Consider the following 243,793-nt stretch of genomic DNA (forward strand, 5'->3'; position numbering starts at 1 on the left):
TGAAGAGGGGAGTCTGGGGACACTGGGTCTGGGGAGGCCATGTGGACAATGGTCACCATGCAGAAGATCCCTTTGAGTTGTACATGGTGTTTGCCACCTTGAGCGTTCCCACCATACCAGCCCCCACTGTAGCGCACAGCCACAAGTGCAAACTGCCATTGAAACTGGAAGGGAATGACGGGGACGAGGCGAGCGCAAAAGGACACCAACCATTCTTTCATGACCCTCATAGACGATTGGGCATGTCCTTGCCTCACTGAAAATTTCAAACAACTATTTGTATAACCACATTTGTATTTTATTTAGTTTGGTGATGTTGATGGCACAAACAAACTACAAATTGTATGCATGAGGTTGTGGGACAGTGTTCAAAAATCCCCTGTACTGTCTGCTTGTTAAACCATATTGCAATAATGCCGTCTGAATAGTATGTTGGCCCAAAGCACAATCGCATCATGCGGTAAAACATTGTGAATCGCGAAACCTGAATGTGAACACTGGGAATCCATTTTGTAATTATCTGCCATTTTGATGTTCTTTTTCATTCTGATGCTCTTGCAAATATATTCTGTGCTTCAGGTCTGAACGCGGTAAGAGGCCGCAGCTTGAACTCTGAATTACTAACATAGAAAGGAATGTGAAACACTACAGAATACATTGCTTGTCTTATACTGTAGAACCATGAAGCTGCGCATGGGTAAGACAAATCAGCGAACCAAGTGCCTACAAGTCTCGCTAACGTTAATATAGGAGGCAGTAAATAAGAATTATGTGCAACCAAATGTGCCCCTACATGAGAGATGGTGTTTTCTCTTCTTTAGAACTGTCTGACCTTAGCCCATGAACGAAGCAATAAGATAACGTGAGCTGGGAAGGAAGGAATGTCACCTCGCGAAAGGAACACAATATCCTTCTCCGCGCCAATGCTTCATGTTCCCAGAAAGTAAATTGTCTCTGCGATGTCGGCCAGAAACACTGAATGTTTAGGCGAAGCGAGTTACATACATGACCTGTCAATTACTGAACCCTAGTTTATATGTCATGTATAGGGGCGGGCCGGGCAAGGCTTTGTAATGAGGATCTGTTTTGTATATATGCTGTCACTTTCCGATGCTCACTCTCTCTCCTCTCACAGTGTCTGCGAGCACAATTTGTGGGGTGTTGAGACCCGGTTGGACGATCGAGAGAACTCTGAAATAAACATGTTTTAAATCGGACCCCGTGACTGGCATGTCACCAGTATATGGTTGTTGTGCCTTGATTCCATATATGGGGCCTCATTACGACCCTGGCGGTCCGGGAACAAGGGTACCGGTAAGCATGCCGGTACCGCAGTTCCTGGACTGCCATACTACGTGTTGTGGTTGCGGGTGCCTGTCAGCTCGCCAGGTTTTTCCTGGCTGGCTGAACGGCACCCGCGAGCACAGCATGTCAGATGCACCGCCACAACTCTGATTGTGCCGGTGCATCCGATGTCCCCATCCCCATTCAGCCCTATGGGGCAAAATGGGGATGAGTAGGCCCTTGATTCCGGCACCCGAAAATGGGCAAGTACTGGGTCCACCTAACTCGGCATGACCCGGTTCTTGTCCATTCACGGGTGCTGGAAAAAATGCAACTCCGGCGGCAGCCATGCCAATTTTACCGGCACGGCTACCTCCAGAGTTGTAATGAGGCCCAGGGTCTTATAAAGATGGCACCCGAATAGGGACCCTCCGAGTGATGCCCACCGCAGCGTCGTGAACGGGTTGAGGGTGAACCCGTCAGACCGGGATCAGGAGGTGTTCGGGGCGCCCCTGCAGAAGTGACAAGAGACTCCTCCACAGATCTGCACACAGCCGATCCCTGACCGACGAGCCGCACCTAGAGAACATCGTGGAGAGGGTCCTGGAATCGATGCCAATTGTGCCAGACACATTGTTCGTGACGGTTTTTGGTTGCGTCTGTATACAGACGAATTGTGTCCTGAGTGACGAATTGGGCGCAATCAGGTGAGTCATGCACCGATTCTTAAATGTCCTGATATTTGGTTGAGTGTTGCACTTGCAAATACAAATGCCCAGGTAAGAGGTAAGAGTTAGCCAGGCCTGGGAAGTTGTCTTCCTGCTTTGTGAGTTCTTTCCACTGCGGAAGTCAATGTTTGGAAACTGTCCAGGCCGCGCCACCTAAGGGGTCGCCGGCATATGAAATGTACATCCAATATGCTTTAGGGGCAATTGTGTTCAATGCGATTTGGCATAGACAGACCAGGCATGTACCGGAGCTTCAGTGGCCAGATTATGGTAGTTTTGAGCTTGCCCGTAGAGAGCATCTAGAATCAGTATTGCTCAAGAAGAAAGCTAGGCCTTCAGCATTTGACGCTATTAGAGACTGGAGAAAGGAAGCAACTCAGCGCCTGAAAAGTAGAGAGAAACACACACGCAGACGTATGACAAACACAGAAAAGGCATTAGTGCATGATCAACAGAAACAGACTGAAGCCATTAGAAGCAGAGATAGGGCCTTCCAATTAGATATACAGAAAATATACCCTTCACAGGATTTGCATAAATCAGTTGAGTTAATAAACAAGATATTGAACGAGCAGAGATCTGATCATTTGAGTACTGACCCCACTGCACCGCCTCCTTATGTGCCCCCTCCTGCTGTTATTCCTGCGCTTGCATCCGCGCCAGCCATTGCAATTTCCACCACTGTAGCAGTCTTCCCATCTGCGCTGATGACATCATTTCCTCCACCTGCGACTGAACATGAGTTATGTATCTTATCCAGTAGGTCTGCACCAGTAGTAACTGATAGAGGAAGTATTAGACAGACTCGTAGTATGATCAGAAAAGAGCAGAAAGAGGAATTGAAACAGTGGTCTGAGACGTAAATGGATGGGGCTGATGAAATTGCTGTGCAATGTGCCATGTCTGACCATGGAGGCTTTCCAGAACAACAGGTATTGCTTGAAGGTATGGGAAGTTATTTTGTTAATGTTTGGAGTGATTTGACCGATACAGTGGTGCCCCAGGAGTTGCGCGATTTGATTGTCCTTTCCTGTTTGAGAGATAGTGCTGTAAAAGTACAAGAACATGTAGGGCGAATATTGTGTTTAAACGAGAACTTGATAGGCTGCATAAAGATGTAATGAGTAAACGCGAACCACATACTTCATATGTACAGAAGCAATTCCTCTCCCCAGTGAAGCCTGTTAGTGAAGAAATGTGTATTTGTACGAGAGACTCGCTTAAATGGATTACGGATGACACTATTTCTCTGATTAAAGTGCATGATACATTTTGTCAATATATGCCGGAAATGCAGAGAAAAGTTTTACAGGTTATGGTGGAAAATGTACAGGATGATTGCATGAAGAAGAACATTCGTTGTTCTGCCGATTTAAAGATTATTTACAAAAGAGCATTTTCGACTGATACTGCAACCAGAGCTTTGTCCCTTGATTTGGCCTTGTTGCTTAACAGACGCCCAGATCCAGATCCCCCTACTTTGCAATTACCCTTGAGAGAGGTGCCTCCGACATTTGTCCTGAAAGAAGAGATTCCTGTCGCAGGTCAGATCCCAGCACGTACGATAGAAGCTCATTATATTGCACAATTTGTTCATGTCCCTTTCTCGAGACAAGAGGTGAATAATATAAAACATTTGGTTCCTGACATTAGGAATACTCCAGCTGGCTTTTACAAACAAATAGAGTCTGTTTTGAATTCATCTGTTTTTACGCTGAGTGATATTGATTTATTGTTCCCTGTGATTCTTTCCGCTGATATATGGAAGCAAATTAGAACTGTGGATGATGTGCCGATGTTAGGCGATACATGGGATACTTTGACTAGAGTTGATAGTGAGAGAAACGCCATAAAAAATGCTGCAGGTCATTCTAACTTTGCCCTCACTGTTAAGATGGATTTCTGAACTCAGACCTGGAGGGGCAGAGGTTCAGGAGGCCAGCCTAGTTTCTTGGAACAGGGTAACCTCTGGACAAGCCAGACCAATCAGGGTAGCGATGGCGGCGGTCAAGACTAAGTCTCAAGAGGGGTGAGGGTGACTGAAAGACCTCAATGAGCACACAAAGCAAGGACACTTACAAATTACTCCAGACAGGTGTTATATTAAAAATATAGACACATTTATTACAAGGCCTTTGTAACATCGACCATCGGAAAGAATCACAATAATACTAAAGTAAACCAAAACATCACAATCAATACAATATATATACAAGACCGAGGGGTCTAAGGAGTTAAGAGCATGTAATATGTAGACCACCTAGATGGGGAGGAAAACAGGCAGTGCAAGTAATCATTAGACCCAGTTCGACATCAGAACTACACCTAACTAGGAGAAAGTCCGAGCCCTATGAAGAGATGAGCCTTATGCTCAAAAGTGCCAAAGGACAAAATAGGGTCTCTTCAAGGGTCTCAGGACGTTCAGGAAGGTGAATGAAGCGATGAAGAACAGGTCCCCACTACTCGAGCAAGACCGCCACTTGCGGGCGGAGGCAGGGGGAGAGTGCGGGACAGATCCGCTATTTCACAACAGTGGTGGAAGAGAAGTGAGTTCCTGCGCTAGGGGCCACCGGTTGGGGTAGGGACTACTCACCGGTCCCCGACGCAGGCAGACCCAGACTTCGCCAGTACAGTTCACGTTGCTGGCAGGTTCGGATGCGATGATCAGGACATCTCAACAACGTGTAGATTCCGCGGTAGCAGGATGCAGGAGCGAGGGTGTCCCAAATGCAGCAAACATGCACAGTTTGTTACCACAGCAGGGCAACACGGCAACCGCGTTTGCTCTGGTCTGGGAGCACTACTCTCACTTCAGACCTGGGAATGCCAAGTGTACGATATTCGGTGTGAGAGTGCCGTGAACACAGAGCTAGCAGTAGGCCAAGTTTCGAGGGCTTCCCTGAAACGGCGGCGGTGACAGAGCAAACCATCCTGCGTAAGCTGGTCAGCCCACTGGTTGGCCCAGGGACACTTCCGAAGAGGCTTACTTGCAGGTTTGCTGAAAGTGCCGGGAATAGTTGATCCCACTATTCCAATGGGTCAAAGCGCCTTCGTAGACCTTCTAGGATGATCAAAGGGATCTCGCAGGACGACAGCGGCTCAGGGTGCCAAACCTTCAGTGGGTCACCAGCGGTTCCTCGACTCAGCTTCTTGTTGCAGGATACTTGGCTCCTCATCGCTTGTTCAGTGTGAACTCAGGAGATCAACATGGTAGTGGTGTTTTCAGCCTCCTTTTATCCAAAGTTCCCTTCGGGCCAAAACGGAGAGGACCCTATGGGAGATCTGCTCACAACACTCACACTATATGTGGACCTATCACGGACCACGGTGGTCTCAGGCATTCAGGACTCTCCAGACTCCCTGGCACCCAGGATGTGTATTGGGAACAGACATCCCAGCCCACATCCTGGAGGCATAAACACAAGTCACGCAGAAGCCCCCGAAAGCTTTGGGTTTCGCGGGAAAGTGCATGATCAAATAAGGACTGACCCGGGTAAGGTGCAGGGGCAAGATGGTCAGAGGACAGGACAAAGAACCTTGTGGCATGGCCATTTTGGAGCCAGGCCACTCATTTGTGACAAACGTGGTAAGCGCAGATAACATGGTGAAAAAAGGGTTCAAAACACAAGAGAAACGATAGCTGCCACCAGTTCTGTCTGTGACACACTTGCACAGTTCATAATAAGTCCAGTGAGAGTTTCTAGGGCCTTGAGCATGACTAGAGACCCAAGAGGGCAGTAAAGAAAGCTACAGTGCACTCTTGTTTCATGTTGCACAAAACTGCAACATGAGGAAAGGACTAAGGGAAACGACGTCTCCCAGTACTGACTGTCTTAAGGGCATGTCAGTTTCACCATAAGAATTGAGCGAAAGCCCAAAGGAGTGCGGCGGAAGGCTGCGCTTCTCTGGCAAAGTCTAGATCAGGGTGTAAAACAGCAGCAAAAAGTTTGGGGGTTGACACATGGAGGGAAAATTACATACAATCATGAAATCTTTCCTAACACTCACCCCTCCCAGACTAAGGACGGGGGAACTAATCCACCCCTGGATGAGTTTCTTGTTCAGGTCGGTTAAACATTCTGGACAATCCATCAGCATTGCTATGTTGGACCTGGCCTATGCCCAATAGTGAAGTCAATGCCTTGTAGGCTTATGGACCACCTAAGCAACTTTGGATTCTCTCCCTTCATGTTATTTGCCACTTTAAGGGCTTATGGTCAGTTTGCACAGTGAAGTGAGTCCCATAGAGGTGGGGCCTCAGCTTCCCTAGGGCCCACACAACAGAGAAACATTCTTTCTCTACTGTGGACTACCTGAGCTCTCTGTCCTTAAGCTGGCGACTAATGAAGCCAATAGGGTGTTCCTTACCCTTCTCATCTACTTGCGATAGTACAGCTCCTATCCCAGTGTCAGAGGCATCTGTCTGCACAATAAAAGGTCTTTGGTAATCAGGGGCCCTGAGAACAGGGGCCTGGCACAAGGAGTCTTTTAAGCCATTGAAGGCCTTCTCACACTTTTCAGTCCAAGTTACCTTCTTGGGTTTCTTAGGAGTGGTGAGAGCAGTCAGAGGGGCTGCTATGGTGCCATAGTCTGCCATGAAATTTTGGTAATACCCTGTGAGTCCTAAGAAGGCACACACTTGGGTCTGTGTAGTGGAGTAGGAAAGTCTTGTACTGCTTGTACTTTACTGGGTAGAGGCTATATCCTCCCTCCACCTACTTCATGTCCAAGGTAAACCACTGATCCTTTTCCAATCTGGCATTTACTGGACTTTATGGTCAAGTGGGTTTTCTGAAGAGCCTGTAACACAATCCCAAGGTGTTTCACATGGTCTTCCCAGATGGCACTGAAAATTGCTATATCATTACAATATGCAAGACAGAATTCATCCAACCCATTCATCACATGATTCACAAGCCTCTGGAAAGTGGCAGATGCATTAATCAACCCAAAAGGCATTAACCTGAACTGGTAAATACCTTCTGGAGTTGAGAATGCTGTCTTCTCCTTGTCATGTTCTGCGAGGGCTATTTGCCAATAGCTTGCAGTGAGGTGAAACGTGCTGAGGTACTTGGAGGCACCCAAGGTATCCACCAGCTCATCTGATCGAGGCAAGGGGTGTGCGTCTGTCTTGGTGACAGCATCCAGAGCTCTGTAATCCACGCAGAACCTCAATTCAGAAGTGCCTGCTTTTGGAACCAAAACCACAGGGCTGGACCAAGAACTACTAGAGGGTTCAATCACCCCAAGATCTAACATTTTGTTGACCTCCGTCTTAATGTAAGACTGTACTTTGTCTGACATCCTGTATCCCCTACTTTTGGTAGGTACACTGTCTCCTGTGTCTATGTTATGTTTGCACCAAGGTGTCAAACCAGGGGACTGTGAAAACAGGGGGGAAAATTGCCTAAGCAAACTCTTCACCTCAGCCTGCTGATCAGAAGTCAGGTGAGGGGCCACTCGGACACCCTGAAAGGAGCTATCTGAAGGACTGCTTTGAAACAGGTCAGCGAGAGGTTCAGACTCCTCTTCCTTGACATCTGAATCCAATAGCAGTGCTGTGATTTCAACTCTTGGGATGAAAGCCTTCAGCCTATTTACATGGAACACTTTTGGAGCCTGTCCAGGCCTTCCAAGGTCCACTAAATAGTTGACCTCACCCAGGGGCTCCACCACTGTGTATGGGCCTGACCACTTATCCTGTAAAGCTCTAGGCCTTATGGGATTCATGATCAGGACTTGCTGACCAGGTGCAAAGTTGATGAGGGAAGCTTTCTGGTCATACCAATGTTTCACCAGAGCGTGTCCTGCCTTCAACTTGTCACTAGCCAGACCCATCACGAGTACCATCCTTTTACTGAGCCCTAACACATAGTCTACTACGTTGGTAGTAAAAGGCGGAGGTGGCATCTCCCATCCCTCCTTGACTATGGCTAAGGGCCCCCACACAGGGTGACCAAAAAGAAGTTCGAAGGGGCTGAAGCCAACACCCTCCTGTGGTACCCCTCAGTAGGCAAACAGTAAGCATGGTAAAAGAAGATCCCATTTTCTTCTTTAAGGTTCTTCCAGAGCCCCAATCATACTTTTTAAGGTCCTGTTAACCCGTTCCACCAGACCATTGGTCTGGGGGTGGTATGCGGAAGAAAACTTGTAGGTCACCCCACATTCCTTCCACATAGCCTGCATATACTTCAAAATAAAGTTGTCAGACACAACTTCTTTAGGGAAGCCAACCCTAGTAAAGATGCCGAGTAAAGCTTTTGCAACTGACTTGGCAGTCACAGTTTTCAATGGGATGGCCTCAGGATATCTGGTGGCATAGTCGACCAATACCAGGATAAACGTATTGCCCGAGGATGTTTGGGGGTCAAGGGGACCAACTATGTCGATCCCTACCCTCTCAAATGGTGCTCCCACAACTGGGAGTGGTACCAATGGAGCTTGGATTGTTGAACCACTCTTACCAGCTAACTGGCAGGAGGCACAACTCCGGCAGTGACTTTCTACTTGCACCCCCATGTTGGGCCAGTAGAAGTGCATGGATAACCTTTGCTTGGTTCTCTTAATACCAAGGTGACCAGCAAGGAGCACTTCATGTGCCAGCTGCAGGAGGAAGGGTCTTACAGCAAGGGGAACCACCAACCTCCTATGGTCTCCTTCTGTAGACTCTGTGGGCTCACTATACAGGAGTCCGCCTTCCCAATAAATCCGATGCGTCCCAGGAGGTTCACCCTCAAGCTGGGAACAGGCCTGTCTCCTTAGGCCTTCCAGAGATGGGCACTCACGTTGGCCTTTACTGAATTCTTCCCTGTCAGGACCACCTTCTACTAACAAATTGTTTAGTTCAGGATTGTCATTGCGGTCAAATACTTCAGGCATCACCACCTCCTTGTCAGGTCCGGGTGATTGACCAACTACCTCCACCTCAGTGGTAGACGAGCTAGGGGGAATATTTTCTTTCCCTCTTTTTGGTTTTCTGACTCCTTTAGCCTTGGGTTTCCCCTTTGGCTGGAGCAGGGCATTGGTCTTGTCCAATGCTGCCCTCGTTTGAGACCTTGTGCAGGGTCTGTCAGCAGTATCTCCCACAAGCCCTAAAGCTCTGAAATCATTGCCCAACAAGACCTTTCCTGGGACACTCCTCTAAATGCTCACTGGAATCCTGACTGCTGTACCATTGATAGTAAGATTTACAATTATTACTGGGGACATGAGAGGTGTGCCGTCAGCCAACTTAGTGGGCATCAGAATAGCTCTGGCAACTTCCACTGGGTCTACCAAGGTAGAATCCACTACAGTTCGACTGCACCCACTATCCCTAAGAGCTGGAGTATCTACTCCATTGATCAGCACACTATCCTTAAAGTGGTGCTTGGTGTTATCTGGAATCCTAGCATAAGCCTCTGTGACTTTAGGCTCCCAGGAACCCAGGGAAACTAAAACTACCTCAGCTTCTATCCCACTGGGGAAGGAGTCTGAGGAGAAGGATGCTCCGGTAATCTCTTCTTCCTCGTAGGAGGAGAAGGCCAGATTAGCAGAGTGGACCCCCAAGGTTTTGACCTTACATTTGGGATCCCCATTCACGTGGTCAGTTGCTCCACAAGCAAAACAAGATCCATTGGGTCTGTTTACATAGGGAGGCTTATTATAACCAGAGTTCTGTTTCGGAGGCTGACCTCCACTACCCTGTGAGTTCTCTTGTGCCTTACCCTTATTTTTCTTTTTGTGGCCCTTTTGGGAAGAAGATTTATCAGTTTCCCCACCCTGCTTATCTTTGGACTTTTTCCCTTCCTACTGCGTACCAGGATGAGTCTTGTCCTTATGGGACACTAGATGTGACACCCATAAATCTGCTGCAATAGCAAGCTTCTTAGGATCTATCTCCTTTGAATCTGCCAAATGCTGCTTAAGCTCAGGGGAAGAAGATGCAAAAATATGTTCCAGCATGATAAGACTTATCATGCCTTCAAAGGTAGAAACCTTATAAACTTCGACCCAGCCAGTCAAGTTTTTTAAGGATTCAGTTACATAAGATACCCAAGTACCACCTTCTTTTTTCTTGTACTCTCTGAATCTTTTTAAGTATTGGGCAGGAGTCTTTCCAAACTTTAAAATGAGAGTTTGCTTCAACATTGCAAAATCTGCTCTCTCAGCCTTCAACATTTCCATAATGGCACTGCAGCTAGAATGGGGCCGTCTGCTAAGTAACCAGGCAATTTTATTTGCATTGTCAACTTGTTGAACTTCACATGCATACTCAAATGTATTCAGGCAGTCCATAATGTCATTCTTTTCCTTATACACACTGAGCAGGTTTTTTAGGAAATCTTGGATGAGAGGAGACCCCAGACCCATGTCCAGGACCCTTGGATCCATTGGCAACTTGAAGCTTAGCCAGTTCCAACTGGTGATCCCTGTCTTTCTGTTTTCTGCCTGTTCGATTTTTAGTTTGGCCATATTGAACTCAAGCTCCTTCTGCCTAAACATCAGTTCTTGCTTCTTGAATTCAAGTATGGCCTCCCCATCCGCACTGGCAGTGGAAACATTAGACATTTCATCCTCCCTGTCCTCATGGTCACTGTGGACCAGCGCAGCGGCAGAACTGTCAGTTCTATTAGTGAGAGCAGCCCCACCTCCTACTGCACTGTCCTTTGAAGCTATAGCACTAAGCTGAGCTTCTTGCCAGGCCATGATTCTTTGGATCATTTCCATTTTGGTGCCTTGAGAGGAGACACCTCTCTCAGCACACATCTTTTTCAATGTTTCAGATTTAGAAGCATTTAAAGTTAACAAGGTACTTGTTTTCATACTGTTAGATAGGACTATGTCCTTTAAAAAGTTATACTATGACAATTCACTACGTGTCCTGGTAGGAATAACATGATATGCTTTTGCTCGTGGATACCTTCAGTCCTATCCCACCGCTGAACACCAATTTGTTAAGATGGATTTCTGAACTCGGACCTGGAGGGGCAGAGTTTCAGGAGGCAAGCCTAGTTTCTTGGAACAGGGTAACCTCTGGACAAGCCAGACCAATTAGGGTAGCGATGGCGGCGGTCAAGACTAACTCTCAAGAGGGGCGACGTTGACTGAAAGACCTCAATGAGCACACGAAGCAAGGACACTTACAAATTACTCCAGACAGGTGTTATATTAAAAATATAGGCACATTTATTACAAGGCCTTTGTAACATCGACCATAGCAAAGAATCACAATAATACTAAAGTAAACCAACACATCACAATCAATACAATATATATACAAGACAGAGGGGTCTAAGGAATTATGAGCACGTAATATGTAGACCACCTAGATGGGGAGGAAAACAGGCAGTGCAAGTAATCATTAGACCCAGTTCGACATCAGAACTACACCTAACTAGGAGGAAGTCCGAGCCCTACGAAGAGCCTTATGCTCAAAAGTACTGGCACGCGCTTGTGCCAATGGACAAAATAGGGTCTCTTCAAGGGTCTCAGGCAGTTCAGGAAGGTGAATGAAGCGATGAAGAACAGGTCCCCCACTACTCGAGCAAGACCTCCACTTGCGGGCGGAGGCAGGGGGAGAGTGCGGGACAGATCCGCTATTTCGCGACAGCGGTGGAAGAGAAGTGGGTTCCTGCGCTAGGGGCCACCGGTTGGGGTAGGGACTACTCACCGGTCCCCGACGCAGGCAGCCCCAGACTTCGCCAGTTCAGTTCACGTTGCTGGCAGGTTCGGATGCGATGATCAGGACGTTTCGACATCGTGTAGATTCCGCGGTAGCAGGATGCACAGGCGAGGGTGTCCCAAATGCAGCAAACGTGCACACGTTGTTACCACAGCAGGGCAACACGGCAACCACGTTTGCTCTGGTCCGGGCGCACTCATCTCACTTCAGACCTGGGAATGCAAAGTGTACGATATTCGGTGTGTGAGTGCCGTGGACACAGAGCTAGCAGTAGGCCAAGTTTCGAGGGCTTCCCTGAAACGGCAGCAGTGACAGAGCAAAACATCCTGTGTAAACTGGTCAGCCCATTAGTTGGCCCAGGGACACTTCCGAAGAGGCTTACTTGCAGGGTTTGATGAAGGTGCCGGGAATAGGTGATCCCACTATTCCAATGGGTGGAAGCACTTCTAGGACGATCAGATGCAGAGGGGTCTTGCAGGACGACAGCGGCTCAGGGTGCCAAACCTTCAGCGGGTCACCAGCGGTTCCTCGACTCAGCTTCTTGTTGCAGGATACTTGGCTCCTTATCCCTTGTTCGGTGTGAACTCAGGAGATCGACATGGTAGTGGTGTTTTCAGCCTCCTCTTATCCAAATTTCTCTTCACGCCAAAAGGCAGAGGATCCAATGGGAGATCTTCTCACAACACTCACACCATACGTGGACCTATCATGGACCACGGTGGTCCGAGGCATTCAGGACTCTCCAGACTCTCTGGCACCCAGGATGTGTATTAGGAACAGACATCCCAGCCCACATCCTGGAGGCATAAACACAAGTCATGCAGAAGCCCCCGAAAGCTTTGGGTTTCGCGGGAAAGTGCATGACCAAATAAGGACTGACCCGGGTAAGGTGAAGGGGCAAGATGGTCAGAGGACAGGACAAAGAACCTTGTGGCATAGCCATTTTGGAGCCAGGCCACTCATTTGTGCGAAACGCGGTAAGTGCGGATAACATGGTGAAAAAAGGGTTCAAAACACAAGAGAAACGATAGCTGCCACCAGTCCTGTCCGTGACACACTTGCACAGTTCATAATAAGTCCAGCGAGAGTTTCTATGGTCTTTGGAATGACGGTAAAGTAAGTTACAGTGCACTCTTGTTTCATGTTGCACAAAAGCTGCAACATGAGGAAAGGACTAAGGGAAACAACGTCTCCCAGTACTGACTGTCTTAAGGGAATGTCAGTTTCCCCATAAGAATTGAGCGAAAGCCCAGAGGAGTGCGGCGGAAGGCTGTGCTTCTCTGGCAAAGTCTTGATCAGGGTGTAAAACAGCAGCAAAATGTTTGGGGGTTGACACATGGAGGGAAAATTACATTCAATCATGAAATGTTTCCTAACACTCAAGCATAGTGGCTAAATTGAAAACACTGGTACCTGAGAAGAGAATATTTGGGACAAATTGACAGCTTGCTTATAAGGCAAATCGGAAGGTGCGACGGAATTTTTTTAATCGATTTGAAGAAGTGTTTGCAGATTTTAGTGGCCACGATTTGAGTACTGAGCCTGGCAAAAGGCTATTTGTTGACAAGTATGTGCGAGGATTGTTGCCAGAGATACAAGCATGATTGTGACATCTGAAAGTGCATGGAAAGTGAAGTCACAATCTGAAGTGTTTCATATGGCACAGTATTATGATTACCGTGTGAATGCAGAGAAAGAGAAGATAGAAAGAAAGAAGGGCGATTTAAAAACTAGAGTCCTGCAACAACAGGTAGCCAGAGGAACTAGAGGAAGTGGGAAAATACAGCCCAGGAGCCAATACATACCACCGACTAACATACATGGGGGCCCTTTAGTTATGAATCAATGTACCTACTGTAGACAAGAAGGTAATTGGCAAGCACGGTGCCCGCATCTACAAAGAATAAATGGTACCATTTCAAGAAGACAATTTAGAGGTCGCCCAGGGATAGGGGGCCCACATAGAACTCAATTCATACAGTCCCACGATAATCAGAGTATTCAGAATCAACAACAGAATGTTACAAGTGGAGGGAATGTTTTTGACAATCCCTCAAATGTATACTACTCTGGGGATTTAACATCTGATGATGTATTATTCCCCTAGAACAGCCTGAAGCAGGGTATGGAACCGATGCCTATTCCCGTTGATCAGAAAGGGCCCTACGTAGAGATGAAGGTTGGGAAAAGGGAGCATAATTTTCTTGTGGACACAGGTGCACAGAAATGTTCAATCAACCATCAGCTGGTTCCAGGTATATCACTGTCAGGGCAGAGCAATGTTTCTGTAGGGTTCTGAGGCACACCGGTAGTTAGTCCGGTCTCACAGCCGGTGCCAATCATGTTAGACCCATTCACTGAGTCCTGTCCGTTCCTTTAGACGACGAATTGTGGAGAGAATTAATTGGGATTGAATCTGTTAAAGAAATTGAATGCTGTGATTTATTGTTCTCCAGGTGGAGTGTACTTGACGATTTCGCCGCAAAAAACTCCTGTATCGCAATTCATGTCTTTGCCATTACCTACCGAATTGAGCAGGGTGCCAGCATGTCTATGGGCAGTAAACGATAATGATGTTGGAATTCTACAAGTAGAGCCAGTTAAGATTGTTTTGAAAACAGGCATCACGCTGCCACGCATTCCGCAATACAAAATCTCGGTTGAAGGTGAACAAGCTTGAAAGCTTTGTGTCCGATTTGAAATCCCGAGGTGTAATTGAAGAATTTACAGGAAGTATATGTAATAGTCCGATCCTCACAGTTTACAAGAAAGGAGGAAATGACATTCCCTACCATTTTATAATTGATTTGCACGCAATAAGTAAGATTGTTTATTTATTTATTTATTTATTTATTTATTTATTTACTTTAATTTATAAGGCGCACTATAACCCACGGGCATCGAGGCGCTATGAAGGACATGTATGGAGGCTTCCTTCAGGGTTACATGAATGCGGCCCAAGAAGTTACTTAATGCATAGAGTGATCAGTTGTTGCTCCACAATTCCCAGTTGTCCCTGATGTCACTACAATTCTGACTATGATTCCATCTACAGCTACACACTTTAGTTTTGTGGACTTGAAAAATGCGTTCTTTAGTATTCCTGTGCATGTTGATAGTAGATACTTGTTTGCATTCACATTGGGAGGACGTTCTTTTACTTTCACATGATTTCCGCAGGGCTACACTTAAAGTCCTAGTATTTACAGCAGAGCATTGAAAGGGCAGCTTGATATGCTTGATTTACCACCCACATGTACACTGCTGAAATAAATAGATGATCTGCTTATAGCAGCAGATTCCGAGGAAACCTGTAAGGGGGGAACAGTGTTGCTACTGACCCATTTAGCAGAGCATGGCAACAAAGCGTCTTTGAAGAAGATTCAGTATTGTCGACAGGAGGTTGCCTACCTTGGCTACCTCCTATCGAAGGATGGAAGACGGTTAACACCGGAACGAATATAGAGCATCTCTGATATGTCTATTCCAAATACGCAGAAGGAGGTAGGGCTTTAATTGGCATAGCTTCATATTGTAGGCAGTGGATTCCGAATCTTTCATTCATAGTGAAACCTATAGGGGCGTTGACGAAGAAGGATATTCCTTCGCCCTTGCCATGGAACATGGAATGTCAATCTGCATTTGACTTGCTCAAGGCTGCATTATGTTCAACTCCAGTTTTGGACCCGGCAAATTATGAGAAATGTTTTGTTTGTGCATGAACGTGATGTATGCGCTTTGGCTGTCTTGACTCAGGATCACGTGGGCAAGGATAGATCATGCGGGTATTTTTCCTCCACGTTGGATCCATCCTGTTGCATGTGCTTTGTCACGCTGCTTGCAAGCTTTTGCTTCTGCCGCTGCGTCAGTAAAACAAACTGAGGGGGTGGTTTTAGGTCATTCTTTAACCGCGATGGTACATCACTCAGTAGACGTTCTATTAAATAGAACACAGACGCAATATCTCACATCAGCCCGGCGAACAAGGTACGAGCTGATTCTCTTTGCAACGCATATCCAAATTAAGAGATGTTGCTCTCTGAATCCAGCTGAACTATTGCCTTCCCCACAAGGAAAGCAGGGAGGGGATGGAATGTCACATGATTGCCTATTTTTAACGGAACAAGAGATGAAGGGAAGAATTGATTTACTTGACACACCTCTGAAAGACTCAGATGGGGAGCTGTTTTGTGACGGCTCATGTTTTAAATAACCGAATGGTACATCTACTGCTGCCTATGCCATTACCACATTAACCACTGTTGTAGAAAGCAAACGAATCCCACAAAACTCAGCACAAGCTCCAGAAATAATTGCCTTAACGGGAGCATGCAAAATCTCAAAAGGGCTTAAGGTAAATATATTCACCGACAGCCAGTACGCATTCGCGGTGGTTCATAACTTTGGTCGCCTATGGGCTGAAAGGGGATTCCTGACGTCCATTGGGGCAAAAATCCAGCATGGCACTCTCAGAGCTTCATAAACGATTAGCAATAATGAAATGCGCCGCCCATCAGAAAGTGACGAATGACATAGGAAAAGGAAACGCTTTTGCAGACAGAATTGCTAAAGGGACTGCCAATGGCTCAAACACAAAACATATTTCTTTTCATTCGGAAAAACTAGCCCCTTGCATGGTAGAAGATGGAATTAGTACTGTGAACGAGATACAGGCAGAAGCCACCCCTGAGGAAATTAAACAATGGTCTCAGGGCCCAGCAGAATTAGACCCCGGGGGTTGTTGGATAGACACGGAAAGGCAAAGATGGATGTTGCCTAATGCTTACATAACAGCAAACAACAATGGTCACTATGGCCCATGGCCCAGCCCATATTTGTGCAAGGAAAATTTGCCAACAACTTAACTGTGTCTGGAAAAATGACAATGTTACAAAAACTGCTGAACGATTGGTTCAAAATTGCACGACTTGTTTACAACATAATATTGGGAAAGGAACACCAACGCCAAGGGGAAGCTTTGGCCCTCCTACTATGCCATTTGAAGTGATACATTTTTATTTAATTGAGATGGAACATTGTCAAAATTATAAATATGTCCTAATAGTAGTCTGTGCTTTTAGCAAATGGGTTGAGGCATACCCACTCAAAGATTATTCAGCCCTGTCAACAGCTAAATCCATGTTGAAAGAATATTTCCCGAGGTTTGGGCTACCACGAGTAATATCGTCAGATAACGGTCCACATTTCATAACTGCCGTAATATTACAGATATGTGCAGGTTTGCAAATTGATGAACGTTTCCACTCAGCTCGACATCCTATGAGTGCCGGTCTTGTTGAACGCCAAAACGGAATTTTGAAAAACAAGTTAGCTCAAATCTGTGCTCAGAGTAATTTGAAATGGCCCGATGCTTTACCGCTAGCTTTATTGTCCATGCGAACAACAGCGCAATCAAAAACAGGTCTTTCCCCATACAAAATAATTATGGGAAGACCAGTGAATGTTTGGAATGCACCTAGGCCAAATAAACTGAGGGATATAGAATACTGTTTATTGAGTGAATATTGTAACCAGTTGACTCAAAACTTGCGTTTGATTCATCATCAGGTGCGAGAGGCTCTTCCTGTCAACTACATGGGGCCATGTCATAATCTGCGGCCAAGAAATTGGGTCCTCGTTAAGAATTTTGAAAGAGGATCCTGCCTTGTGCTTCGCTGGAAATGTCCGTACCAAGTCCTCCTGGCCACACAGACTGCAGTCTGAGTGATTAATAAGAAGCACTGGATTCACGCAACGCATACAAAGAAGATTCTGTTTCCTTTGCCGCACAACAAGGATGCCAACGACCCTAGTTCCCATAGTGCATCTACGTTAATCGACAGCAAAGACACCGCCAAAATTGAATCAAAACTGCTTCCTGAGCCCGAGGGGCCTAGGGAGACTGCAATGTCATCATCATCCCAACCTTCTCTGTCTTCTTCTTCGTCACTGATCAGCATTGTTCCTATATCCGCTGCAGACAGTGACAGTGCATTGTTTGAAGATCATACTGCATCTGGAGCCTCAAGGTACAATCTACGACCACAAAGCCTAAAATAATGCAAAAATAAAAGCCTTTGTTTCTAGCCCAACGTTTGAGGGTTGGAAACTGGGGCCTAGGTCAAGGGAGCGTACGAACTGTGGACAATGCTCTGACACACCATTTTCCAGAGCTACTTCTGGAAGTGAAGGACCTTTGCAACCTTGTGCAGGCAAGTAAGGGACAATTGTTCACTGAAATATTGCTTACTTTGGTGATTTGAAATGGAGCTATTGAAAAGAAAAAATATTCGGCTGTCTCTTGGAACTCCCGACATTGAAACCAGCCCCTTATCATCTCTTTCATGAAACACGGAAGCAAGGGGTTGGCAAGTTGGGAAATTGGCAAACTCTCATTTTTAACTGCTTACAAGTGAAACTGACGGTGTGCCGCCGACGCCCGATTTTAGAACTCTCCAAAAAGCCTAACAGTGAGGCTTCCCTCAACGGACGCTGAGAAACTTTTTTAAGCCCATGCCTGTGTTTAGATCCGCCCCTCGCGCCGATGTAAGACATTGATCACTTTGTTGACACTGGGCCTGCCCATAGGAGGAAATGGTCCACTAAGACTAAATGGATACTGATCGCCATGTTTTCCTGCATAATACTGATATTGATACCAATGTTTTGGTATTTAGAAACTGTGCATCCACTGCATACTCTGATGCCCACTGCTAGCGTCTCTACTATAGTCCCGCCGCATGTACTTTCCCACACTCTTCGTCCACGAGACGTTGAACATAGAAGGGTTTACGATAACAATACTCTCTTATTGATTATGAATGCCACACATGCTAATCTGAACCGAACCAACTGCTGGGTGTGTTCACATTTACCCCAGAATGGAGAAAGGGGTTTAGGCTGGTTTATACACCCTTTGCCTCTAAGCACTGCTTGTTATGCCTCACTTAGAGCTCTGTTTTTCGGGGAGATGGAATGATAGTAGTACAGGGAATTTTGATGGCACTAACATAGATGAGTTTTAAAGACTAGTTCTAACACCTTTAGGTTGTTCTGTGTTTACTAATAGAAGCTGAATGAATACTGCTTCCACCAGACCCACTGATAGACTCTCCAGACCTTTCCAGTCCATGATCACTTTTAAAATGGCTCCTGTAGGTAATAAGGATGCCATGCCTCCTTCCTACACCAAGAAAGGTTCTCATCAAATGGGTATATCTAGAAGATGCTTGAACACTGCAGTACTTGAACAGGAGGAAATATCACTGTATATAGGTGGTCCCGTTTATTTCGTATGTGGGGATCAGGCATATCCCTGGTTACCCAGGAGCTAGGGAGGTACGTACTACCTGGGGACACTTTTACCCAGTGTATTTCTTGCCACTACTTCTGAAATATCCTGACGGGATAATAATGGCGATACAGCTTGGCAGGTTTTCGGCGACATAACTAAATCCTTTGTGCCCTTCTGGGGACAGGTGATAAATTCATGGAATATTAGATTGTCCCGGGTTTTGGAAAAAACAATTAATGAAACCACTAACATACAGTATAATATGACGTTGGAACAAAAGGCCATTAGACTGGTAGCACTTCCAAACCGTATGGTGCTTGACGTCATTTTAGCTGAGCGTGGAGGTGTATGCAAATTAGTGGGATCCGCGTGCTAAGTCTACGTAGCTAACTCCTCCTCCACTATATTTGAAGCAATTAAAAGATTGCATGCTCTAAGTTCGGAAATCCATACAGCCACAGGAGAATGGCATTTCAATACAGGGGTTTGGGATCTGTTGTGATCTTGGGGTGGAAAACATTTGCATTCTTAGCTATAATATTTTGTGTCTTCATATTCTGCTGCTGTTGTTTACAGTGCCTGCCTGCTGTTTGCTCCATGATAGGGGGTAGCTGTGTACAAATATTCAATACCATGAAAATGAGGCCCAAGCAATCTGATTCACCCAGTAATGCCCTAGCAATGCAAAATGCAACAATTAAAGAATACATGTCAATTGAGGTTAATGATAATATTGATTCGGGTGGTTCAGATAGTGACACCTGGTATGATGAATGAAGATGTGATATTCGGATGATGCTCTTGGCTTGAGGCCAAAAGGAGGGTTTGTTAAAACATATTGCAAAAATTCCACCTGAATAGTATGTTTGCCCAAAGCACAATCGCATCATGCAGTAAAACATTGTGAATCGCAAAACCTGAATGTGAACACTGGGAATCCATTTTGTAATTATCTGCTATTTTGATGTTCTTTTTCATTCTGATGCTCTTGCAAATATATTCTGTGCTTCAGGTCTGAACGCGGTAAGAGGCCGCAGCTTGAACTCTGAATTACTAACATAGACAGGAATATGAAACACTGGAGAATACAATGCTTGTCTTACACTGTAGAACCTTGAAGCTGTGCATGGGTACGACTAATCAGCAAACCAGGTGCCTCCCAGACTCGCTAACGTTAATATAGAAGGAAGTAAATAAGAATTATGTGCAACCAAATGTGCCCCTACATGGGAGATGGTGTTTTCTCTCCTTTAGAACTGTTTGACCTTAGCCCATGAACAAAGCAATAAAATAATGTTAGCTGGGAAGGAAGGAATGTCACCTCGCGGAAGGAACGCAATATCCTTCTCCGCGCCAATGCTTCATGTTCGCAGACAGTAAATTGTCTCTGCAAAGTCTGCCAGAAACACTGAATGTTTAGGTGAAGAGAGTTACATACATGACCTATCAATTACTGAACCCTAGCTTGTATGTCATGTATAGGGGAGGACCGGGCAATGCTTTGCAATGAGGATCTGTTTTGTATATATGCTGTCACTTTCCGATGCTCGCTCTCTCTCCTCTCACAGTGTCTGTAAGCACATGTCATGGAGTGTTGAGACCCAGTTGGCCGATCGAGAGTACTCTGAAATAAACATGTTTTAAATTGGACCCCGCGACTGGCGTGTCATCAGTATATGGTTGTTGTGCCTTTATTCCATATATGGTCTTACGCACTGTCCCTTGGGAATTTGGAGCAAATGGCCTCAACGACACAGGCAGGTATTAGTTGTCGAACGCATAATCCAAGCCTCCCATGAATCCACCTTGTAAATGAACGGTAGGCCACCAGCCTGTACCATCTGTGAAAGAAACAGAGATATGTTAATTGAATGAACCAGATAAATCAATCAATTTACTGGAAAATGTATCCTAAAGTCGATGGCATAGTGGTCATTAAAAAAGTAGCTTTCCGAAAATATTTACTTGTGCTTTGAAGTATCAACATATTACAAACGTGAACACCCATTCAAGCCAGAACGGTTTGGGTCATAGAGAAATATTGTTTTTAGTCAAAAGCGAAAGAAACGGAAGCGATGAACAGTCGGATTTGCAATAAGTACAAGATATGTATTCAATTTACAGACTAAATTAATTTGTCATTGATTGATCAAAGTTACGAAAATGTAGGAGAACAACATGAAATGTTAGTCGTCTCAGTGGTCAAAATTACATCACCTCTAGAGTATACTTACTCGTTACTTGGATTCCGAGGGAGAACTATTGTGCAAAGTTTGTGCATAAGCACAATCATAATCTGCAACACAGACCTTGTGGTGCAAGCTGCCCTGAAGTCATGCAGCTCAGTAACGCATGACGGTGGTGTGTCTTCTTCAGCTATGTAGGCCAATCATCCAGAGTTTTCTTGGCAGCAGTAGTTCTCCAGCTCGCGTTGGCATGACCTCGAAATGATTACAGGTACACCAGTTTGAAACGTCTTCTATGCGACCATGCTCAGGCTCCGGTGAATCATCTTCCTAACTATCGTCTGATTCCCAGTCGTATCCGCTTCTTTCTCTATCAGTTAGTTCTTCTTCTGAATATTCAGGCTCGTTCTGGTAGGGCTGTAATGTTGCCATAGTTCTCGAAAATTGAATAAGTGCAAAATCGATAATTAGAAAAATAAAAATGTTTTTTTGTTTGTATGTAGCAACTACTGTTAAAGTAGGATAAGAAAATAACATACATTCCAATGTATAAAATAACCATAAATCAAATAAATGCACAATTAGCACAAACTATGACATTTCGAAATTAAATAAGGTTTGGTGAAGACATTGGTACATACTATGACAAATATTTAACTAAAACGCAAGTACAGAGTTAAATCAGGGCTTCGTACTAAGAAGATAGCTGCACAGAGCAGAAACAAGTCACGGGCGATCGAAACTAAATACAGTGAGACAATTGAAAAAGCAACTGCAATGTTGTCTGCTCAGAAAGGGTCTGTTTATACTTGTCGAGTAAAGAGGTGTCCTGGCATTTCCATGGCGACACGTCAATAGCATGCCCACAGAGAACATTGACACGAGACGTGTATTGGCGTTGTGAAAAGGGGCGTTAGTGTGTAGTAATGTCAGTATGAGGGGTGGGCGATCTGTATTCTTGCCGCGAGGGCACTTGAATTTAGGGAGATGCATAAACGGATAAGATTAGCACAAGATGGCATCGCCCAACCCATTGTTTTTGCACGTGTAAAAGTGAGGAAAACTAAGGTAAAATGCATAGGAAATTTTTTCAAGATCGATTAGAGTATGCTTAAAAATACATATCCAAATGATCGGGTTCAATAACGTTTTTGAGCAAAAATTCCCTTTAACATTCAACATGATTTTCCCAGTTCAATGAATTTCGAGGAACGTTTACGCCAAGAAAGCTTGATAGAAAGGCCAGAAGAGCAAATATCCTGCATTTGTCAGCCTCCAAAGTCATCCCTTGCCTTCACCTTTCTCCCTGCACTTCCACTTATTAGCTCACATCTGTGCCGATAGCTTTCTTTGCAACATATCATCATTCTTCAGAACCTGTCTCCCACTGCCCATCAGCCAAAGCCCCTATCCCAGCACACATCCTCAAGTTCTCCTTTCAGTGGCCACTTCGTATGCCATTGTCAAAGCTCCCTAGGCATGACTCTCAATATCCTTTGTAGCCACATATTTGAGACATCCCCATTGACCCTCTTGTTTTTCACCCTGTACCCCAGCAGGCCACATAATGTGCACTTTCTACTAGCCATTGGTGATTTGTGCAAGTAGAGAACTTGGAATTCATATCAGAGGGCAAGTGAGACGTATGCATGGTCAGATGATTGCAACGTTACATTTTTTCACCCTGACACAGTTCTCTCCCTGATTCCATATACCTATGTCAGCACATCCATGTAGAATCTGTATTCCCATCAGATTTTACAAACTCCGTCCAGCAAAAAAAATATCCCTTCACACTCTCTTCCCAGCAAAATTTCTGAACTCTATCCTATGTAACATTTATCTGGTTGCCCATTTCTCTGTGAACACTGCCTTAGTCTACTATCCTGCCTCCCACTTTTATAATCCATGCCCTTCCTGACCCTTATTCTCGTCATCCCTCTCCAAAGGATGCCCCCACTCCAGCATCCAGAAACTATTTTTAAAAGAGTAAAAGTCCTCATTATCAACTGGAATATTTAAAAACGTAAGTGAAGTGTTTGTGAGCATTTATGCTCAGTAACAAAATAGTAGATTTCCTCTGTGTGGCCTGCGCTGACGAGGCCCCTGGTCTCAAAAACATCAACACAGCAGTGCAGGCAGGAACGAGGGGACGATATCTATGTGTTACCGCACTTTTTGTTTTCTTTTGCTATTTGTTTGGAGTTCGCATAGTTATATGGTTTAAATTAGGGATGTACAGTGCATATATAGAGGACTCTTGCCAGTCCATTATCACTTTCCTTTAGCCAAATGCACACACTCCTTGACCTGATTATTATCAGAATCTCACTATCCTTTATTGCTATGCCTCTTCTCTACCAGCATTGATTTAAACTGCTTCCCAACAATCCAATTCATAATCACCCTAACCATGATGCCCACCCCCTCCTCGGCCAATACATGAAAACAAATTCAAATATCTGGCAGCATTTTGTGTCTCTTCAAAATCTTACTCAATTATCCCCTCAACCCTAATCAATAGCCCCCAGGAGAGGTGGGCAATCAAGTACTTGAATAAGGGAAACAGGCCTGAGACAGGAGTCTGCTTGACTTTACAATCCAACCACCAGCAATCGAAAGGGTAGATGACACATATACTGATCAAATATTCAGTATTCTATGTCTTATAAGCTCAAATATGACAGAATCCAGTTAAGCATATTCACAAAGGAATTGCAGAGCACACAGGGCCTGATTCACAGAAGCATTGCAATCTCATAGGAGAACGCTCTGTGAAGCAGGCCCAATGTCTATAGAACAACCATGGAAAATAAGCATTTTAAACACTTTCTTCAAATCTCAGGCCTTATGTTTAGACTAGCTTTTATATGAGGGAAATTAGTGAACTCAGAATAAGGTATAAAACATCCAAGGATTATTAGTTGACATGCTACTTGACACATGTGAAGCATTTTCTCCTATTGTATGAGTCTTACACTATATAAAATCAATAGCTGTTTGTGATGTGTGGAAAATCATGAATCTCTTATGATTTTGTTTTGAAATATAAAGGTTGCTTTCTTGCATAGTGGTTAGTGTAGGGGAAGGATGGTGTCATGAGAATGACATTGACACAATGGGTAGAATTTCTAAAACCTTTATTGAAATTGTTGGGGCTGGAGAAACTCCTACTATGCCCTATAACTAAGGTGGGAGTAGTCTCGACCATCAAACAATAATTAATGCAGTCCTAGTGGAGTCTGTCAAATCAAAATGGCCTATGCTAACAAAACCTAATGCCTGCCCTATCTCTTGTACATAAAGTGTAAAAAGGAAAAATATATGCAAAAGGAAAAATCAGTGTTCAAAAGAATAAATGTGGCTGAACCAGCTCTCCACCTCACGTTAGACCTCACAGAGTAAGGCGATACTTGTAGGCAGGATGACAAGCTCTGGCTCGGCTTCAAACACAACAAACAGTTCCAAAACGTGGATCGAGCACGTCTGGCCTTCCACATTAAAGTCTATTTTCCTGAATTCAAAATTGCAGTTCAACAAAATGTTCACACTGGTCCCACTCTGTCCGGCTCAGACCTTTCTTAACAAAGTTCACATGGGTCCCTCTCTGTCGGGCTCAGACCTTTCACACCGGTCCCCCTCTGTCATGCTCACACCTCTTCATAACAAAGTTCAACAAAACTAGCAAGGGGGCTCCCTTCCCCAAGTTTATTACTGCAGGTCTCCCTCTGTCGGGCTCGGACCACTTTCGGACATTGAAGACTTTCAAATGTGCGTGGCTTTGTTTACAGACCACCGCAGAACCACTTTGACTCAAGGTTCACAGTTTAACTTTCACTCTCCCCTTGTCTAGGAGTCAATTTTCTTTTACTTTACTTTTGCTGTTCATTCACGTCAAACAATTTACCTTTCACTGAGACTTTCGAGTGGGCTACTTCCTTTCACCAGACCACTCCGTTACTTAGTATCACTGATTTTGCAGCTGTCCTCATTTCAAAGTTCACTCACAGGTCTGCCTTTCTTCATTTCTCACAACACACGCATGCAGCCTTCACTTGTAATATAATGTGGCTATTTCAAACTTTAAGACACACCAGTCTCTCAGGTTGCTTGCCAACTCGCCTGCTGTGAGCCTTTTACTGGGTTTTTGTGATTTCCAATTCACGAGTCAAGGTTAGTACCACCGGCTTAGCCTCGCCTCCCCAACTCTGCCGTTCACCCAGGAGGGTCGCTGGCATCCTTGAAACACAATGCAGTCTTCACTTGTGGGATAAGGACTTCTCCACGTGTTTCACCCAGACTGTCGAAGGCAACAACCTCAAGTAGGAAACCCTTGGGGTTTTCGATCCACTGCTCTCGTTCCTTGGTCCGTTGCTCTTCTCAAGTAGGTTTGCCTTCATCCCGGAAGCCCTGCTCGTACTCGTGTTCTGCCTTGCTCAGAGTGTGTCTTTGCGTTCTGCCTTTTATTTGTGTGAGGAGAGCTAATTGGTATCAGGTGTATGCACTTAGAGTCAAGTGCTTGACTTTGCCTGTCCTGATTAGCGAGACATGTCCAGTACGATGTGTGAAGGTTAATGTTGTTACTCTCAGTCACCTTCTTCCTAGGCCCAGTGTATGTGTAAAAAGGAAGGTGCAAGGGAGTTGGGACCTCAGAGCATCCTAAAACATAGGATGGGTTGGATAAACAAAATAGGGGGGAATATCGCGTCTCAACCGTCGGCTGCCTCACCCCCACTCCCCGAAGAACCCTCACTGGTCCACCTCAGGAACTGGATGTGATGGCTGTATACTGGCCACCTGGATGACAAGTCCCTGAGGATTAGCGGGTGAGACACCCTTTGGTTTCTCCCATTATTGAGTAAATTTGGTTTTATAGTGCTGTTTATAACATTTGTCAGAAATAATTCCATTTGAGTCAAAATGGAAGCCTGTGATATGGTCATACCCCAATTTCTGCCAATTACATGTTAACCCATTGAGTTATCTTTAGAAGCAAGCATGCATTTGTAACTAGTCTAGTGGAAGCAGCTCACACTCGCATCATTTGTACTAAAGTTCATATTGTTTCCATGTGTCCCGAGCTTCACGCAAGTATTTTCATTTTCCTCAGTGGTCACATTGCTCTGCCACTCAGCAAAGGCATCAGGATCTTTCAATCTTTTAGTTGAAAGGGGCCACAAGCCATATAGGGTCCCCCAAGAACTGCCGCCATGTTGCCATTCAGCAGTCTTATGACACGTAAATATATTTCTTTCTACCTTTCTATATTTCTTTTGTTCTGGGGCTTTAAATTTGCACTTAGCAGCACTCACATTGCAGCTGGGTTTGCAGGAGACTTTCTGGCCATTACTTCCCTACGAGTATACAAAATCATTATCACTGCATTGCATTTAAAACTGGTTCCTCCACATAACCGACTTGCTGATTAAGAAGGATTTATAGCTTTCTCGGTATTCAGTGAGCATTTAGTGTTTCAGATCCCTGCTGGCATCCCAGAGCATGATAATTGGCGGCTATTAAGCCCTGGCAGTATTAATTTTTCTCCAATATAATGTATGCACCCCATAGGTGCCTCAGACTGTTTTCCGCTCTAAGTAAGGGGGGGGGGGGGCTAACCATCATGTTGAAATGGGATCCACACATCTTCAGATGGACCTGCTGCCACCTCTCAGAATCCCCTATGTCAGGCCCCAGTCCACCCCCTAAATTCTGGAGACTCCACGAAAATGCGTTGGACATGATGAAGATTTAGGAGGTTAACGGATGAAAACCAGCCACATTTACATTACAAAATTATGGTAGTTTAATTGTTGGGCCCTTCAAATGAGAGTAACGGCATATCTAATCTGTTTAATATGAAGGTGGTAGCAGTTAATTAAGTGCCTGGCAAGTATTTATTATGATGAATCCATTTAGCAAGGTAAACAATAACAAAATGCACTATTTGAAAGAAGAGTGTGAACAGAATTACCATCAGCACTCATGAACTTGACTTTAAAGATATGGCATCAAACCTTTTTCTGTTTTTGTTATTTTTAATTATTCCAAAGTGACTGGCACGTTGCAAACTCGTTGTCTGCTGTGGAGTTTCGGTAAAACATCTATGTTATTTGTTTTTTGAGTACCGGAAAGGAATTGTGCACTTTGGTATGTGGGATGCAGGGCATACAATTGTGCAAATACTATATTTGTTTAATGCACTTCTTAGAAAAATTACACAGTAGAAGAGCCATTGAAGCATTTAAATAAATCTGCGTTTGTAACTTCGTTCCTTGCATTCAAATTGACGACCTTGTCTTATAGTGCACTCAAGGCCTCTCACTAAAAGAAAAATAGACTACTAACCAGTGGCAGAGAAGTAGAAAACTCTTTTCTTATCTTTACAGCTGTATTAACCGTGAGAAAACAAAGCGGTCAGGACCAAAACGGAGTTCCGTGGCTTGTCAATTTTGTCTGTTCAGAGCTCGCCTGACTTCCCAGCCGCCGGTCTTGGAATAGCCTGGTGGCACTGGGAAGTCAGACGCCGGTAATTCTTTACGGGTCCGGCGACAACCCGCCGGTAGCACTGGCACGGTTACCGCCAGACATGGAATGAGCGCACATTTCTTTTTGAAGTAATGGGGCTCCCCTCAACCCCATGATCAATGAGTGTATGGTGAAAGGGTGCACACTTAAATGTATAGGTGGCTGCCTGTGTGAGTGCATGGTGAAATAGTGCACACTTAAATGTATGGGTCGGTGCCTGGGTGTGTGCCTGTATGGTGAAAGGGTGCACACTTAAATGTACGAGTGGCTGCCTGTGTGTGCCTGTATGGTGAAAGGGTGCACACTTAAATGTATGGATAGCTGCCTGGGTGTGCCTGTATGCTGAAAGGGTGCACACTTAAATGTATAGGCGGCTGCCTGTGTGAGAGTATGGTGAAAGGGTGAACAATTAAATGTATGGGTGGTTGCCTGGGTGTGTGCCTGTATGGTGAAAGGGTGCACAATTAAATGTACGGGTGGCTGTCTGAGTGTGCCTGTATGGTGAAAGGGTGCACACTTAAATGTATAGATGCTGCCTGGGTGTGCCTGTATGGTTAAAGAGTGCACACTTAAATGTATGGATGGCTGGGTGTGTATATGGTGAATTATGTGTGTGCTTGTGTACAGGGGCACACCAAAAACCGACATTTCGGGGGGCTAATCCTTCAAATGTTGGTAGAGGTGCTTATTTCACGGGTGGTGGGGAGGGGCAAACTTATTTGTGTGGCGGCAACTAACTTCTTAACGCATTTTAATGAGACTATTCTAGTGCAGCTTCAATGTTACAAGCAGTTAACTCTCTCCTTTAAGTCTCCTATTCCGTCTCTACCCTTCCAATCACTCCCCTGTCATGCAAGTACTAGGCCCACATCGCGATTACAATTGCCTAAAAAATTTGGTATTTGAATACAGGTACTAACAGTGAAATGCTCTAAGTTAGTAATTGCTGGGCCCTTATTAACAGCAAAACCCAGGTGCCGTTTAACTTCTGTACACTATTCTGTCTGGCAACTGCTCTAAAAGTCATCCGGGTCGACTCAACATAGCCCAAAATTTCAGGGGGGGAGTGCTGAAGCCCACTCAACTCAATGGTGTTGCGCCACTACTTGTGTTTAATGCCTTGATTACTCCTAGCCCTATTCTTCTTCGTCCCAGTACTTATGTATGAGGCAGTACTTATGTATGAGACACTGTGCCTCATACACAAGTACTGGGATGAGGTAGAGTTACATGGAGGTAATGCCTGACTTAGCTACCTGTAATCTTCATTACTCCTAGTCCCACTCTTCCTCATCCCAGTACTTGCCTATGAGGCAAGGAGCCTCATACGTAAGCTCTGGGAAAATGAATAGGGTTGTGGAGGTAATTCTTGGCCAAGGAGCTGATTTTGGAGGTTGAGGTAGTGGGTGGGAGGGAGAGGGGATGTCTGGGTAGGGGGCAGGATTGTGCGATAAATAATAATGATTGTCAACGTCCAGGCTAAGTAGGCATGATATGTGGTATTAGTGGCTAGAGAGGCATTTTGGTGCAGCCAGTCTAGTCATTCCTCAGTTTGGTATGACTTTCTTTTAACTGGGATTTTCTGATAAAGCAGTCCTGCTAAGTGCAATTACCTGGCTAGATTGGCATTTGGGTGCTGCCAGTCTAGCCATTTCTTACTGCGGCATTGTATATTTTTCTGGGCATCTGTGATAAAATGATATGATATAAGTCATTTATAATGCGCCTGTACACAAGTATGTCTATGCGTGACAACACAAGGGAGTTAAGATAGTGGGAGGACAAGACAAACAATCTCACTAGGCCTTGTGTCATTGCGAGAATGAGAAGTGCAAGGGGGAGGGGAGGGGAAAACAGGGCTACAATGCTCTGAGTAAGTGCAGCCAGGGCAGCGCGGCTATGGGAAGTGCAAGGAGAACAAGGGGCTGCAGTGTTACAGTTACAGCCCCAAAGTGCATGGTAGGCACGGAGACAGTGCACGGGTGACCGATCAAGAAAGAGCCTGGACTCAGAGAGACTCTGAGGGTATCCAAGCAACCGGTCAGTACAGCAGACGGACAGGTCAGCAGGGGAGGGAGAGAGAGAAAGCAGAGGAGAAAAGGTTTTGAGCTGCTTTCGAAACTTCAGATGGTCTGGCTCAAGTTTGAAGGGGCAGGGAGGCCATTACAGAGGCAGGCACCAGCAGAAGAGAGAGATCTACCCCCCACTCTCTGCCTGGAGAAGCGTCTAACCCTTAAAGAGTTGGAGGTAGCTGAGCAAAGGGCTCGAGAAGGAAGTTATTTTGGAAGAGAGCATTGGATGTAGTACGGGCCCCGACCCCAGAAAGCGTTGTGGACAATGCAAAGGGTCTTGAACTTGATCCTTGCAGCCACCGGGAGCCAGTGGAGCGATTTCAGGACTGGAGAGATATGATCCCTGGGCTTGAGGCCAAGGATAAATATTGCATCCCTGTTCTGGATTAGTTGCATATGACGGACAGTAGAGGAAGGCAGATTGAGAAAGAGGCTGTTGCAGTACTCCATCCTAGAGAGAACTGGGGCTCTGGAGACAGTGAGCATTGGTAGTGGAACTTCTTGGCGACATCCGAGATGTGAGGAGAGAAAGAGAGAGTGGCATAGAAGATGACACCAATGTTTTTTGCCTTGCAGGAAGGCGAAGCTAGAGTGCCCAAGGTGGACGACCAGAGTGAGAGAGGGAAAGCAGGTGCCCGGGTCCCAATGAGAAGGATCTCTATCTTACTGGCATTAAGGCAGAGATCGTTGGAGGGGCTCCAATCCTGAATCACGGATAGACAGTCAGGAATGAGCGAGAGAGGAGAGGAGGCTGAGGGGAGCCTGAAGGAAAGTTGAGTCATCCGCATAACACTGAAAGTTAGAGGAGTAAGTAGAGATCAGGTGGCCAAAAGGGGCCAAGTAGAGGTTGAAAAACTAGGGTGAGAGTATAGAGCCCTGGGGAATGCCACAAGTAGAGAGAGGTGGCAGAGAGAATGGGACCTGGTTGGACCTGGGAGGGGGGTGGTCCCAAAGGAAGGAGGTCAGTCATTCCAGGGCCTGATCCGTGATGCCCAGGTTCTCACGGAGTCGATTGATCAGGATGGCGTGGTTGACTGTGTCGAAAGCAGAGGAAAGATGGAGGGTGAGGACAGAAGGAATGCTGGAATCAAGGTTAGAGAGCAGATCTTCACATGTGTTCAGGAGAGCAGTTTCCATGCCTTTGGCAGCTCTGAAGCCAGACGGATTGTCATGAAGACAGCCAACCGATTCAGTGTGGAGAGTAAGCTGGGAGATGGCAAGCTTTTCCAAGAGTTTGCCCAAGAAAGGGGTGATGGAGATTGGGCAATAGTTTGCCTGGCAGGGAGGATCAGCAGACAGCTTCTTGAGGAGTGGGTGCACAAGGGAGTGCTAAAGGGGAGAGGGAAACATTCCAGTGGCTGAAGAGTGATTACAGAAATCGGCCAAGGCTGGAGCAATGGTGTCAATATTGTCCTTGATGGTTCTGGAGGATCAGGGGAGCACCTGTTTAGGCAACGCTTGCATAGATCAGACTTGTCTAGAAACCTTGTCAGGTGTTGTCAGAGAGAAAGAGAAAATAGGAGGAAGAGAGGTAGAGATGGCCAAAGGGGGCTGGGAGAGGAAGCGGGAGAGGAAGAGGAGATAGAGGACAGGATATCCTGAGATTTAGCGGAGAAGTGAGAGGCCAGAGCCATACAGAGGGCCTTCGAGGGAACAGGAGAGGTAGAGACCGCAACAGGATTGACCAGTTCCTTGCCGATTTTAAAGAGTTTGTCCGTGTTATTAGAGGCTGCGGAGACGCAGGCTTTAATGTGTGCACTCTTCTTGATGAGTGTTATTGCTTTGACTGGCATTTTGGTGCAACCAGTCTAGGTATGTCTAAATGTGGCCTGGCATGCTTTACTGTAATGTTATTACGTTTCTACACTGGTCTACATTGTGCAGCTAGTTGGACATGTTTTCATTCTGGCATGGCATTTGTAATAGCAAAGCATTAGTTACTGCTTTGATGAAGAGAAATGCTGGAACAACTTGATGAGCGGAGAAAATACTAGATGGACCATAGCCATGGTGGGCTTCTAAGAAAGCCTAGGCCTACTGAAACGCCCGGAACCTTAAACATCGGTAACCCGAAGGCAACACATTTCTCCCCAAAATGGTAGAGGCTGGTGCGATAAGGGCAGAATGAGAAGACAACAGATTTAGAGTCCGATTCTTGACAAGAAATCTTGTAAAAATTGTTTTGATCACAATTGAATCAAGTAATACAACAATTTAAAAAAATTGCAAGGAATTATGTTCCTGTGCACTGTTGATGACTTGCAGGTATTGGATGTGTGTTACTCTACAAAACAATTGCAAACATTGTGGCTTTATAGCCAATTTTACTCAGAAAGTGTGCTGGATAGTGAATTAAAACACATATTTCTTTCTTTCTCCTAGTGTAGTGTGCGGCATACCCCTTCAGCAGCACGGTCGTGTTTATTGCGCAAGCTTGACAATCTAGGCTGGCCCCAAGTGTGGCGCAACCCGTGATTTGTTGCCGAGTTGGGGGGGCCCCCTCAGCATGGCTCGCAGGGGGGCCCCCACATTTTGTGTTACGCCACTGATGCAGACGTCTTATACAATATACGTCTGTGCTAAAAAATATGTTTGTTGCATGCTAGCCTTCACAAGATTTGTTTTTTAAAGTGGCAGGAATTTATTTGTAAACCGCTGCATGGTTAAACTGAGTTTTTGTGCTCAATGGATTGATAAATTGTCCTAAAGTTGATATATAAATAAATGTATTTGTATTTAGATATAACACTATTTAAAAAATAAGTAATATCTAGGCCCACCTATGTAAGGTGATGTCCTAATAGACGATTAACGACAGGGGCGTTATTTCACCAAAATGACAGGGTAAACAGAAGTGACACTACACGACCCATGACCCCCTGATGACATCACAGGAAGTGATGCCAACGACCTTCAGATTTTTCAGATGCGTCTAGCACCCGTGTTTCCAGGTGCTCTCATTTCAGCCAGATATAAGAACTGAGGCACAAAGGGAGGTGTGATGTGTCCATGATCACACATTTGGGGAATGTCATTTGCCAGATTCAACGTGTAGTCTATATGTAAAACATACATAGGGTAACCGAAATATCGAACACAGGCTACAGCTAGTGTATGAAATATCTATAGATCAATGGACACAGAAGTACTCATTGTTTGTGGTATTGCTGTGTTTTAAACAAGCCAAAAAAGCACTGACCTGGGAAGGCATGCGCTGCTGTTTACCCAGGAGCAAAATGCTGCACGAGCAAGGCCTGAAAATTAAATCATTGACCAGGATTTAGTATTACCAAAATTCCCTGGTTATAAATGTATCTACGGTCAGAGGGATTCATGACTTTGAGAAGTTCTCTTGACAATTGCTCATGACTTGCTTTTGATGACAAATGGCGGCCAAAATGTTGTGAAGTCTCGACGTACAAGACAAATGCACTGGCCTTCCACAAAGGTTATACCCTTGCTTGCTTCACACACCAGAGGAGAGAAAACCACAGAATTCTTATAAACAGCGAGTCTTGGCTACATGTGAGAATACACACCAAACCAGGAATGACTTTGCCCATCTACAAGCCAGGTACACGTTACCATTCTCTGCAAAAAAATGGTAACTGAAAAATCACTCACATTCCAGCAAAACCAAAACCCAAAATGCTATACATGATAGAAGCCTCAGCACCCTAATCTGCAAGTGATCAATAGAACATGCACAGTGGTTAATTCTGACAATTCTAAGTTATTATATGTACCAATGTTGTGCAAATGATTGGTCTCCATATGAAATATGTTGTTAATAGAATGTGTTACTTTAAAACTTATGCAACAGACTAAAAGAATTTGGAGAAATATTAAAGCACTTGGCGATGCAATGCACAATTATAGACTAATGAACGATAAAACAATGATATAATTAAATCACTTTTAAAATTGACTAATAACAATCAGATGGGCATTAAAAGCAAGCAACAAGGAACCTAACTACACATGAACATCTTAGGCACCGACAAATACTGATGTAGAATAACGTAATGTAAGACACACCAAGGCACAATAATATTAAGTCATTTTAAAAGAAAGGTGTTCATATAAAAGGATTATAGTTTCAAACAATAAATCACATTAAGTTGATGAGAGATGTGGTTTTCATTCCTTAACCCATTTTCTTATATTGATGAAAAGTCAGAAATGTGTACTACCTCGGGTCAGGGACCTCATTTGAGGGTCACCAGGGTTCTCTGCTGCGACCCCTGAGGTCTCCCTTGCTACCCCTAAACACATTTTTTTAATTTTATGCTCCAGGCCTGTGGTCAGCCCCATGTGGCTCTTGTTTTCGGGAGTGGCTAGCTTTTTTGATCAGACCTCTTAAAAAAACAGGTGGTTCCGGAAGGGTAACACTTTGAGCATTTGCCCTAAATAAGAAAGAATAGGAATAACAAGTAATTTGCCTTTCTGGAATTCTATGCAATAATTGCAAGACTCATTAAAGGTTTATTTCAGGCGCACTTCAGGGGATGAGTCACTGATTTAGCCTGTTCTTAAACACCTCAACTCAGCCATTCACCTTTCTGAGGTCGATAAATCAGTACCAACACAGGCTGGGTGTATATTTGCTCCATATAAAGCGCTTAAGCGTAAGTGCTATTTAATAACACATCATTATCATTTGGCCTTGGACGTCTACTTGCATTCACGGTAATCTGGTAATATGGGCCTATACACACGGATATTAACGATACATATGGTGATACATTCTTGTATGAAATCTATATGACATTATAGAAATATATCGTAACCATGTTTTTCGTAGTGTACTTAGGAACAACGTTATGTGGTGCCACTTCCTGTTTTGTCAAGGGATGAAAGGTCATGTTCCAACGATTCCTGTGCTGTCACTTAGGGGTGGGGTCACATGACATCACTTCATGTGATAGCATCAGAGGTCCAGGAACAATATGTTAATGGTCAAGACAATTTTGTCACACTCCTCTCTTCTTCTTACATAGATTCTTTTACATGGAATACACCAAAAGCGATTTTTGTTTCACTTACAAAACATTTCTGTTTATTTTTGTATCCACAGATCTCGTATATATCTGAGCATAAAAACCCTATCAACAAACAAATTATTCTTTTATACACATTCATTGGCCAAACAACAGGCCTTCGCACAATATTTCACACATTAATATCAACATTTCGTAGACACATATATGAGACACGGAGGATCTGCAATGTCTCATTATCAAATTCTTTGCTTAGTGTGGGGCCTGCCCTGTTTTTATGAGTGCTGATAGTTGTTCTAGAATCAGGTCGACCCAGTGGGCCTCATTTCGAGTAGGGCGCAAAGGGATACCGGGCACCGTTAAGGACATTGGTGCCGGTTAACCCTTTGCGCCCTACTATGAGGTCCCTTTGAGGCCCCGTCCTTAACGCCTGCTTTTACCAGGCGTTATGGACGGGATACGCAAAGGGACTTCAGAGCTAATAACGGTACAGTAATTTACGGACATTTTGAGCCAACAAATGAGAGAGCATGCTACCTGTTTAGGTAGAAGCCCGGTCCAATATTGGCAGGAGGAAACCCTATGCATGAAGTCCACTCAATTGAGAATGTCAGCGGCACCCATCTAAATCATAAAGCAACACTTAGTCCCCCGAAGAAATACGGGTAACTTACAACATTGGGGCTCATTACGAGGTTGGAGGTACCCATGGTGCTATTACCGCATACCGGGTCCGGGTTCTCGGAATGGGTACTTACCGGGTCATTCCAACCTTGGAGGACCCAGTAAGTCCCCATTCTGAAAACCATTCCCCATTCCCATTTGAGCCCCCATAGGGCTCAATGGGAATCGGGAAGGAGCTAATAACGGGCCTGCTAATAGCGGGCCCGTTATTAGCTCCCTGGTCCCTTAGCAGCTCCCGGTAAGGGCGTCTGGTAAAACCAGGCACCCTTAGGGGGACCCGCTAAGGGACCTCGTAATGCGGCGGTAAAGGGTTAATGGCAACGGCACCCTTACCGTTGCCGTTAACCCCTTACCGCTGACCTCGTATTGAGGCCCATTGTGTGTAAAGAATGTTACAGTATTGCTCATCATACCTATTTTGGTGGGGATCTGTCCGGAAGCGATATGTAGAGTGAATCCCACTGGTAAAGGTCCGTTCAATGAATGACAACAGGACCTGAAGGTGGAAGGTTAAGGCTATTACCAACATGCAACCACAGAAAAATCTCTACATTTTATTTTAAAAAAGGAGACTTAAACTACCCCCCAGACACCACTATAGTGAGGTGCAGTTGCCCATGTATTGAGAGACAAATTTATACTGGACAATTCTATATTTCAGCACATGTATGACATTAATATGGAGCCTGGACCCTTATGAACTTCCACTGGGTTATTCGCCCATTCACTACAAGGCGGGTTTTAAGGGTGTAATTTCTCCTACAGAAATGTCAACACTGTGTTTTCTTAATAGTAAAAGCATTTTATTAGATGAACTTCATTACGATTGGCATAACAAAAAGAACGTTATAAGTGCCTGAAATTGAAAGGTCTGTTATTTGGGCCTATGTGTACAAATATATGCATATCTCTATATGTTCGTAAATAACAATATGTACAGGTCTGCAATGTTTAGATACACCCAAACAAGAATAAATCAAACCACTCTCCTGATTTTATACAAAAGAGTATTTTTTAGAATTATACAATGAAAATTAGATGATTTCAAGGTGCGGAGGAGATAAGTAACAACCATGGCATATGGGTTGCAAATATATACACAAAAGATCAAGTTCCCAGATGTGGGAACTCCCGTCCTCTGCACTCTGTTGGTGGCTCTCTAAGGAGTCCTGATTTTTCTTATGTTTTGATAATTTGTTAAGTGGTGGTCTTATGTTTAGAATAAACATGCACACAAATTAGGTAATTTACTTTATGATACATATTAACACACATTAACACAGTTAAGTATTTTTTGAACAAATCCAATAATTTATTGAGAGCCCAACGCGTTTCATGAAAGAATTGACTTCTACAGGGGCAATTTTGAATACATTTTTCAAAGAAATCTGGAAAACATAATATAGAGGCAAGTACATATTAGTCCCAATTGTCTAAATAATTTTTATACTTTCAAGAGAAACAAAATATAATAAAATTTTATATTATCAAGAGAAACAAAATATTATATATAACAATCTCCTCTACACATTTAAAAAAAAAGGTTCAACAACCGTATAAGTGGACATTAGTCGAATATGTCATCTCAAAGAATATTTAAATCTCACATGTGTCAAGGAGTTCCCCCCTTCTCACCTGGGTCTGTTCTTTGCTGGAGTCCTTGGTCGCTGCCTTCTTGCAGACAGACCTGGTTTTGAACAAGGCTGCCCGAGTCTCTTCCGACTCCAGAGTGCGTTCAGTTTCCGGGACGCGGATCCAGGAATCCGGGGAACTAGGAAGAGTGCAACTAGCACACGAGTCCAGGAGATAGGAGGAAATGAAGGGGCAAAGAACGGGTAGATAGACAGGTACAAGGAAACAATACCGCGAGCTACGGGACACACGTCGGATCGCTACTTTGCAATAGCATTGAGACGCGCGGAGCCGCGGAAGGCGTGGTCTATTAATAGAATACGTTACGTCCAGCGCGTGGAGCGAGAAAGGGGTTTCACGCTGGACGACCATGTTGGGAGTATTACGGAGTGCAAGCCCCGTTGTGACAAGGACCAGGAAGTCCAAAAGGCACGTGTTCTGTAGTTCATGACAGCATGCCTCCTCCGAAAACCCTTTCCTCCAGGTTTGCCCGGGTGTATGAGGTGAAATCTTCTGAGCAACCAAGGGGCCTTGATATTAGAAATAGGTTCCCAGGTTCTTTCACTAGGAGGATATCCTTTCCATTCAACCAGGTATTGAAGCTGGCCCCGTTTATACCTGGAATCGCAAATCCGGGATACCTCATATTCCAGTTGGCTGTCGACCAGCAGAGGAGGTCTACAGGATTTCTGGGAGGATGAAATGTAGGGTTTCAATAAGGAGGTATGGAAAACTGGATGAATTTTCTTCCAGGAGTCTGGTAGTTTGATCCGGTATGAGACGAGGTTAATAATTTCCTTGATGGGAAATGGACCATAGTACCGGGGGGCCAATTTGTTTGGTCGTAGATGTCGGGGTAGTAATTTTGATAACAACCAAACTTGGTCACTGACTGCATAAGAGGGGCCTGGTCTTCTTTTGGAATCCGCATATTTCTTGGTCTGCGTTCTGGTCTTCTCTAAGTATTCGTTGCCCTCCTGGTGTATGTTGACGAGGGTTTCGATCCAGGAGTCAACAGTAGGTAACGGTGTAGAATGAGGAAGAACAGAGGGTAAAACCGATGGATGGAACCCTTGACTACAATAAAAAGGACTGGTTTTGAGCGCTGAATGTTTGGAGTTGTTGTAGGCGAATTCAGCAACGGGTATCAGGAGTGACCAATCATCCTGGACTTTGGTGGCAAAACATCGAAGATACTGTTCCAGGGTCTGATTTGCAAGTTCTGTGGCTCCGTTGGTTTGGGGGTGATACCCTGAAGAGAGGGCACGTTGAATTCCCAGAATTCAGCAGAGATGCTTCCAGAATTGTGAGACGTATTGAGGTACTCTATCAGATATGATCTTGGAAGGAAGTCCATGCAGACGGAATATGTGTTCCAGAAAGATTCCAGCTAGTTCGGAGGAGGATGGTAGTTTACTGAGGGGCGTAAAATGAGCCATATGAGTGAACAAGTCTATGGTAACCATGATAGTAGTGTATCCTCGAGATGGTGGTAGTTCCACAATGAAGTCTGTAGCGATGAATTCCCATGGCCTAGTTGGCAGTGTTGGTTGCAGTAAAAGACCCGCCGGTCTCTTGTTATCATGCTTATTTTGAGCACAGACAACACAAGCTTGGACGTACTGCTATACATCAGTCTTCATCTTAGGCCACCAGTACTGTCTCTGTATAAGACGGAGGGTATTGGTGATGCCACGATGCCCGGAGTGAAGTGTGTCATGACAGAGGGTTATTATTTTATGTTGTAATTTCTGTGTAGGAATGAGCAGTGCATTGTCCTTGAATAAATATCCTTCCTTGGCTCTTAGATTCCATTGGTTTTTCATTGACATATCCTTCCATAACTCAGAGGATTGGGTTTGCGCTCGGAGTTCTTCCAGGAGGTTGACTGCTTGAGCTACCAAGATCGTGGGGGAAAACATCTTAGGATATGCCTTATCTTCAGTGGTTACGTAGTCAGGACGTCGAGACAAGGCGTCAGCAATCAGGTTATGTGATCCGGGGACATGAGTGATGTGGAACTGGTACTGGGCAAAAAAGTAGGCCCAACGCGCCTAACGACTATTTCTACATTCCAATGACTGTAGAATCTGAAGATTCCGATGGTCCGTACGGACTTGGACTGGATGTCTAGCTCCCAGAAGTAGATGCTGCCATTCAGTGAAGGCTTGGCGGTTGGCTAACAATTCCTTTTCCAGGACAGAGTATTGTGTTTCACTCAGAGTCAGGGTTCGTGAAAGATAAGCAATGGGGTGTTCCAGCTTATCTTCTAATTTCTGTTTCAACACTGCTCCTATGGCATAATTAGAGGCATCCATTTCGACTAGAAATGGTCGGCTTATGTCGGGTTGGGCTAAAATAGGAGCTTGTGTAAACTCGGTCTTCAAACGCTGGAACGCTGTGTCTTGCTGTGTGGACCAGATAAAAGGGGTGTGCTTCTTTAAGAGAGCAACGATCGGTTGAACAATCTCGGAAAAGGTGGATATGAACTTCCGGTAGAAATTGGCAAGCCCCAGGAAGGATTGAACTTGTTTCACGGACGTGGGAGCAGGCCATGCCAGAATGGCCTTTACCTTTGAAGGGTCCATACCGATTCCCTCTGGGCTAAGGATAAATCCCAGGTAGTGAACAGAGGTAATGTGAAACAAGCATTTTTCGGGTTTGGCTAAGAGTTGGTGTTCACGGAGTCTTTGTAGTACTGCTTTTACGTGTTCTTCATGCTTTTTCAGGGTCTTTGGAAAAGATCAATATGTCATCCAGATGTACAATGACGAAGAGGAACAACATATCAGAGAACACCCTATCCATAAAAAATTGGAAGACTGCCGGGGCATTAGCTAGTCCAAAAGACATGACCAGGTATTCGTAATGGCCAAGGGGTGTTCTAAAGGCGGTTTTCCACTCGTCTCCTTCCCGGATACGGTTCAAATGATAGGCACCCCGGAGATCCAACTTGGTGAATATTACAGCGCCTCTTACGGCTTCCAGGATATCCGAAATCAAGGGTAGTGGGTATCGGTCTTTGAGGCTGCATTGATTTAGGCCACGATAATCGAGGCAGGGTCTGAGTTCCTGGGTATCCTTTTTGGGAACAAAGAATAACGAAGCACCTGCTGGAGATTTTGAAGGTCTTATGGTGCCTTTTCAAGGTTGGTATCCAGGTATTCTTTGAGGGCTTTTTTCTCGGGTTCAGAAAGGATGAACATCCTGCCGAAGGGTATCACTGCTGAGGGTTCTGTTTCTATTGCGCAGTCTTCAGGCCTGTGTGGGGGTAAGGCCTGGACCATGGCAGTCGAAAACACATCAGCGTAACCTTGGTAGGCCTCAGGGACTTGTATGATATTGGAAACCATGAGTGGTGTTTCTGGGTCTTTATGCGGTACCTTAGGGGGTGTTAATGAAGGTTCCAGGAATAGACAGTGAGACATACAAAACTCTGAGCCTAGGAATAGTGATCCTGCTGTCCAGTTGATATACGGATTGTGTTTTTGTAACCAGGCATACCCAATACCATGGGGTAGTGGGCTGACTTAATAATGTCAAACCTAATCAGCTCTTGATGGTGATTTACTGAAAGCTGGATCTCCTTGGTCTGCAGGCTTATGGGCCCTGAAGTGAGGGGTCTTCCATCGATGGCTTCCACAGGCTGCAAGGTACTTCGGGCCTCGTACGGAATCTGGTGACTAGCAACCCAATCATGATCAATGAAGATCCCCATAGCTCCGCAGTCTACCAAGGCCAAAATGGGATAGGTCTTGCTCTTGGAGGGTGATAGAAATGCCTGTAGTATGACCAATTTGTTTTGTCCAGGAGAGTTCAGGGATGAAATTGATGTGGAGCAAACATCTCTCTCCCGAAGCTCTGCTCCATCTAGGATCGGGAGCTGGCGTTTCCCGAACGCCGAGGGGGGGCTAGAGGACATTCCCTAACCAAATGTTTGTCCAAAGCACAATACATACACAACCCTGTATGAATCCTTCTCATCCATTCTTGCGGGGATATGGGTCCACGGAAGGCTCCTATCTGCATGGGTTCTGGTTCTGTGACTGAGCCTGGGTTTGTGTCTGTTCTGACGGTGCTCTCAAAGGATACCTTGGAAGGATTTCCCCTGGATTTCTTCTTTTCAGCCTTTCTTTCCTGGATACGGAAGTCTCTTTGCATGGCAAGGTCCATTAGTGCCTGGAATGAGTTTGGTCGAGCCACTCTGGCCAACTCATCCTTAATCTCATCATTCAGTCCTCTCCTGAACAGGGTGAAACTCGCCTCAGAGGACCAATCAGCTTCCTTGGCCAGTTGCTTGAATCGGGTCACATAAGTGAGCATATCCTGGGAACCCTGCTGAAAGTCTAACAGACGTTCCTGGGCACTATATACCTGCTCAGGGCGATCAAACATGTTTTTAAGTGCCTGTATGAACCCATCATAGTCATCTTGGAGGGCATCGCCGGAGCTAACGAGGACGTAGCCCAGGTTAAGGCATTCCTGGAAAGGTGGGGAATTATGAAGCCCACCTTAGCCCTGGGAGTCAAAAAGTAATAAGGCTTAAATGTAAAGTGGACCAAACATGAATCCAGGAATCCACAAAGGGTTTTTGCCGACCCATCGTATTTGTCAACAATGCCGCCCAACAAGACGCTTTCTTTGGTGGCCGAATCCTGGGATAGGACCAATTGTTTGAGTGCGGCAATTTGAGCCTTTAGATTTTGGACCTCGGTTGATAGTTCTTGCATGCGATGCGCGGTTTCCATGTCGCTATCGAGTTCGGTCGGGTGGCGTCTCAAACTGTCAAGGAGTTCCCCCCTTCCCACCTGGGTCCGTTCTTTGCTGGAGTCCTTAGTCACTGCCTTCTTGTGGACAGACCTGGTTTTGAACAAGGCTGCCCGAGTCTCTTCCAAGTCCAGTTTCCGGGACGCGGATCCAGGAATCTGGGGAACTAGGAAGAGTGCAACTAGCACACAAGTCCAGGAGATAGGAGGAAAGGAAGGGGCAAGGAACGGGTAGATAGACAGGTACAAGGAAACAATACCGCGAGCTACGGGACACACGTCGGATCGCTACTTTGCAATAGCATTGAGACGCGCGGAGCCGCGGAAGGCGTGGTCTATTAATAGAATATATTACGTCCAGCGCGTGGAGCGAGAAAGGGGTTTCACGCTGGACGACCATGTTGGGAGTATTATGGAGTGCAAGCCCCGTTGTGACAAGGACCAGGAAGTCCAAAAGGGACGTGTTCTGTAGTTCATGACAACATGAGTTCTTCATTGGTATACATAATGTCTTTTTCTGTGTTGAAAAAATAAATTAATTACCTATGGAAATATATCCATTAGTCATTAGTTGCTGGCTGTTCATCAAAGAAAAAAGTTGCACAAAGAGAAGAGTCCCCTCAGTCAATTAGATGTGTGGAGTAGGCTCAGTAGGATGAAGGCTGTTGTAAGAAGAGAATAAGAATACCAAAAAATAATCAGGAATATAGGATCTAATGTGTAAATTAGATGGATAGAGGCTAAGTAGAGTGATCACTTACCATCAATGGGATTGTAAAATGGTTGAAGATAGTCAATGGAGATAGTGTCATCTCCACATATAGAGTACTCCTATGTGGAATTTCATCGTATCCCAGTAGAGGCAGCCAGAATGTAAAAGCGTGTGACAGCGGACGAATCCCACACGTACCTGTGAAATGTCCGGAAATTAGATTCAACAAAATGCAAAATAGAAAGAGTAGGACCAGCACCAGTCAGGGAGGTCCAACATACTTACAGGTAGGTGGATGTGGCAGTAAAGAGAAGAAGACGCTCTCCCTCTCGCAGACTCGTTACTAAATGGTGGCGTAAGTCGTCCTTAAATACTTGCACCTGATGCCCATAAAGCGGACATCAGGAACGCATGACGACACGTCGTTCGTTGGAAGCGCGTGACGTCACGATGTAAACATCGTGACGTCATAATGCGCATGCGCATTGTAAAATCTCATCCGAAATTTGTGGAGAAAGACCAGAATGATGATCGGTTTATACAGGAAGTAGCAAGAAGAAGCAAACAAGTTAGATTAAAGAAGGTGGGTAGTAATTGTACAAAAAGGCAAAAGACAAAGTGCCTCTACCTAGTGTTTAAAAATAGCACTTGTATTAAGACATGGAAATTGCGGTCCAACCGAGAAAGTGCAATAGATTCATACAATAGATAAATAAATAGCCAAAACCCGAAATAGGAAAGATGATTACCATGTAAAGAGATTCTGGTAAAGGGATAAACCAGGAATCGAGAATTATAAAAATAAAAGGATGATGATAAATCCAAAGCAGTAGATGGCAGTCATGATGATACAAAAGTAAATGATTCCGTTTGTGATGGATCATAAAATCACTCAATGGAGAAACATATTGATAAATAATAAAAACAAGAGTTAGTAGATCAATGTAAGGCCTTGATCAAGGATTGTCAAAAAATGAAAGAAGTGTGTAAAAAACAGGGTGTAAGGAAACAGGAGATGTGAATTTACAGGCAATTGTCGGGTACTGTAAAAAGAACCACTTATTCAGTGTAGCTGTCTCATTGGGAACTCACATTCTGCTAAAATACTAATTGGAGGAAACAAATTAACTTAATAACATATTCAGAAACAGATAATAAAACCTCGAAATCTTGCCTAAATAACAGTTTTTATGTTTACAAGTTTTAGTCATCTGTTATTTGGCCTGTTGGAAACACGTTGGGCTCTCAATAAATTATTGGATTTGTTCTAAAAATATTGAACTGTGTTAATATGTATTAATATGTATCATTAAGTAAATTGCCTAATTTTTGTGCATGTTTATTCTAAACATAAAACAACCACTTAACAAATTATCAAAACATAAGAAAAATCAGGACTCCTTAGAGAGCCACCAATAGAGTGCAGAGGATGGGAGTTCCCACATCTGGGAACTTGATCTTTTGTGTATATGTTTAGATACACTACAGAACCCTGAGTTGATCACACTATTTGTGCACACAATGCGCGCCACCAGCCATAAGTCATCTCAAGATGGCTGCCTGGTTTGTAGCCCATTTAAATAAGGACACACTTGTTTAGAACGGTTACTCGGCAACCAGGCACTCAGAACGTTCATCTGCAAAACCGTAAGTAGGGGATAGCACACATCCTTGTGTGTAGTATTTCATTTTAAATCCATTCTGGCACGGGTTTAGGCACATGGCCTTGCCGCATACTATTTCACTGTAAATCCATTCTGGCACAGGTTTATGCACACAACCTCGGCAGCGATGCACTAGGAAATATTCACCTTCCTTTTAGAAGTAGTATATTGGAATGCACAGGATACTGTAAGCACTCGCATGTCAAAGTCCAGATGGAGCAGTCTAATCATATCCTGTGGATTGTACCATGGACACTTGTAGATTCACACTACTAGGATTATTGAAAATCTTACACTCTGCATACCAGTCATTGGGCTAATCACATAGTGGGCGCATAGAAGGGTCCACATTTCTTCACAATTTGCATTTGATAAAAAGCTGATAATTGCAACCGCACACCACGAGAGCCACTTATGTGGCTCTCTGGTCCATACTACTTCATGGGTTAATGGACCCCCTTAAACCCTGCCTTGTAGTGAATGGGCAAATAACCCAGTGGAAGTGTATAAGGGTCCAGGCTCCACAGTAATTTTGTATATGTGCTGAAATATAGCATTGTCCAGTCTCCTTTTTTCAAATAAAACATAGGCATTTTTCTGTGGTTGTATGTTGGTAATAGCCTTAACTTTCCACCTTCAGGTCCTGTTGTCAGTCATTGAACCAGACCTTTACCAGAGGGATTAACTCTACATCTTGCTTCGGTCATATCCCCACCGAAATAGGTATGATGGGCAATACTGTAACATTCTTTATACACAATGTTGTAAGTTACCCTTATTTCTTCGGGGACTAAACGCTGCTTTATGATTTATATGGGTGCCTCTGACATTCTCCATTGAGTGGACTCTATACGTAGGATTGTCCCCTGCCAAGATTGTACTGGGCTTCTACCTAAACAGGTAGGATGCTCTCTCATTTGTTGGGTCAAAATGTCTTAAAAACGTAGTCACACGTTCGCACACAAAATAATACGTCACTTCCTCTTGTTTGTCCCCCCTTGTCTAGACACATCACACATTAGTTTGTGCTCTCCAAAACCATCTCCGTCCTGATGAAGGCAGCTCAATTTTGACACTGCAATCCAGTGGCTAGACGGCCGAAACACACTGTGTCGACCTGATTCTAGAACAACTATCAGTATGCTAAAACCAGGGTAGGTCCCACAACTACACAAAGAATTTGATAAGACATTGCAGATCCTCGGTGTCTCATATATGTGTCTATGAAATGTTTATATTAATGTGCAAAATATTGTACGAAGGCCTGTTTTTTGGCCAATGAATGTGTATATATGAACTATTTGTTTGTTACTGTTTTTATGCTCAGATTTATACACGATCTGTGGATACAAAAATAAAAAAAACTAATTTTTTGTAAGTGCAACAAAAATCGCTTTTGGTGTATTACATGTAAAAGAATATATGTAAGAAGAAGAGAGGAGTGTGACAAAATTGCCTTGACCATTCACATATTGTTCACTGATTATTGACCTGGAGGTTTAAGGCGTACCAGGTCAGGGGACATGTGATGTCACTTCTGCTACCCCTGGTATTTTGGTGAAATGACGTCCCTGACTCTGTTGCTATAGTAAACTGAAAAACAAAAGGAGAAATCCGGTCAAACATTCTTTGAAAAACTTGTGATGTCCTCAACCCCATTTCCTCTGAACAAAACCTGCGGTCTCAAGATTGAACTGATCTAAGTATGAAAGCTGAAATATCTACCAGCACAGCTGTTGAGACTAAACTTATGAGAGAGGACTTGTCCTACACCAAAGCGAGGAGAAATAAGTATACATTGTTTTATCAGTTGGGTTTTGATAAGCGAAAGTTAAATCAGTTGTCTCCGTATTTACTTCTAGCATCAAATGCACGCTGCAGAAGCTTTTTATTTAGAATAAGGCTTATCCTTTTACCCACTAGTGAGTTATTATCGTCAAGAATTAAATCTGCCTCCTTGTCCAGGAAATGTCGATATTGTGGAGCAATGGCAGTTGTAGAAACCCGTAAGCATTTATTTGTGGACTGTTACATTTTGTCACAGAAACAAATGTGCGTTTTGTTAAATTCCTTATCTGGGCTACAGCCTCCTGCAAAAACCAATCTCTTTCGCAGGATTCTGCATGTCACTTGTGTGTGCCCAGGAAGCTGGTTGGGAATGTCTAGTCCCAATCCATACTACTGGTGCTAGGATGTCTGGAGTGCCTGAATGACTGGAACCACTGTGAGTCGTGATTGATCCACAACTACGATGCCTGCATGAGAGCAGATCTTCGATGGGAAGTCCTTAATTTTGGTGCAAAGCTAATCTCAGATAAGAGAAGGGGCTCTGCATCCATTCCAGGCCATTCACATGAGTTCTCCCCAAACTACAGAAGGAGCCAAGTGTCCCCTATGAAGAAACGGACTTGATAAACCGCCAGAGAAGCACGAGAAGGGTTTGACACCTTTTGCCCTCTGCTGTCCAGTCAGACACCTTTTTTCTTCATCGATCAAGAGGGCCTGTCAGGGCGCTTCACCCATTTGGAGTAGTGGGAACAACTACTCTTGGCGCCCCCAGTTTACATGCCAAAATGAGCCCCTTCAGAAGTGTTCCTGGGCCATTCAGTGAACTTTCCAGCTCTACCTCAGGGTATCCTGCAGAATTGCAGCCATCTCGAGTTGAAACCCTAGACTTTGGACATCGCTTGTTTGTGGTCCCCTACCCTCTCCCGCAAAATTTTGCAGGCCTAGCTCCTCTAGGTCCCGAATTAGGAGAGAGCGTAATGCTGCACACATCTGTGATTCCCACGTCACTACCTGTTGGCTACGGTCGCTGTAGATACCTTGCTGACATGCTTTCCTGTGCCCTGAAGCCTGCTACACCAGAGTTTTCTTTGTATCCTCTTCGGAAGTGAGAAAAGGCAACTGTCCCATCACGGACGATCATTCTATGCTGCAGCCGCAGAGAGCCGAAGCGTTGCGAAACTGCAGGACTCAAACCTACTAGCGACCTCGACTAAACTGGCAAAGTCTGATACGGACTGTGCCGAGGGTCGATGAGTACTTGCATCACTTAACAGTGGCCCCCTGGCACAATCAATCTCTTTTACGCAAGAATTTCCCTAAAAAGGTATTCGCTTTTGACTGGGTTAGTCTGTGCTGCCTAGTTATTCTCACCTTTTTGAAAACGGCTCTGCCGCCAAGGGCAGACCCTAATCGAGTTGGAACCAATTCTTCATTGCCTCAAGCCCCTTCCTGACTTGCTAGAGCTCTCCCAAGAAGACCAGCCTTTTGTTCTGCCTGCGCATTCGTGCATTTTTACGCACAACTGTACTCTTGAGCACAATGCTCCCCAAATTTTGGGGCTGGACTCGAAAGTTAGGGAACAACTCCAAAAAATTGTCTAATGCACCTAATGTGTTAACTCACCCTTCTCTTTACAGGTTGTGGCTGTGTTTTACTCCTTTATCGCATTAGGAAACGTGTTTTATATATATTATTTACTATAGTATTTGTGTGGTAACTCTTTTTATAATGTATAGATATTTTTCATACACTTGTCTAAGAGGAATTTGTGGTTCGTTTCTGTGTGTGTTCATTGTGGGCTTCCGATCACTCTTACCCCTCTGAGACTTAGTCTTGACAGCCTGCCAAGCTACCTAGATTGGCATGGCTTTTCCAAAAGGTTCCCCTGTTTTACTAAACCGAGGGTGGCCTCCTAAACTTCTGCCCACCAGGTCAGAGTTTAGAAATCCATCTTAACAATGGTGCGTGTTTGTGATGTTGAATGTGTTATGGTGCGTGTGTGGTCGTCATTTTGTGTGTGTCTGTGTGTGTGACAGTATCAGTGGATGTGGGGCAGACTTTGTTAAAGACCTTTGCATGGTTTGTACTTATTCATTATCCTTGCTCTCTTTTGGATATTTGCAGTCTATTTAGGAGTGTGACGTCATGGAGAATTGTGGGGCAACACCCAGCGATCAGACCGAGAAAATACAACCCGCTAGGGAAAAAAGCTAGGAGCACCCTCTTTCAAGAATACAAAGAAAATAAGGCGACATGGTATTATCAGTAAGAGCTCTCTCTCGTCTCTCGAACAAGATTCAGGATATAGCCACAAAAATCGTCACTCATGACACCCTCGATATACAATGTTAATCCCTAACCCTCATTGGCTGCCGCCTATATACATCCTAATGATTACATATAGCCCATCCTCCGATTGGTTCCAATATTTTCTCACTCATCTTCACCACACATGACTAACGTCACCACCCTACCATTGATCTTGACCACGTGCATGCACCTGGTTATCAGTCAGACTTCAGTGGGCAATTTCGAGGTCAGCCTGGTCCTTGCAGACAATGCAGCCCTTTTCTCTTCCCAGACATGTTGGCGCCCCCATCAAGCCCTCACCACTGCACAGGCATCATTCTTAGCTCTTCTTGGCACAAAACATAGATCATGTTGTTCTCTGTTTTCCCCTTTGTCGATTCCCCTCTCCAAAAGTCAACCTAGCATCCCACTAATCGGTCCAGTTCACAAAGGATTTAGAGCCCATTTCCGGGGCACATCTGGTAGTTCAAATAGATTGAAAGTCATTCTGGGGGGCACCAATGCCTTAAATCTTGGTTCATGTCTTGGAATCCCAAGACCTCTGCTCTCATGAAAACAACCTTGGTACTAGGCCGCAGCCCTCCACTTCTTCGGCTGCACACATTCCTACCTAAATAGTTCAAAGGCCTAGCTGATGTGGGGACATATGTGTGTTCTTTACCGTGCCTGAGAATTAGGATGCAATGATGAGGCAAGGAATAATGCCTCATTGTTCTGTATTTCTGTGAAAACACGGCCTGTGAGTATTCAGCCCTTTAGTTTTAGAAGCATTACTAGTACAAGGTTTTCGGCAGGCCTAGCCATGTGATTCCCCCAGCACTGCCTAGATTGTTGATAATGTGGTTACATCAATTGTTTGCAGGGTCAATCTGGTTACCCTTGCCATGGCATGTGACGCGGCCTCATTGTATTGCTTGACCCTAGGCTTACCCTAATTCAATATTGTGCATCCATGGAGAATAACTATTTTATTGCATACATATTCTGTTGCAAAACAAATCATCCAATTGGAAGAATTACAATGGCAGGCTTAAAAATTACATTTTAAAAATATTTTTGAAATGTTTCCAAAAGTTTGATAACCCTTCAACACCATACTTTGATATGGTTTGCAAACATTCAAAATGTAGTAAACAAAAATGTGTGCACATGGTTTACACCTTAGTAAGCATTTTGCAAAAGGAATGATCATGAAACAAAATGTGCGAAATGCAAGTGATTGCTTTTCAAGATTCTTGTAAACCTTTGCAAATATTGCTGTTAACCTTTACTATGACGTCGAACGTATGAAACCATCCATTTAATGTGGTTTGAAATGTGAACAACATAGTAAACAGATCGTATGCACATTATTTAAATACTTAAAAATGTTTGCACTCAATATGTACGCTCTTCAAAATGTTGTGTAAACCCCAAGTAATCATTACATTTGCAAAAGGTTTGCAGTATGGTTGTACATTGTACAAGTATGTAAATCTATTGGTTACGACAATGTACATATTCAAGAACATTTGTAAACCACCATTTTCATGCAGTGATCTGTTTTTGAAAAGATGATGGGCATTCTACTAAAGGGTCTGCGGAGAGTACATTGTTTTCAGGGCGATGTCTTGGTGTATGGAGAGACTCCAGAGGAGCATGAAGAAACGCTGTAGAAAGTGTTAGACATCTGGAAAGACAGAAATATTAATCTAATAGAGGAGAAGTGTGTCTTTAGGAAAGGTGCAGTGCAGTACTTGGGGCAGGGACACAAATTCTCGGCTAAGGGTTTGAGGGCCAAAAGCGACATGATTGATGAAGGTACCTTCCTCAAAGAATAGGCATGAGTTAAGATCATTTTTAGGAATTATTAAATTTTATCAGAAATGTGCTCACAACTTTGCTGATAAAGTGGTCAAGATGAGATGTTTATTAAAAAAAAGGCATGGAGTACTTGTGTGACGAACAGTGTGAGAAGGATTTTGTGCGACTTGGCGAGGCCTCTTGCACAATTCGATACAATTCGATAGGTGTGTCATCACTGTGGATGCCAGTAATAGCGGTATTTGCCGTGTTGGCACAAGTTGGTGAGTTTCACACCACTCACCTGTCCTTCTGTGCAGCCTCCACGTGGGGTCCCGTCCTGGCATCTGTATCCGCGCTGGCGGTTCCCTCGCGTTAGTGCTCGGCGTAGTCCCGTTCCTCTGGGTGCTGCCATTGTGTCCTCACTGCGCAGGCACTTATGCCCGTGTTCGGTATTTTGTGTATGCGCAGTTCTACAGGCAACGCTGCAGAATTCCTTGTTGCCTGGTCTTGGCCTGTCCTTTGTCCTTTCTGTTTGCCTCCCCTGGGCTCCTTCCTTAGCCAGCCTTTTCCAGCCCTGTGGTGCCTGCTTACCTTATCCTGCCTACTAACTGCTTTGGGACTCTGGTCCTTCCCACCTGCTTTCCCCAGGGCACCTACCTTGGCCAGCGTACTCTGCCCTCTGGTCTCACTGCTTGCCACACCAACAACTCATTGGTTTGGGACCCTAGTCCTTCCTGTCTGCCTGGTCTTCCTGTTACTCTCCCATTGGTCTCCACTGCCTTTTGTTTGGAGTATTGGCCCCAATACTACCTGGACTACTTCTTTGCTCGTTCCTTCACCAGCCGGATTCCTGAAGAGCCCTTCCTGGCAGCATTTCATTGTACGTTCTGCAACACCAGTGACTTTCCACCAGAATACCATCTGTATTAACAAGGCGTTCCTGTGCTTGCACTGTCACAAAGTCAAGGTAATCAGGGAAGCGCTGTCTCGTGGCATTGGGAGCCGACTCAGCACCAAGCCCTGTTTACTTATCAGGGGAGGCAGTTGGGTTGATTCCCTGTACTACATTACCGCCTATACAGTTCCAGTGACAGTTTGACTTTGAGGGACAAACAAGAACCCTGCAGAACAGATACACAGTGCAAGCGTGATGCGCAATATGACAGTGAGGATGGTTTGGAGCGAGTGATCACTCATGGCTGAAGGATGTTGAGAGGAGCATAAAGAAACTATTCTGTTCTTTAAAAAGAGGCTCTAGCATGTCACTGGGCAGTAGAGACATTTTGAAACTTTGTGTGGGGGCAGAATGTAACATAAAGACTAATCATAAGCCCCTGAAGGAGATTTTTGAAGAAACAGGGTTGGACATGGTGTCGAGAGCAGTTACTGGATGGGTGGCCAGAATGCAGGGACACACATTTGCAGTGGTGGTGATACCAGGGAAGGAGAATGTTTTAGCAGATCATTCATTGAGATTGGGTGTTATCGTTGATGAAGAGGTCTGGGAACTGACGGATACTGTGTTTGTGACACATGATGGTGTTGTTTCTCAGGAAGAATGGTGTAGGGCTGTGAAGGAGGAGAATGTTTTGAGAAGAGTAACTGAATCTGTGGGTCATGCTTGGCTGGAAAAGAGATTGTTGAGTGATAAAGAGAGGATCTTTTGCGAAATTCGGTCAGAGTCGTATACTAAACGAGGTGGTTTGTATCGGTGGGATCGTGCTGTTGTCCGGCAGAGTTTGCTGAAGAGGATGGTGGAAATAGCCCATGAAGGTCAAATTGGAATTTCCCAAAGAAAAGCTTTGTTGAGGAGTGAGTATTGGTAGCCTGGGTTTGATCGCAAAATAGAAAGAGTTCTGGGGAAATATGTTGAGTGTGAGGAGACGGGTAGAGGTGTTGTGGCCCATTTAAAGCTTATGGTAAAGGTGGACGTTCCAGAATAGGTATGGTGTATCCTAGCTTTGGATATTTTAGGCCCTGTTGATCTTGGTGGCAGACGTGGGAAGGTTATTTTCGTCCTAGTTGATTTGTTGTCATTGTGGGCAGCGTTTAAGGTTGTTCGTGAGACGACAGGGAGCGCAGTGGTTGATATTCTACAGTGCGTGTTGGAGAGAGAGGGTTTGCCAAATTTTGTGTTGACAGATAAAGGCAGACAATTTGTAGGAGGGTGTTTTGAAGAGCATCTGATGCGCTGCAGAATAAAGCATAAGAGGACTGCAGCCTATCATCCCAAAAGGAATGGTTCTGTGGAGAGAGTTAATAGGTATGTGATGGAGGCAGTGAGGACGGCAGAGGTTTGTGGAAAAGGTAAAAGGGTTGTTTTGAGGAAGAGGCTGTATGCGATGCGCAAGACTCCTCATGCTGCCACTGGGGTGATCCCATTTGAGTTGATGAGGGGAAGGAATTCCAACACCAGGGTATTTCCTCCTTGGCTCGGGAGGGTCAGGGAGACAGATTGCGTTGTGGAGGAGGTGAGTAGGAATCTGGAGAAAAAGAAAGATGCCTCAGTAAGGCAGGAGAATGAGAAGAGTGGACGTAAGAGAGTTGAAGTACGTGTGGGAGATTGGGTGCGGATAAGGAAATCAGTAGTGAGGAAGACGGGGAGAGTTGTATTCTGATCCCATGCAACTGATGGAAGTGTTGAGCAGTGCACTGAGAGTGCATGGAGGGCAGGTTTGTAATTTGGCCAGAGTCACCACGACTGAATGCAAGTGAAGGAGACAAAATAAAATAAAGTATTTAAATATAAAATCTATTGTAAATAGTTGAGGAGAGGAGATGTGTTGTATTGTGCGTTCCTTAAGTTGCATGGAAGGTCCTCAGGCCATGGAACCTTTAGTTGCAGAATCCCATGGTAGAGTGTTTATCTTGGAACCAGGTCGGTTGGAGCAAAGGCTCACCAGAGCTGGGGGTTGCTGGTGTTATCGTTCATCAAAAAATAAGCAAGCAATCTTCTTACTTGTGTGAGGATTCACATTATTTCACGTATTTTCACTGCCTGCCTGAGATACATAAAACCAAAGAACACCCTCCGGGACGACCGATTGTATCAGGACTCAATTTGGTCCTTGAATCTCTGTCCACTTTTGCAGACCATTACCTTGAAACCTTCATCGGCACAATGAAATTCTACATTAAGGACACAACTGAGGCTATCAGAATAATTCAAAACATGGAATTTGACCCAAATAAGAATCTTTTGATTGGTTTGGACTTAGTATCGTTATACACAACAATTCCTCAAAGAGCTAACCTCAATGTTGAAGAAGAGATTTTGTGGAATACTGTAGATTCAGAACAAGTACCCAATTCATTCTTATTTTAGTGTATTGAACTAGGACTGACAGAAAAAACATTATTTTGAATTTATGGGAACTATGTTTCAAATGGATTGTGTCCTCTCACATATTCCTCATCTTTGATAATGTATCCCTCCAGCTTTGCTGCTTTGGAAAAGAAATGTTCGCGACAGAGGATGCTGTATGCCTTGTGGTCGCGTCGACGTCCCTCGAGGGCCTCCGTCGATCGCCAACGTCATCATCAGCATAAATAGCACATGCATCGCCCTTTGGCTTCAGTTCTGTTTTTCTGAGCTAAGCTTTTCTAAGGAGTAACCAAGTGGACACAGTGGAAGATGAAAAAAGATTCAGTCTGCATCAAAGGTCAGATCCAGATAGCTCTTTGACATTTGGTTAGTTGTGTGCATAATACAGATATGAAAAGCTTAGGGGAAAAGCCATTACCTAGTAAACATTTGTATTTATCCATTATCTTATGTCTGTATGGTGACCAGCACCATATTGGATTTATTTAAAGGGACATCTTGGCACACTGATGTCATACGTGTTGCAGTCCCCTTACTCAAAAGGTGGTATATGCTGGTAATAATGTATAGCGGTAAATGCGTAATTCATGTTGCCATTTCAGTTAGTGTACAACTAGAACATAGATTATGTGTATAAATGAAGTGTGGTTAACAGCTACAAGTGTGCCAGTGGGTATAGGTGTAGAAGGCATACCCTGTCACGTTTTCTCAGTAGTATCAGATGCTCCCGTCCCCTGCACACCTTAATGTTGAAAATATTCAGTAAGCACACAAAAAAATAGTTTGGTAAGCAAAACTTTGCTTACTGAACTACTGCGGAATAGATTTTTTTTACTTTATGTGTATGAATTCTAAAACCAATGTTGTACATACCTGTATGATTACAAACTTGTTACCAATTTTTGCAGATTTCTTCAGCACTAAGGTGTGCAGGGGACGAAAGTATCTGATACTTTTGGATACTTTTCAGTGGCAGTTGTATTTCCAACTTGCACAAAAAAGGTACTAGGCGCCCCTCTCTCGAAATAACACAGCATGATAACCTGCTCAGTGGTTATTAACCACTTTGAGAGTTCGCAGCCATCTTATTTTTGCTCACTGTACCATTCACAGATGGGAAATATCCATTTGCATATCAGACTTTGTCCTGTTCACATGGCCAATCAATAACCGAAATGACATGGCAATTCCCCTCTGAAAAAGAGTACCAACAGCAACCCCATACACGTGTTTCAGCCTTGTTGGGCCTCATCAGTGGGGTGAAGCTGGTATTTCCAACTTGCCCTGCACCCAAGCTTTCTTTACCTTATTCAAATTGTCTTCAAAACAATTCTGTACATAAAGTGTGACCCAATACTACTTTGCTGTACGAATAGTTCTCAATAGCCCTGCATCATCCCCACCCCCCTACATTGGCAAATGTTACTATGTGCCGAGCAGGCTAGCAAGACGTTGTTATGTATGGTATGAGAATAGTTTCTGGGACTGCCCCTGCATCTTTGCTGTTATAGAGGTCAGAGGGAGGTGGTATGCCTTCCTTGCAGCTGATGTGCAGAGGTGCAGAAGTTCTGGCAATAGAGTTGGCAGAGGTTGTGGTGGTTTTGCTGCAGTGGAAGTGGCGGTGCTGAGGTGGTGGCAGTTTGTCTTGGAGGGGGTGGTACAAGAATCCTGCTGGGCATCATCAGTCTCCAGACCAGTGCCTTTTTCAATGACTGTTGAGGAGACAAGTTACTATACCATCATTATCTACACGTTGATGCTGTGAATTAACATTACAGCACATGCAATATGCAGGATCTGCATGTTGGGCAATCATATTCTCCCATGACATGCACAAGTGGGTCATGCAGTACTGGGTTTTCGTTTGCATTCTTTGACTTGTACTGTATGAAACACCAATTGTGGATGTAGGACAATAAGTCCCAAAAAGCAAATGAGAACCCGACTCATGAATGGCATGGGCAAACTTGAGAACTCTGTATGTATAAGCCACTGACGTTACTTGGGACACCATACATTTATGACATGTTCTGCAAAGCAAATGTACTTCTGTGTCAGCTACAATACCTATACACTGAGATGACATAATCACTATATCCTATTCAGCAAATTTATCTCAGCAACATAACTACCAAAAAGCATCAAGGCACCTTTGACTTCGATACGACCATGTAAAGACATCAAACTAGACCTGCTCCACTCAAAACTAGAAACATCAAACCCCTGCTCTTCCACCCAAAACAGACCAACACCATCTGGGCAACCTTGCTATCTCCAAGAATAGATCGCACAGTCACAAACCCATGGCGTTCTGGCCTGAAAGAAACGTTTCATGTACTCCCAAAAAAGCAAGCCACTACATGGCTTAGTATCAAGCCCTACCCTCTCAAGAAAGGGAAAAGAAAATTAGAGAAAATCTGAAGGGAAAGTTACAAGTGAAAATGGCATGCCACTGATGCTTCCTACAGATCAGAAATGAGAGGGGCCAAAAAATCCCATTACACTCACTTTATACAGTATGCAAAACATGCCCCAAAGGAAATAGTCAAAGTTATCAAACAATGAAAAAAACTTTTACGCTGGAACACTGACTTTGGAGTGCGAGTGTTGGTGAGGCTCTCTCACCTGGCACCAATTTCCTGGAATGAGCTACTAAAATACATACATAACACAAGGGATCATCTTCAATTATGAAATCTACTCAAAACTTACCTCTTTGCCCCAGGACCAGAGGGAAACGACTGGGAAGCATACACACAGCGGGAAAAAAGAATCCTAGAGAGGGAACCCATCCTCCCTAACTTCCCAACTTATCTTCCCTAACTGGAGGGCGGGCGGAGGATGCCTTTAACTCATACCACTATACCAAAGAGGAAACATAGGTAGTTAGGATCCCACTTGGGAATCGGCAAGGAGGGACCAGGAGAGCAGGGGTAGGATGCCATGTCCACATATTGCTAATCCACAAAGGAAACATAGCAGGTAAGGACCATCAACACAGCAAAGGGCAGGATGGGACCAGAATCCTCTAAAATAAACACTGCCAACACCAGGGTGGGCGAACATGCCTGCTTCAATCAGGTACACAAACCACTAAAGTAGAACAGAGGAAAACTGCTTCCCCCATCATACCTGCCAACTAGGCAGACAGACTACAATACCAAACTTATAATATAAACATAGATGTGGAGTGAAAAACACTCAAAAACTATGTGATAAGAATAAACCCACTAACCTCAACTAGAAAACCTCAACTTTCCCCATACACTTCTCACACAACACCTCTCTGCATGTACTTCACCATACTGCAATAACAAACAACACATAACCCGTATCAACAGCACATGGGAACTCTCACCGACCCGATAACTGCACTCAAGCTCAGCGAACGGTGAAAACCGAACTGAAGCTGCCAAAAGGACACCACAGCTCTCACTGTCCTATTCCCACTACACCCTACTAACCCCCACCCATCCTTTGTCAGAATCACCAGAGCGCCTGGAAAGCACTTTGGTGGTGACGGTACAAATACCTTTAACATTAACATTACCACAAAGATCTCCAACTCCTTTTTGTCCTGACATGTGTGGTTCAGTCTGTGATGGCTTTTATGTTAAAGTCCAAGTTATCGTGTTCTGGGAGTTACAAGTCCATGATGGTCCATCCGATTGGTTCTGGTTTGTCGTCGAGTTTCAGTCTGTGATGGCTAGAAAGGTTATTGGTTCTGATTGATGCAGTTTTATCAGTGTGCTTCATGGATTTGTTTGACTAGACAATAAGAATAGGTGCTATCTGTTGGCCAACACATTTTTGTTTTAGTTTTCAGAAGAAAGCAGCAATGTTTGCCAATTTTTATTTAAGATCAGAAACAGTACATGACAAAACAATTCAATACATATATAAGTGGTTGTGCAATTGTTAGAATGTTGCAGGTCTATACCCCAAGATGCAAGCAAGTTCCAGAGTCTTATGCCCAGGTAGCCCAAGTTGTTGTTTTATCATTCTAAGAGACATGGTCAAGGAATCATATCACTCTTTCTGTTTTTCATTCTTTTAATGTCCCCTCACAACTGTAAGTTAGAGGCAGGATTTAGGGTTGCCTATCTTCTTGTATTGTAACTTCTATGCAAATGATACATTATCATTTTGTTGGGATGCACGTACAGCATCCCAGCCAGGCCAAAAGATTCTGGTTGAGAAAAACGTATTAGAATGAACCATAATGAGATGAGACTGAAGGTGGCGCTGCAGAAGCACGCAGTTGTTTTAGCTGGGTTCGACATATATTTCATACTCACATATAGCAACACCGAAAGAGCAACAAAATGCATTATTGTTGTGGTTGCAGAGGTCATCGATATGGCAGCATATAGGCCTGGTGTTTAGGTGTTGTACTCATAGTAACATGGTGTAGTGTGATGTGTGGGAGAGACCAAATTAGGTGGAAGATAGAGTCAGCAAGGTATTAAGGAAGAAGCGAGGTTGGTGTGTTAACATGGCAGGAGTGCAGCTATTCTGAATGTTAAGGCCTAGCACAAGATGAATAGAATAGAGCACAGGTTGTGATGTAAAGCTGTGGCTCTGTTTCCGCAGCTCCAAAAACAAATCCCTTTTCCAGTTCCCCTGGAGAGAAGCCGAGGTCGGAGGCATCAATGGTACACAGATATGTGCTAATTGAGAACAATTAGCACTTATCTGCAGAGTTTGAATATGGTGGGAACGGAATGTGGGCTGGTAGGGAATGCGCAGTTTGAAGGACAAATTCATGACAACAGGGCATAAGCTTTTGTGATGCCAATGGGCAAGATGAAGACTTAGAGCTCTACTGCCCTCCCCAATGAGCGATTATCCCATATGTATTATAAGTAGACATACAAGGAAAAGCAAATAAATCCCTGAAATTCAGATTCAAGGCCGGTGTCGCAGTTACGTCATTACTGGACACCTGGGGTTCGAAGGAGATAAGGGGGAGCAGTGTCTAGAATGTTTCATGATCTGGGATAAGAGGAGCAGAGGTGATGAATATAATGATATAATAAAAGGCCAGAGTTTGTTTGTCCCTGTATGTTTGTCCGATGCAGTAACTTCACCTGTAGTGACCGCTAGAGGGAGCTGTTGCCTTAGGAAATATATAAGGCTAGCTGAACGTTTGTCCGATGCAGGGAAAAAAGGCAAACATTATGAAAATTCTCTCCTCACGCATAGAAGACTGAGGAATGGTCTAAACCATTATGTATATCATTTGGGACAGTACTGATTTGTGATTTAAGGTGTTTTTCGATAGGTTGTGATTTGGAGTGGTGATTGTCATGTTGAGTGAGGAGTTGTCTGGGGTGTTAAGTGTGTGGTGTGTGGGGCAAAGAGGATGGGGAGGGGAAGACGAGGAGTGCGGGTGGTGTTGGGTGGGGGAGGGAGATCGGCGCTGCTGGATCAGTGTTTAAACAGCAGAGGATTGTTATAGGTCAAACTAGACATAATAATGAGTTCTCTCAGCCCACGTGAATACATGTGTACCGCGCTCCTGTTGTATAGGGTGTAAATTATGAAATACCACAAAGAGTGGGTCCCTGACACGAGAGGAGGGATGTACAAGCCGTGGCCCAAAGAAGGAAAGAATAATTAAGATGTTCTCGGCCACATGTACACATATTGAGCAGCAAAGTTAAAGAGGCAGAGGTTGAGAAATAGGAAGGGTGTTGTGGAATTGTGGAAGATGGTAGAGGATTTGGAAGCTGTCCCAGAGGACCCTAAAAGGAAGAAATTGTAATACAAGTCCTCTGTGTCACCCCAACTCCTAACGTAGATCCCAAGTCTGGTGATACCCCTAAACCTCCGTCAGCCCCGCCACCGCCACAAGATGCAACCCAATGCAAGTAGCAGCAGGTTACACTAATACAGGCTATGTACCCGACAGAACCCTGCAACAGCTAGTGCCCGGAACCTGTGAGAACCCCCCACCGCACCAGCAGTGAATGCCACACGTAATCCATTAGTTATGGAGACAAGAAATAGGGTACAAGAGATTTAGAGGCAGCGCTTCGGAGGACAGGGACAGAGCTTGAGCGAGAAGGGTCAGATAGGGGAGGGAGGTGAATAGCACCAATAGGGACTGATGAATGGCTAGCAGGAGATATTTTATTTAGACTTGATTGGAGTGTGATTAGAGATGTGCACATTGAAATGGAGGATACTGGTCGCAATGATGAAGAGGATCAAGGAGAACCACCATGAGGATAGAGTTTAGATTGTCAGTAAATTAGATGAGATGTCAAAGCAGGAGTAGCAGAGGAGGAGGAATGGAGAACAGACAAGGAGTAGGGGGTTGAAGTGTAGGCCAGGGTGACACCAAGTGTAGAGAGTTTGTGGGGTCTGAGGCTGAGAGCACAACCAGGTAGCAAGGCAGTGGTTGGTGAAAGGGAAGCAAGGGGGAAAATATTACCAGTGAAGCAGGTGAGAAATAGTTTCTGTTGATGCATAAAGGTCCCGGAAATGTGCAGTATGTGCCCTGGCCATGCATGATAGAAATAATTTGATCAAGGCACTGCCATCACTTGCCACAGGAAAAGGCAAGTGGATATATGTACTTGAGAAAAAGACAGGAGGCATCATACTAGCAGTAGGAGACATGAAAATCTTGTTTGCCGCAGTATTAGGGAATCAAGCAGACAACATTTGGAAAAAGACAGGCTATCCAGGGGTATACGGATGGGAGATGACAATTACAATAGAGTACATTTTAATGATTGTCGGGCTAGACTGTAGTCTGCCTTAAGAAATGCATATCCTGATGCACCGGATATATATGAAATTATGGCACATACTACGAAGGATGATGAGGACCTAGTGCAATACATATAACAGATTCAGGGGATGTGGAGGGCTGAGCCAGGAGAATCAAGGGGCAAAACTACAGCAACAAGTTCTGAAATGTTGAAGTAAGGACCCCCAACGGGGTTGCAGAAAGATTTGGATAAGGAAGTAGGGATCAAAGTTAGGGGATGGGCAGAGATTCAGGCAATTATAGTATACCATCGCAAGTGACGAAAGGAGAAGGTTAAGGAAGTAGTGGATAATGTGCAGAAAGCTGAAGGGAAATTAGCAGAGAAGAAATTAGCGAAGTTGAGTATAGAAGGAGCGGTGATCAAAGGTCTGCCTGTGGGGCAGCTAGAACCACGATCGTTGCCGGTAGACACAAGGGTGGTGCCGGAATGGGCAGGAGGGCATATCAGGGAGGATATTCAAGAGGAAGAGCAGGCTTTCAAGGATTCCAAGGAGGTAGAGGAGGATTTTGCAGGATGGGGCTGGGATTTCGTGTACCAGGGCTGTGTTGGTCATGTGGAAAAATTGGGCATTTTGCACAGGAGTGTAGGAGTAGGCAAGCTGCTGCATATGATCCCCACAGATATATTAGTGGACCGATGGTCCTGGTCAAATATCCACAACAGTATGGGATGATGCTTCTGAGTGGCCCATATAGTGTGGCACCTGTGCAAGCACCCCAACAGGGACAACAGCCCCTGTACCAGTATCAGATACCATTAACACAACAGGTGCAACAGCATCAGGGACAGCTGCCAGTACTAAATAGCACACCAGTGTACACACAACAAACACAATAGTCAGCACCACAGGTGTGTGATACAAATACCTTACCACATGGCACAGTGACACAATTCCAAGGGGCGAGTGTGGTGTGTGGTAACCCTTTCTGGCTCCCAGGATCGAACACCCACCGAGATTAGGACAGCCCACAGAGAGCTTTAGCATGCCCAGACCTATTAGTTCCTACCAACCCGGAAGGGGAACCCCTGGTAGATGTGGAGAACAAATCATTTCTTTTCATGGTTGACACAGGTGCTACAAAATCATGCAAAAAGGGCTATTCCCCTTATCAAGTAAAGTAACAGACCTGCAAGTGTTCTATGGGAAATACATTTGACCTGGTTCAACCAATGTGCAGGATGTCAGATGGGCAGTTGTTTGAGGATGCTGACAACGATGGTGAAATAATCTTGCAGGTTTGTATACTGTGACAAATAATGATTCAGCATAGGAATGTCCCTTGTCCTATACTTATTGCTAAATGCATGCCTGATGACTTACAAGAGCATTTGTTACAGGTTCCAAGCACTTTATAGCCGGACAACGCCCATGATGTATGGCTCTTGAACAGCATAGCGGCAGTACGTATAACGATAAAACAAGGAGCCGTGTTACCCAGAGTGCGACAGTACCCATTGTCAAAAGAGGCAGATGAAGGAAAGCATGAGACAATTGTTTCGTTATGGCACCGGGGCATTATAGTACCCTCAGAATCTCCTGTAACACGGCCATATACCCTGTCAAAGATGTACGCCCATTAAATGCCAAGCATAGCACAGAAGTCCCCCCCCCCCTGAATTAACACTTAGATGTCGGTATGACCCCAGCATAGCTTGACAATGACCTTTGCCTGCTTGACTAAACTAGCCCAGACTGCACTACTTACCTGTGCCATCATAACCATAATGGCCATTGCCATAAAAACAAACCCTCCTAAGGATAGGAATTTGAGACTTAGGTCTAGATTGTCTCCTATCTATGAACCTTATAGAAACCTCCCTAACAATGCCAATAATCGAACTATTACCCGGTTTAAGAACCCCTCTTCCACACTAACGCAAACTACTAATGCCACCAACCAAACGCCTTCTAAAAATCACTCCTCACCAAATACCCTCTCTCACAAAACCTTGATAGCTGCCAACCTTGACAGTACCTTAATGCTAACAGGGTCCCTCATTAACTCTAGATCAATGGTAGCCCATGCTCCTGAAATCGCAGACATCTTAAACAATGACAATCTCGATTTACTGGCCATAACTGGGACCTGGCTACATGAGGCCGCAGGACCAACTCTCATGCTAGCAGTACCTGACAACTACCAAATCATCAGAGTGGACCGGCTGAACGCCAGAAACGGCGGCCTAGCCATCATCTTTAAAACAACCCACCCTATTAGACTTGCCACCCCAGCTCCCCTCACATCCTGTGAAGTACTCACTGCCAAAATGTCCCTTTCCAATAACCGTACTCTAACTATCCACTTGATATATAGACCCCCTGGGCCTCTAGGCACCTTCGAAGACGACCTAACTAGCCTTCTAGCCGATAACACTAAAGATCACTCTCAAACACTATTATTGGGAGATTTCAACCTAGGCTTTAATGATACCGACAATAAACATGCTGAGTCTATTGCAGCCTTACTAAATGACTACGGTTTTACGCAAAAAGTCCTCTCCCCAACGCACATCAAAGGAAGGACCCTTGACTGGGTATCCGAACTAAACTGCAACATCAACATTACCGATATTGTCCCACAATCCTGGACAGATCATCATTTAATACATTTCTCTGCCGTATTAGACCTCCTTAGCCCTAAGTCTAACAACATGGCACCGCCTCTCCCCACCAGAAGTAAGAAGGATATTACCGCTGAAAAACGTATCCCTCTCCTCCTCCCTGCCTTCTCTGGAATGGAAAGTAACAACCCTAACGCTTTGGTAAATGCCTTCAACAATGCCATGACTAAAGCACTGGATGGACATGATCGCTCCTGTTAAACTGCGCAAAGCTAGGCAAGTAGCTCACCTGAATGCCTGGTTCACTCCCCAACATTAAGATCACAAAAAAGTAAACTCCAGTCCATTTGGCGTCACTCCCATCTGAAAATAACAAAAATAATCTAATGGAATTTGCAAAAATGTACAAAAAGAAATAACCAAAGCTAAAAAGAACACCTTCAATGACAGGATTGAGAAAGCTAAATCTAACACTAAAGAATTATTCGCCATCCTCCGTGAACTAGAATCCCCAATCCAACCGGTAGACAATGCCCCAAAGGATAAAGCATGGTGCACTAACATACAAAATGCTCTATCTAACAAAATCTTGTCCCTACAATGCAAAATTGCTAAAAAAAAGGCCTTACTACCACCCACCGACCAACAAACTAGTCAACCCTTGGTGACTAGGACAACCACTCTCTTTAGATTCAAGACTATCTGCATAACTGAAACAGAAAAATATTACTTTCCCTCAAACCTTCTAACTGTAAAGGTGACACATGCCCAGCACAGATAATAAAGGATGCAGCTAGAGACCTAGCCCCTTTTATCTCCAAACTGATAGACTCCTCATTTAAAGCTAATACAGTACCGGCCAATCTTAAAGAATCATGGGTCCTCCCGTTACTCAAAAAACAAACCCTGGATCCCACTATCCCCACCAACTACAGACCCATCACCACTGTGCCATATCTTCTTAAAATTTTAGATAGAGCTGCTTACATACAAATCCAGGACTATCTGGAAGCCAACCACCTACTTGGCTCACGACAATCGGGCTTCCGCCCTCTCCATGGCACTAAAACAGCGCTGCTAGACCTTAAGACACAAATTGAAGAACTAAAGGATAATGGAAAAATGGCTCTGCTACTACTACTAGACTTGTCAGCAGTGTTCGACTTGGTGGATCATGCAGTGTTATGCAACCACCTCCAATCTGCTGCCAATTTCTCTAAAGAGGCTATAGCTTGGGTCCAATCCTTCTTATCTAACAGGACCATGCGAGTCTTCTCTACTTCAGCCTCTGCCGACCCTATCGAAATAACCTTCGGGGTCCCACAAGGCTCTTGCGTTTCCCCTATTATGTATAATATCTTCACCAAGCCTTTGTTTGACAAGTTGGACAGACTGGGTGTCACCTACACTAACTATCCAGATGACACACAGATCCTCTTACCTCTTTTGGGGAACTTTGAGGTGGACTCAGCCTTGGTGAACAAGATATACACCCTTATTCAAGCATGGATGGCATCCCATGGCCTCTGCCTGAAGCCAATATCCAAAAATTCAGCCCAAACTACACAACCTTTAACAACCCTATCAAGGTGATGTCTGTAGTCAAAACCTTAGGATTCTACTTGGACTCCTCTATCACTCTCAAAAAGCAAGTCAACTCCCTCGCCTCATCCACAACTTATACTTGCAAACTTATTAGAGCTTCCAGGCCATACCTCGCGAGAGCTAGCTGCACCACACTTGCCAATGCTCTTATTATGTCAAGATTAGATTACTGTAATGCCCTGTACTCAGGATCCAATAAATATATTACAGACAAAATTCAAAGACTGCAGAATAACGCCCTGAGGGCAGCGTTGAACATCCCTTACAGAGAGCATATTACCGAATTCAGGAAAGAGATTAACTAACTGAAAATAACGGACAGAATTCTCCTCAAAACAGCATCCCTCACCTCCAAATGCCTGAATAACCTAGCACCTACATACCTAATGGATAAAATGAATAGGAGAACAGCTACCCATCCCATGAGATCTGCCAATTCATCCATGTTTGAAATTCCCTGGTGCAAACGTCCCACAGCAGGAGGAACTAGCTTCCCAGTCAAAGCTGCACAATGTTGGAACAAATTACCAATCAACCTCAGACTAGAACAACCCTACCCCAAATTCAGACACAAGATACTCAATTGGCTACACACCAATGACACCTAACTGATGACTTACACCTCAACCTATCTGGCCCTTACTCGACCCCTGCTTTTTTGGCAAATCACACTGTACTTTGATTAACCTTGTACGCATTGTTGTCTGCTCTGTCATATTTGTATGTACCATGGATACATGATGACGCAGACAGGCAAGGTTGCACATACATATATGTACGTATGCATTCACAGATACTCATGTTAACGCGTCCTGACTTACCAAGACCACTGCTATGTACTTGATGTACCCTGTATCTTGTATTTCGTCCCCACTGCAATCACCTGCTCTACGGACTCACCAAGACCATTGTTATGCACTTGATGTATCTGTTATCTTGTACTTTGTTCCTACTGTAATTACCTGCTCTAAGGATGGCTACCTTAGTACTGTAACTAAGCTTTAAGATTTCTTGTTTCTGTTGCGCCCATCAACCTAAGGGCTTGGTGCGCATTACCAAACAAATAAACAAACAAACAAACAAACAAATACATCATTGAGGATGAATTCCCAGTTGTACCGTACCCCGCCATGATCCTTTCTAATATACCAACTGAGGCCACACACTATACTGTCATTGATTTAAAAAATGCCTTCTTTTCTATTCCATTGTCAATATCTCACTGTATTTACTTATCATGGGCAAAGGTTCCAACACACTTGACTCCCTCAGGGGTATTGTGAGCCCCCCAGTATTTTTAACAGGGAATTACACATGGATTTGCATAATATATATGTACTTAATATGGTCATTCAGTATGTAGATGACCTGTTACACTGTTGCAATTGCTCTCATAAAAGGATACAATTCAGTACTGTCAGAAAGAGGTATTGTACTTGGGACACATTATATTATCTGAAGGGAAACGAGAAACACCAGATAGAGCAGCCACATTACAGAACACACCACAACCCATTACAGTGAAAGATATGCAACAGTTATTGGGATTGGAAATATATATCGGTACTGGTGAATCGCACTATGCCCCTGTCATATTAAATGGTAAAAATGAATATGAAAAGAAATCAGGTCCTGATGAATTTTATTCTATTGGTGATTTATTTGCAAGTACCAGCAGACACGTGTTTTGACCTAAGTCATCCTCAAGGCCTTAGTCTCTATTGTTATTGTGATCAGTCCAAAATTATGCGTGCTAGTGTCTCAATCAAATCTCGAATGTACTGGTAGTGCATGATTCCTTCTGTTGTAGCTGAATAGAATGTGGAATGTAGGCAAGGGAGCCTGGAGAATGGAATATGGAAGGTAGGGCTGGGGACAGCTGTAAGGCAGTTAATATGAGACATTAAAAGAAGTAAGACCTAATCCATGTCTCAGCGTCATCATTAATGTTATGGAAGATATGCATGAAATCAGGATCACAACAATTGGCGACAAGGAGATGACCGACCCACGCATATGATTAAAAAAAAAAGTATGGCTCAAAGAGCTGGACAATAAGGAACTAACGATCAACCTATGGAGATGGCTGAAAGGACACTGATGAGCCCAAGGAGATGGCTGGAATAAAAAAAAGAAATAAAAAAAAGAGGTTGCCCAAGGAAGGGCCAAAGAAAAAAAGGTTGCCCAAGGAAGGGCCAAAGGAAAAAAGGTTGCCCATGGAAGGGCCAAAGGAAAAAAAAAGGTTGCCCATGGAATGGCCAAGGAAAAGGTTGCCCAAGGAAGGGCCTAAGAAAAAAATGTTGCCCAAGGAGAGGGCCAAAGGAAAAGAAAGATTGCCCAAGGAGGGGGCCAAAAGAAATATTGCCCAAGGAAGGGGCCAAAGTGACCTGAGGAGGAGGTTGCACAAAAAAATAAAATAAAGAAAAACAACAAGGAACAAGCAAAATAAAGGTAACGTGACAAAGTTGTAAGTGACATCAGTTGGGAAAAGAAAACTGCAGCAGTCATGGAGAAGGTAAGATGCGCTGCGCTTTTAAGCCCATAGAGTAAACAAACCCAAAGGAGAAATGAACATTATGCTGCAATGTATTAAGCTGGCTTTTATGAATTTATGCCGATGCAGCGTGTGTATGGTTGTGATTAATAGTAAGCTGGTGTGTGGCCATTGAAACCTGCAATTTATTAAGTAACACTGTGTATGGTGCTGTATATTCATTAATGGAAAGAGCCGCTCCATCAGGAAAGCATTTTATTTTAAATTAAAATTGAATGTAAACAAACCTCACTGAGCGCAGGACCAGTGTTTTGTTTTGTATTTGTTTTGCTTGAAAAGATAATGGTCATAAGGAAGCATGGCCACATTGAGTGAAGTCATAAAGGTTACCATGGCAACCCAGCAAGTGCAAATACAAGCAATTTCCTAACCATATTATGAAATGAGGTGAATGAAGTTAGAAACAAAATGCTATTGTAATCTGGAGTATACGGCCCAAACAATCAAATATTACAATATTGTGATGAAAGATAACATTTCATGATAACATTACAAGATTAAAGGAAACTGTAATGTTACATTTACTAACAGTGTTCCTGCCAACTTGAACAGGTTAACATGAAGAAAGGGAAATAATGTTGGAATACATGAGAGTCCACTGCACTCGATCATCTGGCAAATAAACAAAACGTTGAAAACTTGCCACCGTGTTTTGAACAGTAACATGTATTTTTCGTTTACATTAATGCCAATACACCATTTTGAGTTATGTGTTGCCTAACTAAAAATTACAACTTTGACTCAAACCCTGCCATTTGGTGCAATCAGCATTAGGACTACCTGCTAAATAAAGAGAGGGTACAAATTGAAAACGTAAGATTGCTGCAATGTGAAGATGCGGCACAGCTGGTGAACTGTTATGGACCCTGAACTGTAAAGGTCGTGCGTGTTCGGTGTTAGCGTGTTCAATCTATTAATGCAGTAATCTGAAAAGAAAACATAGCAAAGTAATAAAAGGCAAAAGGTCACCTGATTCAAAATACAAATGAAAATGAAATGAAAGCGAATTCAATGGAAATAATACAAAATAAAGACAATAGTGGAGAATGAAATGAGAGGAAATAAATGACAAGGAAATGAAAGGTTGGCATAGCAATGCAGTGAGATAGAGGATGTAATAATGCACACCACATCAGAGCAGGAAAGAGGGAGGAACGAAGTGTGAAAGAGGATAAAATAGTGGCACTTGCTCCTGAACAATAAAGAAGTCAATATAGCAGCACTGTTTCAACGCAGGGCAAAACTGCCAATTTAAAATGAGCAATAATGGGAAATGAAAGGAATACAAAGGGTGCAAATGTAAATGCTGTTGTACAAAGAGAAGAGAATTATATCAAAGAGTCTGTCAAGGCAGTAAAGCCAAATGAAAGAAGGTCTAACCAAAAAGAACTTTAAAAATGGGGGGGGGGCATGGAAAGAAGAGGGTTGCAGTTTAATGTGAAAGGTGTTGGCGTAGCAACAGGGGATGCTTTGCTCTTCCATGAAATGTTCCAGGATGAGTTGGAGGAGAAACATCAAAAGAAGGAAGAAACAGTGATGAAATATAACAGATGGCATGCCACAGTCTAGGTCACTTTAATAATCTGAAACAATACTTTAATAGACACAGGCTGTGCAAGGACTACAATATGAGAAGTGCCAGCACTGAAAAGTTGAGCCCTTTCATGCCAAAGAACTCCTCTGCTAAAATACTGCACAAACACTGGAGTTCCTCACGTGTGTTTCATCCCCACTCAAAGACATCCAGCGGTTCACAAAAAAACATCCACTTGGGGGAGAGGAGACGAGTTCGAATGCTGCTTTCCCTTCTCTGTGTCAACTTCTTTCTCGAACTTCTATGATACATTTCCGAAATGTCAAATGTTGGTGGATGGAAAGCCAAATGACTCAATTTTCTCATCTCTGGCAGATGAACTTGTGTGTTATTGGCAACGTGCTTCTCAAATGGGTGACAGCCGTCTATATGCATGTTGGTATGTAATACAAGATGGATGTTCAGAATTTTGGAGATTGCTTCCGCAATGACAGAGTAATTTGAAAGTCGTGGAATACATTACAAAATAAAACAAAGCAATAATGACAGCCTGCAAAAGCTCAACGAAGAAAGACTAAAAAAAAAAAAACAAAAAAGGAAAAAGAGAAGGAAAGGGGAGATATGATGAAGTGAAGGATGCAGTGGAAAGTGTGAGGGGTGTAACAGGGAGGCTCATGAAGTCAGCAGTAATGAGTTTACAGTGACAGTAGCTCTCACTACCTGTATGGAGAGCAGGATGTGATAAACTGTGACTGAATAACGATGACCACACAACTCATTCCAGATACAATAACCCAGCTGAGTGGAGAACATGGAGGCAGATTAAGGAATAACTGAGAAGGAGAAATTCAGGCACAGACTGCATTAAAAAAAATGCAAACAGAACTGGAAATAAGGAGAAACACATTGGTTATGCTGTACCATACAATGATACCAAGAAAAAAGGGATGCCAAGGTAGAAGTGTACAGGGTGGGTATATTGTCAGTGGAAGCACGCTGGTTGACTGTCACAGCATTAACTTTACATCACAATGTGCCTTGTGAGGAAGGAACCTTCACAAGAGAATAACAGAGGCGATTCAATGACACAGGAATGTGAGAGGCCTGGCTCTGATGGGAGTATTTTATTTGCAGAGCACAAATTGTGTATTATTCAACGGTCTATTAGTTAACAGAAGTAGACTGTGAATTGTGGACACCTTGAACAGTTGGGTATGATGAATTCAGATGATAAGTAAGGGGGGGATGTTGTAGCTGAATAGAATGTGGAATGTAGGCAAGGGAGCCTGGAGAATGGAATATGGAAGGTAGGGCTGGGGACAGCTGTAAGGCAGTTAATATGAGACATTAAAAGAAGTAAGACCTAATCCATGTCTCAGCGTCATCATTAATGTTATGGAAGATATGCATGAAATCAGGATCACAACACCTTCCCATTCAGGTTTCTCTGTCAATTTAGTGTTGCCTTAATGTACTTCTGATCTCCCCATAGGCAGTTTTTCTCCCGGGTGCCGCATGCGTGCAGAAGAACACTCTAAAGTGGTCATTTCCATACCTACTTACCTAGTTATTGGTATTGTGTGATTATTGTAGAGCATGAATTTTTGAAATATTCAATTCTACACAAAAACCCTACTGCAGGGACTTAGGGAGGTACAAAAAAGGACAATATCCCTCATATGGACAGGAGACATGATAACGTTTCCAGAAGCCTAAAAATGCCACAAGCAATGCGCCAGTACGAGTGAACCCTGATTTCACATAATAATTGTATCTATTCTCACATTCCAATGGACAAGTAATGACTGCTGTATTGGCTCAGCACACATTTCTGTGGAACACACCCTTAGCATGTTACAGTGGCATATCAGATTCAGTAATGCAGGGGCAATTCTCTTGTGAGCAAGCAGTGGCCACTGCAGCCTTTGCCATCGTGAAATCAGCAAAGATCACTATGGGGTGCACGGTCATGTTATATGCAGAGCTTGCAGTGTTTGTATTTCTTGAAAGATCTAAATCCACTTTAATTACAGAGAGGGCCTCGGCATGTGAAGTGATTCTGTCAAGCCCATCCATTTACATTGTGAGATGTCGTACAGTAAACTCATCCACATTTATCGCTATAACAGTTGAGGAAGGAGAAGAAGTGCATGATTGTGTCACTTATGAAGGCCCTGAAGATGATTTAATGAGAGCTAGAGAGGATGCACTTGAGGAGGGGGTGGTCCTCTTCATTTATGGGTCATCGATAACAGAAAAGGTTACTCACACACTATTCAGCTCAGACAGCAGAACTGATTGCATTGGTAGCATCTCAGGGATGTGTGGGGATGGCCCTCTGATCACCTTAACCCAAAGAAGAGAGTGCACATTTATCCGTAAAGCAAGTTGATTGTACTAACGGCCGGAAGGAGCTAGATGATACTGTAAAGTCAAACTATCCCACGTATCCTCGAACCACACGTTTGCAAATTTTATACATTTTTCAACAGTTGAAACACTCGTACATATTTTATTACAAACCATCCCTCCCACATATGATTTGTCAAACCTATACAAAAGAAATCCAATCCTCTCTAATCCCCACATTCTCATTGCTCACATATATTTAACTACCATCATCTGCTCATATTCAGAGCACGCGTCTTTCTGGGATCCTTCCATGGTCCTGACACTGTCACATAGTCACACATTCAAACACAAACATAATTCATTACAAGTTCTACCTGGCCTGGGACCTCTAACCCCAGATGTGATGCACATGGTTTGCAAGGACATTTCAAACAATATAAGGAGGGTGGAAATAAACACATTCCCTTTGCTCTGGCGATGCATATCTCATCCGCCCAGACTTGCTGGCATCCTTGTTTCACTCTAATCTACATAACTCATTATTCACACGCATGGCCTTGGGAGACCTCCTGAGAAACTAATCGGAACCCATAAAGCATTTGTCAACTCTGCTGGAGCGTACATTACACCAGGGTTATTACTCTGGTCAAAAAAAGACGGCCATACTTCCCAGGACAATGAATAACAAGCTCCCATGTACTTAAAACAATTGTATCTCCTTTCCACAAGTGCCAAGTAGCAAAAACCCAACACCGCCTGCAACTGACAATCTGATATTAGTGCAGCTTTTCACTGCCCTTGCTCAACCTCCAACCTCCTAAAACCAGTTTTCACAGTTACACAAAGTTCACCTTGCTAACCAAGGTTTCAGGACCCGCACAAACTATGAGACAGTTTGCGGCATACAGATTTATATATTCATCAGGACCCCCATGTATATATTGTCTATGCATGCATTTTTAAAACTACTGCATCCTCTCACAGTGGTTTTCCCATTGCATAATCTCCTTTCTCGCATGCGTGTATGAAGCTCCTCACTGCTCAACTTCTAGGTGCTTCATGGCACACCATACCTACATTACGTTTATATTTCATTGGCAGTTATGACATTTATCTTGCTGCACGTGTGAGAATCACAAAATGTCTCAACTTAAAAACAAAGTAACACTAAAAGTAACACATATCCCATTCTCATTAACTATACTAGATACATGATACTAGATAAATGTAAAATTGCAACATCACCGTTTCCCCAGTCACCAATATGGCATGCGCAACGTGAACCCCTCTTTCTCACTCGGACCTTTATCGACCACCCCAACATCCCTCCTTTAGGTAACACTTTAACTAATAAACCAAGTTCTTGTGCTTTAAACCCGTCTTCTCGAGGAAATAAAACCCTACAACCATCTCTCACCTCGGTCCCAATATGGGCATACTCCTCTGCTGAACAAACCCAACTCGTCCCCCCACCATTTCCGTAATCTACCCACTACTCCACACAATCATTCCAATCTGGTGGCGGACACAAAACAGCTTCAGTCTGAGTACACATGTGATATGAAATGGTATTGGTCCTAGCTTTGAACAGGGTCACAATCCTCATGGCACCTGTTTTCAGTACTTGGGCAGAACAGCACCGTAAGAGCATTTGGCAAGAACAAAAGATAACAAGAAAAACAACAAAAATGGCATTAAGATCTTGACAGCTAGACTCATCCAAGACGGTACCCAAGAAAAAAGAGAGTCCAACCAAGAGTTGTTTGTGATTCCTGCCTCGTTCTCCATACTCCTTTAAGCTTGTGCAATGTGGCAATTGTCTGAGTTAGAGTTCTGTTCCCTGAATCATTAGGAGGTGCAAATGTAACGCAAGTGCTAACAATCTTCTGCCAAACACCCCCCTCCATAGATGTTGGTTGGTCTAGAATGTATCGTTGAGAAGGATGTTGATGTTGGATGAAGGAGTCATTGGAAAGCCAAGATGGTGAGGTTTTCTCCTGAGGTATCTATGGGGATGTTTTCATTGGGAGTTCAGGTGTCTTTCTTGGTTAAAATGACCACACAAATCTGATGCTGACCAGTCACTGGCTTGCTCTAATTATGTAACAATACTAATCAAGGTGCTTTTTCTTTTAGCAATGAATGACTAATACCTTTAAGAACCAAGTCATTATTTACTTAAAGTCCTAGCAAACACATTAGGGGTCATTGTGAGTCTGGCGGTAGCCGTGCCGTTAAATACTGACACGGCTGCCGCCTGAGTCATTTTTTTCCTGTGCCCGGCAATGGGGACTTACCAGGGCATTACAGAAAAGGCACCTGCTCGCAAATCTCGTAGTTTGCCGGTCCCCGAAACAACGGTTCCAGCAAGCTTACCGGTACCATTGTTTCCAGACTGGCAACCTTATAATGAAGCCCATTAACACTCAAACACTTGATCAAATGAGGTATATAGCACTCACATCATCCACCTATTTGAATGATGGGATGATTGAGCATGATCAGACCTAAATTTACACTGATACACACAAGCATGGATTGTGATTAAGTCACATACAGGAGAATATGGGATGGGAGCAGATTGACCTTGGGGGCTGAGTGCTACCACACGCTAAACCAAACAGCTCATCTGCCAGGTCTCCCATCATTCCTAGCCTCATTTCTAGATGGTTTACTACCACCCAGAGAACCCAACTGTGGTCCAAGTAGCATACAATAACTTAAATAAGGGGAGGCTGGAAGAGTGCGGAAAAGCCATTGGTGGAACCAATGACTGTGGTATTCAGAGAGCCACATGTTAACCATAATGAGTTGTATGTGCCAGAAAGACACAACCTTGCTACCAACGCTCCTGGATACTTCTACAAGCCCGACTCATTTAGACATCAAAGACCTGTGGTTGTTTTGAAGAAACCAGATACCATACGATAGAACGACTTTTTCAGAAACCCATTGGTCTTGTTGTCAAACTAGCAGACTGAGAGGTATGGGCTGATTAGTTCAAACATGGTACATAGCTGCATTCATCCTCGGCTTTTAAACCATTTGTATTAAGTGTGTAATAAATTAAATAGTTTGAATGATATATTTCTTCATGTGTTAGGCAAAGTGTTTCTAAATAATTTTGTTCTTCCACTTATCCATTTAGATTGGGTATTTTAGGCAAACCTCTTTTTGAGTTTTAGAGACTGGGTAATTACCTTCAATGTTCTCTTTTGCTATAGGTTCCTGACCCCCAAAGGTTTTTTCCCCTCTAAACAGGGTTCACCCTTTCTTATTTAAGGAATGAGACAATCCAGTTGAGTGCCAAGTCTCGGATTCTTAGGCAGTGGAGTCGGTTGAGGAGGATTGAGTGGTTAATGGTGTCAAAGGAGAACCAGAGCGTTGCATCCTTCAGAGTCTGCCATGACGTTGAGATCGTCCCAGACCGAGATCAGTGAGGTTTCAGTTCCGTGTCGAGGCCGGAAGCCTGACTGAAGAAATAACCAGTCTTATGTATCATGCTAACTTAGAGGGCTGGATCAATGAGGATGAAAAACATTTTCTCATTGCAAAAAATCCTGTTGTTCCGGCTTTCTACGTTTTGCCTAAGATACACAAACATCCCACTAATCCACCAGGGAGACCGATAGTCTCTGCTATCAATTTCATCTTAGAACCTCTCTCAATATATGTAGATTGGTTCTTATGTCCTTTTATAAAAGAAATTAAATCATATATTAAAGACACTAACAATATGATTCCTATTCTAGCTGATTTAAATACCTCTGCAGACGACATCTTAGTCACCTTAGATGTGACTTCTTTATATACCAGCATTCCCCAATCTGACTGCATTAAAGTTATCGAAGTATACTTGAATAAACGAACCACCACTTTACACACAGTACCCACGGCATTCATTCTAGAATTTACCAGAATTGGCCTCACTGAAAATGTCTTCCTTTACGATGGGACTTTTTAAAACCAAGACACGGGACCAGTATGGGGGCGACCTTCACCCCAGATCTGGCCAATCCTTTTATGGACCATCTGGAAATGAGCTGTATCTATAATCCCATCAATTCGTACAAAAACAACATTATAAGTTGGCATTGTCACATTGACAACGTCTTCATGGTCTGGAGAGGGTCTATAGCCAAACTTAATTCCTTTGTAACATGGCTTAACCAAGAAAATGTGCATATACAATTCACAAGCACATGTCATCAGGTAAAAATTCCTTTCCTAGACTTAGAAATAATGAAAACAAGAGAAGGGAACCTAGAAACAACCCTGTTCAGAAAAGAAACCGACAAAAACATGCTCTTACAATTTGAAAGCTTCCACCCTCCAGTCTTAAAGAAAACCTCCCTTTAGGTCAATTTTTGAGAATTAGACATGACTGTACCCTAATATCAGAATTTGAACGTCATGGAAAATGCTAATAGATTGCTTACGTGACAGAGGTTATCCGTCTAAGATAGTTCAAAGAGCATACAGAAGAGCAAAACACACGGACCGTAACATCTGCCGAAATCCTTCAAAAAAGGCAAACCTTAACAAGATCTCTTGTGTCTACTTTTACAACCATAAACCATAGGCTAAGGAAAAGCATTTTACGCAATTGGCATATTGTTATCACTCCAGATTTTGAACCACCTACACCGAGATTTGCCTTCAAAAGGCAATCCAATTTGAGAGACAAATTAGTCCACACGTATCCTATAAAAATGGAAAAACCAACTAGCCAAAACACATTGTGCTCCCTCCCACCTGTGGAGGGCCATTACAAATTTGGGACATGTTGAGTCTGCTCTCTAATCAAGAACATCAAAGCGATCGATTTATATGGTTTAATCTGGAAATTGTTGGCATTTTCCAATTGCAACACACAATGGGCAATATATGACATTCAATGCCCTTTCAAATTACTTTATATAGGCAAGACGAAATCCCCCATGAAACAAAACATCTGTGAACACAGATCTTGTATAAAAAATAAAGTGGACACCAAACCCCTTGTTGCTCATTTTATCAAAAAACAACATGCACCCTCTGATCTGTTTTGGTTTGTTATTCAGATCATACCACAACCAACAAGAGGTGGAGATAGAGACCTTCTTTTGAGTAAATGTGAACAACAATGGATTTACAACCTAAATATAGTCAAACAAGGATTTAATTCTGCAATTGAATGGGGTCTGTTCCTGTAAAAAATCAAATAACACACTTCAGGGATGATGTTTGTGATATAGTGTCTACAACACCTACACTGTAACCCGGCTACAACCATCACTTACATAGCACCTGATCACATGATTAGTCTTGTTCTCCAGTTTGGAAACATTCCTTCTACCCATCCCGGAGACCGTAGATGCTCACTGAGCCTTTGTCTACTAAATGCTATGAATATGCGGTTTATGAGTCAAGAACATTTTCTTAATTCTGTTTAAATATAAATTGGCACAAAACATCTCGCATGGGCATACATTTTGCAGAATTTGTAGTGTATCAACATGCATGGTCGGCCCTGTGTTTGCACTCTGTGTGGATCATGCACTGAAAGTGATCACTCCCCACAGTGCCAATACAAACTTACATTAAAAGACACATCCCAGTGGGAAATGAGACTAAGAGAACAGGTTGCAAGGTTAGCAAGACTTTATGTAAATTTGGCATCCAGAGAACTCTGCTGCCCTGAGAACTCCCTGGCAAACAATACACGTACAATGGATTAAAATGCAAAATAGCATCATCAGTGATGTCAACAATATAGGATACAATACTTGCACATGATTGGTTGGGGAGCGATGTCACATATAGTCCTGTAGGTGCTGCTTCTTCAGGATAGGCTGCCCAGTTGGCGGGAGGGTGAGCATCATGAGGTCCAGCTGGCCATGTCCAGGTGGGGTGAGGGTTAGGCTGCGTGAAGATAGAGTTGACACTAACTAAGCTGGCATGAAAAACTACCACTATTCATGTAATAACAATCATTAATATACCTATGAGTAAATCTTGCAAACATATAAATTGCATACACATGATTACACCATCTTTCATTGGGACTTTTATGAGGTGAAGGGCTTGGGGTCTTCTCCCCTGTGATAACATGGGGGACTGGGCTGTTATAGTATATCAAAGCAGGTGGGGAGTGTAATGACTTATGTTAGTTTTAGGACACAATATACAAGGACAGAGACCCAGATTTCTCTCATCTTTCTCTTCGCTTCTTTTCCAGAGGTTTAATACTTGTTTAGTCTTAAACAAATTCAGGCGAAACATGATAAATCGTTTCCTTCTGATTGGGCAAGGGAAACGTTCAAAGTATTGTGGTGTTTTGTTGAGCCTTCTTGCTTCTGAAGGAGCATCTTCCATGCGTCTATAGGATGCCCTTAGTGCTATTGTTTCGCACCAATCGCATTCCCATAGCTTTTTCTTTACTTTGTTGGGGTTTTGTTTTAAAGTTTCCGCATTTGTTCCGATGGTCTCTAGCGTTTTTTCGCAATTTACTTTCCACTGCGTAAAGACGGTGTCTGTTGATGACTTGTTTGGCAAGTTCAATATTTTAAATTGTGGAAGTTCATCCACTCCCAAAATCTTTCTGTACAGAGTTCGGGTGTTCCATTGCACCCTCGCGTTGATTGATGTAAGACCTAGTTCGTAGCGCAGGCACACAACAGGCGCACCTTTTGGAAGTTGAAGAGCTCTTGACCAAAAGGTGTTCTCACACCACGTCCAGGTGTTAAAGGAGCAGCCCAACATTGTGTCAGCACCAAAGATTAGAGTCGGGATGGCCTTTGCTCTGTAAAATTCTATCACCGGTTTTAGGCTGAATTTTCCATATTTTCTATTTATTGTAGCAGCTTGGGCTCCCAGCATCATGCACTTTCTCTGGATGTTTATTACCATTGGTTCGTCAGTTAAGTTGGAATTTATTGTGATGCCAAGATATTGTGCTTGGGTTACGCAGGCAAGTTGTACATCACACATTGACCATGTATACTTTTTGATTTTTTTGCTTGAGGCTCCTTTTAGATTTTGTAACACTAATATCTTGGTTTTATTAGTGTTTATTACCAATCCATTTGTGTCTGTATATCTTTTCAGAGCTGTCAACTTTCTTTGTAATCCGATCGGTGTTTGGTCTAGTAGTACCATATCGTCAGCATAGACCATGTGTCCCAGATTTTGGCCATTTATCTTTGGGGGGAAAGCTCTAACCTGATATAGGTCTTGGCTGACGTCAGCTGTTAATAAATTAAATAGGGTAGCTCCAAGGGACAACCCAGTTTTACACCTCTTTCGGTTTTTATTGGTGTTGATAAGGAGCCTTTCGCGTTCTAGCGTGCTACTTGTGGTTGTATACCCTGCTGTTGTGCTGGTTGTCTAGGTTACATTTGTTGTGGTCCCTGCGGGAAATCATTGTAAAACTGTTCTTGTCATCCACTATAACCCATAGGTAACCCGTGGGGACTACCTGGATGTGGGTGGCTAAATTGCTGTTCGTTTCCCATGGGAGGGGCTCCTTGGTAGTACCCCATGGGTCTCATTCTACATTCTCTGGAAAGAAATTTCCCCACCTTCCGCAGTTCCAACAAGACCCTTGGCTTCCTCCCTACATGCCCTGCCCTCCAAACCCTCTGTTTCCTTGTCCTCCAAATCCCCCTCTTTGTCCCTGATACCCACCTCGTCCTCTTGCGGGCCTGTTCTGCCATTGGGGGCCTTCATACTGCTCCTCTCCCACCCATTGTTCCTGTCCGTTTGCAGACCAGGTTACTGCCATCATTGCTGGAGTATTTCATAACCCCACCACCCCTCCTTCCTGTCTTTCTGGGGGTAGGGCTGCATTAATCGCAGTGACCTTCACCAATTTATTCTGAACAAGCTTTGCTTCATCTGCCAACCTCCTCTGTGCTATTTCTTTTTCTATCTATTTGATCCTCCTACAATGATGTACTATGATGCTCTGAATCTCGGGCTAGCCTTTGGCTTCTATCACAGATATTTTATCCAATGCCTTCTGCACTTCCTTTGGGAGCCCTGGCTTAATTATAAAGTAAATCAGGGCGGTAAATTGGTCCCATGCCATGCCTGTTTCTGATCTCCACAGGTCCTGCACCCTAAGAATTATTGCACAGCCTCTTCCTCCTCTCCCATAGTGCATTGCATTACTAAATATAAGTCTGGGGCATCCAGGAAGGTTCTCCGTAATGCATCCCACACTTGTGCCCTCACATTGGTGAATGATGACCCATCATGGTGGTCACAGTCTATTGTTACTCCCGGAAAACCTGCCTAGCCCCACACCCCATCTGCTTGGTCTCCCACTGCGGAAACAAATACACTTTTTACAACCCCTATAGCCAAGGGCACCCCTGCGGTACTCTTTTCAAATGCATGTATCCACTTCCCTGCTCCACCTAAAAGTGGAGGGCAGAGTTTCAAAAAGTTGTTTTTGTCCATCTGTGCCCATGGTATGTAATGGGGTCTCCCTGCCCCCTTATGTATCATGGGCATCTCCTTTTTTACATATAAATTGCATACACATGATTACATCATCTTTCATTAGGACTTTTATGAGGTGAAGGGTTTTAGGGTCTTCTCCCCTGTGATAACCTGGGGGACTCGGCTGTTCTGGCACATCAAAGTGGGTGGGGAGTGTAATGACATATGTTAGTTTTAGGACACAATATACAACTGAGATCCAAACTTAGTGGGGGCACTCTGGGGTGGGCGGTACGTTAGGGTCACATTTCTGGTACATCAAGAGAATACCTTGCGAGGGCACAGGGTTGCACAAGCAGTAATTTTCCAACAACAAGGGTAAGAGGGCAGGAACAGGTTTGTGGAGATGGATGAACTACAAGTCATGTTTCGAACCGGTTCACGCACAGGACAGTGATCTCAAAGGAAGTGTGAGAATATACATATTGCTATTTGTTTCAATTATCCCTGGCGCATCCATGAGAAAGGGGTTTGTGAAGCTTCAGACAGTGGATGGAAAAGATGGTGGCCATGAGCGCTCGCTGTACGCGGTGCTGCAGAGGGGAGAGAAGCCTTTCGTAGTATCAGAGTGTGGCCTAGTCCAAAGATGGGTCGAGGGCTCACAAAATGAAAGCCAAATGTATCCTGCAATAGCCCACCTATGCTGTTGTGAGCATAAGGGCAATGGAGGTGTCCTCGCTAGTGCGTGAGCAAGTGGTCCATTTCACATAGAATGTATAGGGGGGCCAAACGACCCTTCAGTCCCTCATAGCACGCAGGAGAGTTCTTAGACACCCAAGATGGCAGTATTTGGACAATAAGTCCTTTTTTGGTGTTGCCAAAAATACCAGTATGTACTCCGTCCGACTCATGTGACCTTGTGAACTTTTGACTCCTGTGTCTCTCTTCTACGGTGTCTGAGATCCGAGCAGAGCATTTGTTGGTTCATGAGACAGGATTAACTCCTTTACGCCAGCACAGACTAAGGTAAATAACAGGCATTTTCCACTTGTTCACTAACCTCATTTGTGAGCCATTTGATCGCTAAAAACAGATAAACTAACCGAGGTTCTGTGTATTCCTTTATCATAGAACCTCCTTTTTTCCTGCTACACCGTGCAAAGTGAGGTCCCCAGTTGGGTGTACAATACTACCCCGTGGCAATAACCTTTCAATTCAATTGAAATACATCCACGACCGAGGTATACAAACAGTAAGCCTTTTTAATTAATTTCAGAACTGATACCACTGAAACAAGTCATCTGTTGATCCAGTATGATTTAAATAACCTCACTTATCCCGGTTTCTCTCTTTGATTAACTTTGACAGAGAAACATCGGAGAGGTGAACTAAAGAAAATAAAGCCAATTCCGAAATTTAATATCAATAGTTTTTGCTCATCTCTACAAAGAACGAGGTGAGTGAAAAACACCTTGGGATAATAGATATAACTCACTACATAATTTACCATAAATTAATGATAAATATATCATGCTATAATTTTCAGGCAAAAACAAATGCCAGCGAAATAACTTGAAAATGAGTGACCAAAGATATTAACATCTTTTCACCAAGCTTCTGTGACGCACATTATTGAAGCCTCCTCCTTTGTCTCTGACTCACTTTAAAAAAACTACCAAGGTTAGTGTCCCACAGTGGCCATTGTTTTTGAGTTGATTGCCCTTCTTTTATATATATTTTAGTTTCTGATCAGTATTTATCTATTGGTTCCCTTTAGATTGGGTTGGAAAACTTGATATTTCCATGAAAACAAAGACATTTTGTTAGAACAAGATCATTGTACACTGCTACATGTCCTGAAGACGGCCATACCAGCTTAGACCGTCAATAGTGATATTGCCTGATCCTGTGGCATACGCCGAAACATATGTTGACTATCACAAGTGGCTTTAGACACCCGCAAGCCAGACTGACAGAGCCGTTGTTTAGCATTTTTTCTCTGCTACTTCCTAGAATGTGATTGTGCTATAACAACTGCACTGACACACATACTAACCTCACTCAAGTTTTATGTACTATTGTCTCGCGCATGCCTTCCTAGTGCTTGTGGTCATCTTGGAAATTACGTCGCCATTGATCTTGCCAGCACGCTTCCTTACGTTCCCAGGTTCGTGTGCTAGTGTTTTGCTCCTCTTTCTTTCACTTCCTACTTTAGCCCCACCCGTCATTCGCTCTGTGTGTTGCAACCCCGTTCACTCATCTTGTGCTTTGGGTTAACGCTCTCCAGTTTTCAGCTTGCAGTTGCTACTACCATTTTCCTTGACTTCCCCTCTTTTCTGTCTTCCGTCCCCCTCCTTGCTGTTTTGCCTTCCGCTCTTTAGTTTTCCTTCTAAAGTGCCCTTCACCTCCCGCTTCCCGCTTGGGTCTCCGCCTTTGGATTTCCCTCGCTTCCTTCCTCTCTCCGCTACGGTGCTTTCCTGTCTGTTCTGCCTGCCTTTCTTCCGTGTTACCTTCCACTTTAGTTACCTATTGCTACTTTGGCGCCATCCTTCCTCGTGAGTACGGAGCATATCTAACAGAGTACTTACCATCATGCTGTGATCCCTTTCAACATCCTCTGGATACGCAGTGGTCGCTTCAAGAGTTTTTTTTTTCAAGCCTTTGGCTTTTTTCCTCTTGACTTAGTGTTCTCAGGAGGGAGTCCTGTGTTCTCCGGCTTCTGACCGCCCCACAGTGGCTTCCTTCCGGGGACAACCATATCTTTATCAGAAGAAAAAGACCAACAGATGAAAGAAAGACAAAGGACCTAATGTTACTTCAAAGTATTCAGGTGAGGAGGAGGGGGAGTCAACAGACACTGAAGACATTGTTATCGACAAACTTCATACAGTTGACAGTTTGCAATGGCCAAAGATACCTACTATCGATATCGCTGCCCAGATCCAGGAACTAGTAAATGCCATACAGGGTTTGCCCTCAAAACAGAAAATGATACCCTCAAACAGATGGTTACTGCCGGAGAACAACCTAGAGTCGAATTACCCCCCATGCCTTTAGCTTCTGGGAAGTATGATGGAAATCCCTGGCGCTTCAAGGATTTTATGGAGGCTTGTATAATACATTACACCTTCCGCCCTCATACATATGCCTCCGATCAAGCCCGAATTGGGTTTTTGGTATCCAATATCACTGGCAATGCCTTGACCTGGGCTACACCTTTTGTAACCAGTGCCAGCCCTCTTCTACAGGACTACAGGGCCTTTACGGCTCAATTCAAACAAACCTTCAAGAGACAGGAGATGTCTCAGGTGGCCAGTGAGGAGTTGCTGGACATTCGACAAGGTTTATGGACCTGCTCAGTTACATTACTCAATTTAGGAATGTTACTGCCGATGCCGGTTGGGCTGAACCTGCCCAGGACATAATTTTCAGGAGAGGTCTCCGGGAAGAACTCAAGGATGAGCTTGCTTGGGCTCTCAGACCTACTACTTTGTCTGAGCTTTTGACGACAATTATTCAGATCGATTTTCGTTTAACCGAGCGAAGATCCGAGAAGCAGAAGGGAAGAACTCCCGACACTCCGTCTGCCTCTCCCTCCGTCCCTCACCTACCGAAGGAAGAACCGGTGCAGATCGGAATCTCCAGAGGCCCACTCACCCCAGAAGAACGCAAGAGGCATAGGGAGAAGAACTTGTGTTTATACTGTGGCTCTGACACTCATATCCTAAGAGACTGCCCTGATGTGCCACCCCGGCATCCGGGAAACGATCGACCTCGAAACTAGCTGGGACGGGTTTACGAGGTCAAGAACAGAGTCCCTGTGTCTCTGTTACAATTGCATCCTCTGTTCCAGTGGAGGATGACTGTCTTATGGTGATACCCATTCTGCTTTTGGTCAGAAATAAACAGATCGACACACTGGCTCTCTTGGATTGTGGACCTGCCGGTAGCTTCATGGACATGATATGGGCTGATCAAACTAGTATTGTCTGAGTGGAAAAGGAGGAGGACCGAAAGGTAGAAGGGGTCGATGGTACCCCCCTCAGTTCCGGAATGATCACTCATGCCACGACTCCCTTGGAAATGACTATCTTACAACATAAGGAAGTCATTCAGTTTGACCTGATTCGTGCCACACACTTTCCAGTTATTCTGGGGGTATCTTGGCTTCGCAGGCACAATCTAACGATTAATTGGTCTCGCAATCTGATTACGTTCGATTCTACTCACTGTCGCAAATCCTGCTCAACGGAAAAGAAGCATGAGACTATGATGGTTGTGGTACAAGACCATGTCCCTTCACAATCCATTGGAGTATATTTGATACCTACCAAACTACACCAGTTCAGCGAGTTGTTTATCGAGAAAGACCCTCAAGAATTGCCGCCACACCACCCAGAGGATTGCAGAATAGATCTACAGCCCGACGCCTTGGTACCGTTTGGCCACATGTTTTCGCTATCATTAAAAGAGAAGGACGAACTCAAAAGATATTTGGATGCTAATCTTCATAATGGACTTATCCAGGCATCCCGTTCCCCTGCAGGAGCTTCCTTGTTCTTTGTTCCTAAAAAGGACACCAACGAGTTAAGGCCTTGTATCGAATATCGAGGCCTTAATTATGTTACCGTTATAGACAGATATCCTATGCCCCTTATTAGGGACGTCCTGGAAGTGGTACAAGGTGCTACCATTTCTTCCAAATTGGTCTTAAGATGTGCTTACCATCTGCTTCGTATCCAGAAAGGGGACGAATGGAAGACCGTTTTCCGCACTCCATTCGGTCACTTTGAGTATAGGGTTATGCCCTTTGGCCTGGTTAACGCCCCTGTCGTTTTTCAGAGGTTCATGGACTGGATCTTTTCAAACCTGCTGTTTCATAACACCATAGTCTATCTGGATGACATCCTGGTATACTCACCCAACCTACAAACCCATCAAGAACACCTTCAACAAGTACTCAAATGACTTCAGAAACATCAGCTTTTGGTCAACCCCGATAAATGTTTGTTTGAAGTCACCTCGGTATTATATCTGGGCTTCATCCTTACCGAACAGGGGGTAGAGATGGATCCCAGGAAGTTGTCCGCAGTACTCGATTGGCCTTCACCCTCCTTCGTTAAGGAGGTGTAACGTTTTCTGGGTCTAGCCAACTTCTACCGTAGGTTTATTCCTCGATTCTCGGGAGTGGTACTACCTATCACGTCTCTGTTGAAGAAGACTTGTTTACCCTTTCTCTGGTCCACAGAGGCCAAAGATGCCTTTTTACTCCTCAAGAAGTTTTGTTCGGCTCCCGTGCTCTGTCAACCTGACCAATCAAGGCCGTTTATTGTACAGTCCGATGCTTCTGCAGCAGCCATAGGAGCTGCGCTCTTACAAGAACACGAAGGGGTGGAATATCCCGTAGCCTATCTCTCTCACACTTTAACCCCTAGCCAGATTAATTATTCCGTTATTGAGAAGGAGCTGCTGGCAATGAAGACCGCCAGTGAGGAATGGCGCCATCTACTTCATGTTCTTCACACCCTTTCCAGCTCAGGACCGACCATACCTTAAGGTCATCCACAGATGGAGTGTGTCAATTCCAGGCAAGCCAGGTGGGCTAATTTTTTCACTCAATATGACTTTATGGTCACTTATCTTCCAGGAAGCAAGAACATTTTGGCCGATTCACTTTCCAGGTATCCTTATCCGGGTCTGTCTAGTAAACCCAAGGCTGAACACATCCTGTCTCCTGATAGGATAGTATGTTCTGTTTCAACCTTTACTCAGGAGGTTAAGGATGCTATAATGCTTCAGCATAGCGATCCCAAGACCTACAAAAACGATGTCCTACAACATCGGCATGGTTTGGTGTTCATTAACAACAAACTGTTTCTTCCTACACCTTCACTCGAACCAGTGCTTTCAGATGGTGTCACGACAGTAAGTTGGCGGGACATAGAGGAACAACCTCCACGAATGACAACCTGCGACGTCACTTCTGGTGGCCAGAATTGGCTTCTGAGGCCGAAACTTATGTGGCTTCCTGCCCTGTTTGTTGGAGGGCAAAGTGTAACACACAAAGACCCTTCGGTTTGCTACAACAAAGCCCTCCACCTGCACGGCCCTGGTGTCATCTTTCGACTGACTTTATTGTGGACCTTCCCCTATCTGAGGGCTGTTCCTGTATAATGGTCACGGTGGACTCTTTTTCAAAGATGGCGCACTTTTCTCCTCTACCCGGAGTACCCACTGCGGCAGGTATGGCTACTGTTTTTTCAAAAGACATTTTCAGTATACTTCCTGTTTTCGGAAGGCTCTTTGCGACAAATTGTGCATTGAAAGAGCTTTATCCTCCGGTTTTCACCCGCAGACCAATGGTCAGACAGAGCGTTTGAATGCTTCACTCGAACTGTATCTCAGATGTTATGCCAACCGTCTTCAGGACAATTGGGTTTCTCTTCTGCCTACCGCTGAGTTTGCTTATAATAACACCAAACATTCAGCCACAACAATCAGTCCCTTCTTTTGTAATTATAGTTTTCATCCTATTGAACTTCTTCCTTCAGATATGTGTGCCAACACAGTACCTTCAGTCGATGGTCTTATCAACGACATAACTGATGCTCAAAAGACTGCCATGGAGGGATTGAAAGCGAGCCAAGCTCGTTATCAAACACAAGTTAATGCCCATCGCCGCAATGCCCCCGTATGGACCCCAGGTACCCGTGTTTGGTTGTCCACCAAGTTCCTCCCACAGTGGTTACATCCTTCTAAACCTAAACTATCCCCACGCTTTTTGGGTCCCTTTCCCATCACTAAGAGGATTAATCCTGCGGCTTACAGCTTGCAGTTACCACAAAGCATGAAGCGGATACATCCAGTATTCCATACTTCTATGTTGAAGGAGTATAAGAACGATCCCTACGGAAGGAGATTGCCATCCCTAAGTGTTGCCGCAGACAACACTTCTGAGGAGTATGAAGTGTCTAGGATCCTGGACTCTAGATACCGGAATGGTAGACTAGAGTATTTGATTCACTAGAAGGGGCATTCACATATGGAAGATTCATGGGAACCTTCTACACATGTTCATGCCCCGCTTTTGGTCAGTTCCTTTCATCGGTCCTTCCCAGGCAAGCCTGGTGGTTCGCCCCTTGGAAGGGGGCATACTGCCACGTGCCTGCCTTCCTGGCGCTTGTGGTCGTCTTGGAAATTACGCCGTCATTGATCTTGCCGGCACGCTTCCTTACGTTCCCAGGTTCGCGTGCTAGTGTTTTGCTCCTCTTTCTTTCACTTCCTACTTTAGCTCTGCCCTTCATTCGCTCTGTGCGTTGAAACCCTGTTCACTCTTCTTGTGCTTTGGGTTAACACTCTCCAGTTTTCCGCTTGCAGTTGCTACTGCTATTTTCCTTGCCTTTCCCTCTTTTCTGTCTTCTCCCCCGCTCTTTAGTTTTCCTTCTAAAGTGCCCTTCGCCTCCCGCTTCCCGCTTGGGTCTCTGCCTTCGGATTTCCCTCGCTTCCTTGCTCTCTCCGCTATGGTGCTTTCCTGTCTGTTCCACCATTCTCCCTTGTTACCTTCCACTTTAGTTAGCTATTGCTACTTTGGCGCTGTCCTTCCTCATGAGTATGGAGCTACCCTTCAAGGAGTACTTACCATCATGCTGTGATCCCTTCCAACATCCTCCGGATACGCAGTGGTTTTTTTTCAAGCCTTTGGCTTTTTTCCTCTTGACCTGGTGTTCTCGGGAGGGAGTCCTGTGTTCTGCGGCTTCTGTCAGCGCCACAGTGGCTCCCTTCCACGGACGACCGTATCTCTATCAGAAGAAAAAGACCACCAGACGAAAGAAAAGACAAAGGACCTGATGTTACTTCAAAGGATTCAGGTGAGGAGGAGGGGGAGTCAACAGACACTGAAGACATTGTTATCGACAAACCTCATAAAGTTGACAACTATATTGTCTTAAATTTAAAAAACAATATATATTTTGAGGCATTCATCCTCGGTTTTTAAACCATTTGTATTAAGCATGTAATAAATTAAATTGTTTGAATGATATATTTCTTCATGTGTTGGGAAAAGATTTTCTAAATAATTTTATTCTTCGTCTTATCCATTTAGATCTGGTATTTTAGGCAAGCCTCTGCTGAGGACAATATCTCTTTAGATTTTGAGTTTTAGAGACTGGGTAATTACCTTCAATGTTCTCTTTTTCTATATTGTCTCATTCCTTGACAACAGGAATCAAATCGCTATCCTCTCCCCTTTTACTTCCTCCGCTCACCCTGTGAACACCGGAGTACCCCAAGAGGCTTGCCTCTATCTCCTCTCCTTTTCAACCTCTACATGACCCCCCTGCTAGGGATCATCCGCTCACACAACCTCACCTGCTACAATTATGCTGGCGACACCCAAATTATCCTAAGAATACACAAGACCAGCTTTGATCAACGTCCCAACCTAGCAGCTTGCCTAGTGACTTTGACCTATGGATGACAAGAAACTACCTCTTTCTTAACCCAGGGAAAACAGACATCATGGTTTGTGGCCACACAGCTCTACTCCTACAACCACTCCATTGGCTGCCCTCCCTCGGCACCCCGACCCCTACCTTCAACACAGTGAAAAACCTTGCATGCACAATGGACTCAGGCCTAACACTGTCCCACCAGATCAACAATGTATCCAAATCCTGCCACTACCACTTCAGGCTCCTGAAACACATCTTCCCCTATCTCACCTTCAGCAATAGACTGGCTTCTATCATGCCCATTGCAAACTCCATGTACCTGGGTGCACCGGCCTACCAATTTAACAATCTCCAAAGAGTCCAAAATGCATCTGTGAGACTCCGTCTTTCACTGGGGCGTAGGGACCTCATCTCGCCTGCTCTCCGCACCATCCACTGGCTACCTATTGGACGAAGGGCCTTGTTCAAAATCATATGCATCACACACTGAGCAGTGCACATACCTCCAACAGAAGATTATGCCCTAATGCCTAACACACACCATAAGGTCAAGCACGGCCTCTAAGATCCCAGCTCGGAATGCTGCAGAGCAGACGATGAGTCCTTCAGACCCCTTTGTCCGGTCCTCCCAGCAATCTTTGGATTACAACTACTGAGGTGACCAGGCCAAGGGGAAAGGGGAAGTGGATAAAATAACAAAAGGACAGGTCTCCTCCGGAAGCCTCTTCCTCAGAACCTTGCAACTCCCAGGAACACCTGCAAACAAATACACCTATTGGTTACTCTTTACAATCTTACTGTTCATTTTCCATTGATTATTTCTCAGTTTCCTTGGTTACCTGTCTGCCTCTGCACCAAGCTTGGAGGTAACTCTCTGGCAAAATGTAAATGCTCTGGCTCTGCTTGTCTCTGAAGAGTGATTGTCTGGCAACTTACAATTTCTTTTCTCAGACTTCAACTGGCTGCATTAATTCCTTTTTGGTTATGTTCGAGATTATTAAGCAATTAAGAGCATTCTTAAATTCCTACTTGACTCTCTGGTACTCTCCTTTGGATATCTGCAATGTTTTCTTTCCATGTTCTCTCTCTTCACTTCTCAGAAATTATTTTAAAAACTCTAGCGTTGAACTTTGTAAACTGAAAACTTTTAATTACCATAGACACTCTGGATGCTTCTCCTGAAACTGCATGCAATCTTCTCTCAACCGACTGTCTTACTTATTCCTTTAATTTTTTCTTGTTACTTAAGCTATTCTATTTCACTTACTAATTATTTTCTGCTTACACAAAACGCATCCTTCCTCTGATATGCGTTACTCTGTGCTGCCTTCCTCTGATCTGCGCTGATCCACCGTACCAAGCCGCTCACTCCACTTCTAAAAAAGAAAAATCAATGATGCCTGGAAAAAGACGTCACTATTAGAGTTTCACTCATACTATGTTGCGCAGCTCTGTAACTGTACATGATGCAGTCCATGTCAAACGATGTTGCCGACGCTGAGAAGTGTCTGAAGGTGCTTTACTCTAAGCGCCTGCTCCTCACACAAAGCAGCCAAATGGTGATCTCTCCAATCACATGTGGAGTCCCACAAGGCTCATGCGTATCACCAACTTTGTATAACATATTTGCAAAGTTGCTGTTCGACCACCTGGATGACATGATCGTCCCGTATAACAATTACGGGGTCGATATGCAAATTCTCATCACTCTCTCAGGTTCTTATGAGAAAGATTCCACCCGACTAAACGAAATATACGGCAAAATCCAAGATTGGATGGCCAAGCACAGTCTTTGTCTCAATTATGACAAAACTGAGCTATTACTCATTGGCTCTATGCAGCGCCTTACCAAGCTAGACTCCCAATACACTTCCTTTAAGATCGATGACAACAACATTACAGTGTGTAAGCATGCTAAAGCATTCTGAGTCTACCTCAACTCCACCCTCTCGCTCACGAGACAAGCAAACGCAACTGTATCGTCAACGCACTATACCTGCAAGTTAATAAACGCATGCAGACCCTTCTTATTTACCACCAGCTGTATCACATTGGCCAGAGCGCTTATGCTCTCCAAACTGGACTATTGTAACATCCTCTACTTAGGCACCAGCAAACAAAATCTTCACAAACTCCATTTATTGCAAAATAATGCCCTCAGAGTGGCATTAAACATAGCACACTTATCAAACACATCTCGCAAGCCAGACGCAATATTAAATGGCTACCCATACAAGACATAATTACCTTTAGAACACTTATGATCACACACAAATGCCTTTCCAACAGGGCCCCCAAATACCTGGCAGATAAATTCACCAGAAAACTCTCTACCAGCCCCATCCAAACTAAGTGCACTCACTGTCTCAACATCCCTAGGTTTAAGCTGCAAATTTTAGGCGGCTCCAGCTTCCCAGTGTTGGCAGCCAAGACTTGGAACACACTGCCCCCTACTCTTAGAGATGAACAATCCTTTCCGGCCTTCCGGTGTAAAGTCAAATAATGGCTCTTCTCACAGATCCCTCAATGATTAATGCATACTGCCATTACTGTATATATTCGACTGCTTTTGACTGTTTCTTCTTTTTGACAAATGTTAACTAAACAGCCAAACATGTAAAGTAATAACTGTACCCATATTCGTATTTATGCTAGAACACCGAGTGTTCATGTAAGCTAAATGCCATGTCTGTAATTTTTTTGTCCACAAGTTAAGTGCAGAGATACCTCCGTGTTCAGCGCGCTATATAAGCAAACTAAACTAAACTACATGGCCTTTTCCGTAAAGCACTGAAAACATGGCTTTATCCGAATCGGTGAAAGGGGTCGTCTAAGGCCACAAATCCATCCACCAATGGTCACATTTCTGATAGAGTCAGCATTAACTCAAAACACAGCAACAGCAAGGCGACAGAAGCCGGATTATTAATTACCTCACCCCGGAAAGCAGGAACTGACAGGGCACAGAAGTCGGCCTATAGACTGGAAGGCTACAGCCTAGGCAGCTGTGTACTGTACGCTCACAGCTCGATCACCAAGGCACAGCAGGTGGTATATGATCAATAGATGCAACCCCGGCCTACTCTTGAATTAGGGCTAAGAACCCTGCAGCGGAGGCACATAATTAAATATGCTAGGCTGGACTCTCCGTAGGGTCAGGCAATAACCCAGGAAGTACCCAGCCTCCTGCCTTAAACTACCACCAGGGACCTGAAAAATGGTCCTTCTACAGAGGGTCCATAAAAAGGACCATCTGACTGAACTAGCAGATCATACCCTCACTGGCCAGATATCTCTCTCATATACAGACTACCACAAAAGACCAAGACAGACACGGCCGGCACACTGAGCCCCGAAAGCAACTGGGTGTGATGGCCTCCTACCGGTAATCACAGACACTCATTCCTACCAATATACTCTACACCTTACATCAACAAACTATAGAACTCAGCTACACCCCTCGATCAATTGGGCATGTCTGCAAACATACCTACTTTGCTCATAGAACACCTCAACAGTCTGGCAGAACACAGCTATACCCTACTAAAAAATGGGATAGCTGCACACATAATATTCTACACAGGCGCCACAGCAGCCAGAAAGCAGATTCAGAAACCACTTCCCTTGCTGCACACATTCCACTGATCTCTCACATCCACCGCACCACACCTAGCATTAGAATGTAGCAAACCACTCTGGCTGCACACATACCAAGTGCACCCAAGCACTAAATGCTACACTACTCTCTCCACTTGACACGGACCACGGTGCCCAAGGGCACTCAACCCACAGCACTCTGAGATCATACCAATGTCATATAAGGCGCTATACAAATGCACCATAAAATAACATAACTTAACAGAAGAAGGAGAGAGGGTGGAAAGGGGAAGGAGAAGAGGAGGACCAAAGAACGAGAGTAGGATAAGAAGGAGAACATCTAAAAGATAAGAGGGTGTGACACATCAGTAGCAAAGGGAAAATAAGGAGATGGAAAGCCAGCATCACAAAGAAAGTGGGGGCAATGAATAAACAGGGAGAGGGGGAGTCAGAAAGAAGAAGCCAGAACACGAAAAGCGGAAGGAGTGAAGTTGAAAGAAGACCACCTGTGGCGGGAGAGGAGTTGAAACTGGAATACACAAAGGGAAACAAAAGATTAGAGGCAGGATCCTCTGAGAGAGTGGACAGCAAGCAATATCAGAAAAGAAAAGGAAAGGAGTATGTGGGGATAGGAAGAATCAAAGAGGAGGAGGCATAACCACTGCAGAAGAGAAAAGAAAACTACAGGAAGGCAAGAGAAGGAGTGGGTCCAGGAAAAGAGGAAGGTACGTCCCTCAAAAGCTGGACTAGCGGCATATTAATAAGCTCGTGGAGTGGGTCCATTCCCAAGCCCAAATCAAACCTAAGATAGATGCATAAAGCAGCAACATTGAGGCCAGCCTTTGTTTAGGATGTATCTTTGAGGCCAAGTCAGAGAGGAAGAGTTGAAGTACCTCAGGAGCCACCTGTGTTTGCTTAGTCTGACGCCTGACCCTGTCTAATGGCCCAAGGATGGCAGGTGATGGAACTTTGGAGATGAGGTCCTGAAGGCCAAATGCGAAAACATGAGGACCCACACCAGCCGAGAAGGACACAGTGCCAAGAAGGAATTGCTTGGAAACACTTTAAATATCTCAAATACTAGGAGGGACTATTTTTACTACCCCAGAGGTAATCTTAAACCAAAAGGAAAAGAAAGAAGGGCAGAGGACCACAGTCCTAAAGAAGGTTAGGATTCTAGCGTGGTGTCCAACAGTTGCTACACTGTTCTACTCCACTGTAGAACATGACAGGTACTTCACATGCATGTGCATGAGTAACAACTCCAGAGCAATAATGAAAAATTGCATAGGCAATCATAGCACATCAACATAGCATGGACAAGGAAGCACATGTGGAGGAGCTATTTGCACCTGAGCCCCGGCTATGACTGCACACCTGACCTGCCCCACACTAGCACCACCCCCCCATAGGCCAGTGAATCTGCAATCACTACTAATAAAATCTATCAGATAACACAATGAAGTGCTGGTGGATCACAACGAACCCAGATGGCTACTAGAATAAACCCTTCATATTCCCAACATGCCTAGTCACCTCAGCCACATCACAGGCGTGTACCATGAGATCCTCACCATGTTCTGCTAGATAGACAATTACTCATACCAGTCATCAGCAACATCGTGTGGTCATGTGAACTAGGAGAGTGACAAAGATGGCTGGTGGCAGTGGCTTTTGCTTAGTGGAACTCTTTTACAATGAAGCATGACAAAATGAAAGTGTTACAGGCATATGACACATATGACACATGCTGGGCTAATCCTGCGCTCCACATGTTGTATCCAGGTGCTATCTGTTTTTCCAGTATGGAAACTGGCACCAATGCCGCTGGACATAGTTTATACAAAGAGATGAGAATAATGCAGAAATGCTTGTTCACGCAACAATACATGTGCTCTGGTCTGCCCAAGTATTCGTGCAGGGAATTCAGTCAATTACTTTACATGACAATCATCTAGTCATTTAACTAATGAAAAATAATAATATTGATCAATTAAATGGTGCACAGCACTGAAAATCTGTAAATAACAGATGCAAATTATTTATTTCCAAAACAATACTAATTTTAAGGAATGGCAAACAATAGACCCTACCTGGTGGGAGTCCTATTTGTAATGTGCATGTTGCATACACAGTTGACAGCAGACACTCTAGCCATTGATTTTACGGCCCCCTCTGATTATTGTAGAATTTTCTCTTTTGGAATCATCCATTTAAGAAAGAGTAACTTTGGCTCAGCTGCCAATGTTTCCAGCATCCAGTAAGTGATCAACCATGACATGCATGTAAGCAAGCTCACGGATGTCCGTTTCCTTTGCTGTCCGCCTCACCCAGTCTGCCCATCTGAAATGGGCTGGAGCGGATATAGAAAGACATTTTTAACTGCATAATCAATCTGTCTTCGGGCAGTACATCTTTTCCCCCTAATGTCTGCACATCGTAAGTGCAACTCTAGCAAAATAGGCCTGGAAAAGGGAAAAACGAATGCACAAAAGTTGACATGTGTGTGTGCAGTGTTACAAGTGGCGTTTGTAGTGAACAAAAAACGTGAACATGTTGGCTACATGGGTTCAACGCCTGCAGGAAATACAGTGGAGAAGGAAAGAGGGTTTTGAGAGAGATTCCATAATTAACGTGGAATGGACCTGTGTGTTTTCATTTTGTAAAACAGGAATTTCTTCATGAATGCATTACTTCAAATATTCAAATATTTAAAACCATCCTATATGATAATTCGTTGATAATTTGACAAAAAACGTCATGCCATCACCTTCTCTAACTTACTTGTAAGCTGCATTTGACCAATTAGGCCTTCAGTTTTCTTTGCTGGTGTCATGCGTTCAGCTGATCAGGATCAAGCCACTGGAACTCGCTCTCTAGGGAGTTTAATGTGTGAGGCGTGTGCCTCAGGCACATCAACAGCAGTCAGCAGTTTGACAATCGTTGTGTGGCCTAAGTTCTACTTAGAGGTGCCAGCATTCCATACTTCACGAAAGCAAAGAGAGACAGCCGTTTCCCATTCTTTTACCAGAATTGAAACTGACCTGTTTTTTCCACCAGCATGGTGTACAGACTGACACTGTTCCTGGTGTAATGTTGACCCTCTAGTACTTTATTAGAACTCTGTTGGTCTAACAACACGCACAGCAAAAGAAATATGCCCAGCCTGTAATCTTCATAACCAGGAGAAGGAACATCCCAAAGGTAGCTCTTTTTATTCAAGAGTGGATCCTCCTGCTCCCAACTGAAGGATCAGCCAGAATGGCTCCCCCTGTGGCTGGAGGCCTTCCTGCAGCATCAATACTTCTGCAGATATTACCTCTGCAGATAATTAGCCAAAAACTATTTCATTCTAAGGGTGTCACCCACCCTAAACTCACTTTTAACCATGCAACATGGTTTCCCTAGGCTGTGACTGGATCACACCTTGCAAAATCTCCATTAGCTGCTCAAAATATTGTTAATTTGCATTGAGTTTATTGTAATACCGCTCCAAAAACACCTGCCATTATGCACCTTGGGGACTTGGTAGGTTGACCATTTTGAAATGTATATTGCTCAACCTGTTGGGACTGCTGGTGGGGGGAGAGAGGTGATGTCTGATATTTTGGACGGTGACACTCATTGAAATCAATGGAAATTAGTAATCTTTGGGCTTCTAATGAAGGTGCTTCAGGGGGTTCATTGCATGCATGCCACCAATATCCATTCCAGTCGCCAGACATTAGTCCAGTCCTAGTTTAAACATTGAAATCTTGGACTTATAACACTGGATTTGCCTATTAGAAACTCATGACTATAGGTCCCAGAATGCAAAGTGAAAACCAGGCCTGGACGTGTGTCTCCCGAATGGAATGGATAATGTTGGCAAGCATGTGATCCCAATGAAGAACCAAGTACCATTCCTCCAGATTGCAGCACCTAGAAATTGGTATATAAACCATACTATGGAGCATTCATTTCTCATTGCTTAGGCCGCAACCCTCAAAACTGTCACAAACACCCTCTCAAATCTTCTCTCATGCTCCCTTAATCTGGCAGCCACCATTGGCCGCATGAGAGGTCACATTACCAAACCCTTCCACTAAAAACTGGGCCCCAGAGCATGGTTGGCAAAGGTTAGTGCATATCAAATAAGTCCTAAAAGAATGGGATATAAGGAGTAGGTTAGCAGCCTATCAGTAGGCGTTCATCATAATTATGCAGAGTTTCCAAAAAAAATAATAGCGAATAATACATCATTTTAAATATGATCCTTGAATACTGTAAACAGACACGCTCAACAATAATTGCAGTAGTCAATTTCAGTAAGTGGGGTCCAGGGGTAAAGCAATCTCCAAGATGGAGTGGCTCCAAGTCCTCTGCAAATGTGTGCTGTGGATTGAGCAAGACAGGTGACGGTCTTTTCTGGGAAATGCAGCATGCAACCAGTTCAAAAGATGCAAGTTGCGGTTCAAAATTTAAAGGTGACTTCCAGCGGTTTGAATATGATATGAAATGGTTTAAGCGATGAACCCGGCTTTTCAGGCTTCTCAGGATGATGCGAGTTCCACTGCAGGGGTCCCAACGAGAAGATAAGTGGTTTTTAAGCTTGCCTCCCTCAGCCTAAGGAGGTTTGCAAGCAGAGTGACAGTCTATAGACCTCAGCAAAGTCACCCCAATGTGCCCCAGAGATGGGTAGAGAACAGAGTATGCCTCTGCCTTGAAACACTTGTCTTAACCTATGGCTGAGGCCTCTGAAAAGGACTGCTGTCCTAACTGGGTCTAGATTAATTCTTCCTAATGTCCTTAAAGATCCAAATTTGAATCAAGGAAGAAGTGGGAGACTCCTTCCTTATAAAAGTAAAAGGCCACATGGGATTGTATGAAAGCAAGCCTGCTTTAAGCGGTCCGGTCCCTGTCCATGAGACAAGTGGCTTGTGTGCATCATACCCAAAGTGCTCTGCTCTACAGGAGGTGGAAGGGACAGGTAAAATAGAAAAGCTCATGGCAAGGGCACTATCATGGTTGGACCATCTCTTGGTCAAATATGCTTTTCCAAATGCTTTTCCAAATTAGCTAAACCAAAATGGAAAAGTTACTGGCCATAGCACTCAGCTTATACGTAGTAAGAAAAAGATGGACGCCATTAGGAGTTTGGATCTATTGAATGTTTTTTCTGCCTGTTCAGCTAACTCAGGGTGCGCCCAATTATACACCAATCTTATGACTTGTTTGCAAACGAATTGTGACAAGTCGGCCCCTATTACTCGTACTAATAAACTTAGTTGTAGGAAAAACCAATAGTTTAATGAATCATTGAGGATGAAGAAAAAAGAATATCATCGCAGGGTAAAATCATGGTTAAAAACCAGAACTTCTGCTGACCTAATTGAGGTTAAAGCAGCACTAAAAAGATATAAAGAGAGCATTGTTGTAGCTAAAGCAGATTGTCTGCAAAAACAAATAGATCTTGATCTCAATCGGTCAAAGGCCCTATTTGAAACTGTAAAATATTTCAGTTGCTCTCCATGTACTATTCTGTGCCTTACCCCTTCTCTATCTCTGGCCAATGATTTCAGTATTTTCTTTACAGAGAAGATTGATTTGATTAGAGCCCATATAGATCGATAACATTTACCAGGACCTAGTATTTATCTGAACTTCATAACGAAGTTTGAGCCAGATCAGACATGCCCAAAGTTTGAATTCAAACTTGTGGAATTGGACATGATTAGCAATCTCATATCTAAACTAAAACCGACCAACCACAACTATGCTCCGATCCCTGCATATCTAGCTAGAAGACATGGGGAAGTTTTAAGTGCACCTGTGTTGGTTATTGTAAATGCCTCGTTAACACAGGGTTGCAGCCCTAGGGAGTTAAAGAGGTCTTATATCACACCTCTGCTAAAGAAAAATACTATAGATTTCCGAGGTATATTCAAACTATTGTCCAATTGCAGGTTTATCCTGGTTGACTAAGATTCTGGAAAAGATTGTCATGATTCAATTGCAGGCCTTTCTGGAGGAACAGCACATTTTGGACTTTTACCAATCCGGCTTTAGAACGGGTCATGGGACCGAGACGGCATTACTGTCAGTCTGGGATGACATCTTAAGGGCAGCCGATGAGGGTGACATTTGTATGTTAGTTATGTTGGACCTCTCGGCTGCCTTTGATACAGTAGATATTGCGATACTTATCTCAAGACTCTCTGCCATGGCCTAGGTTTCTAATGCCTCTCTGCAATGGTTTACCTCCTTCCTAAAGGACCGGTTCCAACAGGTTAAGTTGGGGAACTTTATTTCGGACTTTCTGGCAGCTAAATATGTAGTCCCTCAGGGTTCTTCTTTGTCGCCATTGCTTTATAACATTTATATTTGCCCTCGGCTGGAAATTTTTACAGAATTTGGATTATTCTATCACTCTTATGCCGACGACACGCAGATCTATTTGCGAATAAACAAACCCATGGAAGCCATTCAGAGAGTGCTTGCATGTGCCAGTAAAATCACGAGCCTGATGATTGCCAACAAGCTCCAGCTCAACCCAAATAAAACAGAGATTATCCTATTTGGCCCTAAGAAAAAACTGGCAACAACTATTTCACATGTGCCTTGTCCAGAGTTATTTGAGGTCTCTATATCATTTGCCTCAAAAATAAAATGCCTTGGTTGTACTTGGCAGGCAGATTTAAGCCGTAATTTGTAGATGAATTATACAATGAAATCTGTATACTACCAACTCAGGCTACTAAAACCATTATTACCATTGATCTCACCCAAAGATCCTCTTTTGGTGGTCGGTGCCTTGGTTTATTCGAGACTTGACTATTGTAACACCTTGCTTATGTCTGTTCCGAAGAAGCAAATTCAGCATCTACAGGTTGCACATATCTCACAACCTTGTAGAGACCTCCATTGGCTGCCTGTACAACAAAGGGTGTTGTTTAAGACTCTCTGTTTGGTTTTAGGTGCATCCAAGGGATGGCCCGAGATACTTGGTGTCAGAAATGTTGGCTTATTAATCTGAACGTTGTCTGCATTCATCTAAACAACAGCTTTTGGTGGTCCCCCACTCAAACTCTGTTACACGGGGCGACAGACGCTTCTCCCATGCAGGGCCACGAGCATGGAATGTTCTACAATACAAACTCCGCAACACTAAATACATGTTGGAATTTAGGAAAAAAATGAAAACTCTTCTTTTCTTCTAAGGTATATTAGTCAGTGCTGGTTTTCTTTTTCTGTGCTGCTTAACCACATGTGCCCAGATGCAATTTTTATGCCCAGTTCCCTCATGGATATGTGCTATACAAATTCTACAATACAAATACATACATAGAATCTGGATGGAGGACAACTTGGTGATATGCTGACTTTAAATCAAGGGTACTCATTACTTTTGTCCCTTTTATGGTCTCCAATATCTCAGCTGTATTGGGCAAAGGGTGTTTATCAGGAATAACACAACAATTAATAGACCTGAGGTCAATGCATAGTCGCAGTTTGCTATTTGGTTTATGTACCAAAGGAGAGACCAATTCAGAGCCCTCAGTTCTTTCGATAACGCCTTGCTTCTCCATGTTCCCTAATTCCTCCTTCACAGCTGCTCTAACTGAGAGGTATAGCTCTCATTGTTTGTACTACTGGGATAGAATTAGCCTTTGATCTGATTCTATGTATGAAACTTTTTGGATTAACTTACTCTTCCGAAATATTTTGTATTGCCATGAGTCATTAATATTTTCTTTTGCATATACAACCTCCTCAGCATTTGGATCAAGTTTTATTTTTAATCTTCTTTGGTGTGATCAGCTTAAAAGAGGATCATGTCCCTTCTTAGAAACATCACCTTGCCTTTGGCAACCCTATCTTTAAATCTCATGTCTGCCCAAAACCAACTTTCTAATTCTAACCCCCCCTACCCTCCATAGGCTACTGGTGTAATATCGACAGAGTTCAGAGAAAGAATTCCTTGAAATGTTTAATCAAAAAGACGTTTCGGGAGTAAGGTATAGTTAGCTCCAGGGTCATTTACCATACTGAATTCTATTCCTTCGATATCAATGGTAGACATAGGCTTTTCCATATCAGCATCATCATCATCAACCATGGTGGTATCCTTGATCGACTGACCATCCACTAAACATGTACATTCCTCCATATCCTCACACAACTCATCTACACAGCCAATATTTTCAGACTTGGTTCTGCAACAGGATGTGAAATGTCCTTTCCTGTTACATCTTTTTTTAAATTTCTTTTTAGTGCCATTTTGAAGTAAGCATGACATACCATCAAATTGTAATAGCAATTTTCTCCCAATTTAAACACCCTCCCACCAACCCTCCACATACTCATTTAACCCCCCTCCAATCCCCTCTTGCTTCATACTTTGCAGTACATTTGGGTCAAGTTTTTTGCAATCTTCCTTCAAATAAGCCTCAGGTATTATAATATGTCTAGTATTTTCAGGATTTGGGGACACCATTGTATCATATAGTCTCCCTTCACGTAATCTAGTATCAGTCCTCATTTGCGGTGAAACTTGTCACCCTCTCCTTGTATTTTGTAAGTAATCCACTCCATGGCAAGTATATCCCATACCTTGTGTAGCCATTTGACAATGGTGGTTGGTGTTTTCTGTTTCCATTTCCTTGCTAACACCACCCACGTGGCTATCAGTAGTGTAGAATATGATTTGCGTTTCATTTTTAATGGGATTTGGAACTCCAGATCAAAGAGGCTGCACATCCATTCCCCTTTTTGAGTAAGTATATGCAACCTGCACCATAGCTTATATCTGCAATTTGACCTCCTCCTACATGTCTGGCCCACCGGGCATTCCCACCAAATATGTCTCCAATCCCCTCTCCTTGAACACCCCTCTTGCATTCCTGTGTTACTCCTTGGTGCATGGTGTATAGCCTTTCTAGGGTGTAGTGCCACTGAACTACCATCTTGTACCATGCCTCCCCAGTTTGTATGGATCGGGTGAGTTTGGGGATCTGTGTCCAGAGACATTCCCATTCCTGCAACGGTATAACTTCGCCTAGTGTGTTTTGCCATCTCGACATGTATGGCAAAGTCTGGTCTGGTCCTTACCCTTGTATAAATGCGTATAGGTCCGATACCAATTGTTTATGCCCTGCATGTGTTCTTAGGAATTTTTCAAACCCTGCGAGTTCTCTGTGTTGTTTGCCTCATAGTTCATTGTTTTAGCCAGTGTCTTAATTGGTAATACTCCATTCTTTCTTTTTCTGATACCCCTTACATTTCTCGAAGGATCTGACTTCATGTCCCCTACCTTCACACATCCCACTGCCTTCCAAGCTGTAAAGGAGGTACAGCTCCTTCCCGGGGAAAATTGAGGGTTACCGAACAATGGGATGAACGGTGATGGAATCATGAGAGATGCCCTTTTCTAATCAACCCATCCCACATATTGCACACCACCATCAATATGTGGCTCAATCCTACATTTTTAGGCCTTTCGAGCTTGTCCAACCACAACAACCCAGCCAGGGAGGACCCCCGCCACTGCTTGGTTCAGTCTAGCCCATGGCCTGATGACCTCCTTAGAGAACCAATCCCTTAGGACCCTCAACTGGGCTGCAGCATAATAGTTTGCAAAATTCAGATGGTCAAACCCCCCCTTCTTTCTAGGAGCCATCGATGTGGCCATCACTATTCTCTGGGCTTTCCTCTAGCTTGTACTGTGAGATCATTTTATTCAGAGTCTTAAAAAATATTTCTGGCCTCTTGACGGGAAGTGATTGGATATCCTACCCAACTACGATTTTCGAAGTGTTGTCCATCTATTTAGTTCTGTTCTAATTGTAGATAGAATGTTTGGGTAGATTGCCCCATACATTGTTGAGATTGACTTTGTTAATTCTACCCCTAGATAGGGGATTGAGTTTGTAGCTATTTTAAACGGGCAAACCTTCTCTACTGTCGCCATCTGGTTCACTGTGAGCCCTAGGTTTAGGATTTCCGATTTGCCCATATTAACCTTTAGCCCCGAAACCTTCTCCATGTCGGTAAGTTCCTGTATTAATGCTGGAATGGATGTTTCTGGCTGTGATACCGTCTTCTGCATGTTGTCTACGAAAGCTGACACTTTGTGTTCCTCAGCCCCAAAGAGAATTCTCAGTATAGCCGAGTTTAGTCTGATGGATCTAAGGAAAAGCTCCAGATATATAGCATATAGTAGTGGCGAAAAGAGGCACCCCTGTCTTGTCCCACAGGATAATTGTATAGAGTCAGATAGGCAACAGTTTATAGAGATTCTCAAAGTAGAGTTATTGTAAACTGCCTTTATCAGTTGTATAAATCTCAGACCCACCCCTATGTCCGTGGGTGTCTCCATTAACAATAGCCATTCAACTCGGTTGAACGCCTGCTTGGCGTCGAGTGCGATTAATACTGCTGGGACCCCCCGGCGCTCAACCTTCTCTATCAGGTGAGATACCCTTCTGGTGTTGTCCCATGTGTGCATCCCTCTTATGAAGCTGGCCTAGTCCATTCCCACTAGCCCTGCTAAAATAGGGGGGGGACGTGCCACCAACACCCCTGGGTAAATCTTGGCATCTAAATTTAGCAGCGCTCTGGGGTGATAGGAACCGCTAGGCATCGGGTCCTTGTTGGGTTTGCTCAGCACGATAACTTTAGCCTCTGACAATGAGGGGGAGACTCTGCCTTTGTTAGCAAACATATTGTATAGTCTTGCTAGTGTGGGGCTCAACTTTGTTCAGAACATTTGGTAAAAGGCTGACGGGTAACCATCAGGGCCCGGGGATTTATTTCTTGGTAGTCCTCTAATCACTGCCTCCACCTCCTCATGAGTTATCTCACTTTCCAGGAGGGCCCAATCCGAATCTGCAAGCTGCGTCATTGCAGTACATTTTAAGTACTGTTTTGCTTCTTGTTGGTTGGGTGGTCTGATCTTCAAATCCGTTAGTAGTTCCAGTTGTGAATTAAGATCTTTCAGTTTATATGTGGACCGCTTCTTGTCAATTATTAGGGAATGCATAGTTTCCTGCATCTGGGCCTCTATCTCTTGTTCCACGACTTCTCTCTGTCTTTTTTCTGAGATTGTACTGTTATATTCTCCCCATGAAGGACCACCTTGAAGGCCTCCCAGACCCCTTCCAATGATACCCCGCAGTTTTCGTTTGCTGCAAAATATTCTTCTACTTTGTCTCCCAAGGTGCCCAGGGCTACTTCATCAGACATATTCTCTCTAGGGAACACCCATGCCCATAGTCCTCTACGTGGTTCCCATCTACATTGAGATGGTCAATGGTGTGTGATCCGATAAGGATATTGCCCCCAAGTCTATGTCCTTGACCTCCCCCAACAGGGCCACCGAGACCCAAATGTAGTCAATTCTAGATAGTGTCTTGTGTATGTGTGAAAAACATGTGTACCCACTTTCCTCGCGTCTCACCTCTGGCCAGGCATCCCTAAAGGCCAACTTTTCAAGGCTACTTTTAAGCTTTTAGGGGGGGAGTTGCTACTTTGAGTGCTATGTGAACTATGGTCTGTAGCGGGGTCCCAAGCTAAGTTGAAATCCCCTGTAAGTATAATCTCTCGTATAGCAAATGTTTCTTGTTTTAGGAGCACACTCCGGAGGAAACGGACCTGATTAGAGTTTGGTGCATAAAGGATTTCAATTGTACTTGCACAAAGACATATCTCCCCAATTTATCCTCCAATGATCGTAACACTTTTGCCTGGAGGCAGTTTATGATGCTTATCAGTACCCCTACTATCCTCACCAAGGCATTAGCTTGGTGTATGTGTGTGAAGTGTTGACATCGGGGGACTGATATGTCCACTTTTTTTGTAGGAGTCTCTTGTAACATGATGATGTCCGGATTATTGCGGTTAGGTACCCTTTCGACTTTCTTTCGTTTGGCGGGGGAATTCAATCCCCTTACGTTGTAGGAGGTGATCTTAACTGACATTAGGCCTCATTATGAGTGTGCCGGTCCAGAAACTACCGGCACAGTTGTTTCCGGAACCGCACACTACGACTCTGTGGGCGGGTGCCGTCCAGCCCGCCAGGGTCAGACTTGGCGGGTGGAACGGCACCAGCCTGCAGAGTTTCACAGAAACACCGGCACTGTTGTTAAAGGTGCCAGTGCTTCCTTGGTCCCCATTCCATGGAGTTTTACCGGCACGGTTACTGGCAGACCCGTAATGAGGCCCAAAGTCTCTATAGTGACCTCTTCCTTCGAACCCAGTTAATGTGAAGGTGTGTCCCCTCTCTGCCCTGGCCTTGCCAATTCCCTTCATTTCACTTCTCGACCCTCTATTCCTCTCATCCCCTGCCCCTTCCTGTTCCCCCTAACCTCCCCTTAAACTACCCCAACCCCTTCCCCCTCCCTTTACCCTCCCACCTCCTTTCCCCCCATCCGTTCCCCCTCCCAGTCAGGACCTATGTTCCCTTGAACCATACCAGACACTAACCTGGAGCCATGGACCTGGTATAAACCCAGGAATTCCCCCCCCATCAAAGTGGATTCCAACATAACCCCCAAACCCCTCTCCCTGCCTGGACCCAATCTCCCAGAATTCCATGTGTCTTTTTATTAACTTGCCCCAGCACCTACCCTCCTGCCCCCAAGAAGCTTAAGTGAGCTGTGTCTGGCCGCAAATCGCGCTGCCTATTCTGAGCACTGGTCAATCATGATGCAATTCCCTTATCTCGAGAGCCTTTCATTTTATATCACTGTCCCTTCTCCTTCTCCTGCCACCCCCCACTCCGAATGTCAGTTGCGATCTCTCAGAGAGGTGGCCCTGACTGGTTGCATTGGTTGTGTGTCGTCCTCTTCCATGTTCAAAATCAATAGCCCCTCGTTGAGAGTTGTTGATCGATGTTGCCTGCCTTCCCATGTGAACAGGAGACTCAAGCAGAATGTCCATTTGTAGGAAATGTTCTTTGCTATTAGCGCTTTGGTCACTGGCTGCATCACTCGCCTCCTTTGTAGCATGAACAGTGCTAGGTCTTGGTAGAGTTGGACTTGGGTGGCGTTCATAGTGAGGCCTTGTTGAGATCTTGCTGAGCGTAAGATGTCTTCTTTCATTGTGTACGAGGCCCGGGCTACCAGGACATCCCTGGGTATCGCCCCGGGATCTTGCTTTTTTGGGCCCGCTCTGTGTACACTGTCTATTTCTGCTTCTTCCGGTTGAGTGTCCTTTGAAAGACTTCCAAAGCACTGCTGCATGGTATCCTTCAGAGCAGCATTCAAAAGTGTCTCATTCAAGCCTTTCACCCTTATGTTAGATCTAGAGGAACGATTTTCCAGGTCCTCTGACTGGAGTTCTAAGTTGTGGGTCGCCCTGGCTACCTGCTCTAGTAGGATGCTGTTGTCCTTGACCTCTCTGGACACTTCGGACAGACTCTGTACCATTGTGTCTACTCTAGATCCAAGGTCATTGATTTCCTTCCTAAACAAAATGGCCACCACGCTTCATCATGCTCGCTTGTCCTTTCCTCCAGCCCGCAATCCCTTCTGCAGCCGAAGCTCGTGCCAACCTCCTCAGGGTCTCGGCGCTCGGCTCGCACTGTCGTTGTCTGGCGTTCAGCTTGCATGTTGGATTCCTGGCCGTGGACTGCCACAAATAATCAAAAATGTGGTCTCTCACCTTCAATTTGCAGCAATATTCTTTTCACCTCGCAGCATGCTTCGAGCCGACAACGTGCCGATACTGGTAAATGGATCTCTTTCTCTTCACACTGTGGAGTGCTTGGTGGGGTGGCTGCGGTGATCCTCATCGTCAGTGAAAGAAGGGTGCGTACACTGAGATTGGGCTGATTTTGTATAGTTGGCTCCTTCATTTTTTGCATTTTTCGCTGATATGACGGTTAAAAATTAGGGCCTGTTTGGCTTCATGAGTGTGCAGACTTGGGTTATTGTTGGGCGCACAAATGTATGTGCAGTTTTACTTCTGTGTCAGTAAACTGTGCCGCATCCAAGGAGTATTTAAAAATAGAATTCTGGCCTGTGGTAGATGGCTTTTGTGCCCTAGTCTTGAATCAAGTGGGTAACATCATTGGGTAAACTGAAAAACAGCACAATGCGAGTGCTAGCAATTGTACTGGCACGCCAGAAAGTCAGTTCTGCTGTGCTCGTCATGACCCACCACTGTGTTCTTGTACTCACAACAGCTATGATTTGTGGCTCTCTGTTGTCTCCACTCGGCAAATAGGACACGATGTATTGTGTGGTGATTTCTTTTACAGAGCAGCTTAAAAAGCAGGCATCAAAGTAGTTCCCCATGTATTTGAACGTCCAACGTTCAATGCTGCATTAGGAGCCACAGACTGATGATGTTAGGTTACTCTGGAGAGAGTAGGCAAGGTTGTGAGCCGTGTACTTATTGTGGGTGTGTGTTTTGAGTCGAGCCCTTCCTACGCATGCACTTCGGAACATTCTCATCTTTCGGCTTTGCTATCACCAGATTATTAGTGATATTCACATAATGTTTGTTTATGCTATCAAGATGTTTGTCTATTGTCTATGTTTTAGGATTTTCCTAAGTTTATGGTCAGCAGTTGTACTTTTGCCTTTTGGCGCATGAGGTATACGTCTTGTGTTGAACTGAAGTAATTTGCCAATAAATAAAGTGTGCCATTTTCCATGATGCATAATTTTTCAAACAATCCAGATCGGCTGGTTGACAAACAGTGGAACTGCAAACCACCCTCGTGTGTCCTGTATCTGTCTGATTTGAGGGAGAATAACATTTCAATCTTTGAATCATGATATGTTTGGAAAGTGTCAGTGCTAAGAGCAGACAACCTGATGCCACCATGACATATCAAAGGATTTCCCAGTGCAGTAGCCCAGCCATCTTCAGGCCCACAGGAAGCACTCCTCTTTGAAAGAATGAAAATGAATATTCAGGTAATTGGGCGCAGAAAAATATGGGCCTTATTACAAGTTTGGTGGCATGGGAAAAAAGTGTTGATAGCGGAATTCCCAGTTTTTCCAACACCACACATTATGGTGTATTTACCACTGCAGGTATTACCACGCAGTAATACTGCCAACAGGAAATCACTGTCAAACTCGTAATGAGGGCCTATATCTGGTACAGTGCAGCCACTCTTAGAGCATCATTGTATTGATTAAGAGCAATGCTACTGTTCAGAGCTCAGAAGCCACAGAGGTAAAATAAAGTATACAATAAATGCTAAGCGACAACAGAGGAAACTATGTACAAGGTGCTCTGATGACAGACAATAGACTCCGCTAATGTACAGGACATCTATGGAAACTAAGGCGGTAGTGTAGGAACTTTGAATTGTTGCAAGCAGAATTTTGACAGGCATATGCACTGAATTGAAAACAGTCCTATTAGAAATATGTTCATTCTATGCAGTCTTTCCCAAGAGTAAATACTGTGCAAAATGTTTGTAAAGCGGGAATAGATTGCTTAAATACATTGGGCCGTCTCGCTACGAAATGCTAAGACACCTTAACTGCTAAGAGCGAGCATGCTCGTCGTGAATTCCCATAAGGAATCATGGTAGGCTCCGCCCACTGCTGCAGTTAAGTTTAAATAGTACATTTTTCTCCGATCTGAAATTTGATTTCCTCTGATTTCTTTAAGCCTACTGGTGCTGCCAATCCTGCAACAACCGTGGGATATGTTAATTGTGCCTTTTATAGTTCAGTTTATTAAAACTTCAAGATTCAGTTCAAAACAATAAATGCTAGAATACAATTACAGTAGTACTGAGGCCAGAGAGTGGATATAATATGGTGCACTGTGGCTTCCAATAAAGTGTTGTATCCAGTGATCTAAGTGAGCGGGAACGGTTGGGAGGGGTGTTCCACTACTTTTATTTTTTCTGTTTACCATTCCTGTACTTTTTCAGACCATATTCACCATTCTATATAGAGGATTTGTCCATTCATGTCCCTGTGTAAGTGTAAAGTTGTAATAGGAACCTTAGTTACTAGTCACTTAGACTATTGCAATGCCCCGGCCACAAAACCTTTTTACATTTTGCACTAGGCTTTCACTTACCCTCACCCCTCCAGAGACCACAGTTCCACTACTTTTTTTCGGTACACTTCTATCACTGGTTGTATCCTATTTGCTACAGCCTAGTTTAAGAGCAAGCAGTAGCTTCTTTTTTGCCTCTCTGTCTCATTTCACACTGAATATTTTTTGCAAAATGTTTTACTTGCCTCACTGTGCTAAGTCGTTACACCGGCGGTGTTGGTGGTGGCTGCGCTACTGTTACCTATATGGTGGTTTAGGCATGGTTGGAAAACAGTTTCGGTTTTGTGTCATTTAATTAACATATCGCCGAGGTGAAAGCCTCTGCCAGACACTGCAGGATACTTTACCACAGTCACCACGCTCACTAGTGACCTTGCCCTCTCTCAAGAGGCCATGCAAATTTGACTCTTGAAAGCTTGGGCTCTCCCCTTCCTCCCTATTTCACCTCTCCTTGTGTCGCTCCTGCACTCATCTTTACACTGTCAGTTCCTGCCTCTTCCCCTTCTGCTGGCTAGCTTTTCCAGTCCCAGATGACTTCCCTGGGGATTGGCAGAGGGGCCATAAAATGTGTTCTGACACACCCAGCGCCCAGCACTAAATTCACATGCCGCAGCACCAGACTACAACATCACACAGTCTCGGCCACCTAGCCTAGCCACCAGACTCCGCAATCTCAGAAAACAATCACTTCCTAGGTATTTACTCTGCTCACCCACACCCATCACGACTAGAAACACCAGATTAGGCACCCACACTGCACCACTACCCAATACTAAGATGAGCATAGGCACTGCCCCTCTCCCCCCACCACCCCAACATGCCTCTACACTACTTCACACTAAGCCCCTCACTGCCACACACCACAACAAGCACACTTCACCCCATACTAATACAAACAAAAACATCAAAGGCACACACCAACCACCTCTTAAATGTGCACTACTGAACGTATGCTCCCTACCTGCACATGCCCTCGAGATAAATGATCTACTATCCACACTTAATCTGGACTTACTTTGCATCACTGAATCCTGGCTCAATGATGCCTCCTGCCCAGCCATCGCACTAGCCCTACCCACAGGTTACACCATCCTTAGGCAAGATAGATGTGATAAGATTGGAGGGGGAGTCGCCCTTATCCACAAAGACTCACTATCCATTAGATTAGCAGACCATAGTTCATGGGGTGGTAATGCTGATATCCTATCAGCCAAGCTTACGCTCTCCCCCAATAATCTAATCAACATCCACATCCTATACAGACCTCCCGGACTCCCAGCTGACTTACAAGAGCACATCCATCGACTCAGCAACAAATTTAAAAAGTCCTCTAGAATCCTTCTATTAGGAGACTTAAATTTAGGATACAATGATCCTAAGGATAAATCCGCCGCAACCCTAGCCAAAGAACTCGCAGACTTAGGTTTCTTCCAAGGAATCCTCACCCCCACTCACTCCAAAGGCTGCACCCTTGACTGGGTCATGGATCACAACTGTGCATCCAACATTACCTCAAACACCGCCCTTCCATGGACGGACCACACATGCATCGAATTCCTCATCCCCACCAAACCTAAATCTAAGACTCTCACCCACGCACCACCTGCCACAGTTAGAAGTTCTAAAAAACTCAACGCAGAAAACTTGTGTCCCCACCTTAAAAGCCCCTGCCTAGCACCACCTTTCTCTCAGGACCCAAATATACTATCAGCCATCTTCAATGATACTCTCACCAATGCCATAAACTCTATGGCCCCACTTGAAAGAATCTCAAGGAAGCCTGGGTGCGGCCACTTCTAAAAAAGGCCACACTTGACCCAGCGCAACCCAACAACTACAGACCGATAACGACAGTCCCGTTCCTCCTAAACATCCTGGACAAAGCAGCTCACATCCAGATCCAATCATACATAGAAGTTAACTCCATACCAGGCAAAAGACAATCTGGCTTCTGTGTCGGGCATGGAACAGAATCCGCCTTATAGACCTAAAAAATCAAATCTCACAGATCATGGACAAAGGCAAACCTGCCTTGCTCCTCCTTCTCGATCTATCAGCTGCTTTTGACCTGGTAGATCACCAAACATTCACCACCCGCCTCACCCAGGCAGCCCATTTCTCTAATCAAGCAGCATCCTGGATCACTTCCTTCCTTGAAGGAAGAGCCATGAAGGTCTACTAAAGAACTCGCAGACTTAGGTTTCTTCCAAGGAATCCTCACCCCCACTCACTCCAAAGGCTGCACCCTTGACTGGGTCATGGATCACAACTGTGCATCCAACATTAACTCAAACACCGCCCTTCCATGGACGGACCACACATGCATCGAATTCCTCATCCCCACCAAACCTAAACCTAAGACTCTCACCCACGCACCACCTGCCACAGTAAGAAGTTCTAAAAAACTCAACGCAGACAACTTGTGTCCCCACCTTAAAAGCCCCTGCCTAGCACCACCTTTCTCTCAGGACCCAAATATACTATCAGCCATCTTCAATGATACTCTCACCAATGCCATAAACTCTATAGCCCCACTTGAAAGCAAGAAGGAAAAAAAATTCATTTCACTGCAAGTCTTGGTTCTCGGAAGAACTCCAAACCCTCCGAGCTTAAAAGCGTCAGTTGCTTACAAACTGGCAAACGGATCAGAGTGATCTAAATAGGAGCCTCTTCAAACAAATAGCCCTCCAATATAAAAAAGCCATTTTAGCAGGAAAATCCAACTCCTTCAATGATAGGATCTCAAAGGCCAACTCCCAAGTTAAAGAACTATTCGCAATCTTTAATGAATTAGTCACTCCTCCGGCTACCGCTGACGAGATAACTAAAGACAAAGCCTGGCGTGCCAGCATTCAGTCCGTCATGCTCAACAAAATAAACTCCTCCAGAACAAAATCCACAACCACTGCAAAGCCCTCCCAAACCAAAAAACCAACCGCCCTACACAAGACAAGCGTAGTAATCTCAATCACGCTCAATTCTCCTTCAGAGACGTCACTAAACCTGAGGTCCTTAATCTCATCAAAAACCTCAAATCATCCCACTGCAAAGCAGACATTTGCCCTCCCAAAATCATCAAGGAATGCGCCAATGACCTAGCACCCCTGATTACTGCCTTCATTAACGCGTCCTTCCAAACAGGAAATGTCCCAAACAATCTCAAAGAAGCCTGGGTGCGGCCACTTCTAAAAAAGGCCACACTTGACCCAGCGCAACCCAACAACTACAGACCTATAACGACAGTCCCGTTCCTCCTAAAAATCCTGGACAAAGCAGCTCACATCCAGATTCAATCATACATAGAAGCTAACTCCATACCAGGCAAAAGACAATCTGGCTTCTGTGTCGGGCATGGAACAGAATCCGCCTTATAGACCTAAAAAATCAAATCTCACAGATCATGGACAAAGGCAAACCTGCCTTGCTCCTCCTTCTCGATCTATCAGCTGCTTTTGACCTGGTAGATCACCAAACATTCACCACCCACCTCACCCTGGCAGCCCATTTCTCTAATCAAGCAGCATCCTGGATCACTTCCTTCCTTGAAGGAAGAGCCATGAAGCTCTACTCCGACACAGCTAACGCAGATCATACCACTATAAACTGTGGGGTCCCCCAAGGATCTTGTACAGCCCCCACCCTCTATAACCTCTTCACAAAACCCCTCTTCGACCTACTTGACTCCATGGGTGTTGCATATACAAACTATGCAGATGACCCTCAAGTACTTTTACCCTATCTGGACTCTATCACCAAGACGCCACGGCCCTTCACAACATCTATGCCACTATCCAAGCTTGGATGGCAGTCAATGGCCTCTGTCTTAACGGGGAGAAGACTGAAATTCTCATCCTGGGCCAGACAAACACATTATCGAAACTAAGCCCCCAATACAACTTCAACATAGACAACTGAACCATCTCCGTATCATCCTCTGTCAAGACTCTAGGTGTTCACATTGATGGTAATGACTATGTAACTATACTGCACCCTGTATATATATTGCTAATGACCATGTAACTAAGTAACTAAGCTTTGTACTGTAACAAGTGCCACAATGTCCTCGGGCTGTTGTGCGCTATATAAATACGAATAAAACAAAGCAAAAAATTCAAGGGATTCCAGACTCCACAAATAAACACACAAATACTGGGGTACCTGGTTGAGGGTGGCGGATTTACTGTTTCAGGGATATCTTCTTTATGACTATTCTCCCCCCACATCCCTTTCAAAATAAGTCCCCGCCCCAATCCTTAGAGATGTTTAGTTTTGTTCTCTTTTAGTGGACTTTGGTTACATGGAAAATCGTTTTCCCTGTTGGCAGGGGACAAAAAGTGTCCTTTAGCAACTGGACTGTACATGCGCTTAAATGCTGCTGACTATGAGCCTTTTTACCATCCTGGGATGCTGGGACAAGGCGGTTGGACTAAGGCCAGTTGATTTCACTGGCACAGGCCGGATTGGACAATGGGTCTTCAGCAGGACTGGAAGCTGCCATGGAGGCGGATGTTCTACTCCCCTGAATTTCAGAGGCAAGACCGGAAGTTCTGACACAGCCATGATGGACGGGAAGTGGTATTTGACATTTTTCACCATTGATGGAAAGGACTAGCCTTTTCATGAATGCACCCTTTGCGTAATGCAGGAGGTGGGAATAGCATGCTGGAAGTACTGGCCCTAACCCTCTTGATCCCTCGATGGTTAGTTGTCGGCCATCAATAAAATATATGGGTCTGGATGGTGGGTTCGTCAGCAGAGAGAACAGGTTAATGTTGGGATGCTGTCTAATTGTCTTGAAAGCAAACTATTTAATCACCTTTTGTGTTTACCATCACCAAAATTAGATGACAGCCCGATTACTAATAACAACAAGCACATCACATATCCATGCTTTGACACATTCGCATGCCACCTGTCCCTGTGCAAGAAATTGCCATGAATTTAAAATTATTGTTAGGATGGGATGTTGCATTTGCCCACATTCTGGTCAGCATTCCATCTAAACCACTGCAAATGAGTAGCCACCCATCCCTTTCTCAAGCACACAACCACCACGTGTATTGTTAGTCTGTGTGTCTCCTAGCATTCTCCTCCTTCTCGCTTCCTCTTGCCTTGTTCCCCCCTCTTCCTTTCCTTCAGCAGAACCCAGTCTGGTTACCCATGGTGGGGCACCCTATGCCACCTTCCGGATGACAAGCCCTAATTCCATAAAACTACTAAGGAGCGAACGTACAAAATCTTACTATCATAACTGTCATCACTTTGAATTTTGCACTCCATTCTCAGACTACCTTACTCTGTCCTTGTCACCAATAGCAAAGAAAGATCAGAACTGCAGAATAATTCAGCCCACAAAACTGACAGGTGCGAGATGTCAACGCTTTATTAATCAGCACTAGATTACGTGACAAGAAGGATTAACAAGACACATCTTCTTACAGTAACAAGCAAGCAGTAGGTGTGAGTAGCCTACTTATATTTTGAAATAACAGCACTGTTGATTTCCTTACTCAAATGTTGCCTTTTTACAATTCATTTTTCGGAACTAACATTTCAGGAACAGTTTTGGTGATATGTTGGTTGCGTAAAAAATGTCACACAAAAGAATGCCCTTGTATCACTAGGAAGGTCTAGAGCTTTCAAGATAGTGGTCCTCATGATAATGTCCAGCCTTGTCAGCTTGTCTGTGATGGCGGTAGTAATTTCCCTACATTTGAACAAACTGTGCACTCAATATTGGAGGATTTCGGTTCAAAAGAGTGAGACTTTACAGAAATATAACCATTTGCCAGGTGAGAGACAGACATAACATTTTAGTGGTGTTCAATGCTGTCCAGTAGTGGGACTACCATCTAAAATTGTCAAACACAGACACAATCGCTCACATTTGAGAAGCCTAAAAACACAGCCTGTCCATATTTTACCCAGTAAACCAAGGGCGTGGTTGAGTCATTTCTAAATACACGCATAACTGCCCGAAGTGGCAAAGAGGAGAAAAACGATTTCAAAAACACAAACTAGCGCGTGTTATTTTGCAACAATGAGGCCCACTCGATGATTAATACTATATCTGTTTCTATAAAGTCGATACAACGCAATAGCTATTTAAATCGTGACTGTAGGTATTTACAAAATAATTGAAAGTTGTTTTTCTTTATAGCCTTATAATTCGTCTCAAAAACAAGCCCAGTTCCATCTTCTCGTCCAATGCTCCTGGCAATGTTCCAGGCTCCCTTCTGTGGGGCAGAGCTCTAGGGCGTGCAGTCGGATGTGACGCAGCTGCACCGGGCCACGACATTCAAGCTGTAGTTGATATATCTTCCGTATGGGCAACTGAGCCTGATCTGTTTGCTAACCATTTCTACCTCCTTGCAGCAGGAACACCTGTATGCCATCTGCTGTGTATCCGGCACATACCTGCAATGCAACATTCAAGTCACAATTAATACAATTTAAAAGAACTCTCAAAAATTCAAAATGTGATATATCAGAATAACCATGATAATTATGTAGGAAATGTTCTCGCAGAGAAAGTAACTGTATTACACTGATAAGGAAAAAGCCATAAAAAAATACAGGGACAATAGGGGTCTCACCAAGTATTCCCTCATCAAGTATTGAAGGAATATTTCCATGCACATTTGAAGGAGAAGATGAAGATGAAGAACACGAAGAAGAACGAGACCACAACACCTCCTTTTCCTAATTCTCTGTATGGAAGTGTAATACTTAAAGAACCCTCCTTCATTTGGAGAGATATTGCACACTCAGTTAAGGGGTAGCTTCTAGAAGTTCTGAAAGTTGTAATGGGCAATGTTCGTGTATTGAAGTTTTCACCTGAAGAATATTCCATGCATTAGTGATATAATATGTTTCTAGGGGGGCTCTTACAAGGCATCTCGTCGAATAATAAAGCGTTTATCACTTTCATGAGTTTTGAATTCAGATACCAGTTTTAATCTTAATTGTGAGATATGCGTATTGCATTCATGGTTCATCCTTGCACCTGTCTTCCTCCCTTTTGGAATACAAATGCTATGACAACAAATTACTCATGGAAAGTTAACACTCTAATAAAGGGGCTTTTTGTTTTGGGAATATGTAATAATAACAAGTCTTTAAAGGAAGTTTGAAAATATACTGTTTGCAGGGCCTAGATAGATTTATTGCATATTTCTATTTATTTAAGATCTGGAATGTCAATTTGGACCATTTAAAGATGGCTTAGCCATTCCCTGGAAGGATGATTGTACAATAGCACAGAGATGAGAACAAGAAGTGAGCCAGTTTAAGAGGGCATTAATAATATGAGACATATACCTCATTACACGGACGGCGGTGGACCAAAGTGCTATTAGCACCTTGGTCCATGCCGGTAAAATACCGGCACCGCCTTGGTGGAAAGGGGAATTACCGCCCTATTCCAAGGTTGGTGGGGCGGTAATTCCCCCTTCCCCCATTTCCCTTCCCCATTCCCATTTTTGCCCCATAGGGCATAATGGGAATGGGGAAGGTGCTAATTACGGCACTGCAAATTGCGGTACCGTAATTAGCTCCCTGGTCCCTTTGCGGGTTGGTTTTTAACGCCTGCAAAAAGCAGGGGTTAAATTCTCCAATCCGCAAAGAAAACTCGTAGTAAGGCGGTAAGGGTTTACCGGTACCGGTAAAATACTGGTACCGGTAAACCCTTACCGCCTACCGTGTAATGAGGCCCATAGACAAGGAACAAAAAACACAAGTGCCTTACAAAGGTTGCACTTGTTGTGCAATTTTCATCATTATATCATCAAATGCGTGCACATTTCCGGGGGCAGCATGTCGATTGCAGATCAGCCTTCATGACTGAAACCTATTTCCTGTTTTTTTTTCGTTCCTTTATTTATTACTCTCATTGCCTGCCTCATGCTTTCTGGCCTTTCCAAGATGGCTGGTCTGGAAACAACTGGTGTGCTTACACCCTGGGTTGGGCCTGACTCCACCTCCCATTGATTGTCAGGACTTGATAGGCCAATCAGAGCAACCGGGAGGCAGGAGCCAGCCCATACCTACTAAGGTCCACCACATAGGCCCCTGTCTGCTCCATGGCCTGCTTCAAGTATGCTTCCTGTCTTCCCCCTGGTCCCCCATTCTGTTCCTCTGTAGCCGCCAACTCCTCTGGTCCCCCGTGCTGTCACTCTGTACCCCCAATCCCCTTTGGTCAGCTGTGTTGTTCCTCTGTACCCCCCAACCCCCTCTGGTCCTCCGTGCTGTCCCTCTGTACCCCCATCCCCCTATGGTACCCCCCTATCGTCCCCCGTGCTGCTCCTCTGTATCCCCCACCCTGCTCTTGTACCTCCACCTCCCTCTGGTCCCCCGTGCTGTTCCTCTGAACCCAACCCCCCTCTGGTCCCCCGTGCTGTTCCTCTGTTCCCACACCCACCCTCTGGTCCCCTGTGTTGTTCCTCTGTACCCCCCACCCCTTCTGGTCTGGTCCCCTGTGCTGTCCCTATGTACCCCCCACCCTCATCTGGTCCCCTGCGCTGTTCCTCTGTACCCCCACCGCCCTTTGATACCCACCACCCCCCTCTGATCCCCTTTGCTGTTCCTCTGTATCCCCCACCCCCCTATGGTCCCTTGTGTTGTTCCTCTGTTCCCCCCACCGCCCTCTGGTTCCCTGTGTTCTTCCTCTGTACCCCCACTCACTCCGGTCGCCTGTACTGTCCCTATGTACCCCCCACCCCCCTCTGGTCCCTGTGCTGTTCCTGTGTACCCCCCCACACCCCTCTGGTACCCCCACTCCCTCTGGTCCCCCGTGCTGTTCCTCTGTACCCCACACCTCGCCTCTGCTACCCCCGCTGGTCTCCTGTGTTGTTCCTTTGTACCTCCCACCACCTCTCTGGTTCCCTGTGCTTTTCCTCTGTACCCCTCACCGCCCCTCTGGTCCCCTGTGTTGTTCCTCTGTGCCCCCATCCCCCTCTGGTCCCCCGTGCTGTTCCTCTGTACCCCCACACACCTCTGGTCCCCTGTGTTGTTCCTCTGCACCCCCACACCCCTCTGGTCCCCTGTGCTGTTCCTCTGTAACCCCCACCCCACTCTGGTCCCCCGTGTTGTTCCTCTGTACACCCTCACCCCTCTGCAGGAGCTGTCCTGATACATTTTTGTTCACCACAACCGACTTGGGGCCCAGTACTGGAATTCCTGACTTCTTATGGACTCATGGACTCATGGTGCTTCAGCCTTCTCAACTTCATGTTGGACTTCCACTGCATCTCGTACTCTTGGTGCCCCTGAATCATACTGTGACCTTCCTCATCTCAAATCCTGGCTTGCATTTGATTGTTCTCTTGCAACATTATGTGTTATTTCGGACTCCTGCAACTGTATTCACTCCCCCCTCCTGTTTCTCCACTCCTTTTCCACTGACCCCTCTGGTCCCCTGTGATGTTCTGGATGCCCCCCACCAACTGACCTGGTCCGACGTAGGCTTTAGATGTCTGCCTACTTAAATCCCTCTTCTTGATGTCCCACTCTCTCCCTTCCCCCCTCCTTTCACTGTATCCTTAGCACTTATGCTATTCAGATATGTCACCTGAACTGTATGATAGCTGCTTGTTTGTCTCTCCACCTCATTTGTTTTCCTACCTCTCCCCATCCAGCACTATCTGAAATGTCATCAGGTCTAGTACGTTGGTCGCTTGTTTTTGTTCTTCTCCTTTCCCCTTTTTACCCCAACCTTTCAACCCCACTACCTCTTGTGAAATTCTGCCACTACCTCAATTGTCATCAGGCATAGTAATGTAGCTGCTTGTCTGTCTCATTCTCCCTCCCACCCCTCCTCTTTATTCCCCTCCTCCCCTCCTTATCACTATCAATAGCTCTTACTCTATTGTTCATGTTTCCTAACCTGTTGATAGCAGCTTGTTAGTTCTCTCCCCCCTCCCTCATTTGTTTTCTCCTCCCTCTTCCCCTCCAGCACTATCTGAAATGTCGTCAGGCCTAGTATGATAGTAACTTGTTTTGTTATTCTCCTTCTCCATTTACTCTCTCCCCTACCCCCCGTCTTGTTAGTTTCCAGCACTACCTCAATTGTTGTCAGGCATAGTAATGTAGCCGCTTGTCTGTCTCATTCTCCCTCCCCCATCCCCTCCTCATCATTGTCTATTGCATATCTGAAATGTCGCCAGGCTGATTACAATAGTAACATTTTCACATTCTGAATGTATCAAGGACTTGTCAGAATGTCACTGTATTCTCCCATGTTCCCTCCCTGCCTTGAAGTGCTTTGAAACACATTGTGTATAGGCGCTATAAAAATAAACAATCAATCAATCAAAACAATCATTGGCCGAGGGGAACAAGTGCTGCAAAGTAAAAAGGGGTAAAGTATATTTATACAAAATTATTATGTGGCACTGGAAAGGGTGTTGGGGTCAAGTAAAGAGAATGGGGTCGGGAGTAGCAAGAGCTCCCTGGTTCGGTAGTAGGTAAGATTTAAGCTGAGGTTTCAAGAGCTCAACAGTCTGTTTGGCTTTTATTCAGTTGATTGGTGAGTTCCAAAGGAGCACAGCGAGACAGGAGAAAGAGTGCAAGTTAGAGGAGGCAAAGTGGGGCATGGGACAATGATGTTGAGTGCAGAGAATTAGCAAAGTTAATGAGATGATGAGTAGACAGAGATACAGCCAGTCAGGTCCTGAGCAGAAAGACCATTGATAGAGTTGTATTTTACATGAAGGAACTTCCAAATGGAGCAGTTGTGCATGCAGATTCAACCAGCATGGTGTTGCCAGTGTTGAGAAGGGGCATTCCTGCCCCACCCCTTAGGCGGTTTAGAGTGTGGTGACATGCATTCAAAGCACTATGATGTGCCAGCGGGCTATCTAGAACAGTGAGAGGACCACCTGTCAGAACAAAAGGACTCCACTCCAATATAACCAAATATAGTTTATCCACATAGTGTAATGTAGGGTGCGAGTAGCATTGCCATTTTGCGTAGATATCAGTAACCATAGGTAGAAGGGAAGGCTTGTGCAGCAAATGTGGCATTGTATGCACTAGGCCCAAGTTGTGAGACAAGAGAAATCTCCAGCCATGCCAAGCTCCCATGAAGACAGCCCACACCCTCGACCGCCACAATGTCTAGTCACTGTTCTAACAGTGTTGCAAAGAGATTCCAGAGGAATTTTCCCTATAAGGCTGGCGCCTGGTGTGCAAGTTATCTCATACTGGTCAAAGCATGAACCGGCCCATCCCCCGGCGACCACGAGTTAAAGCCTATATAACTGATCAAAACTTAAGACTGAATTCCATAGCACCAGGTGCCCTTTGACCACCAACCCCAAAGTAACAAGTCCTGAAATGTTCAAAGAGGACAGACAGGGCACATTGCTGAAGCGACAGTTGGCTGATTTGTATTGCAAGGCGCTGGAAGGGATGAATTATAGTTCAAAATGAGGGTGGAGATCTTGGAGCTGGATGGTGCGGAAGGGAGTGAGTGAAATGTGTGTGTGAAGGTTAGAGTGCCCCAGAACCTCTTTTGTGCCCATTTTAAGGGCTGTCAAATACATAGTATGAGTGATAAAGTAGTCATATGGTAGAAGTATAATCAATTTGTTCTTTGACCTTTGACGTGAGAAGAAGATGATCACTGCAGAACCCACGTTACGGAAGACGAATAGATTGGGCTGGAACCAATGGCCTGTCATCGCTTATGGAGCCGGCGGATCATGTATAGGTGCACATCAACCAGCCGCGCAGGATTTTACTATATGGATTTCAGGGTGGCATTCGTCAGAATGTTCTTAGCAGCCGAGTTCTTTGCTGTTTTGTCTCACCTGCATGTGAAATTAAAACTTGTTATCCTTACAAGATCAACTCAGGCCTTTCTTCTTCCTGTATTCTCTCTGGTGTGAGCGTTCAGGGACTGGAATTCAATTGGTGACCCTTGCTTGTACCCAGCCCGCCAACCCGTATATGCAGAGGTTTCCAGGCCGCCTCTCCTGAAGGAGCCACGGTCACCTACAGTGACCGGTCCTGAAAGTACATGTGTTTTGAGAGGTTTAGCAGGAGCTATTTTAAGAGCAATCCTCTCTGCTCTTTGAAGTGAGGAGCAGCTTAGAGGAGAGTGCAGGCCAGTGCTGGAACCCTGTGACAGAGGAGTTCAGGTGAGCACGCACGTGTGAGTAGGCTCTTGTAAGTGATAACAAGTAAAGGACAGATGCTTGTGGAAGTTTGAGAGGTGTGAGCATGTGGAGAGTGAGGTTGTTGATATGACGTGGGTGAGATTTGAGGTATTTTGGTAAGGCATTTTAGGTAAGGCAAAGGTAGTCAGGGAGGGAAGGTGGTACCACAATACAGTATATTATTTAAAGGAGGAATACAGAAATAACAATAGTGGTCTCGGAATAGGCCTGGAATAAGTAGTGGTTGTTATTTTAAAAATAAAAAAATAGTCCATAGGCACCCCTCTTTGAGAAAAAACACGGCTAAATGACCTGCTGTTTGGGATGGTACCTACTCAAGAGTCCACAATCACACTTTAGCTCACTGTACCTTTCACAGAAGGGAAATATCCATTTACAAATCAGTCTTTGTCCCGCCCACATGGGCAGTCAAGCACCATCAGTGAGCTGTGCCTCTCTGAGCACAGTGAGCAAGGGGTCCATGTCTGGTTGACCCTAGGAAATTTAGGGTGAATAAACCTAAGTCACTTAAAAAATCTAAAAATAATCCATAGGAGCCCCTCTTTGAGAATGAAGAGAGTATTTTGGTAAGGCATTTTAAGGTAAGGCAAAGGTAAGTCAGGGAGGGAAGGTGATACCACAATACAGTATATTATTTAAAGGAGGAATACAGAAATAAAAATAGTGGTCTCAGAATAGGCCCGGAATAAGTAGTGGTTGTTATTTTAGCTTGTTATTTTATTGTATTATATTAATGTTTAATTGGATTAGGAATAGGCCCTAGAAGGGGCGGTAATTGTGTGTGTCGTGGTGTGGTGTGACATTGGATGGTTTCGTGGAGTGGTGTATGTGTGCACGGAAGGGGGACAAAAAAGGGTGGGGGATTTTCTTTCTTTTGGTTACAAGAAAGCAGAACGGTGCGTGGCGTAGCAGGTCTTTGCAGTGTCAGTAAGAGATAGCCATCACTAGCATGGGAGAAGAACACCAATAGAGCACATGTATAAGGCCCTGCCACTGTATCGTGACAGGGTGGAGAAATATCATAAGCAGTGGATTGCAGAGACAGGAGGAGGGGGTATGCTCCGCCCTTGGCCAGCACAGGGCTCTCACAATAAGAGCCTCTTGGAACATCTTTGACACATGTCCACATTTTCTGCAGCTAAGTATAAGGATGCAGCTACAGAGGAGAAAAGAAATCTTAGATCTCCGGCATATGTTCGAAAACACATAAGACCAAGCGGACAGAGTATGGGCACAGAGACAGAAAGATGGAAAGTGCAGGAAGGGAGAAGGAGAGGGTGGGGTGCCAGCGGAGCATGGGGGAGTGCATCCCTTGACATCGCATCCCGCCTAAGGGTACACAAATCCAATCTATGTATCCATTGCGATAGCGACCCCATCTGCTGTGGAAGGAACCCCTTCAGCACCAGTAACACCAGAGGCTACCGCTCCCCCAACCTCATAGGAAAACCCTCCTGAAGTAATGTACATCCGTGGGTGTCAGGTCAAGAGAGTTCGAAGGCAGGTTGTCAGAGTTATTAACAGTGAGCAGGATACAAGAATCCTCATGAGAGGTGAGGGATGTACAGCCCCAGAAGATGGATCAAGAGAATGGAGATCAAGAGCTTTGTTGCTTAGAATGAATCAGGGAGGAATACAAAATGTATGTGTCGAAAAGGAAGGAGGCAGGGGTAAGTGGACATATTTCGGATCAGATGCGGTGGTGGGAGATGTCGAGAGGTAGGATGATAGTGACTCGTTCACTGAAGACTAGGGTGAAGAAGAAGAAAGGGGTGAAATGGCAGCTGAAAGTACCCCCGACCAGTAGGCATGTGGTGGAGGGGCAAGTTGAGGAGTAGGACCGGCCGAATTGCCACAGTAAGAAAAAGGGGGAAGTATGAAGAAGGGCATGAGAAATAGGGTAAAGATGCAGATGCCCCTAATACTTAAGGGGGCGGGGAGAACACATTATGAGCCCTGGCCCCAGATGGATAAGAATCATTTGCTAAAGGCCCTCTCACAGCTCACAGCAGGGGAGCCCTTGTTTTAAAAGCATACTGCAGGGGTGCCCTTAGCAATAGGAGATATCAAGAGCTTGATGGTTGCTATAATTAGGGACCAGGCTGGGGGTGGATGGGTTAAAACTGGGTATCCGGTAATAACCCTGGGGGATGATGAACATGGTGGAGCATCGTTTAACGAAATAAGGGCACAAGTGTGGGATGCGTTACGCAGGGCTTTCCCAGATACCCCTGATTTACAGTCCCTGATGCAGTGTACAAGGGGGGAAGTTGAGGATTCAGCTAAATCATTCTTAAATTATGAGAGATATGGATAGCTGAGACAGGAGGACAATGGGACCGTTCATTAGTGTTCTTCTATTTTCTTGTAAAGAGAGGATTGCCAAAGGAAATGCAGAAGGCCTTAGATAAAATTGTGGGTATTGAGGAAAAGGGGTGGCGATAAATATAGAGAATAATAGTGCATCATTGCAAAAGGATTAAGGAACGGCAGAGGGAAACAACTCAAAGGCGTCAGGCGGAGGACGTGAAACTGGTAGAAAATAAATTGGCAAAGGTTGTCATTCAGGTGCCTTTGTCAACGCCGGTACAGGTAGAGGGGACAGAGAGTACCCGACAACTTGTGAGTGCCACTATTGCTGCGCTCTGGGCTAAAGGAGAACAAGGACAGAGGGATGGGGGAAAACAATATCACAGCCCACAGTGGCAACAAGGAGGACTACAGCGAGGAAGAGGGGGATTTCGACGAGCAATAGGAGGAGATTTTGGACCCAGAGGGTGTGGGTTTGGACCATCCCAATGTTGGAATTGTTTAAGGTGGGGGCATTTTGCAAGGGAATGCAGCAGCAGGTCTGCAGTGGGATATCATTATGGGTCACAGCAACAGGGCCAAGGGCCCCAAGGACTAGGGTATCCACAACAGGGTCAAGGATATTAGAACCAAGGGTATCCACAGGGACAACACCAAACATATGACCAGCAGCCTCAAGCAAATGACATGCAAGTGCTTCATCTGCCACAGCAACAGTTCCGCTGGGCTCCTGTCTTTCGCCCTTGCTCTTCAATCTCTATATTCGTCCCCTTCTTGACCTCTTAAACAAACTAGGCGTACAATATACGAACTACGCCGATGACACTCAGGTGGTTATACAGCTGAGTGGCCTATATAGCAGCGATTCTGCAACCATCAACAAAATATATAAAGCTATACAAGACTGGATGGCCTGCAACTCTCTTACCCTTAATGATAAAAAAACTGAAATCCACATCGTGGCATCTAAAAACATTAGGGCGAAACTAGATCCCGACTATGCCAGCTTCCATATTGCTGATAACACCATTCTCGTCCAGAAGAAGGTCAAGACCTTGGGAGTTGTTCTCGACGAAGATCTGTCAATGAAATTTCACGTTTCCAGCATTAAATCAAGCTGTGAAGAATAGGGTACATTCGCCCATTCATATCACAAGAGAACTGCGCTCTTCTTTCCACCGCACTAATTCATTCTGGATTGAATTACTGTAACAGCCTCCTTCCGGGCACCACAGCTCTCAATATCCAATCATAACAAGTGGCTCAGAATAATGCTGTGCGCAATATTTTTATTCAGTCCCGTCGCACACACATTTCCAATTTCAGGAAAAAACTTTATTGGCTCCCTATCAAACATCGGATAACCCATAAGATATTAACCATGACCCATAAATGCATTAGTCTCAGCAGTCCTACCTACCTGTCAGACCGCATAAGCATTAAGCCAAACGTCAGGAACCTTCGGTCATCCTCGGCCATTATTCTCAAACAGCCAAAAACTAGGACAGCTAAACTTGGAGGTACTACTCTTGACGCACAGGGACCCCTACTATGGAACTTCCAGCCCAGATGCGGCAGATTCAGAACTACACTGTATTCAAACGCGCCGTAAAAACATACTTTTTCAACATGGAATAAATTCTTTGACTTATCTCCTTCTCTGCTCTATACAGGTTACTCTATATGTTCGTCTGTCCTGTTAAGTTTCTATGTGCGCCCTGAGGCCTACGGGCATATTGGCGCTTTACAAGAATTAACAATAAATAAATAAATAAATAAACAGCAGGGTGGTGCTGGGTACCAACTGGGGCTACTGCTCCCTTTGGAGGAACAGCAGTGATGGAGGGCAACCTCATCTCGTTTCCTGGAACTAATACATACCCTGATTAGGACAGCCCACAGAGAGCACATGCGTGTCCGGTCTTGTCAACGACCATCCACCCTGAACAGGAACCTTTTGTGGGGGCGTAGATAGGAAATAAACAGTTCATATTTATGGTGGACTAAGGTGCAACTAAATCAAGTATCATGGAGGGAAATGTTCCTTTATTTGGAAAATATCTTGACACGCAGGCATTCTCTGAGGTTATTTCCAATGTTATATACAATGAGGAGCTGGACGTAAAGGTGGGAGGGAAGGTAGTGTGGGTGCCCTTACTGTATTCTGAAAGTTTCTCTGTGAATTTACTAGGCAGGGACGTGCTCAGAAAATTAAACATGACAATATCATTTACAGATTGTGGCATAGTTTGCTCCACACCTGGGCTGTGCGTTATAACAGTGATGTTGATAATACACACAATGACAAGGGAGGTGGTGGTCCGTGGGACACCAGTGGACCGTGATATGTTAATTTACATTATTACTGTGCTCATGGAGGCGGTGCCCTTGATTGCCAAACAGTGTTGGCGAGTACCCACATATTTTATCTTTCGTCCAGCAGTGTCACCTGAGGTGGTGGCCGGAATTATATTGTCGCTGGATTTGCAGGGATTGTTGTTGTCCAATAAGAGGGTTGTCGTGTTAGGAATTGACAAGAATGGGTGTGAGTTGCGCACAGTGCTCTGTATAGAGCCAACAGTACAGCTAAAGGAAATGACAGATGACAAGCTGTTTGCGAATAACAACAAAGATGGGGAGATAATATTAGAGATTTGCATCCCTGTGACATAATACAGTACAGAAGAGTGCAGTGCCCCTGATGGCAGTATTAACTCCGACCCTATTCTTTTTCAAATACTTATAACACATGCCTTTACAGCTGTGGACTACAAATCCACATGATGTAGGATTAATGAAAGACGTGACCCCTGTGTCTATAACACTGGAGCCAGGTGCAGCGCTACCCAGGTTAAGACAATATCCATTGTTGAGGGAGGCAGAGGAGGTTGAAAGACTATTGGACCAGGGGATCATTGGGCTGTTAATGTCTCAGTGTAATACATTGATATACCCTTTCAAGAAATCAACAGGGGCAATTGGAGAATGATACAGGATTTGCACCACCTCAATGATGTGGTGCAGAAAGAATTTCTAGTTGTTTTGAATCCTGTGAAAATCTTATGAAGCATTCCCAAAAAAGCCACATATTTCACTGTAGTGGACTTGATAAATGCATTCTTCTTGATCCACTCCATCCTTAGTCGAGGTACCTCATAACATTTGCGCAGGGCCAGATACAGGTCAAACATACTTGGTTACCTCAGGGGTACAGCGAGAGCCCAACAATTCAACAGAATATTGTATGCTGGTTTAGGGAATATTCAGGTGCCTAGCATGATTATCCAGTACGTGGACGACCTGCTAGTGTGTAGTGACAGTGAACAGCACTGCTGAAGGGACTCCATTGCACTCCTACAATTGCTGGCCTGTAAGTGGTACAAGGTCGACAAGGTCAAATTGCAATATTGTCAACAGGAGGTGCTTTAGCTGTGCAGTTCATAACAGCAAATGGTAAAAAAATACTACCAGAGAGGGCAGCGTTAGTACGTGCCACCCCCAGACCTGCATCAGTTAAAGAAATGTAGAAGTTTCTGGGCCTGTGCAACTACTGTAGGGCATGGATCCCAGATTATGCAATATACACAAGGCCACCTTTGCAGGCCCTTAAGGAAGCACAACAATCAAAGGACTGCAAGTTGCAGTGGATGGCAGACATGATCAAACAGTTTGACGACTTAAAAGAAGTTATTAGTTCTGCACCTGTACTGGCCACCCCAGATTACAAGCCGAAATTTTACTTGTTTTCACATTCAGATGGCCAGTTTATGACAGCAGAAGAGCGCTATGGGCCACAAGTCATTGGCCTATTATAGCGGCACTTTGGATGCAGTGATGCAAGGGCAGTTCATGTGTGAACAATCTTTAGCAGCTGCTGCTTTTGCGATAAAGAAAAATTCAACAATTTTAATGGGGTGTTCAGTTACATTGTTTGGGGAAGATTCTTTTTTACCATTCTAGAGAGGTCAAAATCTACATTCACTACACAAAGATTTTCAGCATATGAGGCTATCATTTCCAAACCCCATATTCATGCAAAACATTGAACCCTGCCACCTTTTTAACAGATATGCCTACTTCATAGGACTTGATGATGCACGACTGTGCCACATATGAGGGGGAGGGGGATGACACCCCCAAAGCAAGGGACTGCACATTGTCAGAGGGTGAGATATTTTTCGTAGACGGGTTTTCCACAGTTGACCAGGTGTGTGGGCAAAGACGGACAGGGGCAGCAGTGGTACAACTTGAGGAAGGAGAGTGCATGACGGTGGCCATGAAAAGGTTATCCTGCAGCAGCAGTGGAACTCATAGTGCTCATTGAAGCATTGAGAGTGTCTAAAGGGTTCTATGTCACAATATATTCAGGCTTGGCATACGTCACAACAACAGGGCATGCTGGTCTATTGCGCTGCAAGCGGAGGGGGTTTCGGCGGGCAGATGGATCCCAGTGCAGCATGCAGCACTGCTCGAAATACTGATAGAAGCATTATCCCAGCCATCTGTTGTGGCAGTCGTCAAGTGCGCACCCACACTAACAGGACAGACAAACTATCAATGGGGAACGCAGCCGCCAATGCAGCAGCCAAAATGACAGCATATATGCCAAATGAAATACCCACTGAATACATTGTGACTGCCCAACCCGCAAGCAAACATCCAGCACATTACACAGCATTGCACATCTCCCAGATTATCGAGCTACAAGGAAGGGCACCAGAAAGGGAGAAAGAGTTGTGGTTATGGAGAGGAAGGGCACAAGAAAGGGAGAAAGAGTTGTGGTTATGGAGAGGTTGGAAGCAATCTCCGACAGATCTGTTATGGAAGCAAGAGAGCTCTGGGAAGACAGTAATGCCCCAGGAGCTGCTATCCCTAGCCTTTGAACAGTTACATTACCCATATCACACTACGAAGCAGCACTTAGCAGCAGATATACAGGAGGACTGGTTTATACCAATCATCCAGGATAGCATTACAGAAATGGTTATACATTGCACCACATGTCAATGTTTCAGTACAGGGATGACACTATGGATGTTACGGTGCACCTTGCCCCACAATACTGGGCCGTTCTATGAATTACACATAGATTACGTAGATATGGGTGACCAGTGTAATGGATCTAGGTACCTCATTGTAGTGGTTTGTCCTTTCTCAAGGTGGGTGGAAGCAGGGCGGTGTGCGCACCAGGATGTCAAGTGTGCTGCTAGATTTTAAGTAGGTGAGGTTTGCCCTCAATGGGGTGTGTAGGAGGTTTTAAGCTCAAACAACAGCACACATTTTTTCAATGCATTGTTTCAGCACGTCACAGCACTACTTGGCATCAAGAACTGGATGTGTTTGATTTACCACCCGCAGGCCAATAGCATTGTGGAGAGAATAAACAGGCTTCTCAAAAGCATGTTATCCAAACTGTCTACCACATTGAAGAAGAACTGGGTGCACTTTTTGCCCCTTGCCCTCTTCAGTTTACGCACGCAGCCAAGACCACTCTTTGTCACCTCACAAAGTGGTCACTGGCCGGCGTATGCATAACCCCATTGTTAGGAAAGATTCTCTTTACTGCACCTTTCCTTCCATCTTTATGGATCCCCCAAACTTTTTGCTTGTATCTTTCAATCTGACCTGTACTTTTTGCAGTACAGTGAAGCCTTAAACTTCACTGTACTGGCCTTTGCTCACATGTTATGGGGAAATGGATACGTTCTTAAGGCTATCAATACTGGGAAACAGTGTTTCCCTTAGTATTGTGACTATGTTGATACTTGTTGTTACTTTTGTATCACATGTGGTAACTTTTTATCATTGCACACAACAGCTTACAGTGCAGTGCAATGGGGTTCATGTTTGTTATGCCCTAGACTAACACTCAAAGGATTTTTTGGTTACTCTAGAGGTGCTTAAAAAATGGTCTGGTGACAGCAGTGACTTTTCCCCACTTTTTGGGGAATTTCGTTTTTAGCTTAACCGCGTTTACTTCGTTTGGCTACTTACTGTGGCTACTAGTAAAACATGGCTGTGCCACAAGGTTTTTCACCCATTCGTTTTGCATCTTGTTGTTTAGCCTTCTTCGTGGCCTCAGAGGGCAGAAAGATCCTTATAAGGACTTCCATTGCCCAGGAAAGCAGAAGATTTTGGCGGGTGGCTGGAGGGCGGTGTGTGTTTGCAGGCAGGATGTGGGCTGGGTCAGTCTGACCCTAATGCACATCCTGGTTTCTGTGTGTCTGAGTGGTATGCATGAGTGTTCGCGCCAGTGGTCCTGAATAGACCACTGTGGGGTGTGTGTGTGGGCTAGTTCTGAAAATTGGCTAGTGGGAGTTTCGACTCCTACCTGGCTTTTAGGATAAGAAGAGGGCCCCTGCATGCATTTGTCAGAGATCCTGGAAGAACCTGAAGGAGCCAAGAATCTGTCCAGCTGAGAAGACCCGCAAGAAACCTGTAACCTGCCTGAAGGAGGCCTGGCAACCAACTTCTGCTGCAGTCCTGGTGGAGCCCTGTCTGTTTCATGATCTCCAGTAGGCCTGCGAAGGTGCTACAAACCCAGGAGTGGAGGGACCATCCATTCACGAAGCCTACTCGGTGCCCAGCACAAAAACCGCCTTCGGAAGCGCCCGGGAATCGTCCTGAGGCTGACCAGCTTCGTTTTTGGGCTACCGGGTTATACTTGTTGCCGTTCCGAGTTTCCATACTCTCAGCTGCCACTGCAACGACACCCTCTGCGAAACTTCGGCGTCCTAGCACCAAGGGGACCCGAGAAAGACTGGAAAGTCTGACCGTGGCTACTGAATCCTGCTGCATCACTGTGTGAAACGTGCACGGTCTGAAACCTGATTTTCTGACCCGCCTCCAGTCCCGAGAAGGGTGCTGCATCATTTGTTTCTGCATTTCTTCATCAAGAGTCCTTGCACCAGCAAAAGATCCTGACTGGAGAATCATTAGAACCTGCAACCCGTGAAAATCGTGGACCGTCAAATTCAGCAGTAAAAGCAAGCCAGGACACCCTTCTTTTGTTCTGAAACGTCTTGGGAAGATTTGGAGTGAGGGGGGGGGGGTAATTTACTGAGCTTTTAACATACCCCTTCACTCCCATAATAAGTCAATGGACTTATAATAACCTTTATTCTAAAACTATCGGCTTTGCCATTACTTGCCTTGGCAAGACTTCTGACTGTTGGGGGTAATTTTGGGCACTTGTCTATATTGAACCCTGGCTCTAAGAATCCATCACTGGACCCCAGAGACCCTACCTACATTTTCTCCTGCCTCCTGAGTTCTGTGTCTTTGTATCCTGAACCATAGGGCACAAGGCCACAGGCAACTTAGGGTTGGACAATATTAGTTAGGGACCATCTCTGTGGACCTTTTTCTTTGTGATACTCACATATTCATTCCCTTGTAGGAGTATTTTGATTTGTATTATGCACTTGAACCTGTGACTGTATATGTGTATTTTAGTTTGATGGCATTGGTTGATAAGTCTACCTGCTTGTATTCATTTTTCTTATAGTGTGTCTCGCCATAATTAAATAACTGTAGTTTTATACATCCTGTCTAAGTGTAGTTTGTGACTCCCATTGTGTGACCTCATTGTGGACCCTTTACACTCTCACACCTCTGAAAAACTTAGCCTAAACCGCCTGTCACTGCTACCTTCAACTGGTTTGGCTACAGCTTCCCAGAGTTGTCCCTGACAATATAGGTTGGCCTTCTATACATCTGTCCGCCAGGCCAGAGTATAGAAAACCAGCCTTAACACCCATAACCCCGTGTTAGAAGGACTTCAGACACACATAGGGCAGAGCGGGGCTAAGCAATGAGTTCAAAGATTAATTGCCCACACTAACTAGGGCAATTAACTGTGTCTCCCGACAGATTGCACCTCCCAGGATTGAGACGACATTGCAAATACTACAGCAACAGATCCTGAGCATATGACCACACAACCGCTGCTTCCTGGTGACTTGATATACGTCCCCAATTTTGTGCGACGGTGGAACAAGCCTTGGTTGCACGGGCCCTACAAGGTGGTTTTTTGTACTCCCCTTGCAGTATAAGTTAAGAGGTTACGCTATTGTGTCCACCTCTCCAATATTTTAGGGCACCTCCAGATAGTACACTGGTATACCAGTTATCTTAAGAACAAGGGGTAGCAGTAACTGTACTCCATCTACATTACCGGCCTGTGCATGGGTCGATACATGTGCGGTAGCACGCTCCAGTGACAGGCCGAAGCTTAGCTGCTTTCTCCGTATATTTTTTTCAGGAGTGTTTGTTTTCCTTTCTTTCTTTTTCTCTCTCTCTCTATGTCGCTCTCTCTTTTTCTTTCTCCCCTTTTCTCTCTCCCTCTTTTCTTTTCCTCTTTCTCTTTCTTTTTCTTTCTCTCTCTCTCTCTCTCTCTCTCTCTTTCTTTCTCTCTCGCTCTCCCCCTCTCTTTCTTTCCTCTTTATTTGTTTAAAAGTCTTGTACATCTCTCCCTGTCGTCTTGTGTGTCTGTGTTTTCATTTCAGAAAAGAAGAAGATGGACGTGACTAATATACATAATATGTTAAGTAGGGACCCGAGGTGTAGATGCACAAATGAGAGAATATGGACCTATGTTTATTATTGTGGGTTGACCATTATTGAAGGTCTCTGTGGGATATTGATAACAATATTTTGATTGTATTGAGGGAGGATGTTATAGGGGGAGGGGATTCTATATTATCCAAATGGGACAATTCATGTAAATGTTAATAACAGTAGCAGAGTTACATATATTAGTAATAATGTGAACACTAATAATAATAATGGAAATGAATATAACAAGCACACGACGACAGTGGGAGAAACAGTGAAAAGATTGTTCTCAGCAAGTAGGAGATTGTCTACCAATATGTAAAAATACAATGTTAATTCCAATTGGACTATTAAGGCTGCAATCCCTGAAAGCATGTATAGAATAATGAAAAGGGAGATAGGAAAAAAAATGACACGTATCAAGGGAGGGGTTTGGATGTGAGGAGGATATCCATCATCCCGAGTTTACCAACTCATGGTATTCCGACATAGTGGTGTGGAAAGAAACGCTGTGAATGTAAGCTGCTATGTGTGTTCACTCATTCCGCATGTGTCAGGGGCTCCCAAGGTGCAAGTACCGCAAGCAGCCCCAATTATAGAGGCACAATTCCTAGTTCATCTTGTGCTATGCAGCATAAAAGGAACGTTCAGGGACATAGTGTGCAGCTGCAAATGGTGGGTCCAGATCTTGCACAGTGCAGTGGTGATTCAAAAGACATCAAGTGTTTGGAGCTGCCATATTTGATGGTGAAAGGGCATAAACATGTCAATAATAACTGGCAGGACACCACATTACCTTACTTGGCAGAAGTACTGGTAACATATAGCAAGGAAAGGATAGCACGAGTGAACAATTTCTGTGCACAAATCTGGACAGAGCATATCACAAACCTGACGTGGACTACAAAAATGGAAAAGCCAGTGTGAGTACACAAGGAAGAAGAATATGTTTCAAGGGTACAGTCTTTGTCGGCTCGAACCGACAAAGACTTGCAATAAGACTCTCCTGATCCCAGACAAGAAGAAAAGAAGAGCAGCGATGATGGTTTACTACTGGGTGGGTAGCCAACAAACTTACTTGCACCACCCACCATCATGGAGGGGCTGTCTTCGCTGGCCACATTGCACTCAGCTTTATTAGTAATTCCAGAAGAACAACTGAAGGGGAGAATTGCCTGTCGAGGGGCCAACTAGTCTCCCCATAGTCGGAAATGAAGAAAATGGTCTGTTGCCCACACAAGAGCTCCAACTCCTGCTAGAAAAAGGACAGTTCCAACAACCAAAGAGGATGAAAAGATTGAATTACATATCCAAAGACTCTTCTACATTGCTTGCTGAAATACCAGAAAAATACAGGCTCTTCAGCTCAGCAGAATCCCTTTTTGCATCCATACTTTGCCGGGAGTGCAGGCCGCAGCAAATGCCAAATAGTTCCAGATAGTGAGATGGAAGCTTGTCCAGCTCGCGGACGATACAGAGGACGGGTTCAACGTGATCAAGATTGAGTTGCGTGCATTAAGACTTATGATGTTGCAAAACCGATATCTGTTGGACATGTTAATAGCAATGGAAGGTGGGGTTTGCAAAAAGTTTGGTGATTCCTGCTGCACATTCTTGCCTCCCGAGGATGTGGATAACGCATCATTATCCCACTTCATTGCAGCTATCCATGGCCTGGGTGTTCACATGAAGAAGGAGGGAGGAGTACAGGACACTCATTGGTTTACTTTGGCATTTAGTTGGGCCACGTCATGGCTCAGAGCGATCGTGAAGATGTTAATGCATATTATCGTGTTCATCCTTGTTATTTTCTGTACCTGTCAGCTGGGTCTTTGATGTTGTGCCAATGTGGCACCTAATAGCGCACCTCGTGGGACAAAAGATATTGAAGTACAGACTGATATCCCTCAGGGTGGCCCTAAATACGAAATGCTCCCCATCCCGTCTGGAGATGAAGTTGAACATCTATACCACACTATCATATCTCCACCCCCTGATCTACAAAATTACACAGAGGTTTGGGTGGACCTAGCAGAGGAGGGAGGATGCATCTATGTGACTTGCCCACCTGAAGAGTATGCACGCAGGGGTCAGTGTGTGGAGCCTGGGTGCCAATAAAAGGAACTCTGCCATATGTGGAAGCAGAGAGGAAGAAACAGGTGCACAGTGGTATAGCGGAGTAAGTTACTGTAGAAGTAACGAAAGGGGGGGAATGTTGGAAAGGGGCACATCCCCCCACCCCCCAGGTTCTACATGGTGAGGCGAGATGCATTTGAAGCACTACGATGGGCCAAGGGGGAGGGGGGCGGTGAGAGGACCACATCCCAGTACAAAGGACTCCACTCCAATATAACCAAATATAGTCTATCCACATAGTATAGCGCAGGGCGCGAGCAGCATTGCCATTTTACATAGATATTAGTAACCATAGGTGGAAGGGAAGGCTTGCGCGGCAAATGTGGCATTGTATGCACTAGGCCATCCCCGGGTGACTAAGAGTTATAGCCTATATCTGACTAAAACCATAGATCCCTGAATTCCATGCCTCCAGGTGCCCCTTGGCCACCAACTCCAAAGTGACAAGTCCTGAAATGTTCAAAGAGGACGAAAAGGGCACATTGTTGAAGCAAAAATCGGCTGATTTGTATTGCAAGGTGCTGGGAGGGACACATTATAGATCAAAACGAGGGTGGAGGTCTTGGAGCCGGATGGCACAGAAGGGAGTGAGTGAAATGTGTGTGTGAAGGTTAGAGAGCCCCAGAACCTCCTTTGTTCCTGTATTAAGGCCTGCCAAGTGCACAGTATGAGTGATAAGGTAGTTATATGATAGGAGTATAATTAATTTGTTGTTTGACCTTTGACGTGAGAAGAAGATGATCACTGCAGTACCCACGTGACGGAAGACGGACGGATTGGCCTGGCATTTCTTATTGAGCAGGCAGATCATGTATAGGCACACACTAACCAGCCCCAGAGGTCTTTACTATATGTATTGCGTCAGGTATGACAATGTTTTTCCTTATCTGTTTGTACTACTCTTTGGCTGAATGTTCTTAGCAGCAGAGTTATTTGCTGTTTTGTTCCATCTGCGTGTGAGATTAAAACTTTTGATCCTTACAAGATCAACCTTTCTAGCAGATTGTATTCTCTCTGGTGTGACCGTTCAGGGACTTGCCTCCAGTAAATAGAAGTGGGCAGGATCTATGGACGTTGTACACAGTTTGAGTAGTGAAGTTGAGGACAAGGAGTAGGCTTGAGCAGCAGTCAAGTTTGATTGGCACAAGGGTGTAGATCAGAGTTTTTGTAGAATGGTAAGCAAGAACTTGATTAATTTTCTGAATTTTGAGAAGATTAATATGAGCTACAGAGGCAGTGGTACTAATCAATTGATCTAGTCATATGTTGCTTTCAAAGAGGACCTAAAGGTTGGAGCCTTGGGAGGGAATGCAAGGTCAGTAAGGAAGCAGTTAGGAGAAGGGAGGGGAGGGATATAGTGGGAAGCTGAGAGAAAGAGAAGTTCTATTTTCAAAGAGTTCAGCATTAACAGCAGAGAGTCATGCAGGGGCAAATTGCATTGAGAGAGTTGGTAATCCATTCTAGATAACTGGGGTGAAGGAGGTAAAATAGAAAAGATGCTGAGTGTTAGCAGCAAAGAGGTGATAGTCACGACAGATATGTTTACCTATGTCAGATGTATACATGGTGAAGAGCAGAATTCCAAGAACTGATCCTTAGGGGATGCTGACAGGGAGAAGTGGGGTGTCAGAGGTCCACAAGTTCCTGGAGATTTTAAAGGAGAAACCTTGCAGTAGGAAGCAATACAGGCTACAGCAGGTTTGCAAGACCTAAGGTCATGGAGAGTCTTTGAAGAGAGAGGAGTGGTTGAAAGTGTTGAACGCGGCAGAGAAGTCCAACATTTTGAATGTAAAAGAAATTTTGAAGTGGTGAGCATTAGGAAGAAAGTTGGAGAAATGCATGCGTGCAGTCTCGATGGAATTTTTACTACGGAGGTGCTTGTATGTGTTCTGGTAAGCACCCTTGGGTGATGTTCTCATACTTCGAAATAAGATTCTTTTACAGGTTAGGCCCTCTTAAGTGTAATTCTTTCTAAGGCGATGTTCTTCCATTGAGTGTTCCTTTACAGGACGGTCAAATACTTTTCCCTTTATGCTGCCAAATAATCTAGAATTGATTGATATTAAATAATGTTCTGTGACAAACATTACTAAGAAGAGGTAACTGGGGCAAATACATTCAAAATGGTACCCCAGGAATTCAACTCTCTTTTCATCCTCTTGACATAGTAAGTCAGTTGTTATCTAGAAGCTCTCTGAAACTATTTAGTTTCTTAGACAACTAGATTGTTTAAGATTTCAGCAATCCCTCGAATGCATTGGGTAAACATACTTCAGAGACTCTCAACCAGACTGTGTGCCTTTTTCTGGAAGGCATCCTCAGTCGGATAGCTTTGATAGGCAACATTTTTTTAAAGAATTAAAGAATTTGGAGAGTTCGCAAGTCTCTAGGCTTTCTCAAGCAAGTGTTTCATCATTGCCTTCACCAGGAATATAACCCTGACAGCCAAGCTTTCAGCAGCGAACTCGACAACTTCTTGACTTAGGTCAGCTAATCTCCCTTCAAATACTTCACTAGTTGTTTGCCTTTTTCAGGATAGAATTGTATTAGGAACACCACCTGCATTTGGCTTTGCCATGCCAGGTATGAGTTTTCCATGAGATTTCACCATCCCTTTAGTTTTCTCAGCCACTGTTCCTTCGAAGACTCATGTCAGAAAGTACTCCTCAGACATTTCGCTAGACTCTTGATCTCATCAGTCAAGCGCTTCATGAGAGACTTCACCAGACTCTTGGCTTTGTCGGGAAAACTTGCATTCAAATACTTTACCAGCCTCTTGGCTTTTATAAGAAAGAGTTTGCTCATCGCTGTCACATCATCTTGGCTTTGTCAGGCCAGTGATGCTTCTGGGATTTTACCAAATTATTAACATTTATCAGTCAGGTGGCTTCACCTGCCTCTAGGTTTCATTATGCAAGGACTCTACCACAGGATTCACTAGTCTTTTGGCTTTGTCAGACAATGGTTCCTCCACATGATTCCACAAACGTGTGCCTTTGTCAAGGCAAGCATTTCTTCAAAGGCTTCTCCCGTCTCTTTGCTTTGACAGGCTTGCGTTTCCTCTTAGGCTTTAAGAACCATGTGAGGGTTTCCAGAAACCTCAATGTGTGGCATCCTTTGTTACACGCTATAGGACTTCTGCTGAATCTCCTATGATCAAGTTGTCTGCAGATTCTGGGTTTGCAGTTCAGACATGTTTCCATATATACTTTCTTTGGCTGATGCCTTTGCACTGCCAGGTCTCTTCTTTTATACTTCATCACCTGCATCCTTATTAGCAGCAATTACCTCTTTTTGTCTTTTAGTGGTTATTGACTTTGAAGTCTTCATACAGGCCCTGTTTCCCGGCATTCTCTGGGAATACCGCTTTGTCACGTGGAGGAGGCAGCGATTGTGATATATGGTGGGTAATGCAGCAATCCTTCCATTTAGTAAAATTAACCATTTATGGGAAGGAAAACATGGAACACTTTAAGTAAAATAAAGATTCTGCATACAGACACCAATGCTACCATGTTTTGGCCCTAATGGGGTGTCCATTAATTTGTTTGCAGATCAAGCTGCTGTACCCCAGGCCTGATTTCTGCCAGCTTTTGTTTAATGTGATTTTAGATGCTTTGGAAGCCTACTTAAAAAACAGAATGCTGATGTGCCAATGATTAAAGGCCAGAGGTTTCCCTTGTATTGTCTGCTGATGATGCACTCACCCTAGCCAGGACCAAAATGGCACTTCACTGATTACTAAGGTTACCAAAGTTCACTAAGATCCAATACTATGAAGACGTATTTGATTATTTATGGACCACAAGTTATATGTATAGGTGTAAAGAAATAGGAACCCAAAAACCAAATAAGAAAAATAATCCAAAGGGCCAAATAATCACTGCAACTTTTTGCAGGGGCAGATGCAGTTTATTATATGCAAAAGGTCCCATAAAACCAAACTGACATGGAGCTCATAATCTCCCAAAATGTTTCATCTTTTATAGTGGGAAACGGCACAATTTGGTCATATAGATTACAATGTTATCCCACCACCCTCATTGTCTACCATGTATGGAACATGCTAATGCCCCCTTTCAGTCCCTGGACCGATTGGCCACACACTACACTCCTTCCCCTAATTGAATCCATGCACGTGATTGGTTGTAGAAATTAAGATACATTAATGAATGGAGACTCCCATGTGATGTGCACCCCTCAGTTCCAGACGCGACTGGAATAACTGACGAGGCCAGCTCTGCTTTGATAAGACAATCTCATTATACCAGATGCAGTGGCGCACACACCTTGTTTTTAATTTACTGGCATCACCTCTGCTCCTCCTATCCCAAATCAAAGGGCATTCCAGACACGGCTTCCCCTTATCTCCTTCAAACCCCAGGTGCCCAGTAATGATGTGACTAGGGCACCATTCTTGAGTCTGAATTTCAGGGATTTATTTGCTCAAGTTGTGTGCCTCCTTGTAATTCAAATGGGATGACCACTCATTGGGGAGGGCAGTATGCTTTAAGTCTTTGCTTAACCTCTTGGCTTCACAAAACCTTTTGCCATATTCTCATGAGTTTGCCCTTCAAATGGTGAATCCCTAACAGCTCATATTCCATTCCCATCATGTCAAAGCCCTGCAGCTGGATACAATTAGTGTTTATTCGTACACCGAGGGTGCATCTGACTTCGGGTGTTCTCCTGGGGAACAGGAAATGGGGTGTTTTTATTTAGCTAAGCTACACAAAGCTGCAGCGCTACATCAGGGCCTGCTTTCTATTCCGTTCATAATATGCTAGGCCTCCACTTCCATCATCATCATCATTAATTCGGAAAATAAGTATCCATTAAAGTACAGTTTTCAAAATACAAAACATTAAAAACAAAATTTACATTGACAACCACATCACTCTTAATGTCATAAAATCATTATACACAAAGTATATACACAATTATAAAATGTAGACTTGTATAAATCCGATCGATAATATTACACACGCATACACACACATCCTTACCCATCCTAATACTCTGGCAAACCCTGACAAACTGGTGACTTTTCTAACCTCCAACATTCTCTTGTTAAATACAGATCTTAAGAAATTTGAAAGTGCCAACACAGATACAGACTGGGTGCAACATTTCAGGGCTCGGATAGCTGACGGGATTGAGAGCTGGTCTAGATGGCTCCAAAACGGGTGCCCAGCAATGTGCCTGGCAGAAAAAGAAAAGATGCGCCTCATCCTCACGCCCCTTGCCACATAGAGGACAAAGGGTTGAGGAACAAGACACATTCTTCCATTTGGCAGACTTGTGGGCCAACAGGACTATGCCTAACCAAAACTTTGCAAACCAGCTTTTTAATTTCACTGGCATTTGGAGATCCAGATATACCTCTGAACCCCAGACGTCCTTAAACTGTAAATAAGCCATAGCTTTTTTCCCCATTAGGCAATTATTGTTCACCATACTCCACACCCATTCTCTAAATGTATTCTTAACCAGCACTTTGTAGCCTCTTCCAAACCTTGTGGGATCACTCCATAGATTTCCCAGCCCAATGTTACAAAGCATGGTTCTTACATGCCGAAACCAAGAACGTTTCTTACCACCTGGTAATGATAGCAGTTCCTCCAAACCTTCCCTAAACAAAACAAAACTTTATTGTTCCTGATCTGAAGCCAGTATAATACTGGCTGGATCATAATAGCATATCGGATCTCAATGAGGCCATATTCGCATGCTACTAGCGTGGACAGCACATTAGGGGGTAATCCAAGCAATGATTTCAAAACTCTATGTTCAGCTACCTGAATGGGGGTAGAATCATTTGCACTCCATAGTTCTGCTCAATAGGTTACCCCTGGCGATGTTTGTACCTTGTAGATCTTAAGACATACAGAAAGAACCTCGCTATCTAAATACTGGATGGGTTAACTCACCAGAGGGCCCCCAAAGTATCCGTGCATATTTGCCTGAATATAAAGATTGAATGCAATTACCCAAGGACAAGGGGATGCCTAGTTCCTCTAGAGCTGAACACAAAGAATCCCTCAGCACTGTCTTAAAGACTGATTGTAGATCACCAATCGGCAAAATACTAGCATTGTGAATTGAGCCGCGTGTATTTCCAGCATAAGAGAGCAAGCCTTATAGCCTGGTCTAACGTGGAGATACTGGCTCTAAATCCTGCTTGCACAAAGAAATCCTTCGCTGGCAACCCAATCCTCCAAGCAGTGCAAAAAAACCCTGGAATAAACTTTTGCCAATGAATCAATCAACAAAATCAGCCTATAATTACACGGCAAATCCTGATCGCCTTTTTTATACAGTTGGGATGATAATGGCCTCCCTCCAACTGCTCTGGGGGAGGTTGCTAGAAAGAACACCATTAAAACATTTCTTTAAAAAAGGTACCCATAACATAGGTTTTAAAAATATCAATGTGAATGCAGTCAGGGCTGTTTATAGTTTCAGACAGCACCTGGCCTACTACTAGGTCTGTAATCGGATCAACCTACCCTCATTGGGGGGGAAAAAGGATACCAGTCCCTGTCCCGTCTTCTCCCCAGCATACAAGGCAGTAAAATGATCATGCCAGGCATCCAAGGAGATGTTGCTTACCACACCAGGCTGTTCCAGTTTAAGGTTTTTCTTCACCAAATGCCAAAATTCTTTAGAATCGTTTGACCCGGCAGCCCTACCAAGGACTGACCAGATGCTTTTACCCTGTTCTCTCTACTTTTCAACAAGCATGAGTTCATGGTCATGCCTTTTTTTTAACCACCCCCAGGGGAGTAGTCGCCCTGCACTTAAGCGTGTTAACTAAGACAGTCTTGGCCGCCCGACATTCACGATCATACGAACCCACAGACTTTCCATTAGCCGACGCTTGATAAAGTCTTTCCTTGGTAATGAATGGGGACAGTCTCTCTATCAACAGTCTGTAAAAATCAACATGTGAAAAAAGAGAATATGTCTCGACATAAGCCCCCAAGACTGGCAATAAAGCCTCGTAAATTCTGGCCTGAAAAACCACTGTTGGTGATTGTGGCCATCTCTGAACATTTTGGGCCTGGGAAGGGGTGCTCACTGGTGGAGTGTAGGGCCTACTTTGGCCACCGGTGTTGGAAGAGACCAAAAAAGAAACCACCAATGGATCATGGTCACTCTCGGCTCTCTCCAAAACCTTAAATGAGACCAACCCATCCCAGTGGCAAACAAGAGCAAGAATATACTCAATGTGGCTCCCTTTGGTCTCTGTGTGCGAAAGGTAATGTGTTCCGGAGAATTTTCACGAAACCTCCCATTTCAGGCTCTCAGACCATGTGCTTATAACATCGACCAAACCCTGCCCACTAAGGGGTAACAACGCATGCTCGGGGGGACCAACGACCAGGGGATACCCCATAGTTCATCTTCCATGGCAAGATTCCGCGTGGACTGACTCGGATCCTCCAACTGCCAGTTAAAATCACCCGGCACAAATAACTGTCAGTTAGTGGAAGGGGAAAGGGGTAGGGCGAGCTTGTTCAAAGCCAGCTCCAAGTGCACTTCGGTTTTGCCTCAAGTATGCATTTAAGAAAAAGACAATCTGGCCATTCCTGAAGTTGCACACCACACAAAGCAGGTCAGCTGAGCCTTCTTCCAGAACTTTACATGTTGCCTCAATGCTTGCATGGATCCAAATCAGTAACCCTCCCTTAGGGCGCCCCCTTGGGGATCTAACAGCTGGCGAGAAAAAGGCCTGTTAATTAGGCATGTCCACCTTGGCATGTGACCAGGTCTCCTGCAAACATATCACCTTGTAGTTATTTATCAGGGCATGCCAATTAGGATCTAATACTTTATTGGCAAGCCCATTGATGTTCCACTATAGAACTGTAATAATATCATATACACTTGCCAGGGCCCAGAGCCGCCAACTACAGGACTTTGCAGGGCCGGCACTTCTCCATACGCTGTGCCAGCTGTAGAATCGGCAACTAATGCCAGCCCAGGCTTAATACCATTAACTAAACCCGATCTAGTATCCCACCGATAGATGGGGTTAGCATCAAACTCCAAGCAGAGGGGTCAACCCCATGCATCAATATACAGTGTCTAAGGCACCCCGGGATTTGGCTACAGATGGGGCCTTTAAAGAAACTTCCAGGGTTTCCCGCCAAGAGTCCAAAAGCAGCCCACTTGCCATCAAGTTCTGCACCCAGGCCCCAGCAGCTTGGGTCTCTGAGGACAAAAAACCTGGCAGAAACCCCCTTAGGTTGACTCAAGCCAGGCATCGTGCAAGTGACAGGTTTTAAAGAAGATGCCATCCAAACAAACCATAATCCCCTTGAAAGCCAAGTGTTCTTTGCAATTCCAAAGACATGTCCTCACATACGGGTTAATAAAACCAAATCTGACACTGCAGCCACCACAAAACATGCAGTCCGACAGGATACGATAAGTCATAAAAAAATTATACTCATCATATCTTTAACCCCCCAAAATCCCTGAAAGTGCTTTAACAAAGGTACATTTGTAAGCATTTTTACTCCCATGCGTTCTCCCTCTGAAGGTACAAAACAAGTTCATAGACTGCCACCCCACCAAAGCATCACCGGCACTGGCACCGGATAGACAGAGGCCATGCACTGCACCAACAGGTTCGTTGATCACAGCAGGGGTGCCGGGTAAACAACCAAACCCTTTTGCAACCCTTGGAGGTCCACAAAACTCACCTAACGCACTTCTGTTGGAGCCACGCTTAGGACAGAGGGGAGTGTGGCAGAAATAGAAGGACCGGAATGCCGTGATTTTATGGGCAAAACCCAAAGATACCGTAGAAGGTGGCAGAATAGGGGGAACAACAGGGGGCATATTAGGCCGACATAAAAGTGCTGCCACCAGTGCTATAGGGTGGCATAGACCCTATTCCTCTGGAGTTTGTGTAGCACCATCCACTACCCTCAACCCAGTCACCATTCCTCCTGACTCCATTGTCACTGCCAAACATGTTCTCAGATGGATATTAAACAATCTAACAAGAATCTCCAAACATTTATCTATACGTCCAGCATCAGCCCTCATTAGTTCACTCAATTCCCGTACATCTGCTGCCAGGTCCAAAAGTGTCTGATCCAAGCATGCCAATAACAATGAAAAAGGGGAAAATGTCAGAAAGGAGTCTTCATAACTTGTGGAAACCGGGCCAGTGCCACCTGTGCTACCTGCGCCTGTGCCAGCACCTGTGTCTGCCTCTCCCTCAACACTTGTTGCCTCCACTTCCAAAATGGCGACACTTCTGCCATGCTAACACACTAACCTCGCTTCTGCCACAGCACCTTTCTGACTCCATCATTCACCTGTCTCAGCTTTTCGAACACAACTTACTTCGGGCCATACCTTTGAATACAACTAAACACATTCCTTTAATACTGCCATATCTATAACCTCTGCAACCGTAACAGTAGATCATGTGTTGCTCTTTCTGCGTTGCTGTATATGAGTATCTAATATATGTGAAACCTAACTAAAAACAATACATGCTCCTTCTTCTTGGAACTCAGCCAATGTTGTCTGTCCTGGACCTGTGAATCAAGGTCAACTGCCAACCAATGAAGGAAGATATCGTATTCGATGGACGGATACTACTCTAAAGCTACCCAATGACTGCATTGTTCATAACCAACTCTTCTCTGATGAGTATGTGAACTATATGGGATCCCGCTATGTGGCTGCTTTGCATTTGTTTGCCCTACAGCTGTCTAAAACCACGAAGTTGATCTATAAACAGAAGCACTTCTATGATCCCGAACTTCACTACAGAAAATCGGAATTTCAAATAGACAAAAGACAACTCAAACATCTTGTCTTTAAAAGAAAGAGTGAAAGCGTTAAGGCGTCTAAAAACCAAGTATCAAACCTGGACAAAGGCCTGCAGAGCTCTGCTATACCAGCAAGATGGGGAGCTAATGCTGGTGACGATAGCATCTAAGTCTTCAGCTGACGCATGGAAGTTGCTCAATGGCGCCAGTCACATAACACAGACAAACATTTAAATCAACGGGGTCACAGAACAGCAATTGTATCAACATTTCACCCTTTTATATTCCTTGCCTGAAGCAAACCGTAGTAATTTCTCAAGTCTGGATGTGGATCGGCATTCTAACAACATTGATCTTCATATCACCAAAGAAGACATCACTATTATATTCACTAATGCAGTCGGTCAAGAGTGCCGGGCCCTGATGTTTTGAGCAATGTCATGTTCATAGATCACGCTGAAGCATTAAACGTTGGGGTTGGAACCATGGTTTAAGTGGCCTGGATATGGCAGTTTCCATGGGTTAAGGTTATACCCAAAAGAAAGGTCAAACACTGCTGGACACAGTTTAGATGTTAAAGCTGGTTGGTTTTAATGGTTTGTTAAGGGGGCACACTTTCTGCCCTGGTTTGACGGACAAACTTAGATACATTTACATTTACAAAACACAAGGATATGATGTAAACTGAGGGGACCCTTTTTCCCACAACATTACACCCCCCCATTTTTCTGACAATAATCTATCCAACTTTCCTTCCCTTTCTATATTGCAGTACAACTCCCACAATTCCATTTCCGTACTGGACTGCCAAAGGACTGAGATGAGGAAGAGGAGGACTGAGGCTAGAAAGATTGCCACCCATTGAGCACAATGCCTTGTCCCACTAATAAGGTCAGGTAGGGTCAGGCACTCAGCCACAATCACACATACTTGCAAACCATTACAAATCTCCTTGGTATACAAGGAGTGGCCAGAAACCACAGAGGTAAGGAACCCAGTATACAGTGGGGTGCAGGAGAGCTGAAGATCAAGGCTGGATACCAGAGAGAATGATTCTTCCACGACAGAGACAAACCAGGCAACACAATGGAAGAGGCCAAGAGGCCATTCGAGAAATCAGAAACTTGAGAGAAGGCCAGACAGGAGTTCCCTGTGATGGTAAAGTTGTGAGAGTTCAAAGGAGGAAGCTGTGCGAAAGAGAAACAAGGTGCTGTTGGAAGCCAGAGGTTAAACAAAACTGCAATTATCCATAGATAAGTGCACACCCTCCTATTATTAATCCATACAATTCATGTGTAAAAAAAACGCTGCATAATTCCTTCCAACACAACAACCCCATTTAATAGGTGTATGCTTTAGACACAAGGCAGCATGTCGGAATTAATTTATTTTATTTATTTAATCATGTTATGATCATAAGGCACATTTACAAAAAGACATATCGAATACATTGATAACACATCTATTAAAAAACAATTATCAAAAACACACATTATTGTCACACCAACAAACAAAAAAAGGCTCACATCTCACATATCATTCCTCACATACTCTTTCATCCCCATACATACAAAAAAACGCCACTCGTACTTGTGCAATATACGCAATCCTGATAGTTCTGTTCTGTGACTCAGAACATCCCATCTATTTGGGTTGATATCTTGGTTACTCAGAAGTGCCTATTTAACAATTTTAAAAGAGTAAAACACTGGGTAAATGTTCCAACATGGTTACTCATGAACACATATCAATTCCCACATTTTGTCTATGTAAAACCCATGTTAGAGCCAACTCTGGGAGGAGTAGGCTCTATGGTGTTGTCGACTCGAGTTTCGGGCAACCAGAGCGGTCTGTACAATTTCCGTCTGGTGCTCCTCATCAGGACATAAACATTATAAGCAGAAAACAGTTTGAAAAATAATTCAAGTTGGTGTGCAATTGATTGTTGCCCAATTTTCAAAAGCTTGTTTCTTTCGCTTTTACCAGGTGTGAAGTTGCAGTAAACCAAGTGTGTTTCCCAGAATGCCACTTCCAAAAGTGCAGTGGCTTCAAACCTAGTCACCTCATGCAATGTTAGCAGGACCAAGCCAAAGACAGAGTTCCTTCTTGGTTGCGATGTTATTGTATCTTGAGGTTGTCTCTCGTTTTCCACCAAGGTGTTTTTTTTTCCCCGCCAGGTGTACTACAGGCCAGTTAGTACAGGGGGTGTGGGGCCATCGACGCGTGATCCCTATATTCTCCGCCAAGGGGACACTGGATGTGGTCAGTGTCTTACATTCAAGGTGTCTGCAAACACGACTCCTGTGTCTATGCCCAGCAAACATGCAGGAGGGGTGGGCAGCTGGCCTTATCCTGTGCCCAGCGTGTACCACAACAAGGAAGCCAGAGGTTGCCATGTTACCCTCACAAATAATGGCTGAGCTGGGGACAAAAATGATTGGCTGTGCAAAAAGCCTTGAATGCTACATGAAAGGCACAAACCAGAAGTGAGAAAGACATCATCCAGTGAGTTAATGAACTGAACAAAAGTCTGGTTGATGTCAGAACAAGTGAAATTGCAACCACAAGTGAAACTGTATCATTGTGGAAGGCTGCGTGTACACCAACAAGTGGATGGCACAATCAAAAGACTAGGTAAAATACTGTTGAAGTGTGTAATGAAGGGAACCAAAGTAAGAAAGTAACACAGTCTTGAGTATAAGCTCATTAGGAATGATAGCAGTGCAAAGGACTGAAGAAAAGGGAAACTGCAAACTCCAGGAGCGAGAGAACTACAAATACGAAGATATATTGATTAGAGATTGTGAATACTGCAAAAAGAGGAATGTGTATGAACTGTACATTGCAGACAAGAAAGAAGAAGTTAAGCAAGAGGCTTGATGAGATATTTCAGGCGATAGGCTCAAGCCTGGCTGAGGGAAGCCTATGTAAGAAACTGTGTCATTGAAGTGGTCATTCAGAGGTCTAGTCAAACCCTCTGCAGTTCGAAACCCTTTGACTCAGGTAATCAAGTTGTGTTTTCTTAGTTGATTGAAAACATGGGAAAGGGAACCAAAAGGAAAAGTAATTGTTTTTTTTAAAACTGCAAGAAGAGGCTGTAGTTTGGGAACAAGGAATCCCGGAAAGCCTACATCTGAGTTGTGATCAAGAAGACTGGGAAAGGGAAACCCAAGAAAAGAAGAGGGACTGGAGCCTGACTGAGAGAAGTCCAGTTATTAATAAAAGGGGAGACCTGGACTCGGGTAAGGCGAACATAAGGGGCCTCATTGAACTGTGAACTATAAACTGTGAACCATGAACTGAGAACCACAAATTGTGAGCAACGTAAAGACGCATTCAGCAGCCAAAGTGTGTTCTGCTCAAAGAACTGTGTCACTCACTTGACCCAAAAAAAACGCTGTGCTTAAAACATGGGGAAGTGAAATATCTTGTATAGTACAAGAAACCATTCAGACATATGATTTAGTATCACTAATTCTCATTTTAAACCTCCCTTTACACTTTTTGCATAATGAAAGAGAGGGCAAGGTTAGGTTTTGTGAGCATAGGCCATTCATAATTTGACTCAGACTGACTAGGACTGTTTTCGTTTTATTTGATGGTCGAGAATACTCTTATCTTAGCTACAGGGCCAGATAGGAGCTTTTCCAACACCCTGGAACTACCAATAAAGGTGTTGAAACATATACCCTTGTGTTGTTGTCTTACTCATGGTACCATGTCTGTCGGTACTGATACCCTACTTATGTGATGTATGTAACCCCCAAACCCTTTGGGCATATTCTTCCGGGGTATGCAACATAAAACAACTTCCTCCATCTCCTGCTATGTCAACCCAGCTCTGCAGATAGTTCTATGGGTCTGTCGGGGGAGTGGACAATGCCCGCTCTGTTGTCACCATCCTTGGACTTCCAACCCCATCTCATCTATCAGTATGGGTGTACCTGTGTTGTTTGAGAGGAGGAGCTTTTACCCACCCTTATCGATACAATCATCATTGCGCTCTTTGGCAACATCTTCGTGCAGCACCTCAGGATCATTTGACACAAACAAAAAAGCACCAGCAGAAAAACCATGATTGGAACCAGCATTTTTACAACTATCTCTAACCAGGACGAGGCCCACAAAAACATTGAATCAAACCAATCATCAGCGTTCACGCCCGCTTCTTTCTTCATTGCAATTCTCAAGTTGTGCAATGCTCCAATTGCGTGGGACAAGAAACCATTATCTACATCATTTGGGGTGATATATGTAAAGCAAGACAGACCAATTGTCTTGCACATGCACCCTTCAATAGCCATGAGCAGGTCCAGAACAATTCTGTTCTGCAGAGCCATAACCATGATTTCCCATATATCGATTCAAGAGCCTGCTCTGCCTTTTTCACCATCTGAAGTATCTTCCACCTGGTGATCTACAGCCATTTAGTGTTTTCTGCATTCTGGACACCTGGCACCAGAAGGATGGTAAAAAAAGTCTCTGTTTTAGCAAATAATCTATATTGATCCATCGAGATTGCCTTGAGTTTATCAGAGGAGTCATTGGACAGGCAATTTCAACTTTTCTGACGATGAGGTCTCAGTGAGCAACGGACACGCTTGTCGAATGGGGGCTTAGTTGGTTCTGGGGCCAGCACACTGACAGATGGGAGTCAGGAACTACCAGGACTGCTGAATGAAGGGTGGTCAGTGAATATACACCCCTCCATGATGGCTGTAGATGTAGATATGTGCATTTCTCACACACCCACTACACATCTATCAATGCTGCTGTACCTTCGGCCAGGTCTGAGATCGAAAAGTTTCTCATTACACTGGGCCTCATTACGACCCTGGCGCTAAGGGGTCTGCGCCAGCGTTAGCTGCGCGGACCCCTTACCGCCAACTACGAGTTCCTGGAGCGCCATGGTCATTTTTCCGCCCGCTTTTTGCGGGCGGAAAAATCCATGGCGCTCTGGGACCTTGGTGTTAATTACGCCACCGTATTTTACGGTGGCGTAATTAACTCCTTCCCCACTCCCATTGAGCCCTATGCGGCCGAAATGGGAATGGGGAAGGGTAAATGGGTCAATGGGGACTTACCGCCCCGCCGACCTCGGAATGGGGCGGTAAGTCCGCCATCCGCCATGGCGTAAAGGGACTTTGCGCCATGGCCGGAAAGTCCGTCGATGGCGGAAAAAATCCGCCAGGGTCGTAATGAGGGCCACTGACTGTTAGCTCCTATTGGTATATTTATCGTAAACAAAGAGACTTCTCCATCGGCCTCTGTACTTTTTCAGGTCTCTCACTTAAGTTGATCCATGTCAATTCTGACACATAATTTTCCCAAGTCTTGCCACAGTTCTGATTCAAAAGGGACAGTATACCTTCCATCTTCAGTAATGGTCTTATTTTACAATGTATTTTGCTCTTTCTTCTTGGACCATTCTTCATCATCTCTGCCATTATTACTGCTTGTACTATGTGTCATTGGAAAAGACTTCATATTCTTCACAGGGCCAAGTGTACCAGGAAGTGGGCTATAAGAGGCAGCATTTCTTGAGGTACAAACAATGTGGGTGCACCCGCTGCATGAGGAATCAGAGAGCATACATAGGAGCTCTCATTTGATCTCTCCTACCTCACCTCACACATGTGATTATACCACATGCTGTCAGACTTGGGATGGTGTACAGCAGCCATACTGTCACCAATTACCCATTTATATTGTTTGTACTCAATATCTTTGTTAAGGAGAATTCTCCAGAATGGCTAGTTTCCCTTACCTATTGAGTCCTTCAGCAGCTTTGCTGGATTTCTAGGATTAGTTGTTTTCACCTAGTAAAAATTGTGAGCCTTTTTTCCCACTCTTACATGTGTTTTGCTGTGTGTGTTTAACATTTTTATGTTCATAGACTGTGGAGTTTCATCTACTCCATACGTATAATCTCTTTACTGTGTTTTACATAGCACATTTAGTGCAGTGACACAGGGTTGTCTTTTTCAGACTTCCCACTTTAAACACTATTTTCTGGGACTGACTACTGTCTCCCAGAACATGTAAAGTTGCCATTGACTTTATTAGTCGTTTTAAATTCACAGACGCAGTACAAACTATCTTACACAGGTTAATAGTTATGCCTTTTTGTCTGTTTCTCATGGAACATTATTTCGTTCCCCTTTCTTTAAGATTTGGCTGGTGGCAGTGGTATTTACCATACCATATTTACCATATTTTTCCTACCACAGTTTATTTAAATAGCCTTGGTACTGCTTAAGACTAAGTTAGTAGCCTCAAACTTAAATACGCTGGACCCCAATTACTTTAATTCACTTCCGGCTGGATTTATTCGCCATTTCTTTTTGTAAAGGCCTTTCTCGTGTTTCACTCTGCGCGCCAAACGGTTACCAGTCAAATGGTCGAAAAAATTTGGTCGACAGACAATTTGGTCGACACCATTTGGTCGAATGCCAAATGGTCGAATTTTTTTTTTTTTTTTTTTTACCCATTTTTTGGTTTTTTTTGGGGGGGTCCCCCCCCAACCCCCTTTTTTTTCTTTTTTATTTTTTTTCCCCACACGAAAACCCACAAAACACATATATATTAAAAAAAAAAAAAATTCGACCATTTGGCATTCGACCAAATGGTGTCGACCAAATTGCAGTCGACCAAATTGCAGTCGACCAGTTGACTGGACACCGCGCCAAACCAGGTTTGGTTCCTTTGTTTGCCGTCCTTTGGCCGGCTTCTGCACAGAAGCCCTCCTTAGGTGCCTAAATGTCTGAGGGGGACAGGATGTGAGGGAGGGGTTTCAGACTCCCTGCACAGGGTCTCCTTGGAGATCCATGTTGCATTCTGTATGATTGGCTGTGGTGATTGTCACGCCAGGACAGCCACCCTGCTGTGTGATTGACAGCCAGGCTAGGTCAATGGGGGAAAACTGCAAAAAAAGGTCTGTGGGACTGAGAAGGCAGAGTCGCCACTGGATCGAGAGAACCAAAGAGAAGCTGACAGAGGAGGACCTCTACCATGACTGAACCTCCCGGTGAAGCGCTGCTGCGTGACCGAATCTCCAAACTTCGATGACAGGAAAGATCTGCAAGGAATCTTCTCCCCTTGAGCTGGTGGGACCAACAGTTCGCCTAACTGCAAGCCAGGCCACCCTCCTCTGTTCAAATTTGCTGTGGACAGCTACAGTGAACCGGATAGCCACGAGGACCGGACTCTGCTTGGGTTTTAAGGAGCGCACCTTTTATTCATTACTTTACTCTGCTGCTGGTTTCTTCCCTGGGCAATGCAGGACCCTCCAGTCTTCCTTCTTCGTGTCAGTCCGACAGTCACTTCAGGAACCGTGAGACTGCAGGACCTGCCAGGAACGTCAGCCTCAGCTACAGCCTTCTTCTCCATTTAAGGTACTGTTCAAACCCGGTTGTTCATTCCGTCTGACCACGGTTAAAGTGTTTGAAATCTTTCCCCAATACAAGAGCTTGTCCTTCTCTATTCTTTAAAGTAACTTTTTCGCCCAACCAACTTCGTTCTGAACTCTTGACAAAGACTTAACCGCAAACTACTCTGAACTATATGATCCTCTGTTAAGACTTTGGTCCATTGACTTTGGCCCAGGCCTCTTGATTTGATTTCCTCACATAAGTAGTTGCCTTTTCTAGATTGCCCTGCTTACTTACTTTCTGGTGCTGCTCAACTTTTGCCTAACCTTGTCTTTCCCTCCCTTTTAAATTGCTGGAGTGCCATTTTGCTCACACTTAATTTTGAGCTTAACTTGTCCAGAATCTATTGGGTGGTGTATAGTATATTAAGTTTGTGATTTTTCGACTGCTTTACTTTTGTGAATTGTTTTACAACTGATGTGTATATAAATGTATATTCTTTTACTCAGAAATCTTGAGTCAGTGTTTGTTTGAACCATAGTAATTGCTGTCCTTTGTGTAACCATTGATACTGCTCACTTTGCTCTTGAGATAAGTCTGGCTGCTCAGCCATCGCTACCACTTTACTGTGTAGTACAGGCTTGTACCAAAGGTGAATTTGTACTGTCACTTGTACTCTTAATTGTGTGTGGCGTTCCCAAAGGGTACTGCATATGATTCTGTCTAACACTCAGTTTCCCTCCTGGCTTGTGTTATTCGCAAAGAGGCATCTGTTTTGTTCCCATACCGCCCCCTTTATATGCCCCAACCAAATGAAACAATCACTGAAAAATACTATTCCTACTCCAAAAAGAAAACAAAATAAACACCATAACATATATATTACACAATGTATGTAGTGCTGTTCCTGCAGAGGGAGAGAAAAAAACAGGCAATAATGCAAAGAAATCCACATTCTTTATTCTAGTAATGGGATTGATCAACTGCAAGAAAATAAGGAGATGTGCTACAAGGTTTCATTTAATATCATTCAATATTTTGGACATTCTTGTGAAAAGGATGTGCGGTGCTGAGTGCTTTCCAAACATCAGATATGTCAACCCAGTACTGCAACTACTTCACCAAACTGCAAAGGGGGCAGCGAATATCACAGTAAAGGTACCCTGAAACTTGTGGTCGTTTCAGCAGCGGACTAAATTCCTGATGTAAATCTGGTCTCCCGTATATAGCTGTGGTGGTGGTAGGTTCAGCTCACCTATTGATGATGCTTCACCTGTGTCTTCTCTTCTAAGAGCGATCCATTGAGATACAACTTTTTACATCTAGTTACCATCCGCAAAACTCCTCCCCCCAAAACTCCTGCTGACCCGTGAGCATCTGATGCTGCGCATGTAGAAGTAAGAGGCGTGTGCATACTTCTGCCCGTCACTATCTCGTGCGGGGACAAGTGGTGATCTTTAATGGGCTGCGTTTTCCAGCTAAACAAAGCCAGAGGGAGACACTGCACCCAGTTTCTCCCTAACGTTAAATATATTTTAGACAATGAGGGGTCATTACGAGGTAGGAGGTATCCATGCCACAATTAGCGGCATGGCTACCACCTTACCGGGTACCGGGTCTGGGTTCCTTGAATGAGAAATTACCAGGCCATTCCAATCTTGGAGGGCCCGGTAATTCCTCATTCAAGGAACCCATCCCCATTCGAGCCCCCATAGGGCTCAATGGGAATAGGGAGCATGCTAACAACGTGCCCGTTAATTACGGCCCATTGTTACCATGCTGGGCTGCTTGCGGGACCCGCTATGGCCGTCTGGTAAAACCAGGCGTTCTTAGCGGGTCCCCCGAGCAGAATTTATAATGAGGCAGTAAGGGGTTGACGGCACCGGCACCTTTACCGTTGCTGTTAACCCCTTACTGCCTAGGTCGTAATGACCTCCAATGTGTTCTTCAAAAGTCCATTCATCTTTTCCACAATCCTATTGGCACAAGAAGGATAAATTGAGCAAAGTGAGTGCTTCATTCTCAATAGGGACACTATTTCCTTAAAGAGCTCATTAAAAAAAGTAATTTCCATTATCAGATTTGAGGACCTCACACACCAGTAAGTGAAGAAATGCCTTGTGATCCAAAAAGGTGGCATATTTTGCATCAGGTTGTGCACACGGACCAGCCTCAATCTAACAGGAGAATGGACATACCACAACAATAAGGTAATGGTAATTATTGCGCCCATTGATAATGTCCACGTAGTCGATGTGAAGCTCCCAGAACAGGCCAGGAGGACAGGGCAAAAGGCCACGCAACGTCCTGCGAGCCTAGCCAGTGTTGTAAAGATGACACAGTAGACAATTTGCCATGAACATGTTTATGAATTCTTGCAGGTTGGTGACAAACTAGTCCTCACGGATATTGGCAGCAATGTGCTGTTTGGAAACACGCGCTGGGTAGTGGAGCTGCTCAAAAGCAACCATGAGAAGTATTACTTTACCTGCAACATTTTGTCTTCAGATCAAGTCAGTTGGTAACTGTGAGCAACCTTGTTTAATCCAGAGGTCTTTCTCATCCTGCGGTGCTTGACATTGTAACTCAATTAATTCCATCAGCGGTCCTGCAGTATAAGGGATTGCTAATTGCAACTGCTGGTTTGCCACTTTAGGATTAGTGGTGACACCTGGGTCTCTAAGATATGATTTTTTTTGGTGGCCTTATCTGTGGCATGATTACCAAGGGACAACCCTGAATGCACTGTGGTGGTCCAGTACACAGAGCCAGAATATATGTCCACTAAGCATCCTTGGGATGCTTCTAATGCTTAAATTAAAGGAAACAGTTCTACTGATTGGGGCAAATCTACAAGGTGCACAACTGCTGCACCTGTGTGTTTTTTGTCCAGTCTCCTGATCAATTGTCAATGATCCATCAACAAAGAGGACCTCCCCGTCCTCAAGAGCATCTTCCTTGCTCGTATCAACTCATATTAGGGTCTTCATAAGTGACACAATCATGCACTCTTTTGCCTTTTTCAAATATTATTGCATTAAACGTGGCAGGGTTGTCTGTGTGGCATCGGACAGTGTGACTAGGCTGGCTTGACATAATCACTTCATATGCAGAAGCCCTTTATGTGGTTAAAGTGATTTAGAGCTCTCAAGAATTGAGAACACTGCATGTTCTACATATAGAGTTACTAAGCAACCCATGGTAATCGTTGCAGATTTTTCAATGGCAAAGGCTGCCACAGTCAGTGCCTGATCACAAAGGAATTGACCCTCCATTACTGAATCTAATTTTCCACTGTAATATGCCATGGGGTTTTATCCCATGGATGTTTGCTTGGCCAACATAGCAGTCATTACTTGACCATTGGAGTCCGAGAACAAATACACTTCCTTTGTGTAATCAGGGGTTGTCAATACTGATGCATTACTTATGGTATTTTTATATTGCTGGAAACATGTTATTATTTCTCCTGTCCATGTAAGGGATCCATCCTTTGCTGTGCTTCTCTGAGTTCCTGCAGTAAATGTTTTGTGTAATTGGAATAGTCAAAAATCCATGCTCTACTATAGTTACACAAATCCAGGAATTGTTGCACTTATTTTCCTGTAGGGGGCTGACGTTTTTTCTGACTGCAGCTTTTCTTTCAGGTGTTACTCCTTTCCCTTCAGGAGATATTATTTATCCCATGTACACTCCCTCTTTCTGACAATATTGCATTTTGTATACTTTTTCTGAGAGCAATTCCAGCAGTTTTATTACATTTGTTCTACATAGTTCTTCTGTGGTGCTGCATACCAAAACGTCAACTTATAGTACTTAGTACATATATTTTGCCAAATCCATGTGTAGTACTCTGTTAAAAATACTGGAGGACTCAAAGTACCCCTGAGGAAGTCTAGTGTGTTGGAACCTTTGCCCGCAATAGGTAAACACAGTGAGATACTGACAATCAAGGTGAAATAAAATGGAGAAAAATGCAGTTTTCAAATCAATGACAGTGAACTGCATGGCCCCAGTTGGTATATTACAAAGGATCATGGCAGGGTTTGGTAGAACTCAGAACTCTGCTTCAACAAGGGTATTCAATTTGGGCAAATCCTGTATCAAGCTCTGAATTTAACCCTTTGCCTTTTTGCAGGGTATATCGCTCTGCTACACGGGGCTCTGAGGGTATTATAATGCCCTGCTGCCACAGCACCACAGTTGACTCGTGCATTCACTCATCTGCTTCCCTTGATAATGGATACTCTTGCACTCTAGGTAACACTGCGCCTTGCTTCAGCTTGATGTGTACTGCTCCTATGCTCTTCAAGAGCCCTACATCATGGGTGCTGTCTGTCCATAAAGTGCTTCGGGCCTGTAACACATCCTCCTGTAAGTGTGCAGGGATGCATTTAGCAATACGTATAGGACAAGGGACATTCCTATGCTGGATCATTATTTGGCATGGGATACAAACCTCCAATATGATTTAAACTTCATTTTCAACATCCTCGAACAACAGCCCATCCAGCACTGTGCTCAGTGGTTGCGCTAGGTCAATACATCTAACTGTGCGGCACTCATCCCCTTCTTCATTAGCCCCTATCAATACTACCTTTCAACCTGCAATTAGCACCCCATCCAAACCTAGCATGGTAATGGTACCTGAAGCATGATCTTGGGGAATTGCTGGCCCAAACTTAAATTCCAGGTGCACCCTCCATGGTTTGTCCCTGTTGCCTGGCACCAAGTTCAGCAATACAATTGTGCCATACATGAACAAATCTGGGTGCAAAGGTACTCCTCTAGTGGCGCTAAAACTGTATAAAGGTCATGTTATCACCAGGACGCTGGCATAACAAATTCTAGGTGTGGAGCATAGCACTGCTTCTTCCAAATATGAGATTGTCATATTCAACTTGCTTAGTAGATCCATGCCTCACAAGTTCACTGGTGTTTTAGTTGAAAACAGTAATTTGCTAACAACTCTTGGTTACCTACCTTGATAGGTAAGTCTTCTGTATATGGAACCAAATGTACTGTCCCAGAGAACTCTTGCATGTCCATTAACCTCCCTGATAAGGGTAATGCATGATTTTGTCTCACCTGTGTCAGCCATAAATACAAATCATGTGTTCCCGATCTCCACACCTACTGAGGTTCCTCTTCTGGTTCAGCAGTGACTGATAGGACTAGGCATGCTAAGGCTGTCTGTGGGCTGTCCTAATCTGGGTAGGTGTTCAACCCAGGGAACGCAAAGGGATTGCGACTCACCATGTTTGCCCCAGTATGCAGTGTCACTGTGCCATTCGACAAAGCATGTTTATCTCACACCTGTGGTGCTGAATGTTGTGGTGCAGGCTGTTGTGGGTGTTGCTGCGCATTACACTGGTGTGCTGTTGTGCACTGGGAATTGCATCTGCGGTGCCACTGCTGCCTGATATTGAAATTGGGGCTGTTGAGTCTGCTGCGGCACTTATGCTGGTGCAGCACCATACGGGGCAGTTGGAGGCATCATCCCATTCTGATGTGGATATGGGATCGTAGCTACCGGTACACCGGGATATGTTTGGGGATCATGTGCTGCCACTTGCCTACTCCTACATTTTCAAGCAAAATGGCCAATTCTCCCACATGACCAACATGGTCCTGTTCCACCAAATGTTGGCCCTGCTCTGCCAATTTCTCCTCTACCTCCATGAAACCCTTATCCCTTGTTGATAACCTCCATGATACCTCTCTGGCACCCACCCTGGTACCCTCAGTTGTCTGCATAACTTTCATACTCCCTGTTCACTCCAGCAACATTCTCTGTGCCACCGGTGCCATTCACAGGTCCACCTGCCCCACAAGTGACCCCATAATCAGTGCCCTTCAATACTCTTGATCGACCTCCGACGAGGGAAGAGGGCAGGAGCCCCCCTCCTCTCCTGCAGCCACAAGCAGGATCAGCAGGCAGCACTCGGAGCAAGTGCAGCCCTTCCGCACTACACGGCCTGCCTGACCGTGTCCCGCCTGCACGCCTGACCCGCCCATGCCGGGCGCGACGCGGCACCACAGCGAGGCTGAGCCTCGATCCGGCCCTTAATTTGCTTCCTGCATCCGCCGGCAGGCGGATGCGCCGGCCTTGTACGAAGGCCGTACAAAGGCCCTGTTTTGCCCCTGTTTAGCGCATGTGAGCGCAACACCTAATCCACATTCCCACCAAAGACTCTGCTGCACTGGGGAACCCAGTATAGAGCCTATACTGCTCTTAGATAGAAGGCCTCCTGACAGACCCACTGAAAGGGCCTATTCCAACCGTGGGACAGCCTCTGCGATACCAAGGAGGAAACAGTACTTTCTACTTGCACTTTCTGGACTCAACCCAATGTGAGTAAAGCATAACACCCTTAGTTGCTTAGTCTACCTCACGTTCCGCATGTGAATGTCTACTGCCTACTGCTAGTATATACACACAACTTGGAGATTTTACTCTTGCTAACCATTTGTTACTCATGTGCATCAGCCTATTGCTACTGTTCTCGTGCAACATATCGCGCCCTGCCTACTAGTGCCGCTGTAATCATGTTGTATCCTTTGGCGCTCATTGACTACAGTAATTGTGTTGTGCCCTATAGTCGCTCATTGACCTCAGTAATTGTGTTGTGCCCTTTGGTCGCTCATTGCCCTCAGTAATTGTGTTGTGCCCTTTGGTCGCTCACTGACCACAGTAATTGTGTTGTGCCCCTGATCGCTCATTGTCCACAGTAATTGTGTTGCCAACGGTCATATATTCACCACACTGCCATCTGTACGAGCCCTATGATTACTGTAACTTAACACTATGTGCCTGACCCCATTCTCTAGATAACAGCATAGCAGACTTAGCAGTTACTCTGCCTGCACTACACCAACTAAACTCTAGCCATCTACCCAGATACGGGACGCTCACACACTACACAATGCTCCTTATACTAACCTACCTAGTATACCTGGCCGCCTCACTCGCCCCATGGGAACATCTCACCATGTCGCCTCTTATAGCAACTACAATACAACATTCCACTACACAATATAACATAGCTGACAGAAACCTAAGATTACGAGCAAGACTACCCAGAATCTTTGATCCGCTCATCAAATACGAAACTAACACTACTCGAACCAAAAAGGATCCCACTCACAAACCATTCACCCATAACCACGTTAAGCTTAACAACTACCAAACCAATAAAGAAACAACTGCCACTCCCAATGCTGCAGAAAATACTGCTACACATCGTAACCGCACACCTAAACTCAAAGGAGCCTTAATAAACGCTAGATCCTTAGTCGCCCACGCCATAGAAATATCGGAAGTTATCCTGACAGAAGACTACGACTTCCTAGCAATCACAGAAACTTGGCTGCATGAGGCATCAGGCCCAGCACTATCCCTAGCTGTGCCCAATAATTACACTATCCTCAGATCGGATAGGTGCGGAGCTCGAGGTGGAGGACTAGCCATCATCGTCAAAACTAAACTCCAGATGAGACTCACCCCCTCACCAATCATTGAATCCTGTGAGATAATGTCCACCAAGACACCTACAGCTAACTCACAAACCCTTAACATTCACTTGATATACAGACCTCCAGGTCCAATCAAGAACTTCATAGAAGACTTAACTACCATCCTATCAGAAAACCTTAAAGATACTACTCAATCAATATTATTAGGCGACCTTAATATTGGCTTTAATGATATCAACGACTTACAAGCCACAGCAGCCTCCAACACACTAACAGAACTGGGCTACACACAAAGAGTGCTTGAGCCCACCCATACCAAAGGGAGAACCCTTGATTGGATTGCTGACCACAACTGCAATATAGACACTCTCACCATCTCACCCCAAATCTGGTCAGACCACCATCTAATCTCATTCTCCTTGGACACTGCCACCCCTAAACTGCAACAACCATGTGCACCTCCTGCACTTACCAGAAACAAAAAAAACATGACATTAGACAAACTACTCCCCGGCATCATGCCCACTTTGGACGCTCTACCTGACAGTCTCAACCCTAATAGCCTAGTGGAAGAATTTAACAATATCATGAACATAACTCTTGACAACATCGCACCACTCAAGCTCAGAAATAGCAAGCCAAAGAACCACTTGAACAACTGGTTCACCCCTCTCTTAAAAAATCTGAGATTAGAAAAAAGGAAATGGGAAAATACATGGAAAATTAACCCCAGCCCAGAAAATAAACTGAAATTAGCTAAAATCTCTTCTCATTACAAAAAAGAAATCATCTTAGCTAAACAAGAGACCTACAATAACAGAATCACACAAGCCAAATCAAGTACTAAAGAACTGTTCGCCATACTCAGAGAACTGGAAAACCCAATAACACCTCAAGACAACTGTCTTAAAGATAAAAAGTGGTGCTCCGAAATCCAGCAAGCCCTCTCTAACAAAGTCCGAAACCTCCAAAAGAAAATAGAACTAAAACGTGAGACCCTAGCACCCAATAGATTACCGCCTATCAAGACACTTCCTAACTCCAAACCCACTACGCAATTCCACTTCTCCAAAGTCTCCATACTAGAAGTAGAGAAAGTAATACTCGGTCTAAAACCGTCCAACTGCAAAGGAGACTCATGTCCAGCACAACTCATCAAAGATGCCGCACGAGATCTAGCACCATTTATCACCAAGTTAATTAATGCCTCCTTTACCACAGGCATTATCCCCAGTAACTTAAAAGAGTCCTGGGTGCTCCCACTCTTAAAAAAGGCTACTCTAGACCCCACCATACCCACTAACTATAGACCTATTACTACGGTACCATTCCTTCTGAAGATACTGGATAAGGTGGCATATATACAAATCCAGAGTTTCCTGGAACAAAATCAACTACTAGGCTCCCGACAATCTGGCTTCCGCCCTCTTCACGGCACAGAAACTGCATTGATTGACCTGAAAGCCCAAATAGACAAAGTAAGAGATTCTGGTAAACCAGCACTCCTCCTACTACTAGACCTATCGGCCGCTTTTGATTTAGTGGACCATAAAATCCTATGTAACCACCTAGATTCAGCAGCACACTTCTCCAATGAGGCTATAGCATGGATACAATCCTTCCTCAGTGATCGCACCATGAGGGTTTTCTCACCTATAGCAGCTGCAGACCCTATCCCTATTACCTGCGGTGTGCCACAGGGATCATGCGTTTCACCAACGCTATATAACATATTCACTAAGCCCCTGCTTGATGATTTGGACCTTCTGGGTATCACGTATACCAACTACGCTGACGATACCCAGATCCTCCTCCCACTCACAGGGGTTTACGAAAAAGATCTAGCAATGGTGAACAAAATATACAGCATCGTTCAGGCATGGATGGCAACCCATGGCCTATGCCTGAACGATGATAAAACTGAGCTTCTTATCCTAGGCACCGCACCCCTCATCAAAAAACTAAGCACAAACTACTCTTCCTTTATCATAGATGGGAACTGCATACAAGTTGCCAAAGAAGTTAAAACATTAGGGATATACCTTGATTCTACCCTATCATTTTCCAAACAGGTAAACTCCCTAGCTTCCTCGACAGCCTACACATGTAAGCTCATTAGAGCAGGAAAACAATTCCTTTCCCAGCACAGCTGTCTAACATTAGCCAGAGCCCTCATCATTTCTAAACTTGATTATTGTAACGCACTGTACATAGGAGCCAATAAATCTATCATAAACAAAATACAGATACAGCAAAACAAGGCCCTCCGAGCGGCATTGAACGTCCCCAGGAGAGAACACATTACAGCAATAAGAAGGAAACACAAATGGCTCTCCACCCTAGAGAAAATCAGACTCAAAACTGCATCTCTCACATACAAATCCCTACACAACAAAGCCCCACAATACCTTAAGGACAGATTCACCAGAACACACCCCACAAGACAAACCAGACTTGCTTACACCAATCGCCTACAAGTACCACGCTTTAAACTGACCACCATAGGCGGAGCTAGCTTCCCAGTCAAAGCTGCTCAACTGTGGAACGAATTACCCACTACTGCGAGGCTAGAACACTCCTTCTCCAAATTCAGGCAAATTGTAATTAACTGGCTAACGACAGCAACTGCCAATTGAAAAACTTGCACCTGTAACTGGTAATTTCTGTAACCGCTAATGTCTGTAACTTGTAACTGTAACCTGTAACTTATGCTCTAAGCTGTATATATTCTTACTTTTGCGCCCTTATACTCCAGGGTCTGGTGCGCACAATAAATTCCAAACAAACAAACAAAACTCAACTTTGCTAATTTCTTTTGTGCCAACTTCGCTTCAGCCTTCCTTCTCTCCATTCTGCCTTTGTCTAGAATGCTGAATTGCTGGAAACTCTGCCCAATCCTTAGCCTCGATCCCCACTACTATAGTACTTTAGTATTTTCTGCACTCCTTGGGAAGCCCTTCCTTTAACGTGTGATAAAACATTGCTATAATCTTATTGCGTGGTTCCCCTGTCTCAGCCCTCCACATTTCTTGAATCTGAAATATGTCTTCATGCTCTTTCACAGTCTGCACCATTATTGAATGTATGTCTGGAGTGTCAGGGTATGCTGCTCCTAGGGAAGCCCATACTTTAACTCAGCAATCGTTAAAATGTGCCCATCATGGTTGTCACCACCGATTAGTATCCGCGGATACCTATCTCTTTTCCAAATGTCATCCACTTTGTCTCCTAATAATGCAGCAAACAAAGCTTTCATCCCCAATATCATGAATACGATACCAGTGGTCTGGTTTTCAAGTACATATATCCATTTACCTGCTCCCACTGCGAGCAATGGCAGAGTCTTCATTAAATAATTTCTATCCATGTGTGCCCAGGTCACGTACTGTACTCTGCCAAGACCTTTTTGTAACAAGGGAAACTACTCCAACCTGCTTACTGGTGCCCCCCCTCCTTGTTTCCCCTTCACCACTGCCATGCAACCTGGCTGAGCCCTCAGCCTAGGACCCAATAAACTTTCAACTCTTGGTGTCACTCTGGGCAGCCGCTTGTCTCTGTGCACATCATCCATGCCCCACTCCACTTCCTCTGCTGCTCTTTCATCAACATCTGATCTGATTGACTCATAGTCTAAGCTTCCCATCTGTGTGAAACCCTCTGCATACTGTCATTGTTATATCCCCATCCTCTTTTTCAACATGCATGTCCCTGATAGGTGTGCTAACAATCCTAAATAAAATATCACCTGCTCTCCATTCATCAGTGCCTAATGGCGCTCTTGGCCCCTCCTCCTTTTCTAGCTTTTTTACTCACGCAAGCTCTGCCTCTGTCCTTTACAACTCTGTTTCTAAGCCTCTTTGTTCCATGTTCTTGTTTCCATAACTAATGGAGTACACTAGGTATGTACTACTGGGGGCTGTGGAGCATTTTCCCTGGTTGCAGGTTTCCTCTGTGTAACCTGCAGCTGCTTGCATAGAATAACACTGCAGGGTTTGTCATGGTTTCACTGGACTCAGGGGCTATACCAGGTGCTGCGGTGACGCAGGGTGCTTGTATACCAATTTCTCTCCTTATAGGATCCTTCTAGGGTCCTTCTAGGGTCCTCCGGGGACATTTATTAAATCCTCAACCATTCTCCAAAACTTCAGAATACCCTTTCTATTCTTCAGCTTCCACCCCCCATATTTCGCAGCTAAATATGTATACATATGGCCCAAAACATCCTTATTATTCATTCCTTCTTCGGGCCATGGCTTGTGCACCACTCCTCTCACATGAGTGACCCACTCCCTGTGATAATTTATAACCTTCTCTTGGTACATTGGGAGCACTGTACATATGTACTCGAGTGGGATGAGGGAGCTCATAGTTATGTCAAATCTGGATTTATAATACTACTTTGTTTACTATACACCGAGCCAGTGGTGCTGATCTCTCCACTCACTCCCAATATTGCCCACACTCCCTGTTACCCCTCCCAGTTCTCTTTGCCCCACACACCGCACACTTACTACCTCACACCGCTCCTCACACAACTCAAACACCAACGATCCAGACCTGATTAATTTCCAAAACACCTTAAATCACAAATCAATCCTCCCACAACTATATACAAATATTTTTTACCCTTCCTCAGTCTCCTCTTCGAGATGATGGAATTTACCTTCTTACACGCCTGTATGCCGGGCGAAGGGATCCTAGGTCCACCATATACTAGATCTACAAAACAAGATTACACTAACTTTCAAATAGTTTAGACCTTTCCTCTATCCCCTTGCCTCAGGAAAGGGGAACTTACCTCCTGACACCCACTTTTGCAGAGTGGAGGGATCCCAGGCCCTCCATATAATGGACCTCACCTTTATTTTATTTGCAGTGCTGCCTTTCCTCCACAATGGAGAAGATCATGTTTCCTCTCTTTTCTTTTTTTACATCATAATAAACTGTGATTTCACCTTTCCTCTCAGCGGAGGAGAGCCCACTGGCCACTTCTATACATAAAAAACACTATATACTGCCACATGGTCTTTTACAGCCCTCACACCCAACATCAGTTCACTCCAAACACACACACTATCCCCTATTGTTTTCTCCTGTAAAGGGGCACTTACATCTATACGTTATCCCAAGCAGCTCCGATACAGGGTCCTGTGAACAGCCTGTACAACCTGGGAAAAGTTCCCCACTTCAAGAAGCAGACAGGCCTTCTGCAACACATCGCCTGCGAAAACCTCTTCAGATCGTGCACAGGAACTTGTCACTGCAGCTGAGTGCCGCACCCCAGGAATGTGTTGCTGGGACAACACCAACCTCACAAAGAGTGTGGGATCATGTTGGGGTCACCAAATTGTAAGGTAATAGCAATCCAAAAACCTAACAATACATATAATCCAAAGAGCCAAAGAGCCAAATCATCACTGCATTTTTATGCAAGCGAAAACAAGTTTTTTTACATGCAAAAGGTCTCGGACAGTCCCGTAGGACCAAACTGACATGGAGCTCATCACATCCCACAAAGTTACATCATTTGTAGTGGGAAAATACAACATTTGGTTGTATAGGTTGCAATATTATCCCACCACCCTCATTGAATACTGTCTATAGAATATGCTAATGCGCCCCTATATTCCCTGGACCAACTGGCCACACACTATCTAAACCCCTTCCTCTAACATGTTTTTTTCTACATGGTCACTATAGAATCCAGGCACAGGATTGTCTGTTCAAATGTATTGATACATTAAAGAATTGAGAATGTCATATGATGTGCACCCCTCCATTCCAGATACAATTGGAGTAACTTGCGGGGTCAACTCTGCTTTGATAAGACAATAGGCAATCTCATTATACCGGACGCAGTGTCTCACACCAGCTGCCTCCCGAACCGTGTACATAATTTACTGGCATCACCTCTGCTCCTCCTGTCCCAAATCACAGGATGATCCAGACACGGCTCCCCCTTACCTCCTCCAGACCCCAGGTGGCCAGTAATGACTTCAATGGGGCACCGTTCTTGAGTCTAAATTTCAGGGATTTATTTTTTCAAGTTGCGTGCCTACTTGTAATTAATATGGGATGACTGCCATTGGGGAAGACAATAGAACTCTAAATCTTAGCTTAGCCTCTTAGCATCACAAAACCTTATGCCCTAGTCTCATGAGTTTGTCCTACAAAAGGTGCATCCCTACCAGATCACATTCCATTCCCACCACATCAAGACCCTGAAACTGGATACAATGAATGTTCATCGGTACACAGAGTGTGCCTCTGACCTTGGCTTCTCACCTGGAGAACGGGGAACGTTTTTTTAAGCTTAGCTACACAGAACCTCAGCTCCACATCAGGGCCTCAGTTCTATTCTGTCTATAATATACTAGGCTTCCATTTCTAATATGGTGACACTTCTGCCACGCTAACAAAATAACCTTGCTTCTAACGCAACACCTTTCTGACTCCATCATCCACCTGTCTCAGCTCTTCTCACACACCATACTTCGGACCATACCTTTGAATACAACAACTAAACACAGGGCCTACAATACTGCCCTATCTTTAACCTCTGCAACCACAATAGTAATACACTTGTTGCTCTTTCTGTGTTGCTGTATATGAGTATCTAATATGTGTCAAACCTAACTAAAAACAATACATGCTCCTTCTGCTGTTCAAACCTCGGTCTGTATCCGTCCGTATTAATAGGTTTTTCTCAACCTGCAACTTTTTGCCTAGCTGGGACGCTGTACGTGCATCGCAACATAGGAAAGGGAAACAACCTTGGAAATAAAGCTATGTAAAATGCCCCCCTTGAAGATGGTCCTTGTTTTTGTACTTAGCTCTCAGGTTTCTTCATTCACTCTCCTGGAACCCACATTTGAAAATACCAGCTGTTAGTATAGCCTCAATCTTTGAAGGGATATTGCCCTTTGACAGAATATTTGGAGGCCCAGTGATGGCTCTGCCAATTCACTTATTTAAAGTTAAGACCTTTTCTGCAGTCCTTCATGAAGCTGAATTTTAGGAATGTTCTGAGGCTAATATATAAGCTCTCTAGAAAACAAATGTATAGCCAGTTAATCGGTTTATCATTAAAAGCCCCTATATTTTACTGTTGTGAATTGGGAGTCTTCTCCATTGTGGAAGAAGAGGGCCTGGAGGATAGCTCAGGGGCAATTTGCTAATCTTAGATGTGAGATATGCTGAGCAGCACAGGTTTGATACACAGTCCCATGGCCAGATGTTGGACTCTGGCATGAAGTTTGAAATACCATAAACCATAAAGGTGTTTTAAGACAGTTACTCTATTAAATCTGAATGTGGCCATCCCTATGGATTATAGCCACAGTGAGACTCTCAAGGATGAGTTGTCATTAGAGAAGCACCTCTCAATCCATTTACTCAACTATGTTAAGTATGGCTCGGACTTGATTGGTCTGAGCAAACTTTTGTCTGCCTTCACAGTGTAAATCAAAAGAGGACAGTATAGTTGTGAGTGATTATCATTGTTCTTGGGGGAATCACTGGGCCTTATTGACTACTAAACCAGATTTGCAGATTAGCAATTATTTCTCTGTATTTTCCGCTGGAGCCTGCCACCCTTAATTGTTCCATCACCTACAGTCCATTCTCTTTATGTGACATTTAGATTGGGAATATTGCTTTTTGCAGCAATTATGTCCACTTGTAAAGGTTCTCAAGTCCTGGAAGCAGCAGTTAATATATTTTATTCTGCTCCGACTTGCAAAGTTTGAAAGCTAAGTGGCTTTGAAAGGACATGGTATGATGTGGTATTTATAACGTGCCTGAACACAAGTGTTTCTAGGTACGACAAGACAAGTAGGGGGAAAATGGTAGGACAAAATCTTACTAGGATCTTACTAGGCCTTGTGTCATTCAGACAGCGCAAGTGCAAAGAAGGAAGGGGAGAAGTGCCAGTGGGGAGGGGAAGGGGAAGTGCAGTTTACTCTCAACTGCAGCCAGCGGATGACTCATAAGTGCAGAGAGAACAGACTGTAGGGTTACAGAGACAGACCCTTAAGTGCTGGGGAGCCCAGAGACAGTGCAAGTGCAACTGGACATGCAGGAACCTGGGCCCGAGTTCAGAGGGTGACCAGGTGACCATTGAACAGAGCAGTCATGTGCATCAGTATGGGAGAGGAAGAGAGAAAGCGGAAGCGAAAATGAAGGTCTCGAGTTGCACCCGGAATCGGAGGTGGTTCTGTTCAAGTTTGAGAGAGGCAGGGAGGCTGTTCCAGAGAGAGGCCCCAGCCGAGGATATAGATCTGCCCCCAACTCTCTGCTTGGAGAAGCGTCTGATCCTCAGAGAGTTGGAGGTGGATGAGAGGAGAGCTTGAGAAGGAAGATGTTTTCCAAGAGAAAGTTGGAGGTAGTGCAGTTCTAGGCCCCAGAACGTTTTGTGGATGATGACGAGTGTCTTGAACTTGATCCTTGCAGCCACAGGGAGCCAGTGAAGTGATTTCAGAGCTGGAGAGATACGATCCCTGGCCTTGAGGCCAAGGACATGCCTCGCAGTCCTGTTCAGGATAAGTTGTAAAGGTCAAAGAGTAGAAGCAGAAGATTTAGAAAAAGACTGTTGCAATAGTCGAGCCTAGAGAGGACCAGTGCTCTGTAGACCATGAGCTTCTAGGGGAAAGTGAGAAAAGGAAGAATACCTCTGAGGAGGTGTAGCTGATTTCTTAGAGATGTCAAAGATTTGAGGAGAGAAGGAGAGGATGGAGTCGAAGATGACATCAAGGTTCCTAGCCTCCTTGAGTAAGGAGCAGGAAGAGGGCTCAGGGTGGGTGGCCAGAGAGAGAAAGAAAAGGAGGGAGCGTGTGTCCCAATGAGGAGGATCTCACTCCTACTGCCATTAAGGCAGAGATCATTGGCGGCACACCATTCCTGAATTGTAGCCAGACAGTCTGGTATGAGAGAAGAAGCAGGGGTGGCTGAGGGGAGCCTGAAAGAGAGCTGAGTCTCATCCACATAACATTGAAAATTGGAGCAGAAAGTAGCGATGCAGTGGGCAAGAGGTGTCAGGTAGTGGTTGAAGTGGTTGTCCCTATTTTTCAAACTGGATGGTAAGAGAACGTAGAACTGCTCTATTGATGAGGCAGTCCATAAATACTTGGTGGCTGCAGATTGCTCTACGTCAATTTTATTTGCAGCTGGGACTGTTAGTTGAAGGTTTCTTAACCCTTATATGATTGTAAAGTCTTGTGAGTGGCTAGGACTGCATTTTGTTGAATTTTTACTTATTGTTTGTGTGTTTATTTTAATGCTGTGATTTTGGATTTATTGAAAACTGTAATTGTAACTGTAATGTGTAGGATTTATGCTAGAATGGCATTGCCTTGCAAGAAACTTGACACTTATTAAGAATCCCAATTTAATTCTGTCGTGGTACAGTTATTGGGAGAGTCATTTAATTAGTTGTCTAACATTGGCATTAGCTGCTTTCCTGCATATTAATCTTACCTCTGTGCTTTTTAATACAAACTGATGCAACAGGTTTGCTTAGACATTCACAAAGATGTTCATCGCTGAATAAATGCTTATGCATATTTGATCTCACAGTAAGGACTCAATTAAGTGGTCATTTTCTGGTAGACTTTGCTTCTTGGAATTCATTTTGAGGAATGGGGGAAGTGTATTCACAGATTTTGTAGACTGCAACTGGTAGTCAGTCAACCCTGAAATTCCCCTGAAGTTAATTTTTTGCAGGAATGTCTTACCCTCCCAGTTTAGGGTTGATAGCTATACATGATTTAGTGATTCAGGAACTATTGGTCATCCCTGTGACCCTTGGTTGAGAGTGTGTGCTACAGGGCTTTGAAAATGGCTGTAAACAAGGCTATAATATTGTCAGATTTAGTGATTAGCATGTTTCCTGCAAATTTCAAGACAAGTAAACTTCCTTCATCGGGTTCCTCTTTGTGTGTGTTGCTTGTAGTTTACTAGCCTTTTATCTTGGTCCTTGTGTCTATGTTTAATTCACAATATGGAGCAATTTGCCTGTCCTGAGAAGAGCTTAGTACTTTATTTCATATTTGGTCTTGGGTTGGCATAGTGCTGTGCCAGAGGATCAGGAGAGTGTTTTAAGGAGGATCTTCCTCAGCTTTCTCATATGACGGCTTTCTTTTTAGTTGGCTCAGTCTGCCGACATTTACTCATCATGACCAATTTCTCTGAGTCCCACAGTATCCCAGAGGTTGAGGCAGATTCCTTATTAATTGCCCACGGAATCTTCCATGATGTTTTTAAAGCTCACTTTCACCATCAGGTGCATTTCCATGTCCTGCCTCTTTATCTGTCAAGCTCTAGTAATAAGTCCAACAGGGTCACAGAATGATCTAAATTGTGCATTTGCAAAATCTGTCAGTTCACAAAAGCTTCTAATGCTCTTGTGATATCCCTTAGCAGCAGAGCCCAGCAAAGGTACAACATAACAAGACACATGTGTGCACTCATGCTGGGTGTGGTTCAGATGTGCAGGTGTTCTGCACTAAGTGAAGTGCTTGATTCCAGCCCACACACTGTTAAGGGTATCTTCCTTGCATCCATTAGAGTCATGTTGAAAAAGGAGAGGATACCATAATTTCCCTCAACTCATTCTCATGTTAGGCCTCACAATATTCACATATTACCTATGTGCTGCTTGATCATCATTATTCTTTGCTGGCTGCTTGATCATGGCTTGGGTATTCTACAGGTCAGCGACATTTCTATGAGGATCTCAACTTCAAACTTGTTTACAATTTCTTCAGTGGTTTGCAGCTATAGAATATTTTACCCAGTAATTACATCAAACCTCCCCCACCTATGACCACTCCATGTGTACCTTTTGGATCAGAGTAGTTCTACTCCTCTTACATCCCAAGCCCCTCCAGCCTTTCTACTTCTACTCAGCCCTTCAGATAGAGGAGCTGTCGACCTTAGTCATACATAATGAACTTGGCATAATCTCACTTTAGACAACAGAACAATCATCCTAAATTGCATATACTGCACTGTACATGCTCAGTGCACCCCCCTCATTCGCACATAATAGAGACCCTGACTCTCATGCTAAAAATCCTGTGCAATTGCGAAGAATTGAACATATTAGTGCACACACAGTGCTCTCAGATTTTGAGGTGGGATTATTTTAATCCCTATTTTTCTCCTTTCCAAGAGAGTCAAATGTAGATGGCTTTCAGCCAACGTGTGCAAAGCGTTAAAACGGTACCATTCACCAGATGTTCTGCATTGTGACAGAAAAGCAGGTTCTCTCCCAGATAAAGCACAATGTACAGTGGCACAACACCCCCTCACAAATGGAAACAGATGAGTATTAACACTTTGAGTTTCCCTTGCATATACAGAAAGGGTAGAACAGCAGTATATGCTTTTTAGCGTTTCACTCACAAAGAGCACATCAGCTTGAGGAGGAACCGGGCCGGCTTCCCCCACACAAATAGAAAGGTGAATGTGTGCAACCCAAATGCAAGCTATAATAATGTGGAAAAGATGGAGATCAGTGTAAGATGTAAAGCAATGATGGAAGATTCTCACACAGAGAACAGAACAGGAATGTGTCTCCACATTAGAAGCTACTCTCATACAGAACAGGTGTAACATATCTCTCAGTAGTGCACACTACACTCCTAATATAGAAAAGTTATACCATGGATCTCAGTAGATCATGCTTTTCTCACAAAGAAAAGAAGTGTTGTGAGTTTCACCAATGAAAGATTACCACACTTGGCACAGATCATCGTGGATCACAGCAGTATCATAGACATCACACAGTATGGGATGGAGTGGTGCAAGTACCCCTACAATGAAGAGGTAAATTAAGGGCCTCAGCATAGCAGTGCAAACTACACTCACATATAACTGGAACATCATTGGCCTCAGCAGTCCAAAATATTGTCAAAAGATCATGCCCAGCATGTCCCTCACTGCTACAGGAACAGTTAATTGCCTCAGCCGTGCAATATCCTCAAAAATAGGACTAATATACATTTGATAGCGACTAGTCAAAAATATGCAGGCTAATTCGAATCAAAAAAACTTTGCATAGTAGGAATTCAGTAAACCATAATTGAAAGGAATTCAGCCTTAGAAAAAGAAAATAATGATATACCAATTCCCAGCCACTCTAGAGCTGGTTAACTTTCTAAAATATGTTGCAGACAGGGATGTTAATATAATACAGAGCAATAGGTCACTCAATAAGCCTTTCATTATTTCTCTAAGGTCTGGCCATTTGATCTCTTCTGTATGTATTTTAATTTTTAAGACCCAAAAACCTAATACATTACAAAGTAAAGCAAACATGAATTGTACTGTGTTTTGAGGTTTGACAGAACTGTCTTTTGATGTTTAATGAAAGTCTTCTTTTCCTGGAATTAGTACTACCTAATCGTATGCCAATATTATGATGCAACAGTAAACAGGTAAGGACTCTATGCTAAATTCTATACCTAATCTCATGGCCAAATGTTGGCTGGAAAGAGTTAATGATTTGCTATTTAAACAGCAATGTTTCCAAAGCACAGTACAAACAACATACTTACATGCAATTTTCCTACAAACCAAAGTTGGTACTCATTTATCGACCTCGGAAGTATGAAAGGCTGAGTTAGCCTTGCCGGGATACAAACCTGCAGGTCATGCACAGATTGCAGCAGCAAGCTCTGAACCAGCAGTGCTATCTTGCCAAGTAACATCCTTCAGAGATCAGTAAACTGAATATCAATTGAGGCATAATAATCACAGCGCCTTGAAGCTGGACAAACCATGAATGAAGCATTAAATAAAAATGTTAAATACCTATCTGGATTATCACTACAGGGACCGGTTTTTCTGAATTTCTATTACAATTACAAGTGTAACTGTTTCATTTTTGTTTGTCTTTGAACAATGCTTGAATATTTGAAAGAGGCTGTGACCCCTGTAATTGGTGTAATGACATTCACTCACCCTTGAGCAAGGACTCTGCTGGCACTGACCATTTATAGCAAAATCCCTTAATGACTGCAATTTAAGGTTGAATGGATGTAAATTAGACCTTGCATACTCATTATTTTACACACTGTTTTTATAATTAGAGAGTACATTACAATATAAGTAAAACTGATTTGCCTCTGCAAGAGTGTAAAAATTATGCAAAAGGTAACCAAAACCTGAAAAACATAAAAATGAAAAGGACCCATTTGAAACAAAACAGTTGTTGAGCCTGGTTTGGTTTCAAACAATTTATTACATTTCTGGAAACCTTCTCTTACACAATAATGTGTATGAACACATGATATACATGCATCTTGATGATAAATGCACAGAGCAAAGGAACTTTGAAAAATACGTTTGTGCCACACTGGTTTGCTTTCACTGAAAAACGCATAATTTGTTACAAAAGATCATTCTCAATTTTAACTCAGTTATCCATCTTATTAATTACACAATCCTAAAATGGTAGGAAAATAAATATGCATGAGTATCTAGACACAAAACACAGCAGAAGCTGAACAGAAAGAAGCCATTTCTTATTTCACTGTCTGCGGTTTCTTTCTGAAAGGCTTCAGAGTAAAACATGTCTGTTTCAGAGGCCTTTTTCCATGGCCTGCAATTACATCCATGTAGATAAAAATCAAAACAAGTGTTCTGGTTTCTTTTTTTTTTTTTTTTTTATGTATTTGCACATTTAGTTTAAACATAAACATTGAGCAAAACATCCAGATTTCCAGACCAAATGACACTCTCAAAAGCCTTTAAGCCTTAATGTCTGTCTCTTGGTGCATGGGCCAAGATTCTGGCTCTGTAGTCTAGTGTCCAGACAGTTCTTAAAGAATTTTACCATTGCCATTACCAAGATGGTTTGGTTCCCACTCAGCAAGTGGCACCACCAAACTCCTGGAGACACAACGTTGTATTTTTCCAGGTATTTCCCATGGTACAGTGTCCTTTCCTGAGTTATTGCTGTACAGGTCGCATATAGGTGGGATAAAGTTTCCCACGTATCTTCATCCCCACAGAATCTGCAGGTTTTATTCCGCATTTTCTGTTTTTGCAGGTGTTCCTCGGGATGTCATTTCCCTAGTTCTGCAGAGATTGAATCGGAGAAACATGAATTGGGATCTCAAAGCAGGCTCTAGGTATTTTCTGAGCTACGGTTTTATCTCTCCTTTTTTCTTGTTTCTTATGCCAGGGACTTATGCAACTTGTATTTGCTGACGTCTTTCATGGTGTTGATACAGTTTAGTGCCCACAGCATTTTCTTTACCTTCTCAGGGTTGGTCAGGAGATCCTCCTGACGACCATTCATTCAATCTTTTGAGAAGCAGGGATGCATATAGTTTCCCCATTATGTCCAATAAGGCAATAAGGCGGTAGTCGTTCGGGCCGATCCTGTTTCTGTTTTTAAAGATTGGGATTACGTGCACTGTTTTCCATGACAGTGGCATCGATTTAGTTGTTAATACATTCTTTAATACCATGTCCAGCAAAGTCGCCCACTGCTCTGGATTTTCCTTCAGCGTCATGTTGGATAGCCCATCCGGGCCAGGTGCACGTGATGAATTTAGATGTTTCATTTTGTTCAATAAATCCTCATGTTCGTACGGAAAAGTCCAGGTTGTGTTAGTGCTTTTTGGAGGGCTCCAAATGGGGTGTTTGTCTTTAAATAAGGATCCAAAGAAGGAGGCCTAATTTACGTCAGTCGCCCCGTTTATTTTGTGGTACTGTTGGGGCTGATTCAGGGATCTAATCATGGCCCACATTTCCGCTGTTGATTTTTTTGGCTAGTGCTTTCAGCATCGTTTCTGTATCGTGTTGGATCAGGGCATGCTTATGATTAATGAGCCACTCTCCGTATTTGGATTTTACACTTTTGATCACACTCCTTAAACTCCCTTGTGGGAACTTTTTTGAGGCTCGGATGGTTTGCCTCATCTCCTGTCTTTTTATGATCAGCAGTTGATCAAATGTATGCTGATGAATTGTTTGGTTGTGGTTGAGAGGCTTGCCTTTTGTTCAAAATAAGACGATGATAGGGACATAATCCACGATTTTAAAAGGGCTGCCTGTTTTGGCCTTTTCCAGTCTCCCAGAGTAAATAGCAATGGTACATTCTATGGCTGATTTGTTAAACCTCAGCCTGCCACCATTATTTATCACTTCAATCTCCAGTTCCTGTTTCAGTGTAGGTCGCTTTAGATCTCAAGCCAGTTGTGATCACTTTCTTTTTTTTTTTTTATTTTTTTTTTATTGAAATATAGCTGAATTTAATCAACTTTTTTCAAAAGGAATTTACAATTTTATAGTAAAAGATACAACATAAACATTAACCTGATTAATAAAATTACATCACTGTGTAACCCACCTAATCTGTTACATAGGAAAAATATGAGCCACATTTATCATGTATTTGTGCATTTCATTTCATCAATATACACTTAGAATTCAAATACATTATTCACCTCATATCATACATCTTTCAGTCTAAAATTTCACCTGCCTTCAAGTGTAATGCATTTAAAAAATTAACCATAGCGATTTTTAGGGTCATTTTTGCACGATTGATTAGAAAATGCCATCTTAATTCCGGGGGTACACTTGCCACCACTAACATTTGACTTCCACTTTCTTTGGTGTTGAGAGCCTTGAAGGAGACAGCCTCATTACAGGTCCGGCGGTAACCATGCCGGTGCTACTGGCAAGCTGCTGCCAGACCCGTAATGATTTACTGGCGCCTGATTTCCCGGTAATACTGTGGGATTACAACCCCGGCGGTCCAGGAAGCCATGCAACGGCAAATGGTAAGCCCCCATTCCCATAAAGTCCGGTAAAAACTCTGCGGGCGGGTGCCATTCCGCTGGGACAGCACCCACCTGCAGAGTTGTAATATGCTGGTCCGGAAACAACAGTGCTGGTATGCTTACCAGACCAGCATAGTTGTAGTGAGGCCCCATGTTTTCAATTAGGTTCCTTATACAAAAATGTAGGTGATTACTAAGGACTGGGTCCCCCTTTGCCAGGTAGGGTGGAGGAATTTATTCTTTTCAAAGTTTCTGTTCATGACATGGAGATCATGACTTATTATCAGATCTTCACATTCAAGGCCTTTTTGGGTACACTGCTTTCTTGATTTCAAGTTTCCTTTTTCCATGTGTATGTTCCAAAGTGGATATGCTAAATTGAAATCTCCACACAAAATAATAGATGTCTTCCCCATGGAATTAGCTTAGTCAATAGCTTCCACCGTTGGGAACAGTCAATTTTTGTTATTCGTTATTTTTGATTGTCGGACTCCACAGATGTTTGTTAGAGTCAAGTGATGATCCGAGAACTTGCTTTATTTGGGGCTTGTGTTTTTATTTCACAGAATAGTCTGTTGTAGATAGGGACCTCTGTTCTTAGAGCTAATTATTTCGTAGCCCGCTTCACTGTTGATCATTTTCAGGAGACCTCCCCTTGGGCACCCAGCCTCTCCCACAATTGCCGGGTTCCGTAAGATAGTAAATCCATCTAATGGGAGGGCTCAGATCTTAACCATGTTTCTTGGAGGCAGCCAAGATCAAGGTCACCCCAGTGGAGGTCTCCAACTCTCAAAAGATGTGAGAAACCTCTGGTTTTCTAAGAGGCAAGTTGTCAATAGTTTTTTTGTTTTTTGGGTATCCTCCCAGAGACTCTGCTATTTGGAATGTTGGGATGACAAAACAGCTGGGAACCAAACCCTAGGAGTCCTCTTGCGCCTTAACGCACGTGGGGCATTGTTTGCATTTGCCTTTCCTTGTCTGTCCACTTCCCGATTCACAGTTGATGGTCAGTGTTAGGTTCCGTTTCCGCTCTTCTAATGCTATAGCGCTTCTTCTTCAAGGTCCTTCCTGCCCTCTACGTGGTTTTTATGTTCATGGTATTGATCAAGTGTCATAGCCCTTTTTCCACAGCTAGTTTGTTTCTGTCAGTCTTTGATACTTGCTTCTGAGTTTTGGGGTTTGGAGTCTTCTTCTCCAAGGCGTTTCTCTACCGGCGTTGTTGCTAGTTCTGTGAGGTCAAAGCCTAGCATCAGAAAGTTTGATGCAGTGGAGATCATCAGATTTTTCACAACTATCGAGCAGATGTAGGTGAACCAAGTCAACTAAATTTGACAATAGCAAAGTCCTCTGTGGTGATTTGTCTCAGTTGGGGGGTGCAGTGACAGAGTCTGACCACATCATGTCTATTTAGTGTAAAGTCGTCCCCCTCATCCACCACTCTTTCCAACCTTAGACATTTGTCATAATCTTTGTGTAATCAGTTGAGGGCGGGCCGCCGCTGCTCAGTCTTCTTCACCTGTCTTAGCTTGAGAGGGTGGTCTGAGTGTTTGCTCCATCTGCTGTTTACAGGAGTACGACTTCTGGATCCTTTTTGATCAGGGCTCATATTTCTGACTCTTACTGATAAGCAATATAAGTGTCTGCTTTCTTTCAAGTAACCTGACCTGTGCACTTCACTCTTCTCTAAATTGGTGTGTAAATGATAAATAGAAAAAAAAGAAAGCTGTTGTATCTACAAGATTGTAATGCATAACAATGTCTGGTATGGCACTTATCTGTAGAAGCCTGAGCACACATCAGTAAAAACCAGCTCATTCCAAAAAGGAAGCCCCTTCCTGGCCCTTGTGTTGTGTAAATGGCTGTTAGTGGGTGAGGTGGTACCTTCCTGTCTGCAGGAGACCCCCTGTAGGGACAGTTAACACACTTTCCATATTATACTTCTTGACAGAACCTCCCTATTCATGGAATGTCTGCACTTCAAATTATATGAATACTGCATATATCTACTCTGCCCTCATTTTGTTATTTCGCTGCTAAATAAAGCTTTCTAAGGAACCTGGACAGAGCTAAATGTCTAGCAAAGGGCCAGAGCCACTGCAAATGGGAGGTTACAGTGTTATTGGACTGGTTATTCCATCACCCATCCAAATGTCCTTACGTTCTCTGTCAGCATGCTTCCCTTCATATTTCTCCAGCCACTGCTCCACATTTGGGCCAAGGGATGGTACACCTAGCTTTGTGGGGCACTTTGAGGAATTCACACTCCTCCTCTATGTTTCCTAACTCTCCTTTCCATGTGCAGCATCATTCTGACATCAAAGTTATGGAGTTTTTTCAGAACAACGTGAGTGGTGGCCAGTAGGGTGGGTGGAATTTCATTATGACCATTGGCTGGATGTACTGTGTGAGAGGAGTCAGAGGTTTGTGGGAAACTCTGTGGTAGACCACTAGGAGAAACTACCGGGGATTCTGACACCTGCCATAATTGCCTGATGAATGCCTGACAAATGCTATTTCACTGCTTCCACATGTATTGTCTGATGTACAAAAGTCCCAGCTGGCTATGGAGAACAGCACGTGAGCAAGGAAGTGTTTAGCTTGCGGTGTCACTCAGCCTACCAACCAACATGCTATGGATGGTGAAATGGATGCCAGATGTCCACATATATTAAGCTACCCTTCCTCTGAAAGGTTCTTGCCTCCCATATCCTTCAGCATCTAGCATATGATAGTGAGTGCAACATCGAGACTGAGGAAGAGAGAGCAAGAGAGAGTAAGAGAGTGAGAGAGAAAGAGAGAGAGAGAGACAGGGAGAGCACGAGAGAGAGAAAGAGAGAGAGGGAGGGAGAGAGAGAGAAATAAGAGTTTAGACTGGTAATTTCAGAAAGTGAAATGGGGCTTGTCTGCAAGAGGCGAGGGGTAGGAGTTCCGGGAGGACATTAGGTTGCTTGCCTTATCCCTCTTCCCCAGCAACTAACTGACCCACCTCTAGGATCCCAGGTGACCTTACACCACACACACACACACACAAACACACACATACACAAATCCCCCACTGATGGCTGCTAAAGTCCTAGCCGTTAGCAAATCAACACTAACCAAGCTATGTCTAGCTTCTGATTCTGAACCCTATCATACCCCCCACCCACATCAGATCGAAAGTGTTGTATTCTATCAGATATTCGGCTCTCCTCTTCAACCACTGCCAAGTGTTTCTGCCAGACCCATGTAAAGCATATCAGTACTCAGGACCAGGATACTCTGACCTGCACCCAACTTTACCACAAGTTTCACATCTGCCTAACCCATTAAGACTCCCTAATCTGCTGCTTTCTAATAGAGACATGCAGAGCGATGCCAACAGAAAAGGCTGAAGGGCGCAATAAAAGACCACATTGCAATACATGGTGACCTGGCATACACATCTACATTGCAAAATCCATGAGATGGACTCATGCATTCCCTCCGAAGCTTCTCCATTCACCCACATGTAATCTGTAACAAGGATATGGAAGAAATGTGTGTATATGATTGCCATATACCATCTTATAATCTTTTATGATGAGACAACTATCACTTACGTTGAAGAAGACATGCAGGGCCCAGTGCAGTAACCAATTTCAACAAGGCTGGAGCAGGAGCTGTATGTCACCTTGACAGACATAGTCAGCAGTGCGCAAGATTGAAGTACATTAACTGAAACAAAACATCAACAAGAAATCCATCATTGTTCTGTAAAAGACCTACATCTCTCACTCGTTCATCAGGTACAAATTGTAGAAGGGTTTGACCAAGGGAGAAAACAGACACTACTTTGCATCCAACGTGTACTGGAGCTTCATATTTCATCCTGGCCAACTGTTGAAAGTCATAACTCCCCAATTAATTTTATTACCATTTCCATAGAGTATTGTCTGCAGAAGAGAAGCTAGCAACCAGATATGTGAACATGTGTGTTGTATGTGTTCAGAATCAAATGTGAGTTGTTTTTTAGGAAAAGCCACAGACACTACACTCAGGGAACTACAGTTGTTTGACTCTTTACTGAGCTCTTGGGCAGCTGAGCTGTAAGAGATGGAGACAGGTTATTTTAAGTGTCAGTGGTAGTGGGGTTGCCCTATTTACTATGGATAAATAGTACAGGCACGCAGCTAATCTCAGCAGTCAGCTCACTATTGCTTCAATGTAATTCCAGCGAAGCCCTTTGTCAGCCTCATCCCTACTTAGAGGAACTGGAATGGAACTCTGCGTTTAGCTGTACATGTTTGCCATTTTACTGTCTTTGCCCTTTCATCTTCCTCTCTCCCCTTTCACCCCTGGCTCTCAAAGCAGATGTTATGTTATGTGGTGTTACGTGTCAGGCGCAACACGCTCACATCGGGCCAAGGAATATAAAGTGGAAAACTGCAAGATTTACATAATTACAGAAAGCTAAATTTCGTAAAACTATAACATAGTCATTGGCTACTATAATGAAAACCAATAGAACCCTGTATATTGCAATCTATCATTGGCTAATCCACTATCTCCAGAACCAGCCAAGTCCACCCCATCAATTATAACATCATCACCATGAGCATCATTAACTCGCTGTTTGGTTGGCTGGCAGGTTTCATGCTGACAGTGATCAAAAGAAATTATGCCATTGATTGGCACCTCTTGGGGTGGCCTTGGATGTTGCATCCCTACGAGGCAACCCAATTAGCAATTCATGTAAACAGAGAGAAATTGAAACTCGACTTCGAGAAAAAACAGATGCTCCCATCTCACTTCCCATGCAGTCTCCAACGATCCCAGACCATTCCCTAAACTTGAATAGCTCATTCTGCAAATCTCGTCTCAATACATGTTGCCAACGCAGGTGCAAAGTCTTCTTACTAGGTCATGGGATGAATAGTTGTTTGAGAAAAAGCATGGTGAAGGCCCTATGTGCAGAAAATGATGTCTCTTATTTATTGGTCTCACTAATACATTCCTCCATGGGTGCAATGGCACTAACTTGTCATAGGGGGCACTGTGTATGCAACTTAGCTTTGTATCTTTGGCATTGTTACTACATGGATCCTCATCCACCTGGTGATCAAAGCTCTGTGTATTCATGTAGCTATCGCCTGGAATGAAAATAATTGTTGCACATCTTAGTTTCAAGTCCTTGGAGCAGCTGATTCTCACAGCTTCAGCTAACACCATCCCATCCTCCATTTATTCTTGACATTGGCTATCTGCTATCCTCCAAACAGAGGTGTAAAGATAAGCTTTTATTAAGACAAATAAATTTGAGCACCAATGTTGCAGCTTCAAATGGGGGCATTGTATGAAAATTGTGACACTCTTGCTCAACAAAGCTAACATTCATATATACCCTGTTCAGTTATACATACCACCCTTCATTGCATTTCTGTGTCGTCTGTGTATTCAGCAACCTAAGGCTCCCTGAAGTGCAGCAAAACTAGTTCCTGAAGTGGGGCATAACTAACTCTACCCAACTTGTGTCGAACAATCTCCAAAGCAACGTGGCAGCTATGCAAACAACAAAAACCTAAAAACCTTTACCAAGTGTGTTCTTAATTTATATTTCTCCCCCTGCTTGCAGGGCCTGGGAGGCAGTATGTGACGTTGCATTTGCCCTACCTGCACTATCACACATTCCTCAACAGAGGGCAATGCAGTGACATTGTAATTGTGTACTGAGGAGGATCAACTGTGAGTGTCAAGTTACAGGACTTATCATCGGAAGTAAGTTGACAGAATTCGACAGTTAAGACTGACAACCAGGTCCCTGAGGGGAGAAGGTGACAGGAGTCAGAAGAAAGCAGATGGCTCAGGATAAGGGGAGCTGAATGACTATGGGTGTTACACTTCCAGGGCTCTATCCCTCCTTGTGGGCAGGAAGCACCCAGCAGCCAATACAGACCCATCATGAAATGGATGTCTTGCTGCTTATCTGCTATACCTTTCAGGATAGAGAATATTTGGGATTAAGTCATGTATTGCCCCTGACAAAGTTCTGAAATCAGTGGGCTGGAAGATAAGACTAAGCAGAATCACTGAAGAAATCACTCCAAAAGTAAACTATGATGACTGATTAAAGGGGAAGAAGAAAAGACACCCATTATCTCTCGTCCCCTCTTCCTTGTCACATCCACTACTTGCTTGCGACACCTATAACAGCCCAAACTATTGCATTCAAATACTGATTAATGTGTACATAAGGGTAAGGGCTTCTGACAAGGGTCCCACATGAATGACATTTGTGGAGGGACACACAGTGCATTAGGTGTTGTTTGGCATTGATCGCTCCCATTCCCTGCCTGTAACAATGGTAATCCCTCTGGCTAATCCTACCCATTCCTGCCCATCTCGAGAACTCTTTGGGCTCTGAGCTCTTCCATGGTCTTGGCCATCTTGGATGACTTTCTCTAAGGAATCTCTTTGGAAACAAGCCAAACAAGAGGCCATCTTTGAATGGTATCTTCCAAATAAATTATACATTGCAGCATGTGAGTGTAATCTTTTGTAAAAAAGCGGATGTACGTATATTTTGTTTTTCATGTTTTTGTTATATTTATTTTGTATTTAATGGATAGGATGCATAAGAGTTGCAAAATCTAACATATGTACATTGAAATTATTTATATTGCATTAGTAACTGTTTTCAAATGTAATAAATGGATTATATTTTTGAATAATCACTTTCCGCGGCTTGCCTGTCCAGTCTGTGCGCAAGCTGCTACCCTTATCTGAAATCCTATCTGCACTTCGACACATTAATCAATGATGTTAACGGGCTGTGGCTGTTTTAACGCAAAAGGTCAGCGGACTCAAGGTGACGTTTATTGAAGGGGCACAACACAGAGCCTATTTAATAATATAACATATTATTTTGTAAATCTATTGAAGTAAATGTTCATAACTTTCAGTAAATTGTAAGCTCAAAAATGTAGTGAACATTTGTCCGATGTTCCATTGAAATCATTATGAACTTGCATCTTATAAAGCAACCTAATTTAGTAAATGTAAAAACCAAGTACTTCAAAATGGCCATTGCAGTCTGGGAGGGGCATTGATACAGTGCATGCCCTTTTAATAGCTGTCATCCTGCACTCCATAATAATCAGGGGGGAATTATAGGCTGGACTTACAAAGCCAGTCTTTCACGGGTAGTTTACTTTCGTCATATGTGCCCACGGGTTGAGGGACGGCTGAAAAAGCAAGCTGTTCAAGGGTCATTGGGTTCTCGAGTGATCTGCCAAGAAGCATTTGCTGTTGTCCAAGTACCTAGGCTCCAGGTGTTGGAGTCGTGTCCCTGTTTTGGTACACTCCACGGACATACACGTCTACAACAGCTTGACCATGTGCAAAGAGCCGCTCGTCTTTGCTAGCCTGGGAGAGGCCACATGGTTAAAGCCTTATGCTGCACTTTTATTGTATTGAATGGAGGGTGACTAACTGCCAAGCTTTTTGAGGCAATATATTGCTTGTGTTTTACATGCCTACCACCATTCGTAATTTACAAAGAATATTTTTTGTCCAGAAATGTGAGTTACGTGTCTGGCACTCTACACAATATATGTCCTTTAATGCATATCACTTGAGTTGCTTAGTCACAGAATTGGTACTATTTCCTCTCCAAGCAGTGACAGTTGCACAGCGCATAGTTTAACCTGACTTTGGGGTCGCCTCCTTCTGTAATAGAGGCCATATCCTGGGCTTATATTTTGGCATTTACTGTGAAACAAATGGCCGAACATTTGAACGCTCCTTCACCAAAAATCTCGCTAGAATTTTGATTTTGAACCGTAGTGCAATGTCTCTAATGTATATCGTGGCCCTTATTATTCGGTAGCAGTATACCTGTTTCCCTAACAGTGGCTGCTCCCAGATGTAATGAACATCTCAGAGGTTAGTAAGTGGCACAGCAAGAAGAAGAATTCATTGTCCTACTGTCAGATGTGCGCTTATTATGTCTTCGGGGGATCAGCCTAGTAATTGATGATGGCGAATTTCCCCTTTACTTGCCTTTGATTACCCAAATTAGCTGGATATGAATCCAGGAAAGATTTATCATTTGGGGTCTGTAACAGACTAATGGCTTGTTGCTTTTGATGCTAACTCATTCTGTCATTTTGATTGTAAGAATTCTTGATATATATATGTGCAGGCATTGGCAATTAACTGTGCAATACAAATTGATATTAGATAAATCAGTAGAGTTCAAAAGAATAAACCGTGACAACATGGATGACATTGTGGGCACTTTAATAATTTTAACATGACTTTTCACTTTAACAGCTTTAAAACGACAATTTTTACTTACATAAAAACAACATAATACAATAGGGTTGTGTCTTCACTTTCACGCTGTCTCTAGCCACCCTTGTGCTGCTGTGGGGAGGTCTCATCTAGCCTCTTGTCTTTAGGTGTTGTTTGATTACGAGCTCACCCATTGCCTGACCATGGCCATGCTAATCCCTACTGCCATTAATTCCCCACCTATTCCTACCTCTGCCCGGCCAAAACTCCTCATCATAGGAAATCTCTCAGTTCACTTTAATCAAGCCTCACCATCTGGCTTTGCACTCAACGTGCCTGCCAGTGTTTGTTCAAAGCAGTCTTCTGAGAGTTAATGACTTCATTGGAGTTGTTAAAAAGCTACTGGTGTAATAAAAATGCTAACCTGCCTTGCTTTCAGCCACACCATGTATACGCACTCAGTGTGTCCTTCACTGAAGTCCTGTTAAAAACAAGCATTGGAAAAGCCAACATTTTTGGCTTGTGCATAAGTATTAAGCTTTTGCTAGCCAGTGCTACTATGTATAATGCACCCTCGGCCCCACAAAAGCCCAAGCTGTTTGCTTGTTTTATTATTACTATTATCCCATTAGGGATAACAGCCCCTGCCACCACCTTCTGATGCCTGTGTTTTTTTCTGTCTCAAGGGAGACAGCCACAAACTGGGGTTGTGACATTGCTGGTCTCAGCAACTCGCGGGAAAAGTAATGATAGGTGTGTTCCAGACTTCCATCCTATGGGGGGGGGCGTCCTGTTGCAAAAACTCCTGGGACACAGGGAGAGACAGGCTAAGTGCAAGCGGATTGGTGGAATTGCCGACAGCTATCACGTAGCCCAAAATCCAAGGCGGTGGAGAGCCATGAGGCAACATGTTTTTCTTTAGACACAGCTGTGCTGCACTGGACAAGATGGGCTCCTCCAAGCAGGCAGGTGCAAAACACGCTGTATGGATGTACATGTTTATTCCCAAAGCTGGTCATAGGGCGCTGCAGGAAGCTGAACAATTGGGCAGGCTTCAGTGTTTTACAGGCACAGTAACGTTTAAAGGGCCCAACGAGTGGTGATTGGTTGGACCTGACCCGTTTTAGTTGGTAAAACAATTGCCATAGTAATCTGTGTCAATATGAATCACAAAAAAGCGAGTGAGAAGAGGAAGCACATCACTTCTTTATCCTCATTTTCTCGATCTCCAGCATCCAGGAGAAGGAGGCATAGCAACTCCACCATAATCACTGGAGGCATAATAGAGAGAATGTCAGCCCAAACACCTGCACCAGTACCGGCAGTGGCATCCTTTGCTGCACTAGATACTGACACAAAGATCGGTGAGGCACATGATGGGAGACTGAATGAGGGTTGCCTGTTCTCTGGCATGAGGGTGAGAGAGCATCTGCCAGATATCCTGCCCAGTCCTTACTGATGGATTTCCAGGTAATATCTGCTGGTTATCAGGGTTAGGCAGATGTTGCACCACTCCTGGAGGTTATGGAACATTAGATTGAGTATATATTTAATATAAACTATGATAGCCTTACGGGTGCAGCTTCAAAAGTCAGCTCGTCAGTTTCAGGCAGAAGGCACCGTGGCTCTGGCACTGGAAAGCGGAAGCGTTGAAGAAAATAGCATTAGAAAATCTTCCTTTTTTGGGTCTTTTTGTGTTTAGGCCTCAGTTGAACTTGTCACAAGAAAAACATTTAATGACCAGAAGCAAATTCGCTTTGGAAGTCATTGAAGAAGGTCTTTCACATCAAGATCATTGGCATGAGTGTGTCAGTATGAGGACCTCCCGCAGCAGGATTTCTTTTTAGGCAGAGAAAGGGAACAGCAACCAGAGAGAAGCCTCCAAGGTCAGCAGCAGCTGCTCCTGCAGTGCCCAAGTCATGACTCTCAGGTGGAGGGTCATCTCCTCATGGTTCAGGAGAATTGGCAGGATGTGATGAATGAATGGGTCCTGGAGGATGTACACAACCTATGAACTTAATAAGGACTCCAAACCAGAAGACACCAGACAAAAGGACGATATTCCTGAAATGCATACAGGACCTGCTTCACAAGAAAACGGTTATCAGAATTTCTCTGGAGGATCTCCAGAAAAGGTGTTCTTCACTACTTTTTCTCAGGAAGAATCTGTTGGGAGACTTCAGATCAGTACTGGATGTCAAGGTTCCCAAAAAGTGGATGTTATACGGGCTGTTTCACATAAAGACTCTACAGCCAGTAATAAGAGTAATTGGCTTCTGATTCAGCCTGTTCATAAGTGGTTTCTCAATTTCATGGTATGACAGTCATTATGCCAGTTGCAGTTTCTCCCGTTTGTTTTAACAACAGTCCCATGGATTGTTCACAAAGCTGCTGGGTATGATTGTGGGTCTCCTGCTAACTGAGCGGATCATGGTGTATCCTTTTTTAGATAATTGGCCGGTAAATACTCCATCTTGCCTCATGTGACAGGGTGTGTGTGGTGCTCCAAACCCATTTCTTAATCAACTGTAAGGAATCGATCTGTTCCCAAAACAGTCACAGATATTCATCAGGGTCCATTTCAGCACCAAGAAGCTTTGAGGTGACCACTCACATCATAACCCTGCAGCATCACCTGGACCAGGTTCTCACAGCCGAGGAGGTTTCCAACAAGGGCCTGATTACACCTGCAATGGTAGCTTGCACAGAGACATTTCAATTGGTTTGGGAACACCTAAAATCCCTGTTACATTATATCCTGGCGAAATGGTCTCCAGCCTCTGGTGAGTACGCAATGATCATTCCTCCAACAGCATCTATTGGGTTCCTTCTAGATTGGAGGGAATTGTCGGAGCTCCAGAGAGGCTTACAGCAGTGCAAAGGCAAGGATTTGAATAAGAGAGTCCTTGTACAAACATACAATCAGGCCAGCAAGGCCTTTGTGAATAGGCCTTTGGGAACCAGGTGCTGTTGTCTGGGACTGTTCACTCCAAGATTATTCAGATGGACAGAACCTTACTTTCAGCACCTGTGGGCTGCCTATCTCCCAGGGGACCAGAATCAGACAGCACACACATTGAGCCAGCTGTTTTTGTGCTATTAGGATTTCTGTTTTCTTCCAACAGTGTTTCAATGTTGCTGTATCACTAGGGCCTTCCATGGCAAGATTTGTTGGTGGCTAAGAAGAATGATCTGCTGGCCTGGTGTAATATCTCCTGCTGGTTCCCTCAGTGTGGACGGTGGATGTACTAGCTCATTCCTGATCTATAGGCCTTTGGTTTGCTTTCCCCATTTCATATTCTATACCAGGCCATCTGGAAAATCAGGCATAAGAAAGTATATTTGGTGCTGGGGTGGCACCCTTCTGGACATGGAGGACATTTTGCCCCTTTCTCCAGTTGATGAGCCTGGACCAGCCTGTGCAGCTGCTAATTCACCCATCACCACTGAAGAGGCCCCTCCTGTCCAAGGAGTCCATCAGTCTTTTCAAGCTGACGCTCTGGACATTGAAATTGAAGGGCTCGTGACACTAGGAATCTGCCAGGAAGTGAGGCATGATCTTCAAAAGCCCAGATGACTATCCCCATTACAGGCCCATAGACCTCATTGGTCTTCATTTCCAGCCAGGTACAGGACGAAGGAACAACATCCTTGTACAAAGAACAAATTGGCAATACTGAGGTTTTGGATGGGCCTCTCTCTTTCCAAGCTGGCAGTCCAATGTGCAGTGCTTCCACTTCCCAGGTATTTTGTGGGAAGAGCTGGACACCTATATCTTTTTTCAGAGCCTTAAATTACACAGACCCCCAAAAAGCTGATTCTAGCATCCTGGGACCTCTCACTGGTGTTGCAACATCTGCAGATGGCGCCTTTAAATCCAGCGTAAGACATACATTTTCTTAAGCCCTTGATCTTGGTTGACACCACTTCAGCCAAGAAGAAGAGGGGAAATCTGAGCTTTCCAGATTGATGAACCCTTCCTGAAGCACACACAACAAATGGAGATTCTACATACTGATAATACCTCCTTCGAAAAGTCTGCTCCGATTATCATTTAAATCAGGATATGATTCTTCCAGTTCTGCGAAATGAGTCATGCCAACAGGGCAGCAGAAGCCCCATAGTCTAGATGCGGCAAGGGCATTGAGGTTTTACAAAGCCAGGGCAGATTCATTTAGATCTTTAAAATCATTGCTTATCACATAGGGAAGGAATAGCAATGGAAGAAAGTCATTGAAAGCAACTGTAAGTTGCTAATTTAGGGGAGACATCCAGGAGCAGTGCAAGGACAGTCTACCAGGATTATGGCGGCACCCTGGGCAGAATGGATTTGAGTGTTTTAAGGGACTCTTCAGTGCTGCCACATGGGCATCTCTTTCAACCTACGTTTGGCATTATCAACTGTTGGTGGGGGATCTGTCTAGGTTGAGTTTGGGTTCTGTGTACTAACACCAACTTTTCTTTGGTGTTTCTTCACTAAAGAGCATTTTTGCTTTACGAGTGTCTTAATTGTGTCCACCAAGTGTGGACTGCTTGCTATTTCTTCATGCAAGTAAGGAATGTGATTATCAAAGGGGGGATGAGAGGTAATGCGATATTAGGTACAGGAATCCTCATTGCTCTTTCTCCCCACGACTTGCCCTCCTATCCCTTCCTCGCGTCAGGCCGTCCCTGTGGGAAGAACAAACACAGGGGGAGGAAGGGCTAGGGAGGGGATTTTATTCCTCACAAAATAATTATAACAAAAGAGTGGTTTTCACTGAGTGGCATCTTTCGGGAAGGCAGGAGCCATGAGGCAAATACAACTGTAACAAGTTGTGGGGACAAAGGGAAAAGAGGATGTGTTTATGTAATCTGGCATTAACACTTAGAGGTTGAAGGTTGCACCTTTTGTTGTGTTAACAGAGGACAAGGGTTTTCCACAAACCCCCCATGCATTCCCTCCAATATTAATATGCATAGAGGGTAGGGTTTTTCACATTTGGTCATTACCTTTTTGTTACCATGGTGAGAGATTAGCGATTCCTTAAAGACCCTGCAGATATTTATTTATTCATATATTTTTGTTGTGCATTGGGACTAATCTGGGATAGTGAGACTTCACCCGCTCCAGTTTAATGTTGGACAAAATGTGCCAACCAGATGCCCAATCACTTATTTCAACATTTATCATATGAGCAGGCAAACCACAAATGGCCCCCTGTCTCACCCTGCCCTTCCCACAGTCTAAGGGCGAGTATGTTCGTCCGGAATTCCCATAAGGAATCGTAGGCTCTGCCCTCTCACGCGGTTAAGTGGTTATAATTGTATTGGACGTATGGTTCAGGGGGACACGTTGAGCTTTCTTAACAGCACCTCGTGTACATACTAGATGCAGGCATTGATTGAAATGTCCTGTATCGTGCACCTTTCCGGGTCACCAGAAAATTAGAACCATGACGTTCCCCCATCACACGAAGGAGAAACAGCAAAAAAAAAATAAAAATACAAATGTCCATTCCCTGCACTCGTTACCCTGTTCCTAGTGCTGCCAGCAGTCTTTTCAGTCCCTTGCAGCATTTCACTGCCCAACTTTGAAATACTCTTGCTTAACATGAGTTTCTATTTGTTTTACATTTCCACTCCCAAACTGGCATGAAAAAATAAAAAAATCCATTCAGAGTGATGGATCCCTTAAGGCCTATCATTTCGAAAGCACTCCTTGACCACTGCTGTATGGAGGGCTGACACTTTGACCTCCGCTCATGTGCGGTCATAGAGAAAATGCATGCCTAGATACGCATGATTGGGCTATTTGAGTCCAAAGCCAGACCATTTATCAATCTGTAAGTCCCTGTTGTGAATCAGTAACTTGTGAGGTGGGAAATGCTAGTGCAGACATGCGAGTGGCAAAGTGCCCTTTTCATGCTGCATACCAGTTCGTTCACAAATTCTCTAATCGCCCACTTACAGTGCACAGCAGTCAGTTACAGGACAGGTTACGGAGAACAGGAGGTGATGCTTGTATCCTTTAGCAGTCGTAGATCGCAGATCCCACACACTGGCACTCCTTCACTGTAGCGTGGGCACCAGCCACAAGATGAGTAACACAGGGTCCTGTGTGTAATCTCTCAGGAAGCTCAAGATCCAGCTGAGTTACCCAGCTGGTGCAACCAAGTCTGGGAAAAGGGGTGCTGATTCGGTTCTCTCCAGTCTCTTATAGAGGTCTGGATTTCTCAGAAAGCAGGAACACTTAGACAGTGTGAATAGGACTTCTTTATGGGAAACACCAAGAGCCTGGAAGTGCCCAGAGGAACTTTTGTCACCAATAATAGCCCTACATATGGACACAACGATCCAAATAAGTTTAGATAGTGCCGGACACCTATCTAAGAGGATTGCAACACAGAAAGGGCTGAAGCGGGGGTGTTCATTGCTGCCGGCCATATTCGGTCTTTACATTTCAGATCTAAAACACGTGTTAAACGAACCCTCAACCTGCCCTCCGAGAATGAATGGAGCGCCCTTGGACCGGATGATCTATGCGGATGATCTTGTCCTACTAGCAGAAACACAGGTAGGCCTACAAAGAAGTTTTGAAAACCTGCAGAAATATACAGATCAAAATGATTTAAAAATGAATGTAGGCAAATCCGAAATTGTAGTGCTACAAAAACCTGAAAGAAAGAAAAAAAAAGAAGTTGTTCCGCTGGTGTCTGGAGAAAGAACTGATGGGAGTAGTGAGGGTCACAAAATACCTGGGTATGTTCATCAACTCTAACAGAGATGATAATCCCTGATTAATGGAATTAAGAAGGAAAACAAAGAGTCTGAGGGTGCAGGCACAAATAATTCACAAGACATACAGGAAAAGTTATTCCGGTTTTGACATACGGCGCAGAGTCGGCCCTCTCTGCATCCTCGGAAACGTGGGACTTGTTAGAAGGCCATTTCTGGAAAAAGATTCTGGCCATTCATAACTCGTTAGCAATTGCAGCGATAAAATGGGAGTTGGGCCTTGTTTCCATGTACAGGAGGGTCATGTGGAATTCCCTCAGCCTATTTAGGAAATCAATAATGGTAGACAGCCCTGCACAATACGAGATATTTAAAGAAAAGCCAAGACTTACCCAGAACGGGGTAATGAGATCCTGGTCCTCAAACTGTAAACAAATATTAAATCTAATTGATTCAAGTGATCAGCAGTTTAAGATTAACCCTGGAAAAGTGAAGTAAAAACTGTGGTGTGCGCACTGGAACCGCACGGAAACCCTGACAGGATGGTCCAAACTGGGATCATTGCCAAAAACTAATAGTTTTAAATAGATTTCTGAATGTAGTGCCTAAATATTTTACAAAATTCCGCTGCACAGCTCAGAGAAATCTATTTCTTAGATTTAGACTGAACAAGGTACACGTGAAAGAAGTCCTTCTTGCAAGGGGTCAAGAGGGAACCTTGGACTCACTTTGTAGATTCTGTAAAGAGCACACGTAAAATCTACAACATTTGCTCCTGGGTCGCGAGTCACTTAAGAAACAGAGACTAAGACACTTGGGGGACCTACTTACGAATGCTTCGTGGGTAGATTTGGAGGAGTGGTGGGAGCGACTCTATTGCGGAAATGATTTAAAGCTAATTTTTGGATTATTACATTTCATGAGAGAAATCTTGACGGATTTAAAGTACTTTTAAACAGAGTGGGGAACGAGAAGAGAAGAATCTGTAAACAAAGTAGTAGTAATAGTGGTTAGACTCTAAAATAGGGGGAGGACTAGAGTGGCCCTCAAAGTGATCTGAAGGGGAAGGGTTATATGACAGAATAGTGTGACCCTTTGCCTTTATATGCTCAGTATTTTATCCTTTCGTTTTTAGAAGTATATATTTGTTTTCTCCTTTATTCCTCCCCCGGGGTTGTCCCCTATATTTTCTTTTTTTTTCAGGGAACGGACACATTTCCTTTAGTTTTTAATCTGTGTGATGCGTAAGTGTAAGGCAAAAGTTAGTAATAAACTATATACCAATAAAAATGAATACCCAAAACGTAGATATTAGCGACAGCGTGTTAGGCCAAATGCCATAGCAGAGCCACTATCTTGTTTTGGTAATTAGCTTTCCAGCTGCACAGGGAGGTGTCAAATTATGGGATAAAAGGTGTGGTACAGTGTTCTTTGGCAAAAACCGAATCAGGAATGGTTACCACATTCAAACCTTCCCAGTTAAGCACAGCGGATGTGGATTTAGCCTTCAATTAAAGACACCCTTTTCACAAAACTAGACAGATGCAGCCAAACTGGAGGATTAGGGAGGCCATGGCCATAGATTGCACATATTTGTGTACATTCGTAAAGTTTAAAGAAAACCTATCCTTGGAGTTTCACTGTCCTACCAAAATACGGTAGGCTTCTTAAGGTGGCCTGCAGAGAACAAGTCTTTGTTCCCTGAAAAAGGTAAAATGGACACGTCATCATGTAGCCATTGAAATGACACAAAGCTGCCACCAGGCAAGCTGCCAGTGGGCAGCATTCCCAGCAGGGATGGAGACTGGCTCAGGGGAGAACAATACAGAGTTGAGTTACATCTTATGTGAGCCCTTGAATAAGGAATTCCTCAGGGAAAAGATGTTTGTAAAGCAATAAGGGCAAGAAAAAAGGGAATCGCCTGTCGTGACTGCTTAGGACCCCCACCCAACAACCAAACAGCATCTATGAATTGTGCAGATCTGAAACTCACATCAGTTTACCACACACAGGCGCACCACATCCTGTTAGGCACCAACAACAACATGACAAAGCCAATGCAGAGCCACACGATGCCACCCAGTGGCTGTGAAAAAATGTCCAGACCAGGATGCACTGGGAGATTTCAGAAGATAACGATGTGTGACATGTATGGCGTTGTAGAGCAGTCTTTAACAACAGTGGTTCCTTTAGGGTATGAACATGTGGGCTAGGTAGGCAGCTTGCGTAGACCCCCCTAGCAGTCTGCTGACATGAATATCACACTCAGCGTCAGATCCTTTTCTCACACTATCTTTTTTCAAGTATGGATTCCAACATGCAGCTGTTTTTTAGTGGCTATAGCAGACACAGCTAATAGAGTGGAAATTAAGCTTTCTCTGGCAAATCTCAATTGCAGCAAGGTGTTAATGTGTGGTTCATTATCTCTTTGTTGAGCCACTAGCTTCTCAATCCCCCAGACGGTTCTTCAATCTGCGCCTTTTACTTTACAAAAAAAAAAGGAATCAGAAAGTAAAGTAAAAATATCTTTAAAACATTAAACAGCGGAATAGAGGAGGAATGGGGGCCAGGGCGCAGTACCAAAGGGTATGATTGTTACTGATGTTTCAAGGCACGGTTTGTTGTTAATCCATATTTGGGCATTCATAGACCATTTGCTAACTTCCTGGCCGGCTATGGGACCCTCCTATAAGTTAAGCTGTGGGTATGAGTCGTCTACAAACATCCAAACCAGTGGCTACAAATTATTTGAGTGAACTTTAGTAATGTATACATTACTGCTAATTGAGGCTAGGGCAGACTTATACGGTACCCTGCCAGAATTGTTATTGATGGGAGACAGTTTTCCAGTTCTTCTGGCTACTAAAAGACCAATATCTAAGCCTAGGTAAGCCTAGGTTTAAAATTACATTTAAAATATACTAGGAGATGAAATGTTCAGTTGTACACTGATTTTGGCACAGACTGCTTAAAGGTTCAATTGCACGGGTGTGCATGGTTTGTAGGGCCACGAGGACCAATGCCACAATGTGATTAAATATGAAAATGAGATCACTTTGATATATGTCTATGGGAGATACCTTCACATGTCTGACAGCAGCCATCCGGCGTCATCTTTACGGTGCCCTAAATGGAAACAAAGAACAGTGATTATTAACTTGGGTTGGCTGTCACGAATGACAACCTCCATCACACACAATATGGTATAAAAGAAGAGCAGGCTTTGTTTAGGAAAATGTGTCATCACTACATGTAGAAATGGAGCAGGCTTTATGGGATGCAATGTTTATTTTGGAGAAATATTATGAGTAACCTTTTTCTTGATTTGTACTATCACGCAAGGCTAAAAAAATCAACTGCATTTTTCCAAACAAATATATTGTATTTTTGCACCTCTTCCTGCAAAAATTGATGTTGGTGTGTTTATAAAGAAGAGGGTTAAGTATGCAACCACTCTGATGCTTGTTTTCAGGCATGGGGATTTACAATGCCTCGACTCTATGCCTCACAGTATATGTTGAGACTAACTACAGTGGTGCCATTTGTCTGACGATGGGAATCAGGCATAGGAATCATGAGCAACTATATTTAACTGGCACAAGGGTGAAGAGACCTCATGGGAATTAGCTCATCTGCCCGACTTTGTTTTACCAAAGGACATGCGCATTGATTGCCTTGCTCTAAAAGCAGGATGTTGGTGATCATATTGGACAAGCTCTCTGCTTTGAAGAATCTATCTTTTAAGTGGAATGACATAGAATTATAAATCAGCAAACAGCATTATAAATCAGTCAAAACGTGTATACGTTTAAGTGGGACATTACCAACCCCTTCCAGGCTGTCACATGATGATCCCTAGCTCCTGTACAGTTTTTGTAAAGTTAGTGTTTAAAGAAGGAAAGTAACAAAGATGCATAGTAAAATGTGATTTATATAACGATACCCATGTGTCTGCCACATTTTGTATTTATTACTTATTTATTTCTTTTTATATATCTTGAACAAGGCCTGCATGCATCTGAGTGCTTCACCATGAATACATACATAGTCAACAGATTACATAAAACTCCAAATTGAAATATACAAATATAAAAAAATTGGACTCATTAAAAATTGAAAGAGCAGATAACAATAGATAATAGAATCAACGCAAAATACAAACAAGATTATTTCATTTTAGATTTCCATAGCTATGCTTTTAGGATTTTCCTAAATCTTAAATAATCCTGGATTTTATGTCAATCAGTTTGTAAACGTGCACAGCAGCACTTGAAAGGGACCTTTTAGGGAAAGATGTGTGTCTGAACTTCAAGTAGTAAAAAGTATCGACTATGGAGTTCTCTCTACCCTCCTGGGATTTTAAATTTGTCCGCTAGGTGGTGGTTCAGAAAATGGCTCACTGTATACGTTATAAATAATCATTTTAAAAAAATCCTAGCTTTCATAGGTAACCATTGAAGGCATTGCAAAATCGGTTTAATGCAAACAAATGTCCTGATCCCCATGACCAGGCATGCAATGCATTAAGTACTGTGTTTACAGGGGCCAAGGATGCATGTAGAATTCCAATTATGATGGAATTTCCATAATCAATTTGTGACAAGACCAATGATTGAACTAACATCCTGAAATGATCAACCAAAACATAGTTTTGACTGCTTTTAAAACAAATAGTTGGCAATAAGAGCATTTTACCAACATGTTAACATGGGAGGTAAAAAACGATTTAGCTTCAAGATAAAAATCTAAGGATTTGGCTGAAAAATAGAGTTCAGTGGAAGACCTGACTATCCTGGAATTAATAAACCAACTCTAAAATAATTCTTGATATGAAGAGTTGAAGAATAAAATGACTCCGTCTTTGAGAGGCAAAGGTTTAAAAAGTTAGAGGACATGTGATATTCAATAGCTACTAAGCAATTACTTTACTGCTTCAAATCATGTCCTAACACGATTCTAAAATATACTTGAGTGTTGTCAGCATATTGGTGAATATCAACTCCATATTTGACCATTAGATTCCCTATCAGCAACATGTATACATTACAAAGCAGGGGAGAAAGTATTGACCCGAGGGACACCTCAGGGAACTAAAAATAATTTAGATCACGAGGTCCTCATCACAGCAGTTTGTTTTATGTTCAGCAAAAAGGAGTGTAACCACTACAATACAAATTCTCCAGTCCACATTTGACAATATAGTATATTAATCAAGATCTCATGGTTGTGTAGAATGCAGCCAACTCCAATAGCATCAATAAACAAGAGCCTTCATCATCTACAATTCACTAAATATCATATACAAATGTAGGGTAACAGTTTCTGTGCTACAGCCTAGTCAATGCCAAACTGAAATGGTGCAAGTAGATTCTGTTTAAAGATCCAATCATTCTAAACTTTTCCAAAAGTGGCAGAGAAGTAACTGCCTATAGGTTGGACAAACAATTTTGGTCCAGATCAGGTTTATTCAACAAAGGGGAAACATGCCCTGTTTTAAGGGTATCTGTGAAACAAACAGACCTAAGAGAGTGATATATACATTGTATAAATCCAGGAAGAACAATTTGAAAATGCTCTTTTACAATAGAAGCTGGGAAAGCATGATCCGAGAAATAAGTAGCTCTAATCTTATGCATTAGCATTGTAAGTTTAGCTTCATCAGGGAGCATAAAAGAGTACCATGTTGAACTTTTTTTGCAAGCTAGTGATCGAGCACCACAGGCTAAGAAAGGCATATTGGATAATATTTTGGCTAATGCAACAAAGATAACAGGCATTTGGGATTGCACCTTGCTCACTGGTAGTTCTGTGCTGGCAGTGACTAAATCCCCAATTTCAGCTGACCATTTTGCCCACAGTCTCAACTTCTCTATGGTGGCTCTTATGGGGAAGGGAGGCATCAGCCTTCCCAATTGTTCTGCAACCATTGACAATAATGGCTCTTTGCTTAAACTATGTCAGTACATAGTGGTGATCCTCCAATTTGTGCCTCTGAGCAAAACATTTTTTCCTCTCCTGATCTTGAAGCACTTGTGTCTCCGACTCAGACGGACTATGAATGTTTTGAGGAAGAAGAAATGTCTATAGCGATTGCCCAACTCTCTCCAAGGTGCTGGAGGCAAAGACTGAGGCAGTGCTGGCACTATGTGTCAGCATTGCATCTGAGCAAAGGGAAATGAAACTAGATGTAGAGCAGTCTTTGTGCTGCAGTCTGTCTACCATTGCACCAATTTTTTGGGAGGACCCATGAAATCTACCTGACACCGCGGAGCGGTAGCGGAGCTCGAGCAGAGGTAGAGCAGTCTTTGCAGTCCACACTGCCTCTGTGCTCCAGTCTGTCTACCATTGCAACAATTTTGTGGGAGGGCCCATAAAATCTACCTGACAACCGGAGCGGTCGCGGAGCTCGAGCAGAAGTAGAGCAGTCTTTGCAGTCCACACTGCCTCTGTGTTCCAGTCTGTCTACAATTGCACCAATTTTGTGGGAGGACCCATAAAATCTACCTGACACCGCGGAGCGGATGCAGAGCTCGAGCAGAGGTAGAGCAGTCTTTGGAGTCCACACTGCCTCTGTGCTCCAGTCTGTCTACCATTGCAACAATTTTGTGGGAGGACCCATAAAATCTACCTGACACCCGGAGCGGTCGCTGAGCTCGAGCAGAAGTAGAGCAGTCTTTGCAGTCCACACTGCCTCTGTGCTCCAGTCTGTCTACCATTGCACCAATTTTGTGGGAGGACCCATAAAATCTACCTGACACTGCGGAGCGGTCACGGAGCTCGAGCAGAGGTAGAGCAGTCTTTGCAGTCCACACTGCCTCTGTGCTCCAGTCTGTCTACCATTGCACCAATTTTGTGGGAGAACCCATAAAATCTACCTGACACCGCGGAGCGGTGGCGGAGCTCGAGCAGAGGTAGAGCAGTCCTTGCAGTCCTTGTCAGGACTGAAAAGGCTGCAAGCAAAATGGACATGGACTCAGATCAAAACCCACTACAGCATACGCCGGTGAAGCCAAATAATGAAGGTGAAGACGCTGAGAAAAGATGTCTTAGAAGCTCACGTCCAACGCTTCAAGTGTGTCTCCCTATACCACCTAGGCAAATTGCCAGGTTTCGCCTGCCAGGACCACCAAACATAGGCGCAACGCCACCATATGAAAGCCCTATCAATATACTGGGCGAACAATTCCGCCCACCAAATCAGCACTAAATTGTCAAAAAACAGCAAAAAAAGAAGCACCACTGGTCGCTGACTCCCCATCAAATCAAAGTATGCACCCAAACTCAAACCCCACGGTGAAAACTGCAACGATCAAGTATCACCCAACAAAGGTAAATCTCCACGATGGGGAGCAAAGTGAAACAGCCTCCACAGCCCCACATGACCAGCTCCCTGCTAGTAGCAGCCCAGTGCAGTCGGTCGGAGGACGGACCGCGAGGGAATCTGCTCAAGCAGGTAGAGCCGGTGAACATGAGGCAAGCGAAGCTTCTCAAATGAAAGACTAAACCACAGAAGTAACAGGAAGCTTACCGCCTTGGAGGAGCAGCAGGTAGTGGACATGACTACTCCCCGTGCTGCCTCATTGGAATCACGCCGGCTGGAGGATCTCCGAGGCTGCCGAGAGGCTCCGGCGAATTGGACTAGCCAACTCCTCGCGCTGCATCATCGGAATCACGCCAGCAGGAGGATCCCTCGAGGCCGCGTGGAGGTCCCGGCATCCTGGAGTCCGAGCCACGGCCTCAACCTAGAAAAGCGCAGAGCCCACGGAACGCACAGGCGCCTACAAAGCTGTCGGCGTTGCTGGAAACCAGGGCTCAGATACACGCAGTCCTGGAAGCTGAGGCTCCAGTGCAGGGTTTAGACCAGCACAAGACTCCCGCTGCCTCGGACTCAGAGATCTCTGTGGGCTCACGATCGCCCCCCGTGGAACTCAAGGGGGCCCAGCCTTCCTCCAACACAGACAAATAGCTCCCGGGGACTACCCAGGCTACAATCGCAGAAGAGTGGGAAAACATGAATAATAAACAACCACCACGGCAAAAAAGCAAAAGAGTGGGAAACCCCACACTAAAGACCCACAGAACTTCACAACCATTCACCAACTCAGAGAAAAAAAAAATAAAGCACGAAGACAACTAAAAACAAAAAAGGACAAGCTAGATCCAACAAAGGAATCACAAATAAAAACAACATTCCGCAATTCTTTAAAATAATTTTTTTCAAGACAAGGAAAAAGAAAACATGAAGTTCTCACAGAACTCACAGATGATGAGATCCTTGAAGCTCTAATGGACCCCCTACCAGCCTCAAAAGCTCGCAAAACAGCCCCTAAAACCTGCGACATCACAAAACAAGCAAATAACAAGCCGGATCTGGGATTACCCCCGCAGCAGGAGCCTAACAAGCACCCTCTACAAGGGGCCTTACCATATAACAAACAAAACCCTGACCCTAAGGCTACGCAGGACAAGAACCCTTGAGTTTCAGTGACAAACACAACGGGTCTCCCACATGGCGGTGAGTCCTTACCGCTTCCCGCTGATGCACCTTCGGCCCCAGCAGTGGCACAAAGGGAGGCAGAAGAAAACAGTGACTCCCTTTTCCTGCCTCCTAACACACTTTCGCCTACCCTGAGAGAAGAACTGCACAAAAGCACTGATCAATCTCACTTACCCCCTTGCTCTAAAGCTGAAGAAGACAGGCAGTTTCCAACAACCCTAAGACCTGCAAGAAAGAACTCATCATTTTACGTACCGAGAGAAATCCGACTCTCATAAAACCAGTTCCATGAAAGGCCAACACACGAGCAAGCCCAAAGCACACCGGCTAGAAACCATCGTAAAAGCTACCTGACACCAAATGAAACACCAACAAAAAATCACGACATGATGACAATAATGTCGGCCATCGCAATTGCCTTAGCACCTTTTGGGAAACTATATGAGGCCTTAAATGAGACATTAAAGGACCACACGACTCTTGCCGCATTGATGCCCACCAAACTGATTTATTTAGAAGGTTTCATCACTGCAAAGGAAAGAGAGACAAAAGTAAACCATATTTCCTCTACCGTACAAGAATATTCCCAAGCAAATCACATGAACAAATCAGATGGACACAATAAACAACAGTGAAGCATGGAAACACAAACAGATCCGCCCCCACGCCCTGCACTTTTCAGATTTACAAGTAACCAACAAGACGCACAAACAGTAAAGAACAAATCTGAAAGCCCAAAATGTGCAGCACCTGGTAAAAAAAAATGATCCAAGCCTGTGTCATTATCGGATCACCGATAAAAGCCAGTCCACTCCTGAAGCCCAACCGGGCGTCAAAGGATCGCACTGAAACCTCAAGATATAAGAGTCATACAACCAACACGGCCGGGAGCATGCAAGGCAAGCTTTTCGCCAAAGAGAAGACGCAAAATGCCAACCTGCCTCTACACAGCCAACAAAGAACAACCACCCAGAGAACCCAAAGGTCGCCTCAACAGCAAGCACAAAAGACCCTAGATCAGTGGAAGAGTTAATGGCAGACAAAAACTCCATGAACATAACCCTACAACTTTCTCCTGAACCAAAACCAGTGGTAAGCAAGACAGCACTTGAAAATATACCAACATCATTGAGGAGTCCTGAAAGAAAACCATCTCCCAAAAAACACAGATGGAATAGCTCAACAACATCACCTCCTAAATCATGGGAAAGGTCAAGATGTCCAAAAGGCCCAGCCCACATCAAACAATTCGAATCGGGTATACCCTCAAAATCAAAACAAGATCTCAGAAAAGCGAACAAAAGAAACAGCTATCAATCCCAAGGAAGAATCGTACACATTTTTTTAAGGAACATAAAGTGACAGACCGCAGAACCTCACATCGCTCCCCATCACGCTGCAAAGAGACCCCGACTGGAATTAGCAAAACCTGTGACCCTCAAGGGCAAACAAAGAAACTGGCCGCAACAAAAATCTTCAAGCTAGAACAAACGGAAAAAAATTCAGAAGCTGTAACATTAAACTGAGGAACAATCATGAAGATCCTAACAAACATCATGGACCTCAAACACATAAGACCAGATGGCATCACACTTGTTGTGCCCTACCACAAAGCGCAGAAGGCAAAAGCTTATTTACACATAAAAGAAGCCTCAAGAGCAACACCGACTAAGGAGGGCATTGAGGACCTACTTAAAAGAGGATATCTTCTAACAGAGTTCCAGACAAAAACTTCTACCACAGACCAGCAGTCCCCACAAAAACCAGCGAGACCTCAAGGGCGCACTACAGATCCAGAACCGAAGCATACTACCGGCCAGAAAACAACTTCCGAAGCTCCCAAAGCCAACATCAGGAACCAGGATCCCAGATAAGCATACAAAGGAACAAACCCAAAAGCCTAGACAATCAGCCTATGAAAAACCCTACTTGGCAAAGGACAATAAACGTGCCAAAGAAACAGCAATGAAAGGGACTCCTGAAAAAACAAAACAAAACGTTCTATCCTTTGTCTCAATTAAACAGCTATCGGCCTGGCTACCGAAACCCCAGCACCACCACCAGCAGCAAACAAATAGCAACCACTGATGAGACAAGAAAAGAATGAAAACCCGAGAAATACAGTTGAAAAGAAACCTACACCATTTACATTAAAAATGGCCTTGTGGAACACATGTGGCTACAAACACCTGACGATAACAGGAGAAACCAACCTGGACAATTTCGACATCTTAGCTCTCCAAGAGACCTTGCTGACAACCACGCCAGCAATGGACGGATACGCAAAAGATGTTTCAGCAGCCACAAGAGGCCCGTTAGGCCGCCCATCAGCCAGCCTCCTAATTGCATTTCACTCAGGAAGTGGTTTGTCCATTCAAAAAAAAGCTGTCCTCCTCGCAAAGCCACCTTTCTGTACTAGTGAAGTGGGTCCGACCAGACTTAATGACGGAAAAAACCCAGGAAACTCCCATTGTCATAATAACAACCTACCGGAATCCTAATGCTATCACGGACGAGAGATTCTTACGGACCATAGAATCAGAAATCGACGATATACAAGCTAATTCTGAAATTGCGCTGATAGCCATCTGTGACGACCTAAACGCGAAATGCCCGAGCATAAAACCCCTTTCTCCAGCAAACAGTGTTAATCTCCGGGGGGATTCTAGGGACCAGAAATGGCGGAAAGTAATGGATTCAAGAAACATTTACAACACTGAACAGATCTCTCCAAAAGCATCTCAAATTCCAACATGTGAGAGAAATAGTCAAACAGCGACCATCAAATACATATTTGCCTCTGAGGCGATGTTAAACCCCGTAACATCTTTTAAGATAATAAGATCTAAAGCCAGCGATCATAAATTAGTTGGGCCTCTCAAAGACCCCCAAATCCAACAATGGCCGAAAAAGTCGAAGTGACTAACCAAGGAAATCGCCTACGACTAACAACAGAAAGAATAATGGAACTGACAACAAACTATAAAAAGAAACTTGCAAACAGCAACAACACAAGAATGGCAGAAATCGATTACCAGCCCCTACTGATCCCATATCAGGCTGGGCCCTCAAAACACTGTATAGGTACACAACTGCGTATCCACCTCTACGACAAACTCCTCGTGGAGAAACGATGAGACCTACGGAAATTAAAGTGTCAGGCTACTAAATCAAAATCAGTCCTGCTAAAAAAAATGTTCCAGGAGGGGTTGAAGAAATATGCGGCCTGGATTAAATTCTATCAAATAACACTCTACCAACACGACTCAGAGGAGATGCTAAGGAAGGTCACTGGTAGAAACTCCAGATAATTTTGGTCTCTTGTAAAAATGGTTGACAAAAACCAAGGCCCCACATTATCCAATAAGGTGAGCGACGAAAGATGGAAGACCCACTTCACAGCTCTGAACCAAACTCCGGCTCAGACACACACGCCATGCAGGCCCTCGTGCTCCACCCCCTGGGAAGATTTTTCTAACAAGGACGACATAGAAAGAGCGATTCGAAAACTAAAGTCCCCCAGAGCTCCAGACCCGAATGTGGTTACAAATATCAATCTAAAAAACTACCCCGCTGAATGGGCCTCATTCATCAGCATTGTCTTTAAAGAATCAAGCCAAACAAAGACAATACCTAGATCTTGGACCTCTGCGATAGTTGTACCAATCTTCAAAAAGGGAGATAGATCTGACCCCTGCAACTTTCACCCGATAGCTTTGCTGGACACAATTGGGAAAATCTACGGCTCACTCCTACTAGAAAGTTTCCAACGATGGGCTAAATGCTCCCCCCTGTGCGGACCCGTTTCAAGCTGGCTTCACGAAGAACATTGGAACAATAGTAAACATCATGCTGCTGAGCATCATAAAAAGCTAAATACGGGCAAAACAAAACAAGGTCTTTATGGCCTTCGTCAATGTAACTCAAGCATTTGAAAAGATCGACCGCAAACTATGGTCCAAACTGGAAACATGGAATTGTCCGAAACAAATACTAGAACCCATCAAAGCAGTCCACTCAGAAACCACAATGAGAGTGAAGCTGAACCAAAAGGGCGCCCTGTCAGATGAAATCTCAATCAACAGAGGAGTAAAGCAAGGCTGCCCTCTAGCGCCCGCTCTATTCACTGCCTTTCAAGGTGATTACAAAGACTCATGCAAAGAGCTCAGAACCTTTCCACCTAAAATAGGTGAGTGTCCGGTTCCAAGGTTTCTCTACACATATGACATCATCCTTCTAGATCAGACCCCGATTGGTCTGCAACGCCAGTTGAACAATTTGGCCAGCTACATCTCAAAAAACAATCTTGAGATCATTATAGAAAAAACCAAGACCATGGTCATCGAGAAAACAACAGAAAAAACAATAAAACACTGTTGGAACCTTGATAACACTAAAATCGAAGTTGTCAAAGACTTCAAGTACCCTGGGGTAATGATAGACAGCACGGGCAACAAAGCAAAAATGCAGAGTCATCTCTGGGAAAAAACCCGTAAACTCACCTCCCAGGCACAAGCTATGGACAGAAAATTCGGGCGCTTCTCGCTGCTCCCGGTGATGAAGTTCTACAAAGCCAAAGTGGTTCCATCACTGACGTACGGAGGCGAAGCTCTCCTGACAATTCCATTGAGTCTTTGGGCTAAGCTGGAAGGATACTTCTGGTGGGAAGTGCTGCGCTTTCCAAAGTCAACTGCTATGCCGGCAATAAGGAGAGAACTAGGAATCATCCTGAAAGCAACAGTAGACTCGAGCGAAATGTCACTATACAGGAAAGTGACTATTCCAGATTCAGCACCACAAAACAAGCTAATAAATCAAGAAATACAAAAAGGAGTGTGCAAAATGCTATCAGCTTGGGCAGCAAAGAAAAAACACCAATTGGAGAAAATCGGCTGTGCCGAGGAGGACCTATTCCAAAATCCAACGAAAATCAAGACAAAGATGGACGAATGCGACTGAATAGAAACCCAAGACAGGTCTGACTCCAATAAACTACTCTCCCACCTCCCATGGCAAAGTAAAAAACTCAACGAAATCAAACAAGTCATTAGAAGGTTTCCAAACAAAAGACTGAGACAAACATTCTTAAGGGCAAAGCTAAACCTTCTTCCAACTAACGAAATTCGAGCACTAAGGGGACTATCAAACACCGCTGTCTGCAGATTCTGCAAGGAGACCTCTGAAATTGAATTGGTCCGACACCTGCTGACGAAGTGCCCAGAAACATTAGTTTTAAGAAAAGCGTATTTAAACCCACTTCTTGAACAATTCTCTCTTTGTGAAGAAGAAACCTGGTGGAACTGCCTAGTGAGTGGAAAAAAAAACAGCTGGACTATTGCGAAGGCTACGACACTTGAAGCCGCCCTGGCAGATTGCCTCAAAGCAGAAAATCAACCACCTCTGCCCGAAAAAAAAGACAAAGAAGAAAACGCTGACTTGTGAACCTCCGGATCAGCTGAAACACAGAAACATTTTTTCTGTGAAAGGGAAAAAAAATTGTAAAATCAATACATTTGATAAAAAAAAATAAATAATGAAAGTACTGTTGTCCAAAGTGGTAGGGCCTATAGAAAATGATAAACACAAATCTGCTCTGACAGAAACAGATAGGCCTGCAGTGCGCTCCCAGTTGATCACAGGAGCAGTCTGTTCTCGGGGTAAGGAGTCGGTGCTGTCAAAAATGTTATATAATAATGCTACTAAACGAGCAGGGACCCTCAACATTGTTGCTGCATCAGAGACTGATGCATGGATGCCCTTTGCAATGAGCTATCGATGATCGGCATTTCAGAGATATATGTGGCTGAAAGTCAGGGCAATACCAACAGTATTAAGAAGGCTGAGAAAACTAAGAAGAGAGTCGTTTTTCTAAATTCATCTCTCAGCTCTCCTACTGAACCTATGGACTCTGTAATCTTGACGTCCTCTATGGGTAGATCTCAGCGGATCACCAAAGCCCATGGTGATGGCACTTGTCGTCAGGTAGTCTTGCATGGGCCAATGGACAAATGGGTCAGTTCTAGCAGCACTGAGTCTGTCATCCCCACTGATAGATCTCAGGCCACATCAATTTTTTTACCGACTAGGCCTAAACCCACACCGAGAGACACTGAGTGGACTCGCCCACTGGGGACAATGCCTACTTCGTTTGGCTTCCCTGCTCCTGCTCACCTGCAGGGTAGTCAGACACAAGTGGTGGCCATTTCTCACCAGCAAGCGGATGTACATATTTATGCCTCTATGGGGTGTATGATTAAGTTAGATTCAATCTATCCGAAGAGAGAGGGCCCTTTCCTGAATCACACTAATTTGCTTACCATATTTAAATCCATTCCCTGTTAAGATAGTATCACCAGTCAGGATATTCTACGGATTGAACTGCCTAAATGGGACTGTGCACATAATTGGGCATTTACTGAATTTTGTTGATCAGTTGTGGCCTCCCTGTTATGGACTTATGCACAAGATTTAAATGTGAGGGGTCTTAACCTCACTATATGTAATATGTTAGATGGGCAAAAATACCAACTATTCTTGCAGGCCTCTATTAATAATGTGTCTTTGAGACTCCCGATGGCCTCAGTCAATCCAGGGTGGCCTAACACTTTACAACAATACTTGTGGCCACAAAAGCGTAATCAGCATGTAGTGAGGCGCGATGAAAGAGCCTACAGCATCCAGAATTCTGACTCCAGCAGCCGGTTGGTGTAATGAAATGGCTTAGCTGGAACACTTGCAGCTTTCGTTCATTTCTTGTACATCCTGTTGGCATGGCTTGCATTAGAAATTGTGAAATGTTTGTTTTACAAGAGACTTGGGCTAGGAAGGCATTTCTAATTGATGGCTATAACATTATCCATACAGTAGCCAAATGTGAGGAAAGGGGCAGACCTAGTGGTGTCCTGACTATTGGCACTGTGGTTAAGTATACACTAAAGAAATACCATATGGCTAGGCCATCGCCTTATGTCATGGCAGCCACAATGCCAATTATGGGATGCCTGCTCCTTATTATTAACATTTACGATGCTCTGGGTGGGGCAGATACTAGAGGCATCATTTCTGATATTGAAAACACCCTATTACTCTGGCAAGAGGTCTGTCTGAGGGTTGGGATCCTCATGGCTGGCGATCTGAATGCACCTGGCCTGCTTCAGGAACTATCTCAAGACTCTTTTGGGTCTGATGGGAGCCACATAGTTGAAGCGAATCTTGGCACTCATACAAACTCTATGTGGTTGAATTTGGTTGTGATGCAGGATCTTGTTTGTTTAAATGTAAAAGAGCCCAAATATGGGAGCCCTAAAGGTAACTGGTCGAATGGTGCTGGTTATTCCAGCCTAGATTATGTGTTTGTGAACAGGATTTATGCTGAATACTGTGGAGCTTTCACTACTATTTTCAATCCTGTCAGTGACCACGCAATTTTGGATTGGACCTCTAGAACATCACTTGCTAGTCGATCCAAATATATGCAGACCTCGGTTTCAGTTAATTTGCAGGGCAACCACATAATATTGAATAACTACAATGTTACGGCAATTAGTAATTTCATAGAAGGTAGCCATTCTATACTTACGAATTGGCTAATTGAACAAGGCTGGGACGTTTCTAATGTTATGAGTTTCTTAAATAACCATTTGCATCTCTCTTGGAAGACAATTGGCCCGCTACACATGCATCCTAGCAACTTTGATGTTGTGGAAGCAATATAATTACATCAAGAAATCAGAAACTCATGTCCCTATAGAGAAAAAGAGATTGATAGCACAGTCATCAACCTGGTATAAGAACTGGCAGCAGCACCATAAATACTCTAGGAATAACACAGCTTGGAAGGGTCTCTTTCAATTACTCTAGAGTAACTTGTTGGTATTTGTTTAGATCTTTTGCTAATGGCACCAGTGGCAATGAAAACATTCCATCAATGTTGCATGTTGGACTGGTGCCATTTTAGCATTATATAACAAACCTGAACCACAACATACCTCAATCTTATATATATATTAGATCCAAAGTTCTGTGAGGGATTTGATATGGATGATATTGCGATTATTATTGAAACCCTAAATGGCTCCAGAGCCCCAGGTCCTGATATGATGGCCAATGTAATATTCAAATCCAACCCAGAATACTGGACAATGATCCTGTTGAATTTATTTCAATTAATATTGAAAACTGGGCAAATACCCTTCAGCTGGCGTAAATCTATTCTTATCCCAGTATTTAAAAATAGTGATAGCTTCAATCCCCAAAATTATAGACTCTGGGCCATGCTTGACATTAGCTCAAACATTTTTGCTATCATATTGCAAAAAAAAACCTGATCTAAGTGGACTATTGCAAAAAATGTGCTATTCCAATTCCAAACGGGGTTTCTCAAATTGCATGCCACTTTACATAATCTTGGTATCCTGCAAACCATTATCTCCCAAACCCAATAGGACAGCTACGGTAATTTATACGTGTGCTTTGTGGATTTCTCACAAGCTTCTGACTCTGTCTCCCGTACTTGACTATGGACCAAATTGACTAATTAGGTTATCGACTGCACCCTTTTATACTTCTTCATTTCCTTATACACGGACACCACAGTGTTTCTCCTTGTTAATCAGAATGGTGAGGTTACTGGGGATATTCAAACCAAAACTGGTTCAAAACAACGGTGTGGGTTGCCCCCCCCATTATATAATCTATCTGTGGCGGACATGAGCTCCTGCATTGAAGAAGCACACAATTTCCCACCTTAACTTGGCACAGTACCAATTTCTTGGATCAGCTATGCTGACGATACGGTCATACTTGATCACACTCCAATTGGCTTGCAGAGGTCATTAGACGCCTTGGCGGACTATGCTCACACTAACGGTCTCAGGGTTTATAGTGCCAAAATGAAGATACTGAGGTTTGGGGGAAAAAAGAAGCTGTGTTATCACTTCAATTGGTGCTTTAATGGGAAACCACTAGAAGTTGTAGACAGATATTGGTACTTAGGAGTTCCAATCTGCAATAACCCTACTCTTTATACATTTGGTGCTCATGTACAAACCAAAGTTATGAAGAAATGGTTAGTAATTAGGAGCTTCATATGCAACAAAGGGGGCAATAATATGGAGGGCATGGTGGACATTTATCCTAAAAGTATTGTACCCATGGTAATCAAAAAATAGTCCATAGGCGTCCCTCTGCGAGAGCGAACACGGCTAAATGACCTGTTCTTTGGGAAGGTACCCACTCGAGAGTCTGCAGCCACACTTTAGCTCACTGTACCTTTCACAGAAGGGAAATATCAGTCATTGTCCCGCCCACATGGGCAGTCCAGCACCAAAATGCTATGGCAAGTCTCTTCTGAACAAGAGTACCAACAGCAACCCCAGACACGTGTTTCAGCCTTGTTGGGCCTCACCAGTGAGGTGGAGCTGTGCCTCTCTGAGCAAGGGGGCAAGGGGGCCATGCCTGCATGACCTTAGGAAACTTAGGGTGACTACACCTAAGTCCGTTAAACAATCAAAAAATAGTCCATAGTCGCCCCTCTGCGAGATCGAACACGGCTAAATGACCTGTTCTTTGGGAAGGTACCCACTCAAGAGTCTGCAGCCACACTTAAGCTCACTGTACCTTTCACAGAAGGGAAATATCCATTTACATATCAGTCATTGTCCCACCCACATGGACAGTCCAGCACTGAAATGCTATGGCAATTCTCTTCTGAACAAGAGTACCTACAGTAACCTCAGGTACGTGTTTCAGCCTTGTTGGACCGCATCCGTGAGGTGCAGCTATGCCTCTCTGAGCACAGCGAGCAAGGGGTCCATGTCTGGATGACCCTAGGAAACTTAGGGTGACTAAACCTAAGTCCCTTAAACAATCAGAAAATAGTCCATATGCGCTCCTCTGCGAGAACCAACACGGCTAAATGACCTGTTCTTTGGGAAGGTACAAACCGAGAGTTTGCAGACACACTTTAGCTCACTGTACCTTTCACAGAAGGGAAATATCCATTTGCATATCAATCTTTGTCCCCCCCACATGGGCAGTCCAGGACCGAAATGCTATGGCAATTGTCTTCTGAACAAGAATACCAACAGCAACCCCAGACAGATGTTTCAGCCTTGTTTGATTGTACCCATGATACTCTATGGTTCTGCCATCTACTCGGGCTCCATGGTGAAATGGATGAATAAAATTGAAGCTAAGCTGTTGCAATCTATTTTAGGGGTTTCTTCTTCTGTCCCACTGGAGGCCATATGCTGAGAATTGGGAGTTCAATCCATCCACTCCCTGTTGCTGCAATATGTCACTCCCCTACAGAGACAGATAATGTGTCTAGCTATATGACCAGGCTATATAGGGGGGGGGCACTAACAAAATGTCCTCAAGCAGCTTAAAGCAACTGCAATAGAGCACCTACAGAATCTAGACATCAACAAATATGAGTTGATGGAAGTTGCCAATGCTTTCAGCATATAAAAAAGAAGAATAACTTCGACTTCATAGCAAACATTGGGCACCTTAGCAACAAGATTATATATCAGTCATGCAGTACTCAAGGCTTCCGCCGGAATACACTCCAATCTTATCTAACTAAGCATCTCTCTTTGAACATACGCAGGTGTATAGTATATTTACGTTTTAATATGATATGATATGGCATTTGTAACGCGCCTATACACAAGTGTTTCAACCGGGAGCATACGGGGAGATGGTATAAACTAGTGCACAGGGAAAGAAGCTGCAGACTTTGTCATGAGTACATTAAGGCAGCGCGCCATTTGCTAACCCAATGCCAGTCTCTTACTCCCTATTATAATGCTTGCTATAGTGGCTATGTAAACAATATCTCATCGATTCAGGGGGACCAATTTTGGAACATCCTCCATAGTGCGGAGAGCACAGTTATGACAGCGTCGGCTTATTATGTATGGAAAGTAGCATTACATTATATATCAGGACTGAATACCTAATTTTATTGATTACTAATGAATGAATTATAAGGTGATTTTAACCTTTTAAATCAAAATGAATGTTCTTATTATCTTTCTTTTAGATTGCATTGTATTTAAATGTATGTTGGTTCTTTTATATGATTGAAACAATTTTACTTCTACAAATTGTTGTATTAAATTGGCAAAAGGTTTGTGTTATAACCATATGCTGTAAATACAAACATTGAAAAAAAGAACTTGCTCTTAGATCCAGAGGCCGCTGCAAAAACCAAGATGGATTTCACTAAGAACATTCTGCTAGAAGGCCCACTGCTCCAATTTGATCCAGATGGTACTCTTGAAAACCTTGAATTGGGCATCAAAAAGGGAAATGGGCCTGTGAGCAGCAGGCTTGTCTCTCAGAACTTTCTCAAGGATGATTGCCGGTTTCCACGTGGTAGGGAAGCTAAGTTTCCTCGCCATTGCTTTGAAACTGATTGTCAGTACGGGTGCCCAATTATCAATCAATCTTTTAAAGTAGTCTGCAGGAATACCATCAGGGTTCGGGCATTGATCTAGAGTCGGTGCTTGGATTGCTGCAACCACTTCTAGATAAGAAACATCAAATACATTATAACCAAGATATGACCTATGTGGTTTAAACCTGAGTTGGAAGGAATAACAGAAACAGTAGTGCTAGAAATGGCAGCCTTTTTCCATCATGTGAAGAGGAAAAATAGGAATCCCAAAGATAATCATCAATGGTGATTTCCATACCAATATTCTGTTTGGGCGCTGATATTGTGTATGCAGCCCGAGTTGCTATAATTTCAGATTTCTTGATTATTCTTTCTTGATTGTTACTGAGGGCGGAGAGCAAAATCCGTTTTGCTACATTGCATTCCTCATTGAGCCAGCACTTTCCTAACCGGGCCAGACTTGAGCTTCCCTAAACAGGCTTCATTAGTTTAAACCATACAATGTGCCCTCTATCGACAGTCCCAAAATTGTGTTTTTCGGGTTATAGGTGGAAGAGCAATTGGACCAGGGGATTTTCTTACAAGGGATGTGACAACGTTACTGCACTGTTGTTTTCTTCAGGGGCATGATTGCTTTGTGTTGCTATGTGCATCCAGTTGAGAATTAATCCAATCAGGTTTAGCTGACCCCACCATGTCAAGGCCAGGCAAACAAACCTGACTGAATGAATGTTCCAGATTAAGTCAGCAGGAAGCAAACACCGTGACAGAGCATTGTTTTATTTAACAAATGCAAGCACTGACCTACACCATTGTTTGATTCAAAGCTGGCACAAGCACCACCTCTCAGCCCACAAGAAAAAGTGAAAACCTCTCAGCTACCAAACCTCCCTATTCCAAGAACTTATAAGTGATTTTCCAAAGATGACCATCCTTCCACCATGGCATCCAATGTACCCCTATACAATGTAGCACCACTGTGGCAAAATTACACAAACATGTGATTAGTCCCTCATTCAAAATAGGCGTCTCCCAGCACAGTTTATATTATCCAAACCCTTAGTATCTGCAATCGTGCCTGTCTGATATTTAGCATGGGTGAACAGTGAAGCGGCCAGTCAGTTTGTTCAGATGCTGCGCTTTATACTGAGGTACAGGCTTGTCTTCTGAACAAGCTGTTACCTACCAATACCCGCTCACCCTGTCTTGCTCTCTGTTTCTCCCCCTAACTCAATTATCCTGCTCCTCTCCACCTCCTACCATTCTTTCTTGAAGCCTGACTGTTTTGCCCTGGCCTGAGTGCCCTTGTGTGCCTGCCCTTAGGCCAGGTGGTGACCACTCTAAAACACTCTCTTCCCACAGTCCAGGTGCAGACAAAGGGGTGCTAGCCAACCTGCAAAACAAATGATGCTATAGTCCACTGCACAAACAGAACATGGGCTATCACCTACTTTGCCAGACATGCCATACTATGTGCTTACCTTGCTCTGTCACAAAGGGCACCAGCCACAAGGGGGAATGTTTGCGTCCAATACTAATAACAATCCCCTTTTGACCTCTTCTAGACCTCCCTAAAAACTGCTGCCTTTGCATAATCCTTCTCCCAGGATCCTGCCCCATTTGCCCGCTCTCTCTTAAAGGGGCCATGGAGGCACCCTCAGTGTGAATCGATGGTTGAGCTCCCTCATCCCCCAACCTGGGCCACCGGCATAGAAGTTGCGCTAAAGGATAGCACCGCTGGGCGACCCAAGGATGTCCTTAAACGGGCCAGCACTTAAATTAGCCATCCCCTTGCAAGCCATTCCCTAAAGCATGCCATAAATTGCACCTGGGTAAAGCATCGACCCTTGCCCAAAAGATGCTCTAAACATTGCCCTTTTAAATCATACCACCTAAACATACCACCTAAACAAACATCTAAGCAATAAAACACATCTTCACATATTAAAAAAAAATACAAGAATAAACAGGTGCAATTGCTGCAGTCAGCCACACCAGCTGCCCTTTGCATATTTTCTTAGGGCTCTAGCAGTCCATATACAGTATCCTGCTTATCTTTAATGTGCAGGATTAGCCCCTCAATGCTGCTTTGTTTGGGTCCACTGTTTTAGAGCAGTGGCCCATGTCCCAATGGGAAGCCTTTGTCACCACCAAAGGGCCTGGGTCCAGTGTATTGTATTGTTTATTTATATAGCACCTATACACAGGAAGTGCTTCAAAGTGCTCAAGGAGGGTGGGAACATGGGGGGGGAAATAACATTCGCTCAGAGCCCTTGAAATTCAGCGACGATAACAGTCTGCACAGGCAGAGTAAGTGGGTAAAATACATTTAACAGTTGAGACACAGCAACTGATCCGTTTCAGGTCTTGCAGCATTCTGAAAGAGCAAGGGTGAAGTACAGCCAGTTGTGAGAGGGCAAATGTCAAGCAAGTGCAAACAAAGCATGCATTGCACAATGTAAGAGTCTGGGTGAAGGCAAAGCCTTGTATTTCAACTGTCCCTAGAATAGCATGATTACCGTAATAGCAGGGCCCCACACAATCATTCACGTTCAAGCTGACCAGGCAGTGAAAGACGCTCTATGGGGGCACCGACAGAAGACATAGCTCCTGTAGCTCCCCATTTTAGGGCTACTGATATATTGGCAATACTGAATGAGATTTTACTATGACCTGGCCCTCCAATCCCTGGCGGGTTTTAGGTATTTTGAAAGGAAGCTAACCAATGGGAAAGAGCAAAAGGTTGTCAGTGTCAGCTGCAGCCACAACAGCCATGAGACTGTAGCCCACTGTTGCTTCTTCTTCTTCTTCTTCTTCTTCTTCTTCTTCTTCTTCTTCTTCTTCTTCTTCTTCTTCTTCTTTTTCTTCTTCTTTTTCTTCTTCTCCTTCTTCTTCTTCTTCTTCTTCTTCTTCTTCTTCTTCTTCTTCTTCTTCTTCTTTCTTTTCTTCTGCCTATTATACGCTATTTGATGGAAGAAAGTAGTTAATAAACGCCTTGGTGTAGGTAGGTGGAGGTAGGTGTTAGGACTGTGAGAGAGGTCCTGGACTTTCGTTATTGGCTTGAACCCGGGCCAGGTCAGACGATCATGGCGGTCTAGTTCTCTTGGATGGCTTCTGGGTCCCAGCGGCACCGCCACAGGGAAAAATGGAGAAATGGCAAAGTTTAACTGATGTATTTTATGGTCTGAGATTAGAGATGACTTCCTAGTACATTGTTTAGGTTTTTAAATGGGTAGTGTGGGTATTTCGTGCTTTTCAATGCTGTATGAATTTGTAACAGTTTATGTTGCAAATAACATATGATGATGAAACATTAGGGGAAGTGGGGTTTCGAATGTACACGGGGGAGCTTCTGGGTGGTCAGTGGGGTGGAGAGAATGGTGTGCAGTGCACTCCAAAAGCTGACCCACAAATATTTACAGGCCAAAGAATCTTTGGTTCGGTAACCCACAAAAATGTATGAGCCAGTTTTGGGAATATTTGCCAGGTTTAAATATGACATCTTTGCTTTCAGAATCAGAGACGTGAGTTCCTCCCTTTCAGAACCTCAGGTTTGTTTACTGTTTCTTTTGGATTCAAACATGATACTCTATGACCTCCGAACACATATGTACAGCCTCCTGTGTTTTCAGAGGTACACTGTGCAGAAGCGAGACAAATATTATAAGTATTTCTAGTCAAAGAATAAAAGCTAATACGCATACCTGTTGGCAGATGTCAGGCACGAAGGGAGCACAAATTGTCTTCTCTTTCACCACTGTAAATGTTGTGCCAACTTTCTCACATCTGTATGAGGTACAGTTCAAACCAGGATCCTGCCAGATAGTTCCAGGCTGAAGTATAAAAAGAAGGTACTAAAAATTTGACATTTTACTCGTACCACATGCATATGGTATTCATAGCAGGATAACATAAGTGGAATAACTGGACGTAGCTGTTATCAACGCGCTTAAGCTAGGCGATGGACTCCACCACCTCCCCATTGCATCCCGTGTGACAGAGAGGCACCCAATAGTATACTTGCCTTCACGTCATACTATGAGAATCACTGATTATTATGTGAGCAGAATGCATCCTGTCCTTATTCTCCATGGCCATGCCATAGTAATCACCACCATTTAAAGTGTCATTGCTACTTCAGAAAATACTGTATGCCCCTTCTCATTGTTGATGAAGCATGTGATATTGAAAGCGTTTCCCAGAGTTGTACTGATTTATGGTAAAATGACCTGTCGAGAAAGACTGTGTTGCTTAGCACAGTTTAGGTATTTGGCATTTCTGCTCCCCCTAGAGGACAACGACGTCACAGCACTGGGTCTTACAGCCAGTCTAGTGGGGCCAGATTTTACTTAAAGCTGGGGTCAGACAACAGACATGGAAAAGGGACTGCATTCTGCTGAATCCCAAGGCACATGCCACATCAGAATCGCTCTGTCCCCAACTAATCATGTGATGGGTATATCTGAGTGTGCCCCCATTGCAGTGAGGTTGTGTGCATGTTTGCAGGATTTTGATGAGCACTATTGTATTGGTATTTTTGTAATTTTTTGTGCTTCAGTGAGACATAGGATTTTTTTATTGTGGTGCAGTAATTATGCTACAGTCTGATGATAGCGCACTGGGGACACAGGGTGCATTGGGGGGAGGATTGGGTGGAAGGGAGAGCGTGCACTGGAGTCCTTCCCCATACTCCCTCTTTCTAGCTATTTATTCTTCCCTCGTATATATTTCTTCTTCCTCTCCTACACTTTCCCCTCTCCTGTAATACTATGTATTCACCTCTGTTCCATGCTCTAATCCATCATATATTCTATCACTTGTATATGGTCCTTGCATCCACTGACATTTCATTTACTTGGCCTTTATCTCTACTATCATGTACTTTTCTTTTATTTCTAGGCAGTCTTCTATTCCATCATACATTTTTATTTTCGTTTGTTTCCCCTGTTCCCCTCCCCCGTTTTGATTCTTTTCTTGTAACTACGTAAGTTTGCTTGTATCAGCTCCACAGTGCCCTCGGGCTGCTGTGCGCTTTATAGATGTAACCCTTTCTCAATCCTCTCATACATTTCTCCAAATGATATTCCTTCTGTGTTGTTTACTAACGTGTTCTATTACTTCCATGCCCTCCTCTTCTGACACGAATGCTTCATGGTTCTACCTTATATTCTTTCATCTAGAAATACATGAATGCAGCCCTATACTGGAATGTGTGCCTTCCTTCTGCAAACTGATGGGCCTCTTATGTGCTAGACGCATGAATGAATCTGTTTCTTTTTCACTTTTCTAAAGTGGTTATACTGGGGATGAACACATTGGTGGAGCATGTGTGGCTACAATCAGCATATGATGTCAGCACTTGAATGTCTGGGCTGTACCTTCATCATCATATGAATTTGTATTTGGATTTCTCCATTTACAAATCAAATACAGTACACACAGTAAATAACCAAACATATTCCTTTACAATTTAAATGACCACAACACAATCCCGTTGGTTAAAAACCAACCAAACCTCCCATATTGCAAACGGCACAATAGGCACTTAAGGGGAGGGAGCAGGAAAGGGTGTTGAAAGTGAAGGAGAAATGGGAGGTGGACCTGGGACCCTCGATCTCGAATGAGGAGTGGGCTAGGGTTTGGGAGCTGGTAAGGAAGTCCTCGAGAAATGCGCGCTTCCAGTTGATTCAATGTAATATCCTGCATAGGGTATATATTACCCCAATGGCGCTTAAGGCAATGCATGGGGACCATTCGGGGGAAATGCCCCAGGTGTGGAATGGAGGAGGCGGGGTTCTGGCATGGGTCGCTTCTTACTGGTGTTGGCAAAACGCAGAATGGCGATTGCATGGAATTCCCCCCAGGGGCCGGCGATCCAGTTATGGAGGAAAGATGTGAGGAGATGGGGTTTGGCGGAGTTGACGGTGCTGCAGAACCTGGGGCGGAAGGGGATGCGGGAGAGGTAACGGTTCACTGGTCCCAACTGTTGAACGATCTGGCAAAAAATAATGACTTGCGTCCGCCGTGAACAATGGGTGCAGAGAAGGGGTTGTAATGAGAGGGGGAATTTGAAGATGGGGAGGACAGATGGATCCCCCCTGACCTTGCGGAACTATGAGTATCTGGTGCTCGGTTGCTGTGCCTGGGGAAGAAGACAAAGCGATGAATTATATGGGATGGAGAGTGGGAGGGGGAGCTAGAGGGAGGACAGGGGAACAGGGGTTGGGGTTTGATGTCGTGGGGAGGGGAGTTTGGGGAGGTGGGAAGGGAGGGTGTGTGAGCTGGGGAATGTTATATTAAAATGCCAAAAAAGTGTGTTTAAAAAAAATAAACATAGGTCAAGCAATACAACCAGACTAAAACCCTGAAGAAGCAGTCCCCATTTTCTATCGACATTGAGCTTGAAGTTTCAAAGCTGCAGTTATGTACTCATTGAGATCATAAATAAAGGTCAAATCCCCACAGTTGATTACAAAACACAAAGCTTTGTTAGATGTTTTCAGCTTATTACATTTAAAAAAAAGTAGGAGCAAGAGATGTCGAGCAGCTGGCTGGCGTGGGCAGATTAACAAAAAGTGCCTCAGATCTTCATTGTGACCAAGCTCATGCATACAGTTAGGTGAGCCTACTAACCATGCCAATCGTCTATTGAGTGGAGATAGATTTAAACAGATCAACAGCACCGTGGATTTACACGTAACCAGAGGAGGAAACTTTGAGAATCAGATCACCCAGTTTCAGCTGCAGTGGGATGTGTAGGGTGTGTGACCTAGGTGTGGCGTGTGACCCACCTTCCAACAGGAGAACAGTTCTTTGATAAGAACTTTTATGCAAAACCTTCATTTCACTGATTGTCAGACTACAGTGGGGATAGTACTAAGTATTCTGAAAAACCATGACTCTTATCTCAAAACCAGGATGTCTAAGTATTTCGTACTGAAGCCTTGCACATTGCAACCATAGTTACTCGCCACATCATTGACCTTAGTATGCACCTTGTATGTTTTTTTTATCATTAGGCTCAGTGTCAGCAGACTTCACGCTGATGAGGGAAATACCTGTTGAACTTGCAGGGTGCCACCCGCTTTCCTAATCACGCAGGATGTCTGGACGCAAGTGCCACAGCATTCACCATCCATCTTAACAAGCATGTTACCCTGTAGAGAGCAATGGGCAAAGAAGTACAGTCAGTTAGCCATCATAATCTATGGATCATTTTGTTCATACACATACAGGAGCTAAACCCGCAAACTACCAACATTGATGACTATAGCTGGCCTCATGTATCTTTCTATCCTTTGACATGTATTTAGCTGCTAGTTCAATTTTCGAACTTCCCCAAACCTGGTCTTGCCTTCACCTTTACCCCCTTGCCTCACCACTTTCTATCTCATCTTTGCTCTTAGACTAGGGGTTTGCAACATTTGGCTCTCCAGATGTTTTGGACTACATTTCCGATAAGCTCTATCCATCATAGCCAAAGGCGAGGGTTCATGGGACTTGTAATCAGAAGCATCTGGAGATCCACAGGTTGCAGACTGTTCCCTTATATCAGGGGTCTGCAATCTGTGGCCGCCCAGCTGTTTTGGACTAGCACTCCAGCTGCCTAGTCCTGAATGGAGTTGTAATGCATTCACCTGCCTGATATCAATGCCAAGCTACATCTACCCATAATGGAGGCCACTTGTTGCAAAGGAAATTGTGTTTTCAGGCCTGCAACATCTTCATATAAAAAGAACTCCATGATGATTTTGGGCGACTATGTTCCAATGCCCCTGAACCATTTCAAAAAGTGCAGTTTCAATCTTTCATAGGCTTGGGTAACGATTAATCAAAGTTTGTTCAAACATTTTCAGAAAAGGCTGAGCCTATGCAATTTTTGTCTGAATTCCTGATTGAAGGTTGAAGTTGAACACGTTCTAAAAAAACCTGTGTGAATCCCATTTACCACCCAAGCCACCCCTAGAACTCGATGATTAATGCTATTAGCACCCAACGGTCAACAGCCAGGGTGTTAATATTGTTTACCTTTGCTGGAAAAATGGCTGTGTGCATAAACGATGAGACGAATTCCCCCTTAAACAATCTACAGATGAAGATGATTTCCGGGTAAAGTAAAAGGAGGTAGTCCCTTTGCTATTTCCTTGCCCTGCAGATATGGGTGGGACACCACAGAGAACAATGGAGTGATAAACAAGGAAAGGTAAGGTAAGGGTGGCTTTTCAGAAGTAGGGAGTGAGGAGCAGTGGAATTTAATTTTCAGGTGCAGAAAATGGGCTTATACTTCCCAATTCAGATCATGTTCCAGACTTCGCGATTGACTGTCACATCTCCTATGGATGCTAAATTGTAGTATTTGTAAAGCACAACATTCACCATTTCCATGGCTTCTTTGTGCTGTCACAGAGATGAGGGGTTATTTTGTCAGGGATGGGATGCTCTCAGGGCATGTTCTCCAGGGGTGGTGGGGGGGGGGTACAGATGTGCTACATCCTACATTGCCAGAGCCACTATCGGGGCTAAGCTGGACTATTGCAATGTTCTGCTCCTAGGCACTTCATCAAAAAACATGAACAAGCTGCAAATCACACATAATAACGCCCTCAGAGCGGCACCAAGTATCCCAAGAAGAGAGCATATCTCCCAAGCCAGAAGAGACACCCATTGGCTCCCAATAAAAGGGTGGATTCTGTTCAAGACCCTCACCATCACACATAGATGCCTCTCGCAGTCTGCACCGAATTCACCAGGTATCCGGTAACAGACCCAAACGGGACCAATACTCACACCAGCCCTCAATCCCTGCCTTCAAAAGAGCCAAAGCCGGTGGGGCCAGTTTTGCGGTGTTACACACACAACCACTTCATCTCAGAAATTAAACTTCCTTCACTGTCTTCAGAAAAGCCCTGAAAACAAAGCTATTCAACTAGATTCTACTGTACTGTGTTCCACTGTAACCAAGGATTACACCAATATGATTATATTATGAACCATGTCTTGTGCTCCACTGTAACTAAGGAACACACCAGTATGTTCAATTCTTCAACCAAGTAATGTTTTTCCTTCCTTTGTACAAGTAAATCTTCTGTAACAGCGCCACGATGCCTCAGGGCCGCTGTGCGCTTTATAAATTCAAATAAATAAATAAATAAATCCTGACCCTTTAAGATTAAGACGTAAGTAAGCAGGGAAGCATTGGGTAGCACCAGGGCATTATTGAGCAACAAAACAGGTGAAACTAAACAGAACATTAATTGGCACATCTGTCAAAATCTGACAGCACAATGAGCAAAACTGAGCAACAAAGTAGCCATAGTTTGGGTCAAAGAAGGGTATATTAGAGCATCAGAAACAGCAAGTTTGAGCACTCTGACCTGGGAAAAGTAGGCTGCACAACCAGGAGATCAAAGCAATCTGTATAGCATACAGATGTGCACAGCTAATGCACTTGTGGAGTAGAAATGGCATATTTGAGCACTTAAACCAGCATATGTACAGTACAAATGGCATACCTGAGAAAAATATGTCTTATTTGGCCAGCACAGCAGCCTTAATTTAGCAACATATTAAGAATAATTGAGCAGCACGACCAGGGATTCTAGATAGCTTTTGGGGGTAACCATACTATATTTCCCTATCTTAAGCTGTTGTGGGCAAATGATTGATTGGGGAGTAGAACTGTAGTTCTCAATTCCAGCGGATTTATTTTTGGGTGAGAATATAAATATATATCCTATTGAAGCCAGTGTATGCATATATATAATAATTATTTTTGTATTGTCTTTTAATTGTAATCCACTATATTATTTTTAGCTAACAATTCCATGCAATGAATAACACATGTCCAAATGTTGGACTCTTGTAATGGTGAAGTGGCACCTGGGCAGTGCAGGTGGCATAAAGGGTCATTCTTTCCTTCGTATTTGTCTGATTTTAGGGCGCAAGGTCGTCAGGTACTCCGCTTATCTGGCACCATCAGTGCAACTATTATAATTGGACAGTGCAAAATGAATAATCAGGTAGCACCTGTTGCACAAATCAGATGCACACCTGACAACCACATTCCTGTACCGCCTGCTGCGCAAATTGATCTAATAGTCCAGACCACAGCATGGCACTTAGACCACTACCTTGATACCACTGGCAGTTCATTTGAATATATGCGAGGCACCCAGAGATCTAGGCATCACTGAGGCACATTATGACAGAAATGTTAATCTGATTTTGTTTTTTTCTGTCACAGAAACTGTATTGAACATATGGGTGGTTTTACAAAAATCGTTCACTGCTGCAAGTGCAAAAATTGCCACGTTGCATAACATATATTCACCCAATGCATATTTTTACACCACGGCACTAATTGCCTTAGACCTAGTCCTTTACCATGAGACAAAAATGCATTGGAAGAGCATTTCTTTGGACTAGGACAAGCTAAACCGACTTCTACCCCTGCAAGTTTCTTTAATGCCATGCCTAAAACTGATTGTTTATTTCACTGCACATGATTTATGATGGTCATTTCTTCTGCTGTATAATATGTAATTAGGCTCTACTTCTTGTACAGCATGAAAATATGCCTACCGGGCACCCCTTTCTTAAGGATACCCGTGTTTCTGATGAGTTGAACAACATATTTGTATCTGCAGAGGGGTGCTTCTTGTGGGCATTAGAGAGGAAGTATTATAATATGTGGAGGAAAAAAACTCAGTGTAATTATGTTTTGACTTGCATGTTATAAAAATGTCTTAGGTGAGAATCCCTTCAAACAACCCACCTGTTGCAACATGGTGCTGATTTCAAGATATATTCTAGGCTGGTTTTGGCTGCCAGTACACATCTTTTGGCATTCTGTGGGTGAAGAGCCTGGCTATCTGCAACCCAACCAGTCAGTTGCACGTTTCATAAGAGGCTGAAGCGACTGATCGCAGTGTACTCACCGGCTGGCAGCCCGTGTTGCAGCGGACGGGCTGACACGTTGGCACGTTCAAGAGGGTTGCAGGATCCTTCTTAGCAGAGCACACACACTGCTGACAAGAACCGTTGCTGGCAGGAACTGGCGAAAACAGCTGGGGGAGATAAATGGAAGTACACATTGAGATTTCAACAGAAGCGATGGGTTGATGAGACTGAAAGCATCTGCCCTGCTCGCAGGAGATGCGGTGAAGATCACCGGATGAAGTGGCACTTTCCCGGAAGTCTGTGCAAAAGAAGCTGGTGTCCCGAGGGTCAGAGGCAGTTTTTCTTTACACTTAATTTTGTCATGTGCAATGTGTGCAGACTTTTATATTAAGTATTCTTAACGCCCTGTAAAAACATATTTTTACAATAACAAACAAAAGACATTCATTCACCAAAAAATCATCATGGGACTGAAGGAACTGAGGGGGTTGAAAAACAACACAACTCCACAAATTCAGCAGTTATGGGTCCTAAAGCAAGCATAGCTTGGCCTCAGCTGTGCACTGCTCATCACTCCACACAGTGTGCTGTTACATGAAACATGAGCTCCTGAATATCAGTTCGTTTTGTTGTTGTGGCCCATCATTTTAGTATTAAAAGTAAGCATAACCAGTCTAGGGTACTATTGCTTTACCATAACTCGTGTATTCCTTGTATTGTGGGACTGTGGATATTTGCCTTTTATTTGTGTTACCATGTGTGAGTTGATGAGCAGTAGCATGGCACTGGCCAAGTAATTGCTCCTTTTGGAACACAAACTGGTACATTTTTTAGTGTTTTCAACTGCAACCATAGTATATGCCCAACTAAACATTTACAAACTAATTTTGAAAGCATTGTTGTATGCATGCCCGGGACCTCCACCGTTAGCAGCTATGCGCTGTAGGGACACCTGCATGCAATTTTAAACTTTCAGGTAAAAGTTTACTTTCCCAGTTTACATTCCGGCCTGTGAATAAGAAACCACTGCCTGCAAACTGCACTTTGCAGAGGAAGTTTACTAATGGATTCCTTTGAAATATACGTGATTTTGAGCAGGTGCAAACGCACAGGAATCCATTTGTTTTAGGCCTGCATGACAATCTCATACAGATGCGAAAGGAAGTGCTCGTGCAAGACGGAGTTCAGCAAAGTGGAGATTTCTGTTAAGACCTGTGGCGCTCCTCTGCCATCACGAAAATGGGCTGGAGTGTTAAAATGGAGGTGTAAAAGCATTGCGCCTCCTTGTCTGTCTCCATTTAAAGCATCACCCCATTTAAAAAGAGGCAGTCAATTTATATGCTTTGCATTAGAGAAGGCTAACCAAAACTGTACTTTTTAAACAATTTTTTTTGTTTTTAAATAATGTACATTAATATGTGTGATTTGGCAGTTTGAATGGACGTGGACTTTGGACTTGCCCAGGTACCTCCAACTTCTCCGTTGCCGCCTCCATGTGGTATGGCCCGAAGTAATGCATTTGGTCCTGCCTCCTTGGCCGTTTTGTCTGTGGCATCGCCTAAAACCATGTCCCGTGCACCTTATAGTCATTAATTATGTCGACTTAACATTGCCCGGGGCCATGGTCTAAATATTGTCACTTTATCTAGGTAAAGGCCTGAATCAAAGGCCCAATGTGTCCCCATGTCATGGCCTGTAGACATCCCATTTGACAGAGGACCTGACCGTGTGCCTTTGCCCATTCCTTGGCTATTCCCAGAGCCCCAATGTGGATCGTGCAGAGTGGCAATGTATCTAGGTTATGCTTGTCAGCCCGATATCTTGGGCTCCACCAGGCCACATGATGCGGCCACTAGGCATGTCTTCGGCACATGGCCAGTGGCCACTTTTCCTGGAGTATCTCTTTCTAACATACCCTGGGCAACACAAAATCACACATTGTGGTGAATATGTGTGACCTAGTGCCAAACCCAATGATCTCAACATTTTATTTTATTTATTTAGAACGGTGTTCTGAGAGGACTAAGAACAGTACAAAATTAAGGCATGCACAATCCAAGCAGGTAGCAAGGAAAATGTAAGAGCGTTGAGTAGAAAAAACTCGGATTTCAGGAGAGACTGTACTATACAGAGTGCAGGTGTAGATGTAACTGACAGTTGAAGAACATTCGAGTATTATGGGCAATACATTTAAAGCGCACCCACAATCTGAAAATGTTTACACACTGTGCAAAGAAATCAAACTCGTTTGTGAGAAGAAAAAGAGCCATCGGAGGGAGGTGGGCACGGGAGAGATATGAGTGGCAGGGGGAATGTGAAAGAGAAGATTATAGAAGGGTGAAAGATTGATTTTGGGGTCGGGTGTATAACGTAGTAGGGGAGACTTAAAAGAAGAGAGCAACCGTAGTCTAAGCTACAAATGCCAAATTCTTTTAGTGTTGTGGAATTACAGTTAGAAAAGGTAAGGATTTTGCAAATATTAAAAAGTTGGATGTTACAAGTGTCGGCAGCAGAGGGTATGTAAGTGAGAGCAGAATCAAACAGAACGCCACGATTTCAAGAAGAAAAGGCAAGAAGGTGGAAATTGAATGAAGATATGGAACAGAGTGTTGAAGGTATCTGCAGAAATGATTGAATACAAAAACACCTAATTAGAAATGACCACATTTTTTTGGTCGAATTCGTTATGGATTTTTGTTCATTTTTATTAAAAATAGATGGGGGGTGGTGTAAGGGGATAGGTTAAGGTAGGGGAAGTGGGAGGGTGCAGGAGGTCTGCCCCTGCATTATTAAACAAATTACTTCGATCAAAAACAATTCAGTCATTTTTCAGTAGGTAATTTCTTTCGATCATTTCACGGTAATCCATCGTTGACTGGAGGCACGAAAAATACAGTACTATCTTAAGATAAATATGAAGGCAGTGGGTGAGCCTGCAGTGCAAAACAGCTAGACGTCAGATAGTGTATTGAAGGTCATTGATGAAAGAAGGAAAATAAGTGAATACCTGTGAGTCATTAGTATATATGTGGCATGAAAGACCATAGCAGGGTTTAATAGATGAAAGGGGAGGCTCTATGATGAGAGCAGTAAACCACCAAGGATAGAACATTGATGGACACTGAAAAGAAGAGGTGGAGGAGAAGAAGACTTGCCTGCCCAGGATACTAATAAAGAATAGGAAAACACATAGGCGGAGATCTGAGACATAGGCAAGACAGATATATTGATTTAAGGCAAAATAGAGGAGAGTAAAGAAAAGTGAACCAGGTCAAAGGTATCAACGGTAAAATAAATATAGACGGAAGAGAGTTTAAAGTTTTGAGCAGTGGAGAAAAAGTTGATAACATGAGAAAGAGTGGTTTCTGTACAGTAGTAAGAGCAAATCCCAGCTTGAAGAGGCAGGAGGGCATTTGAATTAAGTTAGTGGGTGGTGGAGCTACACCACTACCTTCAAGAGTTTAAAAAAAGAGTGAAGAAGGAAAAGGACAGAAATTAGCATGGGAAGAGGGATCTGTGGAGGGTTTCATAAGAATAGGTTTCACAGTGACTTGTTTAAAAGAGATTTGACAGGCACCATCTTGGAAGGAGGAGTTAACAGGGGAGGTCACATGGGACATCAGTAGAGTTTAGACAGAGGGGATATAAGAAAAGCTGGAGGGGCTAAATATGCCGTGTCGGGATTAGGATGAAGAAAATTAGGTTGTTGTTCAGATTAAGCTAGTAGAGATAGGGAACATTAATAACAGGTAGGGAGACACGTAGGAGGGCTAAGTACATCCCCAGACGGGCTGCAGCAGGTAAGAGAAGAGTGTATTTTATCAATTTTAAAGGTGAAAAAAGGAGTCGAAGGCTGAGAGAACAGGCTAAATTGAAGGTTTGAGGGCACAGTAGAGAGAAGTTAGTTAAGAAGAGTCAAGTCATCAACAATGAAGAACAAAGTATGTAACCTGTGGTTGTTAATGGTGGTATTAACTGAAATACATGGAATCCTTATTCTGTAACAAAATGTAATGATAATTTAGTGTCCCACAACGACATTATTCAGCTTTGCCCTGTAAGGCGTGCAGCCTAGATGAGTATTCTAACATCGTACTAAAAAACGGCTTGGTAATCCCAAATACAATAATTCAAGAAAACCTAAAATGATTTCTGGCCATAAAAATACCTGTGACTCAATACTTCAAAATAAAAAAAGGAGTAGAGGAGACACTTAAGAGACATTAAATGTCTGTCGACTCCCTTATGTTTAAAACACCATAGGTTGGTTAACAGTAGTATAAAAACTGGGTCAAAGCATACAAGAGACAATTTGTCCAAAATGTCTCATAAAATATTCTGCGTTCATTGACTTCAAAGAACCTGACAACATTTTTCTCATTAATAAATCAAGAATACATCACACAGTCTGCTCTTCGGTGTAACCCAATTGATGAGCAGCTTTCCAATTCACAAACCACATAGTCCTCCAGCAAAGAAGTATAAGTTAGATATAGATCTAGCAAATTCACAATGGATGGTCAACCTATCCAGGCAGATTATATCTGAAATCATGCTCAAAAGTAAACCTAGCTGCGTCCCAGGCCCAGATGGCCTTTCCAACCTCATCTTCAAGGGAAATTCTGAAAACCAGATGAACATTTTAATGAAGCTTTATGACCTAATCTTAAAAACTAGTACTACTCCTTCCCCATGGAAATAATCTCACATTTTCCCAATCTTTAAAAAGGGCAACCTTTAAACCATCATCCCATAGCATTGTTGGACATAACAAGTAAAACAAAATCTTCAATAATCCTACAATAACTAGAACAGTGGTCTCAGAATTCAGACCATATATATATATATCATCCAATCAGGATTTAGGAAATGTCTGGAGATGATACTCAATGGCATAATTCTTAACATACTACAAATAAAAATCTTTGATATCTCCGTAACCAATTATTTTTACCTTCATTGACTTAACCAGTGGCTTTCATAGAGTCAACAGATCCCTTGTGTGGGTAAAACTTAATAAATCGGGCTGCCCATCTTCCATTCATAGCACGTTGGAATACATACACTCCAACAAAACAATCCAAGTTAGGTTAACACTGATGGGAGATGTGTTCAGACCAATTTTAGCTTTTACGGGATCATTCCAGGGGTGTGTTAGGCTTCCCTCTCTTTTTAATGTATTCATTTATGAACTGAATTAAATCTTTTTGGACATGAGATCATTTCCTCCTCATCTGTGTTCAATAACAGTGAATTACCTGGCCTATCATCATGATCCGGTCTCATGTGAGAGACTCCTATATGACTCCAATGATCCCTTGATGCTGCATATGACTATGTGCAGAAGAATGACTTAGAAATAAATATAGCAAAATACAAAATTCTAGTTTTTCTTGCACATAAAAATCGAAAGTTTAGGACATTTTTGGCAATTTGAATTGAGAAAGTCTGGAAATGTTGAAGTCTTTTATCTATTGAAACCAGATATGTGACTATACAAAGATATAAAAGACTAAAGACCAAGACCTTGGCACAGGCTGTTACAACAAGTAAAGATCACGTAAAATGTGGAGTTTCTCTATTCTCCCAGTGATTAGAATTAAAAATAAAGTGGTCCTGTGTATCACAAATGGTGCGGAACATTTAGACCCCTCATCACTAGCGATTTGGGCCACTCTGGAAGGAGTATTTTGGAGATATGTGATGAAACATTCAAAAGGTGTCCCCTCATTTATAATACATTATGAATTGGGACTATCATCTATCACCATTAGAGATGTTTGTGTAATGGAAACTGCTCTGCTTATATAGAAAAACTGTGTTTCTACCATCACCCTAATTATTTAAAGAGCTTTCAGAACTTGTGTACCTGAACAAGATCCTAGAATTAAAGAACATCCTTCTTTTTTGTAACAATCTCTTGCTAGAATTTCCCCTGGACCCTCTTTTTGCTTGTTTGTTAGAAGCAAAAATTAAAGCATTACTCAATGATTGGTGTAAGTATATACTTTTATCGACATATGAGTCTTTCTGAATGCCCCCTAAACTCACTGCCACCTTATTTAGTAACATTTCCTACCTATTATTAAGGACATCAATTTATGAGACTGTTTGAACTTGTTTCCTACACTTGAGCTAGTTGGTGCAAGATAGCACATTACTTGTGGAGAAAGATACTGTAGGCTCTGTAAACAAGTTTCTAGTTTACAAACTCTAGAACACTTTATAATTGATGACAATATATTGGATGTGTTAAGAGTAAAAAAATGTATAACCTTTGAACATGATGATGTTTTTATAAACTCTAAAGAATGTTGCTAGAGAATTTTAAATGGCAATGAAATGCCCCTGATGTTCGTCAGTAATTCTTTTTAAATGTTCTTCCATGAGTAATCTTATTTATGGATTAATTCATATTTTTGTTGTGATACAGTTCTACAGAACTTTACACAATCCTTACATAACATTATATCAATTAAACATAATATATATACAGAAATTGAGATGAACAAATTCCATGATAAAACATCATTAAAATGAATATTAATCCAAAGATTATAAAAGAAAAGGAAAACACACATACATAATCACACATTAATACAGTTAAAATTCATAATTTAGAAATGATTACTAATCATTTCATACCTGCACACTTCCAAACGCTACAAAGTGCAGAGCTCTAAATGTGGAATCCAAGCAATAAAACCAAAATTCCTCACTTTTAATTGAATCATATGAATGTACAAAATTATCAGAATTTACCATATAAAGCTCACCTATCTTTGAACATTTAGTAAAAACATGACTTTGGGTTTCAAAAATGTGTTTCATCTTATAAATCTGGCAATACCTTCTATCAGTTGCAATACAGTACTTTGAGGTGGCAATACTAAGAAGAGATAACTGCCTAATGTGGAAGAGTACCAAAAAGTGTTGCAACTTAATTGATGGGCAAATCAACAAATATTTTTGTGGGGACATACATATATGCTGTATTTCCATTATATCCTTATAATCCTTCAGCCCCCTTAAGTGGGTGCAATTCATATACCAGTCACATTTAATTATCTTATTCTTCCAGACTCTAAGTACTACAGACAAGTCAAGGTCCCTAGGCGGGATGGGAACCAACCTACCTGATCAAACAATCTAGAACAAACATAATCTAAGATAAGAGTCTGCTCCCAGTGCACTCATTTTTCTCGATAATGGGCTGCTTCAAATTTAATACAGGACATACAGGTTCTCTGCTCGCTTTAATGAACAGTGAGCCTTTTTTCAATAGCAACAAGCTTTGCAATGAGAGCAACCCTAATTCAAGACTGAACATTTTGATGGTAACACTCACTTTGAGTGCAAATATTCTGCGCCAAATGTTACCCTCAAGGATCCTTAGCCAATTCAAATTAGTAACAGCTTGTAGACCATAGAGTACTGCTGGCAGAAGCATTGCATATTCAATTGTATGATTCCATCCAGAGAGTAACCAGCAGACTGTCTAGCAAATGTATCAATTAGGACTGATAGCTGTGCTCTGTAGTTCCGCCATTAATGATGGATAACCCCTTACAGCATCAATAGTGAATCCCAAATAGGTATATTTCTCCACATACTTCAATCTTTGACCATAGAGAAAAAAGGAAGTGGGTTATACTTCGAACTAAAATGCATCACCTTTGTTTTATTAAGGTGAATACTAAGTTTGTTCTCAAGAGAATATTCCGCCAATGCCTCAAGAGAGTGAGTGAGCACTCCACAAGTATGATTAAAGATAAAATCATCGGCATAAGCTAAAGAAACAATATGCCTCTGATTATTACGTGTTGGGCAGTTCAACACCCTCCTCAAAGTAGACCCTAAGTCTGAGGGATACAGATTGACAAGCAGGGGGCAACACACATCTCTGTTTAACCCCATGCCACATAACTATTGGGGCAGTGAAGGACCCCCTGCCATACAATCTAATTTGTAGGCTAGTGTCTAAATGGAGCATATGGGTTAGACTAAGTAGGCCCCCAGAAAGCCCAATCTCTGCATATTTTACCATGACAGCCTTTGATTCAATGAGTCAAAGCCTGCCCATAAGCCCACTAAAACCGCAGATAGCACAGTGTTACCCTTCAACTTGGCTCTACCAACTAAATGATTGACGGTCAACATATTATAGGTTGTCGACAATCGCTTCCTAAACCCAATGTGAGAATCGTCAATCACCCCATTCGCTGTTGGCCACCTCTCAAGTTCTTTCAGTAGGATCGAGGCAAATCATTTCCCAGTCACGTCCAACATAGACAAAAGTCTATAGTTGGACGGACATAAGCGGTCACTCTTTTTGAATCCACAAGATAAAGGGATCATATTTTCCGTACAACCTTTTTCAGGGAGCAGTTCAATAAAAGAGGGAATTCAAAGAGTTTGCCCTTTTCTCATGTGCATGCTACCTGGTTTGACACTGATTGCAGGATACAGAAGGGCTTCCTGAACAACACAATCAGCGGGAAACCTCTGGCAGACCAAATACACAAGTTGAAAAGTGTTAATAAGTGTTTATAAGAAATGTATTAAAAACAAAAGGCAAGATTATATAGAGACTAAGTGGCACTTGCTAGCAACATCGGTCTCTAATAATGATCACAAATTATTTTGGAAACTGTTGGAGAAAGGTAGTGTTTTGGGTCAAAATCTGACAGAGGGGCAATCTACAGTGATACTTGGATGTCTCATTTTCAAGGGACTTTCTTTGACATGTCTTGAAGCGACCCCAAACGTTGAGTGGCGACTTTAACCTAGAAACGTTTTCACAAGAAGAACTCTCAGTGGTGATTGGTCAAATGAAACGCAGCAAAGCCGCGGGCCCAGATGGACTGACCTCGCACATTTGTTGATGTTTCCCAGATTGGTGGGTGCTGGTTTTAGGCAGGTTATTTGATACTGTGTCAGAGGGTGCTGAGGTGCCAGCCCCCTGGAGGTACGGGATAAGTGGCCCGATTTTTAAAAAGGTGTGATTGACATCCCAAACTGCTCTGAACCTAATTCTCTATGGGACATTTCCCTAAAGATCTACTTGAAATGTATTTTATCCTGGCAAGAGGATTTGGCTGCAGATAAAAACATTTTTCAATAATTCCTGGAAACTTTCAGACAGAGTTTTTTGACCATTGATCAATGCTTTGTCTTGAGTTTAAACATTAGTAAATCCTGCAAGGTCAGGGGGGCACCCTGAATGCGGCCTTCCTGGACCATGAAAAAGCTTTTGGATCAATCGACAGGGTGGCTCTCTGGTACAAATTGGACAGAATGTGGGTCCCAGTAGGGTTGTTGAAATGGATTCAGGTCTGTTACAGGGATACCAAGGCAGCAGTCCGGTGTTCAAGACTAGGGTGAAGTACCCCTTTTTTAACACCAAAAACGGGACAAAACAAGGTTGCCGACTAGCCCACTTGCTGTCCACACTGTTTATGGCTGATTTTGACACAGGCAAATCTAGTGGTAAAATCCTCTGTCCCAAACTGGGGAGGTTGGAGTACAGCACATTATTGTATGCGGATGATACCATGCTATTGGGTCTTACTCCAAGCTCCCTCAAATTGGTTTTGATATATGCTAATAGATTCTTTGAGAATAGCAGACTTCAATTAAATAAAAAGAAATAACAAATCATGATTTTTGTCAAGCAACCCTAACCTTCTAGCTGGAATATAAATGGGGAACAACTGGAAGAAGTAGATACATATATATTTATAGGCCTATTGTTCTCTCGACCCAGTAGCTGGAATAGCCACATAAAATGTCAGAAAGAGACGCCTTAAACTTAAGGGGCCTATTGCGATTTTACCATCTGTATGGGGCCTGGAAACTGGATAAATGTCTGGAGGTCTATAAACTGAAGATAGCGTCACATATGCTGTATAGAAGCAAAGTCTGGGGCCACCAGGACTATAAATGAGAATGTTCAGGACTATTTTCTGAGACAGCTGCTTGGGGTGCCGCCTAGTTGTCCAAGTGGTGGATTGAGGGTAGAGTTGGAACTTCAGCGTATTAACTTTTTAGTACAATCCTCCTATCATATTGGGCAAGGCTCAAATTGGGGTTTTCTGTTAATGCTAGCATGGTTGCTAGATTTCTAGGGTTGGAGGCTTCGGTGAGTGTACTGAAACATCAGCCTCTGGCAGGAGTTCCAGTCTGAATAAGGGGAATACCTTGGCACATTATAGCAAGCTAAGGCAAATATTATTTTCTGGTCAAAGGGAAAGGCTCTAGATTCAGAGGTGACAAACTCTAAATCCTTTTCGTCATTGGCCTGGTATTCTGATTTGAAAATGTTTAAGTTGGGCCCAGACCATGTTACTAAAATAAACTCACCAGCAGGTAGAAGGCTGCTGATCTTGGCATGTGTAAATGCATTGCCTCTGTCTGAAAGGATGAGCTGGATGAAGGGTTCTGGTAAATGTGGCTGTACGACAGGGTTCAATGAAGATCTGGTTAATTTTCTTCTCATCTGTCCACACTTTCATGATTTGTGTAAGGAATGGTTAAAACCACATTTTAGGAGCAAGAAAATTAGGGTTATTAAGGAAGCAATGTCTATTGTCTTAAATTCAGAGTACACTTCTTTTTGTATGATTTGGTTGAATTTTTAAAAAGAGCGTTAGACCTGATATTGCATATTTTGCACAACGCGGGCGAATGGATTTATGTTTTTACCTGCCTTGAAGTTGATCAGACTGTCTGTTTTAAACATTTATGCTTGGGGCTGTAGGATTTTAAATTGGGTTTATGATGTTGTATTTATCTTGATGTTGAATTTATCTTGTTGATCTGCTCATGTGTTTTTGTGTATTGTTAATGGAGAAGCCTGAAATCAAATTTTGATTGATTGATTAAAAGTTGCCCAATTTAAAGGATCAGTTTTTAGTATAACATTTGCCAATCCATTGGTGCCAGGTGCCCTAGAAGTATTCAGGTTTTTTATAAGGGAGAATATATTTTCCTCGTCAAACGAGATAAGCATAGTTGACAAATTCATGTCACTGTAGTAAATATCCCCATAAGTAATGATAACAATATCAAATTGCTCTGAAACAAACTCTTTCCAGACAGTCTAATTAATGGGATTTACAACGTTATCTCCCCTGGGATTTTTAGCTGTCCCTAACAATCTCCAAATAGATCTAGAGTCTCCATTGGAAAGCATACAGATCATATATTCACAAATAACGTTCTTCTTGGAAAACATCCACCATCGTACCCAATTGCAATAGCGATTCTTAATCTGTCTCAATTAGACCCATTTCAGGATAACTTCAAGGTCATTAAGTATTATGTGTCTCACATTTGGACACATACTTCTTTTCTCATCCCTGATTTTGCAATCAAAAGGCTTGCCCAAATTAACAGCATGTGAGGTTACATATATAGCTTTCTGAGGATTGAATCTAAGCGTAGGTCTGGTTATCCATTCTTCAATCTCATTACAAGTAATAGTAAATAATACACCAAACTGTAGATTTCCAAACCGGGCTATATATGACTTGATCTCAGCTATATTTGTATGCATCAATTAGATTATTACAGGAAGCATTTCCAATCGCGACCCAACAAGAGCACGACATGCCATTGAACAATGTTCACAGATTGAGAGAGCTATCGTTGCATGATAGCTGTTCTGATTGTGACTAACTTTCATATTTTTGACCCTAGAAGCTAGACGTAAGGTAGAGAACCTACTCCCACAACTCCAAGCATATTCACCTGGGTTGCCTCCCTTCATTCTCCCATTTACCATTATTAGATCCCAGTCCATCATACACTCTGACCACACTCGACCTTGAAATGAGTTTTGTGTTGCTTCATCACACTGTTTACCATCAGGTTGCCCACCAGACTTGCAAGAGATCTATCAGAAGAACTGACCTTAAAATCCCCATCACTAATATCATGTCAGTATTATGTCAGTATCAGTGTTCCATGCCGTGATTGTTTCACATATTTTTTCATAATTTCATATGTGAAATGACTCCCCGGGGGTCCCAGATGTTGATCGACAGCAACGTTTGAGATTAACCCCCAAATTTAAACATACCTCAATCGACAAAACATTAGGAGATTCCTTCCCATAACTTATTACGGTGGAAAGGATGGTATATTTAAACGCTATCAACAGGTCGCCACTAGGCCACCCAATCAGACCCTGTCTAGCACATTTTTGGTGGATCACTTATCAATCCAAATGAATAATAGATGTGGACCAGGTCTCTTGTAGTAGTAGGATGTAATTTCTACCAAGGATATCCAAGGACTCACCCAGGATCAGCCAATGTGAGCTTCCACAGGTATTCCTTGATACTATATCATAGCTTCATGTTCTCATCAGTTTAGAAGGGAGAAGACTTGAGAACAGATTCTAGACCTTCTCGACTACTTCAGAATTAACATTTAAGCAATTAACCTTATCAACAGTTGTACTCTTGCATGGCAACATAGGTAATTTAGGGGCCAACATATCAGATCTTGAGGAATGTGAAAAAGAAGAATCCAAGTCATAACCTAATTTCAGAAAATTGTGCAAATGAGCCCTACAAGTTTTACAGTATAAGGCCTACAACAATGTATTCCAGATATAATCTCTTTTACTCACAATACAAAGAGTCTGTGAAACTGAAGTCACTAGAATCAAAAATTCTCAAAAGAGAAATTAGATGAAAAATCTTTAAAAGGTCAGATTGATTTATTCTCTTGTCATTCTTTTCTGGAAAGAGGCTCTGTTAGTGAAGGATTTACAGTCAAATATCACCAAGGGATCCTTATCGTTATGATAAGTCTCCACTAATAAGGGTACATTCTTTCTATTCTTCGTGTACAGAAATTGAAATTCGATCAATGGAAACTAAGCTATCACTGACATTGTCTCCTGACTGTTCCAATAGCACAGACAGTTCAATTACCCCAGGCTCCTTAGATTGAGACCCTTTCACTAACCAACTAGTGAACAGTCCAAAAGATTTTACTTGCCTTTCCTTACAACACTTAGCTCTCTGTTCCCTTTTATTGTGAGTTTATCTTGAGCCATAGGGAATGAGGGGATATCAGATCCAGCAACACTGGGCAATGACCTTGTCTTATTTCCTTGAGATATAGTGGCCAAAAGCTTTCTTTTCTGATACTGTTTCCAACAAAGATGTATGCCAGAGGTATCACTCAGCCCTGACACCTTCAGGCCTTCAATAAGCCTTCAATAATAAGCGGGCCCACCTATACCTCCACCTGGGCAACTTCTTCAGCTGAATCCCGGGTAGGTTGATTAACATCAATGTGCTCACTAGTCACAATTTCAGATTTCTCACTCAGTACTCAGTTTTGGTCATCTGTCTTCTGCTCTCTCCTATTCAAAGCATCACCAGTCACGTTCAAAACCTTATAAGTCCTACCACAAAACTTCAAAATAAGTTTGACAACAAATTGAAGTGTAAATGGAGAATTCTGAATATCCTCCACATCAAGCTGTTCCGGAGCAGATTGAACAGAAACATGATCAGTGAAAATTAAGTTAGGAGGGGCAGGTAAGTGTGGCGATTGCAACAGGGTCATTTTTTTGGTATTTCCTCGAGATACACTTCCAATGATGTTAATCTGCCACTGCTACTACTTCTTTTTTTTTTGGAGCGAATAACACAAGTCCAGCAAGGAATTATTGTCAACCAAAGTTAACCCTGTTTTCTCCACCGCCTGACGGCACAAAGATACAGATGTGTTATTATCATCAACAGGCTCTCTTGCTCCAGGATGAACATAATACGTATTTTCCCTTTTGTTTTGTCCCCATTAATAGTTTCAGAAGGCAAGAGGAGAAATCTAGATACAACATTAGAGGGCCCAGGTACAAAATCACCCTGCATTACAGGCTGAGCACTGCTGCTTACCTTTACTCCTCTGTTTCTCAAATTGTAATTGGGAGTCCTGCTTTTCAATTTTTTTTCACCTGTATTGTCAATTATATATATACTTCATCGCAATAACTCAATGAGACGCTTACCGACCAAGATTGGAAAAGTGAGTAAGGTCCAAATGCAGTTTTCTGAACGTTCCTCTAGCGCTACCAGCTGAGAACTTGTCAGTATGAAATCCATTGTTACAGATTTACCAGTTGCGGCACTCAACAAACATAAAAAGTAGGAAAGCTTACAAGCCGCACAGACTCTTACATGCATTGAGTTGAATATCAGAGCTTATATAGGGGGAAAAGAGTCAGCACAAACGGTGGAGACAATGAATCTTTGTAGAATTCACAAATCTGTGTTGCCACTTGCACAGAGCAGCCATATGATCATTCTTTCCAGCAAGGACAATGATTGAAACAGGACGGGCAACACAGAATCTTAAGAGATTTATCTTACTTGCTCACGAACACCAATGATAAAACAATACTCCTTAATCTCCGATTTTCAGCTCTGAGTGGGTTATCAACCACAACCCACACACCCGAACACCAGAACCTTTAGCACAGTGCACTTTGCCAAGCGCTATCCCCTCTGGGCATGTGTTTTTAAACCGGCTTCAAGTACTTAAAGGGGCCACTGTTTTTAGCAAGCAATGTCCAATGTTCAGAATCCACAGAGCACGAATTCAACTGTTTGCCACCAGAAACCTTAGCAAACAGCACTTTATTAGATTTGATATTGTCATATGATAATAACTGTGTAAGGTTTGCTTCAAACCCTAACACAGGAATAAATAAAATACAAAATTAACAAGAGTAGAAACATTGTATGGTTGACAGAGTGAAGTGATAAGATTTGTAAGTAATGTTTTTTTTGCAGTACAAATGGATAGATGTCAGGAAAGATTTATCTTTTAGACAACTTCCACTCCATATTCTATGGAACCCCAAACATTTTGCTTTTGTATTACACCTTGTCCTGACATTTTGCAGAGAAATGAAGCCGCCAGCTTCACTTCCCAGCCTTTTACTCATTTGTTATGGGTAAACTGACTAGTCCTTCAGACTATCAATACTGGGAAACTATGTTTCCCTCATGTCTTTTGACATGTTATCTACTTGGGTAACTTTTACATAAAGCACAAAATATCTTTCAATGCAGTGCAATGGGGATAAACTTGTATCACCGTATACTTACACCAAAGGGATTTTTGGTTACTTTTAAATGTGCCAAAAGACAAGTTCGTGGCAACAGTTACATTTTTACCATTTGTGCTTTAATTTTGATGAGCTCATTCATGTGTACCGTGTTTGGCTACAAACTGTGGCTAGTGTCCCAAGATGGACGTGCCACAAGGTTTTTGGTTGTTCTTTGCCCATTTTCTTCATTGACCTTCTTCTTGCATTCTCAGGTCAGGAATTCCCTGCTGTATTTGTGGGATAGTACATGCCATATGTGTATGGGCTCAGGAAGTTGACTGGGACTGTCTGGTCCCAATCCACATACTGGTGCCAGTATGCCTAGTGTGCATGCTCGAGTCAGCCCCACAGTGATCCCTGATCGGAGCACTGCCGGTATGCATGGGTGGTGCAGATATTTGCTATTGGAGGGTTGAGTTTGATCACTCACCTGTGTTTAGGATAAGATGAGGAATCCTGCAGCCATTCCAGCAGATCAGAAGAGGAGCCAAGTATCCTGTGTAGATGTAAATATGACAGAAGCTCCGAGAACAAATCCTGAAGAGGGCTGGTGACAATTCTTGCTGCTGTACTGGTTTATCCCTGCTGGACTACCGGATATCAGAATACCCCTGGTGGTTCTTCAACCCGGTTCCATGTCATTTCATCGCGGGATGTTTTTTGTGGGGTTTTTAACCGTACATTTTTTAATGAAAAAAAACATTCCCAAACACCCACACCCCATATATATAATTTTATAACCCCCCCTAAAGAATTTAAATGGGCTTTTTCATTAAAATAATTGCTGTTAAAAACCCTGTGAAAAAACATCCCGCGATGAAAGGATGTTGTACCCTTCAACCCTTTGTACTGGTGGGAACAACCAGTCCTGAGGTCTTCTTATGATCCTGCAGCCTGGAGCCTGGAGGCCTTGGAAGTATCCCTGGACCACCCGGTGGACTCACTACCTCGGTTTTGGGCGACCTTGCCAGAAGTGTCGCTGTTCTGCATTCTGGCTGGGAACTTCGGTGGTCTCCAGCTAGTCCTACAAGTCACCTTCCTTCCACGTTTCAGCATCCCAGCATTGACGGGTTCTGTAGAGGAAGGATTCTTTTGTTAGTGACTGGTGAGACTCCTGATGTTGCCTGTCTGCTTTGACTGTCACTGGAAATGACCTTCCCCCATCTGCTAGAGTGTCCTGAAGAGTTCAGCATCATCTCCTGCTGCATTTCTCTGCTGAGAAATGTTGCACTCAGCTCCTGGACCCGACCTGAATCTTCTGTGCATCCACATCTCCTAAGCATCTTCCATTGAATACAACGGCTGGCAAATCGACCTCCAGCCACACCCATTTGACCTGCCAAATCCTTTGGAAAAATCAGAGTACGGGAAGTGAGTAGTCGCAAAACTTAACTGCGCCCCTATCTCCTCCTATAAAATTTGTGAAGAAGTTTGATTTATATTCTATTCCATTGCTTCTTTTAAACATTTGTTGAAAAAGCTACTCTAGAAGTTAAGAAGTCACATCTTCTAAAGGTACTTTGTGAACTTTTGGGCACAAGGCCCCATTAAAATTAGGGATGGACTTATACAATTATTCAATTCCTGTGGACGGGTCATACAGTTGCCTAGCTACTTTCTTTCCTTTTCAGTCATTGGGCTGAATTGTATGCATTGAATTAACCTACTGTGTCTTTATATATGTTAGATATTTAGAGTGTTGGGTAATATTATTACCTGCTTGATTGATTTTCATGGGGTGTTTTTGGGCCTACAATAAATAGAGGGTTTTTGTACTTACCTGTCTTACTATAATCATTGTGTATTTCACTGTGTGGACTCATTGTAAATACCTGACACCACACACCTTTCCTGAGACGTAGCCTTGTTCCCGCTCCACGCTTACCTTGATTGGGTTTGGCTAAACTCCCATAGTCCCCTATGCACAATAACTAGGGTGTCCTCCGAAAAGCTGTCCATCAAGCAAGATTTTAGAACTCCATCTCCACAAGTGTCCATATTAAACAGAATGAAAAGTGGAAAGGTGAGAGGTCTAGAGGAGTTTGAGATTGTAGCCATTGCGTTTTATCTTTTCAGAGTTGTTGTGCAGGGCACTAGGCAGCTAATGCTGGGGGATTAAGGATAGAATTCCGGGAAGAAAATGGCATAATGAGGCCAAAGTAAACATCAGATCCTGGCCTCATGTAAACAGTGCATCAGCGCCCTTGAAACCACTATAAGGTCTGTTCTGGAGGTCATGTCATTTATTGTGCAGTAGTAGGTATACTCTCAAACAGCAGAATTTAGTGTCCTCCATGCACCGATCAAATCAACTGTGGACATCCCTTGTAGTATGACACGTGTGGCTGTGGACTGGGGGCTAGCATTGTTACTTGTGCGGTCAGGGTCTAGGATGGTGTCCATATCACCTCCCCAGACAGTTAACGCTAGCAGATAAGTTTTGTACATAGCTAGGATTTTTATGTAAAACTCCAGATTATCATAAGTGGGGCCATACACATTGATTGGCAGTAATTCCACCCCGGCCACTCTGCCATGTAGAGCCACAAACCTCACATCTTGGGCAATGTGCTGCTTAATATAAGTTAATTTCACCTTTGTCTGAATAAGAATAGAAAACCCCATGGGCCTGTGTTGAGTAGGAGGTAAAACATCTGTTATTTCCCGAAGACCTAGCAAAGCCCTTTATGATCTTATCTGTGGTGTGCATATTTTGTAAAAACAATAAAGCAAGAGGAATATTGAATTGGTGAGGAGCTGGGGCTGGTGGAATCCAAAGATGGAGATATGTAGGACTGGGATAGGAACACATGGCTGTGGCTTTTAAGACTGCATGGCATGTGGAGACTGGGAACATGCAGGCCAGGTGCCATCTGAGAATTGGGTGCCTTGAAGGTGGGAGGACATCTTCTGTTGTAGTGGGATGTTAGGATTAGGAACACCTGGGGCTAGGACACACTACGTTTGGCTGGGTATCTGAAGCTGGAGTATGTCAGAGGATTGTCTGCACAGTGCTGAGAGACGTGCAGGTATGAGTGTCATGCTTGGCTGGAGGGCATTTCAGTAGTTTGTTTGTTTGTTTTATTCACATTTATATAGCGCACAACAGCCCGAGGACATTGTGGCACTTGTTACAGTACAAGCTTAGTTACTTACTTACATGGTCATTAGCAATATATGTATACAGGTTGCAATATAGTTACATAGTCATTAGCAGTATATATACAGGTTACAATACAGTTATATTACATTTGTGTTATATTACAATATACATGGCAGAAGTGCAGGAGGCAGTCCTCCACTTGCTAGTTGAGGAGAGTGCCCTTGAGGTTGTTGCGGAAGACAGAGATGGAAGTTTCAGCTCTAAGGGTGGCAGGGAGTGATTTCCAGAGTTTTGGTGCAATATAGGAGAAGCCTAGACCTCCCGCTGTGGCTCTCTTTATGCGTGGTATGTGTAGCTGGTTGGTGTACTGAGCTCTGGTGGGGCGAGTGGATGTGGTTCTTGATATTGCTTCAGATAGGTATGCTGGAGCGGTTTTGTTGATGCATCTGTGAGTGATGGTGAGTATTTTCAGAGTAATACGGTCTTTGACCGGGTGCCACCGTGCTTCACGTCTGGCATGGGATATATGGACTCTTCTAGGGATGCTCATGGCGGCTCTGAGGGCATTGATTTGTGTGGTTTGCAGTCTGTGAATGTTTTTGGCGGAGGTGCCAGCTAGGAGGGTGTTGCAATAATCGAGTTTGGCTCCTATAGTTGTAGAGACAATGTAGGATGGGGTGCAATAAGGATTAGTATCAATACAAGGCTAGGTGAGGAGTATGAAGGGTTGGGGGTATGTGAGATTTGGAATCATGCATATCCGGGAACAAAAAGTGCAGAAGGTGCATCTGATGCGGTTGGGGTAGCCACAACCCATTCTGGGCGAAAGGAATTTGTGAACAGAAAGTATATGATGGTTGGGCACAGTGCAGTGTGGTATATTTGCAGATTGTTGCTTCCCTGCAAGGTCGAGGGTATCTAATGATGGGGAAATTAGTGGGCCTAGACCTCACAGGTATGCATGGCTTAAACGGGCATCTGAGTTGAGATCATATTTGGGTATTGAGGCATTTAGTGCATTAGCACACATTCTAAAGGGCCATGTATCGAGAGGGTCAAACATGACTTGAACTTGTGAAGCTGAGGGGTCATTTGAGTGTTTTTAACAAATCAATTAAGGGGTTCCCTTATCCTTAATGCTCCATTTGTAAACACAAATGGAGGTTTCTTCTGCATCAACAATTAGGTATTAGTAGCTCTACTTAGCAAACAATATTACAGACTACAACCAATGGTCCTGATACAGATCTGTGAGTGTCTGGTCTATCTTCAACTACAAGTATAATTGAAATCGACTGTTTATGAAACTTTAGCTACATAAACAACAACAAAAAATATCCTCACCGAGTATTCAGCTGCATTCACAACACAGACATCCTTTGGCACTGTTGGGGTTAAAAGTCATAAATGATGAATATTTTTCTTGTTTTACAAGGAGGTGCATCTAAAAAAGAGAACATGCAATATGGCTCCTGCTATCAACTTACCGCAGCTATATGTAGCACAGCAATCTCCTTCTTCAATGTTCACAGATAACTGGAAGCCAGGATTGCACTTGTTCAATGGTGGTTTGCAGAGATTAGAATGACACTCTGTTCAGAATAGAGACAATACAATGTTATGTTATAAGGCATTGATACTTAGGCCTCCGAAACTCATCCCCCAAGCAAAACCTGCCAGCACAAAGCCCCCACTTCATCAGGGAGCATGCCCTAGATTCATCACATAACAACATTGCAAGTGGAAGATCCCAGAAACACATGAATATGGCTGCCACCATGCGGATTACACTGCTGTTTTCCCAGCAGCCTCCCACAGGACTGCCGATCACAGATTGGCTAATGCGCAGCACTATCCAGCTCCCAACACCAAGCCGGGAGGAGAAGCCGGCCTGCAGTCACGGCCTGCAAGTAAGACCATACTCTGCTGGTGTTGGTCGGAGAAGCAAAGAAATTCAAGCAGGCTGCCGCCTTCCACTGCCTATGCCCTGTATCCGAGCTGTAACATGCCTGACCATACGTGTGAAATGGCTTCCTCTGTATAGCATGATGATGCAAGATACCCTACTCCAACACCTACAAACCTACTTCCTCCTACACCAGTCCTCCCTCTCTCCTACCATTGTGTAGACCATGCCAGCCTGATCCCATGCTGCCGACTCGTATGCCGAGCACACTGCCTTACGGCACACATCCCTTCTTCATTGCCAGTACTATACCTCTACATACGCTGCAAACCGGTGCTAACTACCTGCCAGGCATATCGTTCCTCCCTGCTCTTCTCGAGTTACGTTGCTTCAACGTGCATACACCTACTGTGACCGTCCCTGCGCTACCTGCTTCATACCTAACACCATCACCCAAACATGAAGATTGTCCGTCATAGCAGCTGAATGCCTCTCTCAGCTTGCCTCAATGCCCTACAGTATGCTATGCCTGACACAGACAGAAATGGCTTCCTGTGGGCCCACCCACCATGCTGAATTATGCTCAGCCCCCATAAAGTGCACACTCGACATACGATCACTCCATTGACATGCACCAAGCCCTTGTCTAAGTGCCCACCCAGCCCAACTCCAGGCAACGTTGTTGGCCCTAACAGAGCCTTGAACCATAATAGGCATTTCTATGCTTCTGGCAGGCACCCCCAGCCATCTTTCCCATGCACTGTAACTGCTGCTCCCTCAGCCCTCCCTAAACTGCACACTCCACACACCATCTCTCTATTAAGACACACCAAGACCTTGTCTAAGTGCCCTGGAGTTGGGCTGCCCCCCAGCCCAACTCCAGGCATTGCTGTTGGCCCTAACAGAGTCTTGCACCCATAATAGGCATTTATGCTGCTGGAAGGTTCCCCCATCCATCTTTGCCATGCGCTGAAACCGCTGCTCCCTCAGCCCATGGAAATCCCCAAACGTACCCACAGAGCACCTCCTACCCCCGTCCACTGAGGGAGCGCATTGCGCATCTAGCCTCACACGCTGTCACCTCTACCATCATTGCACTTCCCCCAAAAACAGAATCTCGGAATGCCAACCTCCAACACCACACTACACCATGCTCATACCCTCGCCATTACTGCCTAGTCCTCAAGTAGCTACCCCGGCTAAAGCCTCTAAAGTCATGGCAGACCTTAACTCTGCCAGAACACTGCCAAAGAGTGAGAGTGCGCACTCCTCAATACAGATCCCTGACTGCTCATGAAATTTTAGATCTGATCACTCTTGACAACCTTGACATCCTTGCCCTAAATGAAACCTTGCTGACCCCCAATGCTGGCCCAGCTCCATCCATTGGTATTCCCTCAGAATATGCTATGCTTCGCTGCAACAGTACCCACAAAAAAGGAGGTGGTGTGGCCCTTATTTACAAGGATTCACTCGCTCTTTACACCACTGACTCTACTCCTTTGCCCTACTGTGAGTTGATTTCAGCAAATCTCAAATATTCCAACAAAGCTACAGTTGCTTTCCTCCAGCTGCCCAATCTACAATCTAGGCCGCAGCACCCGTAACCTGACTAGTAACAAGGTCAACCTTTTCTCTGTCATGCGCTCCCACCTACCCAAGACACTACCTCCCTTGTTGAACACTACAACACCTTGCTTAGTAACACCGTTAACCCTGTGTCTCCCCTTAAAGCCTAAAACCAAGAAGACTTTACACCACAATTCACAGTTTACCTCTGATCTTTGGACTATCCTTTCCACCAAAAGAACTACCAAAGCCATCTGGTACAAAGACCCATCCACAGCCAACAATCCTGCCTCTCCTAAATCTCACACCACTACAAACAATCTACCCACAGCTCCAAAGCCACCACATACAATGAAAGAATTACCAAGGCGGCCTCCAGCCCCTGTGAACTGTTTCGCCATTCTCAGAGAATTGTAGACCCCCATTACTCCGCCTTCTACTATTACGAAAGATAACGCCTGGTGCAATAGCATCCAAGATACCCACACAGGAAAAATCACACCGCTACAAGCTAAAATAAAAGCCAAGCTAGAAAGCATACCAGCTATTTTGCCCACAGACCCTCCACCTAAAATCCATAAATCCATCCCTCTCTTCCAGTTCCAACCCCTCTCTAACACTATCCAAGGTCTCAAGCCCTCACACTGTAAAGGAGACGCCTGTCCTGCATCACTGATAAAAGAATGTGTAGTACCCCTACTCCTGAGACTGCATAAGTTATTGTATGTGTCCACAAGACACTATATATATAGCCTTAGGTTAAATTACTCTTTTACATTGATCAAGACAGGTCATATTTTTTACCCTTGCCTCTAATTTATCTTGCTGCAGGTGGCTCCACACCATGCTCTATAAACAGCCAGAATTACAGCATCCACTTGATTCACCTTACATAAAGTCGCAGACACTCCTAATCCTTCTACAACAGTGTGGTACTTTAATTTAATCCGAAGCTATAGTATGCTCTATACATCTTGTGTCTGACAGTGTATATTCATTTGTTTTTTTATACACACACTGATTATGCAATGTGGGTTTAAGGACACATTTATTGTAATGTTTTGCCTGTAGGGTCAACCTATTGAATAGGTTCTTGATACATTGGAAACACTCATCTGCAGCACCAGTGGTAAGCACCCTTTCGAATACTCAAATGTAAAGGTTGTCCATATTAGAATATTTAAAAACAGCATTAATTAAGGCTGTTCATACATTTCGTTACAGGTGGTCACAGGCATCCGTAGACAGGTCCAGTTTGTTGAAAGAACAAGACAAAATCTCGTGCACTATGATGCTTTAAATGCATATGTGATGATAATAATACACGGTATGTGCAACTAACAAAATTCCATATGCAACAATCCCCTGAAGAAGTTCTGATAGAAACACAATGAGTGGAAAGAAACATGTTGGGCATAGTCTGGCTATAATGTAATAGCCGTGCAATATACCACAAGTGGTTTGCGTTTTGCTACATCTCCATAGTGCGCTGAACTGAGGATTAAAACAACAGTTTTCCAACACTGTATTGCTGCCTGCTACATTACGCTTCTGGAGATTAGTTAGCACTAAGCATTTGTGTAAGCACTGTGTTATTTTTTATTTGGGAATAACTTTTTTCTTGATTTCAGTATGTTAAACAATTTAAATTGAGCACTCATCACTTTGTCAGGGAGCACAAGCCACTTTACGAGGTGTTAATTGAATATTGTATTCTTAACCAGAAAATTGTGTTGATGAATAAAGTACATATATTTTTTAATACAAAGTTGTCAGTGTGGTCTCACATATTTTAAGCATATATGTATGGTCCTAAGTACTTATCTGATGAGTTATACATAGCATTAGTAGCTAACAGCTAGTCATTCCTTCATCATTCCGGACCTGACACCTATACAGTGTATTGTGGGTTGTGTCTTCATTTACTGTTATGTTATTTAACCAAGGGTGACCCCCCATTTCACTACCCTGGAGTCTCTTTGTGTTTAAAGTGAACCCCTTATCCCACTCATCTCCGCCATCATAAACTCGTTTGCAAGATGCACTGTTCCGGTTACCTTGAAAGAATCCTTGAGCCTCCCCATTACTCAAAATACCTTTTCTCGACCCTGCAATCCCTATCAACTATGGTCCCATAACAACTGTCCCCTTACTTTTGAAAATCATGGACAGAGTTGCATACCTGCAGATCCAGGCATTCTTCAAACTTCACTATATCCTGGGTACTCACCAATTTGTCTTCCATCCAAAACATGGGACTGAAACAGCCCTTTTAGACCTCAAGAATCAGCTTGACAATGCAAACAACTGCAGCAAACTCTCTTCACTATTACTGCTGACTTGTCTGCAGCAGTTGACTCGTGGACCATGAGATCCTTTGCCAGACCCTCCTCTCCTTCTCCCATTTCTCTCCTGATGCCGCCAAATGGGTCGGCTCCTTCATAGCCGATAGATCCTCTAGAGTCTTTACTGGAGACGCCACCGCCAAACCGACATCTATCTCGTGCAGCATACCCCAAGCTACACTCTACAATGTGGACACAAAGCCTCTCTTTGATCATTTGGAATCCCTTGGCATCTCATATACTAACTCTGCCAATGATACACAATTCCTCGTCCCTCTTTCAGGTGACTAAACAATGGACTCTCTCAGAATAACCTTCATCTACGAAGCCACTCAATCATGGATGGCCTCACATAGCCTTTGTCTTAATGACAAAAAGAACAGAGCTCCTCATCATCAGTCCACCAGACCGCCTATCAAAAATGAATCAATCCTACAAAGCCTTCACCATCGACGGCCACATAATTTCAGTTGCCGCTTCCATCAAAGCCCTAGACGTGTACCTTGACTATTCACTAAAAACGACGCGCCGAGTCAACCACATTGCAGTGTCCTCGGGCTGTGCGCCTGAGCTCATTAATGCCAGCAAACCCTTCTTGTCCACCAAGAACCGGCTTAAAGTAGAACATGCCCTCATAGGCTCCAAACTCGATTATTGCAACTCTCTCCTATGTGGCATTTCTGAAAAAAACATGCACAAACTACAAACCTTACAAAACAACACCCTACGCGCAACAGTAGACATTGTCAGGAAGGACCACATTTCGCAAGTTAGAAAATCTGCCCACTGGCAGCTGGTCAAGGACAGAGTCAAGTTCAGGATCCTGTCCATCACCCACCTATGCCTAATGAATGATGTTCCTCCATATCTGTCCCCAAAAAATCAAGAAGCATTCTTCAGCGAGGCTAGTAAGATCGGCCTACACACATCATCTCTCCTACACAGATCTCCCCTGAAAAGAAGAGATGCTCTAGCTTCCTAGTCTGGGCCGCCACCCCCTGGAAAGAACTACAGCCTCACCTACAATGTGAGCCCTCCTACAACTGC

The 243,793-nt window shown here is 43.8% G+C and overlaps 1 protein-coding gene across 1 annotated transcript; it reads right to left on the reverse strand.

The window, feature by feature from the left end:
* Positions 1–112,661: 112,661 nt before the first annotated feature.
* On the reverse strand, positions 112,662–242,599 carry LOC138505061 (intestinal mucin-like protein). Its single transcript, XM_069625386.1, has 9 exons — positions 242,584–242,599; positions 238,414–238,518; positions 238,271–238,311; positions 218,726–218,854; positions 214,847–214,945; positions 211,493–211,621; positions 190,968–191,013; positions 176,499–176,613; positions 112,662–113,713 (listed from the first exon to the last, which is right to left on the reverse strand). Exons 1-9 carry the CDS (start codon positions 242,597–242,599, stop codon positions 113,548–113,550), a joined length of 846 nt encoding a protein of 281 aa, XP_069481487.1. The 3' UTR covers positions 112,662–113,547.
* Between the last annotated feature and the right edge of the window lie 1,194 nt (positions 242,600–243,793).

Source organism: Ambystoma mexicanum, chromosome 11 (genome assembly GCF_040938575.1).
Source record: "Ambystoma mexicanum isolate Mex_15411 chromosome 11, UKY_AmexF1_1, whole genome shotgun sequence".
Taxonomy (NCBI): Eukaryota; Metazoa; Chordata; class Amphibia; order Caudata; family Ambystomatidae; genus Ambystoma; species Ambystoma mexicanum.

What these genes read in the sequence shown, in the direction of transcription:
- LOC138505061 (XM_069625386.1), bottom strand. An exon ending in GCAACACGGGCTGCCAGCCG is followed by an intron (nt 214,946 to 218,725) that starts GTGAGTACACTG and finishes TGCTCTCTACAG; the next exon opens with GGTAACATGCTTGTTAAGAT. An exon ending in CCCTGCATGTCTTCTTCAAC is followed by an intron (nt 113,714 to 176,498) that starts GTAAGTGATAGT and finishes GTTGCATTGCAG; the next exon opens with GTATGTGCCGGATACACAGC.